At 36.2% G+C, this 287,198-nt stretch overlaps 23 protein-coding genes and 1 long non-coding RNA gene across 50 annotated transcripts; 12 read left to right on the top strand and 12 right to left on the bottom strand.

The window, feature by feature from the left end:
- Positions 1-1,479: 1,479 nt before the first annotated feature.
- Positions 1,480-2,370, bottom strand: LOC104907817 (lipid transfer protein EARLI 1). The gene has a single exon (XM_010696812.4). The coding sequence runs from the start codon at positions 2,277-2,279 to the stop codon at positions 1,761-1,763; it is 519 nt and encodes a 172-aa protein (XP_010695114.1). The 5' UTR covers positions 2,280-2,370; the 3' UTR covers positions 1,480-1,760.
- A 9,433-nt stretch (positions 2,371-11,803) lies between these two features.
- LOC104907818 (putative lipid-binding protein AIR1B) lies at positions 11,804-12,537 on the bottom strand. The gene has a single exon (XM_010696813.4). It carries the CDS (start codon positions 12,465-12,467, stop codon positions 12,117-12,119), a length of 351 nt encoding a protein of 116 aa, XP_010695115.1. The 5' UTR covers positions 12,468-12,537; the 3' UTR covers positions 11,804-12,116.
- A 10,419-nt stretch (positions 12,538-22,956) lies between these two features.
- On the bottom strand, positions 22,957-26,791 carry LOC104907819 (NADH dehydrogenase [ubiquinone] 1 beta subcomplex subunit 8, mitochondrial). The gene is made up of 4 exons (XM_048645273.2): positions 26,564-26,791; positions 26,363-26,449; positions 26,077-26,172; positions 22,957-23,234 (listed from the first exon to the last, which is right to left on the bottom strand). Exons 1-4 carry the CDS (start codon positions 26,699-26,701, stop codon positions 23,178-23,180), a joined length of 378 nt encoding a protein of 125 aa, XP_048501230.1. The 5' UTR covers positions 26,702-26,791; the 3' UTR covers positions 22,957-23,177.
- A 1,791-nt stretch (positions 26,792-28,582) lies between these two features.
- LOC104907820 (L-lactate dehydrogenase B) lies at positions 28,583-31,615 on the bottom strand. Its single transcript, XM_010696815.4, has 2 exons — positions 30,892-31,615; positions 28,583-29,214 (listed from the first exon to the last, which is right to left on the bottom strand). Exons 1-2 carry the CDS (start codon positions 31,498-31,500, stop codon positions 28,771-28,773), a joined length of 1,053 nt encoding a protein of 350 aa, XP_010695117.1. The 5' UTR covers positions 31,501-31,615; the 3' UTR covers positions 28,583-28,770.
- Positions 31,616-38,128: 6,513 nt separating this feature from the next.
- LOC130591519 (uncharacterized) lies at positions 38,129-40,549 on the top strand. Its single transcript, XR_008969277.1, has 4 exons — positions 38,129-38,142; positions 38,251-38,284; positions 38,815-38,872; positions 40,153-40,549. It is a non-coding gene; the product is annotated as an uncharacterized LOC130591519 (long non-coding RNA).
- Positions 40,550-48,303: 7,754 nt separating this feature from the next.
- Positions 48,304-55,838, top strand: LOC104907822 (hypothetical protein). The gene is made up of 5 exons (XM_010696816.4): positions 48,304-48,659; positions 53,233-53,310; positions 53,388-53,472; positions 54,288-54,376; positions 55,502-55,838. Exons 1-5 carry the CDS (start codon positions 48,393-48,395, stop codon positions 55,643-55,645), a joined length of 663 nt encoding a protein of 220 aa, XP_010695118.1. The 5' UTR covers positions 48,304-48,392; the 3' UTR covers positions 55,646-55,838.
- Positions 55,839-60,490: 4,652 nt separating this feature from the next.
- LOC104907823 (uncharacterized) lies at positions 60,491-63,401 on the bottom strand. The gene is made up of 4 exons (XM_010696817.4): positions 62,632-63,401; positions 62,426-62,513; positions 61,382-61,440; positions 60,491-61,241 (listed from the first exon to the last, which is right to left on the bottom strand). The coding sequence occupies exons 1-4, from the start codon at positions 62,725-62,727 to the stop codon at positions 61,083-61,085; spliced, it is 402 nt and encodes a 133-aa protein (XP_010695119.1). The 5' UTR covers positions 62,728-63,401; the 3' UTR covers positions 60,491-61,082.
- Positions 63,402-71,158: 7,757 nt separating this feature from the next.
- Positions 71,159-76,837, bottom strand: LOC104907824 (autophagy-related protein 8f). Of its 2 annotated transcripts, none has more exons than XM_010696820.4 (6): positions 76,556-76,837; positions 74,598-74,639; positions 74,438-74,493; positions 73,726-73,778; positions 71,640-71,758; positions 71,159-71,552 (listed from the first exon to the last, which is right to left on the bottom strand). In XM_010696820.4, exons 2-6 carry the CDS (start codon positions 74,632-74,634, stop codon positions 71,449-71,451), a joined length of 369 nt encoding a protein of 122 aa, XP_010695122.1. In that variant the 5' UTR covers positions 74,635-74,639; positions 76,556-76,837; the 3' UTR covers positions 71,159-71,448. The 2 variants fall into 2 exon arrangements, with proteins under 2 accessions (XP_010695122.1, XP_010695120.1); XM_010696818.4 differs by having other exon boundaries at positions 76,645-76,834.
- Positions 76,838-107,940: 31,103 nt separating this feature from the next.
- Positions 107,941-111,562, bottom strand: LOC104907825 (scarecrow-like protein 22). The gene is made up of 2 exons (XM_010696822.4): positions 110,898-111,562; positions 107,941-110,742 (listed from the first exon to the last, which is right to left on the bottom strand). The coding sequence occupies exons 1-2, from the start codon at positions 110,898-110,900 to the stop codon at positions 108,238-108,240; spliced, it is 2,508 nt and encodes an 835-aa protein (XP_010695124.2). The 5' UTR covers positions 110,901-111,562; the 3' UTR covers positions 107,941-108,237.
- Positions 111,563-141,802: 30,240 nt separating this feature from the next.
- On the bottom strand, positions 141,803-142,374 carry LOC104907826 (hypothetical protein). The gene has a single exon (XM_010696823.4). It carries the CDS (start codon positions 142,147-142,149, stop codon positions 141,976-141,978), a length of 174 nt encoding a protein of 57 aa, XP_010695125.1. The 5' UTR covers positions 142,150-142,374; the 3' UTR covers positions 141,803-141,975.
- Positions 142,375-144,843: 2,469 nt separating this feature from the next.
- Positions 144,844-155,636, top strand: LOC104907828 (hypothetical protein). 4 transcript variants are annotated; one of them, XM_048645274.2, is made up of 16 exons: positions 144,882-144,899; positions 144,934-145,026; positions 145,135-145,321; positions 145,405-145,456; positions 145,629-145,683; positions 146,413-146,463; positions 148,266-148,378; positions 148,507-148,578; positions 148,652-148,797; positions 149,145-149,238; positions 149,396-149,457; positions 152,579-152,683; positions 153,251-153,326; positions 154,187-154,299; positions 154,855-154,914; positions 155,025-155,636. In XM_048645274.2, exons 2-16 carry the CDS (start codon positions 144,942-144,944, stop codon positions 155,128-155,130), a joined length of 1,377 nt encoding a protein of 458 aa, XP_048501231.1. In that variant the 5' UTR covers positions 144,882-144,899; positions 144,934-144,941; the 3' UTR covers positions 155,131-155,636. The 4 variants fall into 4 exon arrangements, with proteins under 4 accessions (XP_057250835.1, XP_010695126.1, XP_057250834.1 ...); XM_010696824.4 differs by having other exon boundaries at positions 144,846-145,026; XM_057394851.1 differs by having other exon boundaries at positions 144,848-145,026; positions 148,655-148,797.
- A 3,069-nt stretch (positions 155,637-158,705) lies between these two features.
- LOC104907830 (uncharacterized) lies at positions 158,706-161,573 on the top strand. The gene is made up of 2 exons (XM_010696828.4): positions 158,706-159,551; positions 160,765-161,573. The coding sequence occupies exons 1-2, from the start codon at positions 158,866-158,868 to the stop codon at positions 160,790-160,792; spliced, it is 714 nt and encodes a 237-aa protein (XP_010695130.2). The 5' UTR covers positions 158,706-158,865; the 3' UTR covers positions 160,793-161,573.
- Positions 161,574-161,704: 131 nt separating this feature from the next.
- On the top strand, positions 161,705-164,548 carry LOC104907831 (uncharacterized). 2 transcript variants are annotated; one of them, XM_048645277.2, is made up of 4 exons: positions 161,705-162,366; positions 162,509-162,661; positions 163,815-163,896; positions 164,302-164,548. In XM_048645277.2, exons 2-4 carry the CDS (start codon positions 162,524-162,526, stop codon positions 164,394-164,396), a joined length of 315 nt encoding a protein of 104 aa, XP_048501234.1. In that variant the 5' UTR covers positions 161,705-162,366; positions 162,509-162,523; the 3' UTR covers positions 164,397-164,548. The 2 variants fall into 2 exon arrangements, with proteins under 2 accessions (XP_048501234.1, XP_010695131.2); XM_010696829.4 differs by having other exon boundaries at positions 162,517-162,661; positions 164,302-164,545.
- An 886-nt stretch (positions 164,549-165,434) lies between these two features.
- LOC104907832 (uncharacterized) lies at positions 165,435-169,430 on the top strand. The gene is made up of 5 exons (XM_010696831.3): positions 165,435-165,596; positions 165,740-165,837; positions 167,491-167,590; positions 168,508-168,690; positions 169,021-169,430. The coding sequence occupies exons 1-5, from the start codon at positions 165,540-165,542 to the stop codon at positions 169,141-169,143; spliced, it is 561 nt and encodes a 186-aa protein (XP_010695133.1). The 5' UTR covers positions 165,435-165,539; the 3' UTR covers positions 169,144-169,430.
- A 5,033-nt stretch (positions 169,431-174,463) lies between these two features.
- LOC104907833 (tubulin beta-3 chain) lies at positions 174,464-177,342 on the bottom strand. The gene is made up of 3 exons (XM_010696832.4): positions 176,556-177,342; positions 175,654-175,923; positions 174,464-175,351 (listed from the first exon to the last, which is right to left on the bottom strand). The coding sequence occupies exons 1-3, from the start codon at positions 176,947-176,949 to the stop codon at positions 174,687-174,689; spliced, it is 1,329 nt and encodes a 442-aa protein (XP_010695134.1). The 5' UTR covers positions 176,950-177,342; the 3' UTR covers positions 174,464-174,686.
- A 6,166-nt stretch (positions 177,343-183,508) lies between these two features.
- On the bottom strand, positions 183,509-196,336 carry LOC104907834 (glutamate--cysteine ligase, chloroplastic). 9 transcript variants are annotated; one of them, XM_048645281.2, is made up of 16 exons: positions 196,010-196,333; positions 195,444-195,864; positions 194,806-194,913; positions 192,820-192,912; positions 192,260-192,343; positions 191,206-191,274; positions 191,056-191,126; positions 190,891-190,959; positions 190,091-190,184; positions 189,742-189,831; positions 189,553-189,633; positions 186,729-186,821; positions 185,042-185,122; positions 184,896-184,965; positions 184,494-184,583; positions 183,509-183,661 (listed from the first exon to the last, which is right to left on the bottom strand). In XM_048645281.2, exons 2-15 carry the CDS (start codon positions 195,834-195,836, stop codon positions 184,495-184,497), a joined length of 1,485 nt encoding a protein of 494 aa, XP_048501238.1. In that variant the 5' UTR covers positions 195,837-195,864; positions 196,010-196,333; the 3' UTR covers positions 183,509-183,661; position 184,494. The 9 variants fall into 9 exon arrangements, 6 of the variants coding, with proteins under 6 accessions (XP_048501238.1, XP_010695136.2, XP_010695135.2 ...); XM_010696834.3 differs by lacking the exon at positions 183,509-183,661 and adding an exon at positions 183,696-183,983 and having other exon boundaries at positions 195,987-196,333; XM_010696833.3 differs by lacking the exon at positions 183,509-183,661 and adding an exon at positions 183,696-183,983.
- A 6,085-nt stretch (positions 196,337-202,421) lies between these two features.
- Positions 202,422-209,878, top strand: LOC104907862 (hypothetical protein). 2 transcript variants are annotated; one of them, XM_019252694.3, is made up of 8 exons: positions 202,426-202,991; positions 203,630-203,692; positions 205,513-206,244; positions 206,924-207,058; positions 207,368-207,445; positions 208,283-208,342; positions 208,450-208,536; positions 209,332-209,878. In XM_019252694.3, the coding sequence occupies exons 1-8, from the start codon at positions 202,587-202,589 to the stop codon at positions 209,611-209,613; spliced, it is 1,842 nt and encodes a 613-aa protein (XP_019108239.1). In that variant the 5' UTR covers positions 202,426-202,586; the 3' UTR covers positions 209,614-209,878. The 2 variants fall into 2 exon arrangements, with proteins under 2 accessions (XP_048501239.1, XP_019108239.1); XM_048645282.2 differs by lacking the exons at positions 208,283-208,342; positions 208,450-208,536; positions 209,332-209,878 and adding an exon at positions 207,704-208,214 and having other exon boundaries at positions 202,422-202,991.
- Positions 209,879-213,459: 3,581 nt separating this feature from the next.
- Positions 213,460-218,228, top strand: LOC109136527 (hypothetical protein). Of its 2 annotated transcripts, none has more exons than XM_019252692.3 (3): positions 213,460-214,076; positions 214,679-216,512; positions 217,279-218,228. In XM_019252692.3, exons 2-3 carry the CDS (start codon positions 214,695-214,697, stop codon positions 217,609-217,611), a joined length of 2,151 nt encoding a protein of 716 aa, XP_019108237.2. In that variant the 5' UTR covers positions 213,460-214,076; positions 214,679-214,694; the 3' UTR covers positions 217,612-218,228. The 2 variants fall into 2 exon arrangements, with proteins under 2 accessions (XP_019108237.2, XP_019108238.2); XM_019252693.3 differs by lacking the exon at positions 213,460-214,076 and adding an exon at positions 214,117-214,317.
- An 807-nt stretch (positions 218,229-219,035) lies between these two features.
- LOC104907835 (hypothetical protein) lies at positions 219,036-226,078 on the bottom strand. Of its 5 annotated transcripts, XM_010696837.4 has the most exons (10): positions 225,706-226,076; positions 224,928-225,003; positions 223,566-224,843; positions 223,284-223,402; positions 222,728-222,852; positions 221,890-221,989; positions 221,725-221,802; positions 221,420-221,503; positions 221,110-221,195; positions 219,036-219,451 (listed from the first exon to the last, which is right to left on the bottom strand). In XM_010696837.4, exons 2-10 carry the CDS (start codon positions 224,938-224,940, stop codon positions 219,289-219,291), a joined length of 2,046 nt encoding a protein of 681 aa, XP_010695139.2. In that variant the 5' UTR covers positions 224,941-225,003; positions 225,706-226,076; the 3' UTR covers positions 219,036-219,288. The 5 variants fall into 5 exon arrangements, 4 of the variants coding, with proteins under 4 accessions (XP_010695139.2, XP_048501240.1, XP_057250833.1 ...); XM_048645283.2 differs by lacking the exon at positions 221,110-221,195 and having other exon boundaries at positions 225,706-226,078; XM_057394850.1 differs by lacking the exon at positions 223,284-223,402 and having other exon boundaries at positions 222,728-222,821; positions 225,706-226,078.
- Positions 226,079-228,265: 2,187 nt separating this feature from the next.
- On the top strand, positions 228,266-246,270 carry LOC104907836 (kinesin-like protein KIN-14J). 7 transcript variants are annotated; one of them, XR_008969272.1, is made up of 24 exons: positions 228,266-228,564; positions 230,895-231,055; positions 231,163-231,305; positions 231,464-231,559; positions 232,000-232,243; positions 235,207-235,262; positions 235,349-235,432; positions 235,549-235,626; positions 235,708-235,800; positions 235,890-235,919; positions 237,208-237,261; positions 238,968-239,309; positions 239,408-239,489; positions 239,564-239,659; positions 239,747-239,926; positions 240,088-240,194; positions 240,300-240,479; positions 240,980-241,143; positions 241,782-242,035; positions 242,148-242,311; positions 243,133-243,614; positions 245,090-245,196; positions 245,318-245,415; positions 245,904-245,943. XR_008969272.1 is itself a non-coding variant. In XM_057394845.1 (23 exons), the coding sequence occupies exons 2-23, from the start codon at positions 230,944-230,946 to the stop codon at positions 245,975-245,977; spliced, it is 3,213 nt and encodes a 1,070-aa protein (XP_057250828.1). In that variant the 5' UTR covers positions 228,269-228,564; positions 230,895-230,943; the 3' UTR covers positions 245,978-246,270. The 7 variants fall into 7 exon arrangements, 5 of the variants coding, with proteins under 5 accessions (XP_057250828.1, XP_057250832.1, XP_057250831.1 ...); XR_008969273.1 differs by lacking the exon at positions 245,904-245,943 and having other exon boundaries at positions 245,090-245,183; XM_057394845.1 differs by lacking the exon at positions 245,090-245,196 and having other exon boundaries at positions 228,269-228,564; positions 245,904-246,270.
- Positions 246,271-248,279: 2,009 nt separating this feature from the next.
- On the bottom strand, positions 248,280-253,360 carry LOC104907837 (putative serine/threonine-protein kinase). 2 transcript variants are annotated; one of them, XM_019252696.3, is made up of 9 exons: positions 253,098-253,360; positions 251,567-251,920; positions 251,327-251,490; positions 251,083-251,159; positions 250,827-250,974; positions 250,580-250,738; positions 250,264-250,389; positions 249,344-249,450; positions 248,280-248,646 (listed from the first exon to the last, which is right to left on the bottom strand). In XM_019252696.3, exons 1-9 carry the CDS (start codon positions 253,255-253,257, stop codon positions 248,628-248,630), a joined length of 1,314 nt encoding a protein of 437 aa, XP_019108241.2. In that variant the 5' UTR covers positions 253,258-253,360; the 3' UTR covers positions 248,280-248,627. The 2 variants fall into 2 exon arrangements, with proteins under 2 accessions (XP_019108241.2, XP_010695145.2); XM_010696843.4 differs by lacking the exon at positions 249,344-249,450 and having other exon boundaries at positions 253,098-253,354.
- A 2,587-nt stretch (positions 253,361-255,947) lies between these two features.
- LOC104907838 (RNA polymerase II C-terminal domain phosphatase-like 4) lies at positions 255,948-256,751 on the top strand. The gene has a single exon (XM_010696844.3). The coding sequence runs from the start codon at positions 255,948-255,950 to the stop codon at positions 256,749-256,751; it is 804 nt and encodes a 267-aa protein (XP_010695146.1).
- A 7,293-nt stretch (positions 256,752-264,044) lies between these two features.
- Positions 264,045-264,848, top strand: LOC104907840 (RNA polymerase II C-terminal domain phosphatase-like 4). Its single transcript, XM_010696846.3, has one exon. It carries the CDS (start codon positions 264,045-264,047, stop codon positions 264,846-264,848), a length of 804 nt encoding a protein of 267 aa, XP_010695148.1.
- Positions 264,849-268,011: 3,163 nt separating this feature from the next.
- Positions 268,012-268,626, top strand: LOC104907839 (RNA polymerase II C-terminal domain phosphatase-like 4). Its single transcript, XM_010696845.4, has one exon. The coding sequence runs from the start codon at positions 268,012-268,014 to the stop codon at positions 268,624-268,626; it is 615 nt and encodes a 204-aa protein (XP_010695147.3).
- The last annotated feature ends 18,572 nt before the right edge of the window (positions 268,627-287,198 follow it).

Below are 287,198 nucleotides of genomic sequence, written 5' to 3'. Positions count from 1 at the left end.
AAAGGAGTCATGTGGCTTGGAACGAATATGTGGATGCTTTTACGTTCATTTTGATGTAGTTTTAGGTTTCACGAGAATGAAAAAATGGGGTGTTTAAACGCTTTTCGGGGCAACTAACACTAATGGTGCCAAGCACCTGCGCATCATTACAAGTCACTTCAACTTTCTTATGAACGTTGGGGAAAATATATGGTCAGGCCAGGAGAAGTCCAAAAAGTCCCCAAAAACAACCAAAATTGAAGATTATAATACACGAGTAAGATATGACCATATGAAAAGCTCGTTTCCGATGAGAAACGAGTGAGATATGACCATTTGAAAATGAGCTGATGGGCTGATAAGAAATCGCGCGCGCAGCCACACCTGTAATTTTGTGTGTGTTGTCGATTGTCTTGTTGGGCAAATTCTTCCCCTTTGGAGTTATTTTTTTATTAAAATGATAAAAGGCTATAAGTTATGTTCTATTCCATAGCAAACAGTGATCTTCTCTAGCTGACAATTTTGTTCTTTCATTGTAGTAGGTCAACGCTTATAATTACTTCTAACACTTATTACGGGGAGCATTGATATCCTTGATCATTCTAATATGCTAAAGATGTCTTGACCTAATAGTTAAGATTGAAAATTTTGAACGATAGGTCACAGGTTCGAGTCCCCCTCCCCTTGTTTGTGGTTGTGCTGCATTCGTAGCTCATATGGATAAAAAAGAACATGTTTAAGAATAGGTTGTGAATTATGAGTTTGTGGGATTCCATTGTAAACGACAAATGTTTGGTTGTTTTTTCTTGATCCTTTTCTTTGCTTCGTTTTAGCCAAAAATGAAATATAATGGTAGAATTTCTGCAACATAAAATGACGATGGAGATCTATATTTTTTTTTAATTGAAACCATAATAAGCTACGTTTTATCTATTTTTAAATTTTAGTGTTCATTGTACTAATATAATACTAGATGTTAAATTATTTCGCTATTTATCTCGATTGTTGCTTAAATAAACCTATTTAATTTTACATACATATATTAAAATTATTTGTTATTTGACGTTGAGCACTCGTTCTCGGATAGTATACGTGTCCAATAGTCGAATTCGAAAATTTAATGAAACTCCTTCATAATTTTGACACAAAATGAAGTGTTTATTGTCTTTGAGAGCCTTAAACTTATATAGGCTTGATGAATGGTGATTTGCTTTTTTTTGAACCCGTAAATTCAAGTTTCCGGATCGGTCACTGACTATAATTGGTGAAGAATTAGTTTTTAGAATCAATTTTAATACACTATTTTTGACTTAATTAAGCGGCCATTCGTATATTATAGTACGTTATTGTGAAATCAATATAATTTAATTAGTTGATCATTTTAGCTCCAACTTCCAATGGTTATTACTTTGAACTAATTGGTGTAAAAGTAGTTGAATGAGCACTGCATGCACTTTACGATAATACTAATACATGCATGCATTTTATAATAGCGGTTGATAATCGTAGATACCATATACATGCATGGAATTTTTTAATACTAACTTTATCAAACATATTGTTCAATTTTATTCAAGAAAACTCATGTATGTCTTTCTCCCTTGAATTGAAAAGATTACTACAAGTCTATCATCTTAGGCTTGGTGGTATACAACAGAAAAAAAAACGCAAAAAAAAAAAGAAATACGTATACAATTATGAATAAAACAGTTTCAAGCTGCTCTAATGCTGTAACATGGGAATAATACTTGAGATTTTGATGACCCCTGAGAGTAATAGTTTTAAGAACATTGGAAGCCAGAGGGTGCCCCTTTGCCACAGTTGTTCAACAACAAACTCAAGGAGACAGGGACGTTAAGGTTGATCCCTAAAACATTCGCTTTAATGGCTGTGCAAAGGCAAACTGCTGCATTAAGGTCGGTCAACCCTTGTAGGAGAGAGCAGCATGAACTCTGTGGTGGAGTTCCAATGACAAGCCCAAGCAAGTTACCCAATACATTGGCACAAGCTCCCAACTTGAGGACATCTATGGGACAGTTGCCTTGTGCTGATGGTGTTGGTGATTTGCTAGGTGGTGATGGGCCTGATGGCACTGGCGTTGCTGGTGATTTGCTTGGTGGTGACGGGCCTGATGGCACTGGCGTCGGTGACTTCCCTCCATGATGGCCACCGCTAGGGCTAGGGGGATTAGGGGTATGTGGTGGTGGTGGGCAAGGGACATAATGGCAACTCACCAAAGAGAAAAATACTAGGTTGAGGCATATGAAGAGGGTAACTGATGACAAAGTTTTTGAAGACATCTTAGCAACTAAAATAAATGAAAGCCTTTTTTTTAGCGAAAATGGGTTTGTAAATTGGAATTGTAGAGATTGTGGTTGCAAATGGATGAAGGGGCGTTGGGAATTTTATAGTGGAATTATACAATTAGCTTATTACTACTAGCCAAAAGAAGATATTTTTCTAGCTAAATGATGGCCCATGAGGTGATCAATTATGACTGCAGCATCACGTACATATAAGCTGGATTTAGACTTTCGCTCCTCCCTGTAATACAAAGTGCATTTGGCGACATGTTCTCAATCAGATTTCTGAAGTTTTGACAAAATCACAACTTTATTACAGCTCTAGAGCCTTTTTGGGTGAAGTAATGTTTTAAACTAGCCTTCAGTTTTAGAAAATGTTCAAAACATAGAGGTAGGTTATAGAGTAACTTCTAATTGTTAATTAGGTAAAACTGGACTCAACATCTCAAACTATAACAGTATAACTTGGATGCACGTAGCACGATAATTTTTGGCTATAGTAGCCAAAATATCATGAACTATTAAACTTGGTGCACCAAGCCTAATGGTTTGGGGTGTTTTCACTACTAGTCAAATATGGTGGTGTTTCATAGTATGTGATGTTAAAGCTAATTTGGTGAAGAAAGAAAGAACATGCACATAAATTTAATGTGGTTCACTAACAATGTGTTAACTACATCCACATGCATGTAAAAAATTGATTTTATTAGTTTAAGGAGAGAGAAAGTACAAAATGCATAATATGAAGGCATAATTAGATAGTTTATATAATAAAGTACCCTTTAATTAACCTAAATGAAATATGCCAATAAGGTCCACAATAGAAAAACGGGACAGCAAACTCCATATAGCTTAATTTGGGAGATCACCCCGTACCAGGTTCTTTAGAGTGCCAGACTACATATCAAAGGCATTCTAAGTCATAGGCTAAGATTGAGGATGCGTTTGAGAGCTGCTCACATATGACAGGATATTATTCAAGTTGTATCTATGAGCTTTATCCATTGAACCTTGATTACATTGGCATGAGGTGATCTGGGAGCACCTATTTAAGCCCGGACGTTGTTCCGGGATGGTACTGTTTTACAAATTTAATATGCACTTTTTTCCATTCCCATTAAAATATATTAAGAAAAACTCAACATTTAAAAGGTACAAATATAATAATGTGGATACTTAAACCATGATTAAAAGTTGGTTGAGATGGTAATTGTGTCATGTATAATTGCAAGAGGTCATGGGTTCAAATCTTGTTGCAAGCTAATTTTACTTTTGTTGATTGACATGACTTGTCACTTGCATTGGACAATTCTAGTGGAGTAACAGAGGTGCGGCGTGGCGTGTATACATTGCGTGGAGGTGTCACGTGACGTGTATACATTGTCACACACACCTTTTAATATATTTGTATGAGAATATTTATATTACATTTGGGTGTACCATGAGCATGGTACAACCAAAACTATTTTCTCCAAATGAGCGAATGAGCAAAATGAACAAATGAGCAAACATTTCCACTCATTAAAAAAAATTAAGCAAACACTTTTATTACAAAATGAGCAAATGAATAAATGAGCAAAGTTCTCATATGAGCAAATTTGGTGTCAAATGAGCACCTGAAATTCTAATTTATTACAAAAATACCCCTGGGTGTACCATGCTCATGATACACCCGGGTGTACCATGAGTGAACTCTATTTGTATAGATAGATTAGTTAATTTTAAATCATAAGAAGTCACTTCTAAATAAAGGATAACTTTGAACCTTAAATTGGTCACTTCCATATATATCAAATTGACCCAATTAGGACAAAAAGTTACCCGTGTTTGATTGGTGACTTTTTACCTTAAAAGAAAAAGAATCGATCTCTATTATATAAGGGAAGAGGGAGCAATTGTGTCCTCTTTTGAAATACCTATTTCACCCCCCTTCCCATTCTAAATTACAAATTCACATGCAAATCAAAGGGGGCTTCAAACAAAAATACCAAAAATATAATTATAACAATCACTCACAAGTCAACTAAAATCATAAAATTGCATAATGTACGTTATGCAAATCACTAAAATAAGGAAATTTTATAAAAACTTAAAAATTCACTTACAAACTACAACCTATGAAAAATTGACTTGAAATCAAAGTGTCCACTTTCTTTACAATTTTTGAAGTACTACTTAATTCAAAAATCAACTAAAGAAATTATAATATTAGAAATCATAAATAAATTTGATAAAATTTCTATTTTGTTCATAGAAGTTAACTTTGAAAAGTAAAAAAAAAAAAAGGAATGGTGAGAGACTTAAGTGAAAGAAACTAAACCAATCAAATTTTGCAACTAAAGGTCTGTTCTCTTCGGCATAAAACAGCTGAACTGAACTGAACTGATTGGAGCTGAACTGTACTGTACTGAACTGAACTGAACTGAATTGAATTCAATTGAATTGAATTAAATTGAATTCAATTTATTTGAATTAAATTGAATTGAATTAAATGAAATGTAATAAATATATAAATAATATTTAAACAATAATAATATGAATATTAAGTAATAATTATAATGATAAGTAATAATAATGAATAATAATAATATTTATTATTATTATTATATAATAAATATTATTATTATTCATAATAATAATAATAATAATAATAATAGTATTTTGGATATTTTTAAATGATAGTTATAAATAAATAATATGAATAATCATAAATTAATAATAATAATAATTAATGATAATAATGATAATTAATAATAATTATTTTATATTATTTGTATTAATATATTAATACTTGATGATGATTATATAATAACAATAATATCTAAGAAGTAAATTAATATTACTATTTTAATAATTAGATTAAATAATATAATAATATTTAGTAAAAAAAAAAAATGATTGGGTCGGACCGTGAAATTTGCATCATAAACCGTTTTGACGTGATTTGATTGGTTATGGGCTCAAAAACGTGGGTTTATTTGCGCTTTGACCTAAACCATGTTCCTCCTCCTCCTCCTAATAATAATAATAATAATAATAATAATAATAATAATAATAATAATAATAATAATAATAATAATAACAATAATAATAATAGTAATAATAATTAATAGTAATGATATAAAGAAAAAATAAATAATAATAAGAGTAATAAGTAAGAGTAATTAGTAAAATAAATTATACCAACATAATAATAATATTTAACAAAATGGTTATAAAAGAATGGAGCTGAACTCAACTGAACTGAACTGAACTGAACTGAACTGAACTGATTGGAGCTGAACTGAACTGAAAATAAGCTGGGGAGAACAAGCCCTTAAAACAATTATACTTTGTATGTCTAATGTTCAAATTTTGACTCTTATGCTGAAGATAATCGAGTTTATGTTTCGAAAAAAATTCAAACACGCATCGCGTGCAAAAAATTCTAGTTTTATATAAGTGACCCATTCAACAAATAATTTCCTCCATTACACAGTAATTTATTATGCACCCTTCTTATCCAAGAACTCATAATTTTTTAGAATATCAATATTTAAGATTCAACTACTTTCTCAACTTGTTTATACAATGTGCTTATCAAACATGCCTTTCAAGTTTCAACATCCTCGCCCCTTGGTGTTGGATTACGCTCGATCAAGATACAAGAATCCAATAGTTATGACAATTTTTGTCCTTAAACTTTCAATTTGCGAAGCGCTGACTTTGACCTTGATATTTTATCAGTACTTCAGCTGTTAGCCACTCAATTTAGGGAGAAAAACGTTACTTGTTAGCTGTTTTATGGGCATTAAATTTTCATAATTTGTCTACAGTACCTTTTTTTCAACAATTTGATTAGTGTTTATCCTATGTTATTTGTTTTTTTTGTGGGATTGCGAAAGTATTATAGTCCTGAATCCTGATAATTGAATATACATTGCACTAGAGACTAGAGATTTTCCAGCAAATAACTAACCCAGTTGGAGATACAAAATAAAAAAGAGGGAAAGCAGACAGTGTTAGTTTTGGCTGTATATATATATTTTGATCAAATATGTCAAATTTTGCCACTAACTTTATGCATTGCATGTTACGATTTTTAAGCTTTGGCTTCAGATCTCTATCAGCCGCTTTCACACACTCCTTTCTGTAAATTATCTTTCCCGCACCCTGATTTGCGGCCAAGTTTCAGAATGAGGAGAAATGCATTACATAGTTTGATACAGTAGAAAAGTATATGATTTCAACATCAAGTAGATTTAACGAATGATTTCTATGATATATATATTATTAAACATGCTTATCTCTCTAGACTTTGCTAAGAACTGGAATATTAAGAATAAATTAAGAGAAAGTTAATGATTATTGATTGATTAGAAATTTTGATTCAATGTATAAATTTCTCAACTTTTAAGTGGAATGAACCCTCCCGATGCAAAACAATTTCAAACAAACATTCAAGTTAAAATGCTGAATTGCTGAAAGCATAAGCAGCTATGTTCGTACCAAGTGATAGTTTTTAGAGTAGAGAGGAGATTGAATAAAATATGGAGAAGTTTTGCATTAAACTTGCTTAATTAATCTTAATGCAATAAGTGCTTTTTATGGGCTTATAATAAAAAGTAACTAACCTAAAAGTTAGCCACACTACTAAGTAGTGGAAAACATGTCCTATGCCATATCCTCCATAACTACTATTCACTAATCACATTTTAATTATAAAATGAATTACCCACTAACTTACTACTAGCCACTAATCCAAATTGTTAGGAAAATCATTTGACTACTTTTGGAGTATAATCCAACACCATGTATGTGTTGGCCCAGTGGTGATGGGGACTGGCTTTGGTAGGACGGACCCGTGTTCGAATCTCCGCAATACCCTTGGGAAGGAATGAAACCTAACCACCCCGAACTTGGCCTCTATCCGGATGTAGCCCAAAGGGTGAACTAGGTGCAAACACCAAAAATTAAGCAGCTATCCTAGTTGCTAGAGTTTCTGTCTAACTCCTCAACACAAAGAAAACGTATCTCTGCACGTATTTTTCTTTCCTGAGTAATTTTGAACATTTGCAAAGTTAAAAGCTAACAATGTTCTTCAATTGTACATTGACTACCTAACGTGCAATGCTTTTTTACATGTATCACCTAATATGTACACCATCCTAGTTCTATATCTTCTATTATATGAACTATGAGAGGAGTTGGGTTATACAACTATGTTTGTGTTAAGATAACTATGTTTGTGTTAAGAGTATAACCTACACATGAGTTATGAAATAGTAGTTGTCTCACATTGTAGAATTAGACAGAGATAGAATAACATGTAGATTGGTGGATTACTCCACCTATTACCAATTGGTTTTACGATGGAACCCGCCAACCTTGCATGTGGTTAAACTCTACTCCGGTGTGGGCTTGTATTGGGCCCAACGAAGATGTGTGGGTGATGTGTCATATTTTTATATAGGTTTTAGGTGCATTTAGGATGCATTTTAGAAATATTTAAGTGCATTATTATAGTTCATAATTGCATACTTATTACTTAATTTGCGAAATATTACTCATTTGGTGTGTTTATGGGATTATTTGATGAATCAGGTATTGAGAACATAATTGGAGTATTATTAGACAAGCTTGAGTGCAATTTGGAGCTAAATTGTAGTTGGAATTCAAGTATTGTATATCAAGTTTTATTCTCTTCTCTTTATTATATTTTAATTAAGTTTTCTATTGAGTTTGTTGATTTTTTGTCATGATTAGTGAGTAGTCTTTTTTATCTAGGATTAGTTGAGCCCTAGTATGGAATGATCATATCATTGTTCTCTAATTCCCATGTTATTGAGCTATATGCCTAGGGTTTGATAAGATTGTTTCTATTGTCAATTTTACATCTTGATTTGGCCCGAGTTTTATGTTATCAATGAAAGTTGGAGTAGAAATTAGGAGTTATTTATTTCATAATAAATTGTTATTTTAGTAATTGAATTCATCAACGGAAATTGGGTCTTAATTTAGAAAATCTTGTCATTGATTTGAATTTTTCCATGAAAATAGGTGATAACTAATTGGAAATTATTTGACATTGGTTCTTAATGCTTCAAATTACGTGTGTAAGCCATGAAAATAGGAGGCATGCATGTTAACTAGGCCTTTTGCTATCACGAAAGTGAGCTCTAGGTATTGAGGAATGATTAGAGATTTAGTTTCAGTGCAGTTATGCTTTATTATGGAGCCATAAGGAAATGTCAATCTCGCCTAACTATAATTGAATAACTGGGCTATGAGTTATATTTTGATCAATTCATATTAATGGTGATATGCTTAATCATAGTGTTGTAATTAGGGCTGGCAATGAGTTGAGATAGCTCGCGAGCTACTCGAACTCGGCTCGGTCAAAGCTCGACTCGAACTCGACTCGACAGGTTAACGAGTCGAGTCGAGCAACTCAATACTCGACTCGAGAAACTCGTGAGATACTCGATAAAAAAATTTATATATGTACTTTTAATTTTTTTAAGAAATTTTAAATTTATTTTTTTCCTATAAAAATACTTGTACTTTTCTTTTTTTTTTTTTAAATGAAAAAAAAGTGTACAGAATGACCAAAAAGCAAAGTAAAGAATTTCTTCTATAAAAAATAGAACTATATCAAATGACCAAAAAGCTTGAAACGAGTTCGAGTTCGAGCTTGAAACGAGTTCGAGCTCGAGTTCGAGTTTAGGTTTCGAGTTCGAGCTTGAAAATTTGAAACTCGCGAGTTTTCGAGTCGAGTCGATCGAGTTTGAGTATGAGTTTTCGAGTTCGAGTCGAATTTAGTCAAACTCGAGCTCGACTCGCATCATTGCCAGCCCTAGTTGTAATCATCATATATATCATAGTTTATCATATTTGTTATAAGTTTCGTTATTAGTTATATAGATTTTATTGATATTTGGATTGTATAGCTATTCCATCGTCTAAAATCGGCTAGTGTTCGACCTGTATGTGCTACAACATCGTTCACTTGTGGTATTAAAACAAAACCCTTATAATGGGCTTGTATTAGGCCCAATGAATTTTATCAGATTCACGATAATCTTTCTGGGCAACAAATATGTGATTGTGTCGGCATTAGAATTTTGCGCATATAATAACTTTTAACAAAAGGTTCAACAGCAAAATAACAATATGTTTAACTACACAGCAAGTTCAACTTTACAGAAGCAAGTTTAACTTTTACTGGAAGGAAAGGGTTGCTTGACTATTTGGGTAATTTTAAAAAAAAAAAAATTAGTTGAGTGAAAATCATAAATATACAATATAGGTCCTATTTACTATTAGGTTGTTTTGGATTTTCGAAGCCAATCACCCTCAATCTAATCGAATCTGAACATCCGATTTTTTAGAAAAAGTCAAATCCAAATCCAATCTGAATATAGTTCGAGTCCAATCTGAATTACTAATCCGGTTTAGATTAGATTTCGATTTTTATCCAAATAACTTTCACCTTTAATCGGCATGCATGAAATCTCAAGTTTTGCAAATGACAAGAAATAGCGGAAGTATTTGATTTTATAATGTTGCATTCAAAATCAATTATGAGGAAACATGCAATTTCTCTTCGCATGATGTCTTGGAAGCAAAATTAATTTTAAGAAATGTGGTATATCTTTCTAATGACTTTTTACTATCTCACATTCTCACTTATTTCTCGGAATGTCACATATATTATGTTTCAGTATTATGGCAAACAAAGTACGTAATATGTTTTTGTGACGGGGATTTGATAACTATGCCTATGTGAATGTATTGCTTCAATTATAGTGAAATCGCAAACAAAAACCATCTACTCGAGTATGGTTAATTTGCTTGACTTGCCTATATCGACCAACCTCTTCCGCGGCGAGTTTGCTGAGCAGCCTGCGAGTGATCCTGTTCGGCTAGCTTGCTGGTCAGCCTGCTTGGCTATCTTGCGAGGTTTGTCTGCTTGGCTTGATTTGCACATTGTTGTACATAAAGGAAGGCTTTAAATCAATGAGCATTATAGTAGCCTATACTAATTAAGTTTCTAGCCATCAGTATTTATAATTGGCTTTTGTGCAGCCAAAAGAAAATTTATAAAAAGTCCTTGTTGCATCAAACTTCAAAGAATGATGATTTGGTGATTTTATATTAGTTCGTTACACTGATTTAGTAATTCCACCTAATGGAAATAATTTTTTAATTATAAACTAAATCAGTCGACACAATTCATCGATTTCATCTAGTCCCCACTAGGGTTTACGGTTTGTCTTTATCGAATGGGAATGATCCGTTATGAGTCATATCTTATATTATATTTATCTAATTAAAACTTAGGTGGCTCATCTAAATTATTGATATGTTACTCTCTTTGTTTCTAATTAAAACTCAGTTGTCTCATCAAAATTATTGATATGTTAATCTCTTGTTTCTGTTTGATATATACATTTTTGTATATTAACACAATTTACATATTTCATTTTGACCACGATTTGTTAAATTAGTCTCGACATTAAATGTTCAAAATATCAACTTTCATAATGTTTACTTATTCACAATTAAAAATATTAGTGATCAAAGTTGTGTTTTGACAAGTGTATAAGTCTGTTGTGTAGATTAAAAAAACAAATTCTTGGATGTAACTGGAACACCATGATTTATGGTGTAACAACCTACAAACCACTGCTTCTTTTTTATTCGAAAAACACAAATGACATAAAATTAATGACAAGATGACATAAGATTCATGTTATTATTTGTATAATCCATGCCAATTTTGTTGACATCAATGCCACTATACATGTTACACAATAAGTTATAGTGTAACATGTTTTTATACTCAAGACGGGCTCTAAAAAAAAGGAGTTAGTATATTAAGAAATTAATATAGTACATAATTAAAAGGCACAACAATGAGTGATCCTTGTGTAAAAGCATATTTCCTTTCAGCCATATAATTTGATATGTATAAAATATGTTTCATATGAATCTTGTTAAAATTGAAGACGTTAATGGTTAGAACTGCTACAAATCTATTTTTCATACTTTGACTAATACTTAACTGAAAAATGTTAATAGTTAAAATTATACCTTGAATACGTGATAAGTTAACGTTACACAACATACACTTAATTCCATAATATCAACTTTTTATAATATTTACTTGTATAAAATTAGAGTTATCAATAGTTAAATATACATTGATAAGCGTGTCAAGAGAAGTATTGTACGTATCAAGTATTTTGGAAAGAGGAAATATATGAGTGCGACATGTCAATTTATTATCTGTTTTCTAATTCTCATTCCCCGCATATATCTATGCACTGTATGTCGTGTGATTGACCTATATATTTCAAATTTGACATATATTCTGAAATTTCCCGAATTATATATATGATGATCGTACACCTAATTACTATTTGTTTTCTCATTCTTTTTAATGTTCCCGTTCTACAAATTCTTATGCATGCGTGTGAAAAGACAACCAGCAAAGTTATTCAAGAAGGATAAAGAATAAACTACGGATGAAGCAGATACGGGGTAATGATAATTTGGATAAAACTTATACTATAATCATCGATCATATATATATAAGAACAACTTACACCAAACCAACCATGCAATAATACCTCTAAACCAAACTCATACATTACGTAACATCACTTGTATGTATATGTAGAGTAACATTGTGAACGAATAAATCTGAAACTTTCTCCAGCGGAGAAAACTTATTACACGCGAGACATGCAAACAAACAAAAAAATAAATAGCACACACATGTTTAAGTAGGACGAACATTATCCATTTTGTAAATTGTAACCTTTATGAGCGGCACAGTTTATATAGGGTTTAGGGACAAGTGAAACCATCGGGGTAGTTGCAGCCACAAGCGTTGAGAAGCAAGCTTAGAGAAATGGGAACATTAAGGCGGATGCCTAAAACATTGGCCCTAAGGGCGGTGCAAAGGCAGACGGCGGCGTCGAGGTCGGCAAGACCTTGAATAAGGCTACAGCAAGAGTGCCTTGGAGGAGTTCCAATGGTAAGCCCTAGCAAACCATTGAGTACATTGGCACACACCTTTAATTTAAGGGTATCGAAAGGGCATGTTGCTGGAGGATGAGTTGCTGAAACAAGTGAGAAGAAGATGAGGTTAAAGGAAAGGAAGAAAACAATGGCGATGTTGGTGCTCTTGGAACCCATTTTTAATGTTTATAGCTAGGTAAGGAAGGATTGTATGTGTTTTGAGGATGTATGGATGATTAAAAGTGAGAAGAGATGAGGGGTTTTATAGGGTTCATGGTGGGTTGGTTTGATGTTTAATTTTTTTATTCTATTCAAGTATGACCTACTTTTGTTCAATGATTATACATTTTTTTAACGATTTTAATATATATATGTGTGTGTATGACCATTGTTATGATTTCAATTATGCATAAACACGAAAAGTTGGTATTTTAAAATTATACATTTTTCCTAAATTTATTACTTTGATTTTAATTTTTTATAGGCAAAAGAAAATTGTGTTTTGTGACATGTTGTTGGATTAAATTCAATGTGTATTCTTAAATCTTCTCAATATATATAATTTATAGCTAAAGTTATATATATTAACAAATATGAAAGCCAAACTTTATATTTGTTTAGATTCAATGAAAATATATTTGAACTAAATTAAGAAGATCTCAAATAATAATGTTTTGATATTTATGTTAGTCGGGATATATATTTAAACTCTTGTAGCTTTGAATAAATATGGCGAAGTATAACCAAATAAAACATTAAACCAAAATATAGAGTATAGAAATTAAATTAGCCAGAAAAATAAAGCTAAATTTGTTTTTATCTATATGAGTCACAAAGACAGTACAAAAAAAGGGATGGGGATTTGAACCTGTGACTTATCATTCACAGCATCTCAATCTTAATCACTTAATTAAAACATCCTTGGTAAAATATATAACTTTATATTTTTGAGGTGGCAAACCAGCTAGCCACTAGGTTAAATTAGCAAAAATTTTGGGCCTACTACTCTCATATTTTAAATGCTAGAAACACGTCTAAGATTAAATATTAATGAAATATACTTGGACAACGTCATCCATGTTTGTAACGCTTCAAGAAGGTTGACTTATAAACATAGCGTGCGTACGCTTATTTCAACCTTTTGTGATGGATTTCGTTTTGTTTTTTGTTGGGATATTGCGGTGGAATAAACTTCAATTTATGAGTCTTGATATTGTTTCAATGCATTATTTCAGAAAACAAATTTGAAAAATAAGACTTCTTCATGGTTCTACAAATCTTAGGATCACATTGCACCAAAAAAAACAAATCTTAGGATCATTCCTTTATTTCCCAAATACTTAAAATTGTAGTAAAATCATGCAATAGAATATGTGAACCTCATAGAAGTCAGAAGTACGGGAATATAGACTACAGTAATAATGATGGTTGGAAAGTTTGGGATATATATATAGTTATCCTAATTTCAAAAGTTTATTTTATCCTTTTTATATTGTGTCACTTTGGTGGTATTCAAAGTTTTGCATCACTTTATATTGTGAAATTCTCCATAATATGTTCCACAAGTTATGGATGAGATAATAGACAACTTGTTAGGCGTCGTTGCTATCGAAGTCTATCGACTTAGGGCAGAGTCTCAAAAAAACAGAGCCTAATTGACAAGAATTGGTAATATATATTAAAGTGGTCAAACTCGACACACTTGAATATATATTATGGACGTCACGGGAAGCCTTCTAGGGACATGGAAGGTCATTGTAAAGTAGTTGTGTGGCTTAGAACAAATATATAGATGTCTTTACGTTCATTTCGAGCCAAATTTGGAATTCACGAGATATGAACAAATGGGATGTTCAGAGGCTTTTCGAGCCAATGCAATGGTGCCAAGTACCCGCGCAACATTACAAGTCACGTCAGCACTCCTAGGAATGTTTCGAGAGAAAATATGACCAGGCTCGAAAAAGTCCAAAAATGTCCCAAAAAAAGCTAAAATTGAAGGTTATAATACACACTTTCGGACTTTCCTGGGCCCGAGCTCCGAACGTCACGGGATGCCTCCTAGGGACATGTGAGGTCATTGGAAAAGAGTCATGTGGCTTGGAACAAATATGTGGATGCCTTTATGTTCATTTCGATACAATTTTAGGTTTCATAAAGAATAAACAAATGGGGTGTTCAGAAGCTTTTCAAGGCAACATAAATGGTGCCAAGCACCCGCGCAACGTTAAAAGTCACGTCGGCTTTCATAGGAACGTTTCGAGAGAAAATATGACCAGGCCTAGAGAAGTCCAAAAATGTTCCAAAAACACCCAAAATTTAAGGTTATAATACACGCTTTAGGAATTTCTCGGGGCCCTAGATCCGAACGTCACGGGATGTCTCCTAGGTACATAGGAGGTCATTGGGAAGGAGTCATGTGGCTTGGAACGAATATGTGGATGCCTTTAATTTAAGTTCATTTCAAAACAGTTGTAGATTTCACGAAAAATGAACAAATTGGTTGTTTGGAAGCTTTTCGAGGCAACAAAAACAGTGCCAAGCACCAGCGCAACGTTACAAGTCACGTCGGCTTTCCAAGGATTGTTTCTGAAGAAAATATGATCATGCTCGGAGAAGTCCAAAAATGTTCCAAAAACAGCCAAAATTGAATGTTATAATACACGCTTGTGGACTTTACCGGGGATCGAGCTCTGAATTCCATGGGATGTCTCCTAGTGACATGGGAGATCATTGGAAAAGAGTCATGTGGCTTGGAACGAATATGTAGATGCATTTATGTTCATTTCGAGATAATTTTGGGTTTCACAAGAAAGAAACAAACAGGGTGTCCAATGGCTTTTCGAGGCAAGACAAATGGTGCCAAGCACCTGCGCAACGTTACAAGTCACGTCGGCTTTTCTAGGAACGTTTTGGGAGAAAATATAACCAGGCCCAAAAAAGTCTAAAATTGTCCCAAAAACAACCAAAATTGAAGGTTATAATACATGCTTTTGGAGTTTCCCATGGCTCGAGCTACGGATGCCACGGGATGCTTCCTAGGGACATGGGAGGTCATTGGAAAGAAGTCTAGGGCTTAGAACGAATATGTGGATGTCTTTATGTTCATTTCGAGATAATTTTGGGTTTCACGAGAAATGAACAAATGGGATGTTCAGAGGCTTTTCGAGGCAATGCAAATGGTGTCAAGCACCCGCGCAACGTTACAAGTCACATAGGCACTCCTAGGAATGTTTAAGGATAAAATATGACCAGGCCCGGAAAAGTCCAAAAATGTTACAAAAACAGCCAAAATTGAAGGTTATAATATATGCAATAGAATATGTGAACCTCATGGAAGTCAGAAGTATTTTTTGTTTTGATCCATATGAACCACGAAGGTAATAATAGAAGTCAGAAGTATGAGAGTATAGACTATAATAATAATGATGGTTGAAAAGTTTGGGATATATAGTTGTCCAAATTTCAAAAGTTTATTTCATCGTTTTTATATTGTGTCACATTGGTGGTAGACAAAGTTTTACCTCACTTTATATTGTGAAACTCTCCATAATATGTTCCACAAGTTATGGATGAGATAATAGACAAATTGTTAGGCATCGTCGCTATCGACTTAGGGCAGAGTCCTGGAAAGAACATAGCCTAATTGACAAGAATCGGTAATATATATACTTAAGTGATCAAACTCGATACACTTGAACTTGATTGAAAGTAAACACCTAACTCCCCATTTGGTTAGTGGTCATAAATAGTGGTAATAGTAATCAAATTTAGTATAAATTTGTAGAGAATTTCTCATATCAATGACCTTCGAATGAAACTTTATCACAAAAATGGGTTTCCCTCTATAAATTTTCATTACCACCCACTACCACCTTCCCAAGTGGTAATGCATAGTAATGAGATTTTAGAAAGAAAATGGATAACTTAAGAGGAAGTAGCATTAATATAGGTAATGACATTAAATTTTTAGCATTAATTTATATTATAATGCATTATCATTCCCATCATTTATTACCTCTTACCAAACGAGCTATAAGTGTTGGAAGTCACCCAACTAGAACACTAAGAGCGCTAATGGACGACATGGGCCAGTAACCATTTTAGCTTTCTAAGTCTACTGGTGCGCTACAGCCGCCTTCACACCCTTCCCCTGCCTCACGAGTAACGAGTCCAAATTTTCATCATTTCAAACTTATATTGGACGAATCAACAGTCCAGTACTTATCTATTTAGCATTGTATATATTTCATATTTTGGGCCACAGTTTTTGGGCCCCTACAAACTCTCAGAAGAAAGACCCCTAGATTTGTATGAAATCTCCTTTTCAGAATAGAAAAATGGCATATCTCGCAAGTCGCATCATATCGCTTTTCACAATTTCACTTAGCTGCCATACATTTTGTCATCGATTACTGACTAAAGGATAAGTTCTTGACCAGCCATGTGGAAATTTTGATAGGAGGAGATTACAATATTACATTAAAAGTTCTTGGCGAAATATTGGGTGGAACTTGTTTTAAGGTAGTGTGAAATTAAGAAATGTAATTTATAAAGTGATTTTAGAACCGAAAAAAAAATAAAAGGTGACTTATTCTTCCAGAATTTTTCACCAATTATTAGATAGAAATGAACTTATCAAATTTTCCCTTTCCACGATTATCAATTTCGAGTCTGAAGCCTATACAATCATAGAGAGAAACTGTATATATTTGTATTTGAAAAAATTTCTACATAAATAAAAAAAAAAAAAAATTCTCTAGTACTTTAGTACTTTATTTCAATATTAATTGAAATTGCCTTGCTGTGTCAAAAGAAGGATAGCTATACTAATTCGATATACTCTAAAGAAACCTTTGGTACTATATGAGTAATCCTACAAGGATTTTAAAATTTTCGTTATTTTAAGTAAATGAAGCATGATTATGATTACGAGAAACAATTACCCACAAAAATAAGGTATCATCTTGCACTACGCAAGCTTTTAGACATAATAAGACTTGGGGTCAAATTCTTATACCCTCTTGTGAAGACTATTATGTAAATAAATAAATAAGTGGTTTGTTATTCTGTTATTCTGTTAGTTGGTTTATAACAACCACAACTATAAATAGTTTCCTTCTTCTTCTGTAATAGTTAATGAGAACATTTCTACCACAATAAAATTCTTTCTCTCTCTTGTTCTTATTCTCTCTTATTTCTCAACATCAAGTTGAGTTTACTTGATTCACATGGTATCAGAGCGAGTTTCGTTTCTGTGAAACTCTGATAATTGAATCATTGAAATTCATATTTGAATTTCATTTCTGTTAAACTTCTGAATTCTTCCGCATTATTTTCAAGAATTGAAGTTTTCTCTATCAATGGCGAAAGAAGGTGAATCGTCAACTGGAGAAAGTTCTGTAAATCAGAACAATGTGAGTTCAGCTTACAATGATCCGTTCTTCATTTCTAGTTCAGATCAAACTATTGGTAAGCTCGTTCCTATAAATCTTTCTGGCAATAATTTTCTGAGTTGGAAGAGAAATGTTAGACGTGCTTTAGTAGCGAAAAACAAATTAGGTTTTGTTGATGGAAAAATTACAAAACCTGATGAACTTGACAAAGATTTTAATAGATGGATGCGATGTGATTATTTGGTCACATGTTGGTTAATGAATTCAATGGATAGTGATATAGCTGAAAATTTCACATATGTAGATAATTCTGCACAATTGTGGCTAGAATTAGGTGAAAGATATGGACAATCTAATGGTCCTCAAATTTACCAACTCAGAAAGGAATTGGATAATCTGAGACAGGAAAATTTGTCTATAGTTCTGTATTTTGGCAAATTAAAGAGGTTTTGGGATGAATTACAACATTTAAGGAGTCTTCCTGTGTGTTCTTGTGGAATATTATCCAAGTGTACTTGTAATTTTTTGAAGAAACTTTCGGATTTTGAAGCAGAAGATAAGGTGATGCAATTCCTATTAGGTTTGAACAGTGGATATGACAGTGCTATTAGCAATATTTTAGCCATGGATCCATTACCTTCTTTGAATAGAGCCTATTATATTACTCAACAAATAGAGAAACAAAGAGAAGTGAGTAATACTCATCATTTATCTCATGAGATAAATGCTTTAGCTGTTCATAAATCACAACAAAACTTCAAGAAGGACTGGAAGAAAGATAAACTGGAGCGCAAATGTGATTATTGCAAGGGCAAAGGTCATACTAAGGACCAATGTTTTAAAATCATAGGCTATCCTGATTGGTATAAGAAGACTGGATCTACTTCTGGTAAAAACAAAATGGCTGCTCATGTCATGACTGAAGGCTATGAGTATGATGATAATCCACTGGATTTTAGTGCATCTGGTCCATCTCTTGCTGGTTCTTTGTCTGGAACACAATCTGGTGGTATAGACCCTACTACAATGCAGACTATCATTCAAGAAGTGATGAAAAATCTGAAGGGTAAACAGACCATGGAAGACTCATCTGCTCCCACTCCTTCTTTTGCTCATTCTGCTCGTGTTAGAAGAGAGATTACTGGAGAATCTTCCAGTAATCATGATACTCATGCCTATTATGCAGGTATTCCTTCTTCATTAAATAAAAATACAAGTATGTGGATTGTAGATTCAGGAGCAACAGATCATATGACATATGATCATAATTTATTTTGTGCTAAAAGAAAGCTTGTTAAAGCTTTAGAAATTGGTTTGCCTGATGGGAGCTGTAAATATGTGCATGAAATTGGTGATGTTTTGCTTACTTGTGGTATTATGCTTAAGAATGTCCTATATGTTCCTTCTTTTAAGCAAAACCTATTGTCATTAGGACAGTTGCTTGATAATAATTCTCTACTTGTGAAGTTTTCACCTAAAGAATGTGTGTTTTTCCATTCTTCTTCCACTTCTGTCTTAACCATAGGAAAAAAAATCAATGGCTTATACATTCTTACTACTTCAGTTCTTCCTACCAACATTAATAATGTTCATAATTCTTTAGTTGATTCTGCTACTCCTGCTCATGCTATCCATAGTGTAGCTTCTCACAAAGATTCTGTCAATCTTCATATTCTACATGCCAGATTAGGTCATGTCTCAATCTCCACCATGAAACACATTCCTATGTGTAATTGTTCTAATCTAGCTAATTTCTTTTGTGAAATTTGTATATTTGCAAAACACCACAAATTACCATTTCCAAGAAGCTTAAATAGAGCTGCAGCTTGCTTTGACCTTGTTCATATGGATCTTTGGGGTCCATATAAAACTAAAACTCTTTTAGGTGCTTCCTATTTTCTCACCATACTTGATGATCACAGTAGAAGCACGTGGACTTACATGCTTCAAAATAAAATGCAAGTCTTCAAAACCATTGAATCCTTCTTTGCTATGGTTCATACTCAATTTCATACAAAAATCAAATGTATAAGGTCTGACAATGGCACTGAGATCATTCAAGATCAGTGTACATCCTTCTTTCTATCTCAAGGAGTCATACATCAAAAGAGCTTAGCTGGTGTTCCACAGCAAAATGGGCGTGTAGAACGCAAACATAAACATCTCTTAGAAGTAGCTAGAGCTTTAAAGTTTCATGCTCATATGCCTATTAAATTCTGGGGTGATTGTCTCTTAACAGCCACATTTCTTATTAATCATCTTCCCTCTTCTGTTCTAAACTGGACCACTCCATTTGAAATCTTATACAAAACATCACCTGATTATTCTATGCTGAAGGTGTTTGGTTGTTTGTGCTATGCACACACCAGAACAAAAGACAAATTTCAACCTAGGGCTACTAGGTGTGTTTTTATAGGCTACTCTTTTGGTCAAAAAGGGTACAAGGTCTATGATTTGACAACACATAAATGCTTTGTTACACGAGATGTCATCTTTAAGGAAGACATTTTTCCTTTTAAGCCTACTTCTACATCTTCTCCTTTACCTTCCTCTCAAACATTGCCAGGTAATCCTCCCATATCTTTTCATGATGACTGTGTTATCTCTCATGCACCTACTGTTGTCCCTGCTAACCACTCTACCTCTACTCATGTTTTAACAGCTTCACCTATTTCTCCTATTATTAATCCCACTATTCCAGCATCTCCTTTACTACCAGAGTCTCCTCTTCCTTCTAATAACTCAGGATCTCAGCTTCATCCTTCCACTACTTCTACTGATATTCATAATAATTCTTCACCTACTGTTACTCTTGAATCTGCTTCTATTACTTCTCATTCTTCTTCAGTTTCTTCTCCTCTTATCAGACATTCTACTCGAGTTATAAAACCACCTCCTAAATACAATGATTTTATTTGTCCTACTCTTCCCACTTCTACTACTTCCTTCTCCTTTTCTGCTAATACTCATTCTCTCAAGGTGGAACCTTCCACTTATTATCAAGCAAATGTTTTTCCTGAATGGCAAGTGGCTATGCAAAAGGAATTGGATGCTCTTGATGCTAATGACACTTGGGAGTTGCAAAAATTACCTCCTGGTAAGAAAGCAATTGGGTCTAAATGGGTATATAAAATAAAATACAATCCAGATGGTACAGTGGAGAGGTATAAGGCTCGTTTAGTTGCTACTGGTTATCAGCAAGTAGCAGGGAAGGATTTCACTCATACTTTCTCTCCTGTTGCTAAAATAGCAACTGTTAGGATTGTTATTTCCTTAGCTACAGCTAAACATTGGCCTCTATGTCAATTGGACATAAATAATGCATTTTTGCATGGTTACTTGGATGAAGAGGTCTTCATGAAACCTCCTCTGGGTTATAAAAAGGCTGCTGTTGATGATGTTTGTAAACTCAAAAGATCTTTATATGGTTTGAAGCAAGCCTCTCGTCAGTGGAATAAAGAATTGAGTAAATTCCTTCTTAATCTTGGTTTTGTGCAGTCCAAACAAGATTACTCTCTTTTCACCAGAACTCTTGAGGGTGAGTTTATTATCATTCTAGTGTATGTAGATGATATGGTGTTAACTGGAACAAGTAAACCTCAGATTGATCAAGTCAAAAGAGCCTTAGATGCTGCCTTCACTATTAAAGATTTAGGTGAGATGAAGTACTTCTTAGGCATAGAAGTTTTCAGAGATGCTTCAGGCACTATGTTGAGTCAAAGGAAATACATTACAGACATCATCAAAGATCTCAAGCTGGAGTCTTCAAAACCAGTGTCTTCTCCTCTTCCTAAAGGCCTAGGTTTGTCTACTGATTTGGGTGAGTGTTTGACTGATCCTGAAGTTTATAGAAGACTCATAGGCAGATTGTTATACTTGAATATAACAAGACCAGATCTGTCTTATGCAACTCAGCACCTTAGTCAGTTTTTGAGCTGTCCAAGAAAGCCACATCTCCAGGCAGCTATGTATGTTGTTAGATATCTGAAGAACACTATCAACATGGGTTTGTTTTATTCTTCTTCTTGTGATCTTTCTCTCACTGCATATAGTGATGCTGACTGGAGTTCTTGTTTATTCAGTAGTAGGTCTCTCAGTGCCTATTGCATTTTCTTAGGAACTCATTTAGTTTCATGGAAAACTAAAAAACAAAGAACTGTTAGTAAGTCTTCTGCTGAAGCAGAGTATAGAAGTATGTCCAGCACAGCTTCTGAGATTGTGTGGGTTGAAGGTCTTTTACAAGATTTGCAAGTTCCTGTTGCTCTACCTATTTATATGTACTGTGATAACCAAGCTGCTGAGCACATTGCACAGAACCCAGTGTTCCATGAGAGAACAAAGCACTTGAAGAGGGATTGCCACTATGTTCGAGAACAAGTGGAAGCTGGATTTCTTCAAACTGTTCATGTCAACAGCTCTTCTCAACTTGCTGATATTCTTACAAAACCACTGCCAGGTCCTCAACATCATGTTCTTGCTTCCAAGCTTGGCCTTGTTCAATGCTCTCCAAGTCCAGCTTGAAGGGGGGATGTGAAGACTATTATGTAAATAAATAAATAAGTGGTTTGTTATTCTGTTATTCTGTTAGTTGGTTTATAACAACCACAACTATAAATAGTTTCCTTCTTCTTCTGTAATAGTTAATGAGAACATTTCTACCACAATAAAATTCTTTCTCTCTCTTGTTCTTATTCTCTCTTATTTCTCAACATCAAGTTGAGTTTACTTGATTCACACCTCTCTTGTTTCCTTAAGATAGGGCAATTAGATCATGGACCAAGTCTAGTATAGATCAACAAAAAAATTACCTTGTGCTGATATTTCACAGTAATAGGCATAAGAATAGCCTAAAACCCTTCAAATTTTTCACTTTTTTTTTGTTTGGAAATGAATAGGCCACCAAGAAGGGGACTGAGGACTGAGTCGCCATGCTTATGCCAAGCTCAGCCCAAAATGTAAAACAATGTCCATGAGCAGCCACGGTCCACAATCGAGCCTCGCTTACCAGCTTGGGCCAGAGTGTGCCAGCCCAACCAATGGGAAAGGTAGTTATGGAACCTCTCTGAAAACTACTTATGTGATCAATATATCAAGGGATTTTTCAGGGTTTCTGTGATCAGTCCGTTGCTTATTACCTTAATAGGCGACATTACTAAACCTTGTATAACTGCATCATTTCATCATATGTATACTCAACTATCCAAATTAAGCTTCATACATCATTTGCTTGCCTAATCGTTGGAATTGATATGGCATGTTGAAGCAGCTACAGATTAAGCAAGAATGGGGCAGTTATTATATGCCACTGAGCAAAAGAAAACAGTATCATATCATCAGGAAAGTTGCCAAGCATAGCCATATTTATCTTGGAGATAAAACCAACAGGGAAGTTAAACCTTTATTGTAACTATCCCACAGATATAAAAAGAAATGAATTGTAAATGGATGACCGAGCCGGATAACATTTGTAATACATTGGTTGGAGCAGACATATCTAGGGTTCTCCTCCGAGCTCTACCCTTAAATTGTCATATGGATAAACCTTTGGTGCCTGGTCAACACAAAGCGATTAACAATGAGCCATCAGCTAGAAATATACCCAAAAAAATAAAAAATAAACCATCAATAAACTAAATATACTTCCTCCATTTTATTATAGTTGCAACATTTTGACTTTTACGCTTGCCAATACACAACTTTGACTATTAATATCTCTAGTTATCTATTTGTGAATAGTATAAATAATTGAAATCTTACAAATATATATTCAGATAAACCCAATAAAATCCTACATGCTAAAGTTTGTATTATGAATTAGTCACAAATTCGCAGTCAAAGTACATACATGAATAATGGAAAAGTCAAAAATGTTGCAACTATATTATAACATGGAGGAAGTATCAAGCATTAGCATGATACAAGCAGCAAGTAGCGCAATGAAAAAAAGGTTTTTTCCTAGAAGCACATGACAGTGCAGAAGTAGCATCAAAGATTAGCAAAACTTCATTGCACAAAATATTGAACGCCCTCAAACTCAAGCTGCTTTGTTCACCTTAACTTGTTTAAAAGCATAATAATGCACTTTAATTCAGGTAATATTTCATCTCCTTTATATAATTAAGACCTTGAGCAACTTCTAGTTGTATTCAGAAATTACAAAAAAGTAATATCTTCACCCTCCAAAAGGTCATAGAGTTTCTCGTTGTCGAACTAAAGAAGCATGTTTCAGCAAGCTTAGACTACAAAACTAAAGTGCCTTGGCAGCCAAGCAGGTGGGGGAGAGCAATAGAAAAGTAAGATATGTGTTAGTTGAATACAAGATAAGACAGTTTCCCAGCATGTAGAAACATGAAGCCCAGCACACAAGCAAAAGCAGACATAATGCAGCTCGGACAGAAAGAATACTAGGACAGATATCTATTACTCATGCTGCTATGTACGTTGGTCATGGTGCTGAATAGGAACAGACACACAGACATTAAAAAAAATTGACCTATATAAAGACTATAATCTTACCCAATCCAACCATGTCTGGGACAGAGTCGGTCAAGTTTCATGGATGCCTTAAAGATCAAATTACAGACTTCATGGCAAACTCTAAAAGCGCCTTAACAGTTAACCAAATTTTCTCACCACCACTACCACTTCCCCAACCGCAAAAGTACGGTCTAGTGGACCATGTGCACTGATGCAAGGTAGGCCAGTGAACAAATGGATTACTCGCAAATCTAGGTAGCCAAAGATGTTTATGTATCCTGTTCTGTCAAAAGTTGGTCACAGTGCTGAATAGGAACAGACACACGGACATTAAAAAAAATTGACCTATATAAAGACTATAATCTTACCCAATCCAACCATGTCTGGGACAGAGTCGTCAAGTTTCATGGATGCCTTAAAGATCAAATTACAGACTTCATGGCAAACTCTAAAAGCGCCTTAACAGTTAACCAAATTTTCTCACCACCACTACCACTTCCCCAACCGCAAAAGTACGGTCTAGTGGACCATGTGCACTGGTGCAAGGTAGGCCAGTGAACAAATGGATTACTCGCAAAACTAGGTAGCCAAAGATGTTTATGTATCCTGTTCTGTCAAAAGTTGGTCACGGTGCTGAATAGGAACAGACACACGGACATTAAAAAAAATTGACCTATATAAAGACTATAATCTTACCCAATCCAACCATGTCTGGGACAGAGTCGGTCAAGTTTCATGGATGCCTTAAAGATCAAATTACAGACTTCATGGCAAACTTTAAAAGCGCCTTAACAGTTAACCAAATTTTCTCACCACCACTACCACTGCCCCAACCGCAAAAGTACGGTCTAGTGGACCATGTGCACTGGTGCAAGGTAGGCCAGTGAACAAATGGATTACTCACAAAACTAGGTAGCCAAAGATGTTTATGTATCCTGTTCTGTCAAAAGTTTCCCCATCCTGATAAACTTCATTACTGATTCGAAAACAGTCTCATGATTCAAGTAATTATCTATAGATGATAGAACAAGTAGATATGTTCCTCCTGTCAGCATATTTCATCGTCTAGGACCCAAATTACAGAGTTCTTGGAGTCCAAGCTAACAGCTAGTCCATATGAAGTAATGACCACAGTTGTAGGGCACAGATCGGCCCTCTTCAGGACCAGGATTAAAAACATGATAAAATCTATACACCCCAACCTCGAGTAAAGGCATAAATTTTAATCCAAGCATAATAAGTCATATATACTTGTGTATATAGTGAAGGCTAGGGGCTGAGAAAAGCATGAATGAATGTTTTTTGAGTAAATATCAGTACTCTCACTATCCCCAAACTGAATCCAAAATGTCCATCTTGGTTCTCAAAAGGAAGGATGTACTTCTTTTCCGCACTTGCATTTCCATCAATTCTCTCTATCTCATCAAGCTTTTTCTACACACTCAATTTTTCACTCTCTACAATCTTCCAACTTTTATTTGCAAATTGACAATTAACAACATCTCTATCTCAATCCCAAGTGTAAATTCAAAATTCTTTCTTGGTCTCACAAAGAAAAGAGCAAATTGAGTATCATATTCATACCCAATTGTACCTAAAAAAGAAAAATGAACGCAACCATAACTTAACCTGCCATTAACAAACACCCAATCCCAATGCTACGAGAAGAATAGCGAAAACATTCATCAGTCTAACAAGACCAATAATGTCATATAATGTAAGCATATGCAAATCAATTGCATTACAATCAAACCTCAGCATTCAGAAAAAATGCTTCAATCTCTAAGAGCATAAAGTAATTAAATCCTAGATGATCAAAGTTGACAAGAATTTGATTTCCACAATACAAGTTAAATTGAGAATTTTATAGCAAACCCTAGCAATAAGAAATCAGATAATTGTAGAATAAAACTTACAAAGGGGTATTTCGAGGCCTTATCATTCCAAACAGCGGCTAATCCAAGTGTAGCGAAAAACCCCAATCCTCCACACAACCAAGCTAATGCTTCATACTGAAATTTCCAAAACTCCAATTTTTCAAAATCAACCCTAGAAAATTAATTTTAAAAAAGTAGAATCAATAACAATACTACCTCCGCTTTCATATTATTTGCAACGATTTGACGTAGAGTGTGAGTAAAAAATGTCTAATAGTAATCGTTGCAAATAATATGAAACGGAGGTAGTAATAATAATAATAACCTTTCCGACAGTGTCGGCGATGCGATCGATGCAAGGCTCGGGAAATGAAGTACCGTTATCCCATGTAAGCTCATCGTTCACTGAAAGCTAATGCAATTATGCAAAGATGAAATTAATTGTGAGAAAATAAAATTTTAAAAAAATTGAGGTTAAGATTGAAATGAAAGATTAGATTTATAAGAAAAATGAGGAGAGAGAAACCGATTTGTCGGGGACGATGTGTTTGCCGACGGGAAGGCCCATACCGGCGCGTTGACGAAGGGAGTTTCCGACGGACCGGGAAACGACGCCGTTTCCGCCCAGCATAGATGAAGCTACTTTACTCAGTCTTCCTGCCATTTGATTTCTTTTGTGTTCTTTTTGCGCTCTCTGTGTCTTTAGGCTGATGAGTTAGCTAGTGATTTGATTTATTTGATGTTTGATTGTTGAGTCGTAGACTAGAGCGAAAGTGGCTATCGTCTCTTGGCATGATGTAGTCTATTGGGCCTAATGTTATACTTTCTTCCTTTTAGAAATAATTGCATCAATTATATACTGTTTATGAAGTATATACATTTTGTATTTTGATTTTTTTTGGTGATTTACATTTTAGGAAAAACATGGTCATATGAGATCTTGTTTGATTATAAATACTCTGCAGGACTATCTGATACTAGTATCAAAATTGTTAAATGGTCAATGGGCCTACAAATACATGATTTCGCTAGAGGAGACGGGAGAAACTGCACATACAAAGTGTGACAAGGTTGTAACCTAAACTAGTTATTAGGCCTGGGCTGTGCTGTAAGAAAAAATTTGATTTATTAATTATATTACTTTATGATAATAACACTAAATACAACCTAGCCTAGTGGTTAAAACTTTAGTATATGTATTTGATGTCTTGGGTCCAAACCTTATATTAAATCAGTTTCTTATTTTCGCACGTCTTTTAATATATTTGTATAGATTAATTGGCACTAGGGAGTGAATCTTAAAATTAATATTAAATCATCCTCTCCTTCTATTTTTGATATGAGACAAACTCACATGTAGCCATTCAAGCAAACACTATTCGTCTATCACCCTATTGAAGGCTCTTGAATTGATTGGGTGTAAGTGAGGAGTGAATCGACCTAAGAAATAGTTACTACTAACATCAATGAAATAGCATAAAGATATATCGATGAAAAAAACCGATATAGTTACTTAATTTTCATCTTATATAATTGTCTTTCTATTATCATGCTTTATTAGCCTCAAAAAGAACTTCTTACTGTTTTTTTTTTTTCTAAAAATTCTTGTGTATCAAAATCTACCAAACACTTAAGTACATCAAAGTTGATTTTGCAACAAGCCAACACCAATCTAGAGGAAGTTGGATTTGTTAAAAGTTAAGTGTCTTCATTAGTTAGAGGTATATTAATGATTTTCTTTTTAAATTGATAAAATTTGCATTAATTAAAGTACGAATTAAAAAGAAATAGGGATAAACAATAAACAAAAAAAACATATGAACACTAAACTATTGAGTTATTGTTTGTTATGGAGGCTCTCGTTGTTCGGTGAATGAGTAATATATATTGTATAGGGTGAAATTGGGGATCCCTTTTTGTGTGGGATAAGACTCGATCCCATGATCTCTGAGATCATAGGTGATGCCAACACCACTAGACTATCACATACTGCTCATATAAGGTTTCCTATGTATTTTATAAACTTGTAATGTTTTATTCTTGTACCTTATACGAGTATAATAATAAATGTAATGATATCTTAAAAGAACTCAAAAATTGGGTAGAAAACTCTTAGAAAGAGAGAGAATGAAAGATTATTAATAACAAAAATAATGAAAACTAGAAGAAAAAAGAAGAATTAAGGGCTTACCACCATCGAAAGGATGATGGTAGCTCCAAACTAGAAGAAAATGATTAGGGTTTTTTAGGAGAGAGGGGAGAGGAGAGGCTAGGATTTTGTATCCCCCTTAATGGTGTTATGATTAATTCATATATACTTTTCTACTAAATTTTTATCTTTAGTGTATTGATGGTTAAACTCTTAATTTTCATTTCAAGGGTTATATGTTCGATACCTTGTACTTACACATCTTTTTAAAAAGTGAGAAGTACACATAGACATAAAACATTTGCATTAGAAACTTAAGAAGAGTGCCACGTGGCACATAAGCTTTCTTTCGCACGCCTCCTATATATTTGCATAGACTATGTTAACCTAAATTGGTTAACCTCTCAAAATAGAAATTTATAATAAACTAAAATTCAAACTCATTGTTGAAATCAAACAAGTGGAAAACAAATCAAATTAAATTACAAAAACTAATAGTCCCTTCCATCCATCTCATTTTGTTAGTCTTGTTTACTTTTGCTCACACCAAACTCACCAATCTAATACTTAGCCCGACTCCTTAATCAAACACCAAGCTGCTCTTGTAGTTCAAGAATAGTTTTAGCACTTCTCCTAAGATGTTCAGCTTCTTCATCACTAATAGGCACATTTATAACACCTAGCACACCACCTCTCCCAATCTGCGCAGGCAAGCTCAAGAACACTTCTCCATCATTGATGTCATGGAAACCCTTCGCCAACACAGAGATCGGATGAATACGTCGTTGATCTCGGAGGATCGACCAAGCCAAGTTCGCAACCGAGTAACCCACAGCCCAAGAGGTGTAGCCCTTGAGTTTGATCACTTCATAGGCACAGTTGATCACTTCCTTGTGGATTTTCTCTAAGGTTTCTTTCTCGTATATGATTTGGCGCCTCTCTAAGAAGCTTAGAATTGGTACCCCTCCTACGCTTATGCTTGACCATAGTGCCACCGAGCTGTCCCCATGTTCTCCTATTATGTATGCCTGTTCACATGATTTTTCGCACGCATACGTGATCAAGGGGGATAGAGGAAGTAACAAACATGCATGTAAATTGTTCTTGACCACATAATTGAATAGGATTGATCTTCCATAATTTTTTGACATGTAATTGGACAAGGGAAAAAAATGGTGTATGATTTAAAGTAGGCAAAAATAGTATAATTGAGAAAGAAAAGATAAATCTTCTATGTTGCATTTACAATTACAATTCATTAGATAAGTGACATTGGGATAGTTTTTTTATATATAAGGTAAGGAGAAGGCGTCCTAATCGAATCAGAACCTCGCACAGGTTAACCAGCTTAGGTTTGCAGTTGGGAGTAGGGGAGTGGTAAGGGGAAATCTCCACCTCCAAAAGGCCTTTAATGGGATTTGATCTCACAACCTCAAGGTTGTGAGATACACACCTTGAGACACAAACCAAATCACCCGACCAAGTACTACTTGGTACTGAGTGGTGATAATGTCAATGCAAAATTGCTGAGGTAATACTTGTTTATCTCTATATGAAACTTTTTACAACATTATTTTGTGGGATTAGTGACTTATCTTTTCGATCCCCATATACATTTGTAAATTATACCCATATACTTTATGTTGGATGAATGATGATAAATCAGTTCACTTTAAAGTCTTTAAGATAAGATTCGTGGTAACCGCTTGAAGAAGTTTAGTAAATCACTATATTTCATCAGGCAATTAAACTTCCAATATATACAACTATTACGTACGTTAGATGAATAATAAGCCAAATCTCTTATAACCCCGAATGATTAGTGATTTGATTAAATAAATAAAAGTTCTAAGTAAATTGGGTTATGCCACAATAAAACATACACAAGTTACTATACTTTTTGCAAACCGATAGAGATGGGAAGTAAAGTTCGGATCTTGTATGATTAAATATGCTCTTTGTCGCTCATTTTTACTTTAGTACACGACACACGTGCGAGTTACACGCGTCTGATCCTCTATGTATTACTAGTGGCCCAAATCTTCTTTATCTTGCAATTTTGCTTATCATGGTTATAAATTTATAATTAATGGCGTGAAGACAAGATTGGTCCTATCTATACCTAATACAAATAAGATACGAGATGTAGATATGTAGTACTTCACACTAAAAATAGGAAGTATGGACTAAATTTGGCATGAATAACGACTTAAGATGTGCAATCTAAACCATATTACCAACTACAAAGATAATGTGTTTTAGCTTATTCACATGGAATATAATACTTCCCTCATTTTAATATAAATGAAACACCTATCATTTTAAGTCGTCTCAAAGTTAATAAAACATGACTTTATTTGATATTTACTTGTATTTCACTCTCTCTTGTTATATGCGTCCCTCTTTTTATTTCTCTCTGTCTCTCCCTCTCCCTCTCCCTCTCCCTAGTGCCAATCTCCTATGTTTCATTCAAAATCGAACAAACAAAGTATATGCATATAAGAAGGTTAGTTAAAGTGACCAAAAAAAAGTATTGATAGTGAATTTGTCATATAAATCTAAACTAATGCCACTCAAATTGGTGATATTAATAGTTAATACTCCACATTAATAGAAAGTGAATTAGAAATAACTAATGATAGATGTAGCAAATTAGATGGTTAAGAAATCAAAATGAAGAGAAAAGAAGAACATTAATTAATTACCTGAACATCCTGTGCATTAACATCGAGATGATCAGCGATCAAGAACCGAAATCTAGATGAGTCAAGATTAGTACCAGACCCAATAACCCGATTAGAAGGGAAACCAGACAACTTCCAAGCAACATAAGTCAAAACATCAACAGGATTAGAAACAACCATTAAAATACAATCAGGAGAATATTTAACCAAAGGAGGAATGATCTTCTTAAACAAGCTAACATTCCTTTGTAGAAGATTAAGTCGAGATTCGCCAGGATTCTGACGAGCTCCAGCAGTGACAATACAAAGATCGGACGATGCAGTAACGGCGTAATCAGTGGATGCGACGATCTTGGTGCGTGGGAGGAAAGCAGCAGCGTGTTGGAGGTCGAGCATCTCGCCGCGTAGTTTGTCAGGGAGAGCGTCGACGAGTGCGAGTTCGTCGGCTAAGTCTTGGGTTAAGAGGGTTTGAGCAATGGCCATACCAACATTGCCAGTGCCAATGATGGAGATTTTGATGTGGCGTTTGGTTGGGGAAGGTGGAGCTGCTTGTTGGATGGGTGCGAAGAAGGCACTAGCTATGTCTAGATCAGCTAGTGAGGTGGTTGATGGGGTTTTTGGCATTGCCATATTTGGTAGATTTTTGGGATTTTTGTGTTTGATTTTGGGGGGATGATATGGGAATTGGGAGAGAGGAGTTTTTATAGGTAGGAAAGTTGAAAGTGGACTAGTTTTTAATTGGAGGTTTTGGTACCTTTTTGTCTTGAGAATGGTCCAATTGTCTAAAGGTTAAAGATGGAAAAATGCTACGCGCTTGTATAGTGATGATTTGTCGCCCAAGCAAAATTTATGACCTTTCTATATTGGAATATGGAAGTCCAATTTTCAAAGTTCTTGGAGAATTACATGAATGTTCTCTTTGAAATTGATTTTGAAAAACTCTTTTGGGGGGAAGGGTAGAGTAGGGATGGTAACGTGTTAGACTTGGATCAGATTATGCATAATTTAACTTCGATTTTATAAGAAGTTGGATTTTATTCGAGTCCAATCTGACTTAAAGTCCTAACATCTGACTCCGATTATGACCTGATACATCTTTTTTTTTTCTTTTTTTTTAAGGACAAATTGATTCTAATAATGTACGACATTTGGGCTGTTACAACATTTGCGTGGTTCAGTTCATTGAATTTAATCCCACCTTTTGAAGATTTAGGAATAATCCCAATTTTAGGGGATAACTTCTCAAAGTAATTCGAGCTCTTATTTTTCTTGCATATAATATGCCTAAAACGGGTTGGTGATGGCAAGAAAAATAAAAGTTTGGATTATTTTGATAAGCTACCCTCAAAAGTTGGGATTGTTAAAAAATAATTAATAGAAAAATCAATTTCTTCTTTTTTAAATAGAAAAAACTTGTATAATACAAATAATTTTAATCATTACTGTATTTTTTAGTAATCATATGGAAAGGTTATATAGTATAATACAAATGTCTCAAAGTCGGAGTCAAATTATGGAGTACATATATAATAGATTAATTAATATAAATAAAAAAGGAATTAATTAGCTTAAAATCGGAGTCGGATTCATATGTCGTATTATTTTATGGGACAATCCAACTCTAACCCTCCTCCAACTAAAAGTTCGACTTTTTAAATCGTGTTGAATTCGGATTATTATTTTGTCGGAGTCAACTTGGAGCAAATTAGGGTTGGATCCGGACGAAATTATTACCCCTGGTGTAGAGTAGTGTATGCATGTTTATCAGAAGTTATGCTACTATATTTCCTATATATATTGTACTTATAGTTCTACTTCATATGCACGTGATGCGTGCGTTAATTTCGAAATTTGTTATTCTATTAGATACTCCATTCGTACTTTATTTATGATTAAACTTAAGTGTGAAAAATTCAACAGTTAGATGAATTTAGATATATTAATTCGCTAATGTTGTAATCCCCCATATTTTTAAGATATTAAATTAAATAGTTTTAATCATTTTTAATTATTAAAGCTATTTAATTTCAGTATTTAAGAGTAGAAGGGTATTTTGGTCATTTTACCAAAAGAGTATTTGAGTATTCCACAAAGAAGTATTTTAGTATTTTCAAGAAAGTATTTTATTAATATTAGTAGGAAGATTATTTTGGAAATTTATCATCAAATGTATTTTGGCAATTTGATGAGTAAGGGCATTTTGGTCTTTTACCCAAATTGACTACCACTATAAAAAGGGAAAACCTAAAGTTTCCCATCATTTTCCATCTTCTTCACTAGCCACCATTTCTCAAAAAGGAGTAAGTGGGTTTTTCCTCTCAAACCTTTGTTCTTCCTCAAGTAAGTTTTTCAAGTAATCCTCTTCAATAATTCTAGCTTCTAATCTAGTTTTGTTTTTGAAATTTATAGGAAGATCTTGCAATTATCAAAGGGAAGCAAAGAGGTAATGATTTTTCTGAAATTTTTGGGGTTTCTTCCATATTTTTCTCTCTCTTCTCGCCCCTCTCTTTGTTGGCGAATTCCGGCCACCACGGTGGTGGTTCGCCGGCGAGCTCCGTCGGGAGAAGCGGCCACTGCCGGCCAGCAGTAGGTGACCGGCGACTGGGCACGAGCGCCGCTGCCACTGTCGCGTCAGTGGTGGTGCGGGTGGTGCTTGTGGTGGCGTCGGTTGAGTTAGTTTTGAGATTTGTGGTTTTTTTGAACCACTTGTAAAAAAAAAAAGAAATTGTTATTATTATTTTATTAATTTACAGCAGTAATTTATTAAGTAAATTAGTAGTTTTTATGAAGTTTTAAGTATTAGTTTGTAGTGGGTTTTGCCTACTAGTAAAGGTTTTCAAGTTATGACTTTAAAATAGTTTTTAAAGCCTTTTTAAGGAAAAATCAGCTTTATTATTTATTTAAGAATGCTGATTTTTATTTATTAGTAGCTTTGAATTGTTGTTGGAAGTACTAATTGATAGTACTTTATTGTTGGTAGGTTTCAAAAATAATTAAAGTCAGTCAAACTTTTGACTGTTGATTTTTGTGTAATCAAGGTACATACACTTTGACCTTGACTTTAGTAGTTTCAAAGGATATACATATTTTATTGAGCATGAGGAGTAAGGAGAGGCTTATGCCTTGAAATTGTTTGAGTATATGTTGAGAACTTAGAAAGGAGATTAGGAATGAAACTTTTAAGTTATTCCTATATTTGAAAAGTATGTGATTGATGATTATTGCCTTTGAGCATGATTAAAGTTATTAAAGTTACTCTTGAAGTTATGGCTTGCCTATGAATATTTTATTGAGCATGGTCTCATTTGAGAATTGGGGATGTAGACTTTGAAACCAACCTCATAGAGTTTCCATTGGAAGACTTGGAGATTATTTTAGGGATGGATTGGCTTAAGGAGTATAAAGCCGAGATTCTTTGTGGAGAACAAAAAGTGAGATTGAGGAATAAGAATGGGAAAAAGGTGACTTTCAAGACTAAACCACAAGAAGGTAGAATTAAGATCATTTCAGCCCTAAGTTTGGTAAAGCAAGTGCAGAAGGGAGCTCCGTTATTCTTGTGTAATGTGCAGAGGTTGGAAGAAGAGAAGCTTAAGATAGAGCATGTGAAGGTGGTGAATGAGTTTCCAGACGTATTTTCGGAAGATATACCGGGAATGCCACCTCAAGGGAGTTAGAATTCACCATAGACTTAGTTCCTGGAACTGCCCCTATATCAAAAGCACCCTATAGAATGGCTCCAGCAGAGATGAAGGAGCTCAACAAGCAACTAGAGGAATTACTCGAGAAAGGGTACATTAGACCTAGTTATTCCCCATGGGGAGCACCTGTTTTGTTCGTGAAGAAAAAGGATGGAAGCTTGAGGCTATGTATTGATTATAGAGATCTCAATAGGTGACTATTAAGAATAAGTATCCGTTACCGAGGATTGATGACCTATTCGATCAATTAAGAGGAGCTGGAATATTTTCAAAGATAGACTTGAGGTCAGGGTATCACCAACTGCAGATTGGGAGAAGGACATACCAAAGACTGCCTTTAGGACGAGGTATGGTCACTATGAGTTCACCGTGATGCCATTTGGTTTAACCAATGCACCAGCGATGTTTATGGAGCTTATGAATAGAGTATTTCGAGAGTATTTGGACAAATTTGTAGTCGTATTCATCGATGATATCCTTATCTACTCAAGGAACAAGGAGGAGCATGAAGAGCACTTGAGGTCAGTATTGTCTACACTTAGGGAGAATCAGCTTTACGCAAAGTTCTCGAAGTGTGAATTTTGGATGGAAGAAGTGGCATTTCTTGGCCACATTGTGTCAAAGAAGGGAATTTCCATAGATCCGTCGAAGATAACCGCAGTGAGCGAATGGTCTACACCTAGGAATGTTACTGATATAAGGAGTTTCTTGGGTCTAGCTGGCTACTATAGACGTTTTGTGAAGGATATTTCGAGGGTAGCTAAACCAATGACTAGTCTTATGAAGAAGGATACGAAGTTCATATGGACCGAGGAGTGTGATAAAGCCTTTAAGAAGCTTAAGGAGTTGTTAACTACGGCTCCAATTTTGACGTTACCAGAGGAGAATGCTGAGTTGGAGGTATATAGTGACGCTTCGAAAAATGGTTTAGGGTGTGTGTTGATGCAAAATCGAAAGGTTATAGCCTACGCTTCTAGGCAATTGAAACCGTACGAAGTGAATTACCCAACCCATGATCTAGAATTAGCCGCAATAGTGTTTGCTTTGAAGATTTGGCGACACTACTTATATGGAGTGAAGGTGAAGTTGTATACAGATCACAAGAGTCTGAAGTATTTGTATACTCAAAGGATTTGAATATGAGACAGAGAAGATGGTTAGAGTTGGTGAATGACTATGACTTGAGATCTTATACCATGAAGGAAAGGCAAACGTCGTTGCCGACGCGTTAAGTCGTAAGTCTAGCCATAGTTTAAGTACTTTGGTACTTCCAGAGAAGTTGTGTGACGAGTTTAGGAAGCTCAACATTGAAGTTGTTGGAAGTAGTGGAGTGGAAGCATGCTTAAATGCCATTTCAATCCAGTCGAATTGAATGAAGAAATTTTAAAGGCTCAAGAAGGGAATGAGGAAATGGAGAAGATAAAGAAGCTATCGAGGAGAAAAAGACAAAGGAGTTTAGTATCCATGATGATGGAAGTGTCCGATTCAATGGAAGATGGTGCATCCGTCAAGTTGCACCGAGTTGAAAGAAAAAGTGATGAAAGAAGGGCACAACACGACTTATTCTATCCACCCTGGAGGGGATAAATTATATAAGGACTTGAAGCTAATGTTCTGGTGGAACAATATGAAGAGAGAAGTGCTGAATTTGTTGCTAGGTGTTTGACTTGCAGAAGGTGAAGAGCGAACACAAGAGACCTCAAGGACGATTCAACCGTTACCAGTGCCTGAGTGGAAATGGGATGACATAGCAATGGATTTCGTTGTAGGTCTTCCTAAGACAGCGAAAGGATTCACCAAAGTGTGGGTGATGTAGATAGACTAACTAAGGTAGCAAAATTTGTTCCAATGAAGGACAATTGGTCGATGGAACAGTGTGGTAAAGTATATGTGGACCAAGTGGTGAGGCATCATGGAGTTCCTTCCACTATTGTGTCTGATAGAGATTCAAGATTCTTATCTCATTTTTGGGAAGCATTACAGAAAGCTTTTGGGACCGATGTGCTTAAGAGTACAGCTTTTCATCCAGCAACTGATGGTCAATCAGAAAGAACCATTCAGACTCTCGAGGATATGTTGAGGGTGTGTGCCTTAGATTACCCTAAGACTTGGGAGGAGATGTTGGCTTTAATAGAATTCTCATACATAAATAGCTACCATTCTAGCATTAAGATGGCTCCTTTTGAAGCTTTATAGGTCGAAAATGTCAGTCCATTGTGCTGGAACGATATTAGCGAGACGGTTACTTTGGGACCGCAAATGATTGAAGATACGTAAATCAAGTGAGATATATTCGTGAGAAGATGAGGGCGGCCCAGGATCGTCAAAAGGCCTATGCAGATCAGAATAGAAGAGATAGCGAATATCAAGTAGGCGAGAAAGTCTTACTAAAGGTGTCACCTATGAAAGGGGTGATGCGTTTTGGGCAAAAAGGAAAGCTTAGCCCGAAGTTTATAGGTCCGTATGACATCATTGAAAGAATTGGAAGATTGGCTTATCGTTTAGATTTGCCAAATAACTTGGGAAAGGTGCATAATGTGTTCCATGTATCCCAACTAAAGAGATATGTGCCCGATAAGTCTCACGTATTAGATCCCGAGATTATAGAAGTGGATGAGACGCTTTCTTTTGAAGAGAGACCAGTAAAGATCTTGGACTCTAAGGTGAGGAGTACAAGAAATAAAGATATAAAGATACTCAAGGTTTTGTGGTCTAACCAGCGTACCGAAGAGGCTACCTGGGAGGCTGAAGACGAGATGAGAAAGAAGTATCCTGAGCTCTTCGACTAGGTGAGTTGAGTTCCGGGACGTAACTCCTTTAAGGGGGGTAGAGTGCGTGCGCGCATTTTGCTAGAAATTAGTAAGAATTTGTTGCATTTGTGCACTATTTTTAGAGTTTTCAAGGAAAAACTTTCAAGTAAGCAAAGTAAACATTTCATAGTTTGAATATTCAAGGCAAAAGTTTTATTCAGTAGCGTATTATTTGGCTACTTGTTTTATTCAGTAGCGTATTATTTGGCTACTTGTTTTATTCAGTAGCGTATTATTTGGCTACTTTTTATTCAGTAGCGTATTATTTGGCTACTTGTTTACTTAGTAGCGTATTATTTGGCTACTTCTTAAGAAAGAATAATTATGGCGTAATGCTAATAAATTTCAAAGTTGAAAGTTTAATAAAGAGGAGGTTTTGTTTAAGTTTCGGGACGAAACTTCTTTTAAGGGGGGTAGACTGTAATCCCCCATATTTTTAAGATATTAAATTAAATAGTTTTAATCATTTTTAATTATTAAAGCTATTTAATTTCAGTATTTAAGAGCAGAAGGGTATTTTGGTCATTTTACCAAAAGAGTATTTGAGTATTCCACAAAGAAGTATTTTAGTATTTTCAAGAAAGTATTTTATTAATATTAGTAGGAAGATTATTTTGGAAATTTATCATCAAATGTATTTTGGCAATTTGATGAGTAAGGGCATTTTGGTCTTTTACCCAAATTGACTACCACTATAAAAAGGGAAAACCTAAAGTTTCCCATCATTTTCCATCTTCTTCACTAGCCACCTTTCTCAAAAAGGAGTAAGTGGTTTTTCCTCTCAAACCTTTGTTCTTCCTCAAGTAAGTTTTTCAAGTAATCCTCTTCAATAATTCTAGCTTCTAATCTAGTTTTGTTTTTGAAATTTATAGGAAGATCTTGCAATTATCAAAGGGAAGCAAAGAGGTAATGATTTTTCTGAAATTTTTGGGGTTTCTTCCATATTTTTCTCTCTCTTCTCGCCCCTCTCTTTGTTGGCGAATTCCGGCCACCACGGTGGTGGTTCGCCGGCGAGCTCCGTCGGAGAAGCGGCCACTGCCGGCCAGCAGTAGGTGACCGGCGACTGGGCACGAGCCCGCTGCCACTGTCGCGTCATGGTGGTGCGGGTGGTGCTTGTGGTGGCGTCGGTTGAGTTGTTTTGAGATTTGTGTTGTTTTTGAACCACTTGTAAAAAAAAAAAAGAAATTGTTTTTATTATTTTATTAATTTACAGCAGTAATTTATTAAGTAAATTAGTAGTTTTATGAAGTTTTAAGTATTAGTTTGTAGTGGGTTTTGCCTACTAGTAAAGGTTTTCAAGTTATGACTTTAAAATAGTTTTTAAAGCCTTTTAAGAAAAATCAGCTTTATTATTTATTTAAAATGCTGATTTTTATTTATTAGTAGCTTTGAATTGTTGTTGGAAGTACTAATTGATAGTACTTTATTGTTGGTAGGTTTCAAGAATAATTAAAGCCAGTCAAACTTTTGACTGTTGATTTTTGTGTAATCAAGGTACATACACTTTGACCTTGACTTTAGTAGTTTCAAATATAAATATTTTATTGAGCATGAGGAGTAAGGAGAGGCTTATGCCTTGAAATTGTTTGAGTATATGTTGAGAACTTAGAAAGGAGATTAGGAATGGAACTTTGAGTTATTCCTATATTTGAAAAGTAGTGATTGATGATTATTGCCTTTGAGCATGATTAAAGTTATTAAAGTTACTCTTGAAGTTATGGCTTGCCTATGAATATTTTATTGAGCATGGTCTCATTTGAGGTTATATATTTATTGAGCATGGTCTCATTAGAAGTTTTATATTTTATTGAGCATGGTCTCATTAGAAGTTTTATATTTTATTAAGCATGGTCTCATTAGAAGTTTATATTTATTGAGCAAGGTCTCATGAGAATTATATTTGTTGAGCAAGGTCTCACAAGTTTCAAGTTATTGAGCAAGGTCTCACAAGTTAAAGTTATTGAGCAAGGACTCACAAGTAGTTGAATCATTGAGCAATGACTCAATTGATTGGATCATGGATCCTTAAGAAAGTAAGAAAAAGGACTCATGGAGTCATTAAAGTAATAAGATGAGCAAGGTCTCAAAGAATTTAGAATTGAGTTAATTATGGTGTTTGTTGCATTCACTTGTTAAAGAAAGATAAGAAATTGATTTGTTGCTAGATGTATTATTGTGATGTGTCTCACATAATGGGCTTTGGCAATAAAACTCTTGGGATGGATCCCCATGAGTATTGAACATAAGGGGGGATTAGTGTGAAACTATACTCCTGCATATAGCTTAGCATGACGATGTTAATGCTTTTATTTTATCAAGCAAGTTTATGGAATTCCAATTATCAAGATCTTTGAGTGGACTAGGTGTCACTCGTATTCTTTATCTCTGAGATGTTGAGTCTAGAGGCTCACTCTCACCCTCTTTCATTACTAACAAGCTTAAAATTCTCGAGTCAAGTTATTTAAAGTTCATGGAACTTTAGTAAGAGGTGTGGGATCTCTTACACAATAATAGTAGCCCGTATGACTCCAAGAGGAGGACGGTGCCCGTTCATTGCCAAATAATAATAAAAGAAAGTATTTAGTAATTCGTGATATGCTTGTCGCATGTAGAGTCATAAGAAGAGCAAGCCGAAGTGATTGAGGATTGCATGCATTATTATTCGCATTAGTTAAGTTGTGTTATGTACTCAGCGTTGCTGATGTATGTGTTTCTTGTTTTCTTTGGTTGTTGTTTTTCCTCAACGACCCTGTGATGATCCATTTGGTGAGCAGAGTTTAGAGAAGAAGTTGCAGGTACAAGTTCTTGATGTGCATGGAAATCATAAGCATCTGGATGGGAGTTTTAGTACACGAGTACTTTCTTATTTAAGCTATCTTGAATTTTATATTTGACTTTACTTGACCAATGGGGACAAGGTTTGACTTTTGAAGATGGGACTAGTATGGGATAGTCTCGGAGTTTGTAATTCATTTACATACTTTCTTATTTCCGTTGTATTAAAGTATTTTCAGTTGATTTTAAAAGACTTCCGCTGTATTATCTGATTAGCCTTACGTATTATCATGCGTGGCATAACAACTCCCGCAATTTCTCCTAGTTTATAAAAGGAGGAGTCGTGGGGGTGTTACAAATGTAAAAAAATAAAAAGGTTGTGAGTGATTGTTAACATTAATTTTTTGTGAATGAATATTGAACAGAAAGAACAAAAATAATGAGTTGTTTTAACTGAATTAAAGAGTCTCAAAGGTAGTGAATGTTCAGACTTTTCATGTGCACGTTATGTATGTCATCTTTTTTATAAGGTACAAATATTTTGTCCATTTAATTTTTGATTGAAGTATTTGATGCATATACCATTTTAAACATGTTTTAAATGGCAAGTTGGAATGAGAATTTTTAAATGAGTTGCTTTTGTAATTTTTTTCATTCCATTAATTAGATCATTAAGGGTATTTTAGTCACTTCAAAAGATGACACCACACCTCCTCCCTTGGCTTATATAATAGAGATTAGAAACTAATAAGTACTTATCTAATTAATATTAAGAATAATATATCTCTTAAAGATAGTTTCTTAATAGGACTCCTTTTATACTCTTATATATTGTACTCATAGTTCATTATTGAACACACATCATTCAATATAATATAAACTCTTTATATTTTTTCCCTCTCATAAACTTAACCCATTCACTCAGAACATTCTCTACCGTTCAGGGCTGCGTATAATAAATACTACTTCCTCCGTTTCTTTTTACTCGCTACACTTCTCACTTCACGGACTTCTAGGTAATTTTTGGAGAAGAGAGAGGTAGAGAGTAAAAAGAAAAGGGATCCATGTGGGAGGAGAGAGAGAGACTTTATTGTCCAAAAAAGAAGTGTAGCAAGTAATGTGAAACTACCCATAATGGAAAGTGTAGCGAGTAAAAAGAAACGGAGGAAGTACTTCACATCTTTCAAATTCTGCAAGCCAGACATGCAAAATCTTGAATGTGAAGCAACAGTTGATCTCCATTTCTGAGCACTGATCAGGAGCTCAAATTCCAATTAGAGTTGGGAATGAAAAGCACATGTGACTGGCTTGCAGAATTTGAAGGATATTCTCGTAGGACCAATTCTTACGACACATGAGTCCCAGGGCTGTATAACACAAATGTTGGGCCTTACATAATACATCTTGGGGGTAGTGGTCTTGATCTTAATTGCAACATTCTGATGTGTGTTGTTTTATTTCCATTAATGAGATGTAATCTAGTATTTAGTCTAACACTTATATTCTTCTACGTTAGTGTTTACAAAATTCCAACAGATATATGCCTAATATACAAGAATCACCACATAAATGTATAATATTCTAATACTATTACTTGCCCATCCCCTGTTAACTCTGATTTGGTACCAACTTATTGTTGAAGTCTCCAAAAAAACTCCAATAATCAGACGCCAATCAAAGCTCGTATTCATCTTAGCAATGCAACCACACACCTCGCATTCTCTAGAATCTATATATATATATAAAACAAGGTTCAATTGGCTTATGTGTCAAGTTAATGCTCATTTTGCCACATGTCATCACTATACTTATTCTTATTCTTTTAGTGCCACGTGTACAATGGATCAATTACAATCTTATAAATTTGGTAAGTTTAACTCAACAAATGGAATTGCTTTACAATCATATTATTTACGCCACAGTTGCTAACTAATAGTAAACAATATTAATATTGATAAAACTTACCATTTTACATTACCATTTATGTAACTTATCAAAAAAATAAATGTTATTATATAAGATGTTCATGTAATCACACCCTAATATAAACTGATTTTCTTCCACTTCTTTCTTTACACGAAAAATTAAAAAAATTCAAATGAATCTCAAATAAAAAAAATAAAACTACCATGTTAGCACAAAAATAAAATGGCGTTACCGTAAACAAAAGCAAAAAAGATGAAGTTTACTACAAAAAATTTAAATTCATAAAACCCTAAATATTTTACAATGGAACAAACTTATATTGTCTATTTATTTTTTACTAACTTTAAAATTATTGTGTCACTCACCGGTAGAAATCATCCTTATTTCAATAATCTTAATTCTAATTTTTTTTATTTGATGGGTAATTTTTAAATTCCTAATTGACAGTTATACTACTAATATATTGAATTAATTTTCACTAACTGTTAAAACTTAGAATCTTAATTTTTTCAATAAATTTCTCACTCACTAACTGTAATAAATTACAAAATTTTCAATACATTGGCATATTGACTATTTCATTCCAACCTTAGCTTATATTATTGATTTTTCTCACTCACTATTATCAATTTTAAGAATTACTCCCTCCATTTCCTAAAGATCTTCCCTCTTTCCGTTTAAGGGTGTTTCCAAAAGATCTTCCCTCTTTTGCTTTATTCCATATTTGGCAAAACAAATTTCTCTATTTACCCCCTCATGTATGTCACTATCATATGGTCCACCATTACATTATTAATTCAATTTTACTCCCTTTCTCTCTCCTACTTTAACCCCTTTTATTTGTTTATTTATCTTAACCCCTTTCTCTCTCCTACTTTACTCACACCATGCCCCACACAACTTGATTTTCCTTGGTATCTGTAGGAACAGTAAGTGGGAAGATCTTTAGGAAACGGAGAGAGTATATGACTCATTTTAGTATTATAATTATATATATATATATATATAATTTTATATATATATATATATATAATTTATATATATATATATATATATATATATATATATATATATATATATATATATATATATATATATAATATATAACATATACATGGAAACATAAAATCAGTTCAATTTCATCATAATTAGTCAAAATCAAATTTTTTTTAAATGAACTTACCAAATAATTTTAATCTATATTGACCCATTTAGAAAATTTCTTCAAACTCCATATCAATCCAACTCCATATATTCCCCTCAAAAAAAAATCCAACTCCATATATTTGCGGTTTTGCATGCGGTCTTTAAATCTTCTTCACTTTGTAGATCGAATGATTCTACACCTTGGTTGTATCAAGGAATTATAGTAACCATGCTTCAAATGCAAAGAACATGGAGATCAAAGGCTTAATTTCTTCATGAAACCCACATGCATGAGTTTTATATTTGTTGTTGATGCAAAAATCGATGACTTGGAGTATAATTTTGATGGATAATTTGTAGGTTTAAAGTATAAAAAAAATGTAGCTAAGAGAGATTTGCTAAAAAAACGTAGATAAGTTGTATGCAATAATCGGTAATAAGATAGTTTTGGTTCTAATAAGTTTTAGAATCATCTAGGCGTGGGTTGTAATAAGATAGAGATTGTATGTAGAGAGAGATTTAGAATCAATTTATGGAGAAGATGATGTATGTAGTTGTAATAAGAGAGATTGTATGATATTTTTTATTAAGTTAGAACACATAGTGGACTTAGAGCATTATTTTATAACCAAGGGCCAAATTGTTTGAAGCATCATTATAGTAAAGTGGTATGCTCATTTATGGAGAATACAAAATTTGAAGCATTTTGATTGTGTCCAAATATAAGAAAATATAACTTTTACGATCAAAGTTAATCTTTAAATAAACACTATTTTACTAGCTTCCATTTCACTCTTTTTCACTAAAGGAAAGAACTTACCACTTCAGATATTCAAATGTGTAAAAAAATTATATGGACTTGGCCCACAGTAAAATCGTATGGATCTATGCTAATTCATGTTATTTATAAAAAAAGTCACTATTATAAAAAATAGATATAATATCTGAGTAAATATGATTGTAAAGTTTGATGATGTGGAAAAAAAATGCAAAACTTTGCGCTAGCAGACATTGAAGCTAAGCTACAAAGCAATGGCAGCACATTACGTAAATTCAGCGAAATGCCATATCCTAATGATCTTATATGAAGACGGGCAAAACAAAATGATAATGGACGAGCTTTCCTATGACCGAGGGAAGTTAGAAGAGGAGTTCCAGCGACTGTTTCAAGGATTAACAACTGAGCAACGTGGAATTTACAATGAAATTATGTCAGCTGTATCACGAGGAAAAGGAGGGGTGTTCTTTGTATATGGATACGGAGGAACAGGTAAGACGTATCTTTGGAGATTGTTGTGTGCCTCATTAAGGCGTAAAGGAGATACCATTTTGCCAGTCGCATCAAGCGGAATAGCTTCTTTATTGCTTCTGCGCGCGAGGAAGAACTACTCATTCTAGGTTTGGACTCCCGTTAAATGTTGCTGAGAACTCAACATGTGTTGGCATTAAGCCAGGCTCGGAATTAACCAGACTCCTTATGAAGACAAAGTTAATCATATGGGATGAAGCTCCCATGATGCATAAATACTGCTTTGAAGCTCTAGATAGGAGTTTAAAGGATGTTATGCAGTTTGTGAATCCTGCAAATCAAGATATCACCTTTGGTGCAAGGTTGTAGTTTTTGCTGGTGATTTAAGAAAAATATTACCCGTGGTGCCTAAAGGAAGCAGACAAGACATTGTCTTCTCAGCAATAAATAGTTCTTACTTATGGGACTTTTGCCGAGTACTTAGGCTGACAAAGAACATGCGCCTTACAACAGGTTCAAGTAATTAAAATGTTGATGAAATTGGAGAATTTTCATAATGGATACTCAATGTTGGAGATGGCTAAGTTGGAGGGCCAAATGATGGTGAGACCGATATTGAAATACCCCATGAAATGTTTGTAGATGGGGGACATGACCCTATTGCGACAATAGTAGAAAGCACATATCCTGACATATCGGATCACATTTGGGAACCAAGTTATTTTCAATAAAGAGCTATTCTTGCTCCAACCAATGAAATTGCTGAGACGGTTAACAATCACGTGTTATCTCAATTGCCAGGTGAAGAATGAACTTACTTGAGTTCAGATGCAATTTCAGTGGAGGAAGGAAATTTTGGAATTCATGAGATGTATTCAACAGAGTTCCTAAATACAATTAAATGCGGAGGATTACCAAACCATAGTATACGACTGAAGGTTGGAGCACCAGTGATGCTCCTATGGAATATTGATCAAAGTTCTGGGCTATGTAATGGCACAAGATTGGTCGTTAAGCACTTAGGCGATCGCATTATAGAGGCTATTGTGGTATCTGGTAGTAATTTGGGCAATAAGGTCTTCATTCCACGAATGACGCTGACTTTGTCAGACTCAACAAAATTTCCCATCAAGTTCCAACGGAGACAATTCCCTTTGGTTGTGTGCTTAATGACAATCAATAAAAGTCAAGGACAATCACTTTCGCATGTTGGCCTATACTTCCTCGGTCTGTTTTCAGCTACAGACAATTTTATGTGGCCGTATCAAGAGTTACTAGCAAGAAGAGTTTGAAAATTTTAATAGTTGATAAAGAACGTGGAACATCAAATGTTACCACGAACGTAGTGTACAAAGAAGTATTTCAGAATGTTGGTTAAATACTCTTATTATTAATGTTACTCAATAATTAATTTTTATTTTCATCCACTTTGTTGACATGTATTTTTTTTACCTCAGATTTTTATGATTTATATTGCATGCGAACTTTAAGTGTTTCAAAATATGTTGCAACAATATTTACAGATATTACATTTGATGTACGCAATTATCTCAAAAAATAAACTTCCCGTGCATTTTTGCACGGGTTAAAAGCTAGTCCTATATATAATGCCTCAATGGCGATCATGCCATAAGAGATTGATTTGCAATGGAACTTTTACTTAATTTGTAGCTCGTGCTAATCGTAAGCTACCCTTACCCTCTCCCACCCCGACAAGATCTTCACTCTCACTTCTCATTGTTAACTATACTGATACACTACTACAACACCAAACCACACCAGCCATCACCAAACTAATACAACCATTCTCAAACACTACAACATAATAATACATAAATTCCATTGTAATTTGCCAAACAAATTCTTGAACAAAGTAATTATTGCGCATGCATGCACGCAAGTAAGTTGTTGAATAAATTTCTCAAATTTATTTGGTGGTCAGATTGATCTTCAAATTTAGTCATATCGCCGTAGAAGTCATTAATCAGTAGGCAAAAAATCACTCGAAGGAATGCGTGTTCTCCCATCCTTGAAACATGAATTTCCACACTAGATTTAGCAAAGGTGAAACTTTCAAAAACAGAACATAGTATATACCGTACCTAACCTAGGAATGTTCGTTATTTTGGGTGGTGTTGGCTTAGTAAATTAAGTGCGCATATAAACAGCACTTTACTAAACCATGTGCTATGCAAATTGCAAAACTAGATGATCACCGAATGTAAAACTAGGTGCCACAACTCTAGTTTTTGAATACTTAATAATCCAGTTTATATTTCCTTGTCAAATTAGACAATATTAGATAAATTCAAGAAAAAAGTTCCGGCCAGGGGGCCACACAATAGCTTTTCACCAAAAATAAAATAAGATTGCTTAAGCTCTTAAACAAGTCAACCCTAAAAAATTGTAAAAAAAACTTAATTAGCCAAGTCATACATAGAAACATTAAGTCATGATATGATGCACCTAATATGATAAAGAAAGTAAGACAAGTCCTACTAGCTAGCCTGAATTAGATCATTAATATTTAAGTATGTTTAACTTGTTCTTTATAGATTAAATAATGTCAATAGGCATACTATATGCAGCAAAGTTTTGTTTTTTCTAAAAAAATTCCTTCCTTAAATGTTTTAGGACTTTTCTCTGAATTTGAATTTTTTTACTTAGTAGGTCTTCATATTAAAGCTCAAGCCAATTAAGTCCGTAGTGTCTTTCGATATTGCCATATTCCCTTTTGCCGTATTCCCTTTTGTATTATGTTTTAACATTAGGATTTTAGTGTGTTGTCCTTTCCCATTATTTTTTCATTTCTACCTTTCCTAATTCTCTCAAATCCTTGTACCATATAAATAACTATTAAAATCTTTATGAATTTCAATATAAAATGCAACAAATAACTTCTCTTCAAGTAGTTGATTTGAACCCAATTAAGTGCTTCCTAGTTTATAACATCCACAAATAAAATGAAACCATATCAACTAATGCTTGAAAGACGGATGAAACATGACGAATTGCATGCATTAACCAGATTTAAAAAATAGATTTGTACATTAACATTCAACATCTTTGAGGCTGAGGTGGTCGCGTAGTGATATCGCTTTCTTTCTCATATTTCTGAAATTTAGGAATCAAACCTCATGGAACTCATTTGAGAAATTCTCCGATTCTTCTTATTTGCTCAAGCGATCCCCTTCATCTTACCTTAAAAAAGATTTCAAAATTTAAGACTACGAATGAGAGTAAAGTAATATGGGCCATATGGCCACGAGTAGAGATGACCAACAGTCCGCCTCTTGCGCCGTGGGGGCTGAGCCCGCGAAAAGCCCGATCTAGCCCAATTCGAACTGTGAAATTGATGGGTGGATCGTGGGCTAGATTTTTTGAGTCCGACCCAAGAAAGTCCTCTACTAAAACCACCCAGTCCGGTCTACGAAAGCAGTCTAACCAAACCATGAACCGGCCCAGCCCAAGTAATTATTCAACCACATTGTGTATATATTAATCAAATTTGTATATATTTTAATCAAATTGCATATATTATAATTCAATCAAATTCAAAAGTAATGAAATTATTCATTACTATTAATAATTGTATATATTTTAATTAATATTAAAGATTTTATGTAAGAACCGTTTCTCGAACCGTAAAAACCGGTAACAAACGGTGCATGTTAAGATTTTTCAGCCCGTAGACCAGTCCACCCAAACTGTAAATTTCACGATCCCATCCTGGACTGTGAAATCTCAACCAGATCCACTAGAACCTACGGACCATCTCGCGCAGCCCGTACCAGTGGCCATCTCTAGCCACGAGACGAGAAGACAGGCCCAAAATTTTGATGGCAAAACCAAACTGAATTTAGGAGAGAGAGAGACTATAGAGGCGAGTGTAAAGAAAGAACTAGGAGTACCATAGAGATGGAGGAGTTAGAAAGAATTCAAAGACGAATTCTGGAAAGAATAGCGCACCTTGAGTTTCAACTTTCTCTCTCCTCCCCATCTGACGACGACGACGCCGCCAATGATGCCACTGCTGAGCGTCTCTCCGCCATATTGCGCGTTAATGGCGTTAATGACTTCAGCTTCAAGGTTGTTCCCTCCGATTACTACGATCGTCCTCTTGAAGCCAGACGACACCTCCTCTCTGCTCCTTCTATTCATCATCTTTGTAAAAGCATTGTTCTGGTACAACTTCTCCTTTCTTTCGTTATTTCTCTATTTTTATTAATTACTGCATTACTTTCTCTGAGATTTTTCAATTGATTTTACCCCAATTATGCAATCACGATCGTACACAGTATACTCTAATGTGCTGTCAAATGAATATACTCTATAGTTTATACTATGGTGAATTCGTGATTCCTTGTTTTTCATTTTATCAATCTCAATATTCGACAATGCCATTTTGTGTACTCCCTCCATTTCATATTAGTCGTTATACTTCTCAATTCACGGAGTCTTAGGTAATTTTTGGAGAAGAAAGAGGTAGAGAGTAAAAAGAAAAGGGACTCATGTAAGTGGAGAGAGATAGAGAGAGTTTATTGCCCAAAAAAAGTATAGCAAGTAATATGAAACTTCTCACAACGAAAGTGTAGGGAGTATTATGAAACGGAGGAAGTATACTGTTTCTGAACCATCAAGGTTGCCTTAATTTTGATTTTTTGTTTGTTTTGTGATGATGTTGCATTTTCTTGAGATTATTAATGGAGAAATACCGATTCCTTGCACCGTTGAATGCAATTGGATACTAGATAGCTTCGAGAAATCAACAGTTGTGTGTGCAGGAAGTCATTTTTCTGTCCATACTCTAGTCCGAGAGTACTTGATATTGGTCTTTGAATAGGAATGTTAGACCAAAAAGTCACCTTCTTTAATAGGTTGAGAAAGAACTTGTTTGCAATGATGAGCCGCACTCACGGTTGAGTGAGCTTGCCTTCCGTTGCAGTACTCAGACTGAGGTCGAACCAAGCTTGAACTCTTTTAGCTTCCAAGTTTTAAGCTTGTCTGAACTTGCTAATCGAGCCAAACTTGAGTTTATTTTGAACTTGAACAACTGGCTGTAGCTAATCAATTGCTACTTCATATCATAAAACTCCTACTAATGTGTGTGTGTGTTTTTTTTTTTTTGCAAATATCCGGATGTTCCATAAGTTTTTTGTGAACATTGTACTGCCATTCAAGTATGTGAAGCTCAAGTCGTTGTAGAGTTCAAGATCCATTAGTGCTCACTCGAGGTTGAATTTTGGTCTAGCTTTAATGGGTATATCAACTCCAGTAGCTCATGAGCTAGCTCGATTATTTTTGTTCATAGTGGCAATTTGAATACTTTTGCGAAACATTTTCTCATGGCCAATTATGTACACTACGTCCTCATTTTATATTATGTGGTCTATTTGCCAAATTTGTATGTTTTCCGATATATAAGTTGTTTTCTAGTACAAGTATATCAATAGTTGTTGCCGCTTTTTGTCCCTTATAGTATGCTGTGGGTTTGACAATTTTATTGACTGGTGGAGTGAATTTGGTGAAATATAGATCAAGTGAAATGGTGGGATCACATGTTGTTATGTGAGAGTTAAGTAATAGGACCGAATCCAAATAAAATAGGTGGAGCTTGGAGACATCCCAGAAAGGAAAATGGTGCATACTATATGGGACGGAGGGAGTACGTTATAATATCAATGTTATGCTGTAGGTTATATAATCTATAAAACTTCATATGTCATATTTCATTACCAGTGTAGTGTTAACTAAAGTGTATTTCAAAGCTGTACACTCCTAACAAAACCTGTTGAGAAGGCTTGGGTTGGGTGGGGGGGGGAGGGGGCTGTTCTTGTACGGTTGTACCTCTTTTGCTTTACAATTTAAGAGCTTGCTATTGTAGTAAATGAGTCATACCTTTTGGCAACAGATACCTTTCCTGATAGTTATATTGATGCGTTCACCTATCCTAATGGCTGCTACTGGTGATTCTCCAAAACTCAGTAGCTTCTCGCTTTCTCGATCCCGAATTTGACCACACTGCTCTCTTTGCCTATGTTTTAAGAGCAAAAATGCTACCACCTCATTTTTTTTTTGATGTAATATCCTGTGAGTCTGTGACTCCTGTCCGTCAATAACTGTATTACCAACATACTCCATACTTGCCTTTTCACTAACTCTTTATACACCATAGGGGGGGATGTAGGGCTCTCTCCAAAAATAGTAAATGAGATTCTTTACTGTACGAGACCTTATTGCTATGGAGAAATTCATTACTTCTACTTTCAGCTACTTATTCGCTGCTCTATCAGAATACAATTGAGAAACCGCCAAACTGGTTTGCTTCCCCTTTTTTTGGTTGATTGTCCCAAGCCAGTGATTTCCAATGCGGCAATGGATGGATGAGCATATTTATTAGCACAATGGCTTCTTGTTTGATTTTTGATAATAATCTTATTGAGACGGTGAGAATTTTCAAAAATGCTTCTACGATGCGAAAAATATCCAAGCCATGAGCAGCATGGCTTTGATCTAGCAGCTTTAAGTATCCGGAGAAACATCAATGTTTTTGGGGAAGGTAGGGATCAATCATTTGATAATTTTTCATTCTGTCTCTTTGAGGGTATCTGAGTTGTCATTGCTGTTTTTTTTCTTCTGTTTTTCCCGCTTTGGGAGTCTTTCTTTCTGTTTTACTTCTTATCGCCTTCATGTGAATAACTAGTACATAGATATGCAAAAAATAAGAGAATTAATACCCAGCATGAATGTTGTCATCTTTAGGTTATATCTATTCAAGATTAGTAAAGACTAAAAGAGGCTATTCTGAATAAAGTTCTACTAGTAATTTTGCACCAAATGCCAATACGAAAATTCAAGCATAATGATGAGTCAACTTGATAATCTTAATACTGGTTCATAGCTCGTCATATTAGTGAAGAGCCTGTTACATCAAATTTATAGCCTTGTCATCTGCCATCTTGAGTTCACAACATTTCACTCCTTCCATCCTACATGTTTCTCTACCGTTTTTTTATTGGTTTGGCATGTCCTAAAATGTTAATTCAAACCATATTCCCTAATTTTTTTTTTTCAATATAAGGATTTCATTTCCCCTTAATATCAGGATATAGATTGTTATAGAACTGCAGTATGCTACTAAAAATATGGAGAAAATCCGAGAAAGTATTTGGAATAGGACATATAGGCATATGTGGAACATTCAATAGAGAGGTGGAGAATGGGACAACATTTACTAAATATGAAAAGTAAAAATAGGAGTGATTCTTATTACTGCTCCTCAGCTCCTTGGAGGCATCCTATCCTTTTGACCTGAAGAGGTAGTGTTCAGCTTCAGCTTCACAATGCTCCTGATGAGCTCTTTCAGCACTCTCTTTTAGTACTCAATATACTGATGGCTACTCATTATAACATTATGTCAGCCAGAATTATAGCCATTGGACACCCACATAAGTGATAAATTTTAGCCACCAAAACTCATCCTTTGTGTACAAGTCAGCTATTTTGCTTAATATTCAAGACACAACATGAATTCGGTCGAAGGTAATTCACGAGCTGTGGGTCTTCTTTTTGGTGCATGGTCTAATGAGCAACAAGAACACAGTAGACACAATGAAGACTGAGGAGAAGAGTTATGATTAGCTCAACACAAGCATCACACCTAGACATCACTCACATTTTGAAGGAATCCTAATCCGAACTCCTGAAGTTCCTTGATTGATGCGCATGGTCGCTCTAAATGAACTGTTTTCAGCTCCCGTGTACATTTGATCGAGAATTCATGTACGGAAAATTTGTGTTAACTTTAGCAATAATGAACTAAGCTAATCCTGCATTGCTTTTTTGGGCCATATTTGATGACTTTTAGGCTTTTAGCTAGCAGTGAGTTAGCAAGTTGGTGAATTTTTTTTCTGCGATTGATGGTTTTGCAGCTCATACTACCGAGCTGTCAGATGTCATAATTATGCTTAGATTAAATTAACCTTTTTGTTATCCAACTTTCTTCTTTCTTTTGGTAGTCTTAAGTTCCAATTGCCCATCCTAGAGATTAGTTCTGGCTGGCCGGAACCTGTTAGATTGATAGGGGAAAGTTACGCTGAATGGTACTACACATGTAACATGTTTAATCGTGTACTCCCCCTTCTCAAACAAAGAAGAAAGGAACCTTAGGGAATATGATCGAGCTTCCTTCACCTGACCAATTATATAAATCTTTATGAAGTCCCAAATGACAATGTATCAGATAGAGGACAATGGAATATACTCTGATGATCTGAGATTGAATTCTTGACAATAAAACAACCAAAACCATTGTTACCTCATGCTCTAGCTTGCATATAGCCGAATTCTTCTTATCCGGCAAAAGGTGACTGTTGGAAAGTGCATCTTTGAAGTGGAATGTCATTTCAGGATGGAGTATGATGTTAGACATGTAAATCAGCAGTTTGTCAATCTGATCCTGTCCAACTAAGTTACTCTACTGATGGAATACCTGTATGCATTTTTTTTTATCCACAGTTGTTTATTCTAATCTGTTTTTGTGGTGTTGGGGCTGGTTATAATAATCTTGTTATGATGCATATTCTCAAAGAAAGATCCCCATAATGTCAGCTTACGCTGAAGATTAAAAAAAACCTGTGTGTGAAGGTATTGAACAGTACCCAATTTTGTCCATTGGGAGGAGGGTGGGTCTGGATTTGGAGTTGGTGTACACTTCAGCTGCAATTATCTCTTATCTGAATTTTCACTTTTGCTCCAGGTGAATACTCAAGCACAGTCTCACGTAATTGATTGTAACAACCGCAATAATTCAAAGTTCTATGTTGCTGTTGTACAGGTTCTCATCTGCCTCTTATCTTCATAAATTATTTACAGCTTATGGGTTATTGATTCCAGTGTATTCTTTTTTCCCAGTATACTGCAAGATTTAATGCAGAAATGGTCAAGAATTACCTATATTCACTCAATGAGGGCAAAGTGCCCAAAAAGAAATTTAACTGTGAGTGAAGTTTTTACCACTGTGTAAATCATTTTATCTTGACTGTCAGTTGTGAATGGGATATATTCTTCGGACACAGCTGATCCGACAGAAATTGATTTTTAGAAACTGTAGTTTGGTTGTTTTGATTTGTCCATATGGGCGATACGTGATTTAAAATTTTAACTTTGTTCGAAGCTGTTATCATGCTTGTATATTTATAGGTCATTATATTCCCAAATTAATTGTTGTTCTTTTAAGTGTTTTTGATTTCTTATGTCCTGAACTATTTTGTTGCAAACTAAAAGGAAAATGCAGCAAGGGAACAAAGAGGACCATCAGTGTATACTGAGTACCCATTCTCTTACTCCTTTTTGTTTTATTTGCGAATTGTTTGCAGCAATTCATTAAATCTAAGAAACTTCTAACTGTTAAGTGCCTTTGCTTGTTATTTTGGTGAGCCAAATTGAATTTTCATCCCTTTCATTTATTTCCCCTTTATTTCCACCCATGTGAAGTTACATCAATTCAAAGTTTAAGTAACTTGCCTTTTGAAAAACTTTCTAGCTGTAATTGAGTAAATATATGTCAGGTTGTAGTTAAAATGAGCTCCTGTCTAGGATTTTCTGTGGTATTCATGTCTGGCAGACTTTCAGCTCAATTTGTATCTGTTCCATTCATCTGGTAGTAAGTTGTTTCGAATAAGAAGAATGTTGTTTGTTACTTCCTTGCTTCAGGATTGCTGTCTCAGCTACTGAGATTTTGATCATCAGTCTACTTCTGAGTGATCCTTTCACTTTGCACGCTCAAGATCTGACTATTATTTGTTTGGTCAGTGAGGCTTGCTCCAGAGGAGTTATCAAACAACTTAACGGGATTTGGGCATAATGCTGTTACATGCATTGGCATGAAGACAGACATACCGGTAATTGAATTCTGTTCTCAACTATCTAGAAAGCCTATTTTGAAAATATTCCCTTGAAATGTGATTCTTTTTTGTGAAATTACCCCTTGTGATGAAACAATCATAGTTTTTAATTAAGTACATAAGGATTTAGTATTTGTTCACGTGGCGATGTCTATGATATTTTTTTTTAAATGCATATCAGTGGTTGTTAGGGATTATTATGTATGAGCTTTCTGAGCAAGATCTCTATCATTTCAACATATCAGTACTTGGCATTAGTTAAGAGGGATCAGATTCATGGCTTTTTTCTGATACTTGCATGTGGTTTGCTTTCTCCTGCTGCTAGTACCTGCAGCAAGTAAACCCATGAGCATTTGTTGTCTAGACAAGCTATCTATTTTTGTTGTCCTGTTTGTGGCTGGCTGTCTCTATTATATAGGTAGATATTATTGGGCCCTACCCTTTGCCTTGCAATCCATCCATCAGATTGTCCTTGGACCTCACCACTTGGGATCCCTCAATGTGAGGTTTGATGTTAGGGTCTTGATTGAAATTTTGGGTGTCAGAAGTCTTATTTTGCTATAGTCTGGTCTACTTAACCCTTATATTTGTGAACTGGTAATTGGATGAAGCGTTCCAGCATGTCATGCCTTTGGAGTGTGTGTCTCTTGAAAGAAGTTTTGGTTTTTATCCCAGTTTCGAATTCTGTTTATGCATGGAGTAGTTTTAAGTTGCTAATTGCACGCCAATGATTTACAATTCACAAACAGAAAGTAACAAAATATATAGTAAAAAAATCAGAAAATGCATGAATAAATGAGTAGTTCTAAATATATGAATAACTAAAAAAATTGGGGCACAGAGTACAATGCCAATCGACTATGTCCGATTTCCAAAGGCAAAATGCTTTAAACCTAAGGCAATTTTTCACTAACAATTGTAAAATGTTATTGTTCTAGTGTGTCAAGACAAACTCTCTCTAAGTCAGTATCATACCTTTCACTTTTCGTATTGCAATATGCATTACACTTAAGTTTCGTTATTGGAGAAACTTTGATTTTAACTATCTGTATACATATTTCGTGTTTGATTTATTTTGGTTGGAGAAAAAATTGCACTGATGTTTAATGTTTTCTTTCCCAGGTGATACTGGATGAAGCTATAGCAAAGCTTTCACCTGATTTCTTCTGGTTGGGAGGTGGAGAGGTCTATTTAAAGATGGGCATCCGAACATCCGAATTTATTCAATTCGTGAAGCCCTTTGTTTTCAGCTGCAGCACTGCTTGATTGCTCAATATCCAAGAAAATAACAGTTGATTTAGTGCTGCTATAACTTTATCGGTCCGATGCGAGATATCTTAGCTACTTGTATCTTATAGCTTGAACTGGAGAAAGAACCAGATTCTTGTATTGATGATATATTTCTCGATTTGACGAGTACAATTTGTTGGAGAAATAGGTCAGGTCTTTTTCTTGTGAACCAGATTCTTGGACCATGATGTCTTTTGACTAGGGGTGTAAGTTCGGTTTTTGGTTTGGTTTTAGGTCAAAACCAAACCAAACCGAAATAAATTCGGTTTTGAAATTTCCAAACCAAATCCAAACCGAAATTCGACTCAATCCAAACCAAACCAAACCAAAATATGAAACCAAAAACCAAACCAAACCAAAATATGAAACCAAAAACCAAACCAAACCGGATTTTTTTTATCTTTCAAAATCCAAACCAAAACAAACCAATTTTTTTTCATATTCCAAAATCCAAACCAAACCGAAATGAAACTAAATCAAACCAAGATAAAAACCAAACCGAATTTAAACCAAACTTTTTGATAATTTGTATTTAAAGTGACAATATTTTTGTATTTTCGTAATTAATATTAAAAAAAAGAAAGAGAAAAAAATAATTGACAAAATTCGTATAATCGTATGTTAAGTGACAATAATTCGGTTTTCCAAAACCAAAACCAATCCAAACCGAAAAACCGAAAAAATAATTTTTTTGAATCCAAACCAAACCGAATTTTAAAAAAAACCAAACCAAATTACTAATTCGGTTTGGTTTGGTTTGGTTTGGTTTTCGGTTTTTAACCAAATAACTTACACCCCTACTTTTGACCAGCTTTGCAAGGGGATGAATGTCCCATGATGTTTCATGTTAGCTTACTTTATGATTTCAATTTTGTCAAAGATGGCCGGTTACTGGATTTGTCTTAAACTTGTTTCTTTTCCCGTATTCGTATGGGTCATGGTCTCTCTTAACATGTGTGGTTCAGAGTATTTAAACACATAGTTATCAATATATGCTACTTCTATGTGTATTATACAAGTTTAGCCTTGAATTCTTGACTTTTTATAGCTTGAGGCTTTGCAATGTTGTTTTTGCCTTTATTATCTATAGGAATATATGTTTGATAGAATGTACTAACTCTATTTAGTATCATTTTTTGGACACTGTTTTTTGTTACGAAAAGGATATTTGTACCTATTTATGTTGAAAGGATGTTCTCCCATTGATGACCTAGGCACGTCGATGGTGCTCATTTAATCTTTAACAAGCCTTAATTAGGTATTCACAATCCTTTACAATATCAAAAGAAGAAAGTTTAACATAAATCTCATCATCACTTGAGTACTTGAAAGGTGAGTAGTAAGTACTCACAAACTACTATATGTTATGTATATTAGCTTGGCTTTCCCCTCAAAAAAACAAAAAAAACTACTAGTATATGTTATGTACATAGCTTGAGCCGTGGACTAGTTTCACATTGGATCTATTAAGAACACTCTAAATTTACCACGCTTATTCGTGGAAAAATTTTACAATACCAATACACGTTTAAAATGGAAATAATGCTTCCTTTGTTTTGAATTTAAGAAAATATTTCTCTTCTTTATGTGAGAACTTTTTGAGAGAAACATTTCGTTTATTTCCAGAACGCATGAAGTATATATTGAAGTAATGCTTTAATATGTTGCTTTCGCATCAATCTCTAATTCATTTATGGATTCAGACTTGACAAGAGGGTGAGTCATTTCTTCCATACATCTCATACTAATTAACAACTTTTTCCTCTATAAAGTTACATTTCAGTTCTATTTCTCCTTGTATTCTTGCAGTTGCAGGGTAAAGCCAGATAAAAGGCATGCCAAGATTACAACCCTTCCTAAAGTCTTTGTTAGATGTCAAAATATTTTTATTTATTAAGGTTAAAGGTAAATGTTTTACACACTAATGATATATTGATATTAATACAATAATACCTATACACGATAGATGTAGAGTTTGTATGGCACGACATACTAATCTTGTTGCAATTAGTTATCCTCTATCCTATCCACTTACCTTTTATAGTACCAAAGATGTCTCGGCCTAATGATTAAGATTGAGCTGTTTTAAACAATAAATCACAGGTTCGAATCCCCCTCCCTTTCTATATACTTTATACTGCCTTCGTGTGGCTCATATGGATAAAAAAACTTACCTCCATAATTGTTATCATATTTATACTTTCCCAACAAAAAAAATTCTGAATATATATTTGTATGAAACACATGTTAAGCAATAAGCATACAAGTAATAAATGCATAGGCACAATGGTCGGCAGTCACATGAAATAAAAGCAGATATGAACATTGATATCGTCCTGGCCCCTCTGGTTCTTTTTCTACAAGATTATTTTCGTAGACAAAAATCCATATGATAGAGATACGCTACGGCGCGAATTCATTTCTCAGTTGTGGGCATTTATTTAAGGATCGATCATATTGTATTTCCAATAGCACAATATATAGCACCATCAACATTGATCAATCAATGCATTAATAATAATTATACATGCTTATTACTATTTGGAGTAATTTTGCTTGCATTGTCCTTTCAATCCTTTTCTTTCTCCATAATTACTTATTAACATTAACATTGTGAGAACACAAATTGGTAACAAAAAGTAGGTAATAATGCTTTAATATGTATACAAGGTAATCCCATAATAATGCTCGATTTTTTAATTTTTTCGATGAAAAAGATCAACTTTAGATTAAATTGTTTTATGAAATGGCCGATAAATAAACAAAATTGAAAATTTCGATGTGCGCATAGTCAATATCTAATACTTAGTTTGTTCCATAATATAGTACTTTTTTCTCAATTTTCACGTGAATTAAGCTAATTAAACATGTGTGGGGAAAAAAAGATGATACTAGGATAGCGAATGGAGAGTAATGGGTGAAAAAATTAAGGCCCGACCCTATTCTTTTGGGTTTATTTTCAATTCAGTTCAGTTACTCTTTGCAAATTAATTTCTCCTGATTTAATTCAGTTCAAATTCTTCCAGTCCAAAAAAATGGGGACTAAAGGGTTGAATAAACAAAGAAAACACTATTTTTCAATAAGCAAAGAAATGAAGGTGGTAAGGTTTTTTCAGACAAATCATGAAAAAATGTAGAATTAAAAAAAAAAACACTGCATTTTGAAACAATCAAAAAAAAAATAAAGCAAGTACTATATTATATTATGAGACTGAGCACCTCAACCAGAAATAACTAGACCTAGTAGTTTTGCATTTAGGCACCTCAAAGAAAAAAGATGCATTAGGTGTGACTTCAATAGGCCGGAAGCCAACTAGTCTAGGGGAAAACTAGGGGGGAGCATTAGTGGCTTTTGTTTTTTAACATAATGTATAGATGTGACTTCAACCCAACTATAAGATGATAATCCTGATACAAGTTTGTATGACAATCAATCATCGTTTATTTCACTTGCGTGATTTAACAACGGTTTATCAAGACTATTTAATTAGTGAGTAATGATTTCATTTCACAAAAATGTTAGTTAATTTTTTTAAGTATGTAAGATAAATAACCCCACTGTACTGACATATCGTTTAGGTTTAATCAACCAAGTTTGCAAGTCAGACTCCTTAGAAGGAGGGCGATGGTAAGGAAACCTCACCCTCAAGGAGTCCTATTGGGGTTTGATCTCCATGACCTAATCATGGCGTCTTTCCAATCTTATCTAGTGTGATAAGAAAACGCTCTTAGTTCGATTCGGTAAAATGCATGTGGGTCTCCAAAATCTGATATCATAGGTTCAAACCCTACAAAGCATGATTCAAGCCTTATTTAGTAAAAGGTTGTTAATTAATCATACGCGGTGCAACCATACATACACCATCCGGCGGATTTGTGATCATGCGCGGTGCTTACATTTTATAATACTAGCCTTCATATGCACGCGATGAGTGCATTAATTTCAAAATTTGTTATTCTATTAGATACTCCATTCGTACTTTATTTATGATTAAACTTAAATGTGAAAAATTCAACAGTTAGATGAATTTAGATATATTAATTCGCTAATGTAAAAAAATAAAAAGGTTGTGAGTGATTGTTAACATTATTTTTTGTGAATGAATATTGAACAGAAAGAACAAAAATAATGAGTTGGTTTAACTGATTAAAGAGTATCAAAGGTAGTGAAGTTCAGACTTTTCATGTGCACGTTATGTATGCCTCTTTTTTTTATAAGGTATAAATATTTTGTCCATTTAATTTTTGATTGAAGTATTTGATGCATATACCATTTTAAACTTGTTTTAAATGGCAAGTTGGAATGAGAATTTTTAAATGATTTGCTTTTGTAATTTTTTTCATTCCATTAATTAGATCATTAAGGGTATTTTAGTCACTTCAAAAAAGGACACCACACCTCCTCCCTTGGCTTATATAATAGAGATATATTAGGTTCCTCCTATACTTAAGGAGTTAAGGTACTTAACTAGGTTTTCTTTCGTGATTTTAGAAAAAGAAAAGAATTACACATTATTATGAACAATTTGACAGCATGAAAAACCTATCAAAGCCAACTACCAAATTAGGCTACATTGAATGTTATATGATTACATCAAACATGATCATGGTAAAAAAAAAGGGCCACAAGTGAGAATGAAATAACATGATACTCACAATCTATCAATTTGATAAATTTCATCCGTTAAAATGAGATAGGTGGTTGAGCCTAACTGAAAAGGCAGTTAATAACAGATTACCTTCTTCTTCTTCTCCTTCACTCTTGCAATCAAGACAATGAAGAGGCACCAAGGGCCATACTTGTCAAACATGGCCCTCCACTTCATCTAATTTTAATTTGTCTCTTCATTTATTCACAACGTAACACCACTAATATAAATTCTTCAACAAAATATATTATACTCCCTCCGTCGACCCATAATATAGCGCTTGTTTCTTTTTTACATGGCCTTCAAGACGTAACTTTGACCTTTAATATCTTCAATTCCGTATTAATAAAAAAATATTAAAAGTTGATATTATGAAACTACAAATTGAGACGAATCTAACAAGATCCCACATGAATATGTTTTTTATACATACAAATGAGAATATTCGGTCAAAGATTTTAATGTTTGACCCACCAAAAATGAAATAGACACTATATTATGGGACGGAGCCCGGAGGGAGTAGTACTTTTTTCATATATGCTCTTTGAAGAACAAACAAACAAAAAAAGAATACGTAGTAACTAGTAAGTACAAAAAACCAAAAAAAATAGAGGACTTATATATGTGGTCTAGTGGATCCACTTAATAATATAACCTTTTTAATTTCCTGTTACATATCTGATAAAGAGACTATAAGAGAGAAAAATTTCCATATATTTAAACGTACATTGTTTAATTAGAAATTAATCTTAGGAAATTTAGACTTAATGCTTGTTGTGAATAGGAGATTTGCGATGAGGCTGAACATAATCCATGACTACCGCATCTTCGATAGGTTCGCCTTCACTTGCATCAGTAGCCTCTTTGGTCTCTTCGTGTGACTTTGATTCTAGCATTGATCTTGGCTTATTTCCCTTTAAACCCTATTACCAAAAAAACGCATAAAGTGAAGGTTAATATGTAAGTATATACTAGTGCATCACTGCATCTTCTTTTACATTCAAGTTCTAGGGATTTTTGTTCACGGAAATAAAGCTTTGTTTAATTTCTATAAGCAATCTACCTGCACATCCGTTATATCTGCCCTTGTGCTCTTGTCCAACGTAACAAATGATGTGTCTTCTGCAAAGTTCATTTGTTAAGAATAAATCAGATATGCATATATGAGATGACTCACAAATAGTAATGAAATTGCATGCATGGAATTTATTGCGAGGTAACAAATAGTTCTGTATTGCAAATTATGAGCTTAAAAGGTGCATTAGAAACATGCCCTTTATTATCATCGTTAGTGGAAGTTTGCATGTGTATTATATTTATATTGATGTAAGAAGACGCGCACGCGTACACACATAGTTTGCTAAGGAGAAGTGTCCTACTAAGAAAGCAATTTGATCAATTCCCGGAGTTGAGTGCATGTCTAGTGCAACAAGTCCTCAAGAATTTTGTACATTTCATGAAATAGCATAATACTCGCTCTTTTTTTTCCCCTTCTCCTTTTCTTTTAGGAAATTATCAAAGGATATTAGAGTCACAAGAGTAGTTGCTGTGAGAAATAGTAAAAGTATGTAGCTTATTATCAATGGGTTGCATGCAGATGTTAAATTATATGGTGTCTAATTTCGATGAAATCTTAGTAATACTAACTCGTACCTAAATTAGTTGGCACATAGTCACAAAAGTTACGATACAAGTTTGGCCAAGTTTCCTACAAAAGGTTCCCAAAAGCTAGAAGAATGACACTATGATCATACGGCGATAATTAGTAGTTCAAAACAAGTATATCTATATGATTACATAGTCTTATTTGGTTGACATAAATAAACAAGTGAAGTGGAACATATAACTATAAGTGATTTTATATGATTGAAAAAAACATAAAAAGTGAATATATAAGTGATAGTTTACTAAAATATTATTTTTTGAAATGAGGAAAGTCACTTAGCTAGTGAAACTATAATGGGAATATGAATATCGATCTACTTATTGTAACAAAAAGAGTGTTAATATTTTCTAATGGGATATAAAGTTCATTGGTATGAGATATTCTTATGAGGTTATATATCATATGCTCAATCAAACGGCCAGTTATGCATGTGTCGTGTACCTAAAGATGTCTCTTTGGTGTCCTCAACGCCTGGAAAGCCCTTGATATATTCATGATGTAATTGTTTTGTTTTGTCTGCATCCTGCAACTACGCATCGTACAAGCTCAGCATGCATGACATTATGAGTGTAATTTATGTACGTGGATGTTGCATGTAATCCATGAAAAGAATTTATGCTATAACACAAGCTAAGATATTAAAATACCTTGCTATATGAGAAGAGATCAAAAGTGTGCCTTGCATTGCATGCATGCGTTTGAAGTAATAAAAAGGTAACCATAATAAGAGCAATTGTAGACATAATGAAAGTTGTATGATATAAATTTGTATTATATACTCCCTCCGTCCCATAATATAAGTCCTGATTCTGTTTTTACACAGGAATTAAGGTAAACTAGAATCTTGTTGTCTTTAAATAAAAAGATTCATTTTTATTGGGAAACACTTACATTGTTTTTTTTCTTTTTAACAAAAAATAAAAACTTAACATTAATATTGCATAGTTTAATGTGTAGAGGAGTTTAATGGGTTATGAGATTCTATTTTATCATTAATAATGGTGCATTGGAAGCTGAAATTATGAGGACTTTTTGGGAGTTAAATTATTTTCATGAGGGTATTTTGGGTATAATTATTGATTGAAAATAGAAACAAGACTTATATTTTGGGACACTTTAAAAAGAAAGGGGACTTATATTATGGGACGGAGAGAGTAGAAAATAAGGGTAAATAAACTTAGAAGAAACTAGTGAAGTGAGTGTTGTTTTAAGCTTTTTTGAGAATTGTTTAGTGTACGACACTTGGAGTACTAGAAGAAAGAGGCAGGTATATGTAGTAGTGAATAACTTAGAGCTTGATCGTGGAGGGTATATAAAAGAAAAGACGAAACATGGAGAAGAAAAAAAGAAAAAAGAAAGAAGAGGAGGTTCTTAATTGCGAGAACATGGAAATGTTTGGCTGATAATGAACGTTGATATAGCCAATTCAATACTAAAAAGGATTACCCTTGTCCCCCTTTCTCTCCAACACTATCGACTATTGTGGGGGCTCATAGTATATCCCCACAATTAGCTACTTCTCTCTGTGACTTTATATGTCAAAACAGTAAACTAGCTACCATATGTTTTCATGAAGAGTGATTAAAACAGGTTTTCATATATTCATGTCTTATTTTTTTGCTTCATTAGGAGAAAAATTGGCTCAAGGCCAGGACTAACTCTAGAAGCCTACAAGGAACACTAGCTCAAAGACAAGCTAAAAGTGAAATTCACGAATTTATTGTTGGGATGACGATTCAAATCTTGGACAAAAACCCTGAAATTCAAGATAGTATCCACTGAGTTTACCACCTCTTCCTCTTTTCATATATATACTCATTTATAAACCATTAATATATTTGCATTTCATAAAGAAATATTATTATTTATAATTTTTGTAACATTTTGTATATAAACAAAACATTGTGAACTTTTCTAATGCAAATATGGTCATATACTCCCTCCATCCTCAAATAATATCTTGTATGACGACTTTAAAATCTCCAATATACTACTTTGATGTATTAGAATTATGATATAGATATACTTATTACGTTATATGTCTATTAATGGTATGATTCATAATTCATAAGTAGTAAAATATGATTATTTAATAATTTAGTAGTTAATACTAAATTAAGTTATTAATTTATAACTACTAGCTAACTTTATTACTATTAATTGATTAATATAACTAATACAATAATTGATGATGAATGGCTAATGAATTCAAAATATTTCCAGTCAAGTCTAACAAGTACCCAATATATTGTATAAAATCCAATCAGGTGTAATTAGCTTCAACTCGTTGCAACAAATTACAATCCGACCTAATAATTAATTTCAATCACGAGTCATGGCTAAAAATAATGTCTAATTGATTTTTTCAGTTTGAATAAGTAAGTTTAAATAAATTTAATTTAGTTCATATAAGTTTCATAAGTTCTAGAAAAACTCAATTCAAGTTAGTTTACAAATTCAAGTATATAAAACATGGCCTAAATCATGTTGGATGTTCAATATCAAATCATATGATCTAGGTAATTACTTATAAAATTTTAGCCAAATCATATTTGTTTAAGTGCCTTTTTGTTTCCATATATAAATGAAATCACTATGATTGAATTTCCAACCTACTCCTTAAGTTGTGATCAACAAATACTAGAATTTTATCCATGGCAATGGCTACATCTTGTTGAGCACCACCCACCAGGCCACCATGCATGTTAATGGTGAATGTTATGGGTTGAATCCTATATAGCACATCTTGAGGGGATTTCCCTTCACCCCTAAAGCTAACTAGCTAAGGTGTGCCTTTATTATATTTCACCAAATAAATGTATATGCACACTAGTACATTACTACTTACTACGTATATAAAACCATATATAGTGGAGATGTTGGTATACCATAGCTAGAAACAGAGAAGATTTGGGTCGGTTTGCCCATTTGTTACCCAAGTGGAACACCATTCATTGTCCTGCTTTTTTAGGATTACTATGTAGGGTATGTCTTGTGTCTCCCCCATTTCTAATTCTTTGTTTCAAAATCTTGAATTTCTTTCTTAAACCCTTAAATCTTATTTTCTTGCAGGATTTACTGAGCTAGTCTTCCTGTTAAAAGGTGGAATGGTAGAATTATGGTCCTTTTTTTTTGGAATTTATGATAGTCTATGCACCAATATCTAGTTAGTCTTACTTACTGTTGATTAGCATGCATGCTAGTCTCTCCACAAACCCAAATGTTACTGCATTTGCTGTGAACATGAGTGTGCCATCTGGAATTTTATCTCCATTTTCCAACACATGCATGATTTTAACCTACAATACATGATACATCCTCCCAAGAAGAGTACTGTTACTTGCATTTTCCTAATCTAACTGGTCTACCTACATCCAGGGAATAATTAGATTTTAACCTTTGCCTCTTAATATAGGTTTGAAAAACAAGACTATTCCTGCATCTCTATTATGGTAATGCACACATCTTAACTGTAAATATGTATTCAAACATGTGTTTTACTTGATACTTTTGTCGTTCTTTTTTTATTGCAACATTTTTTTATTTTTTTACTATTTATAATTTACATTTTGACTGAATAAACATAATCATACGAGATCTTATTTGATTCGTTTTAATGTGTTGTTTTGTAATATGTTTCATGTGCTTTACAAATACATAACAAAAGCTATTAAATGTCAAAACTATGTCTCGACAAGGATGATAATGCAAATGTTGCAATTAGAAGAGAATGTAGGAAGTATATTAGTAAATTTCATTTATTCTCTATTACTAGCACATACTTGAAAGTAGAAATGTGATATACCACTCTTTTATCATTATCAATCACGTCATTAATAAGCAACAATTGTCATTATTTACAAAATAATTTCATCTAATTTAAAAAAATAATAATGAAAAGCTATTCAAGATTATTAATTAATTGACATGATATCGATCAAATAGCATATGAATGTAAATTGTGGAGGACCTTTGATATTGAGGTAAGGTTTGTCATTACCTAATAAGTCAATTCTACCAATCTTTCTATTGAGCTGATAATAAATTACATTGATGAGAGGTTATGCAAATCTAAACTACCAATTCTAATGAAAAGATTAACACCGTAAAACTAAAACATTGGGGTGTTCATTGAAGGTATTAAATCCAATTTTCATGCACCACAAACACAATTCATAAACAACAAAAAAGATAACTAAAACTCCCAGAGAGAAGAAAAAAAAAGGCAACGCAAAAAAAGACCCCATAGAATGGGCAGGGGGACATGGTAAATATAAAGAGACAAGGGATATGATATGACTAGATACTCCCTTGTACGAATTTGGATCACATAGGCCAAGATTTTCATTGACCACACACTTTATGTTAAGGGGCAGTAGGCCACGTTACGTCCACAATGGAGATAAGATCGAAGAATTGCTTCTATTAAACACTGTAGAACTTTTGCTAGCGTACCACCTAAAGCGGATATTATTAATTTAGGCAGTATATGTAGGATTTTTTTTTTTTTTTTGGTACAAAAGGAGAAGTTAGGGCACCGGCAGTATATGTAGGATGGCGCCAAGTTGTATGCTAAACTACGGTTTTTTAGAGTTGCGTGCATATAAGACTAGTATCTTACTATTTTAAAGTTACATGATCAAAAATTACTAGTGGCACCTTGGGAGACTTTCCAATATCCTTTTTCATCCTCTTCCAATAAGCCTGTCTACGACGATTGACTTGAACAAAGTTGCCATATGCTATATACCTACATCTCCTTACCAACCCAAAAAAAATAACCAAGCAAAAATGACTTGGAGGGGTTATCATCAAATTTTTAGTGTAGGTGGATGGATCTCACATCCTCACTTAGAGGTCAATGGCTTCGATTTTAGCGCCTGTAGATTCTTGAGGGTGAAATTTTCTTGAAATTTCTCTCCATCCACTTATCAATACAGTCTAAACCACCCATTTAAGATTTTGTGGTGCAGTCATAGAATGCCCCGAAACGGTCATAAAGGCATTCTTATGTCCGATTAAATCCCTGTGGGTCCTTAATATAACCTCTCATGTATCCACGAGGCATCTTACAGAATTCGGTGCACGGACCTCGGAGACGTCCAAAAGCGTGACTTATATAGCCTTCAATTTCGACCATTTAAGGGCTCCTCCGGGCCCGGTCTTATTTTTCGCTGAAAACCTTTCTATATGGTACGACATGACTTATAATGCATACTGGGTGCTTCACCCCCTTTGAAATGCCCTAGAATGCCACTAAACAACCCATTTATGATTTTGCGGTGCAGCCACGTAATGGTCCCGAAACGATCGTAAAAGTCGTTCTTATGCCCGATCAAAGCCCTAGGAATCCTTAATATATTATTTCATGTTCCCACGAGCCATCCTACGGAATTCGGTGCACGGTCCCCGGGGCGTCCAAAAGCGTGACTTATAGCCTTCAATTTCGACCATTTTAGGGCTTATTCGGGACCGATCAAATTTTTCGCCGAAAACCTTCCTATGAGGTGTGACACGACTAACAATGCATCCACGGTGCTTCGCACCATCTGCATTGCCCCAGAATGCCACCAAACGACTCATTGATGATTTTGTGGTGCAGCCACAAAATGATCCCGAAACAGTCGTAAAGACGTTCTTATGCCTGTCCAAAGTCGTGGAGGCTCTTAATATACCTTCCTATGTCCCCACAAGTCATCTTACGGAATTCGGTGCACGGACCCCGGAGACGTCCAAAAGCGTGACTTATAGCCTTCAATTTCGGCCGTTTTAGGATTCCTTCGGGCTCGGACAAATTTTTCTCCGAAAACCTTCCTATGGGGTGCAACACGTTTTATAATGAATCCAGGGTGCTTTGCACCATCTTCACTGCCCCCTAAATGCCACCAAACGACTCATTGATGATTTTGTGGTGCAGCCACGGAATGGCCCCGAAACGGTCGTAAAGAAGATCTAATACCCGTCCAAAGCCATGGAGGTACTTAATATACCCTCCCATGTCCCCACGAGTCATCTTACGGAATTCGGTGCACGGATCCCAGGGACGTCCAAAAGCGTGACTTATAGCCTTCAATTTCGACCGTTTTAGGGTTCCTTCGGGGACGGTCAAATTTTTTGCCGAAAGCCTTTTTATGGGATGCGGAAGTCTTATAATGCATCTAGGGTGCTTCGCACCATCTACATTGCCCTAGAATGCCACCAAACGACTCATTGATGATTTTGTAGTGCAGCCACGGAATGGCCCTGAAACGGTCGTAAAGACGTTCTTATGACCATCCAAAGCCATGGCAGTCCTTAATATATCCTCCCATGTTCCCACAAGTCATCTTAAGGAATTCGTTGCACGAACCCAATGGATGTCTAGCTAAAAGCGTGACTTATAGCCTTTAATTTCGACTGTTTAAGGCTCCTCTGGGTTCGGTCATATTTTTCGCCGAACACTTTCCTATAGGGTGCGGTACAAGTACTTATAATGCATCCTGAATGCTTCGCACCCTCTGCATTATCACAGAATTCCCCTAAACCACCCATTTATGATTTTATGGTGCAATTTCGATCGTTTAAGGGCTCCTCCGGGCCCTGTCTTATTTTTCGCTGAAAACCTTTCTATGTGGTGCGGCACGACTTATAATGCATCATTGGTGCTTTTCACCCTTTGCATTGCCCCAGAATGCCACTAAACCACCCATTTATAATTTTGTGGTGCAGCCACGGAATAGCCTCGATACGGTCGTAAAAGTTGTTCTTATGTCCGATCAAAGCCCTGGGGGTCCTTAATATATCGTTTCATGTCCTCACGAGGCATCCCCCGGCCAGAATTCGGTGCACGGACCCTGGGGGCGTCCAAAAGCGTGACTTATGTAGCCTTCAATTTCGACCGTTTTAGGACTCTTTTGGGCTCGGTCAAATTTTTCACCGGAAACCTTCCTATGTGTTGCGACACGTCTTATAATGCATCCACGGTGCTTCGCAACATTTACATTGCCAAATGAATGCCACATAAATAAGCCTCATTAATGATTTTGTGGTGCAACCACGAAATGACGCCGAAACGGTCGTTAAGAAGTTCTTATTCCCTTCCAAGCCGTGCTGGCTCTTAATATACCATCCCATGTCCCCGCGAGTCATCTTATGAATTCGGTGCACGAACCCTGATGACGTCCAAAAGCGTGACTTATAACCTTCAATTTCGACCGTTTTAGGGTTCCTTCGGATCCGGTCAAATTATTCGCCAAAAACCTTCCTATGGGGTGCGGCACGTCTTATGATGCATCCAGGGTGCTTCCTCCATCTGTATTGCTCCAGAATGGCACCAAACGACTCATTGATGATTTAATGGTGCAGCCGCAAAATTTCCCCGAAACGGTCGTAATGACATTCTTATGCCCGTCCAAAGTCATGGCGGTCCTTAATATACCCTCCCATGTCCCCACGAGTCATCTTATGGAATTCGGTGCACGGATCTCATGGACGTCCAAAAGCGTGACTTATAGCCTTCAATTTCGACTGTTTTAGGGCTACTCTGAGCCTGGTCATATTTTTCGCCGAAAACTTTCCTATGGGCTGACACAACTTATAATCCATACCGAATGCTTCGCACCCTCTGCATTGCCCCATAATGCCCCTAAATGACCCATTTATGATTTTGTGGTGCAACCACGAAATGGCTCCGAAACTGTCGTAAAAGGTGTTCTTACGTCCGTTCTATCGTCCCATGTGCCCACGAGGCGTCCCACATAAATTGGTGCACGGACCCTGGGGACGTCCAAAAGCGTGAATTATATCCTTCAATTTCGACCGTATTAGGTCTCTTCTGGGCCCGATCATATTTTCGTCGAAAACCTCCCGAAGGAGTGCGGCACAACTTATAATGCAGCGCTTGTGCTTCCCACCCTTTGCATTGCCCCAAAATACCCCTAAACAAGACGAAAAAAGTATGAGAGTTTAGATTCAAACAAGTCACATTATCAAAAAGAAATTTGTATGAAGTGTTATAATAAGTCCATATTGGAGTTTCTTTTCCCATTTACTTTCAAATGAGAGTAAAGTAATAGAATATGATGAACGACTCTTTTTGTTGATTACTGTCAAGACTATAAAATAAATATCTTATATAATATTGTAATGTACTTCCTCCATTTTGTTTAGTCGCTACGCTTTAATAGTATATTATAGTTGGGCTTAGGGAAATAATAATTTATATTTTAGATCTGAACGTCGAACAAGTGAATGTGTAGCAACATCAGGTGGATTTGGCGCAGATGGATGCTGTGCAAGACTGGTGGATTTAGAGCGGGTAAGCTAATAAATCCACTACCTACCCACTACCCATGAGGGATGTGAATATGCAATATGTGAATTTTGACTTTCAAACACATCCACTACCCACCAAATTCACACCACACCTACTCCAACTAGGAAGAGCGTGGTGCGAAATACGCAAAAATCATACCAACCTGTCATCTTGGTGCCGGTGGAAAATTGAATTTTAGTTAGTATTTATTCTCTTTAAATGTTTTTTTTATCTAATACTTTTATTCACCAGTAAATTTAAACTTGTAGAAATTCATTTATTCTTATTTGAACTTATTATCACTTAATATAATTGTGAATTCAACTTGAGTAACCTTAGTTAATATATTATAAGGCTTTAAACTTGACTTGTTAAAATTTATTTTAACCTATAAGAACTTAAAACAACTTTCTCGAATTATTTAAACTTTTTTTCTAAAATTAGTGAATAAAAAACAAAACTTCAATAGGAGAATCTTTCCTCAATAAAATATCTTAGTTCGATTACATGTTGCCTTCGGAAAACCATCAATCTTTTAGGTGTATTATTCATTGACAATCACTAAAGATAAACTCCCATCATCCCAATAAATTGCTCTATTTTCAAATTGGGGCATTTATGTAAATTCTCGTTAATATATAAGAAAAAGTTTAACATACAATATTTATTTATTTACATCCGTTACAAATACTACTTCTCTTTTTCAATTGAGACATTTATTTTTGCACACAAATAAAAAAAATGCAATAGGTACATAGAAGTGAGTAAAAAAAATTTTTTAAAAAAAGAGGCATTATATTTTTAGAATAGAGATATTGCTAAACAAGCTTTTATTTTGAAGGCTGAACAAATAAGAAGAAAGCAAATAAGGAGAAAGCAAATAAGAAGAGTACACTTTATTTTGTGAACTCTAGGCTTTCAAATTACACCCTAGGACTAGAATAGGAGCTTGCACCAATAAATGATTAGCAATAAGCACAGAGCTCGTGATCCTTAAGAAATCTTAAAACCAGTAAATCACCATTAAACATCATAGGATGAAATTATTTACAGTATTTACACAGTTTACTCCATTCTTGAACGCATAAATGGCAAATTACAAATAACCATGAAACTCAAAGAACTATTATTCCAATCTTCAACTCCGTAAGAATCCATCAAGTGATTCATACTACTCCACAGCAAGATACCCGAATGTGTTCTCACCGCTGTAAGTAACATAAAGGAACCCGTCTTCATCTTTCTTCTCCTCGTATATAGCAGACATGATTGCTCCTATGGAACCCAATTCACATGAATTTAGCATTTAAAGTTACAATGGTATTATTGTCAAATGTGCAGGGGTGGAAGCAGAAAAATTACCAGTAGGAGGAAGAACATTATCCACAAAGATGAAGATTGCTTTCTCTGCACTCAGCTTGATCCTTTTGCGGATTACGTAAACAAACTGTCCAACAGTCAAGTCAGCTGGTACTAGGTATCTGCAATATTGTGAACCATTTATGTCCATTAAGACTGAAAATCATAAAAAGTACTTCGATAGAAAGGTTTAACAAACTCAGTCTTTCCTCAAATCAGGTCATATACAACTAAAGGAGCAATAACTCAACCACCCAAAAAAAGGCTCCAAAAAATACAATTCCTTGGCTGAAGATATTAGCTTGATAAAGTTAAACAGCTCAAACAGCCCATTTGATAAACGGCAATAAGTGATGAAAATGGTAATGAAGCAAGGTAAGTCTCATGTCAAAGTCACAGTAATACTTGGCCACCCTCAAAACATCTATTTTCTTCATTATATTTCACAACAATCCATAACCACTTAGAAAGGTGGTATTCAGTGAGAATGAAAGAATTATGAAGAAAACCACACGTTTGAGGTGGAGTTTCACTACCATGAATATTGACATGTTTTCTTACAAAATTAGGCTGAATTTCATAATCAATTGTGCCATTTATTATTGCTTACAAACAGACCATAAACACCTAGATTATATAGGGGCTTAGGGCACTAGGCCACTACCTAAATTCAAGGACCAATTTCTATGCAAGCTTAGGGAATTTCATAATCAATTGTATCATTTATTATTGCTTACAAACAGAACATAAACACCTAGACTAATTAGGGCACTATGCCACTACTTAAATTCAAGGACCAATTTCTATGCCAAGTTTTCTCAAGGGATCTCAACGATCTCAGGACTCTAGAGTTTTATCATGATATATACAGAAACTCATCAAGATTGCTGCCCACAATTGCACTTTTCAACCATTGATGAACAGCCAGGGGTACTACTATCCTTCAAATGAATGCTAAGCCTTCTCTACTCCGTTGTTGCAAAGACTGAAACATGGATTTTGAGGACAGCCTTTACAAAAGTACTGTTTCAGAGACCAGTACCCCTTAATAGGAAAAGGAGAAACCTAGACACACTAATCAATGAAGAGCTTCAAGCAAATAATAGTAAAGGAGGGACAATAGATGTCATCAAAGACAATATTCACCAATTAACCTTACGTCTAAGTTCCCTCTTTGGAAGTGTCTTAGCAATCCCAGGTTCTGGGAAGTTGCAGGCTGAATAGAGATTGTATGCTAGAGACAATCCTAAATCATATATATTAATTCATCTGCATGGAGAGCCCGTCGTTCTCAGGCCTCATTAATCATTAATGGCATTGTTTAAGCAGCATCAGGCCTAAAAATCGACAAGGTCGGGGGGGAAACAGCTGAGCGAACTCTTGGGTCAAGAAAATTGGACATTGCCAGGACAGTGTTCTACAAATTAAAAGAGCTAACAGCTATGACTTAGCCAGTTAGCATATTGAACATAAGGAAGCAAGCAAAGCAAACAACCACGACTGTGTTGCTGTTTTGTGTACCAGAAGTTTATTTTTTTTCCTTTTTTGTTTTGCCAACTCAGATAACCTTCCCTGATTTTTGTATAAATCATACAAATGTTTCTTCAATAAGTTGCCAGTACACAAAAGAGAAACTTTATTGATAGTGAGTGAAGTACTAAAACTTCAAAGGCCTAAGACTTTGATGGCTCGATTAGAAGCAGGAAATAAACAGTGGTAATAGTAACAGATTGTTGAAAGTTCTGTAAAAAAAAAGTGTATCATGCGGTCATGCCAAAATACCCATGGTAATAGAATTCCACTCAAGAATATAGGTGGTGTTGTTGAGAAAATTCCATTAATGAAGGTGGTAATCAAGTAGTTCATGCATATAACTATTCTAACAGCAAATGTAATTGCTTTAAAGCCAAAACGAAACAGAATAAAAGTTGTGCAATGAAAAAATCATTTTTCACCATCAACTCTCCACCAGTGACAACCATCACAAGCTTATAAGAGAAAAATAGTAAAACAACGAACCAGAAGAACCAAAACAAGGAGTTGAAAAGTAATAAATTTTTTATACTATAAAAGCATACAAATATCTTACTTTTTCTTGTCTATGTTCGGAATATCACTTCTCTCTGCTTTCTCCACAATGACCTTCAATACACAACAACAAAATACGACAAGAAAATCATTAAATGAGGAAGATAAGATGTAAGTTGTATTTACAGAAGATGCATAAGAAAGACTTGCAATGTGTTTGGATGGAGAAAGAAAGGAGGCAGAGAGTGATAGATCCATTTTGCATATATGGTAATGTAACGGAATGGGATGGATTAGAGAAAATAAGAGCTATGAAGGAATCCAATTTCTTTTCCCTTTCAATAAACCAAATCCTTCTGGTGTTGGAAAGAATTGGAGGGAAAACACAAGCCTACTTCTCCCTTCCCACTTTTTCCTTACCCATACTTCCACTCAAACATTGCCATCCAAACTCACTGTTGTGAAACGTCCCTGGAAGCTGACTCGCACCAAAATAGGTTTGGAGAGCTCCACTATGTAAAAGAAAACAAATAATGGAAACTACATATTTTCTTCACAGCAAGTAGACCACACAGATAGTTGCTCACCATAAGCCACTTAAAACAAAGTGATGCCAAAATCAATTAAATTCTCTCATCAGTTTGTGTCTCAAATCTTATTTCAATCATCAATCGCCCATCATAGAGCATGATAGAGAAAAGAAAGTAATTAAAAAGATTGATCAAACAACCTATAGACAGCACCAGCCTCCAGAAGATGCAAAAATCTCTTACCGGTATTCTGTCTGGGTATTTTTCTCTGATCCTCGCAGCCTCTGCACGTCTTTTTTCTGAATATAATCAGGAAGAGGATTAAAATTTCAGAACCATCATTTAAACAGTATCAAAGATTGATTGAAAAGTAAATCACAGAATCGAAATCATATCATCCTACCAAGATCATGCTCTTGCTTGAAGGAACTCTTTGCCATTTTCCCTGAAAAGATGGACCGAAAGTTTCAAATTTCCACACAATGTATAAATTTAAATGAAATAATAGCTAATAGTGGTCCACACAGACCAAGTACAATGTAAAAGAATAGCTAGTAATGGTCCATACAGAGTGCATAAATATGTTAGGTTAAAATCTATTACACTTTGTTCGGATAGCAATCCTGGAAGAAAAGGTAGAGAAGAGAAGGAAGGAGAAAGTGAAGGAAAGGAAGCAACCAGAAGAGTAAGCTTCATTTTCCTAATCTTATTTCCCTTCGCTTCTCTTATATTCAAACAAGGCAAGATGAATCCCTCCCTTTCCTTTCCCTTCCATCCGACTATCCTTATCCAAACACATTGTTAGTCTTTAACTCTTTATGCCAAAAGAATCAGCCACATTGCATTTCGATACATTACTAAGCCTTATGTCTTCCAACTTCTCCCCTATAGGAAAATGAACAAAGATGCAAAACTTTTTTGAAATGACTATAAAACAGGTAGAGAACCAGGAAACACGAAAAACCTGATGCATTTGGCATATCAGGTATCCAAATTCCAAAAACTTCAATAAGAAAAATAGCATGACAACAAGAGTAAATTAAATTACGACGCTGCAAGAAAGAACAATGGCACCTACAACGTGGATATGGCTACAGCAGAAGAGATAAATCAGTTACTCAAATTGATGAAATGCACCAATGTCTCATATAACACACTAACATCCATCTCACATATGATATCAGATATGTGCTCCAATATATACAATAGACAGATACGATCCAGTGCGGCAAAAATTTATCTAGGTTCAGGATTCAATTACATTTAAACTGCCATATAAGCTGGGACAGCCTATGAGGCTATGATGACACTTCCTCACAACCAAACTAGTTGTAATCTCGATATTGACATGACAGGATACGAGAAAGAGCTTGCCAATCGGAAACTAATTAGGGTGCATTCTCTATTTCTCTTCACCTTAAAAAACAAATATCCCAAAATATAAGCTTAAATAAGTTTCAATAAGTCATACATAGACATTCTGATAAGTTCTATCAAGAAAAAGTTCTAGTGAAGCATATGCACCCTTTGGTCATCAAACAGGATACTGATATAGAGCACAACTATTGGAATTTCTTTTGAAAAAGAAAACCAAAGGAAATGGAAGGCTTGACAAAACAAAACAGTTTGTATCGTTTTCGAAACTTCATATCTATCTTATCAACAATTCCATCCATCTTCAAAAATCAAAACTTCACATCTATACTGATTCTAAACCATTTGATGCTAAAATATATGTCAGATCATCTACTACACGGCGCCATAAACGCGGAAAAGCCGCATACTTTTGACCTTCTCAATGTCATGCATCTCTAAAGATTCAAGACTTTCTCACTAAAAATTTCCCAATTTGGAAAGAAGTACCACAATCATTTTCCGCACAAAAAGTATCCACTAACCAACCAACTACAATCTTTAAGCCACATCCAACCGAATGCATACTAGTTAACAAGAATCCACTAATCAATTCCTTACCAGAAAACCATAAAACTAGTTAACAAGAACTCTACTCAAGCATACCCACTAAGCAGTAATCGATGAAAAATAACCAAAACTAAACCTAATTCTCTTTAATCTCTAATTCCTCAACAGAAAGCCTTAAAATCAATCCCATGAATTAATCCAGAAAAACCCAAAATTTCATCTGTATAAATAGATACATAGAATAAATCTCCAAAATTGACCCAAAAAAGAAATTACAAAACTTTCATATCTAAAGTAAAGAGCAAGCAGATTACAGCAGTTATGTCTAATTATACTGATCAAACATGATTACAGTTACACCCAACAAAGAAAACAAAATTAAGAGACTTTAAAGAAACATAATTTATATAAAGTTCCAAAATTTAAGAATCATCAAACCTTAAAAAGATAATTACAGATGAACAAAGCAGCAAAAAGATTAGAAAAAGAGAAGAGAAATGAATGAATGATGGAGGTATTTGTCAAACCTTGTTCGGTGAAGGTTTGAGGATAAAGCTGAGATGATGACTTTAAAAAGCGATCTCTTTCTTCTATACTTGTTTTTTTTTGGTTTGTTGTTGATGTAATTCTATATTTGTACTCTTACTTATACTTAGTGATTTTATCTTTTTCTTGTTTAGATTTGTTATCTTTTTTTGCCGATTTTTAAGGGATGATGATCATGATATTGTTTAAGTGCAGTTGCTCATACGTTTTCTAAGTATGATTGGCCCGCAAGTAATGATCTTAGTCTTCTATTTGGTCACCCTATTACTTTTTTTTGCTTTTCTAATCGCACGGTCAGCAACTACTCAGCCAATTTTAGATGGTTGGTTTAATTAATTTCGAATAATATTGGGTAAAGAAATTAAGGGATATATAAAAAAAAACTCAATACGTTCAAAGGTTGAAGTTGGGTAGTACTTATCTAAAGAGCGCTTGTAGATTTGTTTTTCATGATTTGATCCTTCCTAATAAAACGTAACATCATCTATCATTTTATCTAGTAAATTTCAATCTACTTATTTATAGGGATAATTTACACAAACAAACCCCCACCGGCATAGAAGATTCTTCTAGTGAAGGGTATCTTGTTGAACCAATGTATCCTAATTCCTAAGTTAGAAAAACGGGTTAAAGAAAATATGATTAACATATTACAGGTTCTTTAGATTATGTTATGGCCACAACTTTTGGATATTTGCAGCCACTTAAATAATATCATTTTGAATTTTGGAATAAGCGCAATGGAAAGAGCAAAAAAGAAAATAAAGAATTGAAGGGGAAATAATAATTAAGTCAAAAGGGGAAAATGTTTCTTTATTTTTTTGAGGGAAAAAGAAAATTAATCCTTTCATATTTCATGTCATCATTCTTCACTACTTGCACATGATCTTCATTTTACTTAAAAAACTAGTATTTGGTCCCGGGCGTTACTCTGGGTTGGTACTATTTTCCGAACTTGATTATGCATTTTTTTCCATTTCCATCAAAATATATTAAGGAAAACTCAACATTTAAAATAAAGGTACAAATATAATATTGTAGACACTTAAAACATGATTAAAAGTTGGTTGAGATGGTAATTGTGTCAGATAAGATATCAAGAGGTCACGGGTTCAAATTTTGTTGCAAGCTAATTTTACTTTTGTTAATTGACATGACTTATGTACAAATTGAACAATTCTAATGGAGTAACAGACGTGACACATGACGTGTATACATTGTCACGTATACCTTCTAATATATTTGTATAGATTTGCTTTATGTAACTATTTGCAACTTTTTTTGGAACATACTCACATAGTCACATAGTAACATACGATGTGCCCAATTTCGTAAGTGATCAGGGATGTTAGCAATTAGCCAACTAGGTTCTCAATTTTAATTTATAAGGGCCAGGAGGCCCACTTACTGACCTTGTAAAAGCGGGAGTTACTTGAGGGGCCTATGAAGGATTAGCCCATCTATATGAAGTATTTAGTGAATCTGCAAGACTTTTAGTACTGCATACACAATTCGTGGATAGAAGATTTTGTGCACTAATAAAGTGTAAAGGTAGCAATGTAGCATTCATCTTTCACCTAAAAAAAAAAGTGTAAAGGTTGCGCCAGGTACATAAGATCTCGAAATTCTTAATACAGATATACATATATGAATTTATTGTATATTTTTGGTCCAGATATATGATATATGGTAGATGTTAATTAACATAGTTGGTTAAAATCTTAAAAGTTATATCCATTACGACTTTACAAGACCTAGATCATATTATATTCTCCCTTGTGACTTTTCTATACCAAAAAAATATGATATACTTCATTAAAAAGCGTGGTATGTTTACATATAATTTTATGCTTGTCTCTATCAAAGTCTAATGTGCAAGCGATTATATCATAGAATCGTTTCATTAGGAAAGATATAATTAAAGCGCTCATTGTTAAACTTGAACTCTGTGTAAATTGTAATACTTCTTTTGTTTTTTTTTAATTTCACCATTTTGTTTTTTATGTTTACTTAGACGCTTCTTTGAACATCAATATTCCTGACTAAAAAGATTATGTGTAAGATCTTAAGAAGAAACTAAGAAACAAACAAAAGAGAGAAGTAGAGAACCCTACTTCCAACTTATTACTCATAAAATGGAAATTATAACATATTATCCCATATACGTAAAATTATGAATCTAACATGTATATATTTTTTTGATAGCGGACACAATTTGATATTATAGTACTTTCTCGATTTTCAAAAAGATGGAACAAAATAATATCTTATATCTCACAAATAAAAATACTCTTTGCTGCCTCCTTTTAAAGACGTAGGAAGTGGTAGAATTGGAGGAGAGAACTGGAGAAACTGAGGATGAGTTTATCCTTCAAACTCAACTCCAAACTTCATACTGTACTACATCAACTTTTTCACTAATTTTTACTTCTACATACTCACTTCAAACTTATTTCGATTTTATACTTTATTCCTCAAACTCTCTTTAAACTCAGTGCATAAGAAAAAAAGAACACACATGACATTTTCTTACTGGCCAAAAAATATATACTTTGTATGGCAAGAGTCTTGAGAAGAGTCTTAAATATCAAAACTCAACTCAAAACTCATTCCAAAACTTTACTCAAATATAGTGATCAGTCTTATTATAAGACTCCCTCAAAACTCTCATTAAAACTCCCAATATTCTCACCAGAGTTTGGGTAAATCCTGTTTCTCACATGGTCTAGGCCATTAAATAAGGCCTCTTCTCACTATCACGTCAAAATCACCAATCATAGTTTGCCTCAATAATTCATGCCTAACTTATCTAGCATGCTACCATATGTGATATGTGATTATGTCCCTTTCATTCTCTCTCATATTATAAGCTTCAATTTGTTCATAAAGACAAAATGCAAACAGCTACTGACCTACCTTGCTCATAGTTACTATATTGTTGCCTGCCCCCACATGAATTTCCATCTTTTGTAGTGCCTCCAACTATTTTCATTGTTTTCACCTCATAAATTAACAATCTTCCTACTCACTTATAATCTCATACTATTACTATATTTTATTCGCACATGGAAAGGTAGGGAAATAACAAAAATAAAGTGACTTCTTGTTAATTATTAATTATGTTTAATAATTGACTACTCCTTTACAAAGGCAAGCTTGATGTAGCAATAAGCAAGCGGACATTGATCGAGTGATTTTAAGGATTGCCAACTCTTTTATTATTGAATTTACATTGGTTAATGATAGAATATTATTCCCTAATAATATTCTAAGATGTACATGTACATAAATCAAGGATGTAATCCCTTGTAATTAGGTTAATCGCTTGTAATTAGCATAGTGGTTATTTGTTTCCATATTGATAGCCTAAGCATGTATATCTACTGGTGATGTGAATAACAAAGTTAAGGAAAGTTTTACATGGTATCAGATTCTTTCTAGGGGCCATCTTCTTTTCTCCTTTCTCTTCTCTCATCTATCTTCCGCTGCCCCTCTTGTATCTCGGCGCTGCCACCTTGGCCGCCTTATTGCCGCCGCCATGTCTGCCGGCAAATCTGCTTTCCACCCTGCTCTTATGGTTTCCAATATCAGAAATCACATCACCGTTACTCTAACTATGGAAAACGTTCAATATTCAACATGGGCAGAATTATTTAAAATTCATGCCCGCTCCCACAAAGTTATCCACCATATTATTCCGCCGGAAAAAGGGAAAGAGCAGGTTCCCTCCACGGATGAAGAAAAAGAGTTGTGGTCTACTCTAGATGCTACAGTTCTTCAGTGGATATATGCCACTATTTCCGACGATCTTTTACACACCATAATTGAGCCCGATTCCACGGCTATGGCGGCATGGGATCGGTTACGAGATATTTTTCAAGACAATAAACATTCTCGGGCCGTTACTCTTGAACAAGAGTTTTCTGCTACACATATGGAGGACTTTCCTAATGCCTCCGCTTATTGTCAACATCTCAAGACATTGTCGGATCAACTTAAGAACGTGGGAGCCCCGGTATCCAACAATCGGATTGTTCTTCAAATGGTTTCCGGTCTCTCGGAGGCATACAACCAAGTTGCTACTCTAATCCGCCAAAGTGACCCTCTTCCACCTTTTTACCAAGCCCGTTCGATGCTTACTCTTGAAGAGGCGGGTCTCGCCAAGAAAACGTCCGCCGGAACTGCCTTGGTAGTTCGTGATTCTGAAGATGGGCCGCCGGAAAATAATAGTTTTCGGCCAACCTCTCAAAATGGACGTAATAATGGGCAAAAACGGCAAAATAATGGCCGAAATAAAAATTCCGGCCATGGTGGTGGCCGGCAGAGTGGTCGCGGTGGTCGGTCTTCCGGCGGTGGTGGCCACCGGACCTCCGGCACAGGTGGTGGTGGTCGTGGTTCATACGGAGATGCTGCTGGGGTGAGGCCACCTACTGCTCCTCTTGCGTGGCCATGGGGTTGGGGCCCAGGAGGTTGGGCCATGCCTCCTTCCCCTTATCCTACATATTCCTGGCCCAGATCAATGTCTTCTTCACATCCTGCTGGACCAGCAGGTGTACTGGGCTCCAGGCCGCCCCAATCACACGCTCAGCAGGCCTTTGTGGCTGCCCAGGGACCTCCAGCTCATGTTTCTCAGCCCACTGACATTGAATCAGCTATGTACACTCTTGGGCTTACTCCTCCTGACCCAAATTGGTACATGGACACTGGAGCTACTTCCCACATGACCTCCACTCAAGGTACTCTCTCTCCCTATTTTAATTTGAGCAATTCTCGTGGTATAATTGTTGGTAATGGTAATTCTATTCCTGTTCATGGTTATGGAGACACTCATTTACCTTCCCCCCTTGCCTCATTAACCCTCAAAAATGTTCTTCATGCTCCCCAACTTGTTAAAAATTTAGTTTCAGTTCGCAAATTTACCACTGATAACTCTGTGTCTGTGGAATTTGATCCTTTTGGGTTTTCTGTGAAGGACTTACAAACGGGGAGACGACTCATGAGATGTGAGAGTCGAGGGGCTCTTTATCCTCTTTCCACCACCATTGCTTCACCTTCTTCCGATTTTGCTGCCTTGGCCACTTCTACTTGGCATGAGCGTTTGGGTCATCCAGGAGCTCCTATTTTAGCTACACTTAGAAATAATAAAATGATTGCTTGTAATCAAACTCGTAGCTCTAATTTTTGTTATTCTTGTCCTCTTGGAAAACTTGTTAAGTTACCTTTTGTTGCTTCTACTTCATGCACTGTTATGCCATTCGATATAATTCATGCTGATATTTGGACTTCACCTGTTTTGAGTTCATTGGGTCATCGATATTATCTCGTTTTATTGGATGATTACACCAAATTTGTGTGGACTTTTCCCTTAGCTAAAAAATCTCAGGTCTATTCCACTTTCCTCGCTTTTCAGTCCTTTGTTCACACTCAATTTGAACGAGATATTAAAACACTACAATGTGACAATGGGAGGGAATTTGATAATGCACCATTACGGGCCTTTTGTGAAAAACATGGTTTGCTTTTTCGTTTCTCATGTCCTTATTCATCTTCCCAAAATGGAAAAGCCGAACGCAAAATTCGCACTCTTAACAACATTGTTCGTACTCTCCTTGCTCATGCATCCATCCCCCCCTCTTTTTGGCATCATGCTTTACAAGTAGCAACATATCTTCTTAACATTCTTCCTAACAAGGGCCTTGGGTATCTCACTCCTCACAAAATTCTCTATCAACGGGACCCCTCATATGATCATCTCCGGGTTTTTGGGTGTTTATGTTATCCTCTAGTTCCCTCTACCACCATACACAAACTTCAAGCCCGTTCTACTCCTTGTGTTTTTTTGGGCTACCCCTCTAACCATCGTGGCTATAAATGTTATGACTTATCTTCTCACAAAATCATTGTGTGTAGACATGTTGTTTTTGATGAGCACATGTTTCCGTTTTCTAAAATCCATTCCCCATTATCCCATACATATGATTTCCTCCAAGAAGGTCTTTCCCCTGCAATTTATAATCAATTAGCCACTCTAAACCAGCCCACATCCCCTGTCCCGGCCCACACCTCCCCCACTTCTCTCCTCCAGCGTGGCGCACCTACCCAGACCCCCAGCTCTCCTGCGTCACTTGCTGGGCCTTCCCCCTCCTCTGGCCCACGTGCGTCTCTCTCCTCCTCCCCTGACTTGTCTGCTGGGCCTTCCCCCTCCTCTGGCCCACACGCGTCTCCCTCATCCCCTGCTGCCTCACACGCTGGGCCCTCCCCCTCTCCTGGCCCAGCCGCCTCTCCACTTCATTCCCTAGCTTCGGCCCAGCCTCCTCCCCCCTCTCCCATGCATGATTCATCTCACCTGTTTCCCAGTATTCACCCACCCCCCTCTCGCCCGGTTACTCGTAGTCAACATGGGATTTTTAAGCCCAAGCGTTAGCTTAACCTTCACACACAAGCTTCTAAATCTCCTTTACCTCGTAACCCTGTGAGTGCTCTCCGTGATGTGAACTGGAAAATTGCTATGACTGATGAATATAATGCTCTAATTAAAAATGGGACTTGGGAGTTGGTACCCCGCGCCCCTGATGTGAATGTCATTCGTTCTATGTGGATATGCTAATTACAAGCGATTAACCTAATTACAAGGGATTACATCCTTGATTTATGTACATGTACATCTTAGAATATTATTAGGGAATAATATTCTATCAGTTAAGAATACATTAAAATATTATTTTTATATCTCTTCTCTCCTCATCTATTACATACATATCAATATTTTATTCTAGTGTGTCTAAGAGGGTTGGCGACCCTAAGGAGTAAGGATTACTCAAACATTTTCCCAAGCAAATAATGGCTTGTCAATACCGATATTTTGAAGGAGTGTAAAAAGTGGCCTACTAGATTGTACTAACTATTGACCCTAACTTTACCCAAATTTTAAGGTCAAATTCTAAAAAACCGAGGGGTTAGAATAAGTAAATGAGAAGGAAAAGAAAAAGAAGAAAAGGTAATCTAAGTATCTAGCAAAAAGCAGAAAATATGGACACATGAAGGATATAAACCAGGCAACCTGCAATGATAACACCAAAACAAAGAAAAAGAGGGAAAAAAAGGTCTTAGGGGCTAGCAGCATTGTTCTGGAAGCGGATGATAGCGAAAAGAAAAACAGGAAGATGATATTATGGCGTTGATTGTAAGCTTACAAAGACATCTAAAGACGAGACAACAAGGAGGGTTGGATTCGAATTCGATAGGGGAAAAGAGTTAAAACCATTAATTTGAAAGGTTGTAAAAGGCCCTAAGCAACCACATACATCAAGGTCATATTTGATAAATGGCTTATTGATTGGGTTTTGGCTATTTAATTCTGACATATAATCAAACAAAGTGTTTAGTGATTGGCTTTCTGGTTAGCTGAAAAGCTGACTTTTAAGCAAAAATAATGGAAAAAAATGCTTTGTTGAGGATAACCTAATTATCCTGGTTGATAGATTATCATATATGATGTTATTGTTATAAAAGAAGTCTAGTAACAGATTATATGATTAAAGTTAATAAGATAGAATTAAGAGATATAGGTTATCTGAAGCAGCTTTTTGGATTAGCTTTTGACTTGTTAGCTCACAAACTCTCAAATAAACAGTCAACAACTACAACTTATTTAGCCAAACATTTTTGCGAACAGCTAGCTCAAAAAGCCATTACATATATATTATTACAACCAATGCTTTCAACCAATCAAACAAGCCAATTAAACCAACCAACAGCCGATTGTCAAACAAACCCTAAACCATTCTACGATGACATGCTAACTTTTTTATTATCAAACTAGTTGTTGGGACCAGACGATGCCTGAAGTAATCTAAAAAGACTTAACTGATGCAATGTTTGGCCGTTTAGGAGTGATATTTTGTGACAAGTATCTCTGTTATATAACGCAAAACATGGACACAAAAAACTATAAAAAAAGGGGATAATTAATTGCTTAATTTAAACAAAAAGAGAGGAAGGAAAAAGAAAAAAGTGCCACATATAAACTGAACAACAGTTTTCTAAAAAAACAAGATGCAAAGACAATTCTTTCTATATGTTTTCGCACGCATTTCGTGCATATAAAACTAATAAATCATAATTTGGTGGTTAATGATAATCTACAAAGTGAAAGGTCAACACTCGTGACGTTTTATAAACATTTCCTTCCGTTTATGTAATATATGAGCAACAAAAGAATACTTTAAGAAAAATGACATGGCACCACGTATGCATTTGACATGAATGGGGCAAGACACTTGGCTAGGGTGGTAACTTGGGTCAATGAGTTAGGTTCAGATTTGAAATCAGGTCAATGTAGGGTTGTGCTGAAAAAATATCAGAAATAGTATAGCACTTTTAATTAACATAAAATATGGTTATTGTATCAAATGAGGTTATTCGGGTTTTCTTAATGTCGTTGTGTTGAATTTGGATTAGGATGGAGATTGCCAGATTTGAATGTTTTTTTTTTTTTTTTTTTTTTTTTTTTTTTGGTGAACTACGGATGCGATAAATTTAACAAGCAGAAATAGGTTCTAGGGCTTAAGCCCCAATACAAAGGTTTCCCATAAGTCCAAAATACAACTAGGGGGGGTGGGGATTTTCCTAGTTACATTAATGTCTAAATCCGACTTTCTTCCTTCCTTGGCAAGCCTATCCGATACGACGTTGTGCTTCCGTGGGCAATATTGGACCTTCGTCTCTTGGAAGCATTGGCTGAGATCCCTGCATAGCATAAGAACATGATCGATTAAGGGACAACTTGCTTTTGTTTGGTTCATTAATGTGACGGCCTTCGAGCAATCAGATAAAATGTGAAGGTGTGTTACTCCATGCTCCCTAGCGACCGAAAAGGCACTCATGATGCCCTGCAGTTCTGCGTGCAGGCTATCATTTGCAAAAATCTTCCTTTGGAATCCCGAGACCCATTTTCCTGTAGCATCAAAAAGAACACCAGCAATGCAAGATGGTACCGAGAGATTAGTAAAAGAAGCGTCGACCATTATAGATTTCCAAGGGTGGGGTTTGATTGACAATATTGGGATGTGGGAAGTTTGTTGCTTGGCTGGTAAGTGAGCTGCGATGAACTCAAGGGCGTATCTTAACGCTTTTTGGATTGTGAGACTTGGTTCGGGGATTGGTGCGTGTTCAAAAATGTGTTTGTTCCTTTGGGTCCAAATCTCCCAACATATGAAAGTGAAGAGAATGTGTGTAGGAATGTTTTCGGTCATTGAGTGAGTGGACAATTGGTTTTGAAACCAGTCGGTAGAGGGTTGTGTGTTAATTTGTGTAAGTAGCCAAACTTGGTTGGCCACCCTGCAGTCCCTCAGTGTATGGATCGAAGTTTCGACGTGTTGCAGACATAGAGGGCAAAGGGGAGACGGGATGATGTGTCTTTGATTGAGAAGGCTGTTGGTGGGGAGACGGTCCCACCATGCTAGCCATAGGAAAAATTTGATCTTTGGGGTCGTGTCACATTTCCATAGCCAGGACATATTTTTTTCGGGCTTCCTAGATTTTGTGAGGGCATTGAAAGCGGCTTTGAGAGAGAACTTGTTGTCCTCTACAAAGCTGGATAGGGGGTGGTCCGGTATATCAGGGCTAGCTGAGGGAGAAGGCGATTCATAAATGCGGTACGTTATGAAAACCGGGAGTGTAAAGGAGATACCACTAAGATTCCATTCATTATCAACCCACAGGTCACAAAGTTTAAGGTCTTGTTCATGGTTTGTTAAGGGGCCTGCGATAAGTGAACGAAGATTACCTATACCCAACCAGTTGTCATCCCATACTGAAATTTGTTTTCCATCCCCTATTCTCCACACTTTATGGTCATAGAGTAGGTCCCAGCCTAGACCTATACTTTTCCAGATTTTTGACCCGTTTTTGAAAGGTGTAGCTTCGTTGGGGTGGATGTATTTTGAAATGATGCAATCTTGTGCTAGATTATTTGGGCCTTGACTCAGTTTCCACCCAAGTCGAGCCATATATATGGTGCTTAGGTCAAAATGAGACCTAATCCCCAACCCCCCCTGGTCTTTTGTTAAGAAGGTGGAGTCCTTTCCTACAAGGTGGATTCTTTTTTTAGAGTCTCTTTCCCCCCATAGGAAGTCATTGCAGGTTTTGTCAAGATCCTTTAAGGTGGTAGAAGGGAATGATTGTGATTGAAGATAATAAGATGGAATGGTATTGAGGGTTGATTGGATGAGGAGGAGTTTCCCAGCCCTTGAAAGGTAATTTGTTTTCCATGCTGCGAGTTTCTTTTTCACCTTATCCACTAAGAATTGCACCTCTTGCCGCTTTGGTCTCTTATGGGATAGCGGGATACCCAAATATGTGCCTAGGTCTTTGGACTCTACCACATTGATAGTGTCCTGGAAAAGTTGCTTTTGGTCGCTTGGAGTGTTAGGTGAGAAAAAAAGGCGACTTTTTTGTTCGTTGATTTTTTGCCCTGATTCACTACAGAAAGTAGCTAAGGTATCCCGAACTGAGAATGCTGTAGACTCATCAACCCTTCCGAACAGGAGTAAGTCGTCAGCAAAAAGAAGATGAGATATAGGAACTTTATCCTTTCCCACCCAGAAGGGTGTCCAATCCTTTAGGAAGGTGGCAGTGTTAATCTTGTTCGTGAGGTCTTCCAGACAGATATTAAAGAGGTAGGGTGATAAAGGGTCCCCCTGCCTTAGGCCCCGGGAATGCTCAAAGGTTGGGGTTTTTTTGCCATTGACCAGGACAGTGGATGAGGCTTGGGTTACACAATTCATTATCATGGTCATTGAATGCTTATCTATTGGTAGATGGGTAAGACATTGACGAAGGAAGTGCCAATCAATTCTATCGTATGCTTTTTCAAGGTCTATTTTTAGTGCAAACCATCCGTGTTTTCCTTTTTTCTTATTCATGGAATGGAGAATTTCAGTGGCGACTACTATATTGACCTCAGGGCCCCTCCCTTTTATGAACCCATTTTGATTGGTGGAAATCCACGCAGGGATGATTGGTTTCATTCTCTGGACTATTATTTTTGTGATGATTTTGTAGATGGTGTTACAAAGGCTTATCGGTCTCAATTGCTTCACAGTGGAGGGGTTCTCTACTTTTGGGATCAGACATATTAGGGCATTACACAATTCATGTGGGACCCGGGCCTCTTTGAACCACCCTGAGATGCTTAGGTGGAGGTCATGGCCCGTGGTATCCCAGGTTTTTTGGAAGAAAATTGGGTGGAAACCATCCGGCCCGGGCGCCTTGAGGGGTTTCATAGAGAAAAGAGCATTTTTAACTTCCTCTAAAGTCGGTGGATGACAAAGTGTGATGGGGTTCTCTAAACTAGTGGGGTCCACACGAAGATTAGGGCACGAGAGCGATTCTGACTTGAACAAAGTCAGATAGAAGTTTCGAATGTGGTCATTCAGGTCCGCAGGGTTAGTGATGTCCACGCCTACACTGTTTTGTAGTGAGAGGATCTTACTTCTATGACGTCTAACTTGGACTGTCCTATGAAAAAAGGCCGTGTTTCTTTCCCCCTGGGTACACCAGTCTAGTCTACTTTTGGTTCGCCAGAAAAGGTCTTCCTGGTTAAGGATTGTGATTAGCTCTTCTTGAAGCTTCTCTTGAAGGTCAAGATGGAAAAGTGAATCTGGGTGTGTCTGAATGTGATTTTCAACTCCTCTTAGTCTACTAAGGGCTCTTTTCTTCCTATGGTAGACGTTTCCGAATTTTTCTTTATTCCAAAGGGTGAGGTCCATTCGGGTTTGGTGTAACTTTGAATCAAGACAAGGGGCATTTGTCCATGCATCCTGGACGACCTTTTGGAAGGTGGGATCTAAAGTCCACATTGGCTCGAACCTAAAAGGCTTTTGACCATCACGCAAAGGGGGGTGTTCGAGACGGAGTAGTAAGGGACAGTGATCGGAAGTGATCTTTGGTAAGTGAGTTATTGAACTATTTGTGAATTTCGAAAACCAAAGGTCATTTACGCAACCTCTATCTAATCTCTCGTGAATAGGAGCATGCTTTCTCTTATTTGACCACGTAAATCTCGGTCCCGTGAAACCAAGGTCCAATAAATGACAATCATCTAGGGTTTTATTGAAGAGGTCCGTTCGGATTTTCGAAATGGGATTTCCACCCCATTTTTCTGCTTGACAGGTAACTTCATTAAAGTCGCCTAAAACTATCCATGGCAACACAATCATTTCGGCCATATCACACAAATTTTTCCACAACAAAGTACGAGTATTAAAACGAGGACTTGCATATACTGTAGTAAGAATAAAGGGAGGGGGGGTGTTGCTTACCTCCACCAATGCCGTGACACTTTGTGAGTTCTCACAAAGAATCGTGAGATTGACTCGCGCAGAATTCCATAGAATAAGGATTCCGCCCGCAAACCCTATGGGATCAACCAGGTGCCAGCTATCAAAAGGGAGGGATTGGACAATAGAAGTGGTAGAACGGCGGCTAGCATGAGTTTCGGCCAGAATAACAATATCGGGGTGGTGGTCGTTTATAATGTGACGGAAATTGGGCTTGAAAGAGTTGCGCGCAATGCCCCGCGCATTCCAGTAAATAGTTGACATATTAAATGGTATGCTTGGCTTGGCCATCAAGGCCCTTACTTGGTTCGTTCTTATCTCTGCCCAGGGATTGACTTCTTCTCGTGTGGCCGGGCCAGATTTGAATGTGGTGTGCTACATTCTAACCCATGCAAATATGGAGTAATATTGATTTTTTTGAAGTCAGGCAACATCCCACATTATTATACTGTATCAAATGTTGTGTAAGGCTTCACCGAAAAATTTGAAATTGTAGCAATTATGTTTTTATCTTTACTATATTGGTTATAATATTGCTTGTAAAGCTATTTTGCCATTATTATATTGGTTTTGAAAACGATTTTTTTTTTTGGAATAATAGATAATTAATTATTGTCGATGTTTGAAGTAATCGCGAGATCGAGATTTCTAATAACCATATTTCTTCTTTTTTAAGATATATAATAAGGATGAATATAATGTGACCTAATAATGGAAAAGTACATGACACGATTACATTCGTCTCGATATATAATTTTAATATATGAACTTCTTATAATATTCACATACACGCAATTAGACATATTAATAATTAATATCTATGCATGTCAAGTATCCCAGAAAAATGTATCAATTAAGTTTATAGAAGTTTATGAACTTCATAGCAAACTAAGTCACTAGACAACGCCTAAAATTGACCACAAAATTTTACGTGTAAAGAGCAACAATGAACAATATGTCATGGAAGTACAATTAATGATAATCCCTTATATTCTATTTCATCTTTTTAATGTTAGTAATAGTATATATTTATATTCTACCTCACATTGTTTTTGCATGAAGATTATCATATGTTTAAAACACCTTTATATTATAGTAACATCAAATTTTACCCTACCTATAAGTTATAACGAAGCACTTAATAAAGTTTTTTCAGTGGTAAGAAAACCTATATTTCTAAATATATGTTTCCTCCATTCTCAAATAATAGATATAACGCTTCACTCTTTTAAATGTTATCTCTTGAAGAGAAATATTTTATTTATTTAACAGATAAATGACGAATAACTACTAATTTTTTATGTCGTCCATTTGAATAGATGTTACTCTCTTTTCTTTTTTAAGGAAAAATTGACAATAGATATCTGAGCAGCTTTGGGTGATAATTTTTAAAAATTCTGAACTATTGATTAACCTGTGTCCCAACTTTAGGGGGTCTTAACTTTTAGCGGGCCTCGACGACTTAAAACTAAAGATTTATTTTTAAAATATCACCTAGTTCCTACATCCCTCCCTCAATTAACCCTTCTTATGTGACCCAAATTTTACAAGTGATGACCTATTAAGTCAGTTTTAAGTCACTAAGGCCCGCTAAAAGTTAAGACCCCCTAAAATTGGGACCAACACAGGTAAATCAATAGTTCATACCTTTTAGAAATTATCACCTAAAATTCAGACCTCTATTGTCAATTTTTTTTTTTAATAAGTAGACTTTGTTGATGATCAAAAATTTAAAATTTTGACTACAATTTTTTTTTTCCGACGAGAGAATACAAATTCTTAATATTAGAAATATTAAGTATTATGCAAGATATTGACAGATTTGTTTTGATATTTATATTTCAAATTTGTAACATTTAATCCTAGTTCTTACTAGTTCCTATACTCCAGTTTTCATAGATTTACATTACATATCACACATGACTACACCTCTAGCTTTGCACCTTTTCCTTTTTTCTCGCCCGCTTTTTGCATGTACACGTCCTCCAAATCATGTTAATTAAATTCTTATCTTTTATCTATTCGAGTTATGTTTTTGGGTGTCCTCAATTCCTCATTAGCATAGAATGATTCAGGATATTGGCTTTTACAGTTTACTCATTTCGATGGCGATGTTGTCTTTACAAGTTGATGGTTTAGCCAGGGTATATGTTTCCTTTTGCTACAATCTTTTTCCTTTCTTTATTAAATCCCTTGTTCCTTTTTCTTGGGAGAAACATACTTTTTCTTTCATTCGAATTTAAATTCTTGATTGTGCAAAGCGGAGAATTGATTTTGAACAACTTTTTTTGATTAGGAAATTGATGTGTTTTCGATTGTGTTAACTTGTGTTTTCGGTTGTGTTAACTTGTGTTTTGGGGTGTTTTTATGGAACTAACCAAAATTAAATGATAAAGGGATATATTACTCTTGATTATGATCAAGAATATGATCATATACGTCTCGTTTGTTTGATTTTGGTTTATTACTCAAAAACCATATAGGTAGTTCTCGCTCAACTTAAAGACTAGCGCCAATTATTTTTATGCAAAACAACTCTGAATTTTGTTAATGAACATGTGAACTTAATCCTACTCGTTTTATTTATCTAAATCTACTATAATAAAGGCTTCTAATGTGCTTAAAGCAAGAAAAACTGATTCGAAGTCAGGGAGGACCCAGTGGTGGCGACGGGAGCGAGGATCCAGTCGTGGCAATGACACACTCCAAATCCTTTTCTATCTTCCCTCGAAATAGTCCCAGATGGCGGTGATTCTAGTGGTTGTGTTGGTTGGAGACGAAAGGGAAAGAGGGAAGTGAGGTTGGCTGGGGGTTAGGGTTAGGGTTTATGAGTGGATGAGAGGGGGAAAAGAGGAGTGAGGCTACTAGGATTTCGGATGACTGGGCCAAATGAGCCATGGATCACTTAACTGATCCGAGCCTTGATCCAAAATGGATCAGTTAGTTAATCCTAGAAGTTGTCCATCAAAATATTGAATTAACGGATTTGGTTTTTCCAAAATCGCATGAGTTAACTTGTATCATTTAAGATTTAATTTTCCACTAGTGTTTGTTTTAATTTAACGTTTTCAATTTAATCATTTTATTTTAAAATCTAGCTAGTGAACTTGACAATTACTTTATCAAATTGTATACAGATGATTTCTGTCAGTGTAGTTTTAGTATCATTGAAAAATATATTTCCATTAAAATATCTTTTGATAATTTATATTAAAATAGATTTATATAGTAGACAATGAACTATTATAATTTGGGCTAGATACTTTGGAAATCTATTCTAAAGATATATATACGACAAGAGGAATATAACAGTCTTTATACCATTATTATGATTAGTCCTTTTAGATTATCATTTTCATGAAGATTAATGTCTTTCCCTCTATTTAGGATTAGTTTTTAATGAATCATAGATCCTATTTTTGTTTAACATGGTAAATTTTCTCTAATAGTCTACTCATAGCATCTTTTATTCTCCTTGTTGGAAATTGCTCAGTGACAATTTAAATATTTAATCAAATACACAGATACACCTGATGAATCATAATAAAGTATTAACGCATTTAATAATGAATTTATCTAGCTAGAAAGATTTGCTATGCACCTTTTATTTGTTCTTCTTTATGTGTACGTTGTGATACAAGTGCGCCAACTATACAGTATATGCGATCATTTTTGCTTAGTTAGTTGTAGGATTCTACTTTAGGAGTACAAGTTTTTTCTTCCTATTATTAGAAATTATTGTAGGGGTGAGATTAAGTGATTTACCTTCTCTTTCATTGTCCTAACCTATAAAATATTGAACTAAAACCCTATTCTTTTGAGTTAAATTAAACTGAATTAAACTGTGATAGAAAACTAGTTGAACTGAAATGAAACTGAAACTGTATGATAAAAAAAAAAAAAAAACAGGACGTAAGTATAACCGCTATGATTATAGAAGAGAATCCCTTTTGCTACCAAAAGTTGTATAAAGATGGGTGAAGAAAGAAAACAAAGAATGGAAGGAGCAAAAAGGTAATTCATGTCTTGATGGCTGCATGGGTAATATATAAACTTAGTGGGATTAATTAGTGGGATACAGCATCTACAATCTACATTGTTTTGCGAACCTAAAAAATACTACAAATATCGATCTTACCTATATCTTGCTTTCTCATTTCCCCCACACTCCTAGGAAGAGGCTTCTTCTTCACAAAAGTACTTTTTCTTCATACATGTTAAGATAGTACATAGTAGTATATTTTCTTCATATTTTTTCCTACAAAAATAATATTGCAAAAGTTGTCTATCATTAACGCTTTCTATGATGAACGTGTAATGGCTCTTTGCAGAAAGATTATGGCTTTTTCAGCTTCTCTTTTTCCCCCGCCCTTTTATATCTCTCTTTTTTCTCTTAGAACGAAGTACTGACCAAATTTTCTAAATATGCAAGCTGTGAAATAAACAAGGGTGTATATTTCTATAATTAAGACGGTCAAGATTATATAATTACACTAACACAAGAGAAGTTTGCTTACTGTATCATAATTAGTGGGAGACTGATCGATAACAGCTTATGTTTTAACCCTCTCACTTTAATCTGTTTTAAAGTAGCTTTTTACACGTGGTTAATTAGTTGCAAAGGTTTCGACCTTGGAGTCAAATGATTATTTTGTTCACTCGAAGAGTAGTTTTACTATGTGTAAGTAAGTAACTAGTTAGCTAGGTCATGAAAACATATAAAATTTGCTTGATTTTTTAATTTTCATAAATACAAGAAGCATTTTATTTCTATTAACAGGCGAAATTTTGGTATATTTTTACTAGAAAACACCCTTATTCAAAGAGAAAAAGGTTGTACCCTTAAATACAATTTCCGTCCTCCTGAAAATTTAGACTGATCATTTTGGTTCCGTTCTTCAAAGTATCGTCACTGTATCCCAATAAACCTAAAAACTATAAAATATGAATAATATTTCTCTAGTGGTATTTACAACCACTAAATTTGGGACCCATGTCATAGAGAAAATCTACGTATAATTAAGATAATGGAGAAAGTCATTAAATGATATACCAATTGATCCAAAATCAATATTGTGGAAAAAGTATATGTGATTAGCTAAATTCAACTACTTTCTACATTCTCTAAAGATATTTATATTATGGAAAAATAATATGATCATGACCGGAGAAGTCCAAAAATATCCCAAAAAGAGCCAATATATAATATACGCTTTCGGACTTTCTCGGGGCCAGAGTTGCGAACGCTACGGGGTGCCTCCTAGGAACCGTGGAGGTCATTGGAAAGGAGTCATGTGGCTTGGAACGAATATATAGATGCCTTTACGTTCATTTCGAGGCAATTTTGTGTTTAACGAGAAATGAAGAAATGGGGTGTTCACAAGCTTTTCAAGGCAACACATATGGTGCCAAACACCCGCGCAATGTTACAAGTCATGTCAGCTTTCTTAGGAACGTTTTGGGAGAAAATATGACCAGGTCCGGCGAAATCCAAACATGTCCCAAAAACAGCCAAAATTGAAGGTTATAATACACGCTTTCGGACTTTCTCGGGGTCCGAGCTTCGAACGCCACGGGATGACTCCTACGGACATGGGAGGTCATTGGAAAGGAGTCATGGAACTTGGAACGAATATGTGGATGCCTTTACGTTAATTTCGAGGCAGTTTTAGTTTCATGAGAAATGAACAGATGAGGCGTTTAAACGATTTTCGAGGCAACACTAATGGTTCCAAGCACCCACGCAATGTTACAAGTCACTTCGGCTTTCCTAGGAACGTTTTGGGGAAAATATAATCAGGTCCGGAAAAGTCCAAAAATGTCCCAAAAACAGCCAAAATTGAAGGTTGTAATACACGTTTTCTAACTTTCCAAGGGTCCGAGCTCCGAATGTCACGAGATGCCTCATAGGTACATGGAAGGTCATTGGAAAGGAGTCATGTGGCTTGGAACGAATATGTGGATGCCTTTACGTTCATTTCGAGGCAATTTTGGGTTTCACGAGAAATGAACAAATGGGGTGTTAGACGCTTTTCGAGACAAAGCAAGTGATGCCAAGCACCCGAGCAATGTGACAAATGATAACGACACTCCTAGGAATATTTCGGGAGAAAATTATGATCAGGCTTCGATAAGTCCAAAAATACTCCAAAAACAGCCAAAATTGAAGGTTATAATACACGCTTTCGTACTTTCCTGGGTCCCGAGCTCCGAACGCAACAGGACGCCTCCTAAGAACATGGGAGGTCATTGGAAAGGAGTCATGTGGCTTGGAACGAATATATAGATTCCTTTACGTTCATTTCGAGGCAATTTTGTGTTTCACGAGAAATGAAAAAATGGGTTGTTCAGAGGATTTTCGAGGCAACACAAATGGTTCAAAGCACCCGCGCAACGTTACAAGTCACGTCGGCTTTCCTAGGAACATTTCAGGAGAAAATATGACCAAAAGTTCAAAAATGTCCCAAAAACAGCCAAATTTGAAGGTTATAATACACGCTTTCGGAATTTCCCAAGGCTCGAGCTACGGATGCCACGAGAAGCCTCCTAGGGATATGGATGATCATTGGAAATAAGTCATGTTGCTTGGAACAAATATGTGGAAGCATTCACGTTCATTTCGAGGCAAATTCGAGTTTCACGAGAAAATGAACAAATGGGGTGCTCTAAGGCTTTTCAAGGCAATGCAAAGGATGTCAAGCACCTGCGCAATGTTAGAAGTCACCTCGGCACTCCTAGAAATGTTTCCGAAGAAAATATGACCAAGCCCGGAGAAGTCCAAAATGTTCCAAAAAATCTCAAAGTTGAAGGTGATAATACACGCTTTCGGACTTTCTTGGGGACCGAGCTCCGAACGTCACGGGACGCCTCCTAAGTACATGGGAGGTCATTGGAAACAAGTCATGTAGCTTGGAACGAATATTTGGATTCCTTTATGTTCATTTAGAGAAAATTTTGGGTTTCACGAGAAATGAACAAATGGGGTGTTTAGAGACTTTTCGAGGCAATGAAAAGGATGTCAAGCACCCGCACAACGTTACAAGTCACGTCATCTTTCTCAGGAACGTTTCGGGTGAAAATATGACCAGGCCAGGATAAGTCCGAAAATGTCCCAAAAACAGCCAAAATTGAAGGTTATAATACACGCTTTCGGACTTTCTCGGGGCCCGATCTTCGAACGCCACGAGATGCCTCCTAAGGACATGGGACGTCATTGGAAAGGTGTCATGCGGCTTGGAACGAAGATGTGGATGCCTTTATGTTCATTTCGATACAATTCTAGGTTTTACGAGAAATGAACAAATGGGGTGTTCAAAGGCTTTTTGAACCAGCACAAATGGTGCCAAGCACCCACGCAACGTTACAAGTCACGTCGGCTTTCCTAGAAACGTTTCATGTGAAAATGCGACCAACCCCGTAAAAGTCCAAAAATGTCTCAAAAACAGCAAAAATTGAAGGTTATAATACACGCTTTCGAACTCTCCTGTGATCCGAGCACCAAACGCCACAGGATGACTTCTAGGGCCATGGGAGGTCATTGGAAAGGAGTCATGTGTATTAGAACGAATAGTTGTATGCATTTACGTTCATCTCGAGGCAATTTTAGGTTTCACAAGAAATGAACAAATGGGGTGTTTAGAGGATTTTCGAGGCACCACAAAATGGTGCAAATCACCCGCGCAATGTTACAAGTCACGTTGGCTTTCCTAGGAACGTTTAGGAAGAAAATAATGACCAAGTCCGGAGAAGTCCAAAAATGTCCCAAAAACAGCCAAAATTGAAGGTTATAATACACGCTTTCGAAGTTCTTTAGGGTCCGAACTACAGACGCTACGGGATACCTCCTAGGGACATGGGAGGTCATTAGAAAGGAGTCAGGTGGCCTGAAATGAATATGTGGATGGCTTTACGTTCATTTCGAGTCAATTTTGGGTTTCACGAGAAATGAGCAAATGGGGTGTTCACAGACTTTTCGAAGCAATGCAAATGGTGCCAAACACACGCCCAACGTTACAAGTCACGTCAGTTTTCCTAGGAACGTTTCGGGAGAAAATATGACCAGGCCCGGAGAAGTCCAAACATGTCCCAAAAACAGCCAAAATTGAAGGTTATAATACACGCTTTCGAACTTTCTTGGGGCTCGAGCTCCGAACACCACGGGATGCCTCCTAGGGCCATGGGAGGTCATTGGAAAGGAGTCATGTGGCTTGGAACAAATATATATGGATGCCTTTACGTTCATTTCGAGGCGATTTAGGGTTTCACAAGAAATAGACAAATGGGGTATCATAGACTTTTATAGGCAATGCAAATGGTGCCAAGCACCCGCGCAATGTTACGAGTCACGTCGACAATTCTAGGAATGTTTCGGGGGAAAATATGACCAGGCCCGGAGAAATCCAAAAATGTTGCAAAAACAACCAAAATTAAAGGTTATAATACACGCTTTCGGCCTTCCCTGCGGCCCGAGCTCCGAACGCCACAGCATGCCTCCTAGTGACATGGGAAGTCATTAGAGAGGAGTCATGTGGCTTGGGAACGAATATATGGATGCCTTTACGTCCATTGCGATGTAATTTTGGGTTTCACGAGAAATGAACAAATGGGTGTTCATAGGCTTTTCGAGGCACCACAAATGGTGCGAAGCACCCGCGCAACGTCGCAAGTCACATCGACTTTCCTAGAAATGTTTCTGGCGAAAATATGACCAGGTCTGGAGAAGTGCAAAAATGTCCCAAAAAGCAGCAAAAATTGAAGGTTATAAGTAGTAAAAACTAAAGGTGACCCAATCCGATTAAAATTTAGCCGAACTAACACTAACTCCATTCTTTTTCTATTACAACAATATGTATTTGGACACAATTTTCAAAGATTTGGAACAAATGAGTAGCTTAGCATAAAAGTAACTATTTAATTAATTAGAGTAGGGGAGAATTCATCCTTAGAAAATAAAAGCAATTTTATAAGGCAAAGCGAGTAATTAATGATAGTTTTCATAAGATAAAATAAGGGCAATATTGTCAGTTAAAGTTATTTTTTATACCAAAATTGGAGTTGTTGCAATAGATGTGAAACTATGCAAAATAGTAATTATTGTAATATAAAAAGAACGGAGGAAGTATATTGTAACCTTGTCTCATATACGAATCTATAATATGTAAACTTTTGTGCATTATAGGAGTTTTAGTGCTTTACCTTTTAATACTACCATACATCATCTATTCTAAAATAAGTAAGATGTTGATGGAGATTTTGGAATTAAAGAAAGCAAAGAGATAGAATAAAAAAAATGTGACTTGTGTGCAAAAAGAGTCGGCGGTCGTGTAAGAAATCATCTAATTTTAATTTTGAATTAGGCATTTTTTTTTTTGGTAAGATGAAGATGACTCACTTGAGGGGGATATGGGAATTTACTCAAACGAATCCAATGAGGTTTAATCCCTCTACCTCAGAGGTAAAAGATGAAAAGCAATACCACTACTTTACCACCTCAACCTCAATTAGGCAACTATTCAAGTTCAATATTAAGAAGAGAACATACCACTTTTTGAATAAAGTGAATAGTGTAAGCTATGTCGATTAACAAAAGTAAAATTAGCTTGCAACAAGATTTGAACCCGTGACCTCTTGTTATTATAACATGACATAATTACCATCTCAACCAACTTTTAATTATACTTTAATTATTGTCCACATTATTATATATATTTGTATCTTTTAAATGTTGAGTTTTTCTTAATATATTTTAGTGGGAATAAAAAAAATGCATATCAAATTCGAAAACACAATACCAACCCAGGGCAATGTCTGGGCCCAAATACTAGTTATTAATAAAGTAGTGTTACAGTAGCTAAATGGAACTTATTGAATTAGTAAAGTGTTGAAACTGATTTGGAGTGGATTGAAGGAAGTATCTATTAATTTTTTGATAGAGATTAATTGTATTATTGTTGATGACAATTAATATATGCATCAACAAGGTTAGGCGGGTTTTCACCTTCAATTTAACAAAACTGCCGCTCTCTCTCTAGACTCACCCAAAACCCTAACCTAAAAACTCCAAAACTACACCGCGCCGCACAGGCTCGCCGGTGGCCGGTCTGAGCGTCGCGCCGCGCCGCACTCTTAGCCGCCGGCGAGCCTGCTGCCATCCTTTCCGACGGTTAGCTTGTCGTTTTCTTCAGTTTCTAGGTTAGTTTGGTTTTTCCTTTCGTTGTTATACTTCCCCCGCCCCATCGTCCTCCGTAGCATCTGTCCGTCCGTCCTCCGGCGTGTACCCCTCCGTCGTCGGTCCCCTTCACGTCAGTTTTTAGCCCTCCTACAACCCCTGTTTCCAGTCGTCCTTACCCTCCCTCTCCCCGCGTTGTCCTCATCGTCTCCCTCCCCCGTCCCTGTCGTCGAGTCCGTGTCGGTTTGCCCACCACAGTGTCATCCAGTTTCCCTGTGTGCCGTGAGTCCCCCTGCGTTGTCCTAGTTTTAGGGTTAGTTCCCCCTCCCCATACCCCTGTTTCTTAGTGCTTGAAGTTAGGTTTAGTTTTCCCCTTCCCCGAACCCCTGTTCGTTGTCAAAGTGGTTAGTTCTAGGTTCCCCTCCCCATACCCCTGCTCTGTTTTGAGCTTTAGTATTAGTGTCCCCTTCCCGTTCCCCTCCAGTGTTCAGGTGTCGGTTTGTTGGCTTGCTCAGGACTCCGTCGTCGGCCGTGAAGATTCTGCAGTTTGTATGGTGCTGGTTTTGGTGTGGTATCCATCTATCATGTACTGGTTGTTGTTTTGTTTTGGGTTTCTTGCTTCTGTTCTTTTTCTAAGTTTTAATTTAGGGTTATTCAGATCTAGTTATGATTATCTAGGGGTTGCCGTATTGGGTAAGATGAGAGGTGATGATCTTTTGATTCCTGTTGTGGTTAGATCTTCTAGGTTTATGATTGCAAAGACGGCTTTTCGAATCCGTCGATTGGGTGATTTTATTCATTATAAGTCGCCTACTTTTACAGTGATGACCTTTGCCGTCATCACACCTCAAAAATACATCTTGTGGGAGGCCCTCCAATTTAATTTGGAGCAAGTTATGTCCTTCACGCATTTCGAGTTTCAGTCTTGCGAGACTAAACTCTGGTTTCCCTTGTTCAAGGGTCAGAAGTCACCACAGGAGGTGATTTCTTGGTTACTTTCATCAGTGGAATCCCAGGAAGGTGTTTCTGTTCAAGGACCTTGGGATTTTGTGGTTAGTGCACTTTCGAAGTTACTAGCTGCGTTGCGGCAATCTCCTTTTGAAGATCGGTTTTGTGCTGCCTTTCAACAGGTTCTCTCTCATTTCAGGTCTGTTTCATCAAGACTTTTGTCCCCCATCCTCATCGCTTTGCTCGAGATTAGTCTAAGTTGTTATGTAATTGTTTGTTTTTCTTTCGTAGAGTATGTACGAGCAAATGAAGCTCTTCTAGCTTCATTTGCTTTGTCATCTATGTTGATGTACTAGTATTAGGTTGTACTTTCAATTTTAATTAATGCAAATTAACTTGATGTCAAAAAAAAAAAAAAAAAAACAAGGTTAGGCTATATATACACTTCAAGTAAACAAAATAAGTTTAGTTAGTTCAGTTTAAAGAACAAGGTCTCGATCTATATCTCATAATATTTCTTGTATTTCACTTAAATTTGGTCAAAAGTCATATATTTTAACCCTATTTATTCACTAATATACTTCATACATGAATAATATTATTCTATGGGAACTTATTGAATTAATTTCAACGTGTTTTTTCTTTAAAATTTCAATTTCTAATTATATTTGTGTTAGTATCTAATTAAAATTAATAATGGTTAAAAGTTTGTCCTAAATGTTATGAACCAAATGGGGAAAATACTTGAAAACGGGAAGAGTAACGTTCGTTTCTTTTGTTCTTTTTACTCTGACGTATATAGACAAATTTACAAAACTAGATTAGCATGAGCAACACTTTTTCTGATTCAAGTAATCCATGGGTAAATTAAAGCATCAAGGTTAACATTGTAGTCATCCATGAAAAAGATTCAGATGGCGTATCTTTAGTAAGCTCCACATAGTTTCTTTTCTCTAAAAAAAATTGATGGTTACAATCATGAATATATTATGACAAAACCAAATGTCAGTACTATGAAGTATTTATTTGTCAAAATATAATTATAATGGTATAATTGTTGTGTAAAATGGTTCTATTAAGGTTAATAAAATATATATTGCTTCTCGATCTCCCGGATTCGTTGTAATGTTTTTATCCCTACTACACATCATACTTAAAGATATGAATTTCATGGCAAAATAATTGTGTCTATATTCACTTTCTGATTTTTATCACATAATTTATGTAGAAACTAGTTATTAAATCCGGACTAACTATTCTCCGGGTAAGAAAAAATTTCATTTATTAATATAATACTTAATGATAATAACACTAAATACAACTTAATCTAATGGTTAAGACTTTAGTATATATACTTGGAGATCTCAGGATCAAACCCTATATTACGCAATTTCTAAAAAAAAAAAAATTGAGGTGAAATTTCTAAATTTTTTTATTGTACATGAATTAAAACTCCCTAGGGAAAAGCGCCACGTGACACAGTTTGTTTATGCACGCCTTTTAATATATTTATATAGATATATAGATATTGAGGAAATATTCATTCATTGATCATACATTTTACTTTTAGGAAAGATAACAGTTCCCAAAATATATTACTCCCTCCGTTTCACAATATAAGGCAAGCACGATGTTCGAGGTCGAACTTTGACAGTTAGTTACTCTCAATTTATGTTGATAAAAAAATTTTAAAAATAATATTATTATAGTATTTTCCAAGACGAAACCAACGGTATAATTTTTATAATTTTTATTTATCATATTTGAGAGATATCTGTGGTCAAAACAAATTTTCGTAAAGCGTGGATGTCTTATATTATGAAACAGAGGGATTACAGTTTAGTAGTCTACATATGACTAATGAGTAGTAGGATACAACATTATATTACAACCTGCATTGCTCCAAACTTGGCCAGCAGGAGCCCTTTGAAATGCCCCACCTTCTATGCTGCTGCTTAGAGGAACATAGCTCAGAAGCAAAAAAATAAAGGAAATAGTAGTAGTACAATTTAGTGAAAAATAAAGTTCCATATAAAAGTTAAGATACCTTGCTTTTTGGCATTACAATTGTAGGTGGCTTGATCGGGTGGTATGAATGATGATGTAGTGTCAAGTGTGTTATTCCTTTCTTCACCATGTGAAATTAAGCAGCTGGGTGCGTGATTTGCACACGGAATCACTCTCCACCCAATCTGCATGTTTACATGCATGCTATCTATTTCATCTTTTGCTGCTTATGCACACTTTTATAACATGTAGATCCTGTCTTATAAACAGTCATGTCTCCGGAGGATTGAGTTCTAAGATAGAAGTATAATTTTTTATTTGAGAGGAAATAAAAACATACATTATTGATGTTAAATACGAAATCAAACGAAGAATCGATAACTATTATCTATTGATAGGCATGAAAATTTTACTATCTATTAATGATGCATGTTGCAAGATATTATTTGGAACTTGTAATCAAACTTCATATAAGTACCTTGAAACCAACCTAAATCTCTTCAGATTGTTGTAAAAAAAAAACTTTAAAAAAACCTTAATAAGGCCTTTATATTATGATCGCTATATCAATTATAATTCAAACTTGTAACATAGTTGTCTGCCGTTGATTGGGCTACGCGGGGATCAGACAAAGGCCAAGATTTAAACATGGCGGCTAAGTTTTGAGGTATTAAAAATTTTCATTTAAGCACTATGAGGTATTAAAAAAAATTATTTTGGTGACTGACATTTTTTCATTTAGGTGAACATGACCCAATACTCTTACTCACATCTTTCTTCCCACAATTTATAAACCGCTCGATTGAACTGTTCTTTATTAGTTGATTATAATAATGTGTTTTAATTTCAATTTTAATTAAAATATGATGAGTTTTAATTATAACTAGTAAAATAAAGCTCCTTTGCAAAATTATGAGACAAAAAATTGTGATTAATTATACCCACACACCAAAAACTCTTCCTAAAAAGGAAAAAAAAAAAATAGAAGTACAATAGTAAATAAAAAGTAATTGGTCAACATCCACACAACAAAATAGCCACTTGGGAAGGATGAGGACGAATAACGAGGACAAAATATAAGGAGGCAAAACACACACAAACACCAACTTCCCAATCTTCCCATATCGACTAAGATGTTACAACGTGAAGATGGATGGAGTAGGACCACTCCCGCAGTAAAACTCCATTATATTACTCCCACAGTGTAAGTCCCACAGGCCATAATACTCTCTACTCCCTAGTTCATTGATTTACCTATAGCGCGTCGTCACGGTCCTTCCTCGCAAAAAGATCTGAAGACTTGTTGCGACACGTAGTCTAAGATGATAAGTTGTATTAATGTGATTATCAAATATTATCTAATTAAAAAGAAAATGTATTAAGTGATGAAGTTATAGTTTGAGGGCCAAAACATTGTAAGAAAACTAATACAACAGTAGTGAAGCTACGCTAAAAATTAAAGTGTTCAAACTATAATTTAAAATAAATATAAAATAAAAGTGTTTAAACTGTTTTAGGATGGAGGGAGCACTAATTCTAGCTTTTAAAGTAACCCTCTACACTATATCATATATAGTTCACCACATACCAGAAATTTGTCAAGTTTCTAATGAAGTAACATCATCCCTTTTGCCTACTTTAATCCACATCCCATCTTGCATGCTAAGAGAACTAACCTACATAAATTTATTAAAAGCATTCTGAAACAAGAAACGGTATCACATGACGCTCTTTCTAAGTATGTTTTAGCTCATGTAATTCATGTACTACAGGCTTTGATTTCGTGACCTCAAGTTTATACACTAAACTCTTAACCACTATACCAAGTGTTATTTAGTGTTATCATTTTAAAATACAATATTAATAAATGAAAATTTTCTTCATCCTTGACATAACCCAGACCTAATAACTAATTGTATATATTATCGACAAACTGTAGTACTCTACTAGATTTCTCTTAACTAAGTACAAGAGTTTAATTAGCTTTAAATATTGAGGCTATATATTGGCTCGAGTCTTAGTATTAGGGTTTATGGGAGAAGATTTTATTTTCTTTCCTTTTCCCAATGCTTATGAATCGTGATGTTGTCTTGAACTCATCATGTCGGGAGTTCTTTGTCGTAGGACCTTGAGACAAATTCTTTTTTCATTACCAGTTTACCTCCTAATATCAATGTGCTTCCTCCGTTTTAATTTAGTTGTGACACTTTTTATTTTAGGAAGTTTCAATTTAGTTGTGACATTTTTATTTTGGATAATAACTTCTCTCTATCTATCCCCTATCATACGAGACCCTTTTATTGTTTTTCTCTATTTCTCTTCTCTCCAAAAACTGCCTAGAAATCCATGATTTTAAAAGTATCACGACTAAATTAAAACGGAGGAAGTAGTATAATCTATAGAAGGAGACGACACATGTAGCAAATGTTTGTTATTGCTAATTCTATCGTTAGTTAGCTAAATTAAAAATTGTATTACTTGCATTATTATCTTTCTCCACCTTTTCTTGACAATAGAAGAACTGATTTATACCTTTCAGAAATGATTGACAAGGACCTATCCAATTATAAGCACAAGAATGGTTACAAAATTTTGATAAAAAATTCCTTTACTAGATAACAACTTTAAGTAACTTACATGCAGAACAACAAAACGATTTTGGTGTTCTGATGAGAATTCAATCATACTTATATATATAATCCCATAATTAAAATAATATTATACAACTATAAAGTGGAAAAAAATGCAGTGAACTATGAATCATCATATAAAAAATAGACTAAAGTAAGAAAATTTTGGAAAATTGAATAATATTATGAACTATGTGGATAAAAAAAAATTACCTATGTGTGTCAAAATCGAAAAATGAATCACTCTTATGGAAGAATAATTTTTTTCTATCTTTGTTAGAATAGTTCAAGGATTAGTCTATTTTATTAGCATATTTTGTGATTAACGATACATGGTTTAATCTATTTTTATTTGGTAATTCAAAGTTTAATCCATTTTTGTCAATTTTTCTAATATAAACAAATTTTTTTAGGGGGTAATGTAAACCATAGTTCAAATTTTATTTTTTTTGCTTGGTTTGACATAAAAAAAGTGCGCCCATTAAAAAAAAATATATCGTAATTTTTCTTTGTACCTTTTCAAAATAAAAGGTGGAAACTAATTTCCCAATTAAAGATTTTCCTTGCAACCAAACGTAGCATTAGAGGCTCCCTGTTTTTTTTCAAACAACACAAGCATAATTAATGGAGACGTAAAGTTACCTTGGGAGACAATTTGCCAACCTTAAAAGCAAATCGTACATAATCCATCACAAACTTTGTACACCCTTGGCCCTTAAAGAAAAAACTCATAGTAAGCTTTTCTATAAATAGTTTTTTATCTTCTTCTTTTTTGTATTTTTTTTAAAAGTAAGAAAAATTCCCTTACAAAAAAAAATAGCGAAATTGAGTATCCTTCTTATAAAAGGTGAATATAAAATCCTTATCACAAATTCACGGGTGAAAGATACAAGTATACAACCACTATGTCAACCTTGATTTTTACATTGAGGGTGTGGTTGTTTCTATCGAAAACGAAATTCTACAAGAAATGGATTTCTTTTTTTGAATACAATATAAACTGCTATAACTAAAAAATATGAAAAAGTGACCAACTTCGAATAATTAACAAATCAAAAGAAAGAGCTATAGTCTATATTATGACAAAAGCTACTCTTTAAAACTGTGAATGTCCATACCTAGCTAGCATGTTCTTGTGAGGATTTTAATACTTCAAATTTGTCCTCTAATTAGCTCTATTCATCAACTTCATATTATTAAAATCAACATAAACCCCACTTGCAAACAAACCTTGCCTTAAAACTTAAGATTTTGATATAAAGATATTTTAATTAATAAAATAATCATAATAACAACAAGATGATTAAACTAATTAATTAATAATTGAAACCAAAATATATAAATAAAATATAAATTGGTGGTAAAGTACTCAAAGTTAATGGATCAATCAAACATGACCCATGTGGTTTGATTAGCAACTGTCTACAAAAACAAATGCAAAGCCGACGGGAACCAAATTCAATGCACAGTAAGACAAAAGCTTTACTCTTTTTAATAATCCTAATTAAAAAACATTAATAATTCCTATTAAAAATAATATATTGGGGAAATCCTAAAGTTTACTAACACTTTAATAATTCAATGACAGTCTAACATGTTACCAAATCCTAGGGGTATTCATGTATTTTACACCATATTGTTGGGTATATTCATCGACATTGTCAAGACATTCCAAACAAAGCTTTGCAAAGTTTTGTGGGTACATAATATATATTTATATACCATGAAGCCTGGAGTTGAAACCAACAGGATAAACTGAATTTAGCCAAGTTAAAAAGATTCATGTTCTTCAACATAACATCATGTTTTAGGATCTGTTCTCTTCGGCATAAAACAACTGAATTGAACTGAACTGAATTGAATAGTGATATGTGAGAATAAAAATATTATCTAGAACTGAACTGAATTGAAAATAAATTGGGGAAAACAAGCCCTTATGATACATCCCCTCTAAAATTTTTTTAGGAACTTACCTATAGATCTAAAAGAAAAAAAAACACCATTGTAGAGCAAATCAAGAATATTTGTTTAATCAAACAAAATCTATTAGACACCAAACAAAAGATCTTAGCGGCGCTTTAATGCATAGAAAATGTGCAACTTGATTTGTGGACCTTTAATGGAGTAGAAATTTTTACTAAACCATGTCCCAATTGTAGGTTTGTTTAATAAACATGTCACTAATGAGTTTGTTTGGAGACCCAATCATTTTACCATATCATGAATTCATGATTAGAGGAAATTTGAACAAAAAAAAGGGTAAATGAAGGAACTGTCGCATATCTTATATGGCGCAACCAATGACCATTACGATAAACGAGTCAGATACTCAACACCTCTAAAGATAACAAAAAAAGTACTTTCCTAAACTATGCAGAGAACAAGGAGATCATTTATCTTTCTCAAAAGGGTAAGTAGTAGATTTCGAAATGTAAGTTCACCAAGACAAAAATTTATGCAAAGAGGACGGATTAACACGAAAAACACATACTTGCCCAACAGTCCATTGTAAAAGAAAAAGGTTATGTAGAAAAAATGTTCTCTATCGAACAAGAGAGTGTCTGGATGGAGAGGAGGATGGCGGGCGGGGCCCACTCCGAACCAAAATTATCGAATCGCAAGAGAACCATTCTCTAAATAGCCTTACTCATTACAAAACAACACGAGTACAATGGAAGATGACACTTCCAAAGCTTTCATGTAGGCTAGGCATTTGTCCAATCACTTAAAAAGGTGACAAATGAGAATACCAAATATGAAGATGTGATAATCTCCCAACCATGTAACATTGACTTGCTAATATGGGACTAAGTAATTTCCAGAAATAGCTTAACACACACAACAGCATATCTATCAGCTTTTTCCTGAACATGCAGGAATTTATCTTCTTAATTGCCAAATCAAGGAGTTTTACAATTAAGCATGGAGAAACAAGTACTCTATTAGTAGCTTTCCAGCTGTTTTGACTCCAAAATCTCTTTAGAGAAAACTATACAAGCAAACTAGGTAAATGCATACATAGGATGTAACAGTGTCAAACTGGGTGTAAATCTAGTTCATCATTACTCATACTACTGTGTTGTCAATTTAGACAACACAACATCAGCAAAAATGCATTCAAAACATTAGCGCAATTTGCCAGTGAATCAAACATGGATAGATACGATGCTTAACAATTAGAAATGTCGAAAGACATAATACGAAGCTACTAAAATTTGAAGTTAATTGTTTGGTTGTACATAGCAAAATAATAAGCCGGCTTGAAAGGCATGAGGGCTAGAATGCTTACAAGCAAGGAGATGGAAAACAGCTTCAAGCCACAAAGAGAAGCCATCATCATTCACCACATCATAGCTTATAATTATTGACAATATCATGTATCACATAAAAATTTAAACCTCCGGAAAATGCAATGTGAACCAAGATGCAGATGCAGATGCAGAAGCAAACCTCCCCCTTGCTTGATGATATTGCCACTTCTCAACACCTCCATGCCGAAGCTGCCACGAGTTCCCGCCTCTGCCAACTTAGAACAAGAGACGCCTGCCGCTTCTCTACGTGAAATCCCCTCCCTGGAGTTCTCTTTACCACGTAATCTGCCTGAGTTTCTGTGAAATTACTGAATTGCACGGGCGAAAACCCGGCTGAGGCAAAGAGGTTCTTCCAATGGGGCATCTTTTCAGGAAATTGGACTCGTCCCATTACGGTGTTTTCAATCATAGGCTGGACAAAAAACTTCTCAACCTTGTTCACAATATCTGAGGCTACATTTAGACCATCAAGAGACTCCAAGAAGTTAGTGCACGAGTCAACAGTATGGACAAGATGTTGCGGGAAAGGAACATCAGAACGATCAAAGCCTCTATCTAGAGAAACCACAATTTTAGGGGATTGCTGCTTAATGAACTGCAGGAGAGGAGCAAGGATGGACGGGCGATTTGATGAGCACCAGATGGGGATACTAACAGCGATTGCCTCATCCTCGGAGGTTCTAAAATTGGGCATGGAGCACAAAGATGGATCAAACATATCCAAATTGACAACTTGAAGCTCAAAAGCAAGACCTATATCATTGGCAAACTGCACAAGGTTTTCACGAATGAGGCCTAGTTCAAAGGGATTAGTTACGGATAAAGGAGCTAAGGCTGTAATTTTGAGAGAAGGAGCACCCCTTTTCCTCAAGGGAAGCTCTTGAATAAAAGACGCCCATTGAGCACCACAACCAATATCAAAATCAATGATATGAATAGCATCAGCATCATCAAGAGCCTCAAGAATGGCCTGTGTGGAAGTGAAATTGACAAACTGAGTGATGGGGGAGACCTCGGAAAACACCTTGTAGGCATTCATCTTATGAACAACATCATAAGGTGTGAGGGCCTTGGGCGGAGGAGCTGCAACTGGGTTGCCCATGAGAAGGAGCATTTGTAGAGCTTCCTTAACATACAAAGCTGCTCGAACGAGGGGCTTTGCAGGGAGGGAGAGCTGGTGATTGAGCCGCGCCAATATCTCTTGCGCGAGTGAGAAATTCCCAGTTAAAATCAGGTCTGCCGCCTTGAAGAGCTGGTCTTTTATAGCCTGCTCTTGCTGCTGCTGCTGCTGCTGCTGATGAAGGACGGGCAATGGGAAATGCTGCTGCTGTTGCTGTTGCTGATGATGGTTTTGCTTGGGCACCATCATTGGCTTCTGCTGGAGATGTGGAGGTAGCAAGTTCGGAGGGAAACTCATGGGCATCTGCTGAAAACCCTGCTGCTGCTGCTGTTTCCTCAACAAGAAGTCATGACCCTGATCATGAAACGGGTTCTTCCCAACAAGATTAGGGTCCAAAACAACACCCGGGTTATGACGCTTGGTAGGGGGTTGAAACAAATGTTGGTCAAGCTGACAAAACCCCAATTGAGGTATCAAGAAGCTAGGGTTTCCAAGGCTCTGAGCCTGCTGTGCATTCATCATCATCTGTGGGTTGAATATTTGAGGCTTCTCATCACCAACCTCATACTGCTGATGCTGGTGCTGTGGGATTGACCCTAAAAGCATACTATTTGAATGATTCAACCCATTCCCATTGTTGGAAACCTTACCCTCCAAAATCCCAGATGTACAATTATGTGAAAACATACTAATCTTCCCATTATTCCCAAATTCAGACCCCAGATAACCCAAATTACCATTATTACCTTCACCACAAACAACAGGAAGAGAGTGATGCGGCATCAGCTGTTGCTGCGAAGGAGGAGAGAGACTCTGACTCTGACTATGACTCTCAAATCCAGGACCTTGATCAACCACACCAAGACCAGCATTACCCTCATAATCAAGATGATTAGTACCACCACCACCAGATTGCAACAGATGCTTCAAACCCAAACTAGCATCTTCAGGGTCACCTATGATCCAAGGCAACAAAGCACCTTCCCCAGTTGGAAACATAGTGTCCCAATCATCCAATCCAACACTTGCAGCACCAGCAGCAGCAGTAGCAGTAGCAGTAGCAGTAGCAGCAGCCGCAGCCGCTCCGGCTCCGGCTCCTGCTGTAACATTATCAGATCCATGGTGCTGGTGCAGATGATGGTGTTGTTGGAGGTCGGATGGCCAATCCTCTTTCCGGGCACATGCGGGGTCCGCCACACCGGCTGTCGTATTATCAGTTTTATTGCCGTTTGTAAATGAAGATGACAGAGTTGATGTGGAGGTGGGTGGACTTGGACTTCGTCTAGTAGTATCCAGAGTAGATGTGGGTTCACTCTCTATTGAACTTGTACCTCTTCCACTATTATTATTACTTCCTGAGATTTGCTTTACTAAACTACTATAAACTTGTATTTCTTCTTCTTCTTCAATTTCTTCTTCTTCTTCTAATTTCTTCTTCTTCTCTATACTCTTCCACTTTGGAGCAGCAACAACTGAGGAAGAGATTTGTGAAATTATACCACCTGATACCTCTACCACACCCTTACCTTGCAAATTGTAGGGCATAGCTCGCATCTACATCCACAAAAATCAATTTTTTAATTACCCAAAAAAAGTTCATAAATTTAACCCTAACCACATTTTTCTTTACCAAAAACAAAAAAAAAGACTCAAGATTTGATAACATAACAAAAAAAAAAAAAAGAGAAGAGATTTAGAGAAATAGTTACCATAGTTAGAGAAACTAAAAACCCATATCAGAAAAAAAAAGGATTCAATTAGTAGATGAAAGTGTTGGAGGTTGAAGAAGAAAGAAACATAGTAAATTATCTCCACTCATAAGAATGATGCTTAAGGGTTTTGACATATCTATTCCTTTCTGCACCAACATTTCAACCTCCTTTTTTTATATTTTCTCTCTCTTCTTCTTCTTCTAGATACTCAAGAAGGTTGCTTCTTCATATGAATGATTTTTGTAATGAGAAGAAGATTAGAAGAGAAAAAAGACTTCTTCTTCTTCTTTACCCTTACCCTTACTCTTACTCTCTCTTACCCTTTGGGTTTTGTTTTCTACTCTAAAAATGTATCGTAGCAGTAGTCTGTACCCTTGTAAGTTCTGCCATGGATGCGTGCATCATAAAAAAGGTAATAAAGTTGCCTTCTTTCTCTCTCCTCTCTTTCTCTCTCCTCTCTTCTATGTTTTCTTTTCTTTCCTCCTTGGGTAGATTAGCTTTGTTTCTCTCTCTTAGGAGGAGTTTTAGGAGTACTAATTTCTGAAGGGTATTAACTATTAACCACCCTCTCTAGTCTCTTTTTTCCTTTGGTTTTTGGGTTTCTCTCTCTTCTTTCCTTGGTTTCTCTCTCTGCTCTTTTATGTCCCCTCCAAGTGGTCTACTACTGCTCTACCATTATACACTACTGTTGCCCTCTTGCCTTTTTCCCTTATTTTACTATTCTGTTTTTTTCTTTATCATAATTGCACACCACTCCTTTGCTATTATATTTATTAACTACTCCCTCCGTCCCAATTTATTTGCTACAAGCACTTTTTCACAAAGATCAAGGAGGGAGTGGGGACCATTGACATAAATGGAATTAACAAAAAAGCAAATAGGTAAATTGTGGGACCTATGTATTATATTTGGAAACGTTTATAAAATCAAGAAGGGAGTGATGGCAAATTTGTAAATAAAGTGTGGGACCTATGTACTATATATGGAAATATTTGCAAATGTAGCAAATAAATTGAAACACCCCTAAATGGCAAAATGTAGCAAATAAAAAAAAACGGAGGGAGTAGTTTTTAGTTTTAGACAATGTCCCGATGTAATAAATGATCAATTAATGCAACTTATTTTCATTTTTAGATTTTTATATACAGCCTTTGGGGCTGCATATAATTTTTCCCTTTTATTTATCAACTAGTTTTTAGTTTCAGACAATGTCCCGAATTATTAACATTTTTATAGTAGTATTAATTAATAGTATTATTTAATATTGCGTATTTTATTGGTTAAAATTTTAGTTGAAGTTACGATAGTCGAATCTTATATGAATCATGTTTTTTCTTATGTTCATAGTGATGATAATGTTTTTTAATATATTAAGGTGAGAATATAGGAAGTTTTGAGGAAAGTCTTATGGCAAGACTCGACTATATTTGGGTAAAGTCTTGGACAGAGTCTTAAGTTGGGTTTTGATATTTAACACTCCTTTTAAAACTCTTGTCATGCAATATATTTTTTTAGCCCGTAAAAGAATGTCATGTGTGTTCTTCTTTTTGTGAATTGAGTATGAGAAATAAAATATAAAATTGGAATGAGGTTGAAGTGAGTTTGTAGAATTAAAAATTAGTATAAAGTTGATGTGGCATAGTCTGAAGTTTGGAGTTGAGTATCGGGAATAAACTCACCCTTAGTATAGATTATTATTACTCTTGCGTATCATTTTAATCTAAACATTTTCTATTTTGACCCTATTTACAATTTTGGGTTGGATCATTACTTGTAATTTATATGGACGTCATTTAACTTAGATTACTAATTCGAATTCTGTCTAAATCATTGTGTGTAGTCGCTTATTTACACACAAAAATAATTGCTTATACTTTATATGAAATGAAAAACATACTCGCATAACATTTGGTTGAAGTCTTCTAAACATATAAATTTCCTATTCAAAAATCTAATTGTTTGCATTTTAAAGTATTAATGGTTAAATCATTCATTTGCAAATGTCAAAGTCATACTAGAGTAAAAATAAACGAAATACATCGTGTACACTTATTTTTAAATTTACCTTGCGGTTCTTTTTACTCTAAAATTAAATGGACGTAAAAAGTACAATCTCATTAATGTTGTGGGAGATAAACGAATCTCAATGCACAAGGGCACATCAATCATTTAGACTACTAATTCGGAGTTTTACCTTTTTAAAATAACCACGGCACTAGCCTCAAACTCGTGTCCAGCCTCATGGCTACAAGGGGGAGTTATAGTATTGAGCTTCGACTAATTATCACCTTGTGATTAACGGGGTACGTTGGATTGTTAAGCTTGTATTCATTTTCACCTTCATAAATACTCTCTCATCTTTTTTTCAAGTTGTTCAACTTTAACTTTGTAGTACATGTTTTACATTTATCTCTTTTATAAACCTATTAAAAAAATTGTTTGAATGTATGATTTTCCATATATAAATATTTTCAATGTGTACTATAAAATAATTAGTACACTAATGGTCAAAATATGTGCATTAATAAAGGTGAAAAGTGAACTATTTGGAACAAGTATAAAAAAATAAAGTGTATAAGTTTAGCAAAACAGAGAGAGTAAGATCATAATTTTTGTACAAATGAAATTTGAAATATGCTTCCATGTAAGATATATATTCCCCTGTTTTGTTTTAAATGAAATATTAGGTGAAATGACACTATCTGTTAATCAATTTTGACTCCAATTTAACGCCATTATATATAAATAAACATATTCAAGTGTGATCTTGTTATACCCGTCTCGATGCATACTATCAAATTATAACTTTTTTATATTTTTTACGCGTACACAACTAAAGATATTAATAATTAAAGAAACACGTTGATTTGCGTGAAAAAGCAAACATTTCATTTAAAACAAAATGGAGGAAGTATTATATTCTATGCTTATAAGTGTTAGTCCCTTTTACTTTTGGGTTGGATTTTGATTGAGATTTCGGGACGCGTCAATTTTTACCAATCCTAACAAATAATGGTAAAAAGTAAAGATAATATGTCGGGCCAGGCTTGCCCTGCCACGAGCCCAGTGCCACCTTTAGTACTTAAGCCCAAACTTCAAACTTGGTCCATGGCCATTGCAAGTTGGACTATGATTAACCTCTTGCTGAACCGACCCAGGCCCAGCCCAGCCCAGCTTCAAGCAGTTGATGGTCAAGTCTACTGTTGGATATATCTTTCATATTTTTTTTTTTTTTTTTGTTGATGTCGCTGTACTAGCAGAAAAGACGAGAGTAATAAAAACCGAAAGCAAAAACAGAAGCAGCAAAGTACTGGTACCTTTAGACGTCTGTAGTCTGTACTATACTAGAAGGGCAATTTGGTCAATTACTAGTAGGCTATGGTGCTACCGCACAATGTACATGATGGACATCACGTGCCTCTCTTTCCCTTATTTTTCCCGCCCTCCCGAAGCCCAAAGCCCAAAGGTTGTTAAAAGACATAGCATATATTATTGAGGGTTTTTTTTTTAATTGTTACACTTACACTTTTTACGCATGTCGATGCACTACTTTGAGCCTTTATATCTCTTATTTTGTATTTGTAAAAAATATAAATACTACATATTAATAAAATAAATACTAATACGAATCTAACAAGATCCCACATGATTATGTTTTTATTCACGTATAAATCACAAACGAGGGTCAAAGTGCAATTTGTGAATAGTGTAAAATGTCAAAGTGTAACAATTAAAAAGAAACAGAGGTAGTATGTGTGTGAAGTGAACTGTGAACTGAGGAGAGGTGGTAACTCGGTGAAGTATCACTTTGAACTTTAAGAAATTATTGAGGGTTCGAATCCTCAATAAACATGTTGGAGATTATTCTTGTGGTGGTAATTAGCTTTACGGCCGATTGTATTTTGAGCGGTTTAACCTTGTGTCCTTATATTCAACGTTTGACTTGGTGATCCCTAGTAAAAAGAAGGTGAAGGAGTAGTATTTCCTAAATTTACATAGTTTTTCCTTATATAGTAACCTATGACATCAACTTTTTCAAACCTTTTCACCTCACATACAAACTATCTATTTTAATATTTCAATATTAAGAGTTTAAGACATAAGTAATCGCTCCAAATTATATAAGTGACCCCTGTAAGTGTAAGTAAAGTACTATACTGATTAGTAAATAGTAACCCCTAGTATGAGTATTAAATAACACTAACATGGAACATAAGTAAAACCAACTATTATCAACCACTCCCTTTATCTCAACTTAAAGGTGATTTTGTCAATATATACATACCTTTTAAACATTTTTTCTAACTTTTTTTTAAACTTTAAATATTAATATCCTATAAGATCGACATTTTGAACTATATATTTAAACAAATCTAACATTTTAGATAGTACTAATATTTTATTATGTAAATGTTAGTAAGAAAATTGGTCAAAGTAAAAAAAATGTAAATTATTGTATGAAGGTTAAGCGATTGCAATTGAATTTGGACAAATTAAGGGAGTGATGAGAACACAAACTAGAAATATAATCATTATTATATGTATTGCTAATCAAATAATAATATTAATATTAGTTAAAAACTAATTTGAATAATCACGGATTATCTCAACTTATCGCAATGTATTTTAACTTATATCTTTTGAAGTAGAAATCAAAATAAGTGGTAAAAAATTCAACTCACATATACACAACAATAAAAGTTTGAACAAAAAATTCACAAATATAATAATGTCCATTGCTATAGCTTGGGAGCTCAATTTAGCAACTTTTACAATAAAACCAGTGAGGAAAAAATTGACGTCATAATTTGAAGCATACAAGAAATTGGCGTAAGAGTTTATGTCTATAATAATCTATTATCATTGTCATTAATGTATTAGGTATCTAACTACTTTACTTGTGTAAGTTTTTTAATGAGATATTACAAAATCTTATTATATTTTATTTTAAAATAATAGATAATGATGTTATGTTGGATCAATGGTTAAACTCTTACTTTTTATCTTAAAAGTCACGTGTTCGATATCTTGTAACTATTTGGAATAAAGCTTTAATCGATTATCACATGACATATAAACATTCTTAAAAACATCTTTTAAAATTTAATATATTAGTAACACATAATCAAAATTTCACAATAACTTACAGTTCTCCGTATGCTAGATTTTCTATGCTTGTTGCTCCACTACTCCATTAATTATTATTTGATGTCGAATTCATTACGATATACTTCCTCTGTTTCTTTTTACTTGCAACAGTTTGACTTTCACGCTTGCCAATACATACTTTCAACCATCAATAAGTTTAATTACCGATAAATAAAAATTATAAAAAGTATATATTCGGAAAATATACATTCAGACGAACCTAACAAGATCCCACATGAATATGTTTTTCCTTAACTATAAATCACGAAACATAAACTAAGTAGAGTTGGTGAATAGTGTAAAAGTCAAACCGTTGCAAGTAAAAAGAAACGGAGGAAGTAGTAGTAACTATGATTAACCAACTAGTAGGTGTCAACATCATTCCGTTTACACAGTAGTATAGTATAACCAAAATACTAAATTAAACTCACCCTCAAAGAAAAAAGAGAAGAAAACTTAAACCGATTTCTATGAAGCAAGAAAAAGTAAACCCATTTGTTAGAACTTAAGTATAATTTACAAACTCGAAATAATTCTCAACATTTGATTAGTTTAATTTATTGAGGGAAATACAAGTACTAAAATAACGTTTTGCAGTCTAAAGTGTTGGAAAGAATGTGACAAAAAAGCCCCTAGGAACAGAGCATATTTGCTAGTATACTTGTTAGAAAGAAGGGTTCGCGAGATTTAAGGCACCTGTTGCCTGTTGGTAGCTAGTACAGCAGCAGCCTTTAAACAAGACAGAGGGTTTCGAGTTGGAGTACAACTCTTTTTTTTTTTTTATCCTACTGTGCTAAAGAAAGGCTGTCAATGCAAGAAGGTTGTTTGAATCCCTCATATTTCTAATTTTTACACAACAAAAGCACGGACTCTTTCATTTTTGCATAGCTTATCTTTTCTCCGTTTAGAAATAATTGTATCATTATGTATTTTCATGCTTGCCGATACATTTTTTTTTTTTTGAACTAGGAAAATTTATAAACTAAGCTTATTACAAATTTACAATCCTTAAATAGCAAGTCTTGACAGAAGTTAGGAGGTTGGGGTTTCCTAATCAAAAAAAAAAAAAGGAGGTTGGAGGATGCATGGTTTCAAACGTTAATATCTTTATATTAATGAGTAAAAATTATGACTATATTTTTCATAAAATATAAATCACTAAAAATAATCAAAGGGTAAGAGTGAATAGTAAATACTATGCAACTGATGCAACTATTTCTAAACGGAGGAAGTATATATCATCCAATTTAGTAGTTGATTGAAGTCTTGTAAAGATAGTATCCACAATTGAAATCAAATTTTGTTTATATTAATAATTGGTGGCATAATTTGAGCTACCATTGATTTGATTCATTTTTGTTTAGTTTTGATGTTTGGCTTGATTTCTTTAGACGGAGAAATTAGAAAATTTCTACCGCCAAGTATCGCAGTTGGGAGGATTCGAGGATAAATCCCCAACCAAATACACGTCTGACGTCTACACCAAGTTGTTCTGAATTAAATGCAACAAATTCACTTTTACGCATGCCGATACATTATTTTGACCATAAATATCTATAATTATATATAAGTAAAAATTATAAAAATTATATTTTATTAAAGTACGTCACGAGATGAATCTAAGAAGATATCACTTGACTATGTTTTTCATAAGAAAAACAATGGATTTTTCACCATATGTCCGGATAATTTTTTTTATTTGCTATATGTCCTATCACTTTTCAAAATTCACCATACACCCCTCAAATTATTCGAACTTCACCAGATGTCCTTAATGACTATTGGCCGTCAACTTCTTTTTACTCATGAGCCCCTAATTTCATTACCGAAAACTTAATTAACTCCTATTTGAGTCATTAATCTTAATTGACCACCATCAAAGCACTACAAATTAAATGTCCTTTTATCACTTTTCCTCCAACTCTCTTCCTTTTTATTTGGTTTGTAGGTGTTAATTAAATGTTAATCTGTTAGGATATATGAGTGAAATAGGAATTAGTTAAAGTTTACCATTGAAATCAAGGGTAAATGATCAAAAAAGCTAATAATAGTTAGTCTCTAAGAATACATGTTGAATTATCAAGAAATCGAGATGTATATGAGAGTACTAGAGTAGTTGCTAAATAACCCATCAATTCATACGTCGTCAATAGCTTGAGAAATGATTGGGGGCATTTAAATCAAATCGTCGTCATCTATAACATTTTCTTATTTTTCATTTAATTTGGCGCCTCAATTGGTCGGAGATGATTAAGTTGATGGTCGGAAGGAAACATACAAAAGTTAGCAATTCTTAATATGAAACCATAATTTTTAATAAGGGGTGGTGGTGGTTAGAAAAGTATGATTTATGATTTGGTTATGTCAATCAGTGCAATGCTAAATAATCCCAAATTCCATGTGATGATAGCTTAAGAACTGTTAAACGGTTGAATGATGTGGAAAGTGGCGCTCTCTTTTAGGTTTATGTATAAAATTCAAGTATTAGTGCAACTTGTAACCGAAGATTATCTGATCATCAATTAATTAATTAAGTAGCTTCATTAGATTACGCAAGATAATAATTATGATTCAGCACTGAAGATTACTTCTTAAAGCCGAGGTTAATGATGAGGGAAACTATCATATCAGATCCTAAACTCACACAGATAAGCTACGTCTAGTTTAGCATTTAATATCCTTTGGATTTTGGAACATGGGAGGAGGGAAAGGGTGAGGCCGTGAGGGGGAATTTCTACTTTCAAAATACCCTAGAGCGAGGCTAGTGTAATTTGATCACACAAATCTTTACCACTAAGGTACTGTTATTTTGGGTACAATTTTTGTTCTGTTCGGTTTAGCTTAGCTCACTTTAGTTTAGCCTAGTTTACTTCAATTTAGCCTAATTTATTTCAGTTTAGTTCAATTCAAATACTTTTCTATTACAGTTTCGCTCTAGCCTTCCGTTTGGTAGTGTCTAATAAGTTTTTCTAGAAAATTGCTTTCATCAATTTTTAATTTTACATTGTTTCGTTTGTAAAGGAGTATAAAACAATTTTCCATAGAGTTATAATTGCTCTCCCCATGATGGAAAATCATTTTTCCTTCAAGGTGAAAGGAAAATTATTTTCCTTCCTTTTTCTTATCTCTCGTGTACACTCCTCTCACTACGTCCTTACTTTCTCTTTCATTTTCGAATTTGTTTATCTTTTGTGATTTTGTACGGGGTCCAGGGTCCTTATGTTATAAAAGGCTTCCTTGGTGTTCATTATTAGATACAACTTACGAAACACTTTTAGCCTCTAGAATTTAGAACTCCTTGTTTTACTGGTTTTTATCCATTATAGTAAAGAAGCTCGAATCCCCCATATGTGGACGTAGGTCTATTTTGACCGAACCACGTAAATCTTTGTGTTATTTTTTTGTTCTTCTTTATTATTTTCTCCTCATTATTTCATTGATTTTGTTTCGCATTAATCAAACTACGATACCTTGTTTCCTAACAAGCTTCTTAGGACTATTGTGATGCAGTGCCAAGTTCTGAAATATGAGCAAGTAAGAAATCTAGATGACTAAACCAATCTTCTCATAATTTTTAGGTAAAATTGGCTTCAACACCACAAAATATTGACGTGAGTGCGGCAAGTGTCATAAATGACGCTGAAGCTGATACATGTGTGCATAATATATAGTGGTTTTTACTTGCTTTCAACACACACATATAGTAGTGTGTGTATATATATAAATTACTAAAATTAGTATAGATGATGTTTAGCAAGGTCAAGCGAAATAAGTGATAGAACTCTCCCAATCTTGTTACTTACTTTGATAGCTTTAATTTGTGTCAGGCGTAAAAGCTTCAATTATTGGTTGATCCCAGTTGCTCAAAAGAAAATATGGCAGTGCAAAAGGAAAGACCGAAAGAGTTAGATGTTGATTAGTCTGTTACGTTGGAGATAATGTAGCTGGTTTTAGGTGTGTACTATGGATACATCTTATGACGTGATCAATGAAGCATGCTCGTTGAAATTCACCCTATGCATAAGAAAAAGGTCATGCTTTGAAGTTGTTGTCTTAAGTTTTCTTTAACATTTCATTCATCAAAAAATCATATGAAATTGATTAGCTAGCTAATATTACCATAAAATTGTCTCTTTATTGATATTTGAGCTTTAACAAGTAGTGTTGGTGCGCAATTTGCAAATGGAAACATGCGCTTCCCTCGGCTCCTCTAGGCTCTACATACATTGATAATCATTTACTAATTAATTAGACCGACTATAGCAAAATAACATTGACTTAGAGTCACAACAAATATTATTTCTAAGGACAATAGTTTCAACCTGGAGCGAGGAACTACAACCTTAGCTTGGTTGAAAAGGCCTCAAAGTCTAACAAAGGAGTGTATAAGTTGGATTAATGGTCTATTATGGACCTGATTTTTTTGCATGTCCTTGTATTTGATGGAATATATAGGCTCATGGCTATGTTGTTTTAGCCACTGTATTCTTGTAGTATTCTTTGGAGTTTCGACTACTTTGATAAGTTTTTGCAATGATAATGTCACAAATTTATCAACAAATAAAAATGTATATTATTATATTTCAAAAGAAAAAAAGTGTATAATATTGTTAATTTGTTACGGAGGATAATTCATTATAGAGGGATAGGTGGTAGCTCAGCGGAGTACCATCCCGAATTTCAGGACATTGCCTCGGGTTCTAATCCCCATCCCAATAATATGTTGGGGCATTACTTTTGGACTGTTTAGCTTTGTACCCAACTTCTGAGCGAGCTGCGAGCCTACCTGCAGGCTAGTAACCTAGCGAGGGTTGATTTTCGACCTAATTATCTTTCCTAATAATAATAAAAAAGATAATTCATAATATAAACTTACTATAGGCGGTTCACATGGAAGGAGGGCATGGAACAAGGCAGGGGTGACTAACCTTGACTTCTCTTTCAAACTGACACGTCTAGGTTCCCTAAAGATTAAGGCACATTACCTAAGCATGTCCCCTCTTTACCTCTCATAATTCATATTAACCAGTTAATCTTTCTACTTTGTCTACTATCATCAACGTCGTCTTTTCCGTAATTTCTCGTTTTCCTGTCATGCCCACATCTCATCTATTTTCCCCTCCCTTTTAATTTGTTTTTTGTGTCGCCAATTCATACCAAATCTCACATGTCAAAAACAAGAAAAAACAAGGAATATTGCCTATCACTTTTTAATAGAACTAGATCTTCTGTATAAAACAAGAGAAAACAAGGATTATTGCCTATCTTTTTAACTCCGTTTTAGGAAACTTCGTATCGTACATCATTACAGTATGTGTTATGAACTTATGATAATAGGTTCAGTTCTCTATCTCTATCCTCTCCCCTTTTTTTTTTATCTCTTTTTATTTTTCTCTTCATCACATAGGCTCGCTCCTCAATTTATAGGATTAATGATCGAATATAATAAATATTTCGAAATTATACTAACAAAATTCTTTCAAATACTAATAGAAAGTCCAAAATATGAGAAAGATTTTTCAGAAACAAAGATAACTATCATTATGATGTAACAACTATAATATATTGATCCCTCCGATTTTTAATTAATTGTTACATTTTTCTTATATGATTGTTTCTTTTAAATTGCTATATTGTTCAATTTTTTTTTATATTTGGAGTATTTGACCCACAAAAAACTGATAGTATTTATTATATTTTTTGTTTTTCCATCAAAAATTACTTTTTTTTTTTCAGTGTTCCCTCTTATATTACGTTAAATGGATCAAAAAGTACCCTCCAAATTGCCTAAAACTATTCAAAAAAAAAAAAAAAAAAAAAAAAAAAAAAAAGTAACATTGCCTAAAATCTTGTAAAAAACACAATGTAACAATTAAAGGAACAGAGGGAATAGTTTGCTAATTATAGAAACAAAAAGTATCCACTACAACTGTGTAATATTACCCTAACTTATAAAAAGGTGAGAATTCCACCTATTTTATATGGTAGTGTCTTAAAGTTTTATTTAAAAAAAATGACATTAATTTGCTTCTACTACCTCTGTTTTCTTAGTTGTGACATTTAATTATTTTAATACACTAATTAAAAAGTTATTTGTTGCAACTAAAAAAACATAAAAAGTATATTGTTACCCTCTGCGGTTCTTTGCACACCAAACAAAGAGTATTTGAAAGATCATCTATCATTTACGTTTAAAATTGATAAGGATTGGTAAGTTCATTGATGAGACCTCAATCTCAACAAATGTATATACCTCATCCATAACAAAATACTATGTTACCCCTTGAAAATTACACTATTCATCTACTACATTTGACCATGCATTTTTTAATTTTAGATAAAATCAACTACTATTACTATATGATATATGTTGTTTGATTGTCGCAATGTATACTTTCATGTTACTACTAAATAATTGAAGTTATTAATGGTCAAAGTACTGCATCGACAAGTGTGAAAGTCAAAGTATAACATCTATTTTGTTATAGATGAAGTAGAATAAACTTGATTAATGCTTCTGATCTATTGATATAGAAAGTCAAAATGAATTAATTATGGGGATAAATCACGTATTTGGACAGCTTATTACCCGAACAACTTGAAATCGATTAATATCAAATTTATAATTTTTACTTAAAATAAAAGAATAAGAAATATGTTAAGGGCTAAAATAAACGTTTTGAAAACTATGTAAAAACAATGTAGCAAATAAGAAAAAACACGGAAATATATTAGAAGAGAAAAATTGACGATTTGGACCACTACTTGTTGAAAGTAAACTGTGGACCCATACATTTAATTAACTAAGATAGAAATAATCATCTTTAGATTGTGCAAGTAAAGGGATCAAGATTCAAGGGAGACACAAACTTGAGGAAGTATGTTATTGCTACTCCTTTAATCTTCATGGCTCAATCTGTTGACATGACGTGCATTTTAGAAATTTAGTGAAAATAAAGAAGTGCGTTGTTCCTACGCTTACAAAGACATCTTACCCCCTGGGGGTGTTGAAAGACTTGAAGGAGAATTTATGATGGATTTGTAGAAGATGTAAATGGAAAAGCATTATAAAAGAGAGGCAATTTTGTGTGGTATGGAACCCATCAACTATCATATGAATTTTTTTGTTTTTGTTTTGGGTAAACGTAACAAAAAAAAAAAGTTTTTTTTTTTATTTAGAATAAAAACTAGTCGTTGCTTCGGGTAATGTCTCGAATAATTACGTATAATTCGTTTATTCTTTTAAAGAAATTACTTAATTGAATTGCATTCCCTATATCAGTATATACATTTAAATGATACGTGACTACCTGTAATGATTCATAACTTTCAATTAGTATTGAGTAACGGATGCATAATATATTTATTGTTAAGTCATTCACTTTATGTAAAATGGATCACTCTTTTAAGTCAAAACGAGTCATTTTTAAACAAAGAATAGTTATTTACCTTAAATGAGTCATATAAGTAAAATTGAGTGAGTCATTTAAGATAAAAGGTATTCAGGTCTAAAAGGTAACTTTTTATCTTGAGAAGATCACTACTACATAAATTTATAAGTGTCTATTTAAGAGAAATTGTTATCCGCATCTCACAATCCCATATCATACAATGAATCGGTCCATTAAATTAGTTGATTCGACACGACAAAGTTTGTAATATCATTTTTCGGGTCATAAAGACACGTTCCATTTTCGTTCCTACCTATACATCATTTATTGAAATTAACTATAATATATTTTTCTCAAATTTCTCCTTCAGGTAGGTAATATTGTGTATCTATATTGTAAAAGGCTCAGCATAAATTAAAATTTGGTGGGCCAATTAGATATTTTTATAATGCACCAAAGCTAATTTGATGTTCATCATCACTATTCACTATTATGCTAAACAAAAACTTGATAGGTAATATAACTTCGTAACATGGTATGTTTGTACATGACTCATTTACTAATTTACTTGATAGGTCAATTAGGCACTATTTTTTTGAACTTATTTTTTTATTTTCATTATTTTTTTATTGTTTTAATTATTGATGTGTTATTAATTATTGATTATTATTATTAATTACTACTATAATTTACTATTATTATAACAAGTTGTTGGCTCGGGGAATTCCAATTCACTTGCTACTCATGTTATAAGTTGAATCTAATTATTAGCCCGGGTGAAGCCCGAGCAATTGCATGTTATTCCCTCTATTTTCTTTTGTTCTTCTTATTTTGACTTTCACATTTGCCGATGCACTTTTTTGATTATAAATATATATTTCATTGAGTATTAGTAAAAAGTATAACGATTGAATATTAATGAAGAATTCATTGAGATAGATCAATACTGTTGGGACTTTGATCGTCTGCCAGAAATAATAGAGTATTATTAACCTTACTTCATACAGGCCTTAATGCCAATGGTACCCCATTTATTTAGTTAAGTATGAACTCACTATCCAGATTTACCGTTGCTTAATATTAAAAAGAGAATTAGCCCAATAGTTTTTGATTCATTTGATCGAGCTACAAAGGCGGTAAAAAGTACAAAGAAGGGGAGGAGGGGATTTGAACCTATGACCTATCGTTCACAGCACCTCAATCTTAATCATTAGGCCAAGACATCCTTGGTTAAAAAACAGCCCAATAGTGACTTGGTTAATTTCTTTCGGTGACTAGTTTAATTTATTTAGTTACTAAGTATACTTTTATATTAAAATTAGACCGTCTCTTTTAATAATTTTTGTAAAGAATATCTCTTTCTATTAGTGTTAGTTTCTTTTATCAAGGGAATGCATCATGATTGAAGGACACCAGAAAGCTAGTTTACGTCTTCTAGTTTGAGGCAAAAACTAGTTAAATTTGGTGGGTATCCAAACAAAATCCCTCACATATAGGAAAATAATAATGCTTCCAAACAGGAATAATAGGAAATTGATCAAATAATAGGACGAGGAGTGGCTTCTTCATCAAAAAAGCTCTCTTTTCCAGCTTTAAAACGCATATTAAAGGAGTCTATCATGATCATTGCACTTTTCATGCTGTACTCTCAAATCTTATTCTTTGTTATTGTGTGCTTTCGTTTTTCAAAGGCTTTTCTCTTGCATTCCAGCGTTCAACTAGTGTATGATAGACTCCTTCAATGTGCGTGTTCTTTTTGGATTCACCGGTGTCATGATTCTTATGCTTATTATAGAGATATACTACTAGTTCTTACTAATATAAAACGTGTGAAACTAATATATATCAACCGTTCTCCAATGAACATGTGAAATTAATGTACATCAACTGTTCTCCAATGAACATTGATCTCGACGATTCTCCTTTGTTAATATTTATCTTTATGTTTTTTAGTTTGTTTATTGCAGATATTTCTTTGTTCATTATGTTACTTTGAGTGTTCATTAGGTTGAGTGGTTGTTCATCAGATATTTCATTCTATGTTCATTGTTGTTCATTGAGTCTCCTATGTTGTTCATGTGAGTTGTGACTTGCGCGAAGAAGGAAGGCAACGACATGGTGCGCGAAGGAAGGAAACACAAGAGTCGCGAGTCGCGACCAGCATCGCGAGTCGAGACGCCTGAGAGGTCGCGAGTCGCGATATGTGGCGCGAGGTGCGACATGTGCGTTTCTGAGCTTCGAGGCAGACTGCTCGTCGCGAGTCGCGACGAGTATCGCGAGGCCATCGCGAGGAGGTCGCGAGACGCGACGCTTGTCGCGGGTCGCGAGCTGAGCTATTTTTTTCGCGACGCGCGAGGGCGATTTCTTCACTCAGTTTTATTTTACGACTTAGGGCTTGTATCTTAGACTTCATATAAATATGTTTTGTCATATTTAGGGCTTTTAACCACAAAAATACTAGAGAGAGAGATTAGAGAAACCACATAGAGAAGATTAGAGAGAGTCTTTGAGATTCAATTGGAAATCCATTCAAATGAATCTTGCCTATTGTATTTGTAATCGTCTCGTTCATAGTGAAACAATCTTTTTCCCTGCCTTGAGGACGTAGCTATCATATTGATAGTGAACCTCGTTAAATCTTGTGTGTTCATTTATTCGCTTTCTTGTTTTCTTGTGTGTGTGCTTGGTTGTTGTGGATTCTTGTTGGTTTTATCAAACGCTTTCGCATAACAAGTGGTATCAGAGCTACAAGTTAACACCGGGGTTAATCGCTTTTGGGACATGGCAACAACAACCTTAAAGATCGACAAGTTTACGGGAAGGAATAGTTTTGGGCTATGGCAGATAAAGATGAGAGCTTTATTGAAACAACAAGGTATCTGGAAACCATTGATTAAGGGTTTCACAACGACATCAAAAAAGGGAAATCTGACTGGTCTAACAAGGCTGAGTTGGAATCTATGGAGGAAAGAGCACACTCCACTATCTTGCTATGCTTGGCGGACGATGTCATCACAGAGGTTGCAGATAAATCACAGCTGCAGGTTTGTGGTTGAAACTGGAGAATTACATGACAAAGTCGCTCACAAACAAATTGCTATTGAAGCAAAGGTTGTTTGGCCTACGCATGAGAGAAGGTATGTCCCTAAAAGATCATCTCTCGCGATGCTTGTCGCGGGTTGCGAGCTGGGCTATTTTTTCCGCGACGCGCGAGGGCGATTTCTTCACTCGGTTTTATTTTACGACTTAGGGCTTGTATCTTAGACTTCATATAAATATGTTTTTCATATTTAGGGCTTTTAACCACAAAAATACTAGAGAGAGAGATTAGAGAAACCACAATAGAGAAGATTAGAGAGAGTCTTTGAGATTCAATTGGAAATCCATTCAAATGAATCTTGCCTATTGTATTTGTAATCGTCTCGTTCATAGTGAAACAATCTTTTTCCCTGCCTTGGAGGACGTAGCTATCATATTGATAGTGAACCTCGTTAAATCTTGTGTGTTCATTTATTCGCTTTCTTGTTTTCTTGTGTGTGTGCTTGGTTGTTGTGTATTCTTGTTGGTTTTATCAAACGCTTCCGCATAACAAGTGGTATCAGAGCTACAGGTTAACACCGGGGTTAATCGCTTTTGGGACATGGCAACAACAACCTTAAAGATCGACAAGTTTACGGGAAGGAATAGTTTTGGGCTATGGCAGATAAAGATGAGAGCTTTATTGAAACAACAAGGTATCTGGAAACCATTGATTAAGGGTTTCACAACGACATCAAAAAAGGGAAATCTGACTGGTCTAACAGAGGCTGAGTTGGAATCTATGGAGGAAAGAACACATTCCACTATCTTGCTATGCTTGGCGAACGATGTCATCACAGAGGTTGCAGATGAAATCACGGCTGCAGGTTTGTGGTTGAAACTGGATTGCTTGTACATGACAAAGTCGCTCACAAACAAATTGCTATTGAAGCAAAGGTTGTTTGGCCTATGCATGAGAGAAGGTATGTCCTTAAAAGATCATCTCTCGCGACGCTTGTCGCAGGTTGTGAGCTGGGCTATTTTTTCCGCGACGCGCGAGGGCGATTTCTTCACTCGGTTTTATTTTACGACTTAGGGCTTGTATCTTAGACTTCATATAAATATGTTTTGTCATATTTAGGGCTTTTAACCACAAAAATACTAGAGAGAGAGATTAGAGAAACCACAATAGAGAAGATTAGAGAGAGTCTTTGAGATTCAATTGGAAATCCATTCAAATGAATCTTGCCTAATATATTTGTAATCGTCTCGTTCATAGTGAAACAATCTTTTTCCCTGCCTTGAGGACGTAGCTATTATTATGATAGTGAACCTCGTTCAATCTTGTGTGTTCATTTATTCGCTTTCTTGTTTTCTTGTGTGTGTGCTTGGTTGTTGTGGATTCTTGTTGGTTTTATCAAACGCTTCCGCATAACAAGTGGTATCAGAGCTACAGGTTAACACCGGGGTTAATCGCGTTTGGGACATGGCAACAACAACCTTAAAGATCGACAAGTTTACGAGAAGGAATAGTTTTGGGCTATGGCAGATAAAGATGAGAGCTTTATTGAAACAACAAGGTATCTGGAAACCATTGATTAAGGGTTTCACAACGACATCAAAAAAGGGAAATCTGACTGGTCTAACAGAGGCTGAGTTGGAATCTATGGAGGAAAGAACACATTCCACTATCTTGCTATGCTGGCGGACGATGTCATCACAGAGGTTGCAGATGAAATCACGGCTGCAGGTTTGTGGTTGAAACTGGATTGCTTGTACATGACAAAGTCGCTCACAAACAAATTGCTATTGAAGCAAAGGTTTTTTGGCCTATGCATGAGAGAAGGTATGTCCTTAAAAGATCATCTCTCGCGACGCTTGTCGCAGGTTGTGAGCTGGGCTATTTTTTCCGCGACGCGCGAGGGCGATTTCTTCACTCGGTTTTATTTCACGACTTAGGGCTTGTATCTTAGACTTCATATAAATATGTTTTGTCATATTTAGGGCTTTTAACCACAAAAATACTAGAGAGAGAGATTAGAGAAACCACAATAGAGAAGATTAGAGAGAGTCTTTGGGATTCAATTGGAAATCCATTCAATTGAATCTTGCCTAGTGTATTTGTAATCGTCTCGTTCATAGTGAAACAATCTTTTTCCCTGCCTTGAGGACGTAGCTATCATATTGATAGTGAACCTCGTTAAATCTTGTGTGTTCATTTATTCGCTTTCTTGTTTTCTTGTGTGTGTGCTTGGTTGTTGTGGATTCTTGTTGGTTTTATTAAACGTTTTCGCATAACAAGTGGTATCAAGAGCTACAGGTTAACACCGGGGTTAATCGCTTTTGGGACATGGCAACAACAACCTTAAAGATCGACAAGTTTACGGGAAGGAATAGTTTTGGGCTATGGCAGATAAAGATGAGAGCTTTATTGAAACAACAAGGTATCTGGAAACCATTGATTAAGGGTTTCACAACGACATCAAAAGAGGGAAATCTGACTGGTCTAACTGAGGCTGAGTTAGAATCTATGGAGGAAAGAGCACACTCCACTATCTTGCTATGCTTGGCGGACGATGTCATCACAGAGGTTGCAGATGAAATCACAGCTGCAGGTTTGTGGTTGAAACTGGAGAGCTTGTACATGACAAGGTCGCTCACAAACAAATTGCTATTGAAGCAAAGGTTGTTTGGCCTACGCATGAGAGAAGGTATGTCCCTAAAAGATCATCTCTCGCGACGCTTGTCGCTGGGCTATTTTTTCCGCGACGCGCGAGGGCGATTTCTTCACTCGGTTTTATTTTACGACTTAGGGCTTGTATCTTAGACTTCATATAAATAAGTTTTGTCATATTTAGGGCTTTTAACCACAAAATACTAGAGAGAGAGATTAGAGAAACCACAATAGAGAAGATTAGAGAGAGTCTTTGAGATTCAATTGGAAATCCATTCAAATGAATCTTGCCTATTGTATTTGTAATCGTCTCGTTCATAGTGAAACAATCTTTTTCCCTGCCTTGAGGACGTAGCTATCATATTGATAGTGAACCTCGTTAAATCTTGTGTGTTCAATTATTCGCTTTCTTGTTTTCTTGTGTGTGTGCTTGGTTGTTGTGGATTCTTATTGGTTTTATCGAACGCTTCCGCATAACAAGTGGTATCAGAGCTACAGGTTAACACCGGGGTTAATCGCTTTTGGGACACGGCAACAACAACCTTAAAGATCGACAAGTTTACGGGAAGGAATAGTTTTGGGCTATGGCAGATAAAGATGAGAGCTTTATTGAAACAACAAGGTATCTGGAAACCATTGATTAAGGGTTTCACAACGACATCAAAAAAGGGAAATCTGACTGGTCTAACAGAGGCTGAGTTGGAATCTATGGAGGAAAGAGCACACTCCACTATCTTGCTATGCTTGACGGACGATGTCATCACAGAGGTTGCAGATGAAATCATAGCTGCAGGTTTGTGGTTGAAACTGGATTGCTTGTACATGACAAAGTCTCTCACAAACAAATTGCTATTGAAGCAAAGGTTGTTTGGCCTACGCATGAGAGAAGGTATGTCCCTAAAAGATCATCTCTCACGACGCTTGTCGCGGGTTGCGAGCTGGGCTATTTTTTCCGCGACGTGCGAGGGCGATTTCTTTACTCGGATTTATTTTACGACTTAGGGCTTGTATCTTAGACTTCATATAAATATGTTTTGTCATATTTAGGGCTTTTAACCACAAAAATACTAGAGAGAGAGATTAGAGAAACCACAATAGAGAAGATTAGAGAGAGTCTTTGAGATTCAATTGGAAATCCATTCAAATGAATCTTGCCGATTGTATTTGTAATCGTCTCGTTCATAGTGAAACAATCTTTTTCCCTGCCTTGAGGACGTAGCTATCATATTGATAGTGAACCTCGTTAAATCTTGTGTGTTCATTTATTCGCTTTCTTGTTTTCTTGTGTGTGTGCTTGGTTGTTGTGGATTCTTGTTGGTTTTATCAAACGCTTCCGCATAACAAGTGGTATCAGAGCTACAGGTTAACACCGGGGTTAATCGCTTTTGGGACATGGCAACAACAACCTTAAAGATCGACAAGTTTACGGGAAGGAATAGTTTTGGGCTATGGCAGATAAAGATGAGAGCTTTATTGAAACAACAAGGTATCTGGAAACCATTGATTAAGGGTTTCAGAACGACATCAAAAAAGGGAAATCTGACTGGTCTAACCGAGGCTGAGTTGGAATCTATGGAGGAAAGAGCACACTCCACTATCTTGCTATGCTTGACGGACGATGTCATCACAGAGGTTGCAGATGAAATCACAGCTGCAGGTTTGTGGTTGAAACTGGAGAGCTTGTACATGACAAAGTCGCTCACAAACAAATTGCTATTGAAGCAAAGGTTGTTTGGCCTACGCATGAGAGAAGGTATGTCCCTAAAAGATCATCTCTCGCGACGCTTGTCGCGGGTTGCGAGCTGGGCTATTTTTTCCGCGACGCACGAGGGCGATTTCTTCACTCGGTTTTATTTTACGACTTAGGGCTTGTATCTTAGACTTCATATAAATATGTTTTTTCATATTTAGGGCTTTTAACCACAAAAATACTAGAGAGAGATTAGAGAAACCACAATAGAGAAGATTAGAGAGAGTCTTTGAGATTCAATTGGAAATCCATTCAATGAATCTTGCCTATTGTATTTGTAATCGTCTCGTTCATAGTGAAACAATCTTTTTCCCTGCCTTGAGGACGTAGCTATCATATTGATAGTGAACCTCGTTAAATCTTGTGTGTTCATTTATTCGCTTTCTTGTTTTCTTGTGTGTGTGCTTGGTTGTTGTGGATTCTTGTTGGTTTAATTAAACGCTTCCGCATAACAAGTGGTATCAAGAGCTACAGGTTAACACCGGGGTTAATCGCTTTTGGGACATGGCAACAACAACCTTAAAGATCGACAAGTTTACGGGAAGGAATAGTTTTGGGCTATGGCAGATAAAGATGAGAGCTTTATTGAAACAACAAGGTATCTGGAAACCATTGATTAAGGGTTTCACAACGACATCAAAAGAGGGAAATCTACTGGTCTAACTGAGGCTGAGTTGGAATCTATGGAGGAAAGAGCACACTCCACTATCTTGCTATGCTTGGCGGACGATGTCATCACAGAGGTTGCAGATGAAATCACAGGCTGCAGGTTTGTGGTTGAAACTGGAGAGCTTGTACATGACAAAGTCGCTCACAAACAAATTGCTATTGAAGCAAAGGTTGTTTGGCCTACGCATGAGAGAAGGTATGTCCCTAAAAGATCATCTCGATCGTTTGAATTCTATTTTACTGGACTTGCGTAATTTAGATGTTAAGATTGAGGATGAGGATGCTGCGTTGATATTGTTGGTTTCATTGTCAAGTAGCTATGAACATTTTGTAGAGTCTTTTGTGGTTGGAAAAGACACTGTGTCCCTAGAGGAGGTAAAGTCGGCACTTTACACTAGGGAATTGCGTCATAAAGCAACTGGTGATATGGTAGAGGATCGTGATTATTCTGCAGGTTTGGTAGCAAATGCTGAGAAAAATAAGGGAGATTCGAGTAGGGATAGGAGAAAACCTAGGTCGAAGGGCCCTAAAAGTAGTGATCTTTGCCATTATTGTAAAGAACCGGGTCATTGGAAGAGTGAATGTCCTAAGAAGGATGGTTCGGCTTCTTTTGCAAAACAAAATAAGGTTGACTACGATTCTGAGGAGGATTTAGCTCTAATTGTCCATGAGGAGAAACGCTTAGAAGATAAGTGGGTTCTAGATAGTGGATGTTCTTCACATATGTGTTCTGACAAGGAGATGTTTTCGACCTATAGCTTATGCAAGAGTAGTGTTACTTTGGGTGACAATACGGTGTGTGAGGTGGTTGGAGTAGGCTCTGTGAGGTTTAGAATGCATGATGGGAGAGTTAAGGATCTTAGAGGCGTGAGGCATGTTCCACAACTTAAGAGAAATCTTATATCTCTTGGGATGTTAGACCGTAAGGGTTTTCGATTCCAAGGAGGGGATGGAGTTTTGCGTGTGGTGAAGGGTTCTTGTGAGTTACTTCGTGGCGTGAAGTCAGGTGTGGGTAACTTGTATGATTTGAGGGTACGACACTGGCTAGAGATGATTCTGAGTTGAAGCTGCATTCTGGGTTGAAAAATGATGGTCTTGAGTGTGAGGTGGAGCTTATGGGGGCTTCTACACATGTTGAGGGGTCAGAGTCAACGAGAATGAGTTCAACAACCGGGTTTGAGAGTACTACTTGGGCTGAGGATGAGAGTGTCAACAGTGAGGTAGAGTTTGTGGGAACTTCTACACAACTGGTTGAAACTAAGGGTCATCAAGAAGAACAACCAAGGGTCTCTCAGCAGCAGATTGGTATGATAAGGTTCGGTCTATCGATACTTGTGTGCCAGCTTATAGCTATGGGATCTCGAGCGACATGTCTTTGCCAGGGAGTGTTGGGTTGAGAGGTGATTCTGGGAGAAGTCACCAAGAGGTAGCTAGATTGGAACTCCAGGAGGAGTTGCCTGCGTTCCAGTGAGAACGGGGTGGAGTGCTCCGGCGCGAGCATAGAAGAACTTCGACGGAAGTTCCCCTGCGCCAAGGGTGATTTGTTTTGGGTACTTAGACGTAAGTGCAAATGGCTCTAGTTGGAGCAACTGGCAGGGTACTGGCTCGTCTTGATTAAGGTGGAGCTAGTGTGTTTGCGGTTCAGTGAAGGCGATTTGATTTCGATGGGTAATAAATTGGGTTTCAGGTGAATGCGCAACATGGGTCTCATAGGCTGTGAGACAGGGTCGTTCATGATGAGTGGTCAGCGATCTTGGCGAGATTGGGTGAGACTCATATGAGGGCAAGCCTGGCATCGGGTGAAAGATGCATGAGCAGGAAGGGAAAGGAGTATCTCGCGTACTGTTGCAGAGGTACATGTTGTGTTGATGGTTTCGAGGTGGAGTTGTGTAGTAGATGCAAGTCAAGGTGGAGATTTGTGAGTTGTGACTTGCGCGAAGAAGGAAGGCAACGGCATGGTGCGCGAAGGAAGGAAACACAAGGGTCGCGAGTCGCGACCATCATCGCGAGTCGAGACGCCTGAGAGGTCGCGAGTCGCGATCTGTGGCGCGAGGTGCGACAGGTGCGTTTCTGAGCTTCGAGGCAGACTGCTCGTCGCGAGTCGCGACGCTTGTCGCGGGTCGCGAGCTGGGCTATTTTTTCCGCGACGCGCGAGGGCGATTTCTTCACTCGGTTTTATTTTACGACTTAGGGCTTGTATCTTAGACTTCATATAAATATGTTTTGTCATATTTAGGGCTTTTAACCACAAAAATACTAGAGAGAGAGATTAGAGAAACCACAATAGAGAAGATTAGAGAGAGTCTTTGAGATTCAATTGAAAATCCATTCAATTGAATCTTGCCTATTGTTTTTGTAATCGTCTCGTTCATAGTGAAAAACTTTTTCCCTGCCTTGAGGACGTAGCTATCATATTGATAGTGAACCTCGTTAAATCTTGTGTGTTCATTTATTCGCTTTCTTGTTTTCTTGTGTGTGTGCTTGGTTGTTGTGGATTCTTGTTGGTTTTATTAAACGCTTCCGCATAACAGTTCATTTGTTCTTTTGCTTAGTTTGTTCATTGAGGATGTTGTTTTGTTCATTGTGTTGAATGGTACGCACCATTTCGATGGTAGACTCGTGTCTACCATCTAATTTGCGCAATGAGAATAGTAATATATGTTAATGCCTTCATTTACCTTAGGTGTCAGCATGTCAACTCATATCATGTCCAACACGAAATGACACTTCGATATTTAATTTCACACCAAAAACTTGACACTTTTCTACGAAATAGGCAAATCTAACACTCAAACATCGGAATCCGAGTAGACACTTTATCCAAGTCTAAGTAACATAGAAAGTAATCCGACCCATCTAAACTAATAATGGCTTGGTTTGATCCAAAAATCCAAATGTTGACTCAACTTGATACGGACACAAATTCTGTATTGAGCCGACACTAACTCAAACCAAACCAGATACCATAGGCACGAAGGAAAGCCAAATTCAAAGGCAAACTAGAGTGTATCGCGCGATCACCATTCACGCATCTACTCACATGAGGCATGAAAATAACTCTTCAGGGTCCACTTTATTTTCATATGGACGGCGCATAGCGGTGGCAATTGCACAAACAGTTGGCCATACAGACAAAAACACCACAACTCTCAAATGGGACAAGCTTATAGTACTATAGTAGTATATACAACTAGTATTTGACATATCATGCATTGTTTTTGGATTGCAACCAATCTTTACCTACAGTCTAATGGTCATGAATTACCACATCTAGACTATTTAGGTAAATCTTAGAAAGAATATAGGGTAAGATGGAATATTTGAAGTAAACGTTAAACACAAATGTTCTATGAATCATGAGTGCAGTTATTACTTATTAGAAGGATTCAAAATTTCATCCAGTTCCAGAAAATCGGACCAATTTTTGATGTTCGATCTAAGCGGAGCTCAAAGTGGAGAAATTTTTAGTACAGTCCTTATTGTATGATAAAAAAGAGAGTTATTTGAGCCTAAAAGAATTAAATGAAAAAAGAAATATCAATATCATATTTTGAATTGAACCAGATTGGATTTGGACTTATTATATTTGTTTCGACTAATCTAATAAAAAGTTTCAACTTGATTCTAACCAGTCCATCCAATTTATACTACTAATTGATTATAGATAGTTAGGTACTATTAAGAAGTCCTAGCCCAATTGCACTGTCATTTTGACAATGACAACACTTAACCATCTCGACGTTTGAGCTTTGTTAAGTTCATATCGAATATGTGCAATTTTTTTACATGAAAAAATACTTCAGGTGGTACATTAAACCTAGAAAAAAAGTAGTATATTTGGTTGAAAAGATACTATATTAAAATTTAAAATGTAATTGTCTTAATATAGCTAATACATGGTAATAATATACTCAGTTTTTGTATTTATAATCTATTTATACTTCAATTTTTTTACTGAATATACCACCAAATATTGGCTAGAACAAAAATCTTTCATATTCAATGTGAACCTCGCGTTTCCTCCTCTCATAGTGGTAACTGGTAACTGATAAGCACACATCATCTAACACATATCTATCAGGCATCTTACATAGACAAGGCCACACTTGTGTCATAAAATGAGTTCCACTTCCTGCAATAATACAAGAAGACAAAAACCATATCTTTGTTTTTTTTTCCTCATAGCTGCACATTTGGTAAAATGTAAATTACCTCCTCTGTCGCAAAAATATTGCTACATTTGCCTTTTCACAGTTTACGAGATGCAACTTCAAACACCAATATCTTGAATTACATATATGAAAAAAATATAAAAATTATATATTTAGAAAATACAAATTGCGACGAATCAAATAAGATCCAACATGATTGTGTTTTTTCTTATGTATATTAACTAAAAGACAGTCAAAGTTACCAACTGAATATTGCCAACAATTAAAATGTAACGACATTTTTGGGACAGAGGGAGTAGTTCAGAAGAGGGCAAAACAAAACATTATATCCAAAAGGGATCTTAATGGAAGTTTACTACCTAAAGTGAGGAATTTAATTCCTCATCTGGACCATTGCCTTAACTCGTTCTATTTTACTAAAGAACATCGTAACTTAATACTGCTTGTGATTTCCATCACTAGCAAAATTCCTCAGCCACATGCCATGCGTACTAGGTCCAACTACATTACTAATGCCTATAACAAAGTATCGGCTAGTTCTCGGCAAGCCACATTTAAAAGACTCGAGGGATCGTGGCTAAACGAAAAAAATGATTAGATGTACCTATTACACCATAATATATCACTCGTGTAGCTACAGTAATCAAGCATTTACGGATCTACTGGCCTTGACTCTTTAAGCTCTCCAGCATATGCCTCAGCCTGACATAGATATGAAGTATGTACTACCATCTTTTGTTCTATCTATAATATTCAAATATTGGATATTTCAGCCCAGGGTAGAGCTTTCTTTTCAGTAAAGCCTCGCATTACTAACACTTGTGGATGTAGCTTGGAACTCGCCATGCCTTCAAGAGGAACCCCAGCAAACCGGAGAGGACGACCACAGTCCGCTGGTCCCAACCTTACCAGCACCGAAGGTGTAATAATCAATGAACTTTCAAAACCAATTCGAAACTGAGAGGAACCTCACTCAAGCTTACCCAGGAGAAAGGCTTTGCAAGAAAGAAGATATCGACGTGTGTGTGTACATGAGCATTACTCCACTGCTCAGTAGCCATTGGTATATGACAACATCAGAGACAGGCTGCACATAATAAACCACTCCTCCGCCAAAGAAGAAGAGCCCCTAAACTGTATAAAAAAGAATTTGCATAGTAAGAATTTCCAAGTTGATCAGCTCTTCATTTTCCATTAGCTATATAGTCATCCTCCTTTTTCTAGTATTTTTTGGGTATCTTTCTTCTGGTTCCCTTGAGGTTTGAATATAAAATGCAATTACCTTAACGGCCCGTTTGGTAGTTGGTCATAAATGGTGGTAATGGGAATGAATTTGTGTGAAAATTTGTGAAAAATATCATTGTCCATTACCATGGTAATGCTAATTTATCCTAAAGTGTCCACTTTCCTTCTTGAATTTTCATTCCCATCCAATACCACCTTGTAGGGTGGTAATGAAAATTGCTTCCCCTTGGAGACAAAAACACAAGTTTAAGGGTGAGATTGCTTGTCCATGGAGAAAAAATGCCTCCCCATGGAGATTTTAAGGGTGCTTCCCTAATAAAATTACACTTAAAATTCATTCCCATTACCGCAATTTATTAACGACTACCAAACGGGCCGTAAGAGCCAACAGCAACCCAAATGCATAAGCACAAGATCAGACATAATTAGAAGCATTGATGCCTCGGCAATTCCACTAGTCCCATCAGGCCATCCTAAACCAACAAGAAGAAACAATTATTATAAACATGATCTTGCTACTCGATACGTGTACGTCAGCTTACAAAAGGTTATTTTTTCCCCAAGTCATTGTCAGTTGCATTTCTAAAACGTAAGGTATCCTAATCAACACATTTCTGCATTTATATAAGAATACTTTTTATTTTGATGACATTTAAAGCTGACTTATACACATCAAGATTAAGAAGCCAAGAACCTAAAAGCACCAAAACCAATTAGCAGAACATACTGCTATCAGCCTATCCTGCATACACTCCTTTTTCTTAACTGAGTGCCTTTCTTTCACTCCTTTGTCAGCGTTTATTATAGCAACAAGTCAACCCATTTTGGATCCCACGCGCTCTCTTTTGTACATAGAATGATAGAATGACTTTCACTAGTGGTAGAGCAAAAAATGGCAAAGTCTTAAAGTTTGGCACTATATAGTGAAAAGTTGCAGCTAGACATCTACAAAAATATATTAAAAGGCAATCTTATCAAAGGAGCGGTGTCATATCTGATATGAGACTCTTCTCAAGCTTCTAATATACATGTTTATGAACTCAATTAATAATATTAACAATGTATATCTACTATGAAGCAAGCACATGACCTTGAAATGAAATGTGAAAGTTTAACCACAAATCCACTACAATTTCAATATTTAATATTTCATAGTAAAACATAATAAAATCTTATGATTATATGTAATTATAAAGACATAGACAAGCTATTTGATCTCTCTCACTTTTATTAAGGTAACAACATTTTCTTACCCCAATTCCATTGAAATTGTTATTTTTAAAAAAAGCATGTTATCATGGCATAACGTCCATTCCCAATTTCTCACTAGACAAAAAATTACGACAAGCTAATAAATCAATCATGAAATATATGAATAATAATATATTTGATAACTATCACCCGAGCCAAAATCCTAGTTTGAAATGATAAAATGGTAATTTACCAGTATAAAGAGCACAAGTAGCCATGAATGTTATCTGTGAACATCAGAATATGCATTATATATGAAAACACAGAAAACCTACCACTCAAAATGATGCTATAATCTAATAGCTCGTGACATAGTTTCAGTACTGCATAATCATAATTCATAGCCAATCGTATAGTTTTAATTGAACATTATAAGCAATTGTTAGAAATTATAGAGACTATATATTCTTACAAAAGTTGCAAGAATAATATGGGACCAGACCAGGAGTCCAGTAGATCTGCATCTGCTCCATCCTTGAGAACTTTGCCCTCCTGATAGTTAAATAGCAGTGCTATTAAGGACTTGAGCATGTAAAATCGCAATATCAAAAGATAACTACTATACAATCAAACTAAAGAAGTTTCAGAGTCAAATTCAAAATTCCAAAATCCGACAAGAGTCAAAGGAGGTACATACCTGTACTATGCCTTGAAACACCATCATGATGCTCACATAGAGATTCTACTTGTCCCCTTCTCCAAATTTGATCTTGCACTGCTTGCATTCTGTTCCACTCCAAAATATTCCGTTAACCTTCTTCCAAACATATTCTACACATTAAACCCTTTGGGACCAGATATAGGAGCTTGCTAACAGTGTCTTTTGGGTTCAGATTCAGCCCTATCAAGTCTTGTGTCCAATCATCCGACTCCAAATTTTTGAACTCGGGGTTGGAACATCACGCTTACTATCCTTCATGATTTTGGGCAATTTTCAACTAATGTCCTTAACTTCTCCTAGAGTGTACCAAGAAAAGCACCATGTAAATCAAGACCAACAAGACGTTGACCAGATCGAGGCAATTCCTGCCAGCTATGAGCCCAAGTTCCTAACAGAGGTCCAACAGGTTGCAGTAGGAGTTACAGCCAGATGGAGATTCAGAACTCAAACTGATTGACTCTGCCAATTATCTCATCATCTGAGTTGTCCAGTTGCTCTCTTACTTTTATATATTCAAATCACAAGCTACCACATTACTTGCTGGATTTCTCATCTTGATTTCTTCAATTATCACATGCTCAATCATAATTGGGAGCATGGTACTACTCTGGCCGTAACTTCTAATTGACTAATTGGGTAATAAATAGACACAAGCATAAGAACCCAAAAAGGTCATAAAAAATTGAATCTTCCTGCTAAGTTCGAAAAGCAAAATAAATTGACACTACCAGGGTATATATTATGATACTCCAAAAATATTGAAAACTACTATTAAGCAACAAATTTGACACCAGAGACTATACAGAGAAAAGAAGGCCTTACAGAAATCTGCGTAAAGTTTAGAGCTAGTCTGCTGAAATAATCCTCACCAGATGATGTAATATTTGTTTCATCATAGATCAAGTATTCACTTTCTTCTCCTGCTTCCATTTGAAGCAGCAGATCTTTGTTGGGGCGACCAAACTTCTTGAGCATAAAGCACTGCTGATACTTGAGCACTGCGCAACAGCAGTCAGCAGCATCTCTTCATTCTGCTTCAGTGCTTAGCTCTGAGTTTTTTAGTTCAATCTGCTTCGCCAAACATAATGAGGTTTTTCTGTAGGTTACTCCAGCACTTTTTATTCTAAGACCATCTTGAAGCTCCTCAACTAATGTTCTTTAAAAGGTTTGCTTTGAATAAGAGCTGCATTTTCACACTGTCATGAGCAGTTAGCTGCTAATCTTCTTTGTCAACTCAGTGCCATTCAAATTGACTTGTTGTATTGCTCTGGCAACTTCTTTCCCTCTTTTGGCTCAACAATTTCTTTTCTAGGCTCATTTCTGAGACCATCCAAATTGGCTTCCACATCTCCGAGCTTCATAGACTGTTGTTTTTTCTTCTTCGTCCGCATCTGTACAATATTTGTAATCTACAGCTCTTCTACTTCAATTTGCCTCTTCAACTCTTACCTCTTAACTCTTCTGAAGCACTCTGTTAAGTGCATCAATGTTTTCCTCAACTTCTGAATTGGCAAGAAGATGCTCCATCTTTCTTCATGCACTTTCATCTCCATTCTTCATGCACTTTCATCAGCTATCCCACAACTGGACACATGTTTGCCAAAATCTCTACAGTTTTGTCGGGGTCCGCAAAGAGATATTGAGCTTGAAGGGGTGACAGTGGTCCTACTGCTTAATAAAAACGCAACATATGTATACATATATGACAAAATTGTCAACCCAAAGGTAGCCTAAAAATGCAGTCTTTTCATCCTTCTTGCCCAGAAAAAGGTCATGACAAGCAACCTTATGAACCAAAATCCGGGAGCTGGTTGCATCTAAGGATATTAGAATATCATTCTTTGAAGACACAACAGAAAAGTGTCCATCAAAAAGGACTCCAAGACTACACAGTGAAGGTGACCAAGACTCAGACCATAGATTGCAAATTTGTTCTCATTTTTGTGCTCGGATCCATGGTCAGCACAACTCAACTGATAAATTTTCTTACAAGTCATCTGAAGGTTTTTAAAGCCTCATAAAACTATTGTAACATCTTGTTTGGTACAAGATAGTAAACCAAAAAACTCTCATTAATTTGTGCATATTTTACATGGCATGACCTTTGTGGATATCCATGGTAATGCATCTTAAGTCGTAATGTGTGTTTCTTCTATTGGTTTCATTACCACCCATGCCCACACCTCTAGGTCGTAGTTATGAGTGTAACAATATTCAATGATGAGAAGCAATACCCTCACCCTATTAAGGGGAATTGGAGATGCACTACCTGGGGGCTTATACATGGGAAAATATTTGTTAAAAAGTACAAAAATATTTCATTAATATCCCCCTTATTTTTTACTACCTCCGTTTTCATATTACTTGCAACAAAGGGTTATTATTTGTGAGAGATAAAAAATTACTTTGTTGCGATTAATATGAAACAGAGGTAGTACGAGTAAGTATCACTAACTTCTGAACTGTCAATATCCTTTCATGCTAGTACCATATAATCACACTAGAAAAGTTCAAGAATCACAAAAGCATCTCACTCACATCATAGTGAACGCTAATCCATAGCTTGACATACATTACATGATCTTTGTTTTGCTGCTTTATAGAAATGTTAGTTCACACTTTAGACCCTCATGTAACAAAGAAAGATAGTATACAATCCTATCTTACTTATCAACATTTTGACCAAGTTCATTGATTCTCTTAACTCCACTAATTCAGAATGTATAGTCTCACTTGTTCTTGGAGCATAATTTGATAAACAGTGTCAAAAAAAACCCAGCAACTTGTTACAGAAACATATATTCATCCGCAGTGTCAAAAAGTTCCACAAACACACATGCTAAACATTTCAACATTACCAAATACTCAAATAGACCTAAATTCATATCATAAACACATTCAAAAACAGGGAAAATTGAACAGATTATACCAAAATTAACATCAATCATATTATTAATAGCCGAATGAATAAAAGTCAGAATCTTTAGACATGATCCCTTGTATACCACAGTAAAACACACACAAAAAAAATGTTGGTAGTAGCTTGGAGATACGATCTTGATGAAATATTGAAGGAAAAACCTCAAAAATTAAAAGCTAATCTTCCCCACGTTTCTTGGGCTTCCGATAAGTTTCTTCAAGGTGTTTGAAGGTAGCCATACCATTATCAGCGAGCTTCCTGATGTTAGGAACGTTGTAGTTTTGCGCGATGTACACACCAAATACTGTTCCCAGAATTAGTGAGAAGCTTGATTTTATTATCCCAGCCATGAATTTTTGTTTAGGGTTTTCAAAAGAGGGATATTGGATTTCAGAAAGATCGTTGTAGTTAGTGGAGTAATTAGGTATTAGTTTTGAAAGTTTCTTGGTCTCTACAAGATCTCTCTTTTGCTGTTCTTGCTTGTCTGGGGGAGATTAGTTGGTGATTCCTCTGCCAAGAGACTAGACAAAGACTCCTTTCAGAATTTGATGGTAGAAAATTTTATTTTCAATTGACCATATAATGCTGAATAAAACTCTTATAAGATTTATTTCCAATAATTACTTTTTAAAGTTAAGTTTTTCTAAATAACAATTTTATAAAAACTATTTTTTTCCTGAATCACAAATCATCACCATTATGGATTTGTCCATGAATGATGAATGTGTTTGAAATTAATGAACTTTCATCCTTGAATTTTTTGTAAGTCTAATCTCTTTAAAGTTTTATTTTTACCTCTTCCTTATCTATATTCCACCATTAAACGTTTTCGTCTTTTTCAACAATTTTTTAACATCATCAAAACACACCTCACAATCAAATCATAGGTGTAAGTTCTCTCATATTTCTTTCAATTTATCTGCCCTAGTTGTTGAGATGTCGAGCCTAGGGCTTGTTTGGATTGAGTGTAATATATTAAGCATGTAAAAAAAGTCAAATTAAGGAAAGCATGGTGGTTAGAAGTGATTATGAAGTGGAATAATTGGTGATAAGAGAGATAAGCTAGTGATGGTAGGAAGAAAAAAGGAATGGATAGGGGAATTGTTACTCTCATTATGGGGGTAATACTTACCCACCACCCCATATAATAATTGGAGAAGGTATTGTGTCAGACCGTCCGACCATAACATTTGGTTGGACGACTTTTTAGTTGGTCTCAATTTTTTTTCAGTTGGTTTAAAAAAAAATTCAGTTGGTTTCAACTTTTGTTCAGTTGGTTCCAAATTTTTTTCAGTTGGTTTCAATTTTTGTTCAGTTGGTTTCAAATTTTTTTCAGTTGGATGTCTTTTAAGTTCAGTTACTTATCTTATTGTTTCATTTACGTGTTTTATTCTAACTGAAAACAAAACTTAAGTAAATGAAATAAAATAAGTTCTAATTGAAAGTAACTTACCTCTAAATGAAAGTAACTTACCTCTAAATGAAAGTAACTTACGGTCTAAAATAAACAAAGAAGTACATGAGTTCAAAGGAAGATCATCATGTTAAAATAAGGCAACTTCTATCAGCTGCCATAAATAACAGGAAAAAGAAAACTATACCTGGTAGAATAAACATTTCAAGAACACAAAATGCAAGAAAATGGAAGCATACAACATAAATTTAACATGATCCAAGACATCGCAAGTCTGAAATCTAAAATCCCAAATATTATTCAAGCAACCCCAAATTAACTACATGGTACACAAAAATGAAAATAGATACAACCCAACAATGAAATAAACAACAATTAACGACAATACCTCCAACAATATGGATTTGAAGATGATGTTTCATTTGCACTTGAATCTCCAACTGAAAATCTACCACAATGGAAACCTGGTACAATCTTTTGGGTTCTTACCAGGGGTATAAGTGTATACCATGGAGTATGCAGCTGGGATGATTCAGATTCAGGTTATCCAATGCCCGCCGGGACGGAGTGTCTTAGCCGTGTGGGTTATCCATATTACCATGTGTATTTCTCGATGGTTGATGCTATTTGCGGTCGTCCGACGGAAAGTATTGGGTCAGACGGTCTGGCCCAATACTTTCACTAATAATTGTCACCCTCATTTGGAGGTAATAACTTCTTCTTCCCTTCCTTCTCATCACAACAAAATCACATTATCCATTTACAACCATCTCAATTCACCTTCATTTTTCCTTTATTAAGGTGGTTTGACTGTTATTACCCCCTTAATCATCTTATAAAACTTTTTAAAATTGATGAACTTTCATCCTTAGTTCTTTTTAAACTATAATCTCTTTCAAATTTTACTTTTACCTCATCCTTGTCCATAAGTTATCGTCTTTTTCAACAATTCTTTAACATCATCAAAATCCACCTCACAATCAAATCTTAGGGGTAAGCTCTCTCATATTTCTTTCAATTTATCTGCCCTAGTTGTTGAGACGTCGAGCCTAGGGCTTGATTGGATTGAGTGTACTACATTAAGGGGGTAAAAAAAAGAAGTCAAACGAGGGAAAGTAGGTGGTTAGAAGTGATTATGAAGCGGAAGATGTGGTGATATAAGGGATAAGCTGGTGATGGTAGGAAGAAATAGGAATGGATAGGGGAACTGTTACTCTTATTATGGGGATAATAGTTATACACCACCCTCTAGAGTAATTGTCACCTTTTAACGTCGATACTTGCGGTTAAGAATTCCAATCACCACATGTTTTCTAATTCTTTTAGTAGGTTTTGAGGGTGATTAGAGTGAGACCCGAAACCACAAAGAACATGTGAGAGATAGTGCGTGCTCGGCAATAATAGTTATGGTGATATCTATTAGCTGTGGGATTAACTATTAGCTGTGTTGATAGATGTTAATGGTTAGCATTTAATTTCTAGCTGTTAGCTATCAAAATAACGATATAAAATATTAATGTTTGGTAAAAAAAGTTGTTTTTCAAATACCACTACCTAGAGAAAACACTAATAACTACCCAAAAACTTGAACCGAAAGGACCCAAACACTCGCTTGATAAGGTGGAAGGTTGTAGTTATGTAGGTAGTATTATCTATTATCTTGCAAAAATTTGTAAGAAGTTGGCTTAATTCCTCTCGTGTCGAGGAATCAGGCGGGAGAGATCAGAGATGTCGACGAGAAACTTGTACAAAAACCCTTCTTTTGCCTACAAAAAAGCTTACAGCCTCTCCTCCGTTCTTCAAAATCTTCAAAGTTTGCTTCTCATTTCCTCCCTATTTTCAATCCAATTTCAATTGAATCACCGAATCTTAACTAATTAACTTTGTTCTTCGTCATCTCTTTATGTTTCTCAATTGTCAGCTTATAACATCATCACCGGAAATGCACCGCCGCCGACAAACGAATCTCCGGCAGCTGCCGTCGACGATTCTAGGCCCCGCGCAAAACGAAGTTGTCACCGGAGACCTTCACCCTCGTCGATCAAGCCACAACAAGTCGAATTCGATGATGGTCCTATGTCTCACGATGATTACATCCATTTAAAAAGGTGAATTCTGCTTTTTTAGTTTTGTTTTGTTTGAAATAATTGAGTTGAAATTTGAATATATTGGAGTTCGGAATTTTGATTAGGCAAGAAGCGAGCTCATCGCAGGGTTACGAAAATTTAACCGCAGATTCTCTGGTATGTATAATGCTGCTTATTTATGTGCATTATGCTACTTATCTTTGATTCATATGTTATCGTTACGTCGTTTATATTGAATTGTCTGAATTGCTCAAAATCGCATTTGTCTTTAGCTAAGCTCATTTATTCGCATGATATTTAATTATGTTTGGTTTTCAAATTCGTGCAGTTGCAGCAGGGATCCTCTATTTCTGCTCTACCGTTGGTGGATTATGGGAGTGATAGTGAGTATTCATTTATATACCTGTATGCAAATATATTACTACTAAACTGAAACATTCCAGGATCCGTAGTATTTCGACCATGATATATGGACATGATTTGTTTTCTTATTAGTTCAGATTGATACACTCAGGTTGAAGGAAAAAAAGGAATTGTGGAGGGGGGGGGGGGGGGTGGGGGAAGGGTACACGAAATGTTTTTCTAGCTGTTATGCTAAGAGGACATAAGATTGTTTTCATATTGAATAATTCAGCTGGCTGAATGCTGTACCTTCTTCATGCTTTTTATATCTTGTTTTTGTGAATTGGGTTTAATGTACAATTATGCTTGCGCTCTCATACTGGACTTCTCTCCAGTATGCTCACTACATTAACAACTGTTATGTGCTTCTATTTGCTTATTCTGGTGCTCCAGGCAATGCAACAAAACTGATGACCGGATTATGTTTAATGTGGACTTGTCAGTCTCAAGTTTCTCTACTGAACATTTGCACCTTTCAATATACTTCTATGATACTTACATGCTATTATGCATTATTCACCAAAGTCTCATATGCTTTTAGATAGCTTTATATGGTCATGTACTCAGTGTATGTTTCGGGTTTTCCAAAGTCTTTAACGTGAAGAGTAGAAGCTAGGGAACAGAGGCTATTGACTGTTTTGCTTTCTATTTTGCCTTGTGTGTTACTACCTTCTAATAGTTCTCATCTCTGTTTTCCACTTTATTATCAGGTGATGATAGCCCTTCTATGTCAAAAGAGATATTTGGACTGTCAAATTTAGGTGTCATTTCGATCCTTTTACTTGACAGCTTCTTGAGTTTGAAATGTCGATTTACTTTTCCTGCTTGTACGCTTTGTTTTGTGTCTTCTATTTTTACTTACTAATTATTTCATCAACTCTTTTCTGTTGAAAGATGTCATTTTTTCCTTTGTGTTCTTAAGAAAAGAGTCACTACAACGTCTATAATGTTTCATAAGCTAAGGTGTTGAAAAATATACTAACTATTAAGCATGAGTTGATGTAACTCTTCTATCAAGGGAGTCAAGGGAGCATTTGTTAGTTTCAAACAGGAGAATGTCTCTTGGTACTAAGAAGTGTTCTGATAATACCACTAGAAGGTTTCACACTTCACAGTACCTTGAAAGGTTTTATAGTACATGACTTCCATCACAATTTTGTAGTGTAAAAACTGTACCACCAGACTACTTCCTTAGTTCTTGGTACCACCACAAACTAGCTACTGAAACACTTCCTAGTAACACCAAAATATATTATGAAGAACTTTCCAGCATTTCATAAGAACTTTCTTTAAAAAAAAAATTCTAAATATTTTTGTAAACAATTAAAGTATATACTTCTCTAATAGTGATGGAGGTTAAGACTAGAGTTAATTGGATCTATTAGATTCGACTTTGCAAAGTGCATGTCCGTTCCAAAATATTTAGGGTTCTTTGGAGCTAACATCCAGTATAGACTTCTAAATTTTTGAGTCCAAGTCTAGTCATATCTAAAATTTCAGATCAAGAGCTTTATATTCCCATTTCTTCCTTTTCTTTATCAAAACATTGAAATCTAATTCGGCCCAATAAATTTATGAAAATATAATTATGGAGATGGTAAAAATAAATAAAATAAACATATAATAACAACATCTTAATATTTGTATGCACTCATTTTTCTTCAAACTTTGGTCTTAAGATTGGACATTAGACTCCAAAAGGTCAAGCCCAAAATATTTTGGACTCCGAAATTTGAATCCTAGTCCAGTTTAGTCTGATTAGTTTGGACTGATTGGACTTAGACCTCTTGACCACGTACATCCCTAGTTAAGACTTCATCTATCAAGTATATTATTAAAAAAATTATGTTACATTGATATAATAAAATCTTTGTGATTAGTTTTGTGCTATTACAATCGTAATGCATGCAATAGCACCCACAAGATGCTCCTTAACTTTTCTAAATAAGTATAATGTCATGGAATAGGCCTAGTTTTATCAAATGTAATTATAATTTCCGGATGGATTCAAGTAAGCTCTTACTGCAACGATTCTAGAGGTATGGTCAACCCCACACTCTGCGTGGCATTTCAATCTACTCATAGGGTCTAAACACAAGGCCGAAGGGTGTATTTTAATGTGTCCTTCTCACGTGATACTTTATGTTTCAACCAAGACACTACAAATACATATCAGACACTGTAAAAGCTCTCATAGACACCATAATCTTAATATAGACACTAGATCTTGCACGATAGGAACTTGGAAAGAGAAGAAAAGGGGCATGTGATCAAATTTTTTTAACAAAAAGATCCCCTTCTAGGAATTTCATATCCAAGCACAGTGCTGGATTGAATATTACCCCAGATTTCTTGTTGCTGACTTCAAGCTGAACTGAAAAGTTTTAATGCACAGAAATATTATGAATGAGAAATCTAGAGTCTAGCAACATGATATTCTATGTTAAAAGCTTATCTTTCGTTTTAGAATTTATGTTCTTTGTTTGTATCTTTTGTGAGTGTTGAGCTCCTCTTGAGTGTATGATTTTATTCGCTCACTAACAGCTTTTGTACTTATATTTAGACAATGTGGAGCAAACTGATTCTATAAAAACTAGAAGTGAGCAGCGATTCCCTCTATCTGGAGAACCTGTTTGTGTTGTCTGTGGTAGATATGGGGAGTACATATGTGATGAGGTATGATGTAGAATTAAGATCAAGTTCGTATGTTATTTGTATGCCATGATTTTTTTTGCTAGTCTTGCTTATATGTGGCTTTCTTTGTGACTTAATGGAACTTTTTGGGGTAAATTATTTCCTGGCAGACTGATGATGATATCTGTAGCATGGAATGCAAGGCAGAGCTGCTAAAGCAAAAATGTGGTGACCTTTCTGAGGTGACATTCTGTCTTTTTATGAAGCTCCTGGAAAGTGTGGAGACATATTTCTAAAACAGAAATCTGATATTAGCAGGGTGGTGTTAACAGTCAAGCTCCAAATATGGCTACATATAAACCTGAAGGAACTTTTGTACTGGCAGAATCAGGGGAAGATACTTGGGACTTTGATCGTAATCGATGGTCTAGAAAGAGATCTTGTCTATCCACTTATGAATGGTAATTTTTTTCACTCGTAAAACTTTAATTTGTTTCTCCCTAAATTTTTTTAACATTCGTTGGCCACGGAAGTTGGAAGAACCTTATAACTGGAAATTAGTTGTATCATTTAATTATTTGTATGCTCTGATCAGACTTACAGATAAATTAAAATTCGGTAACAATCTCTTTATGGCACATTGACACATCTAGCTTCTTGCTTTTGAAATTTGCTATCATGATCATGATGTATTGAGAAATGATGTTCCCTCCATTCCACAGCATTGGTTTTGAACTTCTAACAACGTATTTTTCTTATGTTTGTGCATCTTATATATTATGTTTTGATTGTCCACTCTTTCTTGTAGCTGGAAGTGCAATAAACCTGGTCATCTTGCTGACGATTGTTTTGTAACCAGACCTTCTGTTCAACCTCTTAGTTTGACTCAAGCCTGTAGTCAGGTGCTCTTTCTGCTGCTGCTGTTTCTTTCTTTGTTGTCTTCTCGCTTCCCCCCCCCCCCCCTGCCTTTGTTCTTTGTTTGGTGGGTAGCATGTATCCCATGATGACTATGCATGCCACAATTATTTTCTGTGCTTGAATTCCTTTTTCTACATGTAGGGTGCACTTGAGCAGAAGAAATCCATGTTCATACCTGCAAAACTTCGTGACTTGTACCGAAGGTTTGTGTCTGTTGTTATTCTAGAATGTTTCTGTGCTCTCTTTGGTATTTGTCTTTTCCTTTCCATCTATTTGCTTCAATGTTTCTACTATCCGAGAACTATTTGTTTTTTTTATGAGAGTCTCAGTGGCTTCCTGAAGGTGTGAAATAACTTATTCCCTTTTAAGTTTCCTTCCTTACCTAACATCAGACCCATAAAGATTTTTACATGAAGATGTCACTCACTTTTAGCTGCCCTTTGTCGGGGAAACTTCTGACCCTGATACTTGATGATTAAATGATCTTTGGCTGGCTGGATCCTTCAGGTTATGGACCAGATTTTAGCCATTATAATAAAGAACTAGAGATGAAACAGGTCAAATCAACCTAGAATAAGGTGAAATTACATATAAATTGCTATTGCCTTGTATATTGGTAGATAAGAATGATCTATATAACAGAGCAGGTTTCTTCCTGTCTAATACTCACCCCGTCCCACAAGGTTTTTCACACTTCTATCAAATGGATGTCCTTAATTGTTTCTTGCAAGTGTTTCTATGAGCTAAATAAAAACCTTCACTCTCTTTTTACCCCTCTACTTTCTCTTACTTGATCTCTCTCTGCCCACGGAAAATTTTTATGTTCTACTTCTATTACTATTCTTTTCATTTTTATTATAAAGTATAAATCAACTATAAGTCTAAAACATCTTGTGCCTCGCCTATATGCACCCTTAATAATGTGCCAAACCCTATTGTGAAAATTAGTTCTGGATAGAGGGAGTAATGATTATGGAAGTGAGAAAAAAAGGTTATTGACTTTTCTCTCTTGTTTTAAGCACCTATTGGTGGGCCACAGCCCATATGGATAAGAGCGCAACACAAATATGGGGTAAAAGGACTTTTTGAGGTAAGAATGTCCTGAGCAGCATCTATACTTTGGTAAATAAGGTCAAAGAGCAACCAAAATTGCAAGAGATGAGAACAAACCATCTCGTTCTGAGCATGTGAAGTTGATTGAGTGATGCTTGAAAAGTGGAACTTACTAGTTACTGGCATGTTTTTGCGAGTTCAGGGAAGATGCATAGTAATTCATTGTAGAAGCCACAAAGTGGCAAGATCAGTAGTGATGGCTCCAATATGATGCTTGCTTGTTTGAGCTTCTGTGACGTATGGATTCTTATGATTATATAATGAAGAGATAAGTTGAGGTTGGAATGATCATTTGACTAGTATCGACTTTATAAGATCCTTGATCTGGAACAATTGATGATGTTGAAAGCAATTTTTATGGTCATCCTGGCTTTTGGGAGCAGCTCCAGTCCATAGAAGCTTCAACTGGTGGTATGAAAATTTGGATGGAAATGAGGCAGCATGGGTTTTACAAATCTTTTAACTATACTATAATCTGCTGAGTAGCAAACTAAGTGTCTACCGTTGGGGACTTTTATGAGAGTATTGTGTGGCAATGAAGGAGCCTTTTCTTTTCAGAAGCTGTCTGTTGGCAGGCTAACTGGCTTTGCTTTAGTTTATTTATGTCTGATTAGCCAAATGGGTAGGATACCCCTCCCCCTCCCCCATTTTAGATGAATAAACTTATGGTGGCAATAAGGTGCGTGAAAATGCTTTGGATCACTATTGAATCAAGATCCTTTTGGTACTTATAACCTATTCCTACAAATTTTTCTTCGCTCCAGTTATTGCTGTTGCTGTATGTTTTGTTTGACCCCCCCCCCCAACTGAATTTGATTCTTTAGAAACATCTAATCTCTGCATTTTCTCATTTGTTCTCTTCTCCCTCATTCTCCTCACTGCCATCTTCACTTTTGCTGGTGTTATGTCTATTAGCCATTCCTTCTGCCACTACCTTCTGTTAACCCTTGGCACCACTCTATTATAATTTACTTTGTTATGAGAGGGAGAACATGGATACATGCACTTAGAAGTTACCATCACAATGGAACTTCAAATTGTTCTTTGATTAGACTATTCTGTTATTGGCATATCAATGTATCTTACAATATAAGGGGGGATGGAAAGGATAAGCTTAATGAGGATATATCATCTATACTAGCAGATTCATACCAAAGCAAGGGCAAGATCGAGATCTAAGATCTCGTTTAGGTCATGTAAACTGGGAGCACATTCATGTTCAAATGTATCCTGAAGATGTAATTTTTTTTTTGAGGGGGGGGGGGTGAATGTGCATATTGCATTGCTGTAATTTTAAAGACCGAGGAAATAAAATATGAAAAGGTTCCAAGTGCAAAGAGAGAATTCCAGATCTTTGAAGTTGAGAAGATTACAAATGTTGAGATTTTCCAGAGAGGCTAGTATTGAAATATGGCAATGACTACTGATATGTTTTTTGTTGATCTGATAGGCAGCTCTGCAACCACCTGGGAGAATTTAGATCCCAATTGAAATTCCAGAAGAACAAGAAATCCATTGCCTTCCATTTCCACAATTTTCCATGCCATGTTTGACACACTCACAATTCGCCATGTCTTCATTCTTGTATATGCTGTTACTCTTCATAAAATTTGGGTTCCACAATCTTAATGGTTAGGTGGTTGAGAGAGCGTAACTGATTATCTAATGAGTGGGAGAGATTTGCAGTTTCTAGAATTGCAAAGAGCGGCAGTAAAGAGGAAAGTAAGAGGAGAGGGAAAAAAGGGAAAAAGAGGAGAGAGATTAGACATTTAACAAATAAAAAATGAAGAAAAAAACCAAAAAAGTTGGATATAAAACTAATCTGATGACATTTAGGACTTATGTATGTATGTTATTGCATTGAGCTTTTTAATATACCTTGTTGTTATCATATTTAAGACAGGACTATAAAATGTCATTTTCTGGTTACCTTTTTATTGAAGTGCCTAGTCTTTTCCAGCTCTTATCTTAAATAGGATACTAAAAAAAGATGTTGTGAAGGGTAATTAGCTGGTTTGTTTTTTCTCTTTTTTTTTGGTTGATCTGTTCAAGTTTAAAGTTTAAAGTTCAAACTTTGTTGCTTGGTAGTTGGTAGCTTATTCATCTTTCAGTTTATTCATCCTCTAATTCTTCCATGTGGATTTTTTGTGTTTGATGATCATGTGCAATTTCCTTTGTGCATTTGACCTTACTGTTAATGTCATGTTTCAGATGCCATCAGATTAGAAAAACCATGGTGAATGCCAAGTGCAACGAATGCTGCAATTCCGTCTCCTTGGCGACATGCCTTGATTGCAGCACCATAATTTGTGACAGGTATGCAAGAGTTCTGGTCACGTGCATAATTTGAGGTTACTTTTACATAAGATGTTTTATATGATCTGTTTACCTCAGATGGTAACTCTAAAAGTTCTTTGATCTGCCGAATCAAACCTGAACTAACATAATTTTTTACTGTCATATCTTCAAATGACTTCCATGAAGGTTGCACGAGTTCTTTGCATATTTCTTCTTATTTCCCTGCTCATATGCTCTGTGTGTAACTTCTTTCTTGTTTTTTATCAGTTGAGATGTAAAATGTCCTTTTGAATCCCATCCTGTGCCCCAACTCCTTCTCTTTAGTAAAGATTGTTGATGTGTCAGAAAGAGAAGGGATGCGGAGACATGATGAGACACAGAATGGGACAAGAAATCACAACTGCTTTTTTTATCTATTGGTGTTGAGCATAAAAGATTGATTTAAGCATCTTAGAGGGTAGTTGCTGGTTAGTTCTTGCTATATATGTGGAGTAATCTAGTACTTCTATGAGAATACGACCTCATTTTTATGGCACAACAGGATTCCGACAATGCTTTGTCCACTGACATTGAGAATTTTTGCAGCGCAGGCCACCTGTCTAGGCACATATCTGCTCATCCTACACATCATCACATATATTCTCATAAACTTAACCGCTTGGTAAGTCACTAGTTTACAATAACAAACCTGTTACTCATTATATACCTCCCAGGTGTACTACCTATCTTCAGCTGTTATTGTGCTGCTTGAGTGTTGCAACTTTAAATTTGCAACAACTGATACGATATGAATGACTGTTCCTCACTTCCTCTTGACTAATGTGGACTGTTCCTCTTGACTCTTCTGACTTTCTAAGTGCAGATTATATTGTAAGTTTTGTGTTGTGTCATGTGTGCTTTCCCATGTCTTCCTTTTCTTGTAGTTTGTCCGTAAAGTGACAAATTCAGCTCCATGTTTTGGTGTCTTACGTGGTCTAATATAAGAGAATTCTTGTCGAAAGAAGTCTGAAATATTTTGCCTTGCTTATACAGCTACTGGAAGACAAGGGCTCTTTTTTGTCTTTCTTTTTTGTGTGTGTGTTTTTCTGGCTGTCGTATTAGTGAAAATGAAGTCAATTTTTAAGTGAACCATACTTCGTTATCCAAACATATTAATTACACAGTTTTGTTGATGTTACTTTCTTTTTTACAGTTAGAATAATTTTGTTGGACACTTTATGGCTTATGCTTTCAAATTTCTTGTTTCCTGGAAGAATATATCATGCATGTTATGTGAAAAATAAAAATGAAAACATCAGGTCAGGCGTGTATCAGAGGAATTTGGTTTTCTATGTGACAATAATGCTTCTCCATCGATGCTAGCATCCTTCTGGTAGCTGGATCTTTTTTTTATCTGAACGAAAGGGAATAAATGTCCTGCTTTCTAACTAACATTCCTTGCAAAAGTTAAGGAAGATAATATTTTAGTATGTTGTCATGTTTTGGATTATTGAGATAAGTCCTGCTTTTCCTTCCGTATAGGTCAAATGCTGTAAGTCAACATGTGAAGTAACTGATGTCAAGGATCTTTTAGCTTGCCACTACTGTTTTGACAAGGCCTTCAACAAGTTCTATGACATGTATACTGCGACATGGTATTTTCTCTTTTCTATACATTGTTCCTCCGAGTTCTACTATTCTGATTTCTGGAACAATATATTAAGAGTGAGTATGTCTTGAAGTTCTCGAGTACTTTTGATGATAAAAAATGCTTGAATTTGGCAAGGGCCCAGAAGCTAGTCTCCTGTCCAAACTGGTCCCTGCATGTTCTGAGTTTTATATTTGGCTTAGTCTATCAGGTTATGAAATATCTGGCAGCTGGAAATGAGCACAAATGCTGTCTTGTTGTCAATGACAAAAATATGAAAACTTATGGGTGGCTCTGCTAGCATGTAAGACTTAGATTAAAAAAAAAAATCTCACTATTCCAAAACAACAATACACCTCTTGATGTCACTGCTTCATTTTAACAGGTTAAGAATTAAGACTGCATATCTCTATCCTTTCAAAAATCTTGCCTTATTAGGTCCCTGATTCCTTGCAATGATGTTGTTGACAATATGATCACCTATATTATCGCACTGAATTTCAGTGTTTGGTTTTGCTTTTGTTGGTCCAACTTATAGTGCTTTGCTTCTTGTCAAACACAGGAAAGGTGCTGGACTTGCAATCATCTGGGGTTCCATTTGCTGTGAGGACCATTTTGAATGGTTAGTATTTGAGTGCTTTACAAGTTTACCTGTACCAGAAACCAGATTCAGTCTTTTGAATCTCTTTACAAATTATATCCAAGTAACCCCTCTTTTATCTGTCAATTCAGGCATAGGATGAATTGTTTGAATGCAGATGTAGAAGATGGTGCATACATTTGTCAGCGAGGTGCCTGGAAAGGAAAAAATCTACAACTCAGCGACTTCATATTTTGATAGTCTTGCAATCACTTGGCCAGATAGGCAGATACAATGGTCAGTGGACAATCCTTATTCATATCAAAAATCGAGAATACCAGGGACAGGGACATGATCTTGGTCGAGATTCAATAAGATGGCACGTTCTTGGGTATGTCAACTGAGGAGATCAGCGCACTTGCATATTTCAGCGCAGAAAAGCTCATTGTAGATTCTTGGGATACACGGGCTTTTCTAAATCCAACACGAATCACTGATTTGCCACATAGTTCATTTCACCTTCAATAGCAGATTGAGATATCATGCTCCCGTACGTAGGATCTATTTGCCGCATTGATCCAGGGAAAGGTTTCTAAATCTAGGATATCAGATGAAGATCTGGTCACTCGGTTGCAAATGAGTTGTGCAATCTCTTGTAGGATTGTAGATTTACTAACACTTCCATATATAATTCGAATCTGCCGAAGTGTATGTAACGATAAAGAGATACATTTCGAAAATGCAACTGCTTGAGAATTTTTTTCCGTCTGTAAAATCTTCTCAGAATCAGGTAGTTCTAATAAAGCCAAAGTGAACAGATAAATGTAGAACAAATAATACAACCAGATCACCAAATTCCCAACTACTTCGAGATGTATACACATCGAAATTTGAAACATAGGATGAAAATGTGAGGCCAATGAGTCCAGTCCAAGGATTTGGTGAAGGATGTTTACGTCTCTATGGGGTTAGTTTCGTGATAGCGTGCCACTTAACTACTAAAAAGTAATTGAACCTCTACGCTAGTGAACAGTCTAAGTTATCTCGCTAATAATTGATTAGTTAACTACTACCATTATTCTAGCCTAAGATAATCCATCTGAGCTCTAGTTGATTACTTTTTTAAAAAAATAACGTCATTAATTACAATGATGCAACCTTTAATTATTAATTAAGTCCAATATCCTAATTAATAGCATGGTATATTTCTAAAACCTCCTGATATAATTTTTTTTAAAAGTGGATTATACAATATTATGGAAGTTGTATTATGAAATAAAGATCCCTACAGATGAATAGGGGGAAATGAAGGATCTAGTTAGGATGTCTGATGAATCAATACGTCTCATTTTATAGAAAAAAGTCAATACATAACATCAACTTTTTTTGTTATATAATATAGCCTTCATCTCTTTTTGATTCAACTACTCCGTACTTTTACATTATTCACATACTCTATTTCGATCACATATGGATATTTTCAAATTCATCTCAATATACTATTTTTTAAATATTAATTATTTTTAATATATACTTATTGATAATTAATGAGTCTAATGATAAAAGTTGCGGTTGAAAATGTTATAACTCATAAAAATAACTGAAGAAATATATATAAAGATGACATACACCATTCAAACATGATCGGTTTCCCTCGTTAATTTAAAAATATCAGCATTTTTTTCTATAAATGTAACAAACTTTAAAAGAAGCCTTATTATGAAAGTCCTCGTAGGAATAGGAAAGATATAAATAGTGATTAAAACTTAAAAGGAGTATTAATTACTAATAAGAACAAATAATAATCCTTGTAGGATTAGCTCATAAGGAGACATATAGTATATAAACACCTTACTTTTAACTAACGTTCTAAACAAATACTTATATAAACAAGTTCCTCTCTCTCCTCGATCATCAATCTTATCAGCAATGGAAGCAAAGCAATACCAGAAACTAGTTGATGATGATAATAATGTGGACATTGAAGATCAAGGGAGTTACGAGGCTACACTTTTGCCTCGACGTCTATTGTATACAGGGGTGATATTACTCTTATTATTAGCCATTGCTTTTATGATCGCACATTGTTGGTTTGGCTTGTTTCAAACTCATGCCAATTCACATCCATATGATTACTCTCAAGCTGATTCATTCTACATCTCTAATGACCCTCCCTATTCTTTTGATTACGAGGACGACGACGACAACAACAATAATCAGGCTCCTTCAATATCACTTACCAACGATCCAAAATTTTTGAGTGGTTTGGGGTGACACCATAACTACCACGCCAAGAAAACAGCATAGAATGATCGAGATACAGAAAAGTTCAATATGTGACAACGTTTTTGTGGATGATTAAAGATATCTTCTTTTTTTTTGTTTCTGGATATGTAGCATTATTCTCTGTTCAATTCTTTGTTTGTGAATTGTGATCATAATTAGAAAGTACTAAGATTTCTCATAGTGTTAAATGGTAGGGAGTTTAATAAGAACAAGAGTTGTATATTTGATACATACATGTCGCATATGTTTGTAAAGCATAAGATTATTTTTCAATTGGTAATATATTGGTTTTTTAATGGTGATCTTGATTTCTTAAGTGTGACTGTTGTTGTTCCAAAAGCAAACTCATGTCGTAGGAGGACAAATCTCCTGCAGAGATTTAGCTCAAGTACGTTGTTTGTGGAACAATTAGCACCTACCAATCTACCATTCATCTATTTTACGCGCTCAATTATACCTATTGACTATTGTAATTGTAAATGACTTTTTCTCTATCTTTGAGTTTCATTAAATATTCTGGTGTCAGTTTAATGCTCGTCAAGAGATTTTGAAATAAATGATGAATTGATAAATAGTTAATGACAAGTAAGATATAATAATTACTCTCCTACTCCTTTATTGTTTTTTTTTTTCAAAAACCGCATTATAAAACATAAAATTTGTTAGAAACCACGAGACTATCATTGGGTTGGGGATGCCATGTCGTGCGCAAGCCCTCGCCATTGATAGGATGTCAAATGGCTTTTTCTCGGGACTATCAACTATGGCAATAAGATTTAAAACCAATATTGCATTTGTCAAATTGACGGACTTTTCTCGTTTAGGGCTGATGATGGGCTAATCCGAGTCTACAAACATAGTATTCGCTAGAACAAAGTATGACCACTTACAAGCACAAATGGACCATATACTTCTTTCATTTTATCATCAATAAAACATGAGTCAAATTGTCAGTTTTAGGGTCCGTTTTGTTCAACTTATTTTAACTTATCTTATAAGATCTTATAAGATCGGATAAAATAAGATAAGATGTTCTGTTAACTCATCTTCACTCATTTCAGAAAAAAAAAATTAAGGTAAGATAAGATTTTTATAAGATCTGATAAGATAAGATAAAACAAAATAAGTTGAATAAAACTGTTAGAAGAACAATGTGATAAGGAGAGAATTAGGTAGACACAAAAGAGAGATTGACTTGATAAAAAGAGAGAATTTGAGAAAACACATGTATATAATTTGTAATCATGAATATTTTGCCAATTGTGATTGAGTTATTCTTTAATTTTGAAAAGATGACTTGCATATCATATAAAAAAAAAAAAAAGCTATATAACAAAAAGGACTAATATGATCTAATACACTAAAAGTACTTCGATATAAATCCAACAAGATTTTGATATTTATAATAGTAATAATTTAATAAAGACTGCAAAACTTGGTTTAATGATTTCAAGTTTGAGCATCATCTATAAATATGACGCTTAGGTCCCGTCAAAAAAAAAAAAAAAAACATATGACGCTTAGGTAAAAAGCGGAGTAATTTTGTAACACGATAATAATTGGTACTTTAAGTTATAACTCTGTTTCATATGCGATGCAATTTGTAGCGAATATAAGTCCAGCGAAACCCTAACTTCCCGCGGAAACCCTATTTGATTGTTCATGATCTTCATCTAAAATCTCGGTCAAACAAAGCAGCTTGAAATCATGGGAGGTCATGGAGGTCTTAACATCCTCCCACAGAAGAGGTGGAATGTTTACAACTTCGATAACCGCGAGAAAGTTCGCAAAGACGAGGAAGAAGCCGCCAAAGAAGAACAGCTCAAGCGCGACCAATCTCGCAAGCGCGATTCTCAACTCCGCCTTCAGCAACTCCGCCGCGCCACCGGCGTCGATCCCGTCTTAGCTCCCACGCCCCCAATTGAAGAATCAAAATCGGAATTATCAAAGACTCTTGTCGAATCGAAATCGGAATCATCAAAGACTGTTGTCGAACCGAAATCAGAATCAGATTCGAAGCATATTAACTTGTTTGACGGAATTAAGATATTTGATCCAATTGAGGTGGTAGAGAAGGTGAGAGAAGATGAAAGGAATAAGAGGAAGAAGATGAAGAAGGAGGAAGTGAGGGTGGTGGGACCCGAGGATGAGAAGTATAGGCTTGGCTATGGTGTCGCTGGGAAAGGTGTCAAGGCTCCTTGGTATGCAATGAAGCCTGTAAAGGAAGTGGAAGAGAGAGAGCCAAAGTTAGAGATTAATAGTGGGAAGATCAAGAAGAAGAAGACAGTGGAAGAGCTGAGAGAGGAGAGGTTCAAGAGAGAGAAGGCGGAGAAGGAGCGGGCGCGAGCATTGCTCTTACAGAAGAAGGGAGCCACTAATGGCCACTATCCGAGGTGATTACATTCAGCTTCACTTGTTTATTGATATTATATGGTTTAGCCTCTTATAAATGAAGAATCTTTGTATACTTTTAGCTTTTGTTCTGTTATTTATCTTACTGGATATTTGTGCTGTGAGATGAACTGCATATGAATTTCTTCAACCTCATGTCATGTTTGTTTGTGTTATAAATTGAGCAAATCATTTTGAACCTTCAACTTATTTAGGCTGTTTTTGAATATTATTTGTCGTTGCTTTACTTGTTTCTGAGGTGAGGGAGTGGGACGACAAGGGTGTTGGAGTGACTTTGAAGCCTGAACTGGCATCTGTATAACGCTGTGTTTACAGAACAGTGGTAATTGAGCTGCTGAAGGATGTGAGTCTTACCTGCTGACATGGCCATGTATTGGAAAGCAATTGGAACGCATATTTTGGCATGGCCAACACATCTGTCTACTTTTATGACCTTATGTTACCACTTAGCAGTGGTTGATTTCTAGTTGTCCTTGACACTGCGATTTGAGTATTAACATACTACACAATACTATTTTGTGATTTGTACAGTTGTTTTAAAGATGATAGTTTCTCTAGGGATGAATGACTTTGTGCCTTGTTACCCTGTATGTTGTGTTCTTCATAGGAAGACATGCACGAAGTCTGTAAATTGAAGTATTATACCCAGCTATGCGATCCGAAGTCAATATCTATGTCCTACCTGTGGCTTAGACTTTGCCTTTTCCGATTCACATATGACATACCATAGCTTATCTAAAGGGATAAAATTGCTCTGCCCACTGGTATCCTAGTGATTGGCCGTCTTTTATGATTAAGGCGTTTATGGTTGTTATGGCTTTCCTTTGTTGGTTGGTTGTAGCTTTCTACTATGCTACATGTTTCCCTTGTATGCATGTCTTGAGAGAGAGAGAGAGAGAGGTGGAGGAAGAGACATGGATTCTGCAACCTATACCTGCAGCAGTCGTGGGAATAACAAAGTTGGCAATTTATATACATTTCTTTTGCAGGAAATCACATAAATATGTGACGTTTGTTGATCTTGAAGCTATGCTGTAAAGTGCATCTAAATTTGTGCATATAGGCCTGTGAAAACTACATATTACATGTATAAAGTTAGATTTGCTAACCAGGATTGTTATCAAACAATATATGTGTGCATGAAGTCCTCTTTGCCTTTGGTGTCTGATCTGTATTTTGTTCTGCTTCTTGCAGGAACCAGGAAAGGAGGCAAAGGTATTGAGTATCCTGATCTTGATTCATCTCTGAATCGCTTTCAAGCACTTGCTTCTGGGACAAGAATTAGATAGGGAATTCCAAATATGAATCCCCAAAACCTGATATGTTGCTTCCAATCCCTGCTCGGGAATAAGTGGGAACGTGAGGGAGTATCTTTGTTTTCTGCTGGAGAACTGAACTTCTACTTGCTTCCTGCTTAATCTCACTATCTACATGACCTGAAACCGTGACTGCTGATCAAATGTGCTTGATTGCTCGAACCACTGAGATCTACCCTGCTCATCACTCGTCAGATATGCTCAAACTCGTTGCCCATGTGTTTTTCGGTGATGTATATATTTACGAGTTGTAAAGGCATCGGTTGTTCTTTTTTCAATTGTATTTTGTCATTTTATTATTCTCCTTTCGTCCTTTCTGGTATGGTCATAGAAGGTGTAGCACTGTAGGCTGTAGCTTCAGGGGCGGCTTTTAGCATGTTCAACATGTTCCATGGAACATGGCCCCTTAATTGTGAGGGCCCCAAAATAGAGAAAGTTCAAGTAGTAAAAAGAAAAAGTTTATCTACTTATTTGGACTACTTTTTTTTTCATATATGATTATATGAAGTATGGATGAGCTATTACGTTATTGAATTCTTCAAATATGAGATTGCACAGGGCCTCTATATCGTTTGAGACGGGCCTGTGTAGCTTATGACATGTATCATGGAAAGAATCTTGTTGATTTTTGTAACCTATGGGCTTTCATACCTCCACATAATTTGCTATATCTTACTTTTTATGGTAGCCTTTTCTTATTAATTGGAACTCTCACAAATGTTAATACGCCTTCTCCCCCCTGGTTCACTTTGATGCTGAGATGGTTTTTGAACCACCCCCTTGTGGTCTCTTGGAGCGCTGATTACGACAATGGTTCCTGATCAGAAGGACGATCAACTTCTTTATAATTGATGTAGAAAGCTTCTTTTCATCAATTACAATAGGCCTGAATTACAAGATATTAGGGAAAAATCTTGTTTCAATCTGTTGAGTAGATATTTCTATGAGAAGTGTTGCTTCCCAGTCTGCTAGGTATACCTGTCCTTGACTTTTTGACTTGTTCATTGCCTAACTTCCAAGTTTCTAATTTTTCGCTTCCTAAATTTATGAATTTTGAAAAACTGGGACTTATTTGTTTTGTCGTGCCTTGCCATGATGAATGGTATACCATCGAAGTCTTCCAAAAGTCAGAAGACGGCCGGGGATGGAGGCTGGAGGGTTCGGCCACGACTCTCGTCTCTATCATATAGTCAGTAATTCATAATTAATTGTGTATTGTTTGAAGTTTGAAATCTAATGATTGGCTTTAACATTTATAATGGAGTTCTCCATACTTGAGATGTTATTATAATTAAGCAATCAATTGTTTTATAACATGCTTTTTGCTTCCTGACTTAAATGTTACAGTAAAATAATGCTTATTGGGGAACATGAAGACCATAACCGCCCAGGAAATTTGACATTTTCTTAACGCTCCTTTTACCTTATCTACTGCTCATCTTGGTGGAATGCATGAAGAAGAAAGTCTGGAATTACACTGGTTAGTGGCAGTTTTAAATTTATATTTGATCATTGAGTTGATAGCTCCCAAACTTCTTTCTACTTTGACATCTTCCCTTGTATATATATCATGTTTGGTTCCATGCTTATATATTCTTTCTGTTACTTTTATTCGTTGTTAGACAAGCAGATAGAATATGAAGAAGAGTAGTGCGGAGAATTTCATTGTGCAGAAAGCTGAAAAGGATGACAAAGAAAGGGTTCACAACGCTGTTGACATGGGAACTGAGAAAAACCAATGTCTTTTATCTGCTGAAGATCTGTCAATTCCCACAGTAAGTAGTCTCCAGTACATCTTTCATTAGATATCTGTTTTTGGTGAACTGAACAAAAGCAATACTGTCTTCAATGGCAAGTTTATTACAAGAAGTGAGAAGGGAGAGCGCTCTTTTCTTCCTCAAATGTTCATGATTATTTTGGTTCGCATATGTTAATTTAGAATGGCATATTATATGGCTCACATGTTCTATCTTACCCCGACTTGCATACTCATGTCATACACAGTTACGTGTCTAAGTGTACCACTCAGTTGTTTTTTGAAAAATTTCTGTCTTTTTTTCCCACAATGAAGTGTTGAATTGTCCAACTCATGTTGGAGTGTCGAGGGTCCAACAAGAACTTGATATAAAATGAAGGGGTCCAACTGTCAAATTAGCATATGCTTTTAAAACAGAATGGCGAATGCCATAATAAACTTTTTCCCACTTCTTGCTCCCCTTCTTGTAACCTAAGTCATATGACCTCTTACCTATTACAGTTCTTATGGATTTTACTCCATTTACTACAGTAATTTCTCTGGTTGGTTTGGTCATGAATAGATGCTATGTATCATGTCACAACAAATTGTGTTTCGAGGAAAAACGTACTTCAAGTCCTGTTTCTCTCTTATATATAGTTGCATGATAAAGTTGCTGATATTTCCATCATACAGAACTGCCAATTCAAGTTGAACTAATTGTATGGAATAATGATGGTCTAGACTCTAGACGATTGTTTATGGAGTGCTTTATAGTAGTAGTATGGAAATGGAACTGTTATCTTCTGGTAGTATATTTTGTACCTACATGTATGCATGAGAATTGCCTTCTTTATTCTAAGGAAGGTGGCATGTTCATATCCTTCATAGCTGTTCCTTCCAATAATGGAGTAAGAATTATCATTGATCATTGTTAGAATATGCTGTTCTGAACATCAAAGTTAGTACGCAATATCAGTAAATTACAATTGCTAACAATTTGACTTAGTATTACTCTGTACTTGGTCAGAGTATAGCCATCAGAATGATGGATTAGTTTCAACGCACACACTAAAAGAAAAAGAGAAGCAAAACTGGGAAAACTATTGCTGGTCATATTATTAGCATGCTTTTGTGCACCTAGATTAGCCGGTGTTTCTCACTATCGTTCTCTGCATTCATTTCTTATGCAGTTTCAGGTAATAGTAATGAGTGCAAATATGGGATGCAGCTCCTGCCGTGACAAAGTGTACAGAGTTTTGTCAAAAATGACAGGTATATAAATGCTAAAGAAGTAAACCAGTATTACCCACTTCATTCAAAAATTATGAAAGCTAATTTTTCGCAAAGTGAATGTTGGATTTGGCAGTACTTCATTTTTCACCCAAGCCATTGTATATATACCTATTTTACTTAGACACGGATTGAGTGTCTACTCGAATACGAGTGTCCAAGTATCCAACTCGGCTATTTTTTAGAAAATGGTCAAGTTTTTAGTTTAAAACGAAGGATCCAAGTAAAGTGTCGTGTCGGATACGACACCCCGTTTTGGAGGTAAATGAAGGTGTCGGAGTAACAATGATATTTACTGGTATTATACATTTATACTACATCTTGAAGCTATTACCCCTTTTGCGTTCTTCAAAATTATGCCTCTAATCAGGTCGAACTAATTGGCAGGATTTAAAGAATACACTGTGGATGTACGCAAGAAGCAGGTGATTATCAAAGGCGATGTTAGTTTTCTGTGGAGAATCCGAGAAGAGGATACTTAATCTGTATACACCATGTATTGAAACAGTTTTCGGTTTTCAGTGTATATCATTTTAGCCTAAAGTTTGCAAGCTTGTTTTGCAACTGGGCGTGCTACTTTCAGCTTTTTCCAGCATTCCTCCAATTATAAAGAAAAGTACATTTGGTAAATTGTAGAGCATTCCACATATCTTATTCTAATCATTGTCTTTTCACAATTTATGATATTAGATTTGGATTAATATATTTGAAAGATTAACACTTTTTTGTGTTCACTATTAGTTAAATTAAGATTTTAATGTCTAAAGTTGTATATGGGCAAGCATGTAAGTAAATTTGTTGTCTTTGGAGAAACGGATTATGTATAATTGGCAAAGTTTATTAATTATAGTGACAAAATACTTTGATGATTCCACTTGTTCTCCAATAAGGTTATTTATTTTATTTTTTCACTTTTTTCATTCTCCTACAATATATATTTTGTATTAATATACGAATTCAATTTGACTCAAAATCACAGATTAATTTCAATTTTTATCACAACAATAATAATTGCTTAACTAAATGCATATTGAATAGTATATATCTTTTATTTACTATATGAATATTCTCTCTAATCAATTTGATATAAGTTAAATTATTGTTTAAGTCCCATTGCACATTTTTTGAGGTTAATTAAATTGGAGCTTTGCTCAAGTCAAAAGGCTAGCTTTACTAAAACAATTCAAAAAGAACATTATGTCTATGGAGATAAAGGTGAAGCTTATAATTTATTAAATACAAATCAAGAGTTCCACCAGAGTAAAATAATTTGGAAACATAGTATTCAACAACTAATTTCCTTAACAACGAACATTGATCACAATTATCTCTTATTATCATATATAATCCGTAAATCTCATATAAGACCGTCTTACCATGAATTATGGTAAAACGTGGATCTTAGAGGGGTCACTTATATAGTTATACTACTCTCATTCTGATTATAGGTAAAAATAAAGTGTCAAAAATAACTATTGTTACTTGTGAAAGTGAGTACTTTTATAGACAAATTGGACAATAATAGTTTTATATGAGTATAACAAAGAATTAGACCTCTAGTTCTTCGTTTGTTACTCTAGAAAAACAGTTTGTGAAGGGAAGGCAGTGAGATCAGAAACAACAAAATGCCGGCGGTTCCTCCACGTTCCGGGGAAGCCATCTTCGCCAGTGCTGAACGAGTTGTTAGTTTCTTTTCCTTCTCGTTTATTATCTTTCATCTTATTATGTTTTTATAATTCGTTCTGTTTCAAATGGTGAGAAAAAACTCAAAAATCAAATTCAAGATCATAACTTTATTTCTTATCTTTGATTTTTCCTGTAATAGAATGCGGAGTTGTTTACATTAACTTATGGAGCTATAGTTCGTCAACTCATTACGGATCTGGAAGAGGTTGATGAAGTTAACAAGCAGCTTGATCAAATGTTAGGGCTTTTACTTTTTTTCATTTAATTCTTCATCAGATGTGATTGAATTACTCTTTATTTTGTTTTTCTATTGCTTGATTTTGCTTTTCTCTCTTAAATTCTGGTTCTTCATATGCTTCTACTTTGCAATTGTGGTCTTCTTATCTAACCCATTACAAAGAATTGCAAAAAAGTTATAGTTTGTTGGGGGGCTTTTCCTTTCTTGCTGCTATTGCAAAGAATCAATCGGGTAGGCGGTACTGGGCTGGTGATTGGCGAATATGCAATTGTTGTTGTCATTTGTAGGAAACATCGAACATTATTATTGAGAAAATCAATGGTTTTGAATCACCATTATTGAAACTTTGAAGCTCAGAAAAGAGGAGTTTAGAGAGAGTGTTTATCAGTATTGGAAGTATATTGAATTTACTACGCAGTTGTAGATGTACAGTTGATAGGAGTTCTTAGGTATGCAGGTTTGGAGCTCTAATAGAAGTGGCACATAAGACTAAGCCAACTGTAACAAGCTCTGGTTGTTTCGACCAAAGCTAAAGGAGCTGCATAAGTTGCTAGATTGTTGTATGGGCTGAATAGAGGTGGGCCTTAGGTAGTTGAGCTGATGATATGTCCAACATTTATTGATGGATGATTGAAGGTCGTGCATTGCCTTTTGCAAGGTGCTGATGGCCAAACATAGGTTTAATCTTTCTTTTCTGATTGAATTGGTGTTCTTGTTGTCTTGGTTTACTTTGATTTGCAAGGGCACCAAGGAAAAAACCAACTACGTTTAACTTGAATAGTTGAATAGGATGAGATGCTTGTTTTTATGGTTAATTTCCTCAAAGATATTGACCATTTCTTGTCTCTTTAATGGAAGTTGGCTAACGTTTATGTTAACATATGAATTCATCTGACATAAAAATTAAAATCCAATGAACTATGATGCCAAACTTGGCTGATGCATGCAGGTTTTAGCCTTGTCCACTTTGTGAAAATCTTGATTCGTTTGATCCAAAGTGAAGTGTTAATGTCCATGCATATGTCAAAATGCCGAGTATTTGGCATGGGTGCTTGAGGAGAATTGAGAAGTGTGGGTCTCATAAGTTTGATGTGTCTCTTCTAGGTACTTCTCATAGTTGAGATTTTTTTCAATTATCTGTCCATGCAAGGTATCCTCTGGGTTCCAGTAAGTAGCACACATTTTTTTGCCAAAGCATCTGGTGTGGATTGGTGATGGGTTTTCTAAGTGGTGATTTGTGTAGCCAGCATCATTTGACACCTAATCTGTAAAAAAGCGTACTAAACACGATGTGTTTGTGGGAGGAAAATTTTTATACTACTTCATTAGTTATTATAGATGCTACTAGTACTTTGAAAACAAGTGCATATTCTAATGATATAGATACTAGAATATTGACTAGAGGGCTGTTATGTACAAATGAATTGATTATGTCTGTTTGCTATATAACTGCTGAGTCAACAATGAAAATAAGCATCCAAACTCAGAAGCAACTGCTAAATGTATGCTTTGACTCCCACACTCAATTTGGGTCATATCTTCCTTCTCGCACCCAATTTGCATACTTATGAGACAATATTGCTGTATATTACTGATTTGTTCTTGGCACATCTGCAACATCTGATTGTCTATTTGCTGTTTGTTTTTTGTAGGGGTTATAATATTGGTGTGCGACTGATTGATGAATTCCTAGCAAAGTCCAATGTCACGAGATGTGTGGACTTTAAAGAGACTGCTGAAGTAATTGCGAAGGTCTGCCTCTAATAGATGTACTTTATTTCGTATTATTGTCTACATGAAAATATGAAATCATTTGTGGCTTTTCAGTATCTTTCTCTTGACTATGATGGCTGATCATCCCTGCTTAACTTTATGTTACTAGATTATCTTTCCCTTGATTCAGGAACATGTATAGTAGTAGTTGACCGTTGATTTTGGCATTTCACTGTCATAATAGGGTATACCTGACTTTGTATATGTTTTTCAGTGTTTAGTGTTCAAGAATTCGTCAATGGCAACAATTGGAATTCCTTAATTTTGTATATGATACATAATAAGTATTTTCCGGAAAACAAAATTTTCTCCATCTTTTTTGTTGCTGTTGCTTTGCCTTGGTCTCCTTTTTTTCAAGACTCCCTATCATAGGGAACTTGCAGCTTACCACATGACTTAGTTACTTTTGCATATTTTGGTGAATTCATTCCTATAAACCAGTAACTATTACATGGGCATATTTGACATTTATATGGCACAGCTAAGGTAATCAAAATTGATCAACTCTGCCTCATCTGTTTCAGTTGATTTTCTGTGAAGTTGGTTGGTTCAGTGTACTGTTCTGTTGTTATTACAGTCATCATAGGGATTCCCTCTCAAAAATGAGGATATGTGTTAAGTTGATATATGTCATCAACTTGAGTTACAGTTATGCTATGATAATCCCGCTTGATGTCATGATTGATTGAGCATTACTCTTATTTGAATTGACAGCATACTTTATTATCATTTTTTTTTGGTATCCTTTGTGCTGGAACAAAATATGCTTACTAAACAGCTTGCCTTAACCTGTTGTCACGAGACAGATTTGTTTTAGCTTTTAGAAAGAAAATCTTCTTCATCGTTTAGCATATCGCAAGAAAGACAGTTTAACAAAATTTGTGCCATGTGAACAGGTGGGCTTCAAAATGTTTCTGGGGGTGAGTGCAACAGTCACCAATTGGGATGCAGAAGGAACAACTTGCAGCTTTGTCTTGGAGGACAATCCTTTGGTAGATTTTGTTGAGCTTCCTGACACGTGCCAAGGACTTCACTATTGTAATGTTCTAAATGGTGTTATCAGAGGAGCCCTGGAGATGGTGAGCACTTGCTATCTTAGTCCAGAACTTTTTTATCAATTCAATGGAGTTCTTGTGGCATCTTTTGTTGGTCCTTGTGATTGTGAATCTGTTTGCTCCTTTAAAAGGAGAGTATGCATACTCTGTAGTGGAGCATGTAGGGCCATTTGTTGTTCAAACATTGACTCATTTTGCTAGATGTTTTCGACATGTTCACTTGTTCTTCTTCTGGACAGCAATTGCTGAAAGTCCATTTGTATTATATTCATAGTTATTATATTCATCATATTCATTTGTTCCATTCGTGCATATAATCGGTTCAATTGCCTGTTCTTTCACTTTTACTTTTAGGTATCAATGAAGACTGAAGTAACGTGGATCCGTGATATGCTACGTGGGGATGATACTTATGAATTACAAGTTAAACTTCTGAAGCAAATTCCAGAAGAATACCCATACAAGGATGATGAGTGATGTCGAACTTCTCGATGCTGTTATGTACATTCACTTCCAACTTTTGGGTGCCTACTTTTCCATCACCATCCATTTAGTTCTGGAACATTCAATTGAATCCGTTCACTCCTCATTCTGAACTTAGCTAGCATGTGGTACCTGTTGGGTACTTGCTATAGTTATTACTTTTATGTGGCAGTAATGCCGTTTGTAATAGAATTGCGCAAGAACTAAAGAACTTTATGGATCCTGCTTGCGTTTGATGCAGTTGCTTTTATCCAACTTGTTGCGGGGTCTATGTTGATTTTCGTTTGATCATCTCTCTCATGACATCTTCTGTCATGGCCTCGTTTCACCGGCTGTCAGTTATAAAACAGTGCTCATAGCTTAAGACGTATGTGCATTGCAATTGGCGACATAGGTCAGTCCCTTAAACACAGGTGGCAAAATTTGCTCTCTGTTGTGGCAGTTGCATGTTTCAGTTTTAGTTTTCCCGCAAAACATGATCACAATAGTGAAAGAATAAACCGTCTTGGTTTGGGTTATTCAGAAAGGCCAGAATGGTAAGGGAATAAAGTAATTTTTGTTGTTTGTTAGGTTGAATTTGACTATTTATTATTATTACCTTCCTAATTGTATTTTCTTCCTAGCTAGTAAGCTATTTCTTCAAGTGCGATTGTCGTGTCCCTTTTCAGAGAATCTTTGATAGCAACAAAAAAATTACTCATCTATTCCTTCATTGTCCTCCCTTAGCCTTCAATTTTGATCGTTTTATGGATCCTCCGGGATCGGTCATATTTTTCGCCAAAAACCTTTCTAAGGGGGTGCGGTACGACTTCTTATGCATCCCCTCTGCATTGCCCCATAACACTACCAAACGACCCATTTATGATTTTGTGGTGCTACCACGGAATGTTCCCGAAACGGTCGTAAAGGTCGTTCTTATGTCCATTTAAAATCGTGGGATTCCTTAATATACCTTCTCATGTCCTCACAAGGCATTGCAGCGCATTCGATACATGGGCCCCTGGGACGTTCAAAAGTGTGACTTATAACTTTCAATTTCGACCGTTTTATGCTCCTCCAGGCCCGGTTATATTTTTAACAGACAACCTTCCTATATGGTCCGACACATCTTATAATACATCCCGGGTGATTCGCACCATCTACATTTCCCTAGAATGCTACTAAACAACTCATTTATGATTTTGTGGTGCAACCACCAAATGATCCAGAACCGATCGTAATAGTCGTTCTTCTGCTCGTTCAAAGCCCTCGGAGTCCTTAATTTATTATCCACGTCCTCATGAGGCATCCAGCCATATACGGTGCATGGACCATGGGGACGTCCAAAACCGTGATTTAGAGCCTTCGATTTCAATCGTTTGAAGGCACCTTCAGACTCAGTCATATTTTTTGCCCAAAACCTTCTTATGGGGAGTGATACGACTTAAAATGAATCTCGGGTGCTTCACACCATCTGCATTTCTTCGGATGCCAACAAATGACCTATTTATGATTTTGTGGTGCAGCTACGGAATATCACCAAAATTGTCGTAAAAGTCGTTAATATGTCGTTTCAAAGCCGTGATAGCCCTTCATATACCCTTCCATGTCCGTACAAGCATCCCACGACATTCGGTGCACGGGCCCCGGTGACGTCCAAAAGCACGACTTATAGCCTTCAATATCGACTATTTTAAGGTTCCTCCAAGCCTGATCACATTTTTCGCCGAAAACCTTCCTATGCGGTGCGGCACGACTTATAATGCTTTCCAGGTGCTTCACACCATCTACATTACCCAAAATGCCATCAAACGACCCATTTATGATTTTGTCGTGCACCCAAAGAATGACCCCAAAACGGTCGTAAAAGTTATTTTTATGCCCGTTCAAAGCCATGAGAGTCCTAAATATACCATCTCATGTCCCCTCGATACATCCCACGAAATTTGGTGCACGGGTCCCGGGAACGTCTAAAAGCGTGACTTATAGCCTTCAGTTTTGACCATTTTAGACCTATTCCGGGCACGATAATATTTTTCACCCAAAAACTTCCTATAGGGTGCGGCACGACTTATAAAGCATCCCGGGTGATTCGCACCATCTGAATTGCCCCAAAATACCACCAAACGACCCATTTATTATTTTGTCGTGCAGACACTAAATAACCCCGAAATGGTTGTAAAATTTGTTCTTATTCCATTTCAAAGTCGTGGGAGTACTTAATATGCCATCTCATGTCCTCTCGTAGCCTCTCAACACATTCGGTGCACGGGTCCCGTGGACGTCTAAAATCGTGACTTATAGCCTCCAATTTTGACCGTTTTAAGGCTCTGCCGGGCCCGGTCATAATTTTCGCCGAAAACCTTCCTATGGGGTGCGGCACGACTTATAATTAATCTCGGGTGCTTCGCACCATCTGAATTGCCCCAAAATACCACCAAACGACCTATTAATTATTTTGTCGTGCAACCACAGAATGGCCCCGAAACGATCGTGAAAGTTGTTCTATACCTGCTCAAAGTCGTGGAAGTCCTAAATCTATCATCTCATGTTCCCTCGAGGCATCCCACGACATTCTGTGCAAGGGTCCCAATTACTTTCAAATGCTTGACGGTGCACGGTCCCGTGGCCGACTAAAAGCGTGACTTATAGCCTTCAATTTTGACCATTTTAGGGCTCCGCCTGGCACGGTCATAATTTTCGCCGAAAACCTCCTATGGGATGGGGAACGACTTATAATGCATCCCGGGTGATTCACCCATCTGAATTGCCTCAAAATACAAGCAAACGACCCATTTATTATTTTGTCATGCAAGCACGAAAAAACCTCGAAACGGTCGTAAAAGTTCTTCTTATCCCCGTTCAAAGTGGTGGGAGTTTTTAGTTTGCCATCCCGTATGCACTTGAAGCCTCTCAAGACATTCGGTGCACGGGTCCCGCGGACGTATAAAAGCGTGACTTAGCCTTCAAGTTTGACCGTTTAAGGGGTCTTCCCGGCCCCGTCATATTTGTCGTCGAAAACCTACCTATGGGGTGCGGCACGAATTATAATGCATCCTGTGTGGCTTCGTACCATCTGAATTACCCCAAAATACCACCAAACGACCCATTTATTACTTTGTCGTGCAGTCACTAAATAACCCCGAAATAATCGTAAAAGTTGTTATTATTCCCGTTCAAAGTCGTGGGAGTCCTTAATATGTCACCCCATGTCCCCTCGAAGCCTCTCAAGACATTCTGTGGACGGGTCCCGTGGACGTCTAAAAGTGTGATTTATAGCCTTCAATTTTGACCGTGTTAGGGCTCCGCCAGGCCCGGTCATAATTATCAACGAAAACCTTCCTATGGGGTGCGGCACGACTTATAATGCATCCTGGGTGCTTCGCGCCATCTGAATTGCCCAAAATACCACCAAACGACCCATTTATTATTTTGTCGTGCAAGCACGAAATAACCCCGAAACGTCGTAAAAGTTCTTATTATTCCCGTTCAAAGTCTTGGGGGTCCTTAATATGTCACCCATGTCCCCTCGAAGCCTCTCAAGACATTCGGTGCACGGGTCTTGTGGTCGTCTAAAAGCGTGACTTAGCCTTCAGTTTTGACCGTTTTAGGGCTCCGTCAAGCCAGGTCATATTTTTCAGCGAAAACCTTCCTATGGGGTCGGAACGACTTATAATGCATCTCGGGTGCTTCGCACCCTCTGAATTGCCCCAAAATACAACCAAACGACCCATTTATTATTCTGTCGGTCAAGCAGGAAATAACCCCAAAACGGTCGTAAAAGTGCTTCTTATTCCTGTTCAAAGTGATGGGACTCCTTAATATGACATCCTATGTCCTCTAGAATCCTCTCAAGAAATTCGGTGCACAGGTCCCGTGGACGTCTAAAAGCGTGACTTATAGCCTTCAATTTTGACCGTTTAAGTGCTCCTCTAGACCCAGTCATAATTTTCGCCGAAAACCTTCCTATGGGGTGCGGCACGACTTATAAAGCATCCTGGGTGATTTGCATAACACCATCTGAATTGCCCAAGAATACCACCAAACGACCCATATATTATTTTGTCGTGCAGCCAATAAATGACCCCGAAACGGTCGTAAAAGTTCTTATTCTCGTTCAAAGTCGTGGGAGTCCTTAATATGGCACCCCATGTCCCCTCGAAGCTTCTCAAGACATTCGGTGCACGGGTCTCGTGGACGTCCAAAAGCGTGACTTATAGCCTTCAATTTGGACCGTTTTAGGGCTCTGCCGGGCCCGGTCATAATTTTCGCCGAAAACCTTCCTATGGGGTGCGGCACGACTTATAATGCATCCTAGGTGCTTTGCACCATCGGAATTGCCCAAAAAATGCCACCAAACGACCTATTTATTTTTTGTCGTGCAACCACAGAATGGCCCCGAAATGATCGTGAAAGTTGTTCTATACCTGCTCAAAGTCGTGGAAGTCCTAAATCTATCATCTCATGTTCCCTCGAGGCATCCCACGACATTCTGTGCAAGGGTCCCAATTACTTTCAAATGCTTGACTTGTAGTTTTCAATTTCGACCGTTTTAGGGCCACTCTGGGCCTGGTCATATTTTTTCACAGAAAACATTCATATGGGGTGCGGCACGACTTATAATGCATCAATGGTACTTAGCACCATCTGGATTGCCCTAGAATGCAACCAAACGACTGATTTATTTTTCAAGGTGCAGCCAGCTAATGGCCTCGAAACCGTCGTAAAAGTCGTTCTTGTGCCCGTTCAAAGACTTGGGCGTCCTTAATATATCCTACCATGTCCCCATGATGCATCCCATGTCAGTGCACGGGCGCCGGGGACGTCCAAAAGCGTGACTAAAGTCGGGCTTTCATGTTAGATCTGATGCATTTGCGTGGTGTATTAATTCTGAAAATTTTGGTTCAGGTGCCGAGCTCTGTTCTGGTTGAAGAGAGATCGTGTGTGTCTAATATGTTCAATGCTTGCTTATGATTGGTATAGTGAACTTGAGCCTTATATAATTCAGTGATACCAATCTTTGTATGCAATATGGGTGAGTAGGTGACAACCTAGCATAAAATAGGAGTATTTCTTAGTATATATGGACTTATTTATAAGAATTACTTATAATTTAATCGGGATTGTTGTTAATGCATATGGTTGATGCAAAGATGAGCTACTTACAATATCAAACCATTATTTGAGCGCCAAAACATAGGGAAGATAGATAATCATGTTGTATGGCAAAAATTGTGGCACATCTTAAGCATGACCACCATTGATGTAAAGATTTATCGTTCAGATGCTCATTATGCATGTGAAAATTCTTAATTTTTTAGAAATTTGGACATATAGGTACCATGTCTTGAATAATGATTGATGAACATGTTTTTGTAGGTTATAATAAATTCAGTATATCTTGTATTAATTTAGTTACGCCCAAACAAAAGAAAAATAAATCAAACAAGTTCCTTGTACAGAAAAGAATCCCCCCCTCTTACCCACCTTTTGCTATTAAAACTTGAAAGAGATTAAACTCTATCCATTTCCCCCTCATAATTTTGAATGGAGCTAACTTAAACATCCTCTTCTTGATCATATTCCTCCTCATACTCCACTCCAGCTTCCTGATACTGTTGATACTCAGACACCAGATCATTCATATTACTCTCAGCCTCAGTGAACTCCATCTCATCCATACCTTCTCCAGTGTACCAATGCAAGAAAGCCTTCCTCCTAAACATAACTGTAAACTGCTCCGACACCCTTCTAAACATCTCTTGAATGGAAGTCGAGTTCCCTATGAAAGTCGAAGACATAGAAAGACCGGTTGGAGGGATGTCACACACACTTGACTTCACGTTGTTAGGGATCCACTCTACAAAGTAGGATGAATTCTTGCTCTGAACATTTGTCATTTGCTGGTCAACCTCCTTGGTGCTCATCTTCCCTCGAAACATTGCTGAAGCAGTGAGGTAACGTCCATGACGAGGGTCTGCAGCACACATCATGTTCTTAGAGTCCCACATTTGTTGGGTGAGCTCTGGGATGGACAGGGCACGATACTGCTGTGAGTTGATGGAGGTCAAGGGTGCAAACCCAACCATGAAGAAGTGGAGCCGAGGGAAGGGTATCAGGTTCACGGCTAGCTTTCTAAGGTCGGAGTTCAGCTGACCAGGGAACCGAAGGCAGCATGTAATGCCGCTCATTGTTGCTGAGATAAGGTGGTTTAGGTCGCCGACTGCATGTTCACAAAGATGATATCAAATTTGGCAGATGCAAATGTAAGTGATGTACATTTTGTCAGTTTGTGGGACAAAAATATTGAGTTTAGTGGAGATAAAAGAATAAGGCCGGTCTTACTCTCTTTAACTTCAAATAATTTATACGGCAGTTTTTATCAGAACTTCATTTAACAAATGATTCGAGTTTTGATCAGTAAAAATAAATTTGAATTCAGTAAAATTCAGGTGAAGAGAGTGTGCATCTATAACTGGTAAAAGCAAAAGTCGAGCAGAAACAAATGTAGTGAAAGTAACATACAGCGAGGGTTGGTGAGCTTGAGAGTGCGGAAGCAAATATCATAGAGGGCTTCATTGTCAAGCACCATGCATTCGTCAGCATTCTCCACCAGCTGGTGTACAGAGAGCGTGGCGTTGTAGGGCTCCACCACCGTGTCTGACACCTTTGGAGACGGAAACACGGAAAACGTCATGAGCATACGATCAGGATACTCCTCTTTTATCTTTGATATTAGCAGTGTTCCCATCCCTGATCCGGTTCCTCCTCCCAAGGAATGGCATAGTTGGAATCCTACCAAAAGTTTCATATTTCAGGAGAATCAAGAGATAGAGCTGTTTCATTAGACTAAACAGTAAACATGGACAAGGAATTATTTTTGTATGATTGCTTTCTCAATGATGCAATTTTTGGGTGTCATTTTGTAGTTGTGGATCTAGAATTCTTTGCAATAATACTAGTCATAGGTCTCATTCGGTTGGATCAGCATGAGTCAGGTCACATTCGAGTATATTGAAGATTTCTTCTGAAATGTAGATCAATATTACTAATTCTCGGAGTTGTGCTGTGATCAACCGAGCCAGGTCTACATCATGTTATATGCGATTCTTTTTTTCACCAAAAAAAAAACTTTGAGATAACCATCATTTTAGAAATATATGGATTTCTATGACAAAGTCAATGCTCGATTCTTGATCATGAAGGTTTAATTTTTGCATCGTATCAAAGCATGTAAAATGTACAAATATATATATATATGTATATACTTTCTCAGATCTTGTTATATTATATTGATCAATCATTATATGAATCATGTTACGAGCCAGGAGCCATGATATGTTAGTGATCAATCTGATCATATCAAAGATAGAATATGAAATGAAAATTTATAAAAGAAGTTTGGAGTTATGATGAGACTTAATTACCTTGCAAGGAATCAGAATTTTCAGCTTCTTTACGAACAACATCAAGAACAGAATCAATCAATTCAGCACCTTCAGTATAATGTCCCTTAGCCCAGTTATTCCCAGCACCATTTTGTGCAAACACAAAATTATCAGGCCTAAAAATCTGACCATAAGGGCTAGATTTAAGAGAATCCATGGTGCCAGGCTCAAGGTCTATCATGACCGCCCTCGGAACATACCTTCCACCTCTCACCTCATTGTAGTAAACATCGGATCGTTCGAGTTGGAGAGGAGAATCCCCGACATATTGGCCGCTCGTGTCGATACCGTGCTCGTTGCAAACCACCTCCCAAAATTGGGCACCAATCTGGTTACCACATTGCCCTGCTTGGATATGGAGGATTTCTCTCATGATGTTTTTTTGGTTATTAAAGGAAGAGGTGGTGAAGAGGGGGATTTATTTGGTTTAAATTTATTGGTATTTGAACAAGAGCAAATGCAAATATGCAATGCAATGCAATTATAGGATGGAAATGAGAAAGAGAAACAATGACAAAGATATGTACTATATCTGTCTGTCTTCTGTCAATTATTTTCATGTGGACATGTTAGAACTTACAAGAGACTTGGTGTCCGATCTTTCTGGCTCTGTTTGTATCTGTCTTTGTTAACAACGGATATTCTATATTTATTTTCCATCTATATTTTGTAACATGCAACGGAAACTCTATACTTAATTTCACGTTCCTCCTTAAATATAGCTTCTTATATTTCCTTAATTGAGGGATATGATTTATTTCTTCCCTTCTCTCAACGCCATTTACATTATAGGCAAACATAAATTTATTTAATGGTAATTAGGATTTAGGAATAAGGAGATAGTGAAGTTTTGAGAGATATAATCTTTCGTTGAGTGCTTAAAACTACTTTCATATGCTTCTAACACAGAAAGCAATGAAGTATTATAATAAATCGATAATAAAGAGAAAAAAAGGATTTTTTTAACAAGAATAATACAAATTTTTGTCCGTTCTTTTAAAATAATACAAATTTTTGATTATTTTTTAATAATACAAACTTTTAATCAAAATTCCTCCAGTTTGACTAATAATTCAGACTTTTGCTAGCATGACTTATAGTCTTCAATTTTGACCGTTTTAGAGCTCCTCCGAGCCTAGTCATATTTTTTTACCAAAAACCTTCCTATGGGGTGCGGCATGACTTATAATGCATCCTGGGTGTTTCGCACCATCTGAATTACCCCAAAATACCACCAAACGATCCATTTATGATTTTGTCGTGCAGCCACAGAACGACCCCGAAACGATCGTAAAAGTTGGTCTTATGCCCTTTCAAAGCCATGGAAGTCCTTATTATACCATTCCATGTCCCCTTGAGACATCCCACGACATTCGGTGCACGAGTATCGTGAACGTCTAAAAGCATGACTTATTGTCTTCATTTTTTACGGTTTCAGGGGTCTTCCGGGTCCGTTCATATTTTTTCCCAAAAACCTTCCAATAGGGTATGGCACGACATATAACGCATCCCGAGTGTTTCGCACCATCTGAATTGCCCCAAAATGCCACCAAACGACCATTTTATTATTTTGTCGTAAAGCCACGGAATGACCTCCAAACAGTAGTAAAAGTTGTTGTTATGCCGGATGAAAGTCGTGGGAGTCCTTAATATACCATCTCATGTCCTCTCGAGGCATCCCACGAAATTCGATGCATGGGTATCGTGGACGTCTAAAAGCATGACTTATAGCCTTCAATTTTGACTGTTTTAGGAGTTCTCCGGGCACGGACATATTTTTCATCCAAAACCTTCCTATGGGGTGCGACATGACTTATAAAGCATCTCGGGTGCTTCATACCATCTGAATTGCCCCAGATTACCATCAAACCACCCATTTATGATTTTGTAGTGCAGCCACGAAATGACCCTGAAACGGTCGTAAAAATTATTTTTAGACCCGTTCAAAGTCATGGAACTCCTTAATATACCATCCAATGTCTCCTCCAGGAATCCCACGGCATTTAGTGCACGAGTCCCGGGGACGTTTAAAAGCGTGACTTATAGCCTTCAATTTAACCGTTTTAGGGCTCTCCAGGCCCGGTCATATTTTTCACCCAAAACCTTCCTATAGCGTGTGACATGACTTATAATGAATCTCGAGTGTTTTGCATCATCTAAATTATCCTAGAATGCCACCAAACGACCAATTTATGATTTTGTCGTGCAGCCACGGATGACCCCGAAACTGTTGTTAAAGTTGTTCTTACACCCGTTCAAAGCATTGGGAGTCCTTAATATACCATTCCATGTCTCATTGAGGAATCCCACAACATTCGGTGCACGGGTATCGTGGACGACTAAAATCGTGACTTATTGCCTTCAATTTTGATCGTTTAAGGGGTGCTTCGGGTCCGTTCGTATTTTTCGTCGAAAACCTTCCTATGGGGTGCGGCACGACTTATAATGCATTCCGGGTGTCTCGCTTCATCTGAATTGCCCTGTAATGCAACTAAACTACCCATTTATTATTTTGTCGTGCGGCCCCCAAATGACCCTGAAACAGTCGTAAAAGTTGTATGTATACCCGTTCAAAGCATTGGAAGTCTTTAATATACCATCCTATTTCCCATTGAGGCATCCCAAGACATTCGGTGCACGGGTATCGTGGACGTCCAAAAGCGTGACTTATAGGCTTCATTTTTTACTGTTTTAGGACTCTTTCGGTTCCGATCATATTTTTCACCCAAAACTACCTATGGGGTGTGGAACGACTTATAATGCATCTCGTGAGCTTCATACCATGTGAATTGCCCCAACATGCCATCAAACCAACCATTTATGATTTTGTAGTGCAGCCACGGAATGACCCCAAAATGGTCATAAAAGTTGTTCTTATGCTCGTTCAAAGTCATGGAAGTCCTTAATATACCAATCAATGTCGCCTCCAAGCATTCCACGAAATTCGGTGCACGGGTCCCTAGGATGTCTAAAATCGTGACTTATAGCCTTCAATTTTGACCGTTTTAGGGCTCCTCCGGACCCTGTTATATTTTTCACCCAAAACCTTCCTATCGGGTGCGGCATGACTTATAGTGCATTTCGAATGTTTCCCACCATTTGAATTGCCCCAGAATCCCACCAAACGACCCATTTATGATTTTGTCGTGCAGCCACGGAATGACCCCGAAACGATAGTAAAGGTTGTTCTTATGTCCTTTCAAAGCCATGGGAATCCTTATTATACCATCTCATGTCCCCTCGAGTCATCCCACGACATTTGGTGCACGGGTATCGTGGACGTCTAAAAGCGTGACTTATTGCCTTCAATTTTGACCGTTTAAGGGGTCCTCCGGCCCCGTTCGTATTTTTCGCCAAAAATCTTCATATGGGGTGCGGCACGACTTATAATGCATCCAAGTGTTTCGCATCATCTGAATTGCCACATAATGCAACCAAACTACCCATTTATTATTTTGTCGTGCGGCCCCGGAATGGCATTGAAACAGTCGTAAAAGCATTTCTTTGCCCGTTCAAAGTATTAGGAGTCCTTAATATACCATCCTATGTCCCATCGAGGCATCCCACGACATTCGGTGCTCGAGTATTGTGGACGTCTAAAAGCGTGACTTATAGCCTTCAATTTTGATGTTTTAGGACTCGTTCGGTCCCGGTCATATTTTTCACCCAAAAAACCTTCGTATGGGGTGCGGCACGACTTGTAATGCATCTCGGATGTTTCGTACCATCTGAATTTCCCCATACTACCATCAAACCAGCCATTTAAGATTTTGTAGTGCAGCCACGGAATGGCCCGAAACAGTCGTAAATATTGCTCTAATACCCGTTCAAAGTCATGGAAGTCCCTTAATATACCATCCAATGTCCCCTCCATGCATTCCACGACATTCGGTGCACGGGTCTCGGAGACGTCTAAAAGTGTGACTTATAGCCTTCAATTTTACAATTTTAGGGCTCCTCCAGGCCCGATCATATTTTTCACCCAAAAACTTCTTATGGGGTGCGGCATGACTTATAATGCATCCCGAGTGTTTCGCACCATCTAAGTTTCCCCAGAATGCCACCAAACGACCCATTTATTATTTTGTCGTGGAGCCACGAAATGACTTTGAAACGGTCGTAAAAGTTGTTTTTAACAAGAATAGTACAAATTTTTGCCCGTTGTCTTGCAATAATACAAACTTTTGATTATTTTTTAATAATACAAACTCTTGATCAAAATTTCTCCAGTAGGGCAATACAAGTTGTTAACTAGTTGTAAGAGGTAACAAGGGAAGGTGGTTCAGGTGGGTGTGGGATTGGGGGGGGAGGGAGAAAGGAGAAAGATCATTTTGTAATTTGTTTTTTACCTATTTTACAGGTTACAAGTCAACTTGGCCTATGGAAGGAATTTTGATGTAAAGTTTGTATTATTAGAAAATAATCAAAATTTTGTATTATTGTGAGAAAATGGGCAAAAGTTTGTATTATTGCAGTTAAAAAATCCTAAAAAATAAGGCACAAAACCACCTTAGTATAAATTATCGAGGCAAAAACGTACCAGTGGCCAAATTTTGGTAGGTTGACTATGTTTTCCAACGTTGATCCACATGTAACTTGCACGTGGTATTTGTTTTGCACTTTTTTGTTTTCCTTAACCTAGTATTTTAATCTTTCCCAACAACCCAAATTTCCTATTTTTGAAATTCACTATTTTAAAAAAAAAGAACCAAAGCAATTTTCTTTTGTTTTTTTTGCTCTTTCTTCTTCGGGAATGTATACACTTGCCTATCGTTCTCTTCAGTCAGTTTTTATACAACCATGTGTAGTTGAAATTAAAAATGATAAAAAAAAATAGTGCCTTTTTGCCTAAAACCAATTTACAAGGTAAGTTCTATACCTCTTCTCTTTTTAGGTATTTTCTTGCAATCATGCATTTAATAAGGTACTTCTCACAGAGTTTCCTAATAATAATCTGTTATTTTGTTTGAAAGGAAAATTATGTTAAATTTTAACCATTTAATCATCTATATTTTTTTATTTATATACATATGATATCTTGATCACAAAGGCTTGAATTTAACACAAAACACTACCGAGAATGATATTCTTAATATTTTATTCTCACATCGCGCATCCCACATCAAAGTAGAGCTACTCATAGGCCATACCTAAATGAGCTCGTTAATAATCTTACACAGCACTAGGCAGGGGAAGATCTTAGTTGCGAGTAGATGCTCGGCCTCGGATTAATGTTTTCGGCATATTAGATATGATAGATATCATATACTGTATCAAATATATACTTCCTCCGTTTCAAAATAGATGGGACATTGTCTATTTTGGGGTGTTTCAAAATAGATGATACATTGTTATTTTTTTCCTTATTTAGTAACTTTTGCCTTACAATTTTACCATTTTACCCTTACTAACTTGTGTTATGTACATTAATCTACCTCTAATAATCTGATTAATCCTAACCTAAAACTAACAATTCCCACCATTTTTTATGACCCACCCACCCCTTTCTCATAGCCACCACCCATCTCTCTCTCCTCAACTCAACCCACCCCTTTCTCTTAGCCACCACCCATCTCTCTCTCTCCTCAACTCAACCCACCCCTCTCTCTTAGCCACCACCCTTCTCTCTCCTCTCTGAGACCACCACCGTCACTACTAACCCGACACTACCACCAACTCGACACCAGATGCGACCCAACGCCACCACTACCACCTCGACCTTGCCACCGCCTTCTTTCCCTTTCTTCCCCTCCTTCTCTTCATCTCCCTCCCAAACACATTCGCCGGCAAATTCTCAACAGATTCTGCCCGACAATGTTAGGGTTAGGGTTTCCGACATTTCGCTGAAAAGTAGGAGGAGATTCCGGCGTAGAAACCAACGATCGACGGCGAAACTCCGATAAATTCTTCCGGATTTTATCTAATGACCCGAGTTTCGAGGGAGTAGAAGAACCTTGTGGAGTGAAAACGTTGTTGAAATTCGGCGATTGTTGTTGTTTTAACTCGGATTTGTTTTCGGTAAAGTAAGATGAGAAAGGGTATTGTTTTTCGCCATTGTTGTTGTTGTTGTTGTTGTTAGAAGAAGAAGAGGAAAAGAGGAGAGAGAAAGTGATGTTGGAGGAGGTTGTTTTTGAGTTTTTCGGGTGGTGGTGGTTGTTTTTGAGTGGTGGTGGTTGTTTTTGAGTTTTTCGGGTGGTGGTTGTTTTTAAGTTTTTCGGTAGTGATGGTGGTGACCGGTGGTGGAGGTGTTGTGGTGGATGGCCGGTGGGCGAGTTTGGGGGAGGGTGGTTTTCCGGTGGGCAGGTAGGGAGGGTGGTTTCCGGTGGGCAGGTTTGGGGGAGAGGTTTCTCCCTCCTTTTCACATGGGACCACTAGAATTAATTATACTACCTAAACATACTTATGAAATTTTGCCTAGGAGTCCGTTTTAATCACAATGTCCCATCTATTTTGAAACGGAGGAAGTATGTGAAATCTTGTAGCACAATGAATACAAAATTCAACTTTTAATCTAAAAGTAGGATATTTGAAACTTGTTCCTGTCGATTTTTCAGCCCAAGATCCGCCACTTGCACCAGGGGAACAGTTGTGCATGTATGTTAACTATGTCATTATCGAATTCAGCCCACATATGACATAATCAATCTGCTCTCTTTTTCGGCGAAAATAGACATTGTAAAATAATCTATCGACATTAACCGGCACATTGATCAGGTCATGCGTAGGTACTAGACAGTAGGTCTCTCTAATGAAAAATGGAAACAAGCACAACACGTCAACACCCTCTTCCCCAAAACAACTTCTAGTGCAATGATAATCGATATCACTCGATATATTTTCAATACCTCAACTTTTTATAGTTTTAAATTAGTGATTACAAAGATATTAATAGTTAACAGAAATAGTAACAGTTAATACTTCATGTGTATGTATGTACAATGTAGGCACCCATCTAAGCTCATTTTGATCTTTAAGTCTCAACAGCATTAATCAGAAACAATACACTCCATTTGTGAACTTAACAGGCAGGAACGGAGAAGAAAAACAAGCACACTCATTACTGTTTACCGTAAAAACGGGCATACCTAGAAATAGAATGGAGGATAAGCAAAGCCAGCATTACAAAACAGATTATATAACCTCAAAAAGAAACTGATTGACAATCAATAGTTTCATAGTAATATCACCAGCAAGTCAGTAATGCAGGTCAGTCATGGTTAAGGATAGGCGGGTCAACATTACAAGAACAAATATTTGGCACCTCAGACAATTCATTTATTGGAGATCTATGTCTCTGAATCTGCCTCAAGTTTCTCTTTAGCAGTTGAAAATTTCACATCCGCTCCAATCAGCATAAGAGTACACACTATGGTTATGTTTAGTTTGCCCATGAAATCCAATGTTCTCCTATGTTCAAAGACATACAGAATCGTTCAGCACTACAGTAAACATGATACAAAGCTTTACTTTTAGTGGAAACAAAGAAAGAAAGAAAAAGCACTAGAAATCTAGAAGATAAACAGCTTCAATTCAGCAAAAACTTTTCATGTTATTAGATCACATCAGGGGGGGGGAGGAAAGTGATCAAAACCCTTGAAGAGTATTTGGTTGGAAGGAAAACACATCCCTGGAAAAGCAGACTTCCCATACTCCATTGTTTGGTATGTCAAAGGTTGTAATTAGTTTTCTTAAGGGCAGAAAATAGTTATTACTAAGTGAAAGGATGCCATTCTCCATTGTTATACCAAACAATGGAGGATGGAAAAATCTGCTTGTTATAACATGGTATGTCAAAGGGCAGATTTCCCATTCTCCATTGTGTGGTGTGACAACTCTAGTAATAACTACAGAACTCTATAACATTGACTTGAGACTCAAGTGTCCCAGACAAACACCGAAACTATCCACAAAGGCTACCTTAATAGAGCAGCTCTTCGAATACAGGATCCACATTTTGGCCCCACTTTCCATGGTACATCTCCAATAGTCTCTCAGCTGGGGTCACACCTGCAATATTAATCAATTAATGAGACCCAACAAGGATCAGGATTGTTAATTTTCAGTATGCCCATATACTTGAGCTTTCTAAAATGATTGACCAAAAAGGTCATTCAGTTAGTACCAAAATCATACTACTCCCTCCATTCCCTTTTGATGCTCCTAGTTTGGCTTTTTTTTAGTCCTAAAAAAGATTCCAACTAGGAACATAAAAAAGGAACGAAGGGAGTACTCTAGAGGTGCCATTGCTTGGACTTTTATTTTCGCATTGCAGTGGCTGAAGAGACACTTTAGATTAATTTACTTTCCCAAATCAAATACCTGTTCTGACCACTTCAGCCACTTCATTTAAGAACCCAATCTCCTTAAAGCCCCTTCTTTCTAAACCATCCTGAGGAGAAGTTCGAAAAAGTTAATTAAATATTTGCAGCAGTTAAAATCATGCCAAATCAAAGGAGGCAGCTTACCTTTGCCAATTTCAGAACCTCCTCTGCTATATGTTTCACATAGCCATCCCGAAATGGAGTCTTGAGACCAAGTTTTGGTACCTAATCAGTAAACTCGGGATATTCCACCTCAATAAAAAATCATTATGTAGAAGCAACTTATTGCACTCGATTCACCAAACATACAATCAAAATAAGTTCCTCGGTAGAAGGCAGCGAAACTTTGTGTATTTCTTCCCCAGAATTTCAACCATATTACCACAAATTTCAAGTAAAATTATGAGTGAGGTGTTGAGGATAAACAACATGGGTAATAAACTACGATTCTCATTGACTGGAATAGGGTTAAGTGACTTAAACGTCATCCTGATTGTCTTAGAAAGGTCTACAGGATTCCTGAGAGGCAATCTTGGTGAATTTAGAAAAGTAAATGATATTGTGGTATAGAGAAGATGTCAATGAGGACCATTAATAAAATAGACTGCACTAACCAGTAGCTTTAGGTTTCACTACTTTTGCCAACTGGAAACAAGCAAACAGTCTGGAATATGAAATTTCAAGAGAAAAATTTACGATGTGCACCAGACCACAAGTAGGTTAATTTGATCCACAAGGTAACATATAAAATAAGGATCAGGTTTTTGATTGAAAGGCAACAGTCTAGAACTTAGAGGTGTCAAGATGACCAGCAGTACAGATTACAGTAAACAAGATATGCAACATAAGTTGAACTCTAAACAGTACTGTGAGGCGCAAAGGAAAACAGATTGGTCATAAGTATCCCGTAAGCTCAAAACGTAAAAGATATTCAGTTAATTGGTGATGGCGGAGCTTGTCTTTTTATTTTCTTCTTTCTTTTTTTGACGGGATGACCTTGTCTATTTTAGTATGACTACTTCAAACTCAACAGAAGAACCAGAACTGGGAAGAGGAAATCCCCTTCATTCTCGCATGACGAGGAGGTTTGCTGGACCAAGACTAACATTGTAACTAAAAGGGCCTTTAAATATGCACCAGTGAAGGTCTGAAGCATCTGTGATAGATGATAAGTAGCCTTAATTGCATATGCAACACGGCCTCATAGTGGTTTACAAGCTAATCATACTAAACATGGCATTCGCCTATTCCATGAGCATCCAACTTTAAGAGCAAGAAGAATGGAGTCATATTGTATGACTCACAACAGGCGCGCGGTCAGAGGCACACCTCTCCCACTGCTTGAGAGCTTACGGTTTCATGTTCTATTTCACTCCCCGACGGGGGTTCTTTTCACCCTTCCCTCAAGGAATTTGAAGCTATATATGAGCATAATCAGATGATACAAGTGACTGAGAGACCTTTAAGACGGTGTCATAGCAAACAATATCCAGGGAGATTGTTCCTTGCCCCTAAGGAAGTAAGGGATCATAGGATGGAAACCGAACTCCACATACAATTTTCAATGAAGCAGATTATACATTTTTATGGGAAAATAGCATCTTCTCAGCATGAACTCAATCAAGTATACCCCATACAAGGACTAAATACATGATCAAGCTTTTTAGTTTTTACACGCTGCCTCAGAAAATTCAAAACCCCATCCCCACCAGATAAAAGGAAAATGGGGGGAGACATGGGTGGGGGTGGGGGTGGACAGCAGTTCGGGATTAAACAATTGAACTTTTTTAAAACATATATTGGCATGTTACGTAATAGATGAAGGTGGTACCTTATTTCTCAGCATCTCCCTTTCTTCTACGGTCCAATCAAATGTCATGTCTAAGACACTTTGCAAGGAGTCCTCATCGTATAATAAACCCACCTGAAATTATAGATGTTACATATCACGACAGCTGCTATCTCAAACAATCTCACAAATTTATAATGAAAGTCTTGATTAGGAAGATGGCATTGTCTCCATCAAGGACTTGATACAAGAAAACCTTCTACTGGATGCCCCTAACCATCCTTTATTACCAATCATGCACATTTGTATAATGAGGTATATGAACATACAGCCGAAACATGTAACTCCGAACCTAAATTTAACCAGCAACTTGCAAGGAATCCACCTCCTATCCGTTTAACCTATGCTATAAGACAAAAGAGGCAGTCAAAGGCTCCTTAGTAATTTTACTGGAAAGATTCGGTTAAAGGTTGTTAGGTATTACTCCCTCCATCTTTTTTTAGTTGCTACATTTACTTAAACACACAAACCAAGAAAACATGTGGGGACCATTGAAAAGTAGAGCACTAAAGCATAAAGTAGTTAGTCTTTTGAGTGATGAAGACAAAAATAAGGATATAAAGGTGAATAATATGTGGGTACCACATACTAAAAGTAAAAATATTTGGCAAATGTAGCAACTAAAAAAAGACATGTTTAAATGGTAAAATGTAACAACTAAAAAAAGACAGAGGGAGTATGTCAGTAGTGGGAATAATTCTAGATGAATCATGTAAGGGGGATGAATCCAATCTATACATGTGCCTATATATAGAGCCAGGCATAAAGGTAGTGATCACGAAATTATTGAGTGAGGAAAACACAGCTTGAAGGAGCATCTCACATCTCAAATGGTGAGAGTTGGATTTGAGAAATCCTGTGATCATCGATACAACTTGCTATCTTAGGGTCCTTTCTTGCTTGTTCTTCTATTACACTGTGCTTGCTTACCTAATTCATAGCAGCGAGCAAGTCGGTTCTATGAAGAAAAGTGAAGGGGAAAAATGGCTCCAGCTTCTAGTGGACACAGGATCAAGCTGTTGGAGCATGGCATAGGAAATTTACAATCTTCCCTAGCTGGTCAATTATCAGTCAACCTTGACAGAAACTAACAACCAACCTAGACTATGTGTCTATGTCTCACAAAAGCTGGAAGATGGCATTCAGAGGTTTCGCGAAGGCTAGTAGGTTACATTTAAAAGGCGCAAGGCGCACCAAGGCGCAAAGCACAAGGCGAAAGGAGGCGCAAACCTAGGTAGCACCGATATGAGTACGGGGACGGAAAAAGGCAAAATTATATTTTCGAGAACGGATACGACTTGGATTCGGCAAAAGAAAAATAACAAAAAATATAACACAATTAATGAATAATATAATCTTAAATTTTAATATATTCTAGTATTTTGTAATCTCGATTTAATTTTTGTACAAAAAATTAAATGACATACATGTAAAAATATTAACTAATAAGTTTTTTTTCTTTCAAGAATACTACAAAAAAATATAAGGTTACTTCATGTAAAAAAAAACGAGGAAGAAAAGAAGTAGTAATTAGTTAACTACTTGACTTCATTAAATAAGTAGTGCACAGCAAGCCAAGCACTACAACTATAATTATAAAAAAGAAAAAGGTGCTACAACTATATTTATAAAAAAGAAAAAGGTGCTGGACAACTATACTCACATAGTCACATTACATTACCTTTCCCGTGCTTCAAGCCTAGCTAAACAAAGAATTAAAACCAAAACAAGGGTCAAGTCTACTGTAAAATTTTCAGTCGACCAGAGAAGAGAGAGGAGAGTCACGAAGAGGAGTTGCATATGGCTGCCGGCGAGGTCAGCGATGGTGGCCTAGGAGCCGGCAAGGTGAGAGAGAGGCAAAGAGTTAGTCATAACCTAAAGAGGACAAGGTGGCAGTTTCGGTGGGGGGTAATGCAAGGAAGCCACCTTCTATTCATTTTACCTATGCTAGAAGACAAAAGAGGCATCAAAGTTTTACTGGAAAGATTTACTGGAAAAGATCAGTTAAAGGTTGTTAGGTATTTTGTCAGTAGTGGCAGGGGGAAAATCTAGAGGATAATTCTAGAAGAATGATGTAAGGGAGAATGAATCTAATTTGTACCTGTGCCTATATATAGAGCCAGGATTAAAGGTAGTGAGCACGAAATTATTGAGTGAGGAAAAAACAGCTTGAGGGAGAATCTCACATCTCGAGTGGTGAGAGTTGTATTTGAGAATTCTTGCGATCATCAATACAACTTGCCATCTTAGGGTCCTTTCTTGCTTGTTCTTCTATATTACTGTGCTTGTTCACCTAATCCGTAGCAGAACTTAGCCTTAATATAAAGAATGCAAAATGTTAATAGATTGCTTAGACGAGAAAAGGAGAAGGGAAAAGGTAGAATTGGCAAGGTCAGTGATCAGGGAGATTTAGATTTACCCTTGTTAGGAAATTCTGGCATTTTACGATCGGTTTTCCGGTCTCCAAATAGGAGGTCGTTTTCTCAAATTAAGGTGTAAAGCGATCTTTGCTTCGTTTCTTCCCTCTACAGACAAAAAAATCACAAACGTTTTTACCCTTTGCTTTTTCTCATGTTACTGCTTTTAGTTGGTGGAATTTATGCCCACTATTCCTCTTCTTTGTTGTATTAACTTACCATTAAAGTCTATCTGATTTTTGTAGAGGTCTGTCAGAAACAGTCCCACATACCGTAATTACTACTTAGTTAAGGTCAATACTTTTAGAAGCCGCACCGTGCTGGTAGAGATATCTACATCAATTGCTGTCATTGTATTAAGAACGAAGAAATTTTTACTATATTCATACCCAAAATGCAGGTAAAGCACACAATCTCCTCCATGGTCCCCCATCAGCCCCTCTCATCTCCATATATCTCTTCAACCTGACCTAAAACGAGACAATAAAGTGTAAAATTATCCATGTACATAATAATATACACATTATTGGATGACAACAAATGCTACAAAGCGAATATACAGAATGCATGTGACAAACCTCCGGGAATATAGTTGTAAGATGATTCTCCCAATCATTTAGTGTCGGGAACTCACCAGGGAGGACTGTAAGTTTCCCGTCAATGAAGTCCTATAATATATGATCAAAAAAATCAGATTTTCAGTTAGACCTGTAGATAAGGAACTCAATAATTAAACCCCTAATCATCAAGGGGATCAGAACAGCCAAAACTTTCACTTTGCTTTGCATTGCACCCCCTAACTCCCTCCGAAGAAAAGAAGAAACAACTTTATCTTTTGGGATGTTGACAGACACCGAGGCAGGATAGTGTAGGACCTTAACTATTTAAAGAGATAATACAGTAAAGCTTGCAAGGGCAGAGGATTACCCGGAAGGACAAGCCACTGCAGTCAACATAACTTTTGTTCCGATAAACAAAGTACATAGGAACATCGAGGGCATAATCCACATACTGCTCAAACCTGCATTAACAAAAAAAATTGTTAGATACTATCTAGTATCTACTAGAGCACTAAAAACTGAAAAAACACCTTTATAAAGAAGAAATGCATGACGGAAGCAGTCGGAATTAAAATCTAGAAGTGCAGAAAAACTATTGGCTAGTATTATCTCAATTATCTTTCAATTAGCACTGAAATTTTACTAGGACTTCCCATATTGGATCATTTATCCTCTCCCTTTTCCTCCTTTTGGGGAACTAGAGCTTTTCTCCAGGAAGTTGCAAATTATATGAAGTACTTTGTACTCTACCTCTGCCTTTAGTATTTCTCATCAGAAGAATAATTATTAGGACACCAGAATGGTAGTATGAGTTTGCCATAGTAATAACATTGAAGCTAGAGCTCGCAAAGGCTAAAAGAAGGGACATAAAGAAGAAACTCAACAAAAGTCGACAGCACAAATGCATGCAATATTTGCACAATGGCTTCACAGAAAAAGCCAAGTGCTAATCATGTCTGAGAGATAAACTCATTTGTTTATGAGCTCTAAGTCTTGGCTTTAGAAGCAAAATACTAGATGTGAACTTGTTGTTCATTGTAACAGAAAAAACAAACAAATTCACTTGTCCTGAGGAACTCATGTACTATCCCACTATTATGCTCTTACGAAAAGTGTATAAATATATTAGTTCATCTAGAACTGGATGTCAGTTCCCATAAAATTTACCCGAAGGAGTCGTCGAAAACAAATGGAAGCATCCCAGTACGATTTTTATCCGTATCAGACCAAATATGGCTGGTAAAAGAGCAAGGGAACAAAAGTCAATGTCAGGCTATAGCAAGAAATGAATCAACTACTTCAACTCTGGTATCTGAGGAACAACCAAAGCACCTCCTCATACTGAGATAACCATTGGGCTTCCCTTCCTTGAAAGGTGAATTTGCAAATAGGGCTGTTGCTATCTGTTCCATTTATTAGATAGTCAGACAAAGGGATGAGAAATCTGTGCACATCACATAAAAAGTTTCAAGATTTTCTCACAGGTTGAAGTGCAAGAGCAGCACGAAATTTTCTGATCATGTCAGCTTCAGAACTAAAATCCAAGTTCACCTGGAAGGGAAGAAACCACCTAAGACAGTTTAGTAAGTTGACTATGATAGGTAATTACTCTCTGTTCGAATACAAGACATTTTGGCCAAAAAAAAATTGATTCAATATAGAAGGCTGAAGGCATTCTATTAAACCAACATAATTATTAAAAGCAACTTTATAATGATAAGGTATAATTATAGGTTACTTGTTATTATCAATACAATATTTAAAGTCAATTCTTCTCACCAATGCAGAGTTAACTAAAGTTCACTAAATTCTTACTATTAGTAATGGTTAACATGCTTTATGTTGTAGGAACGGAAAGAATATTACATAAACCACTCCTGCCCCAAAAAAGATTGCAAAAACTTCTGCAGATAGCTGTCAGATATATGGCTAAAATTGTCTATCGATAATGTATGGACATATTCCTTTCCGTTACTCAATAAGTACTTCTCTTTTAAGGTTACACGTACAAACCACCTTCTATTCATTTATTGGTATTCAAAACTGGCTAGTATCATATCATTAATGTTTTCAAGTGACAAATGTCATGGCATAGGTCTTTCTAAGTGACAAGTTGGTTAAGTGGAGATAATAAACATTGAGGGAGTAATAATGTGAGCATTAAATTTTCATTTTTTTGAGTGTTTTTTGGGACTAGAGTCTATAGGAGTAGAGGGAGTACACGACAATTCCAAAACCAAGGGCAAAAACAGCAATCACAAAAGACATCCTCTGTTTCTCTCTAATCTACACAGTTTCCTTTCCGATCCCTTTTTCTTTAATCTACACACTGTTGCTTTTTTCTATTTTTGGCAACATGTCCCACCTATTTTCTCCTCTTTTTCCACCCATATGGTCCACTTTTCAATATAATAACCCACCTTTTTAGTTTTTCTTCACCTTTTCATTTTCTCTCTCACACTTTTGGACTTCCTCCTTGGTTCTCCTCTATAGTAAAGTGAGTAAATTAAAAAGAAACGGACGGAATAGCAATTACCTGCACTGTACAAGTCCTGAACATCATATCAAGTCCAAGTGTGCCAACTTTCGGCATGTAGTTCCTCATAATCTCATATCTTCCCTGATCGTTCAAACAGTCAATAGTCCACAAACAGAAGCAGGAAAAAAGAAATTGAGAGCACAATCTATAGGAATCATCCAGCAATTAGCAAGCACCACGAAGTTGTGGAGTAAGTCTAAAAATCAATAATAATTGTGGAAGCTTCTGTAATCACCAAATGTGAACAAGGTCAAGCTTTCAAACATACTTTATAACATAAGGTGTGAGCACTGAGCATATCACTATCATTAAATTTAGTTATCAAGATAAGTTAAAATGGAAACTAAAAATACAAAGATAAAAGAGTAGGAAGGTAGAATTCCTGAATCCAAAACGAAAGATAATCAGTAAAAGATATCTTGACCCTGAAAAAAGGAAGGGAAAGATACAGAAACAATGAAGGGAGAGTACATCTAGCTCACTTGCAATTTGAACAACAAAAATTGCAATAAGTAGTTTGCATGAGATCTACATAGTGAAAGATAATAGAGGATTACCTTGGGCATTATAGGGATGTCCTTTAGTCCCCATTTGGGCTGGAAACCAATCCCTAAAAATCCAATTCCCATTTCTTCTGCAACAGCTTTGACCTGCCAAACGTGTGACAACATCAAGGATCTGATCACATAGTCATTTATGAGAGCAATTAATATACCAAAGATGCCGTTCCATAAGACTCTAAAGTGCACTCATTGCTGTCACAAAGTCTGAAGTTAAATAGAGAAAGTAGTCAAGTACGGGGAAAAAAAGATAATAAAAAGAGCAGCTACTCCGTCATGATTCATTAATCTTCATCAATTGCCAAAATCTCTCGACATGAATACATGACATGGACTAGAATAATCATACATTTTTTTTCCCTCGAGCCCCAAAGCTTTACCAAATTTTCCATTTGAGCTGTCTCAACTATTTTAACCAACTTCATTTTGGGGTAAATCTTTGAATGCCATGTGAGTAAAGAATATAACATGGGACCAGACTATTCTTTGGCATGTGCAGGAACGTTTTCCTAATACTCGATAACACTATTGAGATACAAAAAGGACCAATTAATTTTGGGTTTTCAACAAAATCAATCTAAGAGTTTGAGTTTCTGAAACATTCAAGAACAGATGTCTGTGGACTTTTGTTGCAAAAGTAAACAAGATAATGTGATTTCTTATACACACTTCACATATGTAGGCTCATGTCTCTTCATAGACACATCCAAACATGCATGTTAATAGATTTAACCATTTTATATCAACATGACTAACTACCCTTAGTTTTACGTGATTTAAGAAAAAACAACAAAAGCAAAACACTCGTAAAGCTGCCAACCATTGCAACATCTTGGGCTTGCACGACCATTCAAATTTCAGCATCAAAATTTTGCATGGTCATGCAAACATGACACAAACAATTCCTGTCAATATTAGGCATTTCGCTTGATTGCACAGATATGCACGAACAATGACGCAAATTCACAAAAATTCCTCTTTTGCTTTATATGCATAAGCATACCATGTCTACACACATCACTTATAACCCCTCAAATCTGAGCAATGCTTCTACCACAATGCCAAATGTGAAATTCGAGCAGAGTTATACCTACAAATGGTCCAATAAACCTTCCTTACTCACATTTACTTTGTCTCTCTCCTCAATATAAAATTGTCCGCTCCTTTTTTTTTTGTCCCCTCAATATAGAGGGTGAGGCTTTGGGTGATAGAGGAAGAGTTTTTTAGGATTACTTATTGTTCATAAAGCATTGCTAAAAGTCTCTACCCCAAGCGGGAAAGAAAAAGGCCCTCTAAATCCCAACCATTTCATCAGCAGTTAAGCATTAAACGGGCACCAACTTTAGAACACACATGCAAAGGACAATAACGAACAGCTTGTTAAGCATTTTCACATGCACCTTCGAGCTAGCCTATCCAACACTTCACCTTATTGTATCAAAATCTTAATGATGTAGCCAATAAAGAAAGTAATACACCAATATACTCATTCATCTAGCCGAAAACTGATCCTTAAGTTGTTCTTCCTGCATGTAGTGATCCAGAAGTTATCCTCCATTTACTTAGTCATTTATATATTACTCTTAAAGTCTTTACTGCATCAGATAGGTAAGAAAATAATTTGCAACATCTCAGGAAACCTCATCCCCATATTAAAGGAATGATCGTGATTCATGACATTGTACTTTACGTAGCCAAGACAACTAATCAAGGCCCCTCTTTTGGCAGTAGCAACAGATATTATTTCTTTAATTAAGACAGGCAGTGTGATAACAAATATATACATTTACTAAGAAAGAAAGCATTACATTGTCTTGAGAATGATAGTTGAAACTTGAACAGGAATAAAGATCAACATATACATATAACAGTAACAAGGGGGATGAGATATAGGGTAAAATGCCCAATCACCATGAAAGAAAGATATCTCTCAAAGCAACAGTAACAGGTAATGAAAATAATTGCCTACAGCCCTAAACTAACCTGGTACAGATGCGAGTTAACTTCCGCACAAGTTTGATGCAATGTTTCAAGAGGAGCACCACTAAGTTCAAACTGACCCCCAGGTTCCAGTGATATGTTTTGATTCCCCTGACAACGGCAACATACATGTTATCTACTAAAGGCACCGGCAGCAGACAATAAGATCCAAAACGTCTACAAGGTCAAAACAGAAGATGCATATTTGCAAAAATAAATGGATGTGAATCAATAGGGATAACTTCACAAGCAAACAAGAACACCGATGACAGGGACCAATATTTTGGAGAGGGGATTTGCAGTAAGTAGAAGGGGGTTGTTGGGCTATATATGCATACTCAGATCCAAAGAGATTAAGGCTCGCGCGAACCCTCAACCTCATGATTTGGATCATTAATAATGTGAAAGCTCAAATTCTCATTTCTCTTATAGACACTGCCAATGAACTCAAAGATTACTATTTTCTGCATAGTAACATATATATTATCTGTCACTACCTTTTACCTCCCAGTAGTTCATTTTCATCTATAAATAAAATTATGTGAATTCAATCTCACCCCTTATATGCATTTCTAGTACAGAGAGAATGATAAAATATAGAAAATCACATATGATGAGCATAAAGCATAGAAAAAGTTAACCTGCTTAAGTCCAATGATATAGTCACCCTCCATTACTTTATCCCAGTCAAATCTCTCAGCAATACCATTGAGCAACTCAGCAATCTGTTCATATTTCATGGGGCGTAAAGTGTCGATTTCGAAACCGAACTTCTCATGTTCTGTGCCTATTCTCCATTTCTGTTTAGGTTTACATCCAGATGCAAGATAATTGACAAGATCCTCTTTAGTGAGAGGGTCTGCAGCAACCACAGAATCTTCTGTAGGAGGACTAGCAGCAACAATTGAGCGAAAACCCCGAGAACGATTTCCTCTACTAATGTCTAAGCACAAATAATTTGTCCCCTTGCATCGGACTGTCTCACCATGCAATTGCATCGATAATGGCACAGGTGCCTTCAACACAACTGCCATATTTGATTTAGATTTGTCCCCTACACAACTTTTAAAACCAGTACAAAAACTATTATCTTCTCGCAACAAAAACCACAATACTGCAGTACATAAAACTATACTCTCTTAATATTTTATGCTAATTTCAAAGTTTGAATCTTAAAAACTTACAGTAAAATTAGTCCTACACAAACCTTCAATATCTGGAATTTCCTCCAAAAGTAACTTCAGTAGATGCTGCAAATACGATATCTGAAATCCAGCTTTTTAGATAGAAAACAAACTGGAATCTGAAAACTGTAATCTTTATTAGGGATTAAGCAGAAAGAGATGGAAATTTTCTTGCAATCGCAGCAAATTCTACGGATTGGAATTTGGAAAGTTAGGTTACAAACTACTTTTCTTTTCTATGTTTTCTTTTCCTTTTCGTCTCTTTATTGTTTCCGTATCCCTTCCCTCAAAAAAAAAAATTGTGGGAGTAGACTGCATACGATAAATGTTCTCAGTACTGTGTTAAAATCTTTACTTCTATCTAGCATCCCTTCGCAAGTTTTTAACTACTCTTGGAGAGTTGGAGACTTGGAACATGTTCTCTTCGGCATAAAATATCTGAATTAAATTGAATTGAATTGAACTGAAATGAATAGTAATATGTAAGAGTAAAAGTATTGTCCAGAGCTGAACTAAAGTGAACTAAACTGAACTGAACTGAAAATAAGTTGGGGGGAGAACAGACCCTTGGAGTATTGATTTTTAACATAAACATCTATAAACAATATTATCCAACAAACAAATACAAATGTCAACTAAATATATTAGAATTTAAGATAGTATTTAGGCCTCTTTTCATCCAACTTATTTTCAGTCCTTATAAGAACAACTAAATTTTGATAAATTATAATAAGTTCATATAAACAAAAATAAGATTTGACACAGTTATAAATAAGTTCAAATAAAGACTAATAAAATCAAACAAGTACGAATAAGCAAAAAAAAGTTGAAAATAATACTCTTTTAAACTTTAATATGTATTTCTTTTATCTGTGGTTGACTATACTCATGTTTACTAATCGTGGTGCCGAAAGCAAATAAAGTTGCTAAATTTCAACCCATTTCAGTAAAATTAAGTGTTATATTATATAAGGATGTCATTGGTGCAGTGGTGCTATATTAATATATTTACTTTCTCCTTAATTTATTGTATTTTGTTTTTAAGTTATGTATATCACTATTCTCCACACACACACACAAAAACATTCAGATATAAACTTGGAGTTTTAAGATGGTGGTATTATTAGTTGACGAATTGTTGTGAGTAAAAATAAAAGTGTTGATGTGGAAGAGAGGAAGCAACAAACGGATTGATGGATATGACATCCATGAGTCATCTAGGATGATTGGATTATATGGCATACTTAGGACTTAGGAGGTACTATGGTCATAATTATGAAAAACATTAAGGGTATAATGTATATGGGGAGTAAAAGAATATTCAAGAATATATGGTGAAAAAGCAAATATTAAATTATTAATGTAGACCTTTTTCCTATCTTAATTCTATTGGTAAGAAAAATATCACTATATGGATATTTTTAATATTAATATTATTTTAACATGAAATATTGATTGAAAACACAAAATTAATACGGTTCATACTTAAACGGTTGAACCTCGTGCTAAAATTTCTAGTTATACCACTATATTATCAATTTTTCAATGCACAAAAAGCACTAAAGAAACATTTGAATTGGCTTATTTGAGGATTGAATATGAGTTTCCTCTGAACAGGAATAGTGTCATAAATTGTTCATTTCATCCATAAAAATGTTAGTTCAGTCGATCCCAAATCTATCTATCAAAAGTGTGGGTTCTACTGCATATCAACTATCAAGTTTTAAACTTTTACAAAAATCACCAACAAAATCCATTTTATCCAAAAAATAATTGATCCTACAAAAATTACTAATTTAATGCGATTTCTCTTACTTAAACTTGGTTATATTATATCTCAAACCCAATGCAATCAATTCACTAGAGTTTTGTCTAATAAATCAACACATTCAAATTACTATTAGATATACTAAGCTAAAACCTTCAAAGTAATGAAGATGTTTCATCAAGTATTCAACAAAAGTTGTACATAAAAATGGGCTTCATCAAATTTTATACAAAAATAATAAATTTGTGAAAACACGGTGATATGACAAGGGCTAATAAAATCGACTGGCCATCAAAAATTAAAAATTAGCACAGAATTGAATTGAATAACAAGAAATATGAACTTATTGGGACTTCACACGGTGAGAATAAAGAAACATCATAAATAAAACTGAATTTTTATTTCTTCAATACATAAATTATATAATTTTAGATTCATACTTACATCATCAAACTAAAACTTTTAAACATAATCAAACTAAAAACAAATCTTTAAAACATAAACTTTAAATATAAAAAAATTGAGGAGAAAGAAAAGTAACCAAGACAAGAAAGAGAAGAAGGAGACAACACACCGGCGAGGGCCGACGGTGGCTAGCAACCAGTGTTAGCGACAGCTGGCAAGGGGAGCAGGGTGCGGTTGTCGAGGAGGGATAACGTGCAGAAAAAGAAATAATTAAGGGCCCGGAAATTTGGAGGAAATAGGAGAGAAAAAATAATTGTGTGGGAAAATACGAAATTTATTATGGGTTTATATATGTTTCCTTTTGGGTTGAGAGAAATGGGTTGAGAGAAAGGTGATTGAACTCAAATAAAGTTTAATGATGAATAAAATTAGTGTTTGGATTCCCATACCCAACTATGAGTCAAATCTAAATAGTATTTGGGTTCCTAAATCCCACTCATAATCCTTTTTCAATCCAAAAAGTATTTCAAATATTTTTCAAAGCATGGCTAAACAAAATATTTTAACTTCTTTAAATCATTAAAATAATTTATTTGACTTTCAAATAGTCAACCTTTTAAAGTGATAAATCTTTTGAATACTAAATTATATTTAGATATAAATATCTATACATTAACTTATATTTATAAAATTCATAAATTTACGGGGGAATTATACGACATGAGTACCTGAGTCTGAGTAATATCACATACTTATATATATTTCATGTAAAGGAGAAATGAGAGTATGAAAAGGGCAATATTAGGCCGCCATTGTTCTAAATCCGCTTTGTTTTTCTTATTATGGAAGTAAAAAATGTATTAGCTTGTGCTCGATTTATTAGTATTTCATATTCAATTTGAGCAAATTTCAACATATATGGTCAATAAGATTATAATAATGCATGCCTATGATTATAACAATGCCTAAAAGAGGATATATTCAATTTATGACGGAAAATATTAACGAGATATCAACTTTTGAAGCCTACTATTACACGAGTTTTCTATTGATTTAGATAAGTAAAACATAAATGTAAAATGCAATCACAAATTTTGCAATCAAATAAACTAATAACATGCATTAGACATAACTCTAAAACTTAAAATTTGTCATGAGTAATATTTCTTAGTGAAACTATTGGGTCAGACTGTCTGACCCAATAGGTTTCGTCGGACGGCGGGACCAAGCACCATCCTCCCTCAATCAGCCGATATCTTTTTACATCTACACTGACCCGACAATCTTGACATCTATTACAAATATCCAAATTGTTTCCACTCTACATCACATACGAAATCGTTTGAACAACTTATACTGTGAGTTAGTTTCCTCGGCAAAATTGCAGAAGTTTTTCAAGTTCAAAGAATGTACATCATATCTTCATTCAGGTGAGAATTTGCATCAGATAGTTTCCATGAAACAAAAAAGGTGAGTGTTCCAGAAAACATTAAGCCACTTGAATAAAATGATCAGAACGAACATCTAAGTAACATAATCAGATGCCGGCAACCTCACACGTCACATCAGCAAGAAAGGAGAAGCTAACCAGCAGGAACGACGAGGTGGGTTTGACGGCAGAGGGCGGAGTTTATGGTGAACCCGGAGAGGAGGACTTTATTTTCTTTCAGTTGGACTTTATTTTCTTTCAGTTAGACTTTATTTTCTTTCAGTTGGACTTTATTTTCTTTCAGTTAGACTTTCTTTTCTTTCAGTTCGACTTTCTTTTCTTTCAGTTCGACTTTCTTTTCTTTCAGTTGGACTTTCTTTTCTTTCAGTTGGACTTTCTTTTCTTTCAGTTGGACCAACTGAAAGAAATAATGGGCCAACTGAAAAAATAATGGACTAACTGAAACAAAATGAAGACTACCTGAAGAAAAATGTAGACTACCTGAAAAAATAAAGACCAACTGAAACCCAAGTAAGTTTAACTGAAGCACAAAAACCAACTGAAAAACAAAGAAGACTAACTGAAAACAAAATGAAGACTACCTGAAAAAAAATTGGAACCACCTGAAAAAAAATGAAGACTACCTGAAAAAAAATTGGAACCACCTGAAAGTCGTCCGATCAAAATTATGGTCGGACGAGTCCGACACAATACGTTCTCTTTTTCTTAACCTCACTCCTCACATATTTCTTAAAAGTGAAAGCCACCACAATACACTTTGTAATTGTTGGGGTTGGTATTTTGTGAAATCAACTAAACCTTATTGGATCTCAACCAACATAGCAATTATTATAAACATAATACTAAACTCGATTTTGCCATAAAGGAGAAGAGAAACATGCAAAAAAATAGAGAAATCTCATATATATATATATATATGTGTGTGTTTGTGTATCAATAAAGCATAATTGAAGATACATTAATGTTAACCATTAATAGATTTGGACATAATATTTTTGAGAGAACTATAAATATTTTGGTAGACTAATAAACTCTTTAGAAAATAAGAAATTGAATTATGATTAATATGGTGTTATTAGATTGACCTAGAAAGACGAAGCTACTCCAAAAATCCTTAAAATAAGAAAGAATTAAATTGTAACCTTTTTGTTTTTGTTTTTGGAGAAATCAATTATAAGGTTTGTAATCTAATAAAAAGGGTCCTTTTTTTTTTTTTTTTGTGTTTGCACCCGGTTCACCCTTCGGGCTACATCCGGATCGAGGCCAAGTTCGGGGTGGTTAGGTTCCATTCCTCTCCCAAGGATGTTGCGGGGATTCGAACACGAGTCCGTCCTACCAAAGCCAGTCCCATTCACCACTAGGCCAACACTTACTTGGTATAAAAAGGGTCCTAACTCCTAAGTCCAATATAAATAAAAGAGTTTTTTGTCAGAAACGACCTTTTAAAAGTGCCATTTTGTCAGAAACAACCTTATAAAATTTTTTTTGTGACAAACAACCTTTAAATGGGATTTTCTTGTCAAATCAGATCCTTCGACCATTTTCCGGCATTGACTTGATTTTTTCCGGCCAAGACTTGATTTTCCGGCGAAGACTTTTTTTTTTACCCCCTTCACTATCTTTTTCCCTCCAATTTCTTATTGCAAACCATTATCTCTCCTCTCTTTCACTTCCTTCATTGACCCCTCATTCTCTCACGCATCATCTCTCTCGCCTTCTTCTTCTCTCTCCTCCACCTCGCTGAACAGTGCCACTGAACACCGCTATTGCTGCTCATCCTCTTTCCTTCTCTCCCAAATTTGTCGCCTCTGTTTTCTGTCTCCACTCTTATTGTTAATGGCAACAAGCTTGTGGGGGGAGGGGGGATTTTCTTAGGTTAGAAACATTGGAGGGCCATGGTTTCTTACTAGTTAATGGCAACAAGCTAATTCTTTTGTGCAACCATGGTGAAATGAGAGAAAAGAGATGAAATGGCAAGTTCACAAGAGATTCAAATGGGGGATGACATTTGAAAGAGAGGAGAGAGAGAATGGTTTCTTTAGGTTTGAAATAGGGACTCTTCCCTAGGCTTCCGGCCACTGCCGATGTGGTGGCTTCTTGTGCGAAGGAGAAGGCGAGAGGGTGAGGATGGAGGATGGAGGATGGAGAATGGGGGGAGGATGGAGGATGGAGGATGGAGAATGGGGTGAGGCTGGAGGTTGGGGTGGGGTTGGGGTTGAGAGGAAGAAATTGGAGGGAAAAAGAGAGGGAAGAGGGTAAAAGAAAAAAGTCTTCGCCGGAAAAATCTAGTCAATGCCGGAAAATGGTCAATGGGTCTGATCTGACAAGAAAATCGCATTTAAAGGTTGTTTCTCACAAAAAAAATTTTATAAGGTTGTTTTTGACAAAATGACACTTTTAAAAGGTTGTTTCTGACAAAAAACCCTAAATAAAAAGGGTGTCCTTCTTCAAAATTGACAAAACATATTTTATGAAGTTATAACTTCTAAGGCCTCGTTTGGTTCACATGGGAAGTAATTTCCCATGGGAATTTACATTTCATGGGAAATTATTTCCCTTGTTAATTTCCTAGGAATTAGACAAAATTGTTTGGTTGACACCATAGGAAATTGCATTTCCTAGGAAATTACTCACCAAGGGGGGCTTGGTGAGTGATTTCCCATGTTTCATGGGAAATTCTATTTCCCTTGGAATTTGTATTTCCTATGCTTCTCCCATTTCCCTCCAACCAAACACAACACCCATAATGCATTTCCTAGGAATTTCTATTTCCAAGGGGAATAGCTTCCAACCAAACAACACCTAAGTCTTCGAGCAGCGACGACAACACCACCCTCCCCCGCCACTCCAGTGGTCTGGCGTTTTCCATAAATAAGAAGCACCGCGCTCTCTTCTTCCTTTTCTTCGAAGTTAGAATACAGAACACACCACGGTCCACGGCTCGACGCTTTCTCTCTCTCTCTTCCCGTGTTCGAAAATGGTGACACGAAGGCTAGCGCAGGTATCAACAAGCGACGATGAGGGTGCTCCGAAGCCTTCGAGCAGCGACGATAACACCACCCTCCCCCGCCACAATAGCCGCACTCGCCGCCGTGGTAGTCGCACCAGCAGCCGCCGAGAACCGCCCCCTCCGCCGCCAAAGCGCCGTAAAAAGGTCCAGATTCCCGACGAAGATGACGATGAAGAGGAACCAGAGGAAGCCGGAATTCGAGAGGAAGAGGAGGAGGAGGAGGAGGAAGAAGAAGAAGATGATGATGAAGAAGAAGAGTCTATTCAGGAGGATGCCAAGACTATTGGTGATGTAATTAGGGTTTCTGGTAAAGGCAGAGGTCAGAAGAAGCATTATAAAGAGTTCGAGTTTGATGGTAATCGTTTTGTGCTTGTAAGTTTTCATTCTACCTTTTGTTGATGTACGCTAGGTGGAATTTCTGCTGCCAATTGCATAATTGTATTGAATTTCAGGTTTTTAGGTTTAGGTTTAGGTTTCTTTGTGAATTTTTTACTAACTGACACCACTTTTCTGAATTGTTTGATCCTATTAACTTTCTAGGAGTCTAATTTATAGATCTGCGTCGATTCTTCATTTATCCTATTCTGCTTCCAAGTGTTGCTGTCTATAGAAACACAGTGGAACTATGGCGGCAATTCTAGGTGTCTGATTTAGACGCCGAGTAATTATTTTATGTTGTCTCCCGCAATTCTAACTAGCTAGCTTCACTAAGCAAGCATCGCTTGAAGTTTTTTTTAGAGGCTTTTCGTCGCCACTGTCTCTGCTTCATTTTGTTATCTTGTTTAGATCTAGCTTTTCTATGTGGAATTGATGGACGTCTCCAAATTTGTATGTCTCAATTTGTTCTAACAATAAAATGCTTTGTTGTAAGTCTCGTAACCATGCTGATTTTCTTGTCCCAACTTACTGAAGATTGTCAAGGGCCTTCCTCACTCCTTATTCCAGGGGAAGTGAAATTAAACTTCAATATATATTCCCATCCTTATGTAGATCATTAATATTGTGTGCAGGAGGATCCTGTGCTATTGACCCCGGAGGATAAGAGTCAGAAGCCTTATGTGGCAATTATAAAGGTAACCGTCCATATTTGCATTAGTTAGTTGTTTAATATTGCTGATGCGAAATTATATAAATCTCTTATTACATACGAATCGAGAAGTTTTTGGAGAGAGCTCTTTCTATAAGTTTGTGGAATTGAATCATAGACTTACTTTTTCTAGTGTTGTGGGCGTTTTTTGGTTATGTAAATCCCCTCTTTTTGCAGAATTAGAACTTTGTCTTCCTCTCCACCTTCTAGTAATTAAATGCATTCCTGTTTCTTTATGTTTTGGGAGGGTTAAGGGTAGACTTAGTGTGCTTGTCGTGTCAATGTCTCTCAAGATTAACAAATTTTTTGCTTTAATTTGTGATTCTTTGGCTGTTAAACCTGTCTTATACTAGTGATTCCTTGCCTTACACGTTCCTAGTTGCTTCTCAATTTTCAGTTGCATGAGATTGTCTATTACATGACATTAATTCTGCTATCTTGTCCAATTAGTGAATTGGAAAGTGCTGACCAAAGGAATTTCTGGTTCTGAATGATGCTTTTTCTCTTTTCTAAGATACATAGTATATTGTAGTTGGGCTTGAAAATCACTTGTTATTTATTCAGTTTATAACAATAGTCCAGCAAGGGAATAATTTGAACTGTAGCAGAATCTGTGGAGGTCCAGATGTATGTAATTATATGCCTAACTAGTCAAAGACTATTAGAACTGTTGGTTCCTTGCTTCTTGTTCTGTTGTTAGGTGTGATTCTTTGCGCGCTAGTTTCCATGTTGTATGAGGTGAGAAAGATGGAAACATGTCAAAATTTTAACCATATCCCGGAGTGATAAGTTCTTGAACCACAAGCAGAGATGCAAGATCATATTTCATTTTCATTTCCCAAAATCTAGATTTTCGCTATATCAGTTTCTCTAATTGTAGTGCTAACTAATTAAGGGTATGGTTTTGTACATTCTGTTTTGGGTCCTTCCAAAGGCTAGTTAATGCTGGTGGGCTTATAGTGTTGGTAGAATTCAGTATATGACTATGACCCATCTCTGCTATAGGGAGAGGATTGCGCACTAAGGGCATTTTTTTCGAGTTGAATGCATTTCAAATCATCAATGGTTTCGGTACAAGTCAGGACCCTGGATTGTTTTCTAGATCTGCTCTTGTTTGTCTGGATACTGAATTTCGTTATCATTTGCTGAGCACCAAGCCTGTGCTCAATGTGGTATGCTTTTCTGACAATTTGTTATTATCCTGAGAGAATATCCTAGGGTTCTTAGGGTGTGTTCTCTTCATCTGCATTTTGTTGAACTGAATCTACCTAAATTTGTTGAACCTTAGCAGCCTTGAAATTACCTTATATTTACACTTGTGGACCTGATCAGCCTTGAAGCTTTTTATTTAGGTAAAAAGAAGCACCCTTTTTAATTGTTTCTCAGTTTATGATCCTTAGAGATTCCCTGCTCCTTCTTACGTCCTATTATGACTTATGAGTCCTTTCATATGTCCTAGACCTGTTATACTTCTATGGCACCTTGATTCATTATTAAATTGAGTGATTTTCAACATTCGAAGAGTTTGAGTCACAAAATGGGATAAAATCTGTCTTATGATCTGGATCATAGGATCTCATCTTGACCTCCTAAAGTCCACTGTGATATTGTAATCCCTTGGTTTTGTTGGCTTCACCTTTTACCTTCCTAATATTATAGTTTCTTGCTAAGTAATCTACAGTTAATTTATTTTTTTTTTAAAAAGATGTTAATAATAAAATGCTGGGATTTGTTTTCTTCTGTATGAACTGTGAAGTGCATTTGCTTGATTAAAATCCCCCTCTTTACAAACATGTTTTGTTGCAGGATATAGCTCAATCCACAAAAGGGGCCATCATGGTCACCGGACAGTGGTTCTACCGTCCTGAAGAAGCTGACAGGAAAGGTGGTGGAAGCTGGCAAGCTGGTGATACAAGAGAGCTTTTCTATAGTTTCCACCGTGATGATGTTCCTGCAGAATCTGTGATGCACAAGTGCGTAGTGCACTTTGTGCCATTGCACAAGCAGCTGCCCAGCCGCAAACAACACCCTGGTTTCATCGTGCAGAAGGTGTATGACACCGTGGAGAAGAAGCTGTGGAAGCTAACAGATAAAGATTATGAGGATGGTAAACAGGAGGAGATTGATGTTCTGGTGCTGAAAACAATATCCCGTCTTGGAGATCTTCCTGACATTGAGACAGAGGATACTCCTACAGTTCAGCTGGAGGAGCTGGTAAGAAACAAGCGAATGCTGAGAAAGCGACACATATCTCCGCTTGATGTCTCAAGGGAGGATGAAGGGACACTAAGATCTCCTAGAATGGAGACGCCGGGAAGCTGTATTAACAATGGATCCAAATACTATATCATCTTGGCTGAAGCAAAGGCGCTAACCAAGGAAACACAGCGAGATAAATGGCTGGAGAAGCTTCTCCAAGGAGTTGAGCCTGTCTGTTCATCGACTGACAGTGTGCAGGGAGAAAAGAGAGGAATCAGTGGAGCTAATACCATCAACAATTCTAATTTTGATAAGGATAACCGAGAAGAAAGTGTGAAGGTATGCCAATTTCTGCTAGCTTGTCATGGTTACTTGAGCCAAATTTACATTTTGATAGAGGGGAGGGGGGCACTCTAGTGGAAGAGGAGAGGTGAAGAGGATGGAGGAGGGGGAACAACTTTATTCTATGTAATAATTCTCTCAGATAGTCCCTATGTTTTTTTACTGTAGTTCTACTCTTGAGATTTGCGCACCCCTTATCAACTAAGAGGGTGATTACAGTCCTTTTGAGCTGGAGGGCAGGATTCTCAGGCCCGCTTGCACCGTCACAAGCTCGATCTCGTATTTAGGAAAAATTGAGCTTGTTGTGCATAAAATTTTCAAGCTTGGTTGAACTCATACTTTAAGTTGAGGTGAAGCCTAGGTAGCAGGCTCCAACCAAGCAATCACTCTCTTTCAAGCTATATTTTTCATATTTCTAATGTTTTGAGATTTTCATAAGCACTGGGTTAAGTCCTACATTATTGGTCATAAATTTATTACTTGTTTATTCTGTTTAATTCATATATTCACATTGCTCGCAAGCATTTCGAGCCGAGATTAACTGTGCTTGCAATGCCTTGGGACATGCTGGAATTCGAGCCAAGCTTTGATTGATCTAAGCTCGAGTAGCTCACAGGGGAGCTAGGCTCGTATTTTATCACCAATAGTAACACATTTTTCATGAATCTATTTACAGGGTAACAATAGTCTTCCATGGCCAGATTCTGCTGTTTCAGCCATTGTTGCTTTGGAGAAGGCTTCCCATGAGGCATTTTATTCAGATTTTAGCAAGTATAACCAGAAAATGAGACAGCTGTATTATAACCTCAAGGTTAGTGTCATCTTCTCTCTTTAAATGAAAAAAAAAAAATCCTCTAGTGTTAACTTTTTGCCTGCACATCTTTGTTCCCACAAGCTTTTCAGTAGTCAGAATGAATCCTGATATTTGAAACAGTAGGTTATGAGCTCTGGTGGATTCTTGATGAGATCTAGATCGTTCTGTAATTTTCTTTTATGAATGTCCGTATATTGGAGTAATTTCTCCCTGTTAATGGTCGGCGACCATCTGCTTTTCTTGGGATGGAATCTGGTCGCCATACTGCTTAAAGTTAACAGTATCTTTTTCTTGTCTTGTTCTCAGGGTAAACTAGCTCGGCGGTTGTTGAGTGGAGATTTAGAACCTTCAAAAATTCTGAACATGACACCGAATGAATTAAAGGTATTGGTTAATGATTATCTGGGTAATTATGTATGCAATTTGGCCCCTTCAATATCGTTTTGGGTAGATCATGATATTGGCTTATTATAATGTTTTAATTTTTTTATAAGCAAGTGTTATTCCTTTTTTTTATTTTTTATAAATAGACAACTCTTTCCCTAGGCATGTAAGCATACTTTATAGGAGTCTTTACTGTTTCTACTGATCAACATTTTCCTGATCCTGTGTGCGTTGCCTTTCTCTTGATGGTATATCTAGTGCGTTCAAGTTGCACTGAAAGGATTGATAAAATCCACGATGCCGTGTCCCTTATTTGTCTGGAAGGTCGGGATGAACTTTTATGATGAGATCGAGGCTAATATACTTTGAAGGTTATAAATCAGGGCAATAAGATGTGTAAATCTGTAGATTCACAGGCTGGAATATGGCCTCTTCACTCACTTGCCTAGTCTCTTATTTCACAGCCCACAGGATTATCTCTCAGCTTTTCTCCACCTGTCTAGTTTAGATTATAGGATGGTCAGATGTAGCTCAATCACCAAGTGATAAGTTGTATGACTTCATGCATCTTTCTGAAGAGGGGATAATTAACCTTTATGGCTTTTTTTAAAAGAAAGATACCTATACTTTTTTTTAGCATAACAAGGATAGAATATGATTACAATGAGCAGTACCATCCGTAAACATTATTGCTTCTCGGGACACTTCCGTCCAGTTAATAAGTCGATGGTCAATTCAAATATAGTAACGTATAACATAACCCTGAATTTGGGGTTACTTTTTCCATTTATATGTCATTTTAGACTTGCTATGCTGAGTGTCTCTTCCTCAATGCAGGAGGGTTTAACTGCAGAGGAAATAGCTAAAAATCAGCCCGAAGAGGCAGCGAGAATGCAGGTTGATTCATATTCTGCTGATAATAAATTAAATGTTGTTTAAGCCCTAACACACATTCTTTTCTCTTATTTTACTTTGTTAAATTGTTGCCACTTCTAAAATTGCAGATGACAGACGCTCTCTGCAAAAGGTGCAACGTGAGGAAAGTTGGTCTTGTAGATATCATACAAGCAGGTCATGGTGATCGCTATCAGGTCCGTATGATATCTGCGCAATCATTAAACTACGCTGAACTTGTTTTGAAATTTCGTGATGGACGCTTTCTAGCTTTTGTGATTGAAAATTTTGGTCTCCTACCTTTTTAACTTTCTCAATGTTTTACATTATGTGATGTGGGTTTTATCATGAATGTAAATCTGTGATGCTTGGAACCACTTTCATGGTTTCTGACATGATGCACCTTCAGAATCAGCAATTAGTATCTATATGGCCTTTAATTATTTTCTTCATTGCTTTTCAGCATCAGATGCAAGGGCAATTAATATTTCTACATTATTTGGGTGTCTAATTGCCTACACTTGCTGTTGAGTTAGAGGCTTAGACAGTTGCGTCGAATATTCCCCTTTTCTTTGAAGTTGAACCAGAACCTCACACTTTTAAGCAGTTGGTATGAGCTAATTGTTTACCGTCTACTCCCTTCTCTGATAAATGACCAATTTCACTTGCAGTCCTCAAGGAAATGATCAACTGATTAATGATCCTAATAAATGTTTCACCTTTTTTGTGTGTTTTTTTTAAAAAATATTTTGTGTAATGAACAGTTGCTCATAAATATAAAGGAAGGATACTTTTCTTAAGCTTCCTGATATTTTACATTGCTATATAATATGAACACTCAGTTTCCTCTTTTTTAAAATATGGCCTTTTATTAGGGATGACTCTTTTTTTAACCATGTTATCTGATTAACCCTTGATTTGGCAACGAAGTATTCATTTTTTGACATTTAGCATCATCTGGATCATTACTAATGTTCTTTGATAACTTACAGTTGGAGTGCGTTGCGTGTGGTAATACATGGTATGCTTCTAGAGACGAGGCAGCTATGCTGACGATAGATGGTCCCAGCGCAGTTAGCAGTGTTGGTACAGCACCATGGGCCACTGCAAAGTTTGAAAATGTAGAGAAAAAGAAGATGCTTAGTCCCCGTGACACAGACAAGGTAGATTCTGTAAAGAAAAACATGGAAAGTTCCACACCAGTTTTAGAGACTCAGAAGCCTTTCAACAAGTCCAGGGCCGACGGCATAACGTCTCCAAGAAACCCTGAATAGCTGCTGGATGAAGTTTTAGTTTAGATTTAACCATTTATAAATAGAATCGCCAACGTAGAGCTTCTTGTATATATAAATATACCTTGATGTTTCGGTTAGAAGACGGTCCACATATATATGAGACCGTAGTAGGCACATTAGCTCAAAAAAAAAAAGTAGAAAATATCATTACGGGTTAGCCTCTGCTGTTGTAGGAGCAATGATCCCTGAATTTATTTATGATAGTATTCCATGGTGTAAAGAAATAGAGTAGTTTTATCACTTACATGTCTTCTCAACCAATCGTATGTCAATTATGTGGTCATAAATTGAGCTGATCTATGCAGGTGGTGTATAATGCGAGTCTTTATTTGTTTTGGCTTTCAACCGTATGTCATAGCCATTTGCCACCTTAATTACTAAGGTTAGACCATCAATTATCATTAGGTATTATGAGAGATGGTCCCATGTCTTTTATCTCTCTTTTCTTTTTGGTGTGGGGTTTGGGAGGAAGGGTTCACATTACTGGGCTCTTACCTTTTGACTACCCTTCTTGTCTGCCACTGTTCTGTTGTCTAGGGGTAGGTAGATAGGACAAGAAGATGTGGTGATTAGCCTATTATTCTTAGCACACGAATTTCTTGACTCTTATATATAACAAGTGTTTCCTCCGTTTTTAAATAAGTGCAACATTTACATAGTATTTACTATTTACAGTTTAAATTTTAATTAGCTTTGGTGATTTACATTTTAGGAAAAACATAGTCATGTGGGATCTTGTTAGATTCATCTGAATGTGAATTTTTTTAATATAAACTTTTAATAATTTTTACTTATTGATAATTGAAGATAGTAATGGTTAAAATAATGCATTGGCAAACGTAAAAACAAAAAGTGTTGCACTTATTTAGAAACGATTCAGATGCACCCCCCTTTTATAATCTCTATATTCACTAATAGACTTAAAGTTATAGTTACACTCATAACATCTACTTAATGTATGAGAATGTATGTAGAACACCATCTTCAAGCAAAGTCTTTATATGTGCTCCCAGAAACACCTAAAATTAGGTGGTTTTTTTTTTCAATTTTATTTCGAAATATTTTGCTCATTTGAGTATAGTATTAATTTATGAGCGTGCTACGTGTAAAAAAAAATTTGTATGAGAGCACATAATACCAAATGCACTTAGGAGTACCTAAGAATTTGCAATCTTCGTAGCAATATGATATTAGCAGCAGTGATCGTTTTCCTCTGCTCAATTAAATGAATATATTATAGAATAATAATCTAACTGAAAGAAGGGGGAAATGCATTCTTTAAATTGCCATGAAGTAATTAATCTGATCTTCATCAATTCACATGGAATGATTCTACCATGTGCTGGTGATTCATGGAAACTATCAGAGGCAATTAACAGAATTATAGTAGTAGTATTTATAGGTGTAGATTACCAAATATCAAAGATACAGGTTTCTCCTTACGTTATTTCAAAAAAAAAAAAACGACTCCGCAATCACAAAATTACGTTTTTCTTTTGTTTTTTGTTTTTTTTGGGTTCTAAATTGTCTCATTTTATATTACCGTGCCATTAAATCTAATGTTGCGCCCCAAGCGGTCCTAACTCCTAATATTAAGAAGAATTCATTGCGCTTTGGTTCCCTCTTGTGTCTGGTAGATAGGGGACGACATGGATCGGATTTGGGACGGAGAATTAGACCCATAAATTTTGATGTAGATCCAGACCCGTCACAGAATCGCATGGTCTAGAAAATCTGGATCCTTACCCAAATCCAATAGGTCCAACAGGTCCTAGGTTCAAAATGGGTCTCAAATTTATTAAGAGTTTTCCAAACCAAAAGGCACCACACTTTTGCCTGGACTGCACCATGTGAAACGGTTTTGTGCAGTTCGATTTGCGGCTTAACCTTTTTTTTCATCCACGATATAAGACTTGTAATCTAAGAATTAAGTTATTTGTTGCGGACTATGGTAAAGTCTCTATAATGCTCATAAATGACCAAATATGTGGTAAAAAGTTGTTGAAGATTCAATAATAGTTAATTTAAACAGTGTTGTGGTTTATGGTACGGTTTGGTTTTGACAAATATTTAAATCCAACCAAATCGCAAATCATGGTTTGCTTGAAATCACTAACCAACCTAATATATTCTCAAACTGCGAAGAAACGAAGTGTGTTGCAATTTGTTGTGGTCCAAACCATACTCTGACAACCCTAGGCTTGGGTAATTGTTCTTCATCATTTTAGGTGCATGCCAAATAATTTCCTAAAAGTATAATATTGACCTGTTGTATAAGTAATATCATTTAATTTTAATACACCAAAGTACAAATTGGATACAAATGAAAAGACAATTAACATAGTTCATATTTGATGACTTTGTTTAGTTGACCTTAAAATAATGATATTAAGCAAAATGAAAAGTCTAGGTTGAGACTGTCTCAATCAAGCGAATAAATAAGATGCACAATCCAAGTTGTCGAATTTCGTGGCAGTCGACCAACACTTGCAAGTGCAACGACCAACGTTTCAAAGACAAAGATGGCGGTACACCAAAGTGGAGAAGGAGGTTGCAAAGTGTGGAAGGAGGTTGCAGAAGATGACACCCTAGCCTATGGTCGGTGGTCGATAGTCGACGTGGACGATGATGTTGGTGCTGATGGTTGGTGGTTCATGAAGAGAGCATAGAGAGCCAAGATGCACGGGAAAGGGTGAGGGGAAGGGAGACGCGGAGGTGGTGGTGGGGGAGAGGGGGGAGGAGAAAAGAAGGGATACTAAGTATCAAATTGATGTATTATATATGAGGTACGTATTAAACTAATGTATATGTATTAAAAATTGATAGGTATTGCTACAAAGAGATAAGTTCATACCCACAAAATTATTTATCAACTGTAGTTTATGTCCTAGAATGATAATTTTTTTCCTATTAATTGATTAAATATATATGGATAAACTGACAAATATATAGCATAACCTGATAAAATCATGTTTTAAACTGATATAGAACTTGAAATCGTCTCAGTCTTTTTCAAAGATTGAGACATGTCTCAGCTAAGATACTTTATTAGCAAAAATAAGTTCAGCTCAGCGGAGAAAAACTTAATTTAGTAAAATCGGTTACCTATATGAGAGAGTACGACAAATATTTGGTGAATTAAGTTCAAAATGGTTAATGAATGAATGAGCGTAAAATATCTTCAATTTTTATTTTTTAAGGGATGTATTTTTAATTAATTAAAGAATTCTTGATCTCTCTTTTTCACAATAATATATGTTATTTTTCTCTGTGTAGTATACTATGCTTAGGAATAGTAAATATAGGCTAATGGTAGGGAAAGGATAGGCTTCCTTAAAAGTTGAAAGTAGTTAGCAATAACATAACAATTAACATATAATGGGAGTAGAGTAGCACTAATGTACTATAGTAGATACTTTGTGTGACCACTACATATAACATACCCAAATGACAAATGCATGCCCTTCAAAAGAGGGCCAAGGAGATTGAAATCATTTTTAAAGCAAAGATGTACAAGTCCCTATTCAAAGTTTAATAATTGGAATAGTTGGGAGAATCACGTCCAAAACCCAAAAATTAGTATAAGGTGACATTAATAATAATTGTCTTAATATTCGCAAAACTAATAAGATAATGAGCTATTGCAGTTATTGCCCCCATAAAATATTCAACTACGTCTCCTCTTTCTTGGACTTGCTTAGACATAGTTACTATATTACCCCTTTAGATCTAGTGAAGTTGTAGTTGAGGTTAGAGGGTAATAAGGTCTTTTCAGTAACAAAAGTACCCACAACCTTACAGTAATGGCTGAGTCCCTAGAACCAGAAAAAAAATAGCATCTTTGATTCTTGAAAAATGGGATTTGCCCCCAAAATATTTTTAAAGAAAAAAGGAAAGAAATTTAAAGTGAAAAGAGAAATAAGGACTCCTACAGCACAACAACAGTATGTATGATGAATTGATGGGCATGGCTTGCTTACTTTAATGGACATGAACTGAACCCACAGCTGCTCACTGTCTCTAATATCTAATTTTATCTCTAACTGGTTACTTTTACTAGGACAGTAAGAGTGTGTAGGAGTAGGACTATTTCTCTCTCTTCCTGATTACAAGGCAATAGGCAACATGCTCATTCTCTCTCTAACTTTCTTTCATTAGTGATTAGTTTCTCTCTCTTTTTGCCTGTGTTCTTCTGTTTGTTTCTTTGAGAAGATTAACAAGTTAAGCTACCCTTTTAGAGGCTCTGTTGATTGGTTGCTCAAGTATCAAGTTTTGACATTTCTCTGATTAGTGATTTATGGCTTGAAGCTCAAGACTCAAGAGAGTTTGTTGTGGTTTTCTTTGGGTTCACTACTGTGAGATCTAATGTGGGGTATATACTCATTTACATAATTTTATAGGCCCCCTTTTTTTTCTGGCTTGGAATGCAAGTGTAACTAAAGGTAATTGATGTTTTTTTGTGCTCATATACTATCTATTAATCTTTGCTTTTATATGCCTCCTATTGTTGGTGATTGTAGATTGTAAGAACCCTAAAAAGATCCTTTTTTTTTTAGTCAATTGTTTTTCTTCCCTAAAACTTAATGGTTTTACCATATTTAAGAGTCTGAGCCCAGATTGGTTGTCTGCTTCTGATAAAAAATGGATCTTGAATTGGCTGTTCTCCAAATGAAGAATACAATGGTACTTCATTTTCAAGTGGGAAATTATTTTTGAATTGCATAATGTGGTATATTCTTTTATGATGCTTCATTCCTACTTGTTTATTGTCATAAGTTAACTATATTCATTTTTATTGATGACAATTGTTGCATTCTCCTATCAGTAGGAGTCATTATGCTCCATAGTGTAAAATCTAGGGCATTATAGTTAATCATAGTCCATCTAGATCAGACGCCGCATATTGTACTCCTCTTTTATCTTTTTATTCAATCTATTTCATGATAGAGAACTTTGGTTTAGATGGTCTCAATGTGTACATGTAGCCTAGGGTGTTGTTTAATGCCATTCTGATTCTGTTTTTTGTTTACCTTCTTTCTTACAGAAATATAGATGTATCAATGGGTGTAGATATGGAATTGGAGTTCGACAAAATCTGCAAAGTAGGTAGGAGCCCTAGAACTGTTCTTCCCTCCCCACAGCATCAAAAAAAGGGTGAACGTAGGAATAGAAAAGGAAGATCTAGCTCTAAGAATGATGACTATGATCTGATAAGCTTAGAACAGGAAGGATTTACAGAGATTAAGTTTCGGAACTATCGAAGTATTTCTTGTAAGAATCCTCCATCAGGGGATGTTGAGTTGGAATGTAATGAAGTTCTGAGGCGTGGCTCAGTGTATCAGAGCTCCACAGACAAAAAATTTGGGAGGCCAGAAATTCGAGGTGGGCGGAAAAAGGTTGAGTTTTCACTCAACAGTGAGACACCCTTTTCCTTCAGTATTCTCGATTCTATCTGTGGTTCGGATGAGGAAGCCGAAGCTGAGCCTGAGAAGAAGAAATCATTAATAGTATCATTAAGTTCAGACACAGTATCTTCCGCTAGGCCTCCTAGCCACCCGTCTTTTACGGGTTTGAAAGACAGGCAAAGTGATTCTGGTTCATCTGCCATGAGAGATTCAATAGAAAACCAAATGTTCAGATGTGAACAGGTGTGCAGTCCTTCGAACAATGCTAATCTCCTCAAAGAGAGAGACTCTCTTGCTCTGAATAAGTCTCTCTCTGCCAAACTTGCATTGCCACATTCCCCAACTCATTCAGAAGGGGATAAATCCAAAGAAAGCCCAAAAACCCGTTTAAAAAAGATGTTTGACCCGTTTACAAAGTCTAAATCTCACCGAACTCCTTCATATGATGCCAAATCGTCGAGATTAGCAGATATTGGGAAAACAAAAACTCTACGTAAATCCTTGTTACATGATTTTTCAAGTGTGATGCCAAATGCGGAGACTGGAACCCTACCTATGAAGGAGCAGCAACAGCAGGCTGTCCCACCATGCTCACCTGCTCATCTCAGAGGTAATCTTAAGATGGAACAGAAGCATGGAGTCCCTTATTTTGAGTTCACGATGGCACATTCCGATGATTTGTTTGTGGCGAAAACATGGAAGGCAGATAATTCGCTTAATTGGGTGTATACTTTTCATTATGTTCAGGGAAGAAAGAAAAGTAATGCAAGTGGGTGGGGAATGAAGTACAGCAATAAAGATTCTCCGATGGTTGGGCAGATGCAGGTAACATGTTACTTGTGTTCAGAGTTAAGAGGTGGTGCTTTTAGCAATTCGATGATGACTGAGTTTGTGTTGTATGATATTGCTCATGCACGAAAAAGTGTCACTGTTAAAGAAGAAATCAACTTCTCTGAAAATCCCAAAGTTTTGGTTGTTTCTAGCGAAAATTCAGCAGAAGGGAATATTGAATTGGATGATTTATTTGATCTTACAAAGCCTAGACTGCCAGCCCAAAGTCCTGTTGACAGCTGCAATGCAGATTTCACAAATCCTTACCCATGGTCCCTGTCTGATTTGCGACCGAGCTTTCAAACTGCAGCTGTTGTTGTGCAAGTTCCTTTCGAGAAAAGAGAAAGCTTAAAATATAAGAAAGGAGATAAGCTTAGTGACCAGGTGATGAAGGACACACGTGATGATAGTAATTTGGTAAAGGTGAATGTAGTGACCCCATTGGGGAACCATGGTTTGCCAACTAGTGATGAGAATAGAGGGCCATCTCCATTGCTTGATCGATGGAGGATGGGCGGAGGCTGTGATTGTGGTGGATGGGATATGGCTTGCCCACTTCTTGTTTTTGGTAATCCAAATACTCAATGCATGTATGAGCATTCCCTTTTAGAGAAGGATCAGCCTCTGAAGCTCTATGTTCAGGTAATTTCTTCTCTTATGCAAGAAAGACTCTTTTCAAATTACAAGATGTCGTGTTATGAATGTTTCATCGGCCTTTTCTGTTTGCAAATTTAGATCTTTTGGTAAGTGACAACTCTCTTTACATAGGGTAGGAGAGCTCAAAATACCCATATTTGTGTATGATACATCTAAAGCTGGCCTACTTTCTTGGTTAATGTGATTGTAATTGAAGTTGGTGTCCATCAATTCGTTTACTAAGTAGCCTGCCAACTCACTTCTTGGATTTAGGTTATGTTTGATTCAACTTATATGACTTATATAAGTTATAAGTTATGGTAAGTTCAAATAAGTTAGGATAAGTTTAGATGAGTCTAAATAAACTTAATAGAGCAGTAAGAGCACACCCTTAATTATTTGCTTTGCTTCTATGTTGTTGTAAAATTGGCACCACCTCTCCTAGTAGATTTTTTTAACCTTTCTTTTCAGACGAAAGCCATTTTTGGAAAGTTCGTCATAACAGGTCAACACTCACACTGTGTTCCTAAATCTTAATTGTAGCATCTCAGATCAATACTTGGTATTAGTATCATTCACTTTTTGAAGTGGTAAAGTGAAGACTAGACTTCTCCTCTTCGGATAAGTAGTTTGGTGAATAGTCCAGTCAAGTAGTGCATGGTGATGTTGCACAAATAGTACCTTGGGGCTTGGGGGTGTTCAGTATTCTGAGGTTTTCTCTCAAACTTATGCATATACATAGGTCTGATTCTTAATTGATATTCTTTTATAGGGGAAAAAAGAAAACGAGCCAGCTTTGACCATAACAATCACCGAGAAGGGGAAATATGCTGTCGACTTTCACGCACAACTATCGATATTACAGGCTTTCTCTATCTGTGTTGCTATCATGCACACAACAGAAGCTTCCAGCTTGGTGGAGCAAGAGAAAAGCAAGGAGTTGTTGCAATGTAGCTCCCTGAAGGTTCTCGTTGAGGATGAAATGAAAATTTTGATTGAAGCAGTGACAGAGGAGGAAAAGAAGAAAGTTGCAAAGACAACTGAACAGCATCAACAGTCATCTTTTGTGCTCAATCCACCCTTTTCTCCTATTGCGCGAGTATAGTTCAATCATTTTGTTGGTAAAACTAGAGCTAACTCTCTCTAGAAGTGTTTCATTTCAGAACCATTTGTTACCTTGCATCTGCTTCTAAATGGACAAGGCTGATTGCTTGGGTTGTCGGATTTCTATGGATATGCTGAGGAAGTTTGCGCATTAAGACCACCGAGGATCATGTGAAAGCAGAGAGGATATTTGGTGTATTTGTTCGATATAGTAAGACTTTCAGAAAGAATATATACTGTCCATACTTGGTAGATCATAGTGAGAGGTAAAGGTCATCTGACCAATTCTAGGCGGGATACCTAGGTTTTTTTCTTTCTCTTTTTTCATTCTCTTTTCTTTGACTTGTTTTTTTGTATCTCCTTATCATCTAAATTTATTTTTTTTGTAATTTAAATGGGTTGCTGGAGAGAGGTTAGTTGAATGTTTATGGCTCCTAATAATGGTAGAAATCGGAGCCAAAACAAAAGTTTTTGTATTTTAGCAAATTTATATTGCAAATAAATGTAATAAAGCTTCTGGAAAAGTATTGTAGGCAGAATGTCAATCTGCTTAGTGCTTATAGTCCTTTGTATATGGCTGTTAGGCTTTTTTTTTGGCAATTATATGAATGTTTCTTATTCCTGGGGTGACTGCCAAGCAAAAGAGATTGTATCAGCTAGACAGCTACAGGTTTGATTCCTTGTCGTTGTCGCCTGTCAGTTTCCAAGTACTGCTCTACAAGATGTACGTCCTTCGTTCTAAAATAAGTGCAACACATGGTCCCACCTTTTATCTCTTTCTATCTCTCCCCTCACCGCATGAATACCTCAAATATTGCGTCTCTCTTTCATGTAATACTTATTTTAGAACAAAGAATTGTTTATTGTTCTTTGTACCATAATCTAAAAGTCAGATTGTTGGTGGAGTGGAAATTAAAGGTGTCTTTGGCAAAACTAACTAAAAAGGTTTGCCGAAGAGAATAAGAAGTTAGCTGAAGAGTGAAAACATGAGATGGTTTGAAATTGATATTTAGCTGAAGAACAAGAAAATATAGCTAAAATGCTTACCAAGCATGACTAATTTGATAGTTCATAAAAAAATAAGTCTGGTTAAAGGTAATTGAAATTCTTGTCAAACAGAGCGTAAACATAATTTCACATTGTTCATGGATATGAATCATGAATACCTTCCTTCCATAATAATTTACAGATAGAAAAGAACATGAAAACAAAGAGTTGTATAATTTAAAAATTCTTACGTTACAATATTAGTTGATGGTGCAATATGTAGTGGCAAGCATAAATAAGGTTAGTCATGAGCATCATCTGAACGGAAGACTGTTCATTACTTGCCGAGATAAATATCTCTTGATCAAACTTTCTAAAAGGTGAAGCAACTTTAGACTGAAAATTGAAATGCAATCTGTTGCCAAAAGAAAAAAAAAATTGAAATGCAATCACTTTCTCATTAAAAAAATGTTGATCTTTTCAAGTATATGGGCCGGTGTACAGGATTACTCTCAGAGTTTTACACTTCTTCCAGAATCTATACAAGATTTTAATTGTCAATGGACATTCATAAGCTCGCTCTAGTATATGATCTTCATAAGGTAGTGATTTACATCTATCTTGAAACATTTAAGCAAAATTGAGCCAAACCTACAATTAAATGAATAACTGGTTTATAATCTTGCAATAGTCATTGTGGCGATAATGGATCGTCATCGATGTCTTGTTTATGCTGCAACATCTCCGGTTTATGTTGGCGTAACTCCAGTGACAAAAAACTCTTAAGAAATTCATATGATGCAAAAAACAAAGCTCCTTGAGACATGTACATAGCAAGCCTCGGAATCAAGCCCCTGATAACAAAACAGCCCATCTTTGATAAGAAAATTCCAATAAGCTAAAGCACAGTGAAGACTTAGGTGTGACCAATTGAGTGTTTAAAAAAATATTCGAGTCTTTCAACTCTGTACTATTAGCTGTTCTTTTTCTTTTTTTTGAGGGGGTACTATTAGCTGTTTTTCTTAGGCTACTCTTCAATTGTTTTAGGCAATGATTAAAAATTTAAAGCATATTGCGTTTTTGCTTAATCTTCAAGTCAAAGATTGTATAAAAAAATAACAAAAAGCTACAAAAGCAACGGGCAAAGAAGACAGATTAAATATAACGTTCAGGGATCAGTGGATCACACAGTAAGGCAATATAGCAGTATATATCATTCTTATAAAGGACAAATAAACTGAACCGTGCTTTTTCAGCATGAACAACAATTCTCAACACACTATGCAGAACATACTTGGGAGGGGGGGGGGGGATTTGGTATGGTATAAGAGAGTTAATTGGGCTGATTCCTCTTCTTGTTTGTATTGTCATTTCAATCATTCCCTTTATACTCTTCTTACCCCCAAACTACTCTACTCTGATTCCCCACCTCCCCCTAGGTATTTCGATTCCCTTTCCCTAAGCCACCAATACACCACCGCATACCCACTGCCCAACGCATCTACCAGCACCACTCCACCATCGCCACCCTCACCAGTTCCATTACCTCGCGGTGTCACCGTCACCAGCATCTCTCCAGCACTGCAACCTTACCAGCACCAACATTGCTGCCCTAACTTACCAAACAACTACCTCCAAAACCCTACTCGCCACCACCCCCAACTTACCAAACTACCACCAAAACGCTACTTGTCATCCACAAAACCCCATCCGAGTTGCTGAAAGTCCCACCCAGCCACCGAAATCCCAAATATAGCCACCCGAAAACCCACCCTACCCACCCACCCGTAAACATTCCTCCACCAACAAAACCCCACCCCCACAACCCACCCCCACTCGTGAAAAAAAGATTTAGTGAGGAGCAGCAGCGGCGGCGGCAATGAAGGGTAGGGGCACCGGCAGTATTAGAGGAGAGGAGAAGAGAAACAGCAGCAACGGTAAAAGGATGGTTCATAGAAAGAGGGGCAAGGGAGGGGTAAATCGGTAATATTGGTGGTTGTAGAGGGAAGGGTAATGTGGTGGTGGTTAGAGATTCTGTTTTCTATTTTCAAAACAAACAACCTAACAAATCTAAGGCTAACCCGTTCCATTCTCCTACTTTCCCTTTCTTAAACCCTTTCCCTTTCCCCTTTAAAAACCAAGTGCCCCCTAAGGAGTAAGCCTGGTTAATGGACAAGGTACCCCAATGAGCATAAGGTAGGGTAAAGTTGAAAAACTTGTATAGGACAGGGCCATATAAGGTCAAAACAGTAAGCCATTAATTGGTAAAAAATAGAAGATTCCGCATAACACGATCATACAATAAAGAAATATATTTACCATTCTAATGATGGATAATCCGTTTGTGATATAGACTAACCTGTGGTTTTTCAGCATGACCAGCAAATAAGCAATTCCTAAAACAATATGCAGAGAATACTAAAGCGGAAAAAATCAAAGACAGGATGATCCGTATATTACCCCCCCCCCCTCCCATTAATCACCAACAAGAAAGCTGTTCAGAGATTTGTACCTGTAAAGGCCTCTAACACCTTCATGATCACGAATATCTTGAAGAACACTCAGAATGCCATGATATCTCCCCCTAGATTCAGGCATCTGCTTCAACAAATTTACAATCACAAACCAATAGTATTATATACAGTTTCACAAAAGTACAGAAAGGCATCGGTAAAACCCTAGCTTCGACAAAATACGATATTGAAAGTTTGGGACAACTCATGGAGCTGTCAAGCTGAAGCTTTTAGCTTAAGCATTTTGATCTGGCTTGAAACATAAACTCAGGGAAGCTTAGCTACAAAACATATAAATTGCTGACGAACCTGAGTCTGTAATCTTGTTTTCACCACATCAAAAGGAGTAGAAAATAAAGCAGCAGTAGATCCAGCCAGCCCTCCACATAGCAGCTGTACATGGGTTTCAGAAGCAAGGATAAAATTGGTAAACCTTGCGCCAATTATACGAACATAAGCAGGTAGAGATTTATCCCAATCAAGATTCTTCAACAATACTTCAAGCATATTACAAAAGGAATGAGCTTAGCAAGCTTGTTAAGAGTACTATATTCAAACATTAAGTAGCAAGTCTACGACGATGCACAGAAGCAAAGAGTGAACATTGAACAAACCGTTTGTGACGTGTTAGGTTGTTTATTAGGTGGTTCTGATGACATGAGCTTTTGCTTCAGGCTTTCATATGTGTAGAACTGCATAGAGAAGCATAAAACCCTGAATAAGGTTAGGGTAGATTGAAAGATAAACCATAAGAAAATTAAGTTGATATGAAGCCTCACTTTGATTATTGAGTGTGGTATATTCCTACAGAGTACAGCTCCCCAGCCAGCATACAGAGAAGTTAGACCCCCCGTCTCAATGATTTTCTGAACTGCATTCCTGGGAATAGCCACATAGAACATAAGTCAATCTTCTAACTCTCCGTTTCTGAAAGATGAACCAACAAAATCAGGACATCTTGGATAACGGTTACTTGTATTTTTCCTCCACCATTTAAGATGCTCCCCCAAAACTATAAAGGTTTATGAGTTACTAGTTATAAGAAAATTTTGTCAATTACTACCTGTGAAGTAGCTCATTTCACGACTTAAAACCTTTTTTTAGTAGCTTTTTAACATTTTACTTTACTATTGCTACTCTTTCCCAGTTTTCGGTGGATTTGTTGGCTCAATATGATTCCATAATGTATATAATTAATTTTTCCCTCAAAAAAAATATGTATAATTAATATTGTGAAGTCATTTCGGTGAATTGGGCACCAAATTGTAGGCCTAAAAAATCCATTAAAATCACCAATAGGTAGCCATAATAAATGTAAACTCTTTGAAAAGGTACCAATTTCCCAATTTTATTTGAAATGGCTTAAAGTCACAAAATGACCTATTCAAAAGGTAGTAATTGACAACTTTTTCCCAACATAATAAGGTAATGCAAAAACGACAAAAGATTCCCAGTAACTTTATTCAATAGTGTAGAATCTTGCAGAGCAATTTGAAGGGGGACAAGATAGTATGTATTTGGTCAGGCATCAAACGTGCACTGCTTCTGGAAAATTAAAGTTTACGCAGCCAACTATTACAATATGAACATCATGAGATAGGGAAAGTTGCAGATTACCAGCAGTTCTGATACTTTGTATTGACTTGCATTTGCTGCTTTATACGCTCACTGGGAGTAAACACAAATGATGTGGCTATACTTGCACAAGCACCTGCAGTGCAATGGGCAACAGAGTGATATTCCTGCGAGGAATAAATGATTGGACTTTACATGGAAAGTAAGATGAGAATATTAACGTCAATAGAAACTGATAGAATATAAAAATATTATGTTAAATATTTTTGTATTGGGATATACTTTGCCTACTTAGAATCCTATTCTTGTTAGCTTTCCTATTATGCTTAGGAGTTAGGATATGGTTTAGGATGTAACATATATATTGGTGATCAATGCATTCACTCCAATCAAGGGAGTTTTACCTGTAAAGCATTACAATAAGAAGCGAAAAAGAAGTAGAATTTTCTATCTATTGCTTGTTCTGAAGGCAAGAGAAACCAAGGACACTCGTGCGAAATGAAGGGAACCAGATGTTTTGAGACAAATAACCGTGGGACCTAATCAAGTAGAGCTTTTCAAAAAGAAAATAAAAATGATGGGTCGTGAAAGAAGAAACCTTCGCAAGGAAAGGAAGCAATAATTCCTTCATTGATTCGTATGTGAAGGTGTATATAGCAGATATAGGTGCAGATGTGGTGATGTTGCTTGCTATTCCTCGGTATAGTCCAGGTAATCCTGAATTTGAATCCATCCCAATATAAGAAATAGCAATTCTAACATAACCAAAAGACTACTAAAGATAACAGACGCTTCCAACCATGAACCACGGACACAAACTCTTGCTTGAAACAAAAAAGAAATTGAAAAGGCAATACAAACTCATTCGAACACAGCATACCTCTCTCAGAAAGTACTGATTGACCTATGTAACAAATAGACTTCTGCCCAGGTTGACAAGATTGAGCAATAGTTTTAACTGTATCAATTGGATGTAAGCATAGACTAACAAATATGCCAGCCAAGGCTCCTGAAACAGCATGCTCTTGTTTAGCTAGTAGTGGATGAAATTTGTTTGTTACAGATGAACAACTCTCTATTTGAAGTTCATCTTGAGGATTCAACTTTTCACATCTTCTCATTTCATTCTCCAACAAATCATCAGCCTCAACATTAAGTTGTTTTGGTTCATGAGTACAATCTGGAGCTAATGTGCTCATTTTGTCATCCAGATGAAGTCCCAAACTCAAAGCTGTAGACATTCTCGTTGCATAATGTTTATTCTGAACCATGTGAAGGAGATTAACAGAATACGGAAAGGAAATAGATGCTTTCCTTAGCATATTGACTCTATCGCTTGCCCCATGGGATATTATATCCTTTAAGTTGGTCATATCATCACATGTATTAAGATACCCGGTCCCTACATTACTCGAACTCACTTCATCTTCAGATACGGGACAAAAATAACAGACAGCAGCCTTGGAGGTGAAGGCCTCGACGATCTTCTTGGCTTCATTGGATGCAGACATACGAGGCTTTGGCGAAACTGAAATTTGGCTCATCCATCCATATCTATTCATCAATCTGTAGAGAATTCCTACATTTGCAATACTCTTCTCCTTCAACCAGATATCATGCTTGACGAAACCATCATCTCCACTTCGCTCAAAGAGATTCTCAATAAAATGGTCATTATATGGGTTATACTGCATTCTCCGAGTTGCTCTTACAAATTGTAAACTTTTTTGCATGATGCACGAAAAATAGCCGGAAGATTTCAAGTCAACATTGAAGTATCCACTGTCTATGAAAGTGAGTACGCCAGAACTATCGTCCTGAACCATATAACGCAAATCATTATCCTTTTGACGGAGAGTGCTTGAGCACTCAAATCTTGCTTTCGGTTGGACACGTGCAAGAGAGCGACTAGCACACTCCCATATATGCCCAACTGCTGATATGAGCTCCGTTTTAGTCAGAATCTCAGGAGACTGCGACGCCAAGTGTTCTCTTCCATCTTTGTTGTCATTAGATGAAATGTGTACATCACTTTGATCAGCAAAATCAGCAATCTCAAAATAAGGTCCCTTAAGTGGTTTGACCCTAAATTTTACTGATTGCTGACTGTGAGTTGGAGATTTATCAAGCTTCACCATATCCCCTCTCTTATAAGTCACTGAAGAGGAACTCCGGCAAGACAAATGAAAAGAGGAGTATTATGATTATTGACAATTTATTGATTTAACATAACATGCCTTACCAGGTAACTGCATATGTATGCATGTCAAATTTATGTTCTCCTAGATCTTCTAGACATCAAAGGCACGCAACTGAGGCTTTAGAATAACAAAAAAATGAATCGTATCATTAGCATCATCCTCTGATAACTATGAGAGACTTGGGTTCTTTAAGAAGAAAGAACAACATAAACAATGAAATGTTAAACAAAAGTGAACATGGATAGATAGGATAATTTGAAGAACCATGATGAAGTCATATTAATTTATCATCATGCTGAAAACCCTTCCTGACCTCTTCCGCTTTCAAAAGCATACTCAGAAATATGAATGAAAATAAGTTAAAAGCAGAAGAACAAAGACAGCACCCCTAAGCACTATAGTTGAAGATTGATAGCAACTAATCTGCCATATCAAATCATAGAAAGACCAAATGAAAATCTTATTGTGCACAAATATAAATTGAACAGCACAAAGTGGTATCGTTATGAAAGAAGCATACGAATAGAACATAGCCATTATGAAGTGAACCTCAAGTACTAGAGAAATTCATCATCCTCGCTTAATAGATAAATAAGCAACCACGTTGCACTACTTCATGGAACTTGTTGACATAACTTTATCAGGTCTAAATATAAATTTATATAGACAGGCCATAGGAAAAAGACGATTGATAGAGCTTAAGTGAAAACATTATGCTAAGCTAATCCAAGTAACTCCTAAGAATCAGTATCCCCAGATAAGCAATTAGCAGCAAAGCAAATATTACTCAGACAGACATTGGTTAGCAAGATGCGTTACCTGGTCCCCAACTATCCACAGACCATAGTGATGCAACAAACCCATCAAAGATATAGCTCCCTGATATGATTTGACAAACTTTCTTATGAACACCTTTTTAATATATTTTCATTTATCATGCAAATTACAATTTCATTAGGGTTTTTTTTTGAATTTGGGGGTTTTGATTTTAGGTTTTTTGAATTAGGGGCTTCATATTGTTGTATAAGAGGTGGAGATTATGGTGGTTGGCGAATTTGGCGCTCGAAATGGTGGAGAGAACACGAGAGGGTGGAAGGGGGCTAGAGTTTTCTAGAGCGAATGTGTAACGGGTGGGGAGGGGATGCGGCGATGGAAGGGCAGGGGAAATCGACGGGGGAGGTGGGGGAGGGGCTGTGACGGTGGAGTGGAGGGGAGAGGAAGGGGTTGAGCTATTGAGGTAGGGGGGGGGGGGCGATGGTCCCCACTCCCTTTAATCTTCACCCTTACTTTTACTTAGGTGAACTTATCTGATCTGATTTGAACTTATTTTTTCTGATCTGATCTGATTTGAACTTATTTTTTCTGATTACAAGATCTTATCTTTTAGATTTTTCTCAATATATAAGAAAAAATATAGTCATGTGGGGTCTTGTTTGATTCGTCTCAATGAGTACTTTATTAATATTCAATTATTATAATTTTTACTAATATGTAATGAAAGATATAATGATTTTTAAATATAAGCATGATCTGAACTGTTCTGATCTGAACTTATTTTTTCTGATCTAATCTGATCTGATTAGATCTGAAATAAGCAAAAATAAGGTGAACTGAACATAGCCTTAATCTCCAATTAAAATTTTGTCTAAGATAACCAAAATTTTTAAAAGTGCAACATGTAAAAAAAAAAAAAAAAAAAAGTACTAGATTTTGAGTAAGATTATATGTCTATAATAGGTCTTGTTTGGTAATTGGCGGTTGGTTGTTGGCTGTTTTGTGTGGCTGGTTTGACTGACTGTTTGTATTGGTTGTTTATGTGGGTTGTTTGACTATTTTTATTTTATAAATATGTTTGGTAAAATTGTCTTTGGCTGTTGGCTGTTACACTATAAAATGGCCATTAAGGGCATTGATTTTTTTCATCCAATTTATGCCATAAAGGTATATTTGTAATTTTATTATTAAAAAGCCAACTGCCAAGGAAGAAAAGCTACTTGGAGTAGCTTTTGGCTGAAAAGCCGTCTTAAAAGTCAACAAAAAAGCCACATAACAAACATGATTTTTGGTTGTTTGACCAAACTAAAAAGCTAAAAGCCAAAAGTCAAGCAAAAAGCCATTTACCAAACACTCTCATAGTCTCTTGTTATCATCATACAAAGATTATGTATCTAACCACTTGTGAAATTAATGAGATATAATTATAAAACCTTATGATATTTTATTTTGAAATATAAAAAAATGGTGTTATGGTGGATTAATGGTTAAGCTTTCACTTTTCCTTTCAAAGGTCATGTGTTCGATACATTGTACAACATTATTATTTTTTTATTAAGGGTCTCACTTGAAAATAAAGCATATGAATTAAAGTCTCAAAGGAGAGTGCCATGTGGCACACAAACTTTATTATACACCTTTTAATATATTAGTATATATTTTCATTTTTCATGCAAGATTACAATTTCATTAAACGGTATAAAGTCTTTTGTATATTGTTCTTTTTTTTTTAACCTTTTTCTTAAAGAAACACATAATGGTCAATTTGTCATGCTCAACGAGCTAAATAAAGTTTGTTCCAACCAGATTAAAACTAGGAATTCTTTTGGGATAGTGGTTTAGGAAAACAAAGATAAAAAGGTTATAACGGTAATTTCAACTTTTTTTTGGGGGGAGATTTTAAAAAGTTATGATACGATGATTGACATTTTAGGAAAAGAAAGGTAAGAGTGCAAGAGTGTGAGAGAGAAGTCATAGAATAGTGACTCAAAGAAGATAATATTTACAACTTATGCATTTCTGAAGGTATAGGCTTCGCTCGAAATTTAAATTTTTTAAAAAGGGTCTTTTCAAGTTTAGTGATTTTCTCATGGTCCCAATTAAATGCGAGTCATTTAGTAGACATGCTAGGTGGATTATTTTCGGGTTGAAACTTTCAACCTTAACCTGCAAATTAACCCATTTAGATAAACAAGCCAAAATCTTAACTCCCATATTTCGGGTCGAATTATCAAGTTGGGTCAACTTTTGCCAGTCGTATGAAAAAATAATGCAAGAAAATTTGATAAATGAAATCGAATATGCTGAGAATTGAGATAAATATATAGTCGCTCCCTTTTATATTGTCTAACACGCTAACTCGGATTGATTAACATGTGAGAGTGGGATTATGAATTTATGGTACGATGAGAAAACCTAAAAAAAAATGTGTTAGAACTTAGAAGGGGAAAGAAGACAAGAAAAGGGGATGAATAGGCGGGAACGTGACTCCAAATATGGAGGAGTGGGCCCAAAAAAAAAAAGAAAAGCTCCATGAATTACCAAAATTTCCTTGTTTAGAAATCTAAAAAACATAGGGGATATAATTTTTGAATAGAGAAAGACTGCTACTGCCTACTGATGCAAAATTAGCCCCAACTCGCAAGTCATCTTCCCTTAGTGCAGACGGCAGACGGCTTACGGGCAGAGGAGAGAGAATTTTGCTTCAATTTTCCCAAAATTGGCAAAAAAAGGTCTCATACTCATTTACAAAACCCAAAAGAATAAAGAGAGGAGAGAGAAAACACAAAACAGAGAGGGGTGAAGAATTTGAAGGACAATGCGTCAAATTTCGATCTGAAATCCCTAGCATTTCCTTCATTTATCTTTCTCTCTCTTTCTTCATTTTCCAATCTTTTTCACCAGGTATGTTAATCCTATTAACCTGCGTATTGTTTTCGTTCCAGTTTCTGTGTCTTCTTTTGTCCATTTCTGCAAAAGTTTGGCTATTTCTGAAATGTTTTTGGAATTATGGTGGAATTTTTGAATTTCATTGACGATGGATCTGTCAAGGTTGAATTTTTAAGCTCATTATAATTGAAGCTGTAGCTGTCATGAAATTTACTCAACTTAATACCTCTTTTAGGGTAATTTTTTAATTTCTTGCTACCCTATTGATTGTAGACTTGTATTTTTGCTTTGCTTTGAGTATTGATGTCAAAAGATTAAGAATTGCATAGTTATTGTTGTTCTTTCGACCGTATATTATGATTTGACTTTAGCTAGAGATTCAGATTGTTCGTTTTAGCTCAATTTCAACTCTCAAGTTGTAGCAGAGCTGACAGATGTGCATTATATATATGAATGTGTGAAAGCAAAAGCGCAAGCTACACGCATCAAGTTCCATACGCATAATTGGCATCCAATGGGTAGTCTTAACTGAATTTCTCACAGTAGCTCGGTTCTTGCTTAGGATGCATCTGATTGATGCTATGAGTTCATCCATGCTATAGCATTTTTGAGGTAATAATATAGTCAACACTAAGATCCTCAATGGAAATGTGGTTGTTGGGTTGCTAGTTTCACTGAGCCATGCTGTTAAAGTCGAGAGATTTGGATGATTTATTCTAGATAATTTCTTTTGGGATGTTATTGAAAGGTAAAAGGGGGATGGGTTGAGTTGACAAAAGGAATGCATAATACAAAGTGGAGCAATGAAATTGAGTGTTACATAGATGATTGAAGTTTCGTCTCTGAGATAGAAAGCATATGTACTGCTAAACAAATGATATGTTCTGTGAAAAGTTTATCGGATAAAATTACTGAAGTACAAACATGTTTCACAGCCAATAGTTGAAAGGTTCAGGGTACACCTCTGGGCTTTGACTGCATAAATCTTGATCTCACAAGACCTTTGCCATTTGTGCGGTATGTGCTTTGTGGTTATTTTGCATGTTATAGGTGTATCTGAGATATTTGGAATGTCTGGTTAATTTCATTCTATTTCTATTAGCTATGGAGTTCATGGCACAACTATAGTAGTATGAAGAGAAAGTAGGCCATATCACATATCAGTATATCACTTTCCTGCATTGATCATAAGGACAAGAGGCTAGTCCTCACTTTCTAAGCTTTTGATAGCTTTATGTATCTGAGATCTGGTTTGTAGCTGGGCGCCCTGTAATTTTTTACATTTGTCTTTGAAAGTGATGTTTTGAGCTCCGTGTACTCGTGTAGTGAATTGGCTGTAAAAAGAAATTAATTAAGACTGTAAAGGAAGAAGATGAATGGTGGTCAGGTTGTGGTTTGGTGTGTATTGGTAAACCCATGCGTGAGAAAGATATTCAGCTTTTGAGAGGCTGATTTTCTGCTCATCAATGCCCCATCTCTTTATTGCTTAAGGTTCTTAGCGGTCAATGCCATTTCATATATCATGGCGTTTCTTGTTCAACCAACATATATATTTTGTATTGAGGTTAATGAGCACGACACTTCTCACAACCATTTTGATGTTGCAATAAGCTTGTTCAGCGACATTTCTTTGCCCAGGGAGGAGTGATAAAGAATCTTCTTGGAGATTATTTGCAAAGTGAGACATCTTTAAAAGAGTGATGTGGTAGAAGTGTTGATATTAAGGAACTTTTGTAAAGTTCAGCAGCTATTGCACTGGAACTATGTTACTCAGACACCAGATTAGTATCTACTCGGATACGGGTGTCTAAGTGTCCGACTCGGCTGTATAGTGTCAGTGATTCAGAAAGTGGAAACTCATTAGTAAGCTAAAGCTAGTATGTGATTCCATATGAATCATCAGTGACTTCATCTTGATAGTATCTGTTAATCTTAATCCTCTAAAATGTACCTAGGCTACAGGCTACTACTTACTTTAATGCTTGTTTGTGTGTCTGCTATTAGAGACAGTACAATCCTGTATGTAATCTAACACTTTGCAGTATCTCCTCCGCAATTTTTTCTTTAAAAATATGTTCAATTGGCGCTCCTCTAAAGTGGAAAGAAAGATGAGAAGCTGTAGACTGTATCCTTTAGACTTCTTTACTAAATGGTGTGAAATGTGAACTCATCATTTTGTGTAATCTTATACTCCTGTGCTATTGGTTCCTAAACTAAAGCAGGGCTCTTTCTTCAGTCCCTAGTCTACTTATGTCATTCATCTCCTTTTACATCTTGAAGAGTATTAGAATGCAACCTTTTTTTTGTAAATGATTGACAGCTGTTTCTGTATGGTCTATTATCAGGGTCTGTCTTATATTTTTGTGCCTCGGAAAAATTCGTTAAGCTAGGATAATGGACATGCAAGCGCAAGTGCACTTGGGAGAAAATGGAGTAATTAACGTTGATGAAGAAGCATATAATGGAGATGATGGACAAACTGAAAGTTTCCAAACTTTGGTCAAGGGTATGAATAACATACCCATTATTTTTGGTGTCTGCTCCTTTTTCTTTTGTGCATAAGATAGTATTTTACTGTTTTTCTCTGCATGTATACTCTAATTCTCCTTGCAGATATGATTGATTGGTTGAATGAGCAACTTCCTGATATGGATGTGCCGGCAGACTCTTCACTTGAGGACTTACGTGTTTGTTTGCAAGATGGAACTGCATTATGTAATTTGTTAAATGCACTGAGCCCTGGAGCAGTTAATATGGTAGGATAGGCAATGTTCTTTTTTCTTTGTTTTGTTTCTGGGGAGTGAGGGTAAACAATTTTTTTTTTTTTTTTTTTATATTTCATTTATTTTTTTTTTTTTTTTTTTGTAACATTTTCTCTGTCTTATATTTTCTGGAAACTCTTTTCTGGCTTCAGGATGGTAGTTCAGAGCCCCAGCAAGCAATTGAATTTTTTTTGTCAACGTTGGACAAAATGTCCTTGTCTCGATTCGATGTTTCAGATTTAGAACAGGTATGTTTTGTTTCACCTTTGAATAATGGTATACAACTTTGGGTGGTGAAACTGAAGAAATGGTATCGTTAACCAATATGGAAATTGTTAGAAAGCATGGTATTGTCACAGAACGCACTTGTTCTTGTTGATCAAACAAATGTAGTATATCTTTGACATTGAAAGATTTCAGAGTGCTTTAATTAGTATTTGGTACTAATGGTTCTGATCTATGCAAATTATCCAGTAGTAGCGTCTAGGGGAACGCCCAGATCAAGTCCTTTTCTCTTTCAGATAGCTTTAGATAAGCTTAAGAAACTCATGACTTTAGAAAATCTTAAATGTGTCTTCTGGTGCCCAATCTTTTTCAATTTAAATTTGTATTATATTGAAAAGCCTAAGGAGTAAAAAGTTCTTTTTACACGCTATGCTATCCTTGATGACGTCTGGATAATATGCAGGGATCGATGGTCAAAGTGTTGAAGTGCCTGCAGGGGATTAAAAGTAATTTGAGCTGTAACACTGACAGGGAAACTGCTCATAATCATGTGAGAAGGAGATGGAATGTGCCTGAGGTGGAAGGTTTGGATGGGACTGATTGTTCCCAAGTGGATTCACACAATTCTGCAAAGTTTGGACCAGAAAAACGGAGGAATTCGTGGGAATCTAAATTTCAAACTGTCTTTCGCAGTACTACTTTATCAGGTTAGATTATTATTCACGGAAACCGAATATTTCATCACGTGAATGTCACAAGTTTTTTTGGTAGTAGTAACATTTTCAGCTTTTGCATCCTTCTGTGAGGACACTATATCTCTTTTGATGAACATAATTACTTGTCCTTACCTCCATATGTTCTGCCAGCCTCAATTACCCTTATCATTTCTTTTTCCTATCACAATGTTGTGCTTTGTACCCTTGTCAATAGCTGGCACCCCCCTTGTCTCCCATCCTGCATTGTGTTTTATCGTATCTCTTATAGTAAACTAGGAAAGTTGGGAAGGAAGCTAACTTTGGATAGCTAGACAGTGTTTATGCATTGATTTTTCCCTATCCCTTCGTAGTGTGAGGCCGATCTAAACTAGTGATCATGTAAATCAAGATGCATGATCTATGCTATATCTTTCTTTTCCAGCCCTTGCAATGTGGACTTTTAAGGGATAAAGTAGGCTTACAGACAAGCTGACTGGGTAAGATGGTGAAGCTCACGTCAATAGGATTAAGATTCAAAAGTGCTAGGTGCTGATCATGAGGATGGTAATGAATTACAGTTAACCTAATAGTGAACAGGAAGAGGATTGGTTAATTAGTATTGTTTCTATTTCGGTAAGTATCTTTGGTGGGTGAAGAGGTGGAGATTCATTGTGATGCTTTTTCTTTTGTGAATTTGCTTTTGTCCTTCAAAAGTTCCATACTCGCTTGTTGTATAGGTGAGATCCACTGTGATGCTTGTGTTCATTCAATTAAAGCATACCAAGATCCATGTTGAGCTCACTGTTTTTAGCAATCAAAAGTGTTGCCTTTACTTATTCGGTCACCTCTATATGGACCTCTCTTTTTATGCTATTTGATTTTCTCCTCCGTTCTTTTCAGTTGCAATATTGATATGATTCCGAGAACGGGATCTAGCTTAGTTCCTCACAAGCTTCACTCACGATTCCATAAGGATTCTAACTATAATACCTAGGCTTCATTCACCAAGGGTTCGAATTAGGAGGGTGTTTAGGATGATTTGTATAGGTTCACTCACTAACAAAACAACCCAACTTAAACTAAACTTCACTCATTTAATTTAAGGGTCTTGATTTTAGATTCACTCTCTAAAAACTACGAAAATATGGAAAATACGTCCGAATTTTAATAGACTCACGTCCCAAAATTCATAAACTCAACATATAGTTTTCATGAAGTAAGGGAGCCTTTATAGGCATTACAAGCTAAAGAGAATAAGAAAGCTTTTCTAAAAAAAACCAGGTAAAACCGTACTTTAAGTCACCAAACACTTCCTTGAAAATCAGAAAATCACATGCCCAACAAATAAGATTTTAATGCCTATAATAAAACATGAAACAACTTGCATTCACACTAATTTTTTTTTTAAGTGTGAAGCTTTTTATTATGACAATAAGGTATTTTCCTAATTTATAAAAATAAGAAATTAAGCAAACTTGCTACCTAAGTTCACCGAAATGCACCCCCAAAAGTAGCTTCACCTAACTTGCTAAAGAGAATAAGAAAGCTTTCCTAAAAAAAACCAGGTAAAACCGTACTTTAAGTCACCAAACACTTCCTTGAAAATCAGAAAATCACATGCCCAACAAATAAGATTTTAATGCCTATAATAAAACATGAAACAACTTGCATTCACACTAAAACTTTTTTAAGTGTGAAGCTTTTTATTCTGACAATAAGGTACTTTCCTAATTAATAAAAATCAGAAATTAAGCAAACTTGCTACCTAAGTTCACCGAAATGCACCCCCAAAAGTAGCTTGACCTAACTTGCTGTCCAGGTAAGCTTCTTTTTGGCTTCTTTCCTTGCTTGAGGACCAAGTAAAGATGTGAAGGATTTGATTAAATTTCATACATGCATTCGCGACTTTGGGGGTCAGATTTGGACCATATTTTCATCAATATTTAATTAAATATATTATCATGTGAGATCTTGTTAAATTCGTCCGACTGTGTATTTTTCATTTACCAGATTTTTATGATTTTATTTATATGTATTCAAAGAAATTAATGATCAAAGTTATGCATTGGAGACTATGAAGAAACAAACATTGCAACCCCCCCAAAAAGAACGGAGGTAATACTAGAGAACTCCTATTGATTGTCATTGTCCTGGACTCCTGATTGCAAAAATCTGCATTCTTCGCAAAGCATGTTTTATCTATACAACTCAAGTCAATATAAAAGTGTCTAAAACTACTCTTATTACCAAATGTCATTTACAAGTTATTACTTATTAGAGTTATTACTAGATTATTAAGGGGTATAAATGTCTATGTATAAATAGCATTAAGCTAAAGTTATTTTGTGACCAACAAGAAGAGGAATTAAATGCCTCTTTGTTATTGTTTTTTGTTTTCAATTTTTTTGAAAATGAAAAAGGAACTGTGGAAACCAGAGAAAGTAGTTTCGAGTATTTTGTTGTTAGTTTCCATAATCTACCGGATTAGTACAAGTGTGATTAATTTTAGTTTTTAAAATCTTAAAACCAAAATCTAGAAACTCACAGTGATACCGAACGGGCCCTAAGATAATTAGAGCACCGAGGAGTATTATCCGACTTGGAGATACGACCTTAAGACTGGTTTTAGTTTTAGGATTGTGATTCTTTTATTCGATAATGTAATCCACATGTAATTTGAGGAAATAAAGAATAGAGGAAGTTAAGCATCATGCAAAACAACTGGGTAATGACAGATTTGTCATATCACTTTATTAGTTTAATGAACAATTAAATTCTATCGACTTATTTGGTTGAGGGAGCCATTTATGCTTGGCTATTGTGGCATCAGGTTGACTTTTTTCCACATTTAGTCAATAGACCAGCTATTACTTATTAGATCTTTTTGTGCTGTTTGTCAAAATTTGTTTATTTGAGATCTTGCTAGCCTACATACGCTACTTTTATTACCATGATAATGATAGATTGTATTCCAGGCAACCTTGGTCCTGATGTCAAGATCTCAGAATTGGTGAAGTGGAACAGCTTAGATGTGAGTTTCTGTATGGTTTATCTAGCTTTTGTCACCCTTGCAAATCTGACTCTGCTCTCATTCTAGATGGCTCTTTATAAGTGCAGAAAGCTCCTATGCAGTTGCTGTTTAGCATGGTGGACAGGGTATTGGATGAAAGTCTAGAAAGGAGGAGCGGGGATGTACCTCATGTATGGATTTTTTTGAAACTGCATCTTGCGAAGAATTTTTGTATTAGATTCTTGTTCCATGTTTGATCTTGATATAGCTTCAATTTGACCGCTAATCCTGCATCTATTATGTTCAGCGTGTGGCTTGCCTTTTGAAGAAACTTGTACGAGAGATTGAGCGTCGGGTGTCAAATCAAGCAGATAAAATAAAAAATGTAATCTACTTGAAACATGCGTTCACTGTGTTTAAACTATTGACTATAAGCCCTTGGTTTTTATATTTTCCATGGTTACAGCAAAATAATCTCTGCAAGGTTCGTGAAGGCAAGTATCAGTCAAAAGTGAGAGCCCTTGAGACGCTTGTTGTTGGGGCAGCTGGAGAAAGCGAGGTAGTCTCTGCTTATTCTTAAAATCTCATAATTGTCTTCTAGTTATAGAAATTGAGTGATTCTGTTTTTCTCTATCGCTTCTTTGTTAGGTTGCTGTAAACCATCTTCGGCAAATAAAGGTGCGCTCTTATTGTTTCTATTAGTTCTTACTTCTCAATGCTTCCTACATGCTACCGTATTTTGATATACTTTGTTTGTCAATATTGATTTGGTAGATATGAAACTTTGACTTTATATTTCCACTTGTGCATGTAATTGCTTTATGTTAAGTTACAAATAATATTTGTCAATGATGTGAAGATAAACTGACTTTATATGTCACTCACTATGATCTATCCTAGTGGGTAAATTTAACTCCCTTTTCCATGCCTTGTGAAAGCTATCCCTTCGCCATTTTGTCAAAGTTTACAAATCAAGCCCTTTTTTTTTTTTTTTGATGGGATCCCCCGATTTCTTGATAAATTGTACTATAAAAAACACTTTTATTATCAATTTGATCGAGATGGTTATTCCATATATTTTGATATTGAAAATAAATTTTTTGAGATTGACAACGATCATTCTTTTCTGAGTGAACTGCAAAGTTCCTTTTCGAATTATTCGAATTCAAGTTGTATGGCTGATTGGTCTTCAGTGAGCGAAGTCACTTACTTACTTATTCCAGTTTTAAAGTATCAACTGCCTTACTCGTTAGAGCAAAAAGTCCTTCGTAATAAGGAAAGGTATGCAAGCTAACAGAGCATCCTATGAAGTTTAAATTCGGAAATGCACATTTCCATGTACTTTCATGATACTGTTGCAATTTTCTGTCCACCCAGCAAAAGAAAGTACTCCGACAACCAATTGTAGCCGTAGTATATATATTGGGCATTGGGCACATTCATTCTACCTTATGCTTTATATTGTTTGTCTCTATTCTCTAGCTTTATTTTCTTGAGATCGTGCTCCAATTCTGATGTTTGAGAATGGCTACCGGATTGCTATCAGATTCACTTGTGATCAAATATGTTGATTTCAATTTTCTTTGGGCAATAGCTGAGACCCAGTCTTTTCCATTGTTTGATATCTGTTGTTTAACACCATATCTGCTATTCTGCTCCCTGAATTATGAGAAGACCATATTCTGATTTTTTTTTGTTCGAGAGCTTCCTAGTGTTATATTTTTATATTATATGGTGGCTAGGATGTATTCATTCCAAATGCTTTTCTTTCCTCGTTAATAATTGATGCGAAATAAAGCATGGTTCCAAACTTCCAACTCTTTTGAGGAGTCCTAATTCTGATAGGACTCTTCTAGTTTACTTGTTCTGTTATAATTCTATTTGCATTAAAATTTTGTTGTTATTAGGTGTCTTTTTCTTACGAGTTTTTACTATCCTGCCTGGGATGGGTTTTTCTTGTTTTAAGCACTTCAGGAATCTTATTGCTTTACAATTCGCGAGGTTGCCGCTTGCCGCCCAAGTAAGCTTATGATTAAGATCAGTTAGGCTTGTTTATATCTTTAGGCGTGTAATTATCCCTTCACACGGTTTGGATATTTATCTGTTCACACGCCTATTCAAGTCCTTGTTTAATTAGGTTTAGGTTTATAATTGCTAAAACAGCGTTTTTCTTAATAATTCAGATTTTAGATTTTAAAGAAATAGTTTTATGCATGTGAATTGTTTATTCCACACCTCGTGATTTTTCTGTCATCTTGAAGGTGAGACTTTGAAGGTGAACCTCCTAAACTGATTTTTTCGAGTCATTAGTCAATTATTTTTTTCATAGTTTTGGCACTTAAGCATTGAGACATTAATAAACATGAAATATTGGGACAAATCCGCATCAGATTGGTAAATGTCCCAAGATTTCGTGTTTGTTAAAGTTTCATTGCTTAAATCCCAAAACTATGAACAAACTATTGAATAATGACTCTCAAAATCTTAGAGGTCGTTTGGTTCACCTCAAATTTCATTTGAATTAGGATTTTCTAGGAAGTTCAAAATAGGATAGTTGTTTGGTATACAGGAAATAGGGAATTCATGGGAAATGGAATTTCTAAGGAAATGGAAATTCCTATAAAGTGTATGAAATTAATCACCAACCCCCCTTGGTGATTAGAAATTCCTGGGTCAATTACAAATTCCTATGCTCAACCAAACACCAAAAGCCATTTCCTAGGAAATAGACACGGGATTTTACTTCCCATGAAATAAGACTTCCAATGGGAATTAAGTTCCAACGGTAACCAAACGAGCTCTTAGTTTAAGAGGTTCACTTTGCAAGTCTCACCTTCAAGATGGCACCAAAATCACGTTCTTTATTGTTTTGGAATAAAAAATTCACACGCATAGAAACAATTTTCTTAACACAAATGATTAGAATATGCGGTCTAATTTTAACATAAAGTTAGACAAATCCAAACCATATATTCTCCTATCACGCCCATTCCATCTCGCTTTACCCAACCCAATCCCTACACATCTCACACCAACTTAGTCTTCCATTCTCTTCTCCTTCCTTTGTTTTCCTTTGAATTTCGAACTACAACTGACAATTTTAGAAAATAACACGGCAATCTTACCGAATAGATTAAACAAGTCACTAAACGGACTAAACTTATCACTAAACGGATTAAAGAATGTGATTACCGAATGAATCAAGTTGGTCACTAATTAGATTAAAGTGTTCACTAAATAGATTAAACTAGTCACTATATTCAGATTGGTGGTCCAATCTCTTCCTAATATTGGGTTTGAGTCGTTGCTTGATTTTAGATTAAAAGTAGACGGTCTCTCATAAGACCAACTGTTTCCTTAAACTCTAAAAAATGAATTTTATAATGAAAACAATGCTTTAAATAGCAATTACAAAACTTATTAAACAAGGACTTGAATGACCGCGTGAAGAGCTTAACATCCAAACCCGTGTGAAGGGATAAAAACACGCCTAAGCATAAACACACGCCTAACTAATCCTAATCATAAGTTTATTTGGGTAGCAAGCAACAACCTCACGCCAATCATAATTGTAAAACAACAAGACTCCTATAGCGCTTAAATTAAGAAGTCCTAACAAAACTAGGACTCTTCAGAAGAGTTTGGAATCATGCTTGATTTCACATCAATGATATGCGAGCTCATTCTAATGAAATCTAAGGCAATCAACTTGCTTTCTTATGACAGACGGAGAAGATTAAATTAGAAGAGAAGAGTAAACATGGTGAAGAAGATGTGGTTAGATTGATGAAAGAAAGAGATGAACGTGAAATCGAGATTGGGGCACTCAAGCACGAGTTAGAGTTGGTTAAAATGTCATATGAAAAGGATTGCTCACAATTGGAAATTGAAGTGAAGGAAACTAGAGCAAAGTTGCAAGAGAAGATAATGGATCTTGAATCTCTTCTACAAGTTTCAAATAAAAAAGTGAATGAATTGGAGGAAACCTTTGAACATGAGATTCAGAAATTGAAAAACAGAGAGCTCCGCTACTCTTGCTTTTTGCATTCCCAATTTGATGTTATGAAGGTTTGATATATTTGGATTTCTAATTTTGTTGACCAATTATACCTATGTGTTTTGAGTGTCATCTTCATCATTATACAATAAATTATGGTTTCGTGCAGGTACTAAGGATGGATTTAGATTCTGTAAAGAGAGAGCTTCTGAAGACGCAGAACTGCTACCCTCTTGAATTTCAATTTCTAGGTAGAGATGGTCCTGATTGATCCGAGTTTACATTCTCCCTCTTGATGTTTTTACTGAAATTATACCTTTTGCAGGCACAAAGCTCAAGGAACTTGTTGATGCTGCAGAAAATTACCACATGGTTCTTGCAGAAAACCGAAAATTATACAATAAGGTTCAGGATTTGAAAGGTACAGTAGTACACTTGATTAGCATTAATTTTTAAGCTTCGTTGTGTGGTCGCTTAACTGATTCGATGCATTTGTTGCTTCTGATAGGAAATATTAGAGTGTATTGCCGTATAAGGCCATTTCTTCCTGGCCAAAATGAGAAGCAGACAACCATTGAGTACATTGGTGAGAATGGGGAGCTTGTTGTCTTTAATCCTCTCAAACCAGGAAAAGACAGCCGCCGACTGTTCAAATTCAACAAGGTCTTTGCTCCAACAGCTAGTCAAGGTCTTTGACATATATGATCCATTTTTGATATTTTTCATGAATTTAATTGGCTTTTGTGTCCTGATTTTAGTTATTATATGGCTGGATCTGTGTTGCTGGAAGCTTCTCCTGTCATACACTAATATCTCTATTTGACTTAAGTTCAATGTATTTCTTGGCAGAGGAGGTATTTATAGACACTCAACCATTAATTCGATCTGTTCTCGATGGGTATGATGTATGCATTTTTGCCTATGGCCAGACTGGTTCAGGCAAGACATATACTATGGTATGTTTAAATAATCTGCTTTGATGTAGTGCTTAACTATTCACTTTTGATTTATTTAGAAGTTGCTCCTCACTAAACCCCTTCTATTCTATCCATTCCATCTAGACTGGACCTGATATGGCATCAAAGGAGGACTGGGGTGTGAATTATCGAGCTTTGCATGATCTTTTCCAGATTTCGCAGAACAGGAGAAGCTCCATTATGTATGAGATCGGTGTGCAGATGGTTGAAATATATAATGAGCAAGTCCGAGATTTGCTTACATGTGATGGCTCACAGAAAAGATATCCTTTCTGCTCTTTTGAATGCTTTATTTTTATTTTTTTCAAATTTCTGATGTAATCTTCTGTTTGCATCTGACAATAATCTGCGGAAAGCTTACATTAAGAACTATTAGATGAGAAATTGATGATAGTTTCTTCAGTTTCCACTATTGTCCTCCAAACTGATTTTTTCGCCCAATTAAACCATCACATAGGAATATAACTTCTCTTCTACAATAATAATATATCTGTGACTTGTCCTGGCATTAAATACGTGAACTTTTGACCAAATTGTTGTTGATACTCATCCCAGTAACATAATATTAAATTTTTGTGGTAACTCCTAACCATGTAAGGTCACCTCTCGACCCTATTGGAAAATTCTTTTGGTGACATAAAAGTATTCAATTCCTCAATTTGTTGCATGTTTTATGCTTTTCTTCAATAAACTTTTGCTTTTACCAAGAGAAATTACTCATTGCTTTCCAACAATTGGTATCGTTTCCTTTAACTTGCAACACACTTGGGATTTGGAGCACCACTCAACCTAATGGCTTGGCTGTTCCAGATGCGAGCATGCACCCCGTTAGGTCAACTAATGACGTGCTTGAGTTGATGAATGTTGGCTTCATGAACAGAGCTGTAGGTGCCACAGCGTTAAATGAAAGGAGTAGTAGATCTCATAGGTATTGTTCTTTACTTCTTCCTTCTTGTACTTGTGATACCATTTTTCTGGTGTGCTTGTATATAACACAGCAAAAGGTTATTGCTTAAACTAATACTTGTTAATGTTACTACATTGTGAAATAATTTTTCGTAAACCAATTAAAGCCCTTTTAGTTTTAGTTGTCTGTGTGGCATGAGTGAAGAGGCTGGGAGGCACTATTTATCTACAATGAGCTTGCAATATTTTTATAGAGTAAGCTCTGATTATGTGGCTGTGTTTGTCATGTGGTGTATTTGCAATTTTGCATTATTGCCAATATGATACTTGCTTTTTTTGGAGGAATGAGGGCCAGAAAATATTATGGTGTATTGTGGCTGTTATGGTTGGAGACTAATGGTGAACTTATAAAAATTTAGTAAATACTTCCCATTGGATTTAATAATGGGCAGAGCTGTTATTTGTTGGCAGCTGTTTCGTCACATGCTTCGTGAGCCTTCGTAGCTTTAGCCTTTATTTCAAGTACATTGTGATGGGCCCTCTCTGTTTCCAGTTAATGCATAGAGGACTTGTTATCCACCTATTCTTTCTTTATACGTGTATCTGATACTTTTTGGTAAAACACTCATCTTTTAAAAAAAATTTAATGAAATGTTGCAGCATTCTTACTGTCCATGTTCGTGGCACGGAATTGAAGAGCAATTCTGTTTTACGTGGTTGTCTCCACTTAGTGGACCTTGCGGGAAGTGAAAGAGTTGACCGCTCTGAAGCAACTGGAGATAGACTGAGGGAGGCCCAACATATTAACAGATCACTGTCAGCTCTCGGAGATGTAATCTTTGCACTAGCTCAGAAGAACCCACATGTGCCTTATAGAAACAGTAAACTTACTCAGGTTCTCCAGAGTTCATTAGGTATTCGGCTAATTTTTAATCCTGTGTTATTTATCTCAACATTTGGTCATCCTATGATATTACTTTTCGATGAATCATCATGATGTCAAATCATGTAATACTTGTGATCCAGGTGGGCAAGCAAAGACATTAATGTTTGTGCAGCTTAACCCTGATGTGGAATCTTACTCTGAAACTGCCAGCACTCTTAAATTTGCTGAGAGGGTCTCGGGGGTAGAGTTGGGGGCAGCACGTAGTAGCAAAGAGGGAAAAGATGTTAGAGAACTCATGGAGCAGGTCTGTCTATATGGTGTTTCTTCTTGAGTTCCTTCTAGTAATTCTTAAATTCTCTGAAATTTTGAGTCTAGTTTTGCTTCATGCCTGGTTCGTGTCGTGTATGGAAGGAAAAGGTACACTTCGCACAACTATTTAAACTCACTGAGTGGAGCTGTGCTGGAGAAATTTGTGATTGGCAAAGAAATATTGGACTTCTGAAATTCATAGTTAAATCATCATAACGACTGTTTCTCTATAGAACATTATACTGTGAATGGAAAGGGGGATGCAAATGGTATCATGGACGAGAAATATTGACCACTTTTTCTGTCTTCCATTTGTGACTCAAATTATGGTTGCTGAGCTGATAGCTCGGCAGTATGCAAATGCCACAGATTTCTCAGCATTATAGTCATCGAGGGATCGGAATAATTTTCCATTAAGTTACACTTTCTCTGTTCTTTTTCACTTACAACATTGAGATACATCACATGAATTTAGGAGAGGAGAGATAAAAACAAGGACCCCATGTGCTAGGAGAGAGAAAGAGAAGATATTGCCAAAATTGTCAATATCGGAGGAAGTATTTTCTTTTGAGTCTAATATTAGCATTTGTTTTGCTTAAGTGGCTAGTCAGTATATGTTCTGTCGACTATCATCAGTAAGCACCAATGGTGAATTTGCTCTTAGAATGTAGGCCTTTCAAGTGAAGGTTTTCGCGCTCCACGTCATCTGTTAGGTTACATGAAAAATGCAACTTCATGATCTGACAACTGTGAAGTAACTAAAGCTTGTGTGATAGACGAGTTTAAACTGTACTCTAAGCCTTCGCTGGTTTGTAGGTTGCAGCTCTGAAAGCTACAATTGCAAAGAAAGACGAGGACATTGAGCGATTTCGTCTTGGCAAGGCTAATGCCAACAGTGAGAAGCGTGGTGTGAACTCTCTGAAGCTTGGGGTTCCTTCTCCTGGGAGACGTTCCTCGAAGGCAACTCGACCGTTACGCAGCAGACCTACTTCTGATCAAGATTATTGTTCAGAACAAAGTGATAGACATTCTGAAGCGGGTTCACAGCATTCGGTTGAAGAACTGAAGCACCAGCATGAGATTCTGAGGCATCCCGACCTTTCTGCATCTGATGCAGTTCATAATTTTAATGATGATATAGATCTCTTGGGATTCGGCGACGTGGATTCTGAAGAGAGGTTAAGTGATATATCTGATAGCGGGCTTTCAATGGGAACCGAAACTGATGGTTCAATTTGCAGTGTTGTGGAATACACACTTTTCCCTGAAGTGGAAAAGCCAGTGCAAAACCTGGAGAAGTAAGCCTTTTGATGTTTTGATTTGTATGTTGCTTAAATAATTTACTTGATTCATGATTTCTGAGCATGACCAATTTGGTGTTTCTGTGCTCCTTGAAATGCATTTAGCTGGGAAGTTGGTTTCAAACTGTTAGTGGCTTAGTGCACATATTATAGTGATAAAGAATAATCACTCATGAAACTGATAGTAATGAGTAAGAGTCGCCAAATGGTTACTTGGCTGTCTTCATATTCATGTAACTAACGTTTTACAGGTATGTTTTGACATTTCGTGTTTGGTTATTTGCCTTCTGATTGGTTAGTCTCCTCAGTCCCAAATGCTTTCTACTCTTCTTTAATTTGCACTGTAATACTACTTCATTTCTCATTAGTTGCAACACTTTGGCTTCCACATTTGCCAATCCAGAACTGATCATTAATATCTTTTCTTATTCATTTAGAAAAAAGAATTACATAGCATTGTTTCTTCGAAGTATAAAATTGAGATACAACAAACTTGCATTAGCTGCATACTAAAATTTGTTTTATAGATTAGCCAGATATTTCAAGTCAAGGTTTATATATTAATAGTGCAAAAGTCGAAGTGTTGCAAGTTTCAACTAATTAATAACGCCTATACTATTTTCGAAAATACGCTTATGGGCGCAATTCCTAATTTATGCTCTCCTCTCTCCAACTAAGGATTTGTGAAGGATCAACCTATACCCCTTAATGTTACTTATGCTTCGCATGCGAAACAAGAGTTGAAAGAGAGGAATGTTCGGTGTAGGTTAGAGAAGCTGGGACAAGGGGAAATTAGGGAAAAGGAGTAATAATCTACTTACTAGTAAAGAAAAAGCAACGGTAGTGAGGTAATAAACGGATAAAGGACTGAGAATTGTTTAGATGTTAGCTTTACCTTGGGAGAGCTCCCAGCACTCAAAAGTGAGAACTGAGCAGACTGTAATTGGTTCAATCTTGATGCATCAAATATATTTATACCTGACTGCATAAGTGCTTATTACCCTAAATTCGCTGTTGGCTTCTTTTTGTGTGAGATCCACTGGATTCTACAAAGAAAACCATATGCCCACTGTCCATTATTAATTTGGTTCATCTGTAACATGTGATGCTCCTTCTATATTTTGTGTGATGCCTCTTCTATATTTTGGCCCAAACACTATTGTGATGAGGGGATGGGAGTATTATCTTTGTCATGGTTGTTCTTGAAGCTGTTATCAGTCGTAAATTATTGTTTTTGGCCCCATCTTTATTTGTTACCCTTTTTTTTTTCCATTTATACATGCTGCAGTTTGGCTGCATAATCTTATTTATATATTAGTGCTAATTGATTGATTGGTTAAATTTTCATTCATCATTTGATAAAATTTACTTGATGAAATCTTTATATTCAAATTGTGGCTGTTCTATTGTCTTATTGTTTCAATTTTCAGTGCAGCATGTGTGACTCAAAAATTTTTTTTTTTACCCTGCAGTCAGCTGAAATTTTGTGTTTGCTGAAGCCTCGAGGCTCAAAATATGTTATTTGGTTGAACTTTACCGACAGTTGTGCTGTGCCGCTGTCATAGAGTTATTATTTTTGGTGAATAAGTAGCTGTTTTGATTCTTTGTTTGATGGAGATTTGAACCTAATAATGATTTTATTTTATAGTGCAATTAAATCCGAGTTTGCACAAGGTTTTTGACCTTTTGTTTGAATGCAGGTCAACTATACCAAACAAACTTCCAAAACCTCCACAAAAACAACAGACGGGATCTTCTCGGTCATCACTTGGCAAGACATCCTCTAAAGTTGTATCAAGTATGTTCAGTTGTACTGATTCAAAATGGTATCTTCTAAAATTAATTTATTATCTAGGTGTGATTTCATTTCTCAATCTCTGAAGTTTTAGTGCACAATACAAACACCTTTTTAGCGATGGTATAGAATACCTTGTCTTGCTTGTGCTTTTCTCTTACCTTCGAGATTTTCTTTTGCTGTGAAATTGTGTTTTCCTGTAGCTTGGTTTTTGCCTTTTTTCTTCAGCTTGCTTTTCAGACTACTTTTTCATTAGAGCACTTCACTTGATCATTTAATTTATTTTGACCCAAGAACACAACCCTAGATTACAAGCCGTATATGGCTATACTAGTCACTAATTAAGAGAGAAGAGAGGGGGAGTCGGTAATTTCCAGTCCGAAATTTGACAATTTTGATTCCATGTTGTGTGATGGTATAGGTCATTTCTTTTATGACAATCTTGTTGCACCTCATTACTGAATAATTTTTGTCTTTCTGGCATTATACAGGCTCTAAGAAACAAGCTTCAAGTAACTCTTCATCAGCAAATCCCAAAGTCAGGCCGTCTAAAAGGTGGGCATAAAGCTGCAATGATTTTGCAACTGTTCTAGGGTGTAGACTGTAGCATAACATAGCTATGTCATATCTTTCTCTCTGTCTGTTCTCTCTCCTCCCTCACCACATTGTTAGCATAGGTGACAGCGCGCTTGATTTGGCAGATTTGACATATTTAGTGTAGGCTTTAATTGCTGAGTTTTATATAACAATTTTAAGAAGCAGCTGAACTTACTTTATGGCCTTGACGCAAAACACCTGGTGATATACGTGAATCATGTACAGCAAATGGGTATGAAAATGCTTCCAGTTTGAGATTCAGATAGACCAAGTTCTCTCTTGTCGAATCTTGTTTGTCGTAAGTCGATTATCTTGTCGATTTCTATTGTTTGTAACAGAAGTGTTTAGCGAGCTGAATCGAGACCGAGCATGGGATTGCTTGGCTCGGCGTGTAACACTTTTACTCGAACTCGAGCCAAGTCTCAAGCTTTTTCGAGCTTAAATTTTCTAATTTAATTTACTTTAAAATTCAACTTGAGTTAAGAAATTATATTAATGTTGTTAACCTATTCATAGAATATATGTAATATAATGCTGTTAACCTTTTTTTTTTTTTTTTTGATTAGGAAATTAAGTCAGCCCAAGGGCTAACCCCTACCAAGGCTACTAGCCTTGTAGGAACTACCAGCGCATGTTAAGGAAATATCCTAACATAATGCTGGGGGTAAGGATCGAACCCCTGACCTAAGAGGGGAGTGCTCTACCACATGAGCTAGCTCCTCATCCTTAAATGTTGTTAACCTATTCATAGAATATATGTAATTAATTTTGAAAAATTTGAAAGATGGGGACAAAAACAATGATTTATGACTGATAATAGCTTCAAGAACAACAGTTTTTTTTGTTAATGTTATTAAATGCTAACAGTTTTTTTTAAAAGGTTTTTTTGCATAAAAGAAATTTCAAAATTTCCTTTAATGAGAATTTCCTTATTAATATTTGTATAAAATATGCAAATAACATATTTAAAAGAATAAAACCATACAATTTAAGTGCATTTTTTCGCATGATTATGCATTTCTGACGTGTAAATCTTGATTGATGGTGAAATTGTAAACTAAGATAGAGTTTGGTACGATCACTTTAAACGGGATGTAAAAGATTGGGAATGGAAGGGAAAAAGGTAATTATACATGTTACCTTTATTAGTTGTTTGATATTGTATGGAATGGAAAGAAGTTTTCCTTATTAATATTTATATAAAATATGCAACTAACATATTTAAAAGAATAAAACCATACAATTTAAGTGCGGTTTCACATTACTATGCGTTCCTGACGTGTAAATCGTGATTGGTGGTGAGATTGTAAACTAAGAGAGAGTTTGGTACGATCACCTTAAACGGAATGTAAAGGATTTGGAAAAGAAGGGGAAAATGTAGTTATAATAGTTACCTTTATTAGTTGTTTGGTATTGTATGGAATGGAAACAATTAAGAGGTTCATGATTGAGGAAGAAAACGTAATTCGTTTCCAATAGTTTAATAAGGGTAACAAATGTGTGGATTATATTTCCCTCCAAAAACGGTAATAGTTACTTAATATTTATATCAAACAACTAGAAATTGAGACATTAATTTGAATCCATTTCCTATATGAAATTTTTCCAAACCAAACAACTTCTGTATACTAGAAAGGCAAAGTGTTTCAACTAAAAACAGAGGTCTATCTCGCAAAAAATAATTTGTTAAGTTTGTTAAATGCCAACACTTTCTTAAAAGGTTTTTTTTTTTTACATAAAATAAATTTTAAAAACCTTTCTCGCAAATTATCCATAGTAATATTTGTGAAACAAGTTTTTTGTGTGGCTAGCCACACAACAATACATGCATAGTATGACCACATTTGTGTACTAAAGAAACATCTATTTATTCCTACATGTAGGCTCACATAGTCACAACGTAGCCGTATTATAAACCTCATTTGTTCTTTTAAGTAATCTCTATTCTTTTGTATTGGCTATTAGAAGAGTACTTCTACAAGTTAATAAAGTAACCCCGTTTTCCATCAAGAGTAACCCCCATATATCACGTTAACCCCATTTATATACTTTTCCTATATCTTTTGCTCATTTAAATTTACTAATATCAAATGAGCAAAAAACATTAATGTTTGCTCATTTGATATCACTAAATTCAAATGAGCAAATGTTTTTACATTTGATGGTACCTAGTAATTCAACTTACTTTCAAAGAATCATCAATATTTAATACCAAATACATTAAGACATATAACACAGCTGAAAACTTTGGAGACATGCCAAAAACAAGCTGTGGAAACAGAGTTGAAGTGGCAGTATAATATAGTGTAATATTAGGAAAACATATGCTAGTTGAACTTTTGACTTGTTTCTCACTAACAATTAACTATCTTAAGGTGTTAAACAATACCAGAACCTACAGTACTGCACACAAAAGCTACATAATGACTGTCATTTGATAGAAAAAAAGTAAATGCAATAACCACTCTGGTCCACTTGATTCCAAGTACTATTACCAACTTTTCTCAAACGTCAGGATCGAGTAATTTGGAGTAGAATAAACACTTGAGCTGATGAAGGATCACAGCAGAACAGTTTATAGAAAACTGTTTAGAAGCTGACCATTGTACCCATGAAGTTTAATCAGACCAACTGTACCTAAAAGATAAGAAATGGAAAAAAAAATTAATATAATAAACAGACATCATAGCTCTATATGTGATAATAGCTCTCTCGGTTTACTTTAAACTAATACAACAACATTTTCTACCGTTTTGAGTTCAAAATTAAGACTTCTAATTCTTAGTCTAGAACTCATGGAAGGAACCTCTAGTCCTCTACAACATCTCACTTTAAGCCTTTGCCCCTAAACCACACAGCAAGGAATACTCTCTGAAAACGTGTGGGTGCACACGCGAGGAACGGTGGAGTTTGTGAGCTCATAAAGAGGTTTTCGATCACATAAATTCTGTAGGCTATTAACCTATCTAGCGAAATAAAACCATCTGAAGAATAGTAATAAAAAATGGCAATTTAATCAGAAAAAATAAATGGTGGCTGCAAACTACAGATCAGAGTCGGAAAAAATGAAGAAGAGTTTGAAAAGTGCAAACATGTTTCCAATACACAATGATTTAAACAAGAAAGGACCAAAAAACTCGAGTAACTAATTGCTGATCAAATTAATAATCCTAATGTGCTAAGGGTATAAGTTTGTGATTGTGGTTCAAGAAATAACAAGTCTGATTCAGTCAGAGGCTTGATATAAGCCATAAGGGCAGCAATAATTAACTTAGCAACAGCATGTTATGATCTGAAGTAAGCACACTATACCACAAACAAACCTTGTAGTTACCTAGAAATAGAAGAATTGCTTCTCATGAAAGAAAAGCAAAAAATGCTACCCAAGGTGCCCAATGTAAAGCTTAAGATCCAGACAGTAGAGCAATTGGATAGTTGCACCTAACCAGAACAGAACAAGTGTACTCTGTATCAAATGCTATAATTTACGGCAATAAATAAGAGTTAAACAATACTTCCATTTTTCCCTTTGAACAATAAAATAATAGTAATTGTCACTACAGCATGATCACTACTTAAATCTTTTATATTTCAGCAAGATACTGCTTTGCTCTAGGTATTGGAATTAAGATAAACATCATATTAACACATGGACTTTGGCATTCAAAATTTAGTCTATTTTAGAGGAGGAAATCAGGAACAACAGAATCACAAAAGCAATATATACTCAGACCAAACAAATTCATACCAGATACCCAGACAAAACACATTCATCAATCAGCAGCAAATACTCAGACCAATACAACAAAATCATCCTAAGATGAAAGATCATATCAATAAATCAAACACAGTTATTAGATATTTGACATAAGGAAACAAGACACCAAAATTTATATGTACATACGAAGTACAGTTGAAAGATGTTTTCTGAAATATTTAATTGATGTCAGCTAATCATGCTACCCTTTTTATCTAACCATTCACAAGACACCAAAATACACAATCACTGATCACAAAACAACAATCAGAACCCCAAAACCAGAATTACAACCACAATAACACACAAGTCAATCAAAATCAGTTACACAAATCAAGACAAACTAAACATAAAATGAAAATGATTATGGAAGGCTGCAGACGGATGGAAACTAAGATTACTAACTAGCAATATTTGTTTGTGTTGATTAAAATTCCAATGCTTAACACAACATAATATACAGCCAATTGAGAAGATTTTCAAAAAGAAAAACTTACTTGCGAACTTTGACCTTCAAATGCCATTGACCATAACTCCCGAGCATTATCTTCCTCTTCACTCCAGATTCCACTAGCTCCAGCAATCTCTCTAGCTGGAATATTTCCTTCCAAAACCTGGACAATCTGAAACCAAATTATAATACATTAGTGAAAGGAAGTACAAAGGATATCATTAACGCAAAACCTCATCTGAGAATTCATAACCCCCTCCTTCGATGTTGGGAAAAAATCTCTTCTTCCCAATATCTTCAAGCTAAAGTTCTTGTGCATTAGATGGACAAATAAAATCAACACTAAGAAGCAACACAATTACCTCGCTCATCTTTGGCCGATCAGTGGGGTTTTTACGAACACATAATGCTGCACAAGTGGTCATCTCCCGCAATTGTTGAACATCATATTGCTCCAGTCTCTTGTCAACCAAGTCCTTAAAATTTTCATCTTCTAAACCTTGCTTGATGAGCTGGGTAGCCTGGAACAAAGCAATAACAATTACAACCATATAAGGATTAATTCATGACAACAAATTAAGCAAAATAAATCGTTAAAAACTTTCTTACCCAATGAACCATAGCAACACCAACAGGAAGACTTTTATTATCGGTTGGATTTATTCCCGTTATTAATTCGAGAAGAACAACTCCAAAAGAAAAAACATCCGATTCCATAGTAAGCTTTCCTGTTTGACTGTAGCTTGGATCCATATAGCTACAAAAAAAATAAAAATAGAATTAACTTCAGAAACATATTGTCTATACATCTATAGATACGTTAGTATATATAAAAAAAGACCCGAAACAATCTGGAATAACTTACCCAATAGTCCCTTTAGCCTCAGTAGTCAAGTGGGTAAATTCTTCCTCAGACATCTTTGCAATTCCAAAATCAGCTAGCTGAGGAAAAATTGATCACATTATTAATATATGGATTGAAGGAAGTCAGATTATGTAATTTTCCTTATTCTGCTAACTAAACCAAATTGTAGCAGGTTTTAATTGAAAGAATAGAATCAGACAAAACAAATTCATCAATTAGGGAGGAAATAAAAGAAAAAATTTACCTTTGGTTTGAATTGGTGGTCCAATAAGATATTGGAACTCTTGATGTCCCGATGAATAATCACATGGCCAGATTCACCGGTGTGAAGGAACTGGATCGCAGAAGCTACCCCAAGGGCAATTTCGTATCGCCTCTTCCAATTTAACTCCTTCTTTCGTGGTAAATCTACAATTACAAATAGGCTAATTTATAGTAAGTAAAAATTAATTGAATTTTTTCTAATTTAAAATTCAAAAATTACCTTTAATGTGAGATTCTAAACTTCCTTCATGGGCGAGAGAGTAGACGATACATCTTTCCCGCCCCTCAATACAACAACCAAAATTTCTGACAATAGAATTATGAGCGAGATGATTTTTTAACTTCATCTCCGTGGCAAATTGCTCGATCTGACGGCTGCCTTCCCTAAGCCTTTTGATCGCTACCTCTCTCCCGTCCTCCAATACGGCCTGATACACCAGTCCGAAACCGCCCTCTCCAATCAGACGATCGCGGGAAAAGCCATTGGTTGCCTGCAACAACTCATCAAAACCGAATATGTTGTGGGCTTCAATATCCGGATCGATTACTTCCCCTTGTGCAACTGGGCCAGCCACTATATCGATTGTTTATTGCCACCATATAAAATCAGTTCACAGTTTTGAACCCAAAACCATATGACCTTATTTATGTCTATTCATGTTGCAACATGGTCCTCGTTATTCACATGAAGGCGATAAGAAGTAAAACAGGAAAAAAAAACTCCCAAAGAGGGAAAAACAGAAGATAACATGATCATCCTGAAGTCCCACCCATCCAATCCCAATTCCCAGCCATGTGCCCTCCATATTCTTTCTTCTTCCAAGCTCCATCTACCAACAAAACACAAACATCATCATCATTGTGAATAGTACCGGCTCCCTCATTCAAGCTAGACCTCTCTAGGTCCTGAGCTGGCACCTCACTTCTACTCAACCAATCTTCTCTGATTCTTTCATATTGAAGCACTCTGTCAACTTCCCTAATTATATCATGTGGATCAACAACCTTAGCTTCCTCCCCTTAAAAATGACATTGTTCCTAAAAACCCAGATGGCCCACAGTGTTGCAATGAATAATTTGCTGCTATACCATTCATTATCATCATTTTTCCAGAAGTACCGCAGATAGTTTCTTATCCATGAATACATTGGTATTCCCTCATCTCCCTCAACTCGAAGGCCTAAAGACATGCACTTCCATACTCTCTTAAGTCTTAACAATCTCACAATCTCTGAAAAGATGGCTCTCCGTTTCTCTAGCTACACCACACATGATACATTCTTGAATCAAAACATTCCTTTTCCTCAAGTTAGATTTTAAGGCCAAGGCCAGAAAACGACATATATATCGAAAAACATACAAAATTTGGCAAATAGGCCACATAATATGAAATCGAGGACGTAATGCACATAATTGGCCATGCGATTTCGCACATGTATTCAAATTGCAACCAAAATCTTATGAGCCTATTTATTTAACAAAAGAAATTGGCCAATAAATATAATGTTGCCCTTTGAACCTGGGTCATACACACTCATACACTCCTACAAAAAACCTAAAAAAGAAATTATAAAAAAAAATCCAGCATTGACGAGGCAAGAAATTAATTACACAATCATGCAATATATAATTTCTAGTTTCCAAAAAAAAAAAAAAAAAAAAAAAGAACTTCAAGAAAGTAAGCATTGACATTAAACATACCAGTAGTTTCCAAACAAAAACGAACTTTAAGAAAGGAAGCAATAACATACCAGTAGTAGCAGTGGTAATGGTGGTAGCAACATCGCCAACATGGTGCTTCTTACGTAAACGGAAGTGTACGTAGAAAAGAACGCACAAACCTACAATGGTAATCAATGCAATTGCCCACCCAGATATAGACACCGCTAGAAGAATTTTTAAGATCGACATTGGGAAACCTCGGCGGAGCGGGTGCAGTTCGGGTGGGAGAGGGTGCGATTTTGTTAAAAACTTCTATGGTGTTTCTCTCTCAAGTAGTCAAGTATGCTTAGTTGAATTCTTTTATTACAGTGACCTAATAAGATATTTCTAACAGCTCTTTTTTCTATTACCCAACAAAAACGCCGCTGGCAGTGGATTATGAAGATTTAGATTTTTATAACTAGTTAATTATTTTTAAAAAATATTTACTAGGGAGTTGTTAACCAAAATACACTTAACTGTTAGAATTTCTCCTTAAAAATGATTGTCTTTTTTATCCTTGGCTAAATATATATACTTAATTAGATATTCAAATTTTGTACAATGATATTCTTTCTTAATTTAAAGATGGTCAATTTTTTTAAAAATAAACTAAATAAGCATTAATAAAGTAACTTAACATAATGAGAAAAATGGTTAGTTCTCTTCAACTTATTGGCCCTGAACTTATCTGAACTGAACTTATTGAAACTGAACAGAACTGATTGAAACTTATTAAACCTAATTGGACCCGATTCAACTTATTGGACCTGATTGAACCTAATTGGAACTTATTGGACATGATTAAAATTTATTGACCTGATTGAAACTTATTAGAACTTATTGGTCCTGATTGAAACTTATTAGACCTTATTAGACTTGATTGAAACTTATTAGACCTGATTGAAACTTATTTGATCTTATTAGACAAAAAAATTGACGAGTAATAACATAAATATTACCCCTAACGTAAATACTACCCCTCAAAATTCATTATGAATTAATAATTATTAAAATTCGTCCTTTAAAAAAATAATAATTATTAATTATCTCTTATGATAAATAATTTAACAAAAAAAATTTACTATTTAATATTTGTCTATACACAATTACACAAAAAATTAATATATTAATTATCTCTCACTTGTTATTTGTATTAATTAACTACCCAATTACACATTATATATTATTATAAAGGAGGGAGAAAAAAAAGAAAAAAATCTCAAAGTTCCTCGTAGCCAAAAGAAAGTCTTCCTTCATTCATTATTTCTCCGATGTAGATGAAATATGGTCGGATGTTGGTGAAAAAAACGTATTGATTGAAGAGGATGATGTAAAAGATGAAGAAAGATACTCCGGTGATGATAATGAAGCAATCAATTGATAACATTTATATCTTTCATTGAAGTATTAGTAATGAAAATATGTTATCTCTAGTTATTTAAAGACGAATTGCAAAATATTGTAATTATAATAATTATTATTGTTAACCTTATTTGACCATGACTATAATATTTTTTAATAATAATATAATCAGCTAATAGTAATATGAATAATCAAATAATAGACAATAATACAAGTACATACTATACATTGTTATATTTAAAAAAAAATCTAATGATACAACATAATCAGCTAATAGTAATATGAATAATAAAATAATAGACAATAATACAAATATTTAATAAAATAGGAGAGAGAGAGAGAGCGGTAAAGGAAAGGTGTAAAGGGAAAGGGAAAGGGAATGGAGGGGAATTATAAGATCATACATATGAGGTGTATAAAATACGTATCTAGGGCATTGATAGACAGGGCTTCGTTTAGCAACCCTGGAAAAAATAAGCATATGCGAACATTTGGTATAACCTAATTTCAACAAAGCATCGACTAGATAGCACGAGTATTTCAATTTTTGGTCAACATTTGCGTATCGGACACCGACACCCTACATAAATTTGATACTTCACTCCTTACTTTAAATATTTTTTTAACACATATTCCTCTAATTTAATCTATATATATTTTTTGATAGTCTATTAAGATAGTTTTCCATATTATTTAAATAACCAGGTTTTAAAAATTCCATATAATATGAATAGTTTCATATATTTTCTTAATTTAATGTGATATTATCTCGTATCCTTTATTTTCACAATTGTTTTATACTTGTATAGTTTTCTTACAACCTAGAGCATCGAGAGTATGCCCAAATGACTACATATACACGTATGTAGGATGAGAATCATACACATGATGAACATGAAAGACGACTAGATTATGGACACAAAGATCAATACTAATGAACATGTACCAACAAAGATTTACATGTGTTCATTTGACTTGTTAATCATGTACATATGTTTCATTGGCTTGTTAGCCATGTACATGTGCACACCATGCTCTATGTACAAGCGTATGCACCATCTAGGCGTTGGAGAGTATGTATTTTGGCTAGGGTGGTAATGGATCGGGTTAGGTCATAATAAGGTCAGGTTGGCGAGTTAGCGGGTTGAGATCCCCTCAACCTGCACCCGACCTGTTACCTTAAACGGGATGTAAATTACAACCCAATCCAACCTTTTGATAAAAGGGGTCAACCTTCAAGTTGACCCGTTTAATCTTTTATTTTGTGTTTTCCAGAAAAATAAAACAACAAAAATTTGGTTACAAAGCAACAATAATCATATAACATCCAATTTGAAAATTTTGACCCAATCCATTAGTAATATTTTGACAGGTCTAGTTTTGGCAAGGGAAAAAAAAAAAAAAAAAGTAAAGAAGGCTCGCGAACTCCAAATTGTTGGAAACAGAAAGAAAGATTGAAAAGTTAAGAAAGAAGGATAGAAATAGGGACAAGGAAAACCTAGTTTTCGTTAGGATTTATTAGCAGAGAGAGGAAGATGAAATTGAAATCATTGATATCGTCTCTTCTCTCGAAGAAGAAGAAGGCTGAGGCAGGGGAAGAAGGCGGAAATTGTGAGGAATCTGATGAAGTCTTCAAGAATGATTTAATTTCTCGCAAGAAACTGTGTGTTGTGATAAATATTGATAATACTCTTCTGGACTCTCTTAGAGGGTGCGATTACGCCTGGGAAGATCACGACTATCTTTCAGAATCCGGGGTTCAAAGGTCGGTTCGGCAAGGGGTCTTTTATGCGTCGGCGAAATTGGATAGGATTACCAAATTAAGGCCCTATATTCGAACCTTTTTGGAGAAATTGACCCTTGATTACGACATCGTTTTGTACTCGAGGGTTTCCCCACAGTATCTTGATATCATGACTGATGTTCTTGATCGTGATAGCGTGTACCGTAAAGCCGGGTGCCTGACGTCGGTATACGAGGACGATGACATTGGCAAAAAGCATCTTCATCCGATATTGAAGAACAGGGAGGTTGTGTGTATCCTTGATTGCAGGGAAAGTGGTTGGGAGAAGTACGCTGATAATCTTATCAAGATTGATCCTTACTGTTATTTCGTAACCAAGGCCAGGGCTAATAATAATCTTAATCTTCATCTTCCAAAGTCATGGATTCAATTGAAAGGAGATGAGTGCGAGGAAGGTGGCGAGCTATATAGGGTTTTACGCGTCTTGTCTGTTGCTCACATTTTCTTTTTCAAGCCGGATAGCTCTCATGACATCCGCCAAGTCATTCACAATCTCAAATCCCAGAACAAACTCTATAAATACCGTACGCTTTAGTCTCTTTTCGCTACTCTACTCTTTTATTCTCACTCAAATCCAAACAACAAACTCTATAAATACTGTGTCTGTATGCGTCTTTATTGCAGCCAATGTGGTTGTGGTTGGGTGTGGTTGTGGTTGTGGTTGTGGTTGTGGTTGTGGTTGTGGTTGTGGTTGTGGTTGTGGTTGTGATTGTGATTGTGATTGTGGTTGTGATTGTGATTGTGGTTGGGACTAGTATATGTTAATTCCTGTGCTGTTTTTATTGGTCTAATAAACAAATTCCTACTACTAACTTTGTGCTTGCAATTTATCATCCAAATGTGTTTGTGTGTGTTTTGGCCTTTTGAGCTTGCATTTTATGCCAGATTTTCGTGTGTGTCTGTTAATTCATAGTCACCTCTTCTATGAGTGTCAGTATAGCACACAATGTATCCAACATATCAAGAATTGGCTGCACATTAGAGGCCAGAGCAATACTTATCATGGTCGTATAAGATTCATGTGTAGAACTGACATAGGGTCTGCTTTAAGGAACAAGGTTTGCGCTGCAATGTTGTTAACTGTCATCATAGATTACATGGGGCCAGAGCAGTATGGAAGGCCATTATTGATGTTCTGTTGAATAAGAAACTTCCAAATATACAGAAAACCATGGATTACATCAAATACATTTTAAAGGGGAGAATTTCCCACCTTATAAGAAGTAAAACAGTCAAACTGATATAGATTGGTATAGTAGGCTATGTTTAGTCTTTTGTACAGGCTTGAGCTGTTGCTCTTATGGTGTTTGGCCATATATGTGGCCTGCGAGTTGTATACCCTGTCATTTAGGTGGGTTATAGGTGTTGAAATATGATTTCTTGAGAAGATATGCTAGCTGCCTCCGATTGAAGTAATGTGATGATACATCTATAGTTGTCAGTTCTCGGCATCACATTCATAGATATATTTATAATGTGCTTGCCAGTAGATATGTATGTATGTTTGCAACTTGTAAGACCTGGGATTATGTATTATTACCCCTTTTTTTCTGTAAATGGAAAATCCATTGGAATTCAATACTTGATACAACTATCTAGCTGCAAAAAGGAGGGAGTTCCTGTTAAAGGATGCAGAACCATGGAAGAAATGTCATCTCATCATTGACATGATTTTCCTTCTCTTCAGTCATTAGTCATAACTGTTTTTAGATATTTTTCGTACTCATAGATTTAGCCTTGTTTTAGATATCCATTACCAGTGTCAAATATGCTAGCTGCCTCCGATTGAAGTAATGTGATGATACATCTATAGTTGTCAGTTCTCAGCATCACATTCATAGATAGATTATATAATGTGCTTGCAGTAGATATGTATGTATGTATGTATGTATGTTTGCAACTTGTAAGACCTGGGATTATGTACTATTACCCCTTCTCTTTTCTGTAAATGGAAAATCCATTGGAATTCAATACTTGATACAACTATCTAGCTGCAAAAAGGAGGGAGTTCCTGTTAAAGGATGCAGAACCATGGAAGAAATCCATTAAGAAAAATCAAGAAAAATATTTTTTCAGCACATATTCCTCTAGTTTAATGTATATTTTTTTTCATAGTCTATTAAAATAGTTTTCCATCTTATTTAAATAACCAGGTTTTAAAAATTCTGTATAATATGTATAGTTTCATATATTTCTTAATTTAATGTGATATTATCTTGTACCTTTATGTTTACAATTGTTTTATACTCGTATCGGTTTTCTTACAACCCAGAGCATCGAGAGTATGTCCAAATTAGTTAATATGCACGTCTGTAGGATGAGAACCATACACATGATGAACATGAAGGACTAGATTATGGACGCAAAGATCAATACTAATGAATATGTACCATCAGAGATGTACATATGTTCATTTGACTTGTTAATCATGTATATGTGTTCATTGGCTTGTTAGCCATGTACATGCACACCATGCTCTACGTATAAGCGTGTGCACCATCTAGACGTTGGAGAGCATGTATTTTGGCTACATGGTTGCTAAATACAACCTCACTTTACTACTACAACCCTACAAAATATCTAAAATACCCTTAACTTTAAAACCCATTTCTCTCTCTAACTACTTCTCTCTCCACTCCTCTCTCTCTCCTTCTTCCTTCTTCCTTCTTCCTTCTTCCTTCTTCGTCCTCTTGAAGATGTTTATGATTCAATATTAATTTGTACCCAATTCTCCATCATATGGGGCGATTTCCCCATTTCTCTCTCTAACAACTCCTATCTCTCCATCTTCCCTCTTCGTCCTTTTCAGATGTTGAACAAATTGGGGCTGATTCAAGAATAATTTGTATCCAATTCTCCATCTTTTGGGGAGATTTGCATGAGTGATTGTGTTATTGGCTTCGTGCAATGCGAATTGGGTCTTGATTTTTAACCAAATTGCATGACTTTGGCGCAAATCGGTTAGTTCTAGGGTTTATTTTTTTGAAAAATTCTGGCTGGTTGGCGCAAATTGATGCGTTTTGCTAATTTTTTGATTGATGCGTTCTTCTGATTTTCTTATTGCTGATTTAATATTTCATGCAAGGTGCACGAAACAGATTCAATTGTTTCGTGCAGATTGCACGAAACGGAATCATCTGTTTCGTGTAGTCTGCACGAAACGAAATCATCTGTTTCGTGTAGTCTACACGAAACGGAATCGTCTGTTTCGTGTAGTCTACACGAACCAGACTAATCATGCATTACGAATTTGCGGAAAAAATTCACAACTTGAATCGTAATTGCGAAAAAAAATTTCACGACTTCAATCATAATTACGAATTTTTTTTTTACAACTTACATCAGATTGAAACTCAATTGGGTCAAAATTATGGTCCATTGAATATCAAATTAAAATTTATAGAGATCTTCAATGAAGTTTTTAATATCTAATAGTTAGAGATGAGGAGAAAATATTTTTAGAGAGAGAAGAGGGTTTTTAGAAAGAATATGATAATAAGGGTTTTTTGGGTTTTTTTTAAGGCTGCGTTAGTAAAGTGAGGTTGCATTTAGCAACACCCTTTGGCTAGGGTGGTAATGGATCGGGTTGGGTCACAGTCAAGGCAAGTTGGCGAGTTAGCGGGTTGAGAACCCCTCAACCTGCACCCGACCTGTTAACTTAAACGGGCTGAAAATTACAACCTAATCCAACCTTTTGATAAACGGGTCAACCTTCAGGTCGACCCGTTTAATCTTTTGTTTTGCGTTTTCCAAAAAAAATAAAAAACAACAAAATTTTGTTACAAAGCAACAATAAGAAATAACTTAGCATTAAGCCATTACATTATCATATAACATCAGATTGGTGAAAATCAACAAAGTTGTTCAAAAGCAATAGAAGAAATCCAACTGTTGTTCAAAACATCATTACAACTCCATAAATAATTGTTCAATATTAATACTAATTACTAAATCATAGGGAAGAGCTTACGACTAAGGTGAATTCGTGATTTTTTGAAGAAGACTCAAGAGTGAATTGCGAAGAGTCGAAGACATAATGAAGAAGAGTAGAAGACTAAAGAGTGATGTTAGGGTTTTAGTTTTCTTAATGATGTTAGGGTTTGTTTTATTAGAAGAGTTACTATGGCCTATGGGTGGTTGGGCAGTTGAATGATTCACATTATAGTCGTGAAATGCATTAGTTTTTAACTGTCTATATAGGCCAACCCAATTTTTTTTAGATGTGAAATGAGTTAGGATTTTTACGTTGTTTTCATAAATAGGTTTTACGGATCAAAATGAGATCGGAATTTTCAACTTGACCTCAAGTCAACCCATTTAATTAAACTGGATAAATTTTTTGACCCAATCCATTAATAATATTTTGAGAGGCCTAGTTTTGGCGAGGGGAAGGAAAGATAAAAATAAAAGAGAAGAGAAGGCTCGCGATGATGTTTGTCTTGTGTATGACTGTCGATTCTAATCAGTGATAGGATTAGGGATGGGAGTTGGAAGCCAATTAAAATTAGTAGAGACTTAGGTGTTTCCCATATTTTCTACGCAGATGATGTTTTTCTGTCTGGTCAGGCGTCCGTAAGAAATGGAGGGGTTATTCAGGGTGTCTTGGAAGAATTTGGGAACATTTCGGGTCTGAGAGTTAATGTGTCAAAGTCCCTGGTGATTTTCCCTCCAAAAATGAATCCGCAAAGAAGACGCATGTTAGCCGAGTTTCTTACCATGAAAGGGTCGACTAGCTTTGGGAAGTACCTTGGATGTAATATTCTTCCGAACAAGCTTAGGAGGGGTGATTATGCTGGTTTATTTAGAAAAAGTCAAGGTTGCTATTAATCGATGGCAAGCTAAATATTTGAATATGGCGGGCAGATGCACTCTTATTAAATCAGCGGTGTCCTCTTTCCCGGTCTATGGTATGCAGTCCTCCTTACTGCCGGTGTCAGTTATGAATGAGATTGAGAAAGATTGTAGGAAATTCCTATGGAATAAGGTGGATAAGTCCCACTACTTAGCCAGATTGAGCTGGGATAGGATCTGTAGCCCAACGGGGAAGGGAGGTTTGGGTTTCCGTAGGCTTCGTAATTGGAACTTAGCCTTTATGGCTAAATTGGGGTGGATGATTCTTAAAAATGAGACCAAGTTTTGGGTGCGGATCCTTAAGGCCAGATATTGGGAGAAGGGTTCCTTTTTGAGTGCGGTTGCCAAAAATCACCATTCTCCTATTTGGAGAGACATATTGAAGGGGAGGGAGCTGCTTGAGAAAGGCCTTGTTAGGAGAATTGGGAATGGGAGATCCACCTCTATCTGGTATCATTGGTGGGTGGGAGAGGGGCCGTTGGTGGATGTGATGGGGAGCAACATTCCTGAGTTTATGTCTCATTGGCAAGTGAGCAATATCATCAAAAGGGATAGGTGGGACACAAAGAAAATTTCACATTTACTCCCTCTAGATATCATTAAGCAAATAGGGGAAATTCCTCTGGCTTCCATGTCTGAGGTGGAGGATGACTTCACCTGGAATTTTGAGAAAAATGGGACTTTCAGTGTTAAATCAGCTTACTATCTTATTAATAGAGGGGAGGAGGAATATGGGGGAAAGGGGCTTTGGCGAGGTTTGTGGAGGAAGAATATTCCGTTTAAGTACAAATTGCTTATTTGGAATGGGATTCACAATATTTTGCCTTCCGCTCTTTTTTTGGCAAGAAGAATTCATAATTTTAATCCCCAGTGTGGTGTGCGATCACCCTATTGAAGATATGATTCACCTCTTTCGTGACTGTTGTGTTGCTTCCAGTGTTTGGATTGAAACTTTAAAACACCATAAACCAAAAAATCACAACATTTTTTTTCAACCTTGAGTGGGAGGAATGGCTCGATTTCAATCTTAATCAAAATGATTACTGGGTTACCAAGTTCACCACTGCCTTTTGGCATCTTTGGTGTTCGAGAAATAAAGTTGTTTTTGAAAGTGCTGTCAATCACCCAAAGTTCACTTACAATAGGGTGGTGGCAGACTTTTTCACTAATGTGAAGGCTTTTCAGGTGATTAATGCTCAGGGCAATGGAAGCAAGGTGGTGCGGAGATGGAAACCACCCCAACAATGGTTTCTGAAACTCAACACTGACGGCGCGTGGAAGGCTGACTGGGCTACTGCTGGAATTGGTGGTGTCTTTAGAGATGCGACAGGGACTGAGAATTTGGATTTGCAAAGAGGGTGGATGCGGGTTCCCCAGAGGCGGCGGAGCTGATGGCCATTAGGGAAGGCTTGCAAATTGCTTGGGATTGTAACTACCACAAGCTGGAAGTTGAATGCGACGCAAAAGGGGTGGTCCAGCTTCTTGCTAAGCCTCTTGAAGCTGAGAACCATCCTTTGGGGGTGATAGTTATGGACATTTGCATTCTCCTTACTAGGCATTGAAGCGTGGAATTTCTTCACATCAAAAGAGAAAGCAACAAGGTGGCGCATTGTCTCGCTGCAGAGGCGGTGAATCAGGTGGATGAAAGGGTGGTCTTCATCAATACGCCGGAGCATGCTAAAGAAGCCTACTTCAAAGACAAAGAGTTTGTCGCCAGTTCCTCTTGAGGTCTGGGCGGGGTGTTCGATGTGGCTTTCGTGGATGCAGTGGCGGAGCCAGCTGGGGGGACATGGGGACAGATGTCCCCCCAGTTGCCGGAAGGAAGCCAGCTAGTCGTCGCAGCCGCCTGGAACGCCGACTACACCACCATGTCAAAATGAGTTTTTTTATCATCTAAACCCTCAATTTTAATTTCATTTTCTTTATACCTAATTGTACAAAACACTTTCTGCAAAACAATTTACGGAATCCCTTTTCGAAAACGCGAAGAACAAACTAGTAGTTGTTTCCAGATATGGACAGCAATCGAAGACAGAGCTTTGCTATATTGCTAAGGTATTAATTTTGTAGCAAATGATTTTTTTTTTGTTTGTAGATTGAAAAGTTATTTGATATTGGAAATTTTGAGTCTGTGAATGTAATTTGCTTTTGGTTTTTTTGGATTATAGGAGAGCAGAGCGAGGAAGAAGAGGAGGTGGAGCTTTGTGTCATAATAGCGGTTTGGTTGAATGGAGTATAAGAATATAATATTCTATATCTAGAATGGTGCAATTTGGTAGAACATGATGTAGTGTTGGTTTGGAAGCTTTCATGAGTCTGGAACTAGTGGTAGTAGGCTAGACTGGCTAGTAGCTTGAGTGATAATAGATAAGGAGTCTTTTTTGATATTTATAAAATTGAGTGTGTAATCTATGGATATGCTCTTGCAAGTTTTCAATGAAAAAACAATCATTCCTCGCTTTCAAAATATGAAGACCCAAAGAATGCATTTGTAATTTTCTTTTTTACTATGGATTTTTTTTTCATTTCTCTTTGGATCGTAAAGCTATATGCATTTTGGAATTTCGGATGTAAAACGCTAAGTATTAAATAATTTGTGTTGTGCTTTTTTTCCAAAAAATTTTATCCGACTGTCAGATATTCGTATTTTGTCCCCCCACTTCGAAAATCCTGGCTCCGCCACTGCGTGGATGGTTCGTTTTAACTATAGTGCTAGGCGGGAGGTTTTAGTAATTGTATCATGTATGTGTTTTCACCTTAATGTTGTTGTGTTGTGGGTTTGTAACTTCAGTTGTACTTTCAATGTTTGTACTAAACCTGTTTATTTAATTTAAGTGGTTTCCTTTTGGATTAAAAAGAGAAGGCTCGCGAACTGCAAATTGTTGGAAACAGGAAGAAAGATTGAAAAGTTAAGAAAGAGGGATAGAAATAGACAAGGAAAACCTAGGTTTCGTTAGGACGTAGGAGAGAGAGGAAGATGAAATTGAAATCATTGATATTTTCTCTTCTCTCGAAGAAGAAGGCTGAGGCTGGGGAAGAAGAAGGCGGAAATTGTGAGGAATCTGATGAAGTCTTCAAGAACGATTTAATTTCTCGCAAGAAACTGTGTGTTGTGATAAATATTGATAATACTCTTCTGGACTCTCTTAGAGGGCGCGATTACGCCTGGGAAGATCACGACTATCTTTCAGAATCCGGGGTTCAAAGGTCGGTTCGGCAAGGGATCTTTTATGCGTCACCGGAATTAGATAGGAATATCAAATTAAGGCCTTATATTCGAACCTTTTTGGAGAAATTGACCCTTGATTACGACATCGTTTTGTACTCGAGGGTTTCCCCACAGTATCTTGATATCATGACTGATGTTCTTGATCGTGATAGCGTGTACCGTAAAGCCGGGTGCCTGACGTCGGTATACGAGGACGATGACATTGGCAAAAAGCATCTTCATCCGATATTGAAGAACAGGGAGGTTGTGTGTATCCTTGATTGCAGGGAAAGTGGTTGGGAGAAGTACGCTGATAATCTTATCAAGATTGATCCTTACTGTTATTTCGTAACCAAGGCCAGGGCTAATAATAATCTTAATCTTCATCTTCCAAAGTCATGGATTCAATTGAAAGGAGATGAGTGCGAGGAAGGTGGCGAGCTATATAGGGTTTTACGCGTCTTGTCTGTTGCTCACATTTTCTTTTTCAAGCCGGATAGCTCTCATGACATCCGCCAAGTCATTCACAATCTCAAATCCCAGAACAAACTCTATAAATACCGTACGCTTTAGTCTCTTTTCGCTACTCTACTCTTTTATTCTCACTCAAATCCAAACAACAAACTCTATAAATACTGTGTCTGTATGCGTCTTTATTGCAGCCAATGTGGTTGTGGTTGTGGTTGTGGTTGTGGTTGTGGTTGTGGTTGTGGTTGTGGTTGTGGTTGTGGTTGTGGTTGTGGTTGTGATTGTGATTGTGATTGTGGTTGTGATTGTGATTGTGGTTGGGACTAGTATATGTTAATTCCTGTGCTGTTTTTATTGGTCTAATAAACAAATTCCTACTACTAACTTTGTGCTTGCAATTTATCATCCAAATGTGTTTGTGTGTGTTTTGGCCTTTTGAGCTTGCATTTTATGCCAGATTTTCGTGTGTGTCTGTTAATTCATAGTCACCTCTTCTATGAGTGTCAGTATAGCACACAATGTATCCAACATATCAAGAATTGGCTGCACATTAGAGGCCAGAGCAATACTTATCATGGTCGTATAAGATTCATGTGTAGAACTGACATAGGGTCTGCTTTAAGGAACAAGGTTTGCGCTGCAATGTTGTTAACTGTCATCATAGATTACATGGGGCCAGAGCAGTATGGAAGGCCATTATTGATGTTCTGTTGAATAAGAAACTTCCAAATATACAGAAAACCATGGATTACATCAAATACATTTTAAAGGGGAGAATTTCCCACCTTATAAGAAGTAAAACAGTCAAACTGATATAGATTGGTATAGTAGGCTATGTTTAGTCTTTTGTACAGGCTTGAGCTGTTGCTCTTATGGGTGTTTGGCCATATATGTGGCCTGCGAGTTGTATACCCTGTCATTTAGGTGGGTTATAGGTGTTGAAATATGATTTCTTGAGAAGATATGCTAGCTGCCTCCGATTGAAGTAATGTGATGATACATCTATAGTTGTCAGTTCTCGGCATCACATTCATAGATATATTATATAATGTGCTTGCCAGTAGATATGTATGTATGTTTGCAACTTGTAAGACCTGGGATTATGTATTATTACCCCTTTTCTTTTCTGTAAATGGAAAATCCATTGGAATTCAATACTTGATACAACTATCTAGCTGCAAAAAGGAGGGAGTTCCTGTTAAAGGATGCAGAACCATGGAAGAAATGTCATCTCATCATTGACATGATTTTCCTTCTCTTCAGTCATTAGTCATAACTGTTTTTAGATATTTTTCGTACTCATAGATTTAGCCTTGTTTTAGATATCCATTACCAGTGTCAAATATGCTAGCTGCCTCCGATTGAAGTAATGTGATGATACATCTATAGTTGTCAGTTCTCGGCATCACATTCATAGATAGATTATATAATGTGCTTGCAGTAGATATGTATGTATGTATGTATGTATGTATGTATGTTTGCAACTTGTAAGACCTGGGATTATGTACTATTACCCCTTCTCTTTTCTGTAAATGGAAAATCCATTGGAATTCAATACTTGATACAACTATCTAGCTGCAAAAAGGAGGGAGTTCCTGTTAAAGGATGCAGAACCATGGAAGAAATCCATTAAGAAAAATCAAGAAAAATATTTTTTCAGCACATATTCCTCTAGTTTAATGTATATTTTTTTCATAGTCTATTAAAATAGTTTTCCATCTTATTTAAATAACCAGGTTTTAAAAATTCTGTATAATATGTATAGTTTCATATATTTCTTAATTTAATGTGATATTATCTCGTACCTTTATTTTTACAATTGTTTTATACTCGTATCAGTTTTCTTACAACCCAGAGCATCGAGAGTATGTCCAAATTAGTACATATATACGTCTGTAGGATGAGAATCATACACATGATGAACATGAAGGACTAGATTATGGACACAAAGATCAATACTAATGAATATGTACCACCAGAGATGTACATATGTTCATTTTACTTGTTAATCATGTACATGTGTTCATTGGCTTGTTAGCCATGTACATGCACACCATGCTCTACGTATAAGCGTGTGCACCATCTAGACGTTGGAGAGCATGTATTTTCGCTAGGGTGGTAATGGATCGGGTTGGGTCACAATCAGGCCAAGTTGGCGAGTTAGCGGGTTGAGAACCCCTCAACCTGCACCCGACCTGTTAACTTAAACGGGCTGAAAATTACAACCTAATCCAACCTTTTGATAAACGGGTCAACCTTCAGGTCGACCCGTTTAATCTTTTGTTTTGCGTTTTCCAGAAAAAATAAAAAACAACAAAAATTTTGTTACAAAGCAACAATAAGAAATAACTTAGCATTAAGCCATTACATTATCATATAACATCAGATTGGTGAAAATCAACAAAGTTGTTCAAAAGCAATCGAAGAAATCCAACTGTTGTTCAAAACATCATTACAACTCCATAAATAATTGTTCAATATTAATACTAATTACTAAATGATAAGGAAGAGCTTACGACTAAGTTGAATTTGTGATTTTTTGAAGAAGACTCAAGAGTGAATTGCGAAGAGTCGAAGACATAATGAAGAAGAGTAGAAGACTAAAGAGTGCTGTTAGGGTTTTAGGTTTCTTAATGATGTTAGCGTTTGTTTTATTAGAAGAGTTACTATGGCCTATGGGTGGTTGGGCAGTTGAATGATTCACATTATAGTCGTGAAATGCATTAGGTTTTTAACTGTCTATATAGGCCAACCCAATTTTTTTTAGCTGTGAAATGAGTTAGGATTTGTGCGTTGTTTTCATAAATAGGTTTTACGGATCAAAATGAGGTCGGAATTTTCAACTTGACCTCAAGTCAACCCATTTAATTAAACTGGATAAAATTTTTGACCCAATCCATTAGTAATATTTTGAGAGGTCTAGTTTTGGCTAGGGGAAGGAAACATAAACATAAAAGAGAAGAGAAGGCTGGCGAACTGCAAATTGTTGGAAACAGAAGAAAGATTGAAAAGTTAAGAAAGAGGGATAGAAATAGACAAGGAAAACCTAGGTTTCGTTAGGACGTAGGAGAGAGAGGAAGATGAAATTGAAATCATTGATATCGTCTCTTCTCTCGAAGAAGAAGAAGGCTGAGGCAGGGGAAGAAGGCGGAAATTGTGAGGAATCTGATGAAGTCTTCAAGAATGATTTAATTTCTCGCAAGAAACTGTGTGTTGTGATAAACATTGACAATACTCTTCTGGACTCTCTTAGAGGGGCGATTACGCCATGGAAGATCACCACTATCTTTCAGAATCCGCAGTTCAAAGGTCCGTTCGGCAAGGGATCTTTTATGCGTCGCCGGAATTAGATAGAAATATCAAATTAAGGCCCTATATTCGAACCTTTTTGGAGAAATTGACCCGTGATTACGACATCGTTTTGTACTCGAGGGTTTCCCCACAGTATCTTGATATCATGACTGATGTTCTTGATCGTGATAGCGTGTACCGTAAAGCCGGGTGCCTGACGTCGGTATACGAGGACGATGACATTGGCAAAAAGCATCTTCATCCGATATTGAAGAACAGGGAGGTTGTGTGTATCCTTGATTGCAGGGAAAGTGGTTGGGAGAAGTACGCTGATAATCTTATCAAGATTGATCCTTACTGTTATTTCGTAACCAAGGCCAGGGCTAATAATAATCTTAATCTTCATCTTCCAAAGTCATGGATTCAATTGAAAGGAGATGAGTGCGAGGAAGGTGGCGAGCTATATAGGGTTTTACGCGTCTTGTCTGTTGCTCACATTTTCTTTTTCAAGCCGGATAGCTCTCATGACATCCGCCAAGTCATTCACAATCTCAAATCCCAGAACAAACTCTATAAATACCGTACGCTTTAGTCTCTTTTCGCTACTCTACTCTTTTATTCTCACTCAAATCCAAACAACAAACTCTATAAATACTGTGTCTGTATGCGTCTTTATTGCAGCCAATGTGGTTGTGGTTGTGGTTGTGGTTGTGGTTGTGGTTGTGGTTGTGGTTGTGGTTGTGGTTGTGGTTGTGGTTGTGGTTGTGGTTGTGATTGTGGTTGTGATTGTGATTGTGGTTGGGACTAGTATATGTTAATTCCTGTGCTGTTTTTATTGGTCTAATAAACAAATTCCTACTACTAACTTTGTGCTTGCAATTTATCATCCAAATGTGTTTGTGTGTGTTTTGGCCTTTTGAGCTTGCATTTTATGCCAGATTTTCGTGTGTGTCTGTTAATTCATAGTCACCTCTTCTATGAGTGTCAGTATAGCACACAATGTATCCAACATATCAAGAATTGGCTGCACATTAGAGGCCAGAGCAATACTTATCATGGTCGTATAAGATTCATGTGTAGAACTGACATAGGGTCTGCTTTAAGGAACAAGGTTTGCGCTGCAATGTTGTTAACTGTCATCATAGATTACATGGGGCCAGAGCAGTATGGAAGGCCATTATTGATGTTCTGTTGAATAAGAAACTTCCAAATATACAGAAAACCATGGATTACATCAAATACATTTAAAGGGGAGAATTTCCCACCTTATAAGAAGTAAAACAGTCAAACTGATATAGATTGGTATATAGTAGGCTATGTTTAGTCTTTTGTACAGGCTTGAGCTGTTGCTCTTATGGGTGTTTGGCCATATATGTGGCCTGCGAGTTGTATACCCTGTCATTTAGGTGGGTTATAGGTGTTGAAATATGATTTCTTGAGAAGATATGCTAGCTGCCTCCGATTGAAGTAATGTGATGATACATCTATAGTTGTCAGTTCTCGGCATCACATTCATAGATATATTATATAATGTGCTTGCCAGTAGATATGTATGTATGTTTGCAACTTGTAAGACCTGGGATTATGTATTATTACCCCTTTTCTTTTCTGTAAATGGAAAATCCATTGGAATTCAATACTTGATACAACTATCTAGCTGCAAAAAGGAGGGAGTTCCTGTTAAAGGATGCAGAACCATGGAAGAAATGTCATCTCATCATTGACATGATTTTCCTTCTCTTCAGTCATTAGTCATAACTGTTTTTAGATATTTTTCGTACTCATAGATTTAGCCTTGTTTTAGATATCCATTACCAGTGTCAAATATGCTAGCTGCCTCCGATTGAAGTAATGTGATGATACATCTATAGTTGTCAGTTCTCAGCATCACATTCATAGATAGATTATATAATGTGCTTGCAGTAGATATGTATGTATGTATGTATGTATGTATGTTTGCAACTTGTAAGACCTGGGATTATGTACTATTACCCCTTCTCTTTTCTGTAAATGGAAAATCCATTGGAATTCAATACTTGATACAACTATCTAGCTGCAAAAAGGAGGGAGTTCCTGTTAAAGGATGCAGAACCATGGAAGAAATCCATTAAGAAAAATCAAGAAAAATATTTTTTCAGCACATATTCCTCTAGTTTAATGTATATTTTTTTCATAGTCTATTAAAATAGTTTTCCATCTTATTTAAATAACCAGGTTTTAAAAATTCTGTATAATATGTATAGTTTCATATATTTCTTAATTTAATGTGATATTATCTTGTACCTTTATGTTTACAATTGTTTTATACTCGTATCGGTTTTCTTACAACCCAGAGCATCGAGAGTATGTCCAAATTAGTTAATATGCACGTCTGTAGGATGAGAACCATACACATGATGAACATGAAGGACTAGATTATGGACGCAAAGATCAATACTAATGAATATGTACCACCAGAGATGTACATATGTTCATTTGACTTGTTAATCATGTATATGTGTTCATTGGCTTGTTAGCCATGTACATGCACACCATGCTCTACGTATAAGCGTGTGCACCATCTAGACGTTGGAGAGCATGTATTTTGGCTACATGGTTGCTAAATACAACCTCACTTTACTACTACAACCCTACAAAATATCTAAAATACCCTTAACTTTAAAACCCATTTCTCTCTCTAACTACTCCTCTCTCCACTCCTCTCTCTCTCCTTCTTCCTTCTTCCTTCTTCGTCCTCTTGAAGATGTTTATGATTCAATATTAATTTGTACCCAATTCTCCATCATATGGGGCGATTTCCCCATTTCTCTCTCTAACAACTCCTATCTCTCCATCTTCCCTCTTCGTCCTTTTCAGATGTTGAACAAATTGGGGCTGATTCAAGAATAATTTGTATCCAATTCTCCATCTTTTGGGGAGATTTGCATGAGTGATTGTGTTATTGGCTTCGTGCAATGCGAATTGGGTCTTGATTTTTAACCAAATTGCATGACTTTGGCGCAAATCGGTTAGTTCTAGGGTTTATTTTTTTGAAAAATTCTGGCTGGTTGGCGCAAATTGATGCGTTTTGCTAATTTTTTGATTGATGCGTTCTTCTGATTTTCTTATTGCTGATTTAATATTTCATGCAAGGTGCACGAAACAGATTCAATTGTTTCGTGCAGATTGCACGAAACGGAATCATCTGTTTCGTGTAGTCTGCACGAAACGAAATCATCTGTTTCGTGTAGTCTACACGAAACGGAATCGTCTGTTTCGTGTAGTCTACACGAACCAGACTAATCATGCATTACGAATTTGCGGAAAAAATTCACAACTTGAATCGTAATTGCGAAAAAAAATTTCACGACTTCAATCATAATTACGAATTTTTTTTTTACAACTTACATCAGATTGAAACTCAATTGGGTCAAAATTATGGTCCATTGAATATCAAATTAAAATTTATAGAGATCTTCAATGAAGTTTTTAATATCTAATAGTTAGAGATGAGGAGAAAATATTTTTAGAGAGAGAAGAGGGTTTTTAGAAAGAATATGATAATAAGGGTTTTTTGGGTTTTTTTTAAGGCTGCGTTAGTAAAGTGAGGTTGCATTTAGCAACACCCTTTGGCTAGGGTGGTAATGGATCGGGTTGGGTCACAGTCAAGGCAAGTTGGCGAGTTAGCGGGTTGAGAACCCCTCAACCTGCACCCGACCTGTTAACTTAAACGGGCTGAAAATTACAACCTAATCCAACCTTTTGTAAACGGGTCAAACCTTCAGGTCGACCCGTTTAATCTTTTGTTTTGCGTTTTCCAGCAGAAATAAATAAAAACAATAAATTTTTGTTACAAAGAACAATAAGAAATAACTTAGCATTAAGCCATTACATTATCATATAACATCAGATTGGTGAAAATCAACAAAGTTGTTCAAAAGCAATAGAAGAAATCCAACTGTTGTTCAAAACATCATTACAACTCCATAAATAATTGTTCAATATTAATACAATTTACTAAATCATAGGGAAGAGCTTACGACTAAGGTGAATTCGTATTTTTTGAAGAAGACTCAAGAGTGAATTGCGAGAGTCGAAGACATAATGAAGAAGAGTAGAAGACTAAAGAGTGATGTTAGGGTTTTAGTTTTCTTAATGATGTTAGGGTTTGTTTTATTAGAAGAGTTACTATGGCCTATGGGTGGTTGGGCAGTTGAATGATTCACATTATAGTCGTGAAATGCATTAGTTTTTAACTGTCTATATAGGCCAACCCAATTTTTTTAGATGTGAAATGAGTTAGGTTTTTACGTTGTTTTCATAAATAGGTTTTACGGATCAAAATGAGATCGGAATTTTCAACTTGACCTCAAGTCAACCCATTTAATTAAACTGGAAAAATTTTTGACCCAATCCATTAATAATATTTTGAGAGGCCTAGTTTTGGCGAGGGAAGGAAAGATAAAAATAAAAGAGAAGAGAAGGCTCGCGATGATGTTTGTCTTGTGTATGACTGTCGATTCTAATCAGTGATAGGATTAGGGATGGGAGTTGGAAGCCAATTAAAATTAGTAGAGACTTAGGTGTTTCCCATTTTTCTACGCAGATGATGTTTTCTGTCTGGTCAGGCGTCCGTAAGAAATGGAGGGGTTATTCAGGGTGTGGAAGTTTGGAACATTTCGGGTCTGAGAGTTAATGTGTCAAAGTCCCTGGTGATTTTCCCTCCAAAAATGAATCCGCAAAGAAGACGCATGTTAGCCGAGTTCTTACCATGAAAGGGTCGACTAGCTTTGGGAAGTACCTTGGATGTAATATTCTTCCGAACAAGCTTAGGAGGGGTGATTATGCTGGTTTATTTAGAAAAAGTCAAGGTTGCTATTAATCGATGGCAAGCTAAATATTGAATATGGCGGGCAGATGCACTCTTATTAAATCAGCGGTGTCCTCTTTCCCGGTCTATGGTATGCAGTCCTCCTTACTGCGGTGTCAGTTATGAATGAGATTGAAAAGATTGTAGGAAATTCCTATGGAATAAGGTGGATAAGTCCACTACTTAGCCAGATTGAGCTGGGATAGGATCTGTAGCCCAACGGGGAAGGGAGGTTTGGGTTTCCGTAGGCTTCATAATTGGAACTTAGCCTTTATGGCTAAATTGGGGTGGATGATTCTTAAAAATGAGACCAAGTTTTGGGTGCGGATCCTTAAGGCCAGATATTGGGAGAAGGGTTCCTTTTTGAGTGCGGTTGCCAAAAATCACCATTCTCCTATTTGGAGAACATATTGAAGGGAGGGAGCTGCTTGAGAAAGGCCTTGTTAGGAGAATTGGGAATGGAGATCCACCTCTATCTGGTATCATTGGTGGGTGGGAGAGGGGCCGTTGGTGATGTGATGGGAGCAACATTCCTGAGTTTATGTCTCATTGGCAAGTGAGCAATATCATCAAAAGGATAGGTGGGACACAAAGAAAATTTCACATTTACTCCCTCTAGATATCATTAAGCAAATAGGGGAAATTCCTCTGGCTTCCATGTCTAGGTGGAGGATGACTTCACCTGGAATTTTGAGAAAAATGGGACTTTCAGTGTTAAATCAGCTTACTATCTTATTAATAGAGGGGAGGAGGAATATGGGGGAAAGGGGCTTTGGCGAGGTTTGTGGAGGAAGAATATTTCGTTTAAGTACAAATTGCTTATTTGGAATGGGATTCACAATATTTTGCCTTCCGCTCTTTTTTTGGCAAGAAGAATTCATAATTTTAATCCCCAGTGTGGTGTGCGATCACCCTATTGAAGATATGATTCACCTCTTTCGTGACTGTTGTGTTGCTTCCAGTGTTTGGATTGAAACTTTAAAACACCATAAACCAAAAAATCACAACATTTTTTTTCAACCTTGAGTGGGAGAATGGCTCGATTTCAATCTTAATCAAAATGATTACTGGTTACCAAGTTCACCACTGCCTTTTGGCATCTTTGGTGTTCGAGAAATAAAGTTGTTTTTGAAAGTGCTGTCAATCACCAAAGTTCACTTACAATAGGGTGGTGGCAGACTTTTTCACTAATGTGAAGGCTTTTCAGGTGATTAATGCTCAGGGCAATGGAAGCAAGGTGGTGCGGAGATGGAAACCACCCCAACAATGGTTTCTGAAACTCAACACTGACGGCGCGTGGAAGGCTGACTGGGCTACTGCTGGAATTGGTGGTGTCTTTAGAGATGCGACAGGGACTGAGAATTTGGATTTGCAAAGAGGGTGGATGCGGGTTCCCCAGAGCGGCGGAGCTGATGGCCATTAGGGAAGGCTTGCAAATTGCTTGGGATTGTAACTACCACAAGCTGGAAGTTGAATGCGACGCAAAAGGGTGGTCCAGCTTCTTGCTAAGCCTCTTGAAGCTGAGAACCATCCTTTGGGGTGATAGTTATGGACATTTGCATTCTCCTTACTAGGCATTGAAGCGTGGAATTCTTCACATCAAAAGAGAAAGCAACAAGGTGGCGCATTGTCTCGCTGCAGAGGCGGTGAATCAGGTGGATGAAAGGGTGGTCTTCATCAATACGCCGGAGCATGCTAAAGAAGCCTACTTCAAAGACAAAGAGTTTGTCGCCAGTTCCTCTTGAGGTCTGGGCGGGGTGTTCGATGTGGCTTTCGTGGATGCAGTGGCGGAGCCAGCTGGGGGGACATGGGGACAGATGTCCCCCCAGTTGCCGGAAGGAACCAGCTAGTCGTCGCAGCGCCTGGAACGCCGACTACACCACCATGTCAAAATGAGTTTTTTTATCATCTAAACCCTCAATTTTAATTTCATTTCTTTATACCTAATTGTACAAAACACTTTCTGCAAAACAATTTACGGAATCCCTTTTCGAAAACGCGAAGAACAAACTAGTAGGTTTCCAGATATGGACAGCAATCGAAGACAGAGCTTTGCTATATTGCTAAGTATTAATTTTGTAGCAATGATTTTTTTTTTTTTGTAGATTGAAAAGTTATTTGATATTGGAAATTTTGAGTCTGTGAATGTAATTGCTTTTGGTTTTTTTGGATTATAGAGAGCAGAGCGAGGAAGAAGAGGAGTGAGCTTTGTGTCATAATACGGTTTGGTTTGAATGGAGTATAAGAATATAATATTCTATATCTAGAATGGTGCAATTTGGTAGAACATGATGTAGTGTTGGTTTGGAAGCTTTCATGAGTCTGGAACTAGTGGTAGTAGGCTAGACTGGCTAGTAGCTTGAGTGATAATAGATAAGGAGTCTTTTTTGATATTTATAAAATTGAGTGTGTAATCTATGGATATGCTCTTGCAAGTTTTCAATGAAAAAACAATCATTCCTCGCTTTCAAAATATGAAGACCCAAAGAATGCATTTGTAATTTCTTTTTACTATGGATTTTTTTTCATTTCTCTTTGGATCGTAAAGCTATATGCATTTTGGAATTTCGGATGTAAAACGCTAAGTATTAAATAATTTGTGTTGTGCTTTTTTTCCAAAAAATTTATCCGACTGTCAGATATCGTTATTTGTCCCCCACTTCGAAAATCCTGGCTCCGCCACTGCGTGGATGGTCGTTTTAACTATATGCTAGGCGGGAGGTTTTAGTAATTGTATCATGTATGTGTTTTCACCTTAATTTGTTGTTTGTGGGTTTGTAACTTCATTGTACTTTCAATGTTTTACTAAACCTGTTTATTAATTTAAGTGGTTTCCTTTTGGATTAAAAAGAGAAGGCTCGCGAACTGCAAATTGTTGGAAACAGGAAGAAAGATTGAAAAGTTAAGAAAGAGGGATAGAAATAGACAAGGAAAACCTAGGTTTCGTTAGGACGTAAGAGAGAGAAGATGAAATTGAAATCATTGATATTTTCTCTTCTCTCGAAGAAGAAGGCTGAGGCTGGGGAAGAAGAAGGCGGAAATTGTGAGGAATCTGATGAAGTCTTCAAGAACGATTTAATTTCTCGCAAGAAACTGTGTGTTGTGATAAATATTGATAATACTCTTCTGGACTCTCTTAGAGGCGCGATTACGCCTGGAAGATCACGACTATCTTTCAGAATCCGGGGTTCAAAGGTCGGTTCGCAAGGGATCTTTTATGCGTCACCGGAATAGATAGGAATATCAAATTAAGGCCTTATATTCGAACCTTTTGGAGAAATTGACCTTGATTACGACATCGTTTTGTACTCGAGGGTTTCCCCACAGTATCTTGAATCATGACTGATGTTCTTGATCGTGATAGCGTGTACCGTAAAGCCGGTGCCTGACGTCGGTATACGAGGACGATGACATTGGCAAAAAGCATCTTCATCCGATATTGAAGAACAGGGAGGTTGTGTGTATCCTTGATTGCAGGGAAAGTGGTTGGGAGAAGTACGCTGATAATCTTATCAAGATTGATCCTTACTGTTATTTCGTAACCAAGGCCAGGGCTAATAATAATCTTAATCTTCATCTTCCAAAGTCATGGATTCAATTGAAAGGAGATGAGTGCGAGGAAGGTGGCGAGCTATATAGGGTTTTACGCGTCTTGTCTGTTGCTCACATTTTCTTTTTCAAGCCGGATAGCTCTCATGACATCCGCCAAGTCATTCACAATCTCAAATCCCAGAACAAACTCTATAAATACCGTACGCTTTAGTCTCTTTTCGCTACTCTACTCTTTTATTCTCACTCAAATCCAAACAACAAACTCTATAAATACTGTGTCTGTATGCGTCTTTATTGCAGCCAATGTGGTTGTGGTTGTGGTTGTGGTTGTGGTTGTGGTTGTGGTTGTGGTTGTGGTTGTGGTTGTGATTGTGGTTGTGATTGTGATTGTGGTTGGGACTAGTATATGTTAATTCCTGTGCTGTTTTTATTGGTCTAATAAACAAATTCCTACTACTAACTTTGTGCTTGCAATTTATCATCCAAATGTGTTTGTGTGTGTTTTGGCCTTTTGAGCTTGCATTTTATGCCAGATTTTCGTGTGTGTCTGTTAATTCATAGTCACCTCTTCTATGAGTGTCAGTATAGCACACAATGTATCCAACATATCAAGAATTGGCTGCACATTAGAGGCCAGAGCAATACTTACATGGTCGTATAAGATTCATGTGTAGAACTGACATAGGGTCTGCTTTAAGGAACAAGGTTTCGCTGCAATGTTGTTAACTGTCATCATAGATTACATGGGGCCAGAGCAGTATGGAAGGCCATTATTGATGTTCTGTTGAATAAGAAACTTCCAAATATACAGAAAACCATGGATTACATCAAATACATTTTAAAGGGGAGAATTTCCCACCTTATAAGAAGTAAAACAGTCAAACTGATATAGATTGGTATAGTAGGCTATGTTTAGTCTTTTGTACAGGCTTGAGCTGTTGCTCTTATGGTGTTTGGCCATATATGTGGCCTGCGAGTTGTATACCCTGTCATTTAGGTGGTTATAGGTGTTGAAATATGATTTCTTGAGAAGATATGCTAGCTGCCTCCGATTGAAGTAATGTGATGATACATCTATAGTTGTCAGTTCTCGGCATCACATTCATAGATATATTATATAATGTGCTTGCCAGTAGATATGTATGTATGTTTGCAACTTGTAAGACCTGGGATTATGTATTATTACCCCTTTTCTTTTCTGTAAATGGAAAATCCATTGGAATTCAACACTTGATACAACTATCTAGCTGCAAAAAGGAGGGAGTTCCTGTTAAAGGATGCAGAACCATGGAAGAAATGTCATCTCATCATTGACATGATTTTCCTTCTCTTCAGTCATTAGTCATAACTGTTTTTAGATATTTTTCGTACTCATAGATTTAGCCTTGTTTTAGATATCCATTACCAGTGTCAAATATGCTAGCTGCCTCTGATTGAAGTAATGTGATGATACATCTATAGTTGTCAGTTCTCGGCATCACATTCATAGATAGATTATATAATGTGCTTGCAGTAGATATGTATGTATGTATGTATGTATGTTTGCAACTTGTAAGACCTGGATTATGTACTATTACCCCTTCTCTTTTCTGTAAATGGAAAATCCATTGGAATTCAATACTTGATACAACTATCTAGCTGCAAAAAGGAGGGAGTTCCTGTTAAAGGATGCAGAACCATGGAAGAAATCCATTAAGAAAAATCAAGAAAAATATTTTTTCAGCACATATTCCTCTAGTTTAATGTATATTTTTTTTCATAGTCTATTAAAATAGTTTTCCATCTTATTTAAATAACCAGGTTTTAAATATTCTGTATAATATGTATAGTTTCATATATTTCTTAATTTAATGTGATATTATCTCGTACCTTTATTTTTACAATTGTTTTATACTCAGTTCAGTTTTCTTACAACCCAGAGCATCGTGAGTATGTCCAAATTAGTACATATACACGTCTGTAGGATGAGAATCATACACATGATGAACATGAAGGACTAGATTATGGACACAAAGATCAATACTAATGAATATGTACCACCAGAGATGTACATATGTTCATTTTACTTGTTAATCATGTACATGTGTTCATTGGCTTGTTAGCCATGTACATGCACACCATGCTCTACGTATAAGCGTGTGCACCATCTAGACGTTGGAGAGCATGTATTTTCGCTAGGGTGGTAATGGATCGGGTTGGGTCACAATCAGGCCAAGTTGGCGAGTTAGCGGGTTGAGAACCCCTCAACCTGCACCCGACCTGTTAACTTAAACGGGCTGAAAATTACAACCTAATCCAACCTTTTGATAAACGGGTCAACCTTCAGGTCGACCCGTTTAATCTTTTGTTTTGCGTTTTCCAGAAAAAATAAAAAACAACAAAAATTTTGTTACAAAGCAACAATAAGAAATAACTTAGCATTAAGCCATTACATTATCATATAACATCAGATTGGTGAAAATCAACAAAGTTGTTCAAAAGCAATCGAAGAAATCCAACTGTTGTTCAAAACATCATTACAACTCCATAAATAATTGTTCAATATTAATACTAATTACTAAATGATAAGGAAGAGCTTACGACTAAGTTGAATTTGTGATTTTTTGAAGAAGACTCAAGAGTGAATTGCGAAGAGTCGAAGACATAATGAAGAAGAGTAGAAGACTAAAGAGTGCTGTTAGGGTTTTAGGTTTCTTAATGATGTTAGCGTTTGTTTTATTAGAAGAGTTACTATGGCCTATGGGTGGTTGGGCAGTTGAATGATTCACATTATAGTCGTGAAATGCATTAGGTTTTTAACTGTCTATATAGGCCAACCCAATTTTTTTTAGCTGTGAAATGAGTTAGGATTTTGTACGTTGTTTTCATAAATAGGTTTTACGGATCAAAATGAGGTCGGAATTTTCAACTTGACCTCAAGTCAACCCATTTAATTAAACTGGATAAAATTTTTGACCCAATCCATTAGTAATATTTTGAGAGGTCTAGTTTTGGCTAGGGGAAGGAAACATAAACATAAAAGAGAAGAGAAGGCTGGCGAACTGCAAATTGTTGGAAACAGAAGAAAGATTGAAAAGTTAAGAAAGAGGGATAGAAATAGACAAGGAAAACCTAGGTTTCGTTAGGACGTAGGAGAGAGAGGAAGATGAAATTGAAATCATTGATATCGTCTCTTCTCTCTCGTAGAAGAAGGCTGAGGCAGGGGAAGAAGGCGGAAATTGTGAGGAATCTGATGAAGTCTTCAAGAATGATTTAATTTCTCGCAAGAAACTGTGTGTTGTGATAAACATTGACAATACTCTTCTGGACTCTCTTAGAGGGGGCGATTACGCCATGGAAGATCACCACTATCTTTCAGAATCCGCGGTTCAAAGGTCCGTTCGGCAAGGGATCTTTTATGCGTCGCCGGAATTAGATAGAAATATCAAATTAAGGCCCTATATTCGAACCTTTTTGGAGAAATTGACCCGTGATTACGACATCGTTTTGTACTCGAGGGTTTCCCCACAGTATCTTGATATCATGACTGATGTTCTTGATCGTGATAGCGTGTACCGTAAAGCCGGGTGCCTGACGTCGGTATACGAGGACGATGACATTGGCAAAAAGCATCTTCATCCGATATTGAAGAACAGGGAGGTTGTGTGTATCCTTGATTGCAGGGAAAGTGGTTGGGAGAAGTACGCTGATAATCTTATCAAGATTGATCCTTACTGTTATTTCGTAACCAAGGCCAGGGCTAATAATAATCTTAATCTTCATCTTCCAAAGTCATGGATTCAATTGAAAGGAGATGAGTGTGAGGAAGGTGGCGAGCTATATAGGGTTTTACGCGTCTTGTCTGTTGTTCACATTTTCTTTTTCAAGCCGGATAGCTCTCATGACATCCGCCAAGTCATTCACAATCTCAAATCCCAGAACAAACTCTATAAATACCGTACGCTTTAGTCTCTTTTCGCTACTCTACTCTTTTATTCTCACTCAAATCCAAACAACAAACTCTATAAATACTGTGTCTGTATGCGTCTTTATTGCAGCCAATGCGGTTGTGGTTGTGGTTGTGGTTGTGATTGTGGTTGGGACTAGTATATGTTAATTCCTGTGCTGTTTTTATTGGTCTAATAAACAAATTCCTACTACTAATTTTGTGCTTGCAATTTATCGTCCAAATGTGTTTGTGTGTGTTTTGGCCTTTTGAGCTTGCATTTTGGCCCTTATATTGTTCCCTGAAATCTCATAAGCATCCAGTGTTCATTCTCATGGATTCGAAAGCACCCTGTATGAACACACAGTTATAATGCTGGCAAAACGTTCACGCCGCAGGTATCCATTCCTGTGTTAAAGTGTCACTAGAGAGACACATTTAGCTGCAATGACATAGAAGACTGATGAATTAACACCTAACATATTAGTTTCGACTTTCGAGTGTACTTGTCCCTTAATCTGCAAGCAAGAAGTCTTGCATAGTTGCATCGCTGACATGTGCCCTCTCATAGAAAGGAAGGTGACAGGCGTGGAGATTGATTTTAAGCCTCTATGTTATATAATGTTACCAAACAATTACCTCATAAACTGCAAAACATCAGCCTGAAATTATAAAACATCGCCCTCTGGTTAGCAAGAGGTTTAACACTAGCAACGTAGCACTGCACGCACTTCCATTCTCCAACAAATTTACATGATACTTCTTATTCATGCAATGGCAGATATGACGCTCTGATAATGCGTTAACTCATTCATTGATTTTACCTGTGAAAAATCAGAAGAATATCCAATAATTTTAAAGATGAAATGTCTCAAACGCCAGGTTCGGAAATTTGGTATTTATAAACACTGTTTTGCTGAGAGAAATAGGAGTTTCTAAGTTCACACACAAGCACAAAGTAATAAATGAGTCGTTTGGTGGCATTCAGGGGTAATTCATATGTTGCGAAGCATCCAGGATGCATTATAAGTCGTGCCGCAACCCATAAAAAGGTTTTCCACGAAAAATATGTCCGGGACTCGAGGAATCCTAAAATTGTCGAAATTGAAGCCTATATAAAAGTCACGTTTTTGGATGTCCTCGAGGCTTGTTCACCGAATGTCCTGTAATGCCTCGTGGGGATATGGGAGGATATACTAATGATTCCCACTACTTTGAACGGGCATAAGAACAACTTTTACGACCGTTACGGGATCATTCCGTGGCTGCACGGCAAAATAATAAATGAGCCGTTTGCTGGCAATCTGGGGTAATTCAGATGGTGCGAATCACCCAAAAGTATTATAAGTCGTGTCGCACCCCATAGGAAAGATTTTAGTGAAAAATATAACATGGCCTGGAGGAGCCCTAAAACAGTAAATTGAAGTCTATAAGTCACGCTTTTAAACGTCTCCGTGACCCGTGCACCAAATGCCGTGGAATGTCTTGAGGGGACAATGGATAGTATATTAAGGACTTCCATGACTTTGTACGAGCACAAAAACAACTTTTACGATCATTTCGGGGCCATTCCGTGACTGCACGCCAAAATAATAAATGGGTTATTTGGTGGCAATCTGGGGCAAATTAGATGGTGCGAAACACCCGAGATGTATTATAATTCGTACCACACCCTATAGGAAGGTTTTCGGTGAAAAGTATAACCGGGCCCAGAGAAGCCTTAAAACGGTCAAAATTGAAGGTCATAAGTCACGTTTTTAGACGTCCACGGGACCCCTGTACCCAATGTCGTGGGATGGCTCGAGGGGATATTGGTTGATATATTAAGGACTTACAGGACTTTAACGGGCATAAGAACAACTTTTACGACCGTTTCGGGGTAAATCTGTTGCTGCACCACAAAATCATAATGGGTGGCTTGATGGCATTCTGGGGCAATTCAGATAGTGCAAAGCAACTGGGATGCATTATAAGTCGTGTCGCACCCATAGGAAGGTTTATGGCGAAAAATATGACCGGGTCCGGAGGAGCCCTAAAACGGTCAAAATTGAAGGCTATAAGTCACGCTTTTAGACGTCCACGGGACCCCTACATCCAATGTCATGGGATGACTCGAGGGGACATTGAATGGTTTGTTGAGGACTTCCATGACTTTAAACGGGCATAAGAACAACTTTTACGACCTTTTCGGGCAATTCTGTTGCTGAACCACAATATCATAAATGGGTGGTTTGATGGCATTATTGGGCAGTTCAGATGGTGCGAAGCACCTTCGATGCATTATAAGTCTTGCTGTACCCCATAGGAAGGTTTTTTCGCGAAAAATGAGACAGGACCTGGAGGAGCCCTAAAACGGTCAAAATTGAAGGTTATGAGTCACGCTTTTAGATATCCACAGGACCCCTGTACCCAATATCGTAGGATGGCTCGAGGGGACAGTAAATGGTTTATTGAGGACTTCCATGACTTTGAACGGGAATAAGAACAACTTTTACAATCATTTCAGGGGCCATTCTGTGGTTGCACCACAAAATCCTAAATGAGTGATTTTTTTGGCATTCTAGGGCAATTAAGATGATGCGAAGCACCCAGGAGGCATAATAAGTCGTGCCGCACTCCATAGGAAGGTTTTGGGTGAAAAATATGACTGGGCCCGGAGGAGTCTTAAAACAGTCAAAATTAAAGACTATAAGTCACGCTTTTAGAAGTTCCTAGGATCCGTGCACCGAATGTCGTGGGATGCCTCGACGGGACATTGGATGATATATTAAAAAAATCTATGACTTTGTACGGGCATAAGAAAAGCTTTTACAACAGTTTCAAGGTCATTCCGTGGGTGTACGACAAAATAATTAATGGGTTGTTTGGTGGCATTCTCGGGCAATTCAGATGATGTGAAACCTTCGGGATACATTATAAGTCGTGCTGCACCCCATAGGAAGGTTTTCGGCAAAAAATATGACCGGGCTCGAAGAAGCTTTAAACGATCAAAATTGATGACTATAAGTCACGCTTTTAGACGTCCACGGGACCTCTGTACCGAATGTCGTTGGATGTCTTGAGGGGACATTGGATGGTATATTAAGGGTTTCCATGACTTTGAACGGGCATAAGAACAACTTTTACGACCGTTTCGGGGTAATTTCATTGCTGCACCACAAAATATAAATTGGTGGTTTGATGGCATTCTGGGCAATTCAAATGTTGCGAAGCACCCGAGATGGATTATAAGTCGTACCGCACCTCATAAGAAGATTTTGGGTGAAAAATATAACCGGATCCGGAGGAGCTCTAAAACGGTCAAAAACTGAAAGTTATAAGGCACACTTTTAGACGTCCATGGGACCGCTGTACCCAATGTTGTGGGATGGCTCGAGGGGACATTGAATGGTATATTAAGGACTTCCATGACTTTGAACAAGCATAAGAACAACTTTTAGGACCGTTTCGGGGCCATTCCATGGATGCACCAAAAAAATCATAAATGGGTGGTTTGAAGGCATTATGGGGCAATTTAGCTGGTGCGAAAAACTATGGATGCATTATAAGTTGTTCTGCACCCCATAGGAAAGTTTTCGGCGAAAAATATGACGGGGACCAGAGGAGCCCTAAAACGGTTAAAATTGAAGGCTATAAGTCACGCTTTTAGTTGCCCACGGGACTCGTGCATCTAATGTCGTGGGATTCGTCGAGGGGACATGAGATGGTATATTAAGGTCTCCCAAGGCTTTGAACGGCTATAAGAACAACTTTTACGACCGTTCGGGGTCATTTCGTGGTTGTACAATAAAATAATAAATGAGTTGTTTGGTGGCATTCTGGGCAATTCAGATGGTGCGAAGCACCCAGGAAGCATTATAAGTCGTGCCGCATCCCGTAGTAAGGTTTTCGGTGAAAAATATTACCGGGCCCGAAGGATCCCTAAAACGGTCCAAAATTTAAGGCGATAGGTCACGGTTTTAAACGTCCGCGAGACCCGTGCACTGTGGGATGCCTCGAGGGGACATTGGATTGCCTATTAAGGACTTCCATGAATTTGAATGGGAATAAGAACAAGTTTACGACCGTTTCGGGATCATTTCGTGTCTAGACAACAAAATAATAAATGAGTCGTTTGGTGGCCGGCATTTCGGGGATATTCAGATGGTGCGAAACACCAGGGATTCATTATAAGTAGTTCTGCACCCCATAAGATAGTTTTCGGCGAAAAATATGACCAGTCAAGAATACTCCTAAAACGGTCAAGATTGAAGGCCTAAGTCATGCTTTTAGACGTCAAGCGGACCCGTGCACCGAATGTCGTGAAATTGCTCGAGATGACATGGGATGGTATATTAAGGACTCCCACGTCTTTGAACAGACAGAAGAACAAATTTTACGACCGTTTCGGGGCCATCCCGAGGATGCACGACAAAATAATAATTGGGTCGTTTGTAGCATTCTGGGGCAATTCAGATGGTGCAAAACATCCGGGATGCATTATAAGTAGTGTCGCACCCCATAGGACGAATTTCGGAGAAAAATATGATCGGGCAAACAGGAGCACTATAACAGTCAAAATTGGAGGCTATAAGTCACGCTTTTAGACGTCCACAGGTCCCATGCATCAAATGTCGTGGGATTGCTCGAGGGGACATGTGATGGAATATTAAGGACTCCCACGGCTTTGAACGGGCATAAGAACAACTTTTACGACCAATTTAGGGGTATTCCGATGCTGCACCACAAAATCATAAATAGGTGGTTAGATGACATTCTGGGGCAATTCAAATGGTGCGAAGCACACATGATGCATTATAAGTAGTTACGGACCCCATAACACGGTTTTCGGCAAAAAATATGACCAGGCCCATAGAACTCCTGAAATGGTCAAAATTGAAGGCTATTCACGCTTTTTTGACGTGCTCGGGGATCGACTGTTTCCGGACCATTCTATGGCTTCACCACAAAAAAATAAATGGGCAGTTTGGTGGCATCCTGGGGCAATTCAGATGGTACGAATCACCCAGGATGCATTATAAGTTGTGTCGCACCCCATAGGAAGGTTTTCAGTGAAAAATATAGCTGGGCCCGGAAGAGCCCTAAAACGGTGAAAAGTGAAGGTTATAAGTCACGCTTTTATACGTCCAGGGACCCGTGCACCGAATGCCGTGGGATGCTTAGAAGGTACATGGAATGGTATATTAAGGAGTTTCACGCGTTTGAAAGGGTATAAGAACAACTTTTACGGCAGTTTCGGGACCATTCTGTGGCTGCACTACAAAATCACAATTGGGTCGTTCAAACATTGCGAAGCAACCGGGATGCATTATAAGTCGTGCCGCACCCCATAGGATGGTTTTCGGGGAAAAATATGACTGACCCCGAAGGAGCCATAAAATGGTCAAAATTGAAGGCTATATATGTCACGCTTTTAGACATCCATGGGACCCGTACAACTAATGTCGTGGGATGCATCGAGGGGATAAGGGATGGTATATTTAGGTCTCCCAAGGCTTTGAATGAGCATAAGGACAACTTTTACGATCGTTTCGGGGTCATTCCATGGCTACACAACAAAATATTAAATGGGTCGTTTGGTAGCATTTTGGGGTCATTCCAGGATGCATTATAAGTCGTGCCTCACTCCATAGAAAGGTTTTCGGCGAAAAATATGACCGGGATTGGAGCAGCCCTAAAACGTTCAAAATTGAAGCCTATAAGTCATGCTTTGGATGTCTTTGGTGCTCGTTCACCGAATGTCATGGAGTACCTCGTGGGGACATGGGAGGATATATTAACGACTCCCGCGTCTTTGAACGGGCATAGGATCGGCTTTTAAGACCGTTTCGGATCCATTTTGTGGCTTCGCCCGCAATAACTCCCGAAAAAAATAAACTTGTAACCAACTCGCTTCACATCCGTCAAGATATCAACCAATAACCCCACTATCACTCCCTTCACTTAATATTAGTGAAAATGAATTTTTCAAAAAAGGAGATGGAATGCTATTGTGGAGGTAGGAAGTAGGGACTAGGGAGAGATCCCAACCTATGTGATGAGTGTTTTTAGACTTCCTGTCACTTTTTGGGGCGAGATTCGATGTCTTATTTCCCACTTCGGGTTGGTCAGAAACAAGGTGATAGAAATATTCATTGGGTAGCATTGAAGAGGAATTGTTTGCCAATAAATGACGGAGGGTTGGGGTTCCATGACTTTTAACGGTTTAATTGGGCGTTACGAGGAAAACATGCGATTGCACCACCAATCGAATTATGTTGTTGGTCAAGTGTTGAAAGGTAAGTATTTCTCGAACTGTTCATTTGATCAAGCTAACTTAGGAAGTTGTTCAAGTTACACATGGAGAAGTATTTGTGAGGCTTGATAGGTCATTCGTCGGGGGTAGAGCTGGTGTGTTGGTGATGGAGATAATATTGGTGTTTGGACCAATCAATAGATCCCGAGCACGCAAAATCGGATGGTGATCTTCCCTAGAGCTCAATCTTTGATTTTTTTTTTACTTAATGGTTGATGGAAGTGCTACTTGGGATGTAGAGAAAGTACGTGCCTGTTTATTCCGTTCGAATGTGAACGCATTATGGCCATTCCTTTGAGTGACAGAAAACTAATGGATAAACCATGTTGGAACCTTGAGAAGACAGACTTGTACTATGTTAAGTCACCGTATCGTTCTTTATTTGGGGATTCGTGTCTAGATATGGGTCCCTCCTCCTTTAGGTTTATAAGCGCGTTTAGAACTCTATTTGGCATGCTAATGTTCTTTCTCGTACGAAGGTCTTCTTCTGGCGTGCGTGTAATGAAGCCTTCCCCACAAAAGTTTGGCTTCATTTCCGGGTTC

The sequence above is a fragment of the Beta vulgaris genome, chromosome 5 (genome assembly GCF_026745355.1).
Source record: "Beta vulgaris subsp. vulgaris cultivar EL10 chromosome 5, EL10.2, whole genome shotgun sequence".
Taxonomy (NCBI): Eukaryota; Viridiplantae; Streptophyta; class Magnoliopsida; order Caryophyllales; family Amaranthaceae; genus Beta; species Beta vulgaris.
This window is presented reverse-complemented; position numbering and strand designations above follow the sequence as displayed.

Coding starts and splice junctions, on each gene's coding strand:
- LOC104907820 (XM_010696815.4), bottom strand. CDS start 31,500: ATGGCAATGCCAAAAACCCCATCAACCACCTCACTAGCTGATCTAGAC. Junction 29,215..30,891: donor TTAATGCACAGGATGTTCAG/GTAATTAATTAA, acceptor TCATGTGAACAG/GCATACATAATAGGAGAACA.
- LOC104907834 (XM_048645281.2), bottom strand. CDS start 195,836: ATGGCAGTTGTGTTGAAGGCACCTGTGCCATTATCGATGCAATTGCAT. Junction 191,127..191,205: donor CTGCTCTTGCACTTCAACCT/GTGAGAAAATCT, acceptor TAAATGGAACAG/ATAGCAACAGCCCTATTTGC. Junction 190,960..191,055: donor GGTTATCTCAGTATGAGGAG/GTGCTTTGGTTG, acceptor CTCTTTTACCAG/CCATATTTGGTCTGATACGG.
- LOC104907817 (XM_010696812.4), bottom strand. CDS start 2,279: ATGTCTTCAAAAACTTTGTCATCAGTTACCCTCTTCATATGCCTCAAC.
- LOC104907818 (XM_010696813.4), bottom strand. CDS start 12,467: ATGGGTTCCAAGAGCACCAACATCGCCATTGTTTTCTTCCTTTCCTTT.
- LOC104907862 (XM_019252694.3), top strand. CDS start 202,587: ATGGTGACACGAAGGCTAGCGCAGGTATCAACAAGCGACGATGAGGGT. Junction 202,992..203,629: donor ATGGTAATCGTTTTGTGCTT/GTAAGTTTTCAT, acceptor TATTGTGTGCAG/GAGGATCCTGTGCTATTGAC. Junction 206,245..206,923: donor ACCGAGAAGAAAGTGTGAAG/GTATGCCAATTT, acceptor ATCTATTTACAG/GGTAACAATAGTCTTCCATG.
- LOC104907819 (XM_048645273.2), bottom strand. CDS start 26,701: ATGGCAGGAAGACTGAGTAAAGTAGCTTCATCTATGCTGGGCGGAAAC. Junction 26,450..26,563: donor ACATCGTCCCCGACAAATCG/GTTTCTCTCTCC, acceptor TAATTGCATTAG/CTTTCAGTGAACGATGAGCT. Junction 26,173..26,362: donor TCGCCGACACTGTCGGAAAG/GTTATTATTATT, acceptor TGGAAATTTCAG/TATGAAGCATTAGCTTGGTT.
- LOC104907830 (XM_010696828.4), top strand. CDS start 158,866: ATGGGAGGTCATGGAGGTCTTAACATCCTCCCACAGAAGAGGTGGAAT. Junction 159,552..160,764: donor ACTAATGGCCACTATCCGAG/GTGATTACATTC, acceptor TGCTTCTTGCAG/GAACCAGGAAAGGAGGCAAA.
- LOC109136527 (XM_019252692.3), top strand. CDS start 214,695: ATGGGTGTAGATATGGAATTGGAGTTCGACAAAATCTGCAAAGTAGGT. Junction 216,513..217,278: donor CTCTGAAGCTCTATGTTCAG/GTAATTTCTTCT, acceptor ATTCTTTTATAG/GGGAAAAAAGAAAACGAGCC.
- LOC104907824 (XM_010696820.4), bottom strand. CDS start 74,634: ATGGCAAAGAGTTCCTTCAAGCAAGAGCATGATCTTG. Junction 74,494..74,597: donor CAAGCAAGAGCATGATCTTG/GTAGGATGATAT, acceptor GATTATATTCAG/AAAAAAGACGTGCAGAGGCT. Junction 71,553..71,639: donor TAATGTTCTTCCTCCTACTG/GTAATTTTTCTG, acceptor TGGGTTCCATAG/GAGCAATCATGTCTGCTATA.
- LOC104907837 (XM_019252696.3), bottom strand. CDS start 253,257: ATGTCGATCTTAAAAATTCTTCTAGCGGTGTCTATATCTGGGTGGGCA. Junction 251,160..251,326: donor ACCACCAATTCAAACCAAAG/GTAAATTTTTTC, acceptor ATTTTTCCTCAG/CTAGCTGATTTTGGAATTGC. Junction 250,739..250,826: donor GTGTTGCTATGGTTCATTGG/GTAAGAAAGTTT, acceptor GCTTTGTTCCAG/GCTACCCAGCTCATCAAGCA.
- LOC104907833 (XM_010696832.4), bottom strand. CDS start 176,949: ATGAGAGAAATCCTCCATATCCAAGCAGGGCAATGTGGTAACCAGATT. Junction 175,924..176,555: donor AAATTCTGATTCCTTGCAAG/GTAATTAAGTCT, acceptor AACTTTTGGTAG/GATTCCAACTATGCCATTCC. Junction 175,352..175,653: donor CAAGCTCACCAACCCTCGCT/GTATGTTACTTT, acceptor GTGAACATGCAG/TCGGCGACCTAAACCACCTT.
- LOC104907835 (XM_010696837.4), bottom strand. Junction 223,403..223,565: donor ATCAGTACTTTCTGAGAGAG/GTATGCTGTGTT, acceptor ATTCAAATTCAG/GATTACCTGGACTATACCGA. Junction 221,196..221,419: donor AAACAAGATTACAGACTCAG/GTTCGTCAGCAA, acceptor TTGTTGAAGCAG/ATGCCTGAATCTAGGGGGAG.
- LOC104907838 (XM_010696844.3), top strand. CDS start 255,948: ATGAAATTGAAATCATTGATATCGTCTCTTCTCTCGAAGAAGAAGAAG.
- LOC104907822 (XM_010696816.4), top strand. CDS start 48,393: ATGGAGGAGTTAGAAAGAATTCAAAGACGAATTCTGGAAAGAATAGCG. Junction 48,660..53,232: donor TTTGTAAAAGCATTGTTCTG/GTACAACTTCTC, acceptor CTTTTGCTCCAG/GTGAATACTCAAGCACAGTC. Junction 54,377..55,501: donor GCATGAAGACAGACATACCG/GTAATTGAATTC, acceptor TTTCTTTCCCAG/GTGATACTGGATGAAGCTAT.
- LOC104907840 (XM_010696846.3), top strand. CDS start 264,045: ATGAAATTGAAATCATTGATATTTTCTCTTCTCTCGAAGAAGAAGGCT.
- LOC104907823 (XM_010696817.4), bottom strand. CDS start 62,727: ATGTCTACAATTGCTCTTATTATGGTTACCTTTTTATTACTTCAAACG. Junction 62,514..62,631: donor ATCTCTTCTCATATAGCAAG/GTATTTTAATAT, acceptor TACGATGCGTAG/TTGCAGGATGCAGACAAAAC. Junction 61,242..61,381: donor CAGATATAACGGATGTGCAG/GTAGATTGCTTA, acceptor TTTTGGTAATAG/GGTTTAAAGGGAAATAAGCC.
- LOC104907839 (XM_010696845.4), top strand. CDS start 268,012: ATGGAAGATCACCACTATCTTTCAGAATCCGCAGTTCAAAGGTCCGTT.
- LOC104907836 (XM_057394845.1), top strand. CDS start 230,944: ATGGACATGCAAGCGCAAGTGCACTTGGGAGAAAATGGAGTAATTAAC. Junction 235,433..235,548: donor GGAGCGGGGATGTACCTCAT/GTATGGATTTTT, acceptor TATTATGTTCAG/CGTGTGGCTTGCCTTTTGAA. Junction 240,195..240,299: donor CAGGCAAGACATATACTATG/GTATGTTTAAAT, acceptor CATTCCATCTAG/ACTGGACCTGATATGGCATC.
- LOC104907828 (XM_010696824.4), top strand. CDS start 144,942: ATGTCGACGAGAAACTTGTACAAAAACCCTTCTTTTGCCTACAAAAAA. Junction 145,322..145,404: donor GATTACATCCATTTAAAAAG/GTGAATTCTGCT, acceptor AATTTTGATTAG/GCAAGAAGCGAGCTCATCGC. Junction 149,458..152,578: donor CTTCGTGACTTGTACCGAAG/GTTTGTGTCTGT, acceptor GTCATGTTTCAG/ATGCCATCAGATTAGAAAAA.
- LOC104907831 (XM_048645277.2), top strand. CDS start 162,524: ATGAAGAAGAGTAGTGCGGAGAATTTCATTGTGCAGAAAGCTGAAAAG. Junction 162,662..163,814: donor AAGATCTGTCAATTCCCACA/GTAAGTAGTCTC, acceptor TTTCTTATGCAG/TTTCAGGTAATAGTAATGAG. Junction 163,897..164,301: donor AGTTTTGTCAAAAATGACAG/GTATATAAATGC, acceptor ACTAATTGGCAG/GATTTAAAGAATACACTGTG.
- LOC104907832 (XM_010696831.3), top strand. CDS start 165,540: ATGCCGGCGGTTCCTCCACGTTCCGGGGAAGCCATCTTCGCCAGTGCT. Junction 165,838..167,490: donor AACAAGCAGCTTGATCAAAT/GTTAGGGCTTTT, acceptor TGTTTTTTGTAG/GGGTTATAATATTGGTGTGC. Junction 168,691..169,020: donor TCAGAGGAGCCCTGGAGATG/GTGAGCACTTGC, acceptor TTTTACTTTTAG/GTATCAATGAAGACTGAAGT.
- LOC104907826 (XM_010696823.4), bottom strand. CDS start 142,149: ATGGCTGGGATAATAAAATCAAGCTTCTCACTAATTCTGGGAACAGTA.